Source organism: Chiloscyllium punctatum, chromosome 25 (genome assembly GCF_047496795.1).
Source record: "Chiloscyllium punctatum isolate Juve2018m chromosome 25, sChiPun1.3, whole genome shotgun sequence".
Classification (NCBI taxonomy): domain Eukaryota; kingdom Metazoa; phylum Chordata; class Chondrichthyes; order Orectolobiformes; family Hemiscylliidae; genus Chiloscyllium; species Chiloscyllium punctatum.
The window spans coordinates 22,291,656-22,580,013 of NC_092763.1; the positions used below are offsets into that span (position 1 = coordinate 22,291,656).

Below are 288,358 nucleotides of genomic sequence, written 5' to 3' on the forward strand. Positions count from 1 at the left end.
TGAACTATCTCTCTCCTCTCAGCAGGAAGCCCCCTCCTGTCTGTTTTTACTCTCAGGGATGCACAAGGGCCTGAGGTTAAAAAGCTAGTTTCAAATCCACTGAAGCTGATTAGCGGGACTGAATGAGTCTGATGTATTCTGGAAAATACAGTCAGCTGATCTAGTAGTCATTCTTTCAATGAGTGAATTTGCTCATGCTCAATTGATCTATTGTAGTGAATGAAGTTAAAAATCACACAACACCAGGTTACAGTCCAACAGGTTTATTTGGAAACACTAGCTTTCGGAGCGCTGCTCCTTCATCAACTGGTTATGGAATATATACTTCCAAATAAACCTGTTGGACTACAACCTGGTGTTGTGTGATTTTACCTTTGTACACCCCAGTCCAACACTGGTGCTTCCAAATAGTGAATGAAGGATGAGTCCTATCCAGCGCTGCAAAGGCAGAGGCTGCAACCTAGGTCTCTATTCCCACAACAAAGCAGGAAATCATGAGATTCCTGGGAATGTATAGGTTCTACCAAAAGTTCATCCCAACCATCAGTACAGTAGCTGTCAGACCTACTGAAGAAAAAAGCAAAGGTGAGATGGACTGAGAAATGACAAACCGTTTTTGAAAAGCTGATCACCAATTTATAAGTGTGCTTGCTACATCAAACTTTAAACAAGCATTTGCAAAAGTTATCGACGTGAATGACAATGGATTCCACCTCAGGAAGGTGAATTTGCAGTAAGAAGACCAACTGGATATTTCTTCAAAAATGATAAAACAGACATCAGAGATGATACTCCACAATAGAGAAGGAAATGCTCTCTCTATCATTAACTTTGAGATATGTGTCTGGAGTGGATACAGAGACCACAGCCTAAACTGACTTCAACCTGTCAACTTTTGTGGAAAGGGTTGTGGAAAGAATGCCAGTTTATTTCATTGGAGCTTCTTTGTTCAATCATACCAAACAAAATCCACCCACATTGCCGGGAAATCAATTGTGATGCAGCTGACCTGTCCAAAATTTAGTCAGGGCAAAACCAAAAAGATAACTGACCAAGGCTAGACAAATGAATGTTTGTCTGAGTATACCTGTTGTTTTATTTTTAATTGTTTAAAAAAAAACTCCTTTGTACTGAAATGAGAAAGGATCGCATTTTATTGGGGGAAAATAAATTTGTCACAGAGGACCATAGGGCTGCTCTCTCATTAGAGAGAGATGACTGATGGTGGTTTAACCTGAGGGTCATCACACCTCAGGCAAGGGACAAGGGTGTGAAGGTGACAGCTTCAAGGCAACCTCAGCTAGGAAGTATTACAATGATATGTCAAAACCTAAAGCTTCTATAAATATTTTGTAATTTTAATCATAACATGTGTTTGGAAGGACTATACCACCTGTATTATTTTGGAAGACTGCTACAGAAAACCTGTAGATTTAAATTCACTTCTGGCAAAGTCTTTTGTGAAGCCAATGGAATGTTGCCCATGTAATTTGTTAGAGAAACTTCAAACAGGGGGATAATTAACGAGGAGATACTGAGGATTATCACTCGGTAATAATCACTCCCCTCTGAGCAGAAAGCAATCTATTGCAGACATGTCTACTTTACTTTCCAAAAATATGCAAGGGCCTGAGTTAAAAAGCTCGTTTAAACTCGACTGGACTGCATTGGTGAAACTGAATATTTTCATGTGTGTCAGCTGGGTTTGAAGGTTAACATGCTGTGAAGTTCATAGTCAAAGAACTATCCCCTAGTTACCCCTGACTTGCAGGTAATGACCACCTCCTACTAATGAACATCTCCAAAGGAACCAGAACAAACCACTCTATCACACTGAATTCTGAAATTCAATCATGATCAAAACGTGCCAGCACTATGGAATCTCAAATGATTTGCAAAAATAAGGATTACGAAGCTGTAATGAATTTGGAAATCTTTCCTGGAATCTGATCATAATATAATACTATGTGGAGTGAAGGAAGGTTTGTTTCAGGGCTTAATTTATGAACATGGATCAGAGAACTGAGTACAACCATGATCAATTCAGTTTCAGAGGGATCCTGGTGCAGATCCTTTTGATGCTTCTATATACTTTCAGCCTTCACCATCAGCAGATTTGCATATCCTGCTGAATGAGCACATGTGCATTTCACTCCAACTTCCAAAGTTAGAGGTTGCAATTATAGCATCTTTCCCCCTCCTACGAGGCAGCATCTCAATCAACAATCCTTGAATTACTGTGTACTCCCTTGTAGAACTCAGTTAGAATGAATCTTTGTCTCCAGAAGTGTGTGCTCAGAATGATTATGTAGTCACATGTAAAAATTGGCCATAACTGTAGAGCATGATGGAAGCAATGACCTATTACAAGTTGCTCAGAATAACTTTGGCTTCAGGCCAGTGGTTAGTGGGATGCATGAAAAGGCTGCTTAATACTGACATGGCTATCATATAACCTGGTTCAACAGCTATAATTGCGGTTGATCAGGCATGCGACAATTCAAAATGTAAAAATACTTACAGATGTGAAATTTATTTTCAATGATGTATCAACCATGCTAACTGTGTGCCCTTAATTCATTTCCTCCACCAACACCCCCCCGCCACCCCCACCCCCCTGCCCCCCCTCACCCCCCTTGCCCTCCCACTATATCTTGGTGTCACCTTGGGGTCTGCAGCTGAGATGGAGGGAGCCTGCATTGAAGTGCATTCTGGAAGATTTGGATGGATGACCACGGTATATTTGTAGCTCGAGAGCTCAGGTATGCTGAGAGTGCCCTAGCCAGGATCAGGTTCACCTACCTTGGCTAGTGATTTCAGGCAAGGTTATGGTGAAGGGATCTGCAATGTCCTGAAAGGAGACTTCTTTGTGGCTACAGTGCCACCTGGATACCTGGAGCAACCATCCTGCCAATGTGAGAGGAAGGATCACTGTAAGTGAAGTCAAGGTCTCTTATCTCCCTCCTGTCAAAAGTGCTGAAGTGTTCGAGTGCAGGTCTGCGAGCATTTCCAGCAGCCACTGAGCACTTTACTGTAACAAAAATAGAAAGGGCTGGAGAAACTCATCTTTGGAGAGAGAAACAGAGATAACATTTTGAACCCAGTGACCCTTCATCAACATTTTGCTATTCCTAGCACTCCATGGTTGTTCTTAACCTGCCCATATAGGCAGCCAAACGCACACACATTGAAACCAAAGAGTACTGCTAATTCTTCACTTCAATTTATTACATCCCTGACAACCTGCCGGTTGTTCCTATGACTGTCTGTGCATTCTCACTAAGTTATTAATAACTGACCCCATGGAGGGGTTAGCACCTGCCAGGTACTGAGTAGGTGCCTGGTCTCTGGCAGTCCTCTGTGTGCCAGTTGAGAACTGTATGCCAGTGATATGTTCACCAGAATGTGCTTCAGAATCTCAAGGAGATCGAGAACTGACCAAGGGGAAATCTCTGAGCTGCTGGAAGGAGGACCCACAGCCTTGTTCTCTGAGGGATGTATGTCTTCTTCCTCAGAAGTGGAGGAGGTGCTGATGAAGTGAGAGGTTGAACTCTTTGCTGTGTGCCACTGGTGCCTGCATCAGAAAAGGAGAGGCTATTAATGGCACATGAAGTGTAGAAGTTATCTTAAGAATGAGTCAGAATGGTGGGAATGAAAGAGCATGCAGCACAGCACAATGAAGTTTACTTGGCTGCCTTGACATCCCCACACACATGAGCAGCTATGGTCCTCTCACTAAGTGTGAGGACAAGAGTGTCAGATACCTCGCTGCCCATCTCTGGGACCTGCTGTGTGACAATATTTTTCACAGTGAAACAAAAGAGGAGATTGAGTGAGATGAAGCTGAGTGGAAGAGCTGGAGCATGACAGGGGGTGCTGAGATGTCCCCGTGGGGAGAAGGCAGTGTGAAGGCCAGGAAGGGTTGGTTGTTTGGGAGGATGCATGACTGAGAGCTGTTGAATGGAGATGCTGCATCCAGTAGTGGGAATCCACTAGCTTTGGTGATGCTACAGTGCAGTGACAGAGTTTGAGTGAAGGCGAGGATGCAAGAGAGAGCATTGTGGAATTTTATTCCTTCCGAGCTCAGGGGACAACTAACTATCTGACAGCTGCATGTTTCTTTTCACCCTGGAGACTACATTGACTCAGATGGCTATCCACAGGCTGGCTTTGTCTGGTGACACAGCCTCCTTGTTCAGCCTGGAGCAAAGTGCGCTCACCTTCTGGATTTGGATTGACCTAATATGCAGTCAATGGCAATCCTTCTAAAAAATGCAACAGAGCAGAGGTATACACTCTACTAAGTACCCTCTTTATTTGTTCAAGTGTACACCAAGCTCTTTGTTAGAAATAATTACTTTTAATTAATTCACAGGATGTAGACATCATTGGCTAAGCCAGCAGTTCTTGCTCATTCCAAATTATAATGGACAATGTAGTAGTGAGCCCATGGGGGGACATCTTATTATCCGGATAATGATCTGATCTCGGTGAAGGTGCAATGAGGTCAGGATCTGAACAGGTCTGGCGGAATCTAAACTGGTGTCAATCTGCAGATTATGACAGACTTGAAGAGTGTGGTACTGGAAAAGGAGGTTCAGGAGAATTGACGGTTCGAGCATAAGACTGGCTGTGCTTTTCCAGCTCCACACTCTTTGACTCTGATCACCAGCATCTGCAGTCCTCACTTTCTCCTCGGTTATTACAGAGCAAGTATTATCAAATTCTTACATGAATTTGCAGATGATTGAGAGTAGACTGATAAGATTGTATTTGGCTAGGTTGGATTTGTTCTTACTTTTGTCTTCAGGACATAACTGGGCAATTTTCCTTAGCATCAGGTAGATGCCAGTATTGAAGCTATATTTGGAACAGCTTGATAACCAGTGTGCCAAATTTTGGAACACAAGTCTTTGGTACTGTTGTCAGAGCTCTTATCCATTATTCAGTATCTCCAACCATTTCTTGATATCACATGAAATTAACTGAATTAGCTAACAACTGGCATCCGTGAAGCTAGGGATCCACACGGCACTTCTGATTGAAGGTAATTGCAAATGTTTTAGACATCTGTTTTGCACTGTTATGTTGGGGATCCCCATCATTAAGGATGATAAATTTGTGGAGCCTCAATCTTGTTGATTGGTTAATGTCAAGTTCACTTAAGTTCCACTAATAATATAATCCGGTCAAATCTTTTTGCATTTGTGCGACATTCACCTTAATTTCCTTCACTATTTTTAGCCTTATATTTTTTGCTTATTAATGAGCAAGTGGCTTACATCTTACTTACAGAGGAACCTTGATTATTCAAAGGATTTGGACAGGGAGTACTTTGCTTGGTTAATCGAATTCCAGACAATCGAATGCTGGCTAACATTGTTTAGCCTAGTATCGGGACCTTGCAATCTTGCTGGATAATCTGATATTCGGATAATCGAATGCCGAATAATCAAGGTTCCTCTATATACCATTAAACTTAGAATTATTCTGTCTATTTCATCTCAAAATTAGAATTAGAATTAGGTTTATTGTCACGTACTCACATGAGTGCAGTGAAAAGTTTACTAAGTTGCCACTTATGGTGCCATCTTAGGTTCTTAGAAATAAATTACCTTGAACTGAATGCAGTGAGCAATTAAAGCCGTTTTCAAGGATAAAATAGTCATGACTGGATCATGAGCCAGTGACCAAACTGTCTTGGGTTTATGCCATTACATAACAATACAAGATGTAGAAGCAGAATTAGGCCATTCAATCTATTGAGCCTGCTCTGTCCTTCAATGCAACGCCTAGTTCTAAGATTATGCCCATTGGTCCTAGACTCTCCCACAAGGGGAAACAATCTCTCTACATCTACCCTGTCAAGTATCCTAAGAATCCTGTAAGTTTCAATAAGGTTATCTCTCAATTTCCTACATTCCAATAAGTACAGGCCTAATCTACTCAACCTCTCCTCATCAGACAGTACTTCTATTCCCAGAGTCAACTACTGAACCTTCTTTGCACCACTTCTAACACTAGCCTATCTTTCCTTAGGTAATGGGCCCAAAACTATCACCATTTTTCCAGCTTTCATCTGATGAGTGCCTTTTATAGTTTTAGCAACACCTCCTTACTTTTATATTCAATTCCTTTTCAAAATAGAAGCCAACATTCCATTTGCCTTTCCTATTCCCTGGTGAACTTGATGCTTGCTTTTTGCCATTCATGGATGGGGAGTACCAAATCCCTCTGTTCCATAGCACCCTGCAGTCCTTCTCCATTTAAACAATACTCAGTCCTCTATTCTTCCTGCACGCTCATTGTGTGCTTGCCCTCCCACCTATTTTTGTATCATCTGCAAATTTGGCTATAGTACATTTACTTTCCTTATCCACATGAGTAACTTATGTTGTAAATTATTATGGCTTCTCTAGTTAAGGTTGCAATCCTCAAAATTACCCCCTTATCCCAATTTCTATTGATTAGTCAGTCCTCTATCCTTACTATTTCCAACAGCATAGGCTCTTAAATTGCTGACATCCTAATTTGCTAGATAGTATTCTGTTATATTTATCCAGGAACTTGTATTTTCATTTTCAATAAAGAAAAGATTAGCATTACCTTTTTCTGCAAACTTGAAGCTAACTTCAATCATTGCAGTAAGCAGAATTTTTTAAAAAAGCATGCAAACAAGTGGCTCAGTGGTTAACACTGCTGCCTCACAGCGCTAGGGACCCAGGTTCAACTCCAGCAGTGGGTGATTGTCTGTGCGGAGTTTGCACGTTCTCCCTGTGTCTGCGTGGGTTTCCTCCAGGTGCTCCAGTTTCCTCCCACAGTCCAAAGATGTGCAGGCCAGGTGAATTGGCCATGCTAAATTGCCCATACTGTTAGGTGCATCTGTCAGAGTGAAATGGGTCTGGATGGGTTACTCTTCGGAGGGTGAGTGTGGACTGGTTGGGCCAAAGGGCCTGTTTCCACACTGTAAGGAATCTAATCTAATCTTAAGCGTGAATTTGCAGTGTGTAGATAAAGTATTCACTTATCAGTAGGCTTCTACAAGAGCTGAACGGTCACACTTCACGGAAATAGTTTTGATCTTTGATAAGAACAGCGTTAAGATGCCAAGAATATATTGAAAACTTATTCTGAAGGCAAATCACCAGGCACCAGGACTTTTTGCCTTCACCACTGAAAGATTCAATATGCACCAACAACAAAGCTTTACAGAGCTGTCCTGTTCGAAAGGTTTGTGTCAAATGTTATTGTTTACACAACACTCAATATAATTTATATGAAAATAGTCATGTCTCAAAATCAGGTATTTCCTGGCATGTCTCATCTTGGAATGCTCTAATAATGGAGTGAGATAGATATAAATATCACCCAATCTAACACCACAGCTCTATACTTGCCTGAAACCTGAGGTCAACTGAAGGACAGTTGCAGCTCTTTATATGTTCATCTCTTAAAACCAGAAAAAAAACCTACACAAAAGAGCATTATTCTTATTATCTTGATGATCATCTGATCCAAGTGTTTTAAAACATTAAAAAGAGGAAGCTGTAAGTCTCATCCTCTGAGCCCCGCAATAACAATAAATTTTGGAGAACCATCAAAGCTTTCAAGAATGAAGTCGATGTAAATTATTTCAGATCGGATTATCAAGGGATACGTACGTGCACAAGGCTGGAATATGGAGTTTAGGTACAGAGTGGCTGTGATCTAATTGAAACCCAATGCAGGTTCAAGGGACTGAAAGAAATACTCCTGTCGGAGGCCCAATTAAGACATGACATTTTCCTGATTTTCGATATATTTATGCGATCTTGCTGTGCAGAGTTTGGTGACTACTGTTAAAAGTACTTTTTTGGCTGTGAGATTCTGCTCAGTCCAGAGGTTGAAAAGTGTATGATATAAATGTGAGTTTGTTTTCGTGTATATAGTAACCAAAGTCTTGGAAGCACTGCTATTGGCTCAAAATTTAACACTTTTTAAAATTTATTCATGGAATGTGGACATCGCTGGCAAAATCAGCATTTGCTGCCCATTTCTTGAGAAGGTGGTGGTGAGCTGTTGTCTTGTACAGCTACAGTCCACATGGTGTAAGAACACCCACAATACCATGAGGGAGGGTGTGTCAGGAGTTTGACCAAATAACACTGATACAACAGTGATATATTTCCAATTCATGATCATATGTCTTGGAAGGGATTCATATGTGGTGTTGATGCTATATAATTAAGGTTATTGAAAGCATTGTCATGATTTAATACAGTGCATCATACAGACCGCACACACTGCTGCTACTGTGCATCAAATCATAAAGGAAGTGCATGCTGAAGATGGTGCTAATCAAGTGGGCTGTTTTGACATGGGTGGTGTTGAGTTTCCTGAGTGTTGATGGAGCTGCACTCATCCAGGCAGAAAAGAAGTAGTATTCCAAGAGTCCTGACTTATGCCATGAAAATTGTAAACAGGAAGTGGGGTAGTAGGAGGTAAGCTATTTGATGCAGTGAGTTTCTGATCTGCTTTTCTAACCACAGTATTTAAGTGGGTCATCCAGTTCAGATTCTGATCAATGGTAAGCCCTAGTATATTGACAATGGAGATCTAGCAAAGATTTGACAAATGTTTCCAAAAATGTTGCTTTTGTCCACAATTGGTATATTGCTGTACACCACACATAATAGAAAGAACATGCATTATCACCTGATGAAGGAACGTCGCTCCGAAAGCAGTGTGCTTCCAATTAAACCTGCTGGACTATACCCTGGTGTTGTGTGATTTTTAACTAAGAACATGCAAGTATTTGACATGTTGCAGATAAAGACTTACAAGAATGCTTCAGGGATGACAATCTATCATTACATGGATAGATTGAAGCAGCTCTGGTTTTTCTCTTGGGGAAAGCTTTGGTAGAGATATATAAAATCATGAGGTATCTGGACAGAGCAGATAGGAAGTAACTGTTCTCATTCGCAGAATGATCAAAAACCTAACTTCACCAATTTGAAATGTTTGGTTCTAAGAACAAAGTGAGTGAATAGCACTGATAAGACCATAAGGAATAGAAACTGGAGGAGACTGTTCAGCCCCTCAAACCATCTCCACCATTCAATAGTATCATGACTGATCTGACACTCCTCACTCTTTCCACTTTCCCACCCTTGATATCCCTGGTTGATTCCTCAGCCACCATATCCTCAATCACGTTGACAAAGCAGGTTTACAGTTATCTGTTTACAGATATTCGAAAAGCAAAGAAAAGGATCAGTGCTAGGTCCACTACTTTTTGTCATTTAGATAAATGATTCGGATATGAACATAGGAGAAATAGTTAGTAGGTTTGCAGATGACATCAAAATCAGATGGGCTAATGGGCTGAGGAGTAGCAGATGGAGTTTAATTTAGATAAATGCAAGTTGCTGCATTTTGGGAAAGCAAATCTTAGCAGACCTTATACACTCAATGATAAGGTACTAGGGAGTGTTGCTGAACAAAGACACCTTGGAGTGTAGGTTCTGAGCTCCTTGAAAATAGAGTCACAGGTAGATAGGATAGTGAAGAAAGCATTTGGTATGCTTTTCTTTATTGGCCAGAGCATTAAGTACAGGAGTTGAGAGCCCACATTGCAGCTGTGGAGTAATATCAGAGATTTATAAAATCACATGGGGCATGGATAGCATAAATAGACAAAGTCTTTTCCCTCCAGGGGTTGGGTCCAGAACTAGGAGCCATAGGTTTAGGGTGAAAGGGGAAAGATATAAAAGGGACCTAAAGGGGCAACTTTTTCACACCGAGGGTGTGAGTGTATGGAATGAGCTGCCAGAGGAAGTGGTGGAGGCTGGTACAATTGCAACATTTAAAAGATATCTGGATGGGTATACGAATAGGAGTGGTTTAAGAGGGATATGGGCCAACTACCGGCAAATGGAGCTAGATTAGGTTAGGCTATCTGTTCGGCACAGACGAGTTGGACTGAACAGTCTGTTTCCGTGCTATACATCTCTTTAACTTTGAAGAGTTGGGAAATGGGACTAGTCTACAAAATCTTGCAGATACCTGGCACAGACACAATGGGACAAATGGCCTCCTTTACACTGTAAATATTCATGATTGAACCATACTTGATCTGAGATCTTATCCACCTCACAAGACCCTAGATCGAGCAACTAGATGCTGATCAGTGATGTTGTGGCATATAGGAACATAAACAGGCCATTCAGCTCCTCAAACCTGTTCCACCATTGAGGTCATAGCTGATCAGTGGTTTAACTCCAGATGCCTTTGGCAATATCCCTTAATATCTTTGCTTAACAAAAAGAGTCCTAATGAGGGGTCCTGCCCAAAGCATCACCTGTCCTGCTCATCAGTTGCTGCCTGAACTGCTGTTCTTTTTCCAGCACCACACTCACTACTTTTGACTTTCCAGCATCTGCAGGCCTCACTATCTCCTAGTTAGGGAAAAAAACCCATCAATTTAAAAACACTTGATCTAGCATCCACTATATCTGTGGAAGAGTGCCAAATATCCACCAGCTTTTATTTCAAGGAGCAATTCCTAATATCTCCCTTGAATGGTCTGACCTTAATTCTCAGACTATGCCTCAGACTATTGCTTGTATGCCAAGCAATGGAAAATGTTTCTCTATCTGCAGTCGTTGCCTGTTAAAACAATGAAGACTGGGATCAGCTTACCCCTTAACTTTCTAAATTCTGCATAAAACAAGTGCAGGTTTTTTTTAAATTTCCCAGAACAACGAAGCATGCGTGAAATATCACTCTGCAAAGCTGGAAGGTCTGCAAATATTTCGGATGATCCATAAACACCTCACGAATACAAGATAATACAAACTTTTCACTGGGCTTCGGTACACGTGACAATAAACTCATCATTTGCCGTGTCCTCTACCCCAACAGATTTGAGCGTAAAACGTAAGTACTGAGCTTCTGGAGGTAGAAACCGACGCTATTCCTGTTTTATCCATAAAAAACTGCACACATCAATACTATAGCCATATAACCCATGTGAAAGCCTACATCTGTACCAGCCCACCATTTAGTTTCGGATATGAATCACTCGATTGTGCAGCAAAAGCAGGTTCATTGATCCTGCTCAACTCCCCCAGCACAATATTAGCACAGCTGAGGAAAAGTTGCAAGGCCACTTCACTGCCCTGAACTGGGGTAGACTAAAACAGAGCAGGAAACCAACCCAAAGAAGGTAGAAGTGAGTTGGCGAGACCCCGACTTTTATAGTGTGACGTCACAAGAGTAAGGCATGTGCCCTGAGAACCAACCAATGCGAACTGCGATAGGCGGGGTCCGCATGCGAACCGGCCAATGCGCGTTGTGAGGGCGCGGCCTTATGTGCCCATTCAGGATGCACGGACGGCGCCGTGTCCCCGGAGTAACCAATAAGAATGCCTGAAGGTGGGACCCTCGCTCCAGGATGACCAATGCGTGTTCCGGGGCGGGGCCACTTCCGACGAATAACCGTGGGGAACGGTTGGAGGGAGGGGACACTCGCTGGATGGCCAATGGGAATGTCAGGGGCGGGGACAGCATACCAAATGGCCAATAGGGGTGTCGGGGGCGGGTGCACCCGGCGGATGGCCAATGGGCGTGTTGAGGGCGGGATCTCGCTGCCGAATGACCAATGGGAGCGTCAAAGGCGGGGCCCGCTTGCCCGTAGTGGCCCATGAGGGGTCAGTGGGCGAGGCCTCAGCGCGGTGTGGCCAATGGAATGTTGGGGGTGTGGTCGCGTGCGGATAATTCGGGCGGTCCGGGTTGTACTGGGCGGCGGGGGAAGGAACGGGCAGGCGGTGTCAGGACGACGGCCGGGTCTCAGTGAGGTAAAGAAATGGCCGATGGCGGGGTAGTCGGGCCGGGATCTTTGTGACACGACGGCGGTTGGGCTTCCTAGTAGAGGAGAGTACGAGTTAGAGTCGGGGAAGGAGGGAGACGGGCTGAGGCTGAGCTTCCCCCCCCCCCCTGCTCTCTATGGAGAGGGGAAGCGCTGAGAGAGTCAGAGTGGGGCCCCGGCCTCAGTGATCGGGCTTCCCTCGAACTTCCACTCGTTCACAACTTGCTCTGTTGCCCTCAGGGGGTTTACGGGAAGCCGGATCCGCTCAATATTTCAATCCCACATTGCGATCATACCTTCCTTCTTTCACAGCACTCATAACGGAGATCACCTATGTAAACATGTCACGCTGCAGTTACACCCTCCTTCCAGCGGTGGCATGACTGAGTTCCTCCCAGTGGCAGTATGGAGTGAGCCTGGACATTTCCTTGGTGCATTGATCACACCAGGAGCTGATGTGTTTTCTCAATGTATTTTTGTCGGTGACAAGGATCGTCCTGTCATCTTCTGCTGAGTTGAAACTACGTGAGGATGCAAGTTGTCTCTGAGATGGTGTCTGGGAACTGTCCTGAACATTGTGCATGCAGTGGGGTAGTTAGTATAGTGATGCAAATGAGAGACAAATATGAATAAAAATAATGGACTCACCTTGTCCTTGCAACATTTCACGAGTTAAGCCAGCCAATTGAGGATGTTTTGAAGGGCTGTAATTTTATTTATTTATTGTCCATGTTGCATTTTTGTTAAGATAGTCAGTGGATTGTCACGCAACTCACTGTTGAATTGAGAAGGTGTGCAATGATACAAGACTTGGAACAAGTGGATAAGTGTGAAGTTCAAATATGGTGCAGATAAATGACTAGCTCCTGTTTTGAAGGCAAAAGTGAGGACTGCAGATGCTGGAAACCAGAGGTTAGATCAGAATGGTGCTGGAAAAGCACAGCAGGTCAAGCAGCATCGAGGAGCAGGAAAATCGATGTTTCAGGCAAAAATTGACTACTTAAATTGATCGAACTTATTTAGTTAAGAAGGATTTCTCCTGCTGTTGGTTATTTGGTGATTCTTGTTTGAAGAGTGGATGATTTTGGAGCACTTTTTTCACTTAATTGTCTATTGTAAAGTAGAAAGAGATTATTTATATACAAAGAAAAATACAATATCATTCTGACAGAGTCAAAGTTGTTATGCAATGCAACGCACATGTGCTTTTCATAAATCCAAAAATATCGCATATCATTGAGGGCAGCTTTTAGGGCCAAACATTTGACATTCTCTTTCCCAGTTCCCTTAATTGATGCACCCAAATGATACTAAGTCATTGATCACATTGGAATCTCTGGTAGTATAATTCAAGATTTTCTCCAGTTTGTGACTAGATTGCTGTGTTTTTCTTTATTGGATTTATTTCATTTTTTAAAATTTTGATTCTGCTTTTTTAGGGACTAGTAATATTAAATAATTGGACACTCGACGAGAACAATCTTTGCTTTTGTAGTAACAGTTAGTGTAAGGTAGTGTGAAATCCTGGGCCAGGTATGATACAAAGATAATTTCTCAGTTACGTTCAAGATTTTAAAACTTTGAAGGAGGTAAACAAAAATCACATTAATGAGACTGCCACCCATTTTGTGCCCTAATTAGCTACATCTATGCTCTTCTGTTTTCCATTCAATGTTTGTTGCTTTGCTGAGAACTTGGTAGTGCATTATTCTGTTTTCCTTCTCTTCCTACAGCGGTCAACTTTCCTGATTTGTAACTCTACTTTTACCTGCTTTTGTCTCCACGATCCTGTTTATCATTTAAGAAGGCCCCCTTTCATCCATTTTCTAGTTTTATTAAGCTTTTCCTCATTTTCAGTGTGAATGGGCCTGCACTGAATCCTTGTAATTTTTTTTTAAACAAAAGAACCAGATTCAAATTGTTTGCTCACAAATGCCTGTCTGAGATTTGGACCATCCGTTATGGATCCATTTAAATGGACATATTTGTACTGAAAGCAATTTCTCAAATGATTTTACTCCCCTTTTATAGAATGGTGAAATAGTTACAGCAGAGAAGGGGACGATTTGCCACATCAAGGCCTTGCTGGATAGATAACTGTTGGCCTCACCACTGATATCCACAATGTAGGAACAAATAAAAACATTCCACCACCATGCTTTTTCTCTTGTTCATTTGCAAAGCCTTTCCTTTCAGGTGTTAATCTAATTGTCTTTGAAAGAGCTACAACTTACTCTGCCTTCTCCACACTTGAAGAAATTGCATTCTAGATCCTAGCTACCTATTGCACAAACCCACGTTTTCTTAATGTTGTCTTTGGTCATCTTGTTAGCTATCTGGTTTTGACCCTTCCAGATTGACAGAGACAATCTACTTTACGTAGATCCCTCATAATGTTGTGGACTTCCATCTTCTCAATATTTTGTTCCCACATTCTGTTTTAGTTAATCTGCACTTAATTAGCACCGGATGAACACACATTTCTCCAGTTACATATTGGGAAAAATGAAACCATCCTTTTTGGACCACATGCCAAGCTCCATTTCATAGCTGCTGAGAATAAACCGATATGTCCACAACTTAAGTGTCGTATTTAATCCCAAGAAACGTTTCTCATCATCACTTAGGCTTCCTATTTCAACTTTTGTAACATTGCCTAAAGTTGTTCTAGTTTCAACTTGCCTGCTGGTGAAACCCACATTTTTGCCTTTATCTCTCAACGTGACAATTCCAACTTGTGCCTGGGCCCCCTCATTTTACCTTTGAGGGAATGTGAAACTTTGCTGTCTGTGTCTTAGATTGCACCAAGTTCTGTTCACTGCTTCCTTCACTCCACCCTTCACTTATTCACATTGTCTGGTTAGGAATGTCTTGAATTTAAAATTCTCAGCCTTGTTTACAGATTAATCCAGTCCTCACCCCTCCCTAATCTCCACAACATCCTTTCGCCCTGCAATCCTCTGGGGCAGGTAACTCTGGTTTCTTGTAAGATCACAAAATGTAGGAACAGAGTAAGGTCGATCAGCGGATCAAGCTTGCTGTGCTTTTAATGTGCTTTTTCTAATTCTAAAAACGCAGCCATGAATGGTGCAGCTAGATGTTGCCTGTGGCTCAAGCTAAGGATTCCCTCTCAGCACCTCTCTGCCTCCATTTCTAACTTTCCTGCTTTAAGATATTTCTTAAAACCTACCTCACGATGATGCTTTTTGACATTGGAATAAATATTTCCTTCAGTTGCTCAGTATAAAACAGTTTGACAATGCTGCACTGAAGTGTCTTGGGATGCCTTATTGCATCAAAGGTTGTTCATCATTATAAATTGTTTTGTTCAAACCACTTAATTTTTTTTTCTCCAAAGTTATTGTTTCTCACCACAAAGTTGAACTGACTGACTGGTTTATAGTTGTTAACTTTGCCTTTAGATCCTGTTTTGATTGTGGGTGTAACATTGACAATTCTCTAGATCTTTCTTTGTCATCACACGTTCTGACCCTAGCCCTCTCTGCATCTGAGGATAATGACAAGTACTTTGCCAATTTCTGCTCTTGCTTCACTCAGCATCTCTGGTAGCTGTACATATTTCATTAGTACATGAACCTAACTGTTGAATGCTGACAGACTGTCTAACCATGGCTTTATCTGGTCATGCCTTCACCAGGATTTACTGGAAAGGTTCAGATTGGAAACCCTGCTTGATTTCTCCCAGCTAATGTACCAGAGCGCAACTGGTGCCTGTGAAACTGTGCCCACGTTGAAGGGCAAATCAGGAAATAGTGCCAGTTGTGGGTTGCAACTGGGAGCTGGAATTTGTTCTTTGCCCCCCTAGTTGCCGAGAGTCACTGATGAAGTGAGTACACCCTGATGAAATGGGTACACTCTGCTGGAACCAGCTAAACATCAAATGGATCTTTGTTTAAAAATATTCTGCAAGTCAAATATATAGTTTGGTTTGACTCTTTGTGTGTGTAGTTACTTTCCTCAAAACCTTTTTAATCAGGAAAGATGTTTTTTGTGGAGTCATCAGACTTGCATATTTTTGTTCGTCTTTGTTTTAAATGTCAGTGCTGTATTATTTTACTGTTTAAAAAGTTAGAATGAGGAGTTCTGTCTCAATAATTGTCAGGTTTTCAGTAGTTTAATGACAGGCTTATCCTGTTTGTACTTGTCTAATTTTCAGTTTTGTGCCATTAAATACCACTGCTGAGGTACTCCTCTATTTTTGTAGTTGGAGGATGGGAACTTAATTCTTTTCCTTTTTTGTGATTTAAACATTTGAAGTGTGACTGACATGCAGCTGATGTCTTTGGTTCCACCATTGTTCTGAAATCTATAGCAGTTCCGGTTGTAAAATAATTTCTCTGTATCTCTGGCTTTATGCAGTCAAAGATTTAAGGATATTTAGGGGAATTTGAAACATGTTGAGCACTCTCCGGTGTTGCGATCCCAACTGATATTAATGGTGGACAAGTTGAACCCTAGATTGAAATCTACCTTGATGGACCCAGGATTGTTTTTTCAGAAAACTATTGAGGTGAGTTATTGAACGCATTGACAAGGACTTGCAAGTGTATTTTTAACACAGATTGTAAAAATTAACTGTGATACCAGAACCAAAAAAAAGTACAAGCATCAGCAAAAGAATTCAAACTTGTGCTTTTTGAACTGTCCCAACAATATCCTTTACCTCTGTCTCCACATCAAGGCTTCCCGCTCAGGCTGACACAGCTGCAATTGGTTTCCTTCTGGTGTATTTCTGCGCATTCACTCAATGTTTTTTTTCCCTTCAGCTGGTATTTCCCTTTGAAAACCCAAAACAAACTGCAAACTGAAGTCTTAAATTAAGAGCAAACTAATGTGAGCCCTAAACTCAGTGGAGGTGTTCTGCAAGCAGTCACCCAGTCTGTGTTTGGTCTCGTCATTGTGAGCAGAGAGTACAGTGGACGAGCTTTAAAGAAGGAGAAAGTGAGGACTGCAGATGCTGGAGATCAGAGCTGAAAATGTGTTGCTGGAAAAGCACAGCAGGTCAGGCAGCATCCAAGGAACAGGAGAATCGACGTTTCGGGCATCAGCCCTTCTTCAGGATTCTCCTGTTCCTTGGATGCTGCCTGACCTGCTGTGCTTTTACAGCAACACATTTTTAGCTTTAAAGAAGGACAGGTAAAATGCTGTTTGGTCTGGAAGGTGTATTTGGGGCCTTAGAGGCCTAGCTAAGAGACGGTGAATGGGCAGGTGCTATGCCTTCTGAGACTGCATGGGAAGTCCCATGAGGAAGTGAGAAGGTGTTTGGAATGATGAAGTATTAGGAGAGAGAGAGACAGGGAGGAGTGAGCCCCTGGGATTTACAGCATCTACAGTGTTTTGCTTTTATTTCAGTAAAGTAAAACCAACTTTGGGATTGTTATGAGCAGGGCTGGGAGAGGTAAGAGTTGGGGAGGAGGAAGTACATGAAAGCTACAAGTTTAATCCAGATAGCAAAGAACTTAACAGTGTGCTTTACTGTCAGAGGTGCAATAGTTCACTTAAGACGATAGACTGAAGTCCTCTGCCTTCTCAGGTGGGCGTTTAAGATCCGACAGTGCTATTTGAAGATGAGCTGGTGAGTTCTCTCCGCTGTCCTGGCTTGCATTTATCTCTTGACCAGCAGCTTAACTGTCTGATTTCATTGTTTGTGAGAGCTCGTTGTGCACAAATTGGCATCTCGGTTTTCTATTTCAAAATTGTAATAACATCTCAGAAAGACTTCGCTGGTTGGAAAACAATTTGTGATGTCCCATAGTTCTGAACAGAGCTAAGTAATGCATGAGTCTTTTTTTAATGTCAGTGAAGAGGGGCGAGTAGGCTTGACACGTTACAAGGCAGAGTGTTAAGAAGTATATTTTTTAGATGGGTTTATAGATGCAGTATCTGCAATCATTGAGTTTATTTGTGGCAGTGTTTGGTTGTTATTCATTAACCAGTTTGGTGAATGACATAATTGATATTGTTTCTTTTCTTTGCAAGCAACAGATTTTGCTGTTCTGCACTTTTAAATCAATCCATCAATACTGGTGCTACTAATTAGTTTATCCTTCTTGTATAAAATATGGTTACACTTAGTCACTGACGTGCTTTTTACTTGTTTTAACTCATTTTTAATAATGCATTTGATAGTGTGTGCAATGTTTCCACTCAAAAGTTGAGCCATCTTGAGCAATGTCCTTTTAAGCCGCATGAGGTTTAGGTTCCAGCAGCAAATTAAATGACAACTGATTGTCACAACTTTGAACCAACTGAGTTCCAGCAAATTAGAGACTTTTTGATGTACCGCCTGCTGCTGATTTTGCAGGATGCTGTGGGACTTTATTTGGAGCTTGTACCTAATCTCGGCCTTTGCTCTTTGCAATAGTGCACTTGCCAGCTCCCATATAAAAAGGAGATGCACAATCATTTGGATCTCCTGAGATCTTGTAGTTGAATTATTGTTGTCATGGACCAGAGGGAAAGTCTCACCCTCTAATCTTTTAAATGAAACTTCAATAGGTTAGACAGCCCCCAAGTTTTTCGCTCTATTTACAAACATCATTCTGTAAATGATATTATGATACCCATGGCTTTGGAGGATGTGCATAGTGGCAGTAGTGAATTTGTTGCGTCACTTTGCAGATTGAGATATCTGTACTCTTTCCTCCAATGTATTCCTTCTTAGTGTCCTTTACCTGGCCTTTTCCTTGGTGCCTACCAAACAGATGGTCATTTCCACAATACTGGAGTTTTCAAATGTAGTTTCAGGTTGTTCATTCAAAATAATTTAAGCATTTTTTTTGTATGAGATTATAACCCCAGTAGTTTTATTTATTGCACTTTTTTTGTGAAATATGTTTATTCAAGCTACTTCAAAAATAACTGCATGAACATCAGTAAGACTGGGTTTTTGAAAAATAGTCTCTGAGATCAATCATCTGATTTTGTAAAGCATGGTTCAATGACCATCACCCTCCCTGTTGTGAAATCAAACATTTACCATCTGTAGGAATATGAAACACAATGGAGTGCTTTCAGTCACTTCTTGTTTTAAGTTACTGTGAAATGGTTGTCATGAGTTTTCCGGTGATAGAAGTAAAGCAGAAGTAATAGTACAGAGAAGAGAGCTGCAAGGAAGTTGCATATTTAGGAATCTCCAAGCTGATTTTTAAGTTGAAGTGATAAATAATTAAGTTTCATTGCTGATTAATTTAAAGGTAATTGGTGTTCAGAGTAATAATGTGTAATATCTTTTGGCATTGCATACTTACATTTGAGGTTTAAATGATGACCAGATTATCATGCTTTGCTCATGTATCAGCTATATATCGGTAATCACTTGGGTCGAGTTGATTGTCCTCTAGAGTCAAAAGGTGTGGTGCTGGAAAAGCACAGCAGGTCAGGCTGCATCTGAGGAGCAGGAGAATCAACGTTTCGGACATAAATGTCCTAAACATTGATCCTCCTGCTCCTGGGATTGTGCCTGATCTGCAGTGCTTTTCCAACACCACACTTTTAGACTGATCTCCAGCACTTGCAGTCCTCATTTTCTCTCTGATTGACCTCCATAACGGCATTTATTTGTGGGTCTGCAAATGGCTGAAGAGGCCAATCCGGCATCAACAGATTCTATTGCAGTGTCGGCATTGGTAGGTTGTAATCTTGGCTGGAGGTGATGTCGGCTGGGCCTTTTTGATGATCTGCCTGTCCTTGCACAAGAGTTGCTTCTCTTCAGTGACACATGGAGATTGTTTTTGTGGCGTATGACTCCCTGCTGGATGATGTTTCTCCAGTCATTCCAGTTTGTAGCCATCTCCTCCCAAGTTGTTGATATTGGTATAGAATTTCTTTAATATTAGTCAAGATGTTATCTTTGAAGTGTCTGTTTTGGCCACCTTGCTTCAGCTGGGAGTATGTGATCTGTTTTGGGAAGCATGAATTGAGCATTCAGATGATTGTGACTGGTCTATTGGAGTTGCTTTTGAATTATAGTAGTGGTGATGTTGACCTCTTCCAAGATGCTTGTGTTAGAGCACTTGTCTTCCCAGGTGATCCTCAGGACTTTTTATGTGGATCTCTGGTGGTGGTGGTATTCCAGTGCTTTTAAAGTGCCTACTAAACGTAGTCCATATTTTAGCTCCATATAGCAGTGTGGGAAGGACAATGGCTTTGGAGACCAGAAGTATAGTCTGGGCCTGTAGGTCATGGTTTTCAAACACTCTCTTCTTCTGAGTCAGGCATAGGCACAACTCAGGCAGCGTTGTATTTCTGCATCAGTGTTAGCATTGGAAGAGAGAAGAATGCTGAGGTCTTGGAAGTGATGCACGTTTTCAAGGGGTGGTTGTTGACCCTTATTATACAAGGGGTGGAGGGACTGTTGGATGATGGTTGATGGAGTACTAGTGTCTTTTTTTTTATGTTAAGGGTAGGTGCTAGTAGTGTATTTGCCTTGGCAAAGCCATCCAAGATGCACTGCAGATCTTCTACAGAATGTGCTGCGATGGCTTTGTCATCAACATATTGGAGCTCCAAGATGGAGATGGTGGGGGCTGTGTCTTTTGCCTTGAACCTATTAAGGTTGAACAGCCTGCCAACCATACCATAAATTATATGAATTTCCTTGAGCGGATTTTGGCCAGAGAGATGGAGATAGCAGTAATGAAGATGGGTGTAATGATGCAGCCCTGCTTGACCCCCATCTCAATAGCGATAGGGTCAGACTCCAATTCACAGTTGCTAAGCACATTTGCAAACATGTTGTCATGCATCAGCCTCTGCATCCTGATGAATGTATATGGCAATCACATCATTCAAGTATCTGCCAGAGATCCTGGTGATTAAGTGATAGGCCTAAAGTTGAAGGCCATGTAAAGCGGCTGCTTCTGTTCCCGACGTCTTTCTTGTAGTTGACACGCTGTGAAGATCATGTCTGTTGTTCCTCTGGATGGGCGGAAGCCACACTGCAATACAGGGAGTATTTCCTCCAATAATGGCAGAAGTCTATTGGCAAGGATATGTGCAAGTACTTTGGTGATTGATAGAAGCAAGATGCCTCTCTCATTCTCACAGTCAGCCTTGTCAACCTTTTCAAATATGATCACAATCAGAGCATCCCTGAGCTCCAAGGGGAGTTCTACTTTAAGCCAAACCTTCAAGAGCAAAGCATGTATGTGCTCATGGATCTTTGCGCCACCCACCTTTACAATGTCTGCAGGAATCCCATTAGGACCAGCAGTCTTGTTTTTTCTTGGGCTCTTATGGCATTTTGTACTTCAGTCAGACTGGGAGGTCCTCCTATGTCACCTAGTATGGACGTCTGGGGAATTTGATTCAGGATTTCCAAGTTAACATGGAATTATGGTTGGGGACCTCTTGAAAATGCTCTCCTCAGTGAGTGTTCATTGCCTCTTTGTCCTAGAGCAGTTTCTGTCCATCCTGGGAGCATAGCGGGTTTAAACCATGATAGGTTTGACTGTATACTGCCTTGGTGGTGCTGAAGAAGCCTGCTGAAGAGGCACCTGCCAGCTGCTGGATTACCAAGACATAATCAGTCCATTATTTGTTTTTGAGCTCCCTGATCCTTTTCTGGACATTACTCTTAGCTTTAGCATAGGTCCTTTTTTTGGTCTTGCAGTTGATGTCGTCCTGTTGGCTCCAGAAGGCTGTCCTTTTCTTGGAGATGTGCTATTCAATTTCTGCATCATTCTCATCGAACCAGTCCTGATAGTCCTGAACAAGTCCAGAAACCTGGAATGGTTGATTTAAGAGGACTTCAGTGCTTCCCCATGTTCACTGGGTATGCTGTGGTCTGTCAGGCCTATAGATGTTGAGTGATGACTCACCGAGGCTAGGCTGGGCTTGTTGCTCCAGAACCCTCCTGTTTCTGTGTAGTCTGATGGACATTGTGGAATGGATAAGGCAGTGATCAGTCTAGCAATCATGTGAGCCAATTGCAGCCCTGATGACACTTGCGTCCAAGTGGATTTTGGAGGGAATAGTGACATAATCATTGAGATGCCATTGTTTGAATGTGGGTACCTCCAGGATGCTCTGAATTGATTTTTCTGACATAAGAGTATGTTTATGGTGATGATCCTTTGGAGTTGATGTTGACAATACCTTCCCTTCCATTATGCTGCCATTCCAAAGGTTGTGCTCTTGACCAACTCTGACATAGAAAGTCTCCTTTACTTCCTTCTCCGAGTCGAGGGTTGGGGAATAAGCGCTCACAGCTGTAGCAATCTAGTTGTTGGTGAGCATTAGGTGGTTGGTCACAGTCAGTCATTGATCCGCAAAAGAAGTCTGGAAAGGCAGCTGATGAGCAGGTTCTTAACTGTGAATCCAGCACCAGTATTTCTGGGTTGGTCAGCAGCCTTCCCTTTCTAGAAGAAGGCACAACCACCTTTCGCCTCCTTCAGTTGCCCTTCATCTGTAAGGCAGGTTTTGAAAAGAGCAGCTCGATTGACTAGACAATCACTTTAGCTGGGTCCATCAAGGTTCTTACATTCTAAGCTCCAAAGTTTATTATTCTTCATTTCTGACCGCATGTGGGTGATCCCTGTGGATCTGGTATTCCAATCAAGAGTTTTGAAGCAGGCTATTTTTTTGAAGCAGGCTTTTCCAGGCTCCCTCATCTACTGGGGTGAGCAGTGCAGATCCTAAACCGGGCTGCTCAGTCAGGGGCGCAGCTGTTGAAATGCTCTCTATGCCTCGTCCAGGAGCAAGACAACTCAGTCTGACATCCACTGCCTAATGTATCCGTTTGTGATGAGGGGCTTTTAGATGTCACAGTCCTGCCTTCTTTGCCACTCACTGTAGGAACTTTGTGCAGGATGTAAGAAGGATTGGTACCTCTTAGGAGGAACTCTGGATGCGACATCTTCTAATGTGTGGAGGCTGGTGCACAGACAGCCACCGCACAGAGCTTGGCAATTAGGGGGTCGAAGCCCAGTGGCATGGAGACAAAGATGACTAGCGGCACTCTCTTTAGCCCTTATTCACCTTGGCACCTGTTGTGATGCTCTAATTGGAGTTCAGCTACCATGCTCTGCCATTGAGGTCTTCAAGGATTGTGCTTTGTCTGGAACCTCCCCCTTGACCTTAATCATCTCGAGTGACCCTGTCAGGAGCTACAGTCCAGATAGTTTAGCTCTTGAGTTCCTGTGTATACAAAAGGCTCTCTACCACAACAAGGTGACGATCCTTGGGGAGGGCTTTGCTAAGGTACAGTAAAGCAGTATTAAAACACATGTATGAGCTTAGTCTAATCAGGTAATTTCATACTATGTAACATGAAAATTTTAATATGAATTGTCATAAACACGTTTCTGACAGGAGCAACAGCCTGCTACCTGCTGTGGTAAAATCCATTTCTTGGTATTCATTTGTGTTGTGTGCGCTGGCAGCCTGTGAGTAAAAATGTAAACTCAATGTATTCCATTGGTGGCTATATTTGATTCTTCTTAGTAATAAAGGCAGGAGGCTTTTGGAGTTTGATGGATCACCCAGATCAGTTCAAAGATCAGTTATTTTAAGTCTGTTATGGAGAAATATAAAAGCACACAGGAAGAGGATTGATCCTTCAAGCCTCCTCCATCACTAAATATGATTGTGGCTGATCATACAATTCAGAATAGCCAGAATATTTTTCCTTCAGTAAGGAGACCAAAACTTTAATGATCTAATTCTTTTAGCCTTTCAGTTTAAATTATACTCACGAAAAGTGAAAAGGAGAAATGTGTAAATCTACTGGAACAACCGTCTTGCGTAAGATCCTCAAAGTAAAGGACGCTTCTCTGCAGAATTTTTTTTATGTAATGTCAGAGCTGTACCAAAAGCTGATTAAAAAAGAAATCATGATTTAAGCTGAATAACTGAGACATTTTCACTCGAATTTGGCTTTCGTTCAGAAAAATTAACATTTACATGCTCTTGTGTCAGTCTTGTGGGCAGATGATTCACAATAAAGTCTTTACTGAGGAATACATGTTTTGCAAGCACAGATAATGCTCAAATGCACAGGCAACTCTTTGCCAGTTTTACAAGCCAAGGAAAATGCAGTGCATTTATTTCTACCACTGCAATGGACCGCATTCCAGTGTTTGACAAGGATCCCTGAAGTAATTTTTGAGCTCCTTTTCCACTGCATTTATCTCTTTGAGTGTAACCTTCACCTAATAGCTTTACAGTAGCCCTATTTATTTTCACCCATTGGATTTGGCATTATATAATGATTCATGTGGTTTTATTTTTCTTAGTAAGTACTTTTGCTTTCAAATTTTGTCTACTTTAAACTAACAGAAAGTCGCTGGTCCCTAACCAGATTGTAACATAAATTTGGCAGTTTAGTTCAGATTCATAATTGTGCAAATTTGGAATGTAGATAGCATGGTGTTCATTGCAAACTTATTTTTCCTTCATCTTTGCAGCTCTGCTTCAGTTGAGTCTTTTCATAGAGAAATTCTTTTTTGTTTTCTTGTTTGCATGTCAGTATCATAATTTAAGGGCAATTAACACACATTTACTGAAAAGTATTTTGGAGTGTTCTTTGTGACTGAGTTTTCGAATAATCATCCAGAATGAAGTTGTCTTGACGGCTGCATCTTTTATTGAGCAATTTGAGGACTTCCTGTTAAGTTACTGACATCATTATGTTCGAAGTGTGTATTTGCAAATTAGGTTTTTTTTGGGACTTGTACTTTTAGAAAGCTGTTGAAACCTGACTGCACATGCAGTATGGTATGTCTGACTCTGTACAGTTGCCTTGTTAGATTGAGTTGGAGTGATCATGGGAGTGTATGTGTTCTGTGGGTGTACCTTATGTGAATTAGTGCACTGGACAGAGCAGAGTGTGACAAGAATAATAATAGATGCATAATGACCCCATTTACATTAATAAACAGAGCTGAGTTCAGCCTGTGATTTTGCTACCAGGAAAATGGAATTTCAAATCCTATTTAAGTGAGCCCTACTTTATTTTTGGTTAGTTTCCAAAATGTTATTAACTGGAGTAGTGACTTTTGAAGGCTGCAGTAAAATCTGTGGTAGTCATAAAATGTAATACATTGGAAGCAGCTTTGAGTGCAGTTCATTATGCTCTGGTTCTTCCATATAATCTGGACCACTAAAACCAGTGTGTTGCATGAGTGTACAATAATAAGAATCCTGAGGGTTTTTTTTCCCCACTTCAAAACTCAACCAAGATGTAGAAGCAGCAGGGGAACAGATAACTTTAGTAAGAGTTCTAAAAACTAGAGGTGGTGGAATTGAAGAAGCCGACGCAAAGAAACTGTGTCATCTTGTTAGGTAAAGCGGGCAAGAACAGGTACACAGAAGCCAAATGGCTTTGTATGATAAATTAATTGCAAGGTTAAATCTGAAACCAGAGATATCGGTCAATAAGACATTTACTTCAATTGCAATGGTAGTTCCGGCGAACTGTCAATTCAGAAGTTTCATAATATGTCTGAACGGGTTGATTTTAAAAGCAAAGCTGAGTTTGCCATATATTTTGAAATAGTGGTGCGGGATTATAAATCCATTAATGCAACCATATTAAAATATTGTGCATAGCTTTGAATGCTGTAGCAAACAAAAGGAGATGCATTCATTTTTGAGATGTTATAAAAGAAAACTAGGAATAATTGATGGCTATAGAGGGATTGGATAATGAGAAGCAATTGTGTACGTTAACCATGACCTCGCTGAGAAAAGTAAGGTTAAGAAACGTTACGAATGTTGTCTTTTAAGCTTCGAAAGGGATTAGATTATTTGACCACAAAAAGCTGTTTTAGCTGCAGCAGTATCAAAGAAAATAACCTACGTATGAAAGGGCACATTCAAAACTAATGCAGGGAACACAGGCCCAGCTCTTGTGATGGGAAGATAGTTGCAAGCTATGCAGACTGGATTTGCACATTGGGATAATGTGGAAGTCCAGGCTTGACTTTCTGCTGGAATTGCTCTGGAAATTTGAAGTTCCAAAGGGCAATTACACGGCATCTGGGAACCCAAATGTGAGCTCAAGTTTGTGGATTCTAACTGACTGAGCTTAATTGTTCTGCAGAAAATGTTAGAGGCAAACTGGGCAGTGGTTAAAATGAGCCCTGAGTCATTACTGACTCCCTACCTCCGGCTTGATTTAGACACCACACAGACTCCTGTTAGACCAGCCCCGATTTTCTCCAGATTCCTGAAACCTGTTGGCTGTATTCAGTCTGACCTTTTCCAACTTCCCACGAACCCCCCCCAATTTTCTCTCTCCCCACATCCCACCTGCACCCCAACCCACTGGATCCCTGACTGCCCGCCCTGTACACCTCTCACCTCATCCCTTGGATTGGTCCTGATACTCTCCAATGCCCTCATAGACCCAACTAACACCCCTCAACTCTTAAGTCCCCTGGCAGGATTATTATTGTTCTCGCCCACACCCTCCCAGTGGAGCTGACCTAAATGATAACCCTCTTAGCTGGCACCAGACCCCCTTGCTCACCTGGCACACTGGTGTTCACTTAGTGGATGTCCAAGTGGCTTCAGGACTTTGAAAGCACTGGTATTTGGTACGAGTTGCTGTGAACAGGAGATGTAGTTTCAGTTAAAACCACAAATCTTGCTATATTCCAGGGTTTTAAGGTCCTGGAAATTTACATGGAGTTTTTTTTCTGATTCTGATCCTAACCCTAACCCGGTATTTTGGTTAATGAATCTAGGTTGATGGAAGCAGGGAATATCAATTCAATGAAATATCAGTCAGGTTCTTTCAAAAAATAGCATTTAGAATACAGAAATTTGAGAATTCATGTGCTAAATTTAGCAGGCTTGGGAATAAACTGGTGACTTTGAGCTAATGTTCCCAAACCTCTTCACCGCTGAGGTTCTCCACATCACCATGTCTGGTTCTGTTGACTCATGGATAGAAAATGATTCCCACAATAGTTGTCATGACTACCAGGATGGCTGAAGTGCTGGGTCGGTTAGGACAATATTCATTAGAGTTTAGAAGAATGCGAAGGGGCGGGGATGTGGGGAACCTCATAGAAGCCTATAGAGTTTGTAACATGATGAGAGAGGGTAAAAGCAGAAAGGAACTTTTATTCTTGATGACCGGGGAGTCCAGAACCAGTGTCACAGCCTGAAGATGTAGGGTAGGCAATGTAGATCTGAGCTTCGAAGTTTCTTCATTGACAGTGTTGAGGCTGTGGAGTTCACAGGGTGGTGGTAGCCAAAACAGTGAATGTTTTCAAGGAGGAGTTAGATACATTTGTTAGGGCTAAAGGGTATGGCTGGAAAATCAGCCATGTTGATATTGAATGGTAGAGCTGGTTTGAAGGGCCTACTCCACTTATTTTGTATGCTTCTGTGAAGCTGACCTACTTCTTATTCAGCAGTTCACATTGCATGATGTGCCTGGAATCATTTGTTCTTTCAATCGAATAGAATAGATTTTTGCTTCTGTTAAACAAATGCTAACAGTTTGACAGCAGTCTATTATAAAATGTTTGTATTTTATGGTCTGAAGCTCAGTGAGATAATAACGAAATAAGCCAAAGATATGTTTAAGTTGAAGAGGAAATTGACAATTCTTTGTTGGCCTTTACTTCCTGCAACCAGTTAGAACACACAGCCAGGCTATCTGCAGTATTTGTTCATTGATTTATTCACATACCAAAATGAGGATCTATCTTGATCTTCGCGTGATTGTTGTCCTGGTCTCCAAGTCACCTGATCATGGCTAATTGCTCTCTGTCGTTCAGGTCTGGCCCTTTTCTTCAAATAGGTCATTTTAGGCCCTAAAGAAACTGTACCTTCACTGTTCTGTTCTTGCAAAGTACAATCCATCTCCAGGCTTGCTTTGCTCCCCCATGACTTCTCATGTGCTGTCAGTTCCCAAATCTCTGCTCACTTGTCCCATAACTCTGTTTGAATCTGGATCAAAATAGATCTCAAGGACACAAATGATACCGGATGTGACTGTGTGATAATGTTGACATGGTTGTATTTACTATCCTCCTCCAAGTGCTTACCACTGTTGGACAGATGAGTGGGACTGTGTTCACTGATTCTACTGTCATCTATTATGTTGCAATCAGAAATCATACAGTAGCTTGTCTTCTGACTCTGATCAATTCTCAGTCCCCATCCTGTTTCTCTTCTGCATTCTGCCTCTTCATGATTTCAAATGAGCCCATAGCCATAATGCTTTGGCAGGTCATGACCCAAAATGTTTACTTTATTTATCTCACAGTAGATGCTATCAGACCTGCTGAGTATTTCCAGCAGTTTCTGTTTTATGTTGGATTTCCAACAATGGCGGTTGAGATCAGTTTCCATTTAAATGCTGACAGCACCCATCTCTACTTCACCAACTCTTCCCTCAATCCCTCCACTGTCTCTGGATTGTTCGAGTGCTTCTCTAACATCCAGTACTGGACCACTTCTAACATTACATGACATTGCCCTCATCTCTGCTTACCTGCTGCTGAAACCATCATCAACACTTTGTTTCTTGTCTTGACTATTCTAAAGCACTTCTGTCTGACCTTGAGTGATCAGTCATTCTTGAAATTGAGATCTTCTAAAGTTGTGCTGTTCCTGACCCAAGTGGAAAGTGCTAGCTTCACAACCTTGCAGCTCTCCCTTAAGCCGAATGTAAAATTCAGTGCTGTTATGATCATTGCTACTGAGGGATGCCTTTACGATAAGGTCATTAATTAATACAGTATTACCCTCGATGCCCCTCTATCTCAAAAAAACCCACCAATATCTATGCGTCTGGAATCCTGGTTCTTATATCTCCAATTTTAAACATGTCACCATTAGTGGGAGCTTTTCATTGCTTTGATCCTCCCTGAAGAATTCCTTTCTTAAGCACTCTCTACCTCTCTTTAGTACTTTATGACTGTCCTTTAATACCTACCCTTTTTTTGTATTTCTGGGATTTGAGAATTGCTGGCAAGGCTAGTGTTTTGTTGCCTATCTCTTATTGCCCTTAAGCTGAGTGGTTCAATAGGACACTGATAAGGAGACACTGGCTGAGTGGCAATGGTACAGAACTAGCAATCCAGAGGCTCCGGCTAATGCCCTGGGGGTTTAGCCTGAATCTCACCACAGAGTCTAGTGGAATTCAAGTTCAGTCAATCAATAAATCTGGAATTGAAAACTAGGGTGAGTGTTTGTGCTTTCTTCTTCTCAGATGAATATTAGGGAATACTCTTCACCAGAAGACAGTGGAAACTGGCTCTTGTAATTTATTTTAGTTTGAATTCAATTTACTTGTGACAAGGAGTAAAGAGTTATGGGTTAGAGTGGAAATGAGAGAACACAATCAGCCATGAACTTGTTGAATGTTGGAGCATTCCGAAAGGGCCAAATGGCTTACTCAACTTCCAAACGCTATGATGTGTGCTAGTTCAGAGTCAACTACATTGCTAGAGATTTTTTTTGTCCATGCAGATGTGGGCATCATTGGCTCGCCAGCATTTACTGCCAAGTTCATAGTCTCCACATTGTAATCTATCTGTAATTTTTTTGCTTTCTCACTTAGTGTGTTGCATGGTGGTTCAGTGGTTAGCAGTGCTGTCTCAGTGCCAAGGACCTGGGTTCAGTCCCACTAATGAGTGACAATCTGTGTGGAGTTTGCATGTTCTGCCCATATCTGGGTTGGGTTTCTCCCACAGTTCAAAAATGTGCAGGTTGGGTGGATCGGCCATGCTATAAAATTGCCATAATTTCCAGGGATGTGCAGGCTAAGTAGATTAGCCGACGGAAATGCAAGGTCACAGGGATAGGGTAAGTCTAGGTGGGATACTCTTCGGAGGGAACTCGATAGGAAGAATGGCCTGCTCCTACACTGTAGGGATTCTATGGTTTATTGTCCGTCCCTAAGTTGCCCTGAAGGTGGTGGAAGGCAGCTCACCATCTGGACTCAGATATAAGTCAGACTGGGTATGGATGGCAGATTTCTTTACCAAAGTGAGTGATCCAAATGGATTGTTTAATATGATAATTGATTAGTAACAGTGCTGCTAGATTAATATTCCAGATTTTATCAGATAAATTTATATTTCATCAATTATGATGGCGTCCTTTAAACTTGTGATCGTGGAAAAATTGCCCAGCAAGCTTGATCTAGTCCAATTGTATTACCACTATGCCACTGACTAATGTTTTGGTTGTCTGGTACAACTCCATGTGTGACTGGGAATTAAATTTTGCTTGATAATGCTTTGTTTCACTATACTAAAAACACCATGAACACAATTTGTTGTCTTTATGATCATGAAAACTGTGCTAAAAACATTGACGGATATTTTTTATTGCTTCAGGTTTCAGTTCCTTTTATACCAAACTGATTTTTTTTCAGTGTTAGTATTTTTAAACCACAGCACCTTCCGACAGTGTGCTGTTTTACTCTTTTACTTATTTGCTTAAATAAAAGAAATTTGACTTGCAACCCTCTGAAAATATTAGTCAACTTTTGGCGACCCTCACCAATTTCCAAACACCAGTGTCAGGCACCTAAAGTGGCAGCATTTTTGCAGAAGGCATTTTTACAATAGAAAGAAGTTAACAAACTCTGATTACTGATAACCTCTTACAACCAAGCAGCACACTGAGTATGTCTGTTGTAGACCAGGCTTTTGGCACTGTATGCATTTTTATTTTGGACAAATATTATTTGTTCCTTTGCATTTTGCTGTTTGCTATGTGACCTCTCCTTCACACAAATTTACTGTAAAACATACTCAAGCACCGCCAGTAACTGTGCAACAGTTTACAATACTTACGACTTTTATGAAAACATATAGAGAAAGAAGAAGCTGCAATATAGAAATCTGGTTAAATACTAATGCTGTATAGAACCTCTTTTATCAGCGCTCCAATTGCTAATGCCTTGATTCAATGCCGCAATCTTTGTGGGAAGAGATTTTTAAGCGTGATTGCTTAATTGTGCAGCTACCTCATGTGTCTGTTGTCTGTATTTAATCTTAGTTACATAAAGTTGTGTAATGTTGCTTTTTGTTATTTGTTATGTCCTTGTCTTCAATAGCCTGCATCAACACTCTTATTTTGGGATTCTCTGTTACCTGCCTACTTCTGTTATCCGTGATTGGGAGGAGTGTTCCCTGTCTTGGAACAGATATGGAAGGTTTCAATTAATGCAGAAAAAATACCAAAGTCTAGCAAATATTTATGATCAGTCTGGCTGTTTTGTGGTCTGGGTAGTTCACTGCTTCCCAGCCCTCCAGTGATGTTTTGTTTAGCGGTTGGTGGTCCTCACTAGAATTAAATTCAAGCTTCAGTCTCTGTGCCTAGCTTGCTGTTCAGTAAAAGGTGACAACAGGATGCTATTAGGAAGGAAAATTTTCTGTTTCTATTCATTAAATGATAATGTCTCAATTAATACAATTGGAATACAGAAACTTCAATTTTGTTTCTTTCCTTGAGGTGGTGAACTACCAGACTTCCATATTACAACTGCCCTATATGCCCTGATTAAAATCAAGGCCACCCTGTCTGAAGGCACAGTAGTGCAGATCTATATCTTGCCATCTTGTGGTGCACCATTCCTGAGGAGATCTACAGTTTTGGATCATGGTCACCATTTAAGCTAGCAATTAATTCCAGATTTTGGTTTCATTCAAATTTAATCATTTGCTATGATGGGAATCAAACCCATCCAATGACCAGATGCAGGAAACTTACAAGGAAACGGGGAAAACGTGCTCGCCTGAAGGCGAGGTTAAAACAACGTGACTTCAAGGCCCTCCTCCCAAGCATACTGCTAGTGAGTGTCCAGGCTATCGAAAAGCAAAATGGATGAACTCTGATCCAGACTTGCCTACTAGTGGGAACTGAGAGACTCGTGTGCTCTGTTTCATGGAGATTTGGCTCACCCCTGACTGCGCCCTACAAGCCGACAGGTTCTTCATATATTGTATGGGCCATATGGTGTCCTCAGATAAGGCAAAGAGCGGTGGGGTGCTCAGACATAATCACCCTGGCAAGCCATTGCTCTCGAACCTTGAATACCTCCCAGTAAAATGCCATCCCTATTGTCTGCCGTGTGAGTTCACCTCCGCCATCCTGACAGCAGTATAGAAGGGCTAATGTCTGAAACCTTGATTCTCCTGCTCCTTGGATGCTGCCTGACCTGTTGTGCTTTTCCAGCAACATATTTTTCAGCAGTATAGATACTACCACCACAAACACTCTAGAGACAAAATTTCTGGAGGTCATGTTCATTGTGGCTGGTGACTTCAACCAAGCCAGCCTCAAGAGGGTGCTGCCAGAGCATCACGAACACATCTCCTGCCCCACGCAGAGGACCAAACATTTCGGTTCACTGCTACACAAACAGCAAGGATGCCTACCACTCCATTCCCTGTCCACACTTCGGCAAATCAGATCACACCACTGTGTTCCTCCTCCCAGCTTACAAGCAGAAGTTGAAATGGGAAGACCATTCACAAAAGGAAGTACAATGCTGGTCCATGGCTGTTTTAAGACCATCTCTAGGACTGTTTGGAATCAGTGGATGGACCGTGTTCAAGTACTCGGTGGAAAACCTGGACAAGTATGCTACCAACATCATGGACTTCAGTAGCAAATGCGTGGAGGACTGTGAACAAAGAAGTGAATCCAAGAGTTCCCCAACCTTAAACCTTGGATATACCTGGAAATCCATTCTGTACTGAAAGGCAGATGTGTAGTATTCAAGTCAGATGACCCAGATAAATATAAGAAATCCAGATGTGACCTCTGCAAAGCCATCAGGACCAGGTTAGAGGCCCATACCTACTAAACTGACTCTGCCCATCTGTGGCAAGACCTAAACAACAAAACTGGATACAAAATGAAGCAGAGCAAGATGGAAAAGGCCCATCCCTCCCTGACACGCACACTGCTTTCTATGCTCGGTTTGAGCAGAATGCCAGTGGTGTGGTGCCCCCTGCCTCAACAGCCCCGGCCACACCTATTCCCTCGGTCACTGCTGCAGACGTCGGATTCGTTTTCCTGGGAGTCAACCCAAGGAAGGTGACTGACCCGGATGGTGTCCCTGTTGAGCACTCAGATCCTGTGTGGGTCAACTGGCGTAGGCATTCACTGACATCTTCAGCCTCTCCCTCCTACAAACTGTAGTCTCCACCTTCTTGAAGACCACCATCATTGCCATATCTAAGAAAGCACATGCAACATGCCTTAATGACTAGCGCCCAATGGCTCTGACCTCCATAATCATGAAGTGCTTCAAGAGGCTGATCATGGCCCACATCGATTCCGGTCTCCCCGCCTGTCCTGATCCCCAACAATTTTCCTACCAGTGTAACCAGTCCACAGCAGATGCCATATCCCTAGCACTGCACTCATCTCTGGAACATTTGGACAGCATGGACACCTATGTCGGTCTCCCACTTATTGACTACAGCTCCGCCTTCAATGCCATTATCCCCTCTAGACTGATCTCAAGACTGTGACCTTGGTCTCGGTTTCACCCTCTGCAACTGGAGCCTCTGCTTTTTGACTCATAGACCACAATCAGTGAAGATGATAGACAGTTGCACCTCCTCCATAATAACACTCAACCCTGGAACTCCCGAGTGATGCATTCTCAGCCCCCACTGTCCTCCCTGTACACCCGCAACCATGTTGCCAAATTTCGAATGCTATGTATAAATTTGCTGACAATACCACCGTAGTAAGACCAATATCTAACAACAATGAATCAAAATGCAGAAGGGAAATAGAGGATCTGGTGACGTGGTGTAATGAGAACAACCCCTTTCTCAGGTTGGCATAACTGAAGAGCTGGTCATTGACTTTAGTAAGAAAGAAGGAGAACACTCTCCCATCTTCACCAATGGAACTGAGGTTGAGCGGACAGAGAGCATCACGTTTCTTGGAGTGATGATAACTGACAACCTGTCCTGGTCTTCCTGTGTAGTTGCGGCTGTCAAGAAGGCACAATAAGTGCCTTTTCTTCCACTGGCAGCTCAGCAAATTTGGCATGTCCATAAGGACCCTCGCCAACTTCTACAGATGCACAATTGAAAGCATGTCCCAGTGCATAATGGCCTGGTGTAGCAACTGGTCTGCCCAGGATCTTAGGAACTACAGAGGTTTGCATGTGCAGCCCAGGCCATCGTGGGAGCCACCCTTCCATCCATGGACTCCATTTACATGGATCGCTGCTGCAGAAAGGCAGCCATCACCATCAAAAACCCTTCACATCCCAGTAATGATCTCCTACAACCTCTTCTGTCAGGCAGAAGATGCAGAAGCCTGAACACATGCACCAGGAGGTTCAGGGACAGGTCTTGGAATGTTACTTTCTGCCTCTGTGTAAATCTTTTGTGCCGTACATCCTTGCTTACTATGATCTGCCTGTACTGCTCATAAACAAAACCTTTCACTGCTCTGTGTACCAAAGTATGATGTGGTCGGATGTTAACCTGGGTGATCTTAAGTTCACCTCTGGTCTCTGCAGAATTCATATGAAAGTAGGGTTTGGAAGTGTTTTTTCTCTTAAAAATAGTAAGGAATAGGGACAGGAGTATGCTGTTTGGCCCCTTGAGCATGTTGTGTCACTCGGTAGGATCACATGCTATTATCTGACGTTGCTCACATTCACTTTTGTGCCTTTTACCCATAACCCTTGATTCCTCTTGATCAAGAATCTATCTATCTCAGCCTTGCGTATAGATAAGGACTCTGCCCCCACAACTTTTCTGTGGCAAGGAATTCCAAAGAGATTCATCCATTTGAGAGAAGAAATTCCTCTTTATCTCTGTCTTAAATTGATGTACTTTTATTCTGAGACGACTCTGTATGGTCTTAGAGCCTCCCAATGAGGAGGAACATCCTTTCACCATTTATCCTGTCAAGCTCCTTAAGAATTATGTTAAAATGAGATCACTTGTCATTCCTCTAAATTTCACTGATTAGACTCCCAAGCTGTTTAATCCTTTACTGATAAGACAATGTCTTCACACCAGGATTCTGATCCATACCAAAGAGCATTTCCAATGACTTACTTAATTCTGTTTTTTTTTAAATTGTCAGAAACCAAGTGACAAAACCTGTTGAATTATCTGGTATTTGTAATTTTGCATTAAGTAAAATGGTCAGATCATGATAAACTAATCATAGGGTTCTCCCATGTTGGCTCGTACTCCATATAGTGATGAATGATCAGATGTTACAGTTGCAGCCAGGTATTTGATGGTGTACTGGATGTGGGGGCGCCCTGGGTAACTGGTGCTTTGCTAAAAATAATCCAGAGGTTTTACAGTACCAGCCTGAGGGTTGACTAAGATTTGCTCTGAATACTTGGGTCAGGATGCTCCATTGGGAAGACAAAATAAAAGATATTTGTTGAAACATAAAATGTCTACATCTCCAAGTTTGAGGCGAAGAAATTACTTCAGAGTGCAACCATCAGTATATGTACTCAAAATAAATATCAATGAAGGATCTCTTGTATGCTTGAGAAATTTTGGAATATTACACTAACCTTGAATGAATCAAATATACTCATTGATTGTTTAATGATTCCACCTACCATGTACTGAGAGCAGATGTTACTGGACAGTGATCAAGTGCAGGAATGTCTTTAACAAAAAAAAATGCTTTCTGAATCTCTGGGTCGTCACACTAAATATTACTTCCCTTGCTTCTATGTTGCAGATGGACTAGTTTAGATTTAGTTTCGCTTAGAAGTGGATATGTTTGATGATTGTATGGCGTTCATCATGTGACTCCTCAGATGCATAGTTCATGTTCAAATGCAGCAGGACCTGGACGATATCTGTGTTTGAACTGGTAAGTGGCAAATAATATTCATGCCACACAAGTGCTTGGCAACGATCATCTCCCACAAGCGAGAATCTAACCATCACCCATTGACATTCAATGGCATTGCCATCATTGAAACCCCCACTGTCACTACCCTGGAGGTTACGTTTTGACTAGAAACTGATCCAGGTGAGCCATGTAAATACAGTGGCTACAAGAACAGGTTAGAATCTAGGAATCTTTTTAGCAAGTAACCCCTGACTCTTCAAAGCCTGTCCATCATCCAGAAAACACAATTCAGGAGTGAGATGGAATACTCCTCAATTGCCTGGATGAATTTAACTCAGTGACACACCAGAAGCTTGACACCATAGCCAAAACATTCAGTCCCTCCACCCTGCTTGACACACAGCAGCAGCAGTATTATATAATCTATAATATGCATGGCAAAAATTCACCAAGATTTCTTCAACAACATCTTCCAAACTCTCAACTATTACCATCTAAAAGAACAAGATATATAGAAACATCATCATATATAAGCTCCCCTCCAAGCCACATGCCATCCTGACTTGGAAATATATTATTCAGGCAAGTTCCTGAAACTCTCCTCTCTCACGGCATTGTGGATATACTGACAGCACATGGACTGTAGCAGTTCAAGATGGCATCACCAGCTCTAGTGTTCACTGCCACCTTCTTAAGGGTACGAGGGATGGGCAATAAATACATTGTTCACATTGAATGATTTTAGAAAAAAGGTATTTTCTTCTATTCATTCACAGGATAAGGGTGTCACTTGCTAGGCCAGCATTTATTGCCCACCCCTAATTGTCCAGAGGATAGTTAAGAGTTAACAACTTAGCTGTGGGTCTGAAGTCATGTGTAGGCCAGACCGGGTAAAGATGGCAGTTTTCTACCCGTAAGGAAATTAATGACCCAGATACATTTTTCTGACAATCGCCAATGCTTTCATGGTCATGAATAGACCTTTAATTGCAGATTTTGTTTTTCCACTGTCATTTATGGTGGGATTTGTACTTGGGCCTTTCCCGATGAAGGACTTATGCCTGAAATGTTCATCTCCGGCTCCTTGGATGCTGCCCGACCTGCTGTGCTTTTTCAGCACCACACTCAACTCTGATCTCCAGCATCTAAAGTCCTCGCTTTTTCCCCAGAACATTTTGTGGATCTCTGTATTAACAGTCCAGTGATTATATTGTTGTCTCCCCCTCTTGATTCCAAAGATATGATTTGTTACTTTGGGCTATAACAGTACATAAAGTTGGTATATAGTTTCATGCTAACTGAACATCTTAATTATTGTCACAGTTCCCAGAACACTTCAGGATTGATCAATTTCTGTTGAACTGTAGTGAGAAGTCTGAGAGTTGGCTGTTGAGTTAACGTGTTGCACTGGCAGCTGTAGGGGATGTTGCTATTATTGTTGAGTTTGTCAGTGTCTAAAGAATAATGAACAAAAGAGCCTAAAGTCTAGAGCATTTTTTCCATCCAGACTGGTGTAAAAGTGGAATTCCTTCCCCAAAGCAGGAGACTGTGTAATGATTATATTTTAAAAACGATGGTAGATTTTTTTGTTAAGGGAATCAAATGATGTTTCAAAGATGGATAAATAAATTTGAGATATTGAACTGCATTTTATTTGAATTGTAGGTTTAGAGGAGCTAAGTAGTTTGCATTTGAATTTCACGAGATATTGAATGTGGAGATAGATTATTCACCAGAGACATGAGGGCACTTGCACAACTGAATGGTAACGCTAAATCCGTTTGAACATCTTCTGCAGACCCAAGAGATTGTGAATTAATAATATTGTACTGCAGTTTACCCAGCTAAGATGACATCAGCGTTGACATTATCAAGTTCAATTAGAACAGGACTGTTTAAATGGAGCAGTTGGTTTTTCAAGCTCCAGGTCACATGGGAAGTTCTGGTGAAAATGGTCAAAAGGCACACAGCCAGCACTTAATCCATGTTTCTAAATTCTGAACTGAAGTGCTCACACTGAAACACAGTGAAATGTACATATAGAGAAGGAATTGCCAGGAACTGGTCAGAGGAATCAACTTGTGATTGATTTAATTGTCATTCACATACAGTCCCATTTCAGTTATTGATTGCTGGAAGGTTTAGTGTGCATTTCCACCATTTCTACTGTGTAAACTTAACTGTTTGATGTGAAGCTTAGTAATCATTACTGTTTACCTCTAGAGAATAGAATTGCCTCAAAGTAATAGCCTGGAAGACTCTCAACAGCATGCTGGCTGTACCTTGTTTTCTGCTGCAGAAGTGTTTCCATAGCAATGACTACTGATGGACCTTGTGAGAAAGGGGAAGAAAACACTTAAATTAAGGTCAAAGGAGAATGGAGCGGGATAGAAACAATGCCAGTAAGAATACTTCTTAGAATTGATCAGAAATTAAAAGTATTGACATGTTGCAGCATATCCTTGATTTATGCCTTAGCTGTTTCTGGAAGTGTTAGTAATTGAACTAAGTAACTGTCTTTTGAGTTCTAGGCCTGAATTTTAGCCTGTGACTCACTGGGTGATACTGACTAGAAAGTAACCTAGTTTTGTTCATTGCTGTATACAACCTTCAATCAATGCAATCTTCACCCTAAGGACAGCTGGCCAGATTGGTTGTGGTGAAGTGTATGCTATTTATTTTCTGTGGTTTAGGCATTGAGTGATCAGACCAAACCTGCTACCATTGAGCTGTACCTCAGAATGGAAGAAAGAGGGAAAAATATTTGACCACAGTTCACTGGTGTGATTGGTTAATAGATCATTCACTGTTTCTAATGTTCACATTGATTTGAAGGAAATGACTCCCAAATAATTACTCTTGTTGATTCATCTATTTCAATTAGGCAAGACAAAATATTTTCCTACATGATAGTAGATTTTAAGTGACACTGCTTTTGAGCCTCGCATACCCTATTTGTGTTTTTCACTGCCTGTGTGAAATTGTGTTTAGTTTAGCTGGCTCTTTAAGGCCATTGGCCTACTATTCCCTGTGGGGTAGTGGCCTAATTAGGTGTATACTGAAATCAGTTGTAGGCTAATTGCTTCTGCTGAGAGGTTCTTTCATTTGGCAGCTGCTTGCAGATCCCTGGCTCTTCAGCTGGGAGATGGGCCAAATTAACAAGGTCAGACGAATCCAGCTGGCTGTGCTTCCTTTTTCAGAAATACTACTTTTATTTTAACAACAGAAATCCTATACATTTCAGTCTCGAAGGAGGCCAGGCAACCTAAAAAGACCAGTCAACTCCTTCTTTCAAGGCTCCTTTGTTGTTTTGTGGGATATGGACATCACTAGCAAGACCATCCCTAATTAAGCTAGAGAAGGTGGGAATAATCTGCCATCTTGAATGGATAGGGTCCATTTGGCATAGTTACACCCACCATGCTGCCTGGAAGGAGTTCCAGGATTCTGACCCAGCGACTGCATTAAATAAAATTGTCCCATCAATCGTCACTTGTGACAAAACAAACCTGACTGATACAACAGAGCCCGGTTTACCTGGCCAGAAGAACAGGTTAGTTATCCCTGGTGTCTTGGATAATAATTAACCCTCATTTGACATCACTGAAACAGATTACTCAGTCACTAACAAGTTTCTTGTCCTTAATGAAATCTTTGTGTGTAGTTGTTTCCCATATCTTATACACAGAAATATTGACTGCACTTCAGAAAGTATTTTATTGGCTGAATGTGTTCTGGCTGTCCTGTGAGTATGGTAATGCAAGCCTTTTATTCTTGCTTGAATGAAAACACATCATCTCTCCATACCTGGCATCTATGATAAATAAACTACATGCATTGATTTTAGAGGTAGCAGGATAGTTGATGATCCATGTGTCGGCACTGGTTCAGGAAAACAGCTGTTTGGTGGTTGTTTTTATAACCTTGGCCAGAGTAAGAATGTCTTTGCTGCAAATGCTTTATTCTTAAAACCATAAGGTTATAAAATTGATAGGCTATTGTGTGTGCTGCCATCCATGTCTTGCAAGTGTATGGTTTCTTCAGAGGCTTGTGTAATCCAGTGTGTATGAAGGTCACTGCTTCTTAGTCTATTGTGACGAGTCATGCAGAGAAAACATTCCCTCTTGAAACTACATACAGTTTATAAGAATAGGTTCCAAATTATTACAAAGTCTATCGAGCAGACCTAGTCTGAGGTCTGCCTCCTGCAAGATCCTACTTTACTCCCACCAGATTCTCATGACTTCTCAGGTGCAGGGTGCTTATTGTGCTCCAATAAGTACAATCCCTTTAAGGTTTCATATGTGAGTTGCATCCAACTTTTAGGTACTGTTTTGAAGCCTTAAAACCAGAAGTTTGTTATGTAGCATAAACTAAACAAAGGGAAAGTCTGTAAGTGGAGGAAGTGATATAGATGAAGTAGAATGCTTTCATCTGTAATGGGCTGTCTTAATATGTTACAGGGCAATTATAATTTACTTGGGTACTGCAAACATTAAAATCTGACTTTTAACTCAATGAAATATAATTATAAATTAACTTGTTTTTTAAAGTAAACTGTCTGGTATTACAAGCCAATTCCCCAGATAGTAAAAACTGAAAAAAGTACAGGTGCTGTAAATCAGAAACAAAAACTGTAATTGCTGGAAAAGCTCAGCAGGTCTGGCCGCATCTATGGAGTGAAATCGGAGTTGCAGGTTGAGGAGTTCTGAGGAAGAGTCACTCGACCTGCAGCATTAACTGATTTCTCTCCACAAATGCCAGACCTGCTGAGCTTTTCCAGCAATTTTTGTTTCGTCCCCAGGTAGTAGTTCGGAAGTAAACAGCCCAGAGTAACTTGGTGATTGGCTGAATTGTCTAATTCATAAAACAGTTAATCTGCTCAAGGGTGATGCTTTTTGAGGTGTGATAACTAAGACATGCACTGCATATAGCACTAACCAAGTTTGAAATTTGGGTACATGTTTCACTGAAGGCCTTTTCCCATCCTGGTGATGTAATCTAGGACATTTTTTACTGGTAAAGTGGTGGTAGTTTAAGATTTGTGAGACACAATAGTTGTTGTTAGAAATGAGAATATTGCTGAACTCCTGTAAATTCAAGATGCTTTCTGAAATATTTTCCTCTTTTTCTCTAATTGGAATTGTAAATGAAGTATCAAAATAAATGTGTTTTTTTTTTCTTTGTTTTTCATGTCTCTTTGAAGTTCCTGATAGTCTGGATGAGGACTTTTGAGAAATTTTGTCTTGATGTTTTACTCTGACTTGAAATTAGATTGTAGGAGAGTTGTGTGAGGATTGCAGATGCTGGAGAGTCAGTTGAAAAGTATGGCTCTGGAAAAGCAGAGCAGGTCAGGCAGCATGTGAAGAGCAGGAGAGTAAACGTTTTGGGCATAGGCCCTCAAGAGTGTGAAGGTGAAAGGGGGGTAAGACATAAGTGGGGGGGTGGGGATGGGGGCAAAGTAGGAGGGAAGATGATAGGTGGATGCAGGTGGGAGGTAATTGTGATGGAGAGGGTGGAGTGGATTTCCATCTCTGGTGACAGTCTCCAGATGGGCATCTGCTACAAACCCACAGACTCCCATAACTACCTGGACTACACCTCCTCCCACCCAGTATCCTGCAAGAACTCCATCCCATTCCCCCAATTCCTCTGCCTCCGCCATATCTGCTCAGACAAGGTGACATTCCACTTGCAAACATTCCACATGTCCACCTATTTTGAACAATGTGTTTTTCCTCGCTCCATCATCCAGACACCCTCTGCACCACCTCCTTTCCCTGTTCCACTGCTGTAAACCCCCTCCTACACACAATAAAGACAGACTCTGCCTTGTACTCACTTACTACCCCAACAGTCTCTGCATCCAACACAGCATCCTCAAACACTTCGGCCAAATCCAAATAGACCCCACCACCAAGAACATATTCCCCTCTCCACCCCTCTCTGCCTTCCGCAAGGACCGTTCCCTCAGACAGTCCTTGGTTCATGCCACCCCCGCCACCGAACCTCTAGACCCCTTCCCCTGCAACCAGAAAAGATGCAAAAATTGCCAGTACACCAGCTCCCTCACCTCCATCCAGGGCCCCAAACAGTCCTTCCAGGTGAGACAGAGGTTCATCTAACTCCCTTTGAACCTGGTTTACGGTATTGAGTGCTCCCAATGTGGTCTTCGCTACATCGGAGAGACCGAACATAAACTTAGGGAATGGTTCACCGAGCATCTCAGCCAGGCCTGCAGGGGCCAACCAGATCTCCCTGTCACCGCTCATTTCAATTCCCCCAACTACTCTCTTTCCGAACTGACCATCTTGGCCTCCTCCATTGCCAAAACATACCACAGCTCCTATTGGAGGAACAACACTTTATCTTCTGCCTGGTCACCCTACAGCCTGGAGGACTCAACATTTTGAGTTCTCCAATTTCAAATAACCTCCGTCCCCAACCCATGACTCCCTTCCCAGCCCCTCCTTGTCACTGCCAATACTCCCTGCCACCAACCAGATTCATTCCTCCCATTGATCAACTGGGTCATACCCTTTACCTGTCTTTAGCTGTCCCCACCACCACCCTGCCCTGCTACCCCCTTTTATCTGCAGCTCCCCCCACACCCACCTCCAGCCCTGAAGAAATGTTGACTTCTGCATCTCCTGATGCTATCTGGCTTGCTGTGTTCTTCCAGCCTCCTGCCTGTCTGCTTTGGACTCCAGCATCTGCAGTTTTTTTTTGTCTACGACCACTATCTCATCAGAGAGTGTATTCCAGATTTTAAAATAAGTCTCTTTTTGTTTTTATAGAAATGTATTGCTTGACACTTCCTTGCATTAAATGTTATTTGTCATGTGCTCGCCATTTCCAGCAGCCTGTCCACATTTTGCGTCATCAAACAATTTTTCATAGTTCAGAGGGTCTTCCAAGGGTCATCTGCACATTTTGAAGTTATGCCCTAATCACCCAAGGCTAAGCCATTAATATATTTTGAGAAAAGCACTGATCTCCGGGGAAGCTCCCTACCGGCCATTTGTGCTATCTATTTTGCAACGAGCAGCCAACTTCCAATCCATTCACCATAATACGTAACCACATTACTATCACCAACCTGCTCTGTTACCTCATCATAAAAACTGAACCAAGTTAGTTAAACACACATTTCCATTAGAAATTCATTCTGACTTCCCTTAATTAATTTAATCTTATCAAATGATTGTTAATTTTGTCCCAGATTATTAAATCTAAAAGCTTTTCCACTGAAATTAGGTTGATTTGCTTGTGTTTGCTGGGTTTATCTTCCTTACATTCTTGTTTAAACCGTTTTAATTATCCACTCCTCTGACATCACCCTTGCATCTCAGGAAGGTTGGAATTTTATGTTGCAACTTCCACCATTACTTCCCTTCATATTCTCATGCCTGATGGTTACACAACTGTAACAGCAGCAAGCTCTTTCTTGATTTTTTTTTTGGCCATCAAATGCCTCAATTTACTTTATCCTTCACTGTGATTTTGGCATCATCTGTTTTCTTGGAGAAAGAAAATAGCAAGTCCATATAGTAGCTCAACCGAGACCTCTTCCCCCACGTCTTAATCCTGTTTTGGTCCCAAATTGGCCCAACCTTCCTTTACCATCTTTTTGCAGTCTAACTTTGTCATCCAGAGGATTGAAGTACAGGTGAGCTCATCCGTGTTCAGTGTGAATTTCGTTATTGGTATAATTTCTTAGGAATTAATAAGGTTTTATTTGGTTTTTACAAGAGTAGAGGTGAACCATTTTATTCATGTTTGCCTATCATTGTCAAGGTTGAGCACTCCCTGGCCACATTTAGGACAGTGAAATTGCAGCACAAAGCTTCTGTTATTGTCTGTCCTCCTTACTGCCAAGAACACTTATTTATTCCATCAGTGTGAAATTCTTCACATTCCATATTTGAGATGACCTTCGGCTCTTTTGAGTGAGAATACTAATTAAGCTAGAGCAGTGTTAAGGTGACAGTACTGATTTCTGCAAAATAGTTTTCAATAGAGCGATCCCATGACTGATGTTGCAAGACTGATTGATTGATTGTGGTTTTCTTTGAACAGCAGCATCTTGAACTTGTTCTCCCATTCATTTAGATCATGGTGATGTCTATATGCTCACAAGACAATAGTCTTATTTTTACTGTCTCTATTGAACTGCGTGTTAGATGGCAGCCCGCAGTAGGTATCTAATGGTCGAGGTCATATACCAAGCCCGGAAGCACTTGAGTATAATTTATAACCAAAGCATCTTTTTTCACACAGAAAAAGACAAATTTGCATGTACTGTTGTTTAAACTGAATTCTACCCATTACTTGTTTATATAAACAACTGTTCTCTGGCATTAGGAACGAACAACTGCTGGTTCTTCTAGATAGCCCCACTCCTTTTGTCAGTCGCTATACATGTCCACATGCAGCATGTTACCATTGCCTGCACCAACTGGTTGGAATGATGCTTCAAAACTGCTAATTTCTGCTGTTGCATGAGATGCCTATTTCCTTTAGTTGTTTTGATTGTGTCCAACCAAGTAATCTTTGCATTTTGTGACTACTGCATTAAGTTTACTTTGTCATTCTATAGTCAGACACTGTTTTGCACTGTCTGTTTCTCAGTTTGTGTGGCCTGTGAAGCACTGTACATCTCCTTTCACGCAACATCTTAGATCACTAGTCTGAGCATTCAGTTTGTTTCTGGTGAGGTGATTGGCTTTAACATTGTGTCTAGTGTATAGAATTCTAGATCTTCAGTCTTGCTGTTGCGTTGAGTTTTCAAACTAACTTGGCCTGTCAGGCAGAGTATCATTCTTTCACAGATTTACCTTTGACAGTTCCATTTTCAGTTGCCATCTTGTAAAACTTTGCACTGGTCTGTGAAACATAAATCTTGCAAGAAACACTGGTGTTTACCTGGCCTTTCATTTTCATTTGATGTTCTTGTATCTGCTATTTTTTTTGCAAACCACTTTTTGCCTTTTATACATGGCATTGCCATCTTGCTGTGAGGTGTAAATTGAATTGTGTGAGTCATTGTCTGACAGCTCTCAAATATCCACATTAGATATGTTAGTAGAGTCACCCATCGTCTCTGTAGCAATATTTTTTTAGGCTTTATGGGCTTGTTTACCTTCTTTGTAGCTAAGAATTTGCATGAACAGTGGTTTAGCTTCTCGCTATTAACACTCACCTTTCTCTATGCTGGATACATTTTCTTTTTTTTGTGATTACCTCTACAATGTTTGTGTCTTGTTCTTTTTTAGTTTTGACCATTCTGTTGGCCCTTCCATGGATAGCTGTTGATTTTCTACACATTCTTGAGCTTGAAATGTCTATGCTGCTTTTCTATGCAGTAAGGCAGGCCTGAGATTTATTTAAATATACTATATAGATCTGCGCTGATTTTTCTAATGTCCTGAGTAGGCCTGAGCTGGTTATCAACATAGTGGTTAAGCCTAAGCTGTTTATTAAAATAGTTGCTAGATGTGGGTTACTTCCCCACATTATCAACAACTTTGTTTATTTCCCCCCATACATTGATGTACAAGACCTTCTACACATGATTATAATTTGTTTTGAGAGTGAGATTCTCTTTTCTTAGCAATTGCAGTGTCATAGTGGGTCATCTTCTGCTCAAATAATTCTGTCTTGGAAGAGATTATCTTTCAGATGTTCAAATTCACAGGATTTTGTGAACTGAGTTAATACAGTCACATATCTATCAATAGTCTTGTTTCTTATCGAGCTCTAATGTTGAACATTCACCTTTTTGTATTGTCTATCCACAACAGGATGTATACCTACAGTTTTCAGTGCCCTGTATTTGGAAAAATGCTTAGTGATTTCACTCATCAATGGATTGGCTCTTATTTTACAATGAGAATCGACGTTTCGGGCATCAGAGCTGAAAATGTGTTGCTGCAAAAGCGCAGCAGGTCAGGCAGCATCCAAGGAATAGGAGAATCGACGTTTCGGGCATTAGCCCTTCTTCAGGAATGAGGAAAGTGTTGGACTGCTAGACACACTTTCCTCATTCCTGAAGAAGGGCTGATGCCCGAAACGTCGATTCTCCTGTCCTTGGATGCTGCCTGACCTGCTGCGCTTTTCCAGCAACACATTTTCAGCTCTGATCTCCAGCATCTGCAGTCCTCACTTTCTCCTCTTATTTTACAATATATACCCTTGTTCTGGACTCCTACACTGGAGGAAGCAGTCCTTTGTATTTATTGACCACCTTTTAAACCTCTTAATTGGATCACTTTTTAACCTCCCAAAGAAATACAAATCAATCTTTTATATCCCTGTAAGATTATTATATCTTTCTAGTGGTATGGTATCTAAAACTGGACAAATCAGAGAGTCTGACTGTGGTTCTTTACATCACTTCCTCACACTTGCGTACCAGCTCCTCTGTAATGGAAATGGCATTCCATTTCCCTTTTTTTAATTTTTGTAGCTGTGCGCCAAGTTTTATTGATTTGTATGCAATGGCGTTTACATTTCTTTGCTCTAGCACACCACCTAGTCTCCTTCTATACAGAGAAATTTGTCTTGTATTCTCATTCTTGGTGCACCAGTTTTACATTGTCCACTCACTTTGTCTGTCTGTGCCATTTTGTTCTTCTCATTCTCATTTGCACAACTTAGTGTCATCTGCAAACCTGGCCATACGACCTGCCATTTCTTCCACTGATCCTTCAACATACGTAGGGAGAGAGAGAGAGAGACATACGTACACAGAGATGGTGAGAGATAACAAGAGATATGGAGAAGGGGAGACAGAGACAAAGAGAGAGAGGATCCTGCTGTTTGTACTCTTGCTGTAATTTTGAACTGAGAAACCAATCCTGTGTCTAGGCCAAATGAGTGACACGTGCAGTGGTATATATGATGTCTGGAGGACAGGTTTAAAACAAGTTGCATCCATTATGACCTCATAGCTTCGCAACAGAAAGTGACCTACTGTGCTCCACATATTGCAGCTGAATTTTGATATCTCGCTGTAAATATATATTGCTAGTTGTCATTCAGCAACCATGCAAGTCTGACTGTATGCCACCTATTTACTTGTTCAAAACTCTTCCTTTTTGTTTGAAATGGCTGGTAATTCTGGAGAGTAAGTATCAAAACTGTTTGATTTTGTTTTAAAAGATGGGTGTTGTGTAACACATCCATGTAACACATTTTCCTTGCCTAATTTTAAAACTGTAGCAATATTCAGCTTTGTTTGGTCTGTTTTGGATTGGTTTTCATTGGTTGGTTTAAGGGTTTGTCAGTCAGTGGGAAAATCCAGTTGACGATATACACAGGGTGTGCAGAACACGAGAGCCCATTATTCTGTGTGTGTGGCTGTAGTTGGTGGTGACAGGATGGGAACGAGAGGAGTTGGTAGAGAACAAACACTGCTGAGGTTTTGCGGGGTTAACAGTCATATTACCGTGTGAGGGGTGAGGATGGAATGGGCAGGATGGGATGGAATGAGGAATGTCTGGGAGATGGCTTGGGAATGGGCGTTTGGATATTGGAATTGCTTGAATGTAGGAAAATGACAAGGATAATTATTTGATATAAATTACTATTCTAAAGCTACTGTTTGTGCTAAAATTAAAGATTCACTGAATTTGAATGAAGAATTTCTGAAAAGCTGTCAGATTATTTAAAATAACTCAATAGAGTTGATTTAGTAGGTAAAGATAATCTATATCCTCACTTTCCAAACGATTTGAATCTACTGGACATAACAAGTACAGTTGTAATGTTATTATAAAGTTTAAAATGAAAAAACAATAATTTGGGCATTGGATAAAATTGATAGGTGTTTTCTTTGATGAAAGATGTTGAAATTAGGATATGGGATAATTCGAAAGAGGAGTTCCAAATTATGAAGGATTTTGATAAGCTAATATGAGAAATTCTTTCAATTAGCAGGTGAATTGATGACTAGAAGAAATGGGTTTTTGATAAATAGAAATAGGAATAGTAAGGAGAAACTTCTGATGTAGCATGGATGTGGGCCAAACGCAGGAAAGTGAGCTAGTTTAGTATGGGAAACTAAGTTGACTTGGGTGAGTTGGACCGAAGGCTCTTTCCATGCTGTAGGACTCTATATTATCTTATTCTAACACCAGCAATCTAGAAGGCTGGTGGATGCAAGTTCAGCAGCTACTTTCAAAGTACATAAGACTGTCTGTCTCCCTACATCCTGAGCTGAAATTTTCTCTGGATTCTTTGGATACATCCAGAATCAGTGCTTATGCTGTTGCGCCTGCTGTGAGTTTAATTACCACGTTTTGGGACTTGTGAAAGATAGTACAGAAATCCAAGTATTTTCCTTAATTATATTGAGACTTGTGTGAGTTGCAGTTTCTCCCATCACCATACCCCAGCCTTGCCATTTTGAATTTTATTTTGCAGCTTTTCTTCCTGTATGGGATGGCATGGTGGCTCACTGGTTAGCACTGTTGCCTCACAGCGCCAGGGACCCCAATTTGAGTCCCATGTCGGGCTACTGTCTGTGTGGAGTTTGCACATTCTTCCCATATCTGCGTGGGTTTACTCTGGATGCTCTGGTTTCCTCCCACAATCCACAGGTGTGCATGTTAGGTGAATTGGCCATGCTAAATTGCCCATAGTGTTAGGTGCATGAGTCAGGGGTAAATTTAGGGTAGGGGAATGGGTCTGGGTTGTGTGGACTTGTTTGGCCGAAGGGCCTATTTTCATACTGTAGGGAATCTAATCTTATGACCGGTTTACACACATCCTCCTATAATTACTTGTTTGAAAGTGTATCCAGAGTTAAATAGTTGATAGACAAGAGTTGCAAAACACACACACAACTACTTGTAACAAATATTGAATTAAGAGAACTGAGGTAGTAAATCAACCAGTCAATGCATTCATTTGCACTAAAATGAGCTTTGTGCTTTACATTGATTGTACATCCAATTATTAACCCTCTGAGTAGCAGCACCTGCTCTGTCAGAAATTGTTCAATTTGTGGCTGCAATTAATTTTCTGTAACCCTGGAAAAGACTAAGAGTTTAGTCAAACTAGCACTGAGGATCATTAAACAGACTGGGTTGGGGTCCATTGCACTCAAATTGCAATGTGCTTAAATCTTAGTGCACCGCTCAAACTAAGGGGGGGCTGAAATGAATCAGTTGCCAATAATGGGCACTGAATATAACTCGACTGCTTAGTGACACTACGATACAGTCGGTACTGAACATAAATCAATTTCTGTCTTAGAGATCTCACTGCCATTAGCTTGAAACCATTTCAGCTTGCTGGACTGAATTTGAAGGTTCCACTCTTAGCACCGAGCTTTGCTTGTGGCAAGCATATATCACAGTATTAGAATGACAATGTCTGTGCCTTATTAGAGCCTTATCTGCGCTCCATGCTAGCACAGTCTTGAAAAACTTACATTGGTGGCTTTAGCTGTAGGTTATTTGCTGCAAGGGTTTTGTGGGTGAGTCTCAACTTTTTTTTTCTCTTCTCCACAAATACCTATTAACGATCTAGATATGCTTATGGTGATGAGCCCAGAAAAGCAAATAACAGGCCCTTTGTTTACTTACGAAATGTACCTTATACCTTATAATAGCTGTCATTTTGAACTTCAGGTACACCGTGCCATTGAAACCTTCTTTTGAAGGGTGGGAGTGGAGAGATCACAGAATCCCATGTGGATCTTTCTTTCTAGTTAATAGTATTAAGTTTGTCATATTAGAGGATCAAACATTTAAATGAGATACATATGATCGAGTCAAAAATTAAGAATATGCAGTCTTTTACTTAACTGAAAGTGGACAAAATAAGACCTTGCAATTGTAAGAACAAAGCTAACTCTTTGAAGGTTAAAAATCACACAACGGCAGGTTATAGTCCAACAGGTTTCTTTGGAAGCACTAGCTTTCTGAGCGCTGCTCCTTCAGGTGGTTGTGGAGTATCTGATGAAGGAGCAGCGCTCCGAAAGCTAGTGCTTCCAAATAAACCTCTTGCACTATAACCTGGCGTTGTGTGATTTTTAACTTTGTACACCCCAGTCCAACACCGGCATCTCCAAATCTTTGAAAGTTATTATTCAACCTGAATTTCTTGCCACAATTGATTTTAAACCAGATTTTAGAAATTCAAAGCTGTTTTTCTTTTTAATCGGAGTAATTTCAAACTCCTTCCATTATTTCCGACCATCAGGGACCAAGATAGTGAAGTTTCACCTTGTTTTAAATTGGAGTTATTCTATTTCCCAACTTACAACAGTTTGTAGATCATACTGCAGTGATGGTATTCCTACCTCCAGACCAGAGCTCCCTCCGGTTCAAGCCCCACCTGTTCCAGATATGTGTAATCACATCTGAACAGATCAATGAGAAAATATCTAAAATAGCTTATAAACCAAAGTTTGGTGTTGAATTTGAAACCTAAGTAACTTTCTTCCTAACGGTTTATGATTTGGAGATATCATTAGCATATGAATGAGCAGTTAGGGTTTCAGAAATAGTACATTAGTACGTTAATCTTCAGAATGCATCTGCTCTTGCATGGTGAATAACTCCTTAAGTTGTTTTATTTTTTAGAATGGGAGGTTCATTAATTTGAGATTGCTGTTGAAGAAATGGAAAAAATACTACTTTAATGATAATTGAAAGGTGGCAAGGTTTGGAATTGTTAAATGAGACCTTTTACCAGAGAAATTGAGGCAAAATGTTGAAAGCTGAGATTTAATGGGGTTGATTTTGACTTTTGGATGACAAACAGGTGGAATGTGCCAGGAGCTCTTACATACCCGCAGCAACGAGGCAGCCATGATTTTCAGGCACAGGCCTCGTTTCCACTGGGTCAGCAAGCTGTGGGGCAACAAACAGGCATCTTGATGCAGTTCACTGGATTAAGGCTGGCCAGTATCGGGCCACCATCACGGTGAGTGTGGGGTGGGAATGGGCTCTCGAAATGGCAATGGCCTGGATGATTTTCATGATGTGGGGGTGCCGGTGTTGGACTGGGTTGGACAAAATTAAAAATCACACAACACCAGGTTACAGTCCAACATGTTTATTTGGAAGCACCAGCTTTTGAAGCTCAGCTCCTTCATCAGGTAATTAGTGGAGCAGGATCATAAGACACAGAATTTATAGCAAAAGAGTACAGTGTCATGCAACTGTAATGATATATTGAACAAACCTAAATTGCTAGTGAGTTTTGAGAAGATTGTAGCTCAAGTTGAGGTTCTGGGTGTAGGTTTGCTCGGATAGGGAAGGACACCACTTCAACTGGAACAACACATCCATCCTCGGACAAGCCAGACAGAGACACGCACAAGAATTCCTCAAAGTATGGCATTCCAAATGGATCTCTATCAACGAGCACACTGACTTGGACCCCATTTACCACCCCCTGAGAAAAAGAAAAGGAAAGTTCATCACCACAGGAAATTATATCACCAACCCAAAGAAACCCAAACATATAAATAGAAAGCAGGAATCATTAGCTGTGCTTCGTCTGGAGGCTCACAGAAGATGTTACCCATTATGGTGATGAAACGTCTGAAAACGAACCTTCCAGCTCCGTGAACAAACCTACATCCAGAACCTAGATTGCTGTTAAGTCGTTCATCTTTTAGAATAGGTTGCAGGTTTCGGTTCATTAATATGTCAATCCCAGAACTTCTTTTAAGTCACATTCTTGAGAAAACTTAAGATTTTATTTTTAAAAAAGTGACGTCTCAGCTTAGATAATACATCAAAGGTGTGAGGTTAGAGTCTGTCTGTATCCCAATCTTGAGTCAGACTGATTCTGTTTCCGAAGTAGGAATTTATAAAATATATCATGGATTGCCTGCATTCACTGCCTGCAGATTGTGTATGTGATAGAATGTCTGCAGAGCAGAGGAGCTTCTCGTCAAAAGAAGAAGGAAGCTACTTAAGGCTGTGGAAGCAAGAACCTGGCACAGCTTTACAGGATTACAGGGTAGCTAGGAAAGAACTCAACTCAAAATGGATTGAGGAGAGCTTGGAAAGGGCATGAGAAAGCCTTGGTGGGAAGGATTAGGGAAAACCCAAAGGCGTTCCACACGTACATGAGGAATAAGAGAATGATCAGAGAGAGGTTAGGGCCAATTAGGGATAGTGGGGGATCTTGTGCCTGGAGTCTGAAGAGATAGGGGAAACCCGAAAATGCTTCAATATTCACGAGAGAGAGGGACTTTGTTGACAGTGAGAACACAGTGGACCAGATTAATAGTGGCTTAGTGGTTAGAACTGCTGCCTTGTAGCAACAGGGACCCAGACTTGATTCCAGTCTGGTAATATGAGTTCAAATCCCAGCACATCAGAATTAACATGCAACAATTTGATTATGCTAAAATCCAATCTAGTTCACTAATGTCCCACACCAAATAAAATTTGATGGTCTGAACATCTGTAATTCTGCATCCATAGCAATGTGGATCACTCTTAACAGCCCAAAGAAGTTTCTCAGCAAATTGCACTGTATCTGACTATAACCATAGGTGTACTTCCATCGTACAGTGAGAAACAGTTGAGGAAAGCAGTTCACTGCCATCTCCTTGAGGGTAATTATGGGTAGTCAATGATGGCTCTGCCTGCAACCCAAGAACAAACATGACAAAACACTAGCCATGTAATTAAGCATTGTCATTGTTACATGACAATGAGCTTGGGTACAACAGTGCACTTCCATTGTTTTAAAACCTTTCATGAACTTCTTAGTTGCAGACTATGCTATAAAATATTGGTTCCTACCAGATACTGAATCTTAAGGCATTTGGCTAATGACTCTGGAGTATAATTGTGATGCTTAGCTGGTATCTTGCCCTTCAAATATTCGCTGTGTAATTTGATCGAAATAGATAGTGAATCTGATCAGAGATGAATGGCAGTTTGTTCAGATTGAGAGCAGTTTGACCCTACATCTTATCACATGCTTGTAAAAATCATCACATATGGCTGTTGCATTCTTCTTTTCTAGTTGTTTATTTTAAAGGTGCCTCTGTTATGATTTGTTTATCCATTTTATGGATATAGTGGAGTCACAGACAATTCAACGTATTTATGGTTATACGTAAGCTGACCTGATCTCTGCCTCATTCCTCCAATTTTAAGATTGATTGGCAATTTCATTCGGTTTTGGAGTTTTGTGCATGTTGAACTCTCAATACCTCATTGCTCGATATGAAACTTTGGTTGCTTACTATTTTGATAGAAGTATTGTTGAGATTAGATTAGATTCTCTACAGTGTGGAAACAGGTCCTTCCACCGACAAGTCCACACCGACCCTCCAAAGAGTAACCCACCGAGACCCATTTCTCCTCTGACTAATGCACCTGACAAGGTGGGCAATTTAGCATGGCCAATCCACCTGACCTGCGCACCTTTGGACTGTGGGAGGAAACCGGAGCACCCGGAGGAAACCCACGCAGACACGGGGAGAATGTGCAAACTGCACACAGACAGTCACCTGAGGCTGGAATCGAACCTGGGTCCCTGACGTTGCTGTGACGTTGCAGTGCTGACCACTGAGCTACTGTGCCACCCCAATTTGCCTTTATCAAATATTATTTATTCTGTTAGTTTTTAAAAAATATTCCATAAGATTTATCTGACCTTGATAGGAACTGCTACCTTGTGTTTTGGTTTGCATCTAAGTACCTCATGGAAGGTTTTAATCAAATGATGTGCTGTTGTATCCAAGCTCATTATCATTTAAGAATAACAATGTTTATCTATTATGGTTTTTTGCAAGTTCCTGCTTGAGTTGCAGGTAAAACAGTCATTGACCATCCATAATTGCCCTCTGGTGGGGTGAACTGCTTTCTGGAAGCCATTTATATTAAAATTAAACAAAACCTTTGCAAATGAAGTTGCACAAATAGTTGCAGGAATGGCCCAACTTTCAACAACTCAGCAGTTTCTTATTGAGTCTGTTCCCAACTTGTATAGGCACACTATGGTTCAAGTCCATGTGGTTTTGTGTGGCTTCAGAAAAGGTATTCAGCATTTCTAGTTCTGTTTCTGTGGCTGTGAAAGAGATCAGGGTATGCTAAGGCTTACGTTTATGTAGCACATCTGTTAAACCCTGTGAGTGTTTTCACAGGAATAAACTTGGCAGTTTTTTGTATGCAGCTACATTTCATGAACAATGAGTGTTCCTTTGACTTTGGTTTGAGTTCAGAGCATTAACCAGAACACCAGCAGAGCTCTTCTAATCCATGTCAAGTGTCAACGGATCTTTGACCAAGAGTCCCAGTTTAACAGTACTGCAGAAGCAAGGCACTTGCAGATCTCAGAAATCTGAAATAAAAACAAACTGTTGGAAATACTCAGCAAGTCTCTCGAGAAACAGAATTTGAGAATGATTAATGTGAGCTCTGTTTCTCTCTCAATGGGTGCTGCTAGAACCGCTGAGAAATTCCAGCATTTACTGTATTTGATCTCTGTGAAACATCTCAGCTGGAAGACTGTACCTCGGAACCATGTGCTGAAGTGGGTTTTGAACTCCCCCGACATCTTGGCACAAGAAACCAATCAAGCCAAGCTTACAAAGCTCTAAGAAGTGTTAAATGAGCTTCACCTCAAGTAAATTTTGAGTTCTTTGGTGCATTGGGCATCATCACATACTTTAAATTTGCAATGATATATGAAGCAAGCATGTTTGTGTGTTTTATGAGTTATACGCCAGTCGGGAGAAGCTTATGATACCTGTTACTACTTTAAAATAAACTTTCAACCCAGTGTTTCATTTTTGCCAGTGACCTGCAAGTGGCCTATCTGTGAAAGGTAATACCCTTGGTTTAAGCTGTATAAGCATTGAGAAGGTAACTGGCACTGAGCTGCCAAACTCCAATGAACACCTTTGGTTGGTCCAAATCCAACAGTATAACTGAGCATTCCTGAACCATCTTACCACTCTGTACAAGCCTTAAATTGAGTATGTTCCTTTGTATATCAACTCTGTATATAATTATTCAGGTGGGTGGTCAGCATGAGAGCAGAGTGAAATTGTGTTGGCTGGCTTTAGAGGTCAATGCTTGTGCTGTGGTTGTGTGAATAAAATTTTGAACTGTGCAAAGCTTAGCGTCCAGTTCTTGCCTTCACTGCTTGGTAATCTGAGATACAGTGAAGTGAATTGTGTCTGTGTGCTTAGACCACATGAGCCAAGGGTGAAATCCTTCGGTTTAGACATTTTCTACATAAAGTTTCTGGCTAACAAAATTAAAATTATCGAGGTTATGTATTTTCGGTGACCGTTTCTGTCTCTTTCAGCTTTTTGGATGTCCTATATAAACTGTCCTTGATCTTCAATGCTGTAGATCTGTACAGCATATTCAGCTGAAAGCTGAGGCCATGACAGTAGTGACTTACCAGAAAGGGAAGTGTCATTTCCTGGAATTTTTAGTATGTAGTGTTGTCACTTGATAGGAAATGAGTGTTTCATACCATGTGATTTTGAGACTTGACAAGAAGGGTGGAGCTTTGGAGAAACAAAAAAAAAGTCAAAACAACAGCACTTTTAAAAGGGAGTGGAGCAGATAAAGGCAGCACATGGTAAGGTCAGTGCGGGGGATGGGGTGGGGGGGGGTGCGAAGAGAGAGAAAGAAACCCACACTGCTAACTAACACAGCAGTGAACCTGCGCAGTTACTGTCTTTGCTGTTCAAATTTATGTATCACTGGACATCAGAGTGTGACTGAGAAAGTTAATAAACAGTGAAATTCACGACTAATCTTGGAGGAATCTGTTTGGGAGAGGTCACAGCACAGAAATAGATAAGTGAATATTTTTGTGTGGCCTTAGTGAGTAGAGTGGGTTCTTTCTTGATTATATGTTTTATTGAGATATGTCTCTTGATAATACTTATGGCTTATATTTTTATGTTTAAAGTTAGCCTGGAGCAGCATTTTATAGAGGAATAAGACAATGCTATTTTCTGGGTCTGTAGATTGGAGGAAGCGAAAATGGCCTTTAGTAGAGTGATATGCTCTTGCAGTTGTGGGAGTTTAGGGAGAGTTTACGTATTACTGAGGATTATATCAGCAATAAATGATGTTGGTTGTAAATCCTATCAGATCGAATGGATCGGTTGGAGAGACAGAGGCAATGAGGAATTTACAAAAGCAAGAGGATGTGATAGATGGCAGTTATAGGAAGGGGGAAAAGTTGCAGATACAGTCACATAGTAGGGTTAACTCCAGGAAAGGTAAGAGAGTTAGGCATGTAGTGCAGGAGTGTTCTGTCGCTATCCCCATTTCAAACAAATATGCTGTTTTGGAAAATGTAGGGAGTGATGGATTCTCAGGGGAATGTAGCATGAACAGCCAAGTTTCTGGTATCAAGACTGTGTCTCTAATGCAATGAGGAATATGTCGGGTTCCAAGAGATCAGTTGTGTTAGGGGATTGTCTAGTCTGAGGCACAGACAGATATTTCTGTGGCCAGCAGCAAAAAATCAGAATGGTGTGTTGCCTCCCTGGTGCCAAGATCAAGGATGTCTCAGAGAGGGTGCAGAAAGGGGGCAAGGGACCTACAGGAGGTCATTGTACACATTGGAAGCAATGACATAGGAAGGCAAAAGGATGAGATTCTGAAGGGAGAATATACAGAGATAGGCAGGAATTTAAAAAGAAGGTCCTCGATTAGTAATATCTGGATTACTGTCAGTGCAACGAGCTAATGAGGATAGGAATAGGAGTAGAGAGCTAATGAATGCATGGCTGAGGAATGTATGGCACAAGGATTCACATTTTTGAATCATTGGGATCTCTTCTGGGGTAGAAGTGACATGTACAAGAAGGAGGGATTGCACCTAAATTGCAAGGGCAGTAATATACTGGCAGGGAGATTTGCGAGAGCTGCTTAGGAGGATTTAAACGAGTAAGGTAGTGGTGCGGTGGGACCCAGGGAGATAGTGAGGAAAGAGATCAATCTGAGACTACTACAGTTAAGGACAGAAGCAAGTCAAACAGTCAGGGCAGGCAGGTACAAAGCAGAGAACAAGGTAGGACTGATAAATTAAACTGCATTTATTTCAATGCAAGAGGTCTAACAGGGAAGGCAGATGAACTCAGTGCATGGTTAGGAACGTGGGACTGGGACATCATAGCAATTACAGAAACATGGCTCAGGGATACACTGGGCTGGCAGCTTAATGTTCCAGGATATAAGTGCTACAGGATGGACAGAAAGGGAGGCAAGAGAGGAGGGGAAGTGGCGGTTTCAATAAGGGATAGCATTACAGCTGTACTGAGGGAGGATATTCCTGGAAATACATCCAGGGAAGTAATTTGGGTGGAACTGAGACATAAGGAAGAGATGATCACCTTATTGCGATTTGTATTATAGACCCCTTAATAATCAGAGGGAAATTGAGAAACAAACTTGTAAGGAGATCTCAGCTATCTGTAAGAATAATAGGGGTGTTATGGTAGGGGATTTTAACTTTTCAAACATAGACTGGGACTGACATAGTGTTAAGGGTTTAGATGGAGAGGAATTTGTTAAGTGCGTATAAGACAATTTTCTGATTCCGTATGTGGATGTACCTACTAGAGAAGGTGCAAACTTTGACGTCCTCTTGGGAAATAAGGCAGGGCAGGTGACTGAGGTATCAGTGGGGGAGCACTTTGGGGCCAGCGACTATAATTCTATTAGTTTTAAAATAGTGATGGAAAAGGATAGACCAGATCTAAAAGTTGAAGTTCTAAATTGGAGGAAGGCTAATTTTGATGGAATTAGGCAAGAACTTTCAAGAGCTGATTGGGGACAGATGTTTGCAGGTAAAAGGGTGGCTGGAAAATCTGAAGCCTTCAGAAATGAGATAACAAGAATCCAGAGAAAGTATATTCCTGTTAGGTGTAGGGAATGCTGGATGACGAAAGAAATTGAGAGTTTGTTTAAGGTATTGACAAGATAGATCGAGTGAATCCTTAGAGTACAAAGATAGTTGGAGTATTAAGAGGGAAATCAGGAGGGCAAAAAGGCAACATGAGATAGCTTTGGAAAATAGGGTAAGGAGAATCCAAAGAGTTTTTACAAATACATTAAGGACAAAAGGGTAACTAGAGAGAGAATAGGGCCCCTCAAAGACCAACAAGGCAGCCTGTGTGTGGAGCCGCAGGAGATGGGGCGATACTAAACGAGTATTTTGCATCTGTGTTTACTGTGGAAAGGACATGGAAGATATAGCATGTAGGGAAATAGATGGTGACATCTTGAAAAATGTCCATGTTACAGAGGAGGAGGTGCTGGATGTCTTGAAATGCATAAAAATGGATAAATCCCCAGATGTACCCTAGAACTATGTGGGAAGCTAGGGAAGTGATCGCTGGGCTCCTTGCTGAGATATTTGTATCATCGATAGTCACAGGTGAGATGCCAGAAGACTGGAGGTTGGCTAACGTGGTGCCACTCTTTAAGAAAGGTGGTAAGGACAAGCCAGGGAACAATAGACCAGTGAGCCTGACATTGGTGGTGGGCAAGTTGTTGGAGGGAATCCTGAGGGACAGGATGTATGTGTATTTGGAAAGGCAAGGGCTGATTCGGGACAGTCACCATGGTTTGTGCGTGGGAAATCATGTCTCACAAACTTGATGGAGTTTTTTGAAGAAGTAACAAAGAGGATTGATGAGGGCAGAGCGATGGACTTCTTCAGTAAGTGTTTTGACAAGGCTCCCCATGGGAGACTGATTAGCAAGGTTAGATCTCGTGGAATACAGGGAGAACTAGTCATTTGTATGCAGAACTGGCTCAAAGGTAGAAGACAGAGGGTGGTGTTGGAGGGTTGTTTTTCAGACTGGAGGCCTGTGACCAGTGGAGTGCCACAAGGATAGGTGCAGGGTCCATTACTTTTCGTCATTTACATAAATGATTTGAATGTGATCATAAGAGATATAGTTAGTAAATTTGCTGATGACACCAAAATTGGAGGTGTAGTGGACAGTGAAGAAGGTTACCTCAGATTACAACGTGATCTTGATCAGATGGGCCAATGGGTTGAGAAGTGGCAGATGGAGTTTAATTTAGATAAATGCGAGGTGTTGTATTTTGGGAAAGCAAATCTTAGCAGGACCTACACACTTAATGGTAAGGGACAGTTGCTGAATAAAGAGACTTTGCACTGCAGGTTCATAGCTCCTTGAAAGTGGAGTCACAGGTAGATACGATAGTGAAGAAGGTGTTTGGTATGCTTTCCTTTATCGGTCAGAGTATTGAGTGCAGGAGTTGGGAGGTCATGTTACCGCTATACAGGACATTGGATAGGCCACTTTTGGACTATTGCATGCAATTCTGGTCTCCTTCCTATTGCAAGGATGTTGTAAAACTTGAAAGAGTTCAGAAAAGATTTACAAGGATGTTGCCAGGGTTGGAGGATTTGAGCTATAGGGAGAGGTTGAATAGACTGGGGTTGTTTTCCCTGGAGCGTCGGAGGCAGGGAGGTAACCTTTTTATAGAGATGTATAAAATCATGAGGTGCATGGATAAGATAAATAGACAAAGCCTCTTCCCTGGGGTTGGGGAGTCCATAACTAGAGGGCATAGGTTTAGGGTGAGAGGAGACCTGAGAGGCAACATTCTCAGACAGGGTGGCATGTGTGTGGAATGAGCTGCCAGAGGAAGTGGTGGAGGCCAGTACGTTTGCAACATTTAAAACGCATCTGGATGGGTATATGAGCAGGAAGGGTTTGAAGGGATTATGGGCAGGTGCTGGCAGATTGGGTTGAGATACCTGTGGTATGAATGAGTTGGACCGAAAGGCCTGTTTCCGTGCTGTACATCTCTGACTCTATGACTGATTATCGTGTAAAATGCAATCTTACTCCTATAGATGATGTGCCCCTGCTCCCTCTGAAGTTATTAGCTATTCTCTTATACTGCTGAATGGTACAACTGTCAACATCTACATTTAAAAAAAAAACTTGCATTGTGAATTTGTTTGCAATTTCTAGCCAGGCTGGCATTTATTGCCCATACTGGGTTGTCAGGAGTGCGTGGTGATGGACCTTCAAGGTGTGGTTTGAGGTTGCCAGGCCATTTCAGAGTGCAGCTAACCAGCAAGCCCATTGATAGGAATCAGAGCATTTGAGAAAGTGAAAGGGATCTGGAGCTCATTGAAATGATAATAGAAACAGAAACTTGAATCATGTAGTTAAACAAAAAACTCACCTGTAGTGCTTTACTGCAGGGTAATTGATCAAGAACTGGAAAGGAATTTTAAATTGGTTCGCCCTGTTCTAGTTGGCATGGATCTAATGAGCTGAATCACACCTCATGTGGGAGTGGACAGACTCAGCAGATTCTTTTTCTGAAATGACATTAACAAATTAGTTTGGTCTTTCATGACACTTTGTCCCAATAGTTAGTTCATAAACTTCAGTCATTAATTCTAACAAGCGGTAATGTTTGGACTGGTTTTCTGCATTGTTCACCTTTGGCATGGGGGTTGCTTAACCAGCAAGTTTGCCACATTTGTAAATCATGCTGGATAGAGTCATAGAGATGTACAGCACAGAAAGAGACCTTTCGGTCCAACCTGTCCATGCCGACCAGATATCCCAACCCAATCTAGTCCCACCTGCCAGCACCCGGCCCATATCCCTCTAAACCCTTCCTATTCATATACCTGTCCAGGTACCTTTTAAATGTTGCATTTGTACCAGCCTCCACCACTTCCTCTGGCATGTCATTCCATACACATACCACCCTCTGTGTGAAAAAGTTGCCCCATAGGTCTCTTTTATATCTTTCCCCTCTCACTCTAAACCTATGCCCTCTAGTTCTGGACTCCCCCAGCCCAGGGAAAAGACTTTGTCTATTTATCCTATCCAAGCCCCTCTTGATTTTATAAAGCTCTATAAGGTCACCCCTCAGCCTCCGACGGTCCAGGGAAAACAGCTCTAGCCTATTCAACCTCTCCCTAGAGCTCAAATTCTCCAACCCTGGCAACATCCTTTTTAAATCTTTTCTGAACTCTTTCAAGTTTTACAACATCCTTCCAATAGGAAGGAGACCAGAATTGCACACAACATTCCAAAAGTGACCTAACCAATGCCCTGTACAGCTGCAATATGACCTCCCAACTCTTGTACTCAATACTCTGACCAATAAAGGAAAGCATACCAAACGCCTTCTTCACTATCCTATTACCTAGTTAACTCACAGGTGAAGGAGACTCCACACACTTCCTGGTGGGGTCCAGCATGAGGGCAAAAGGTGAAGCAAAGCATTCGTCTTCAGACAGAAATGCAGAGTCAAAGTTAATCTCCTCCTGCTGGGGCACACCGTATCACAGATAACAGTCTTGGGCTAGATTGATTGATTTCATGCAATATCAAGAAACAGCTGAATACTGCAACGGCAGTTGACCTTGACAACAATTGCTGCACTACTGAAAACCTGCTGCAGAACTAACCAAACCCAGGAATATGGAATGGAATAAGGGGGAACCTCTCCACTGAAGTTATAATGAGTATAAAATAAGATGCTTGTCATTGTTGGAGGGCAGTCATCTTTGTCCATAAGATGCAGCAGCAGAAATAGGCTGTTCAGTTTGATTCTGCTTCTCCACTCACCAAAATCATGGCTGATCTGATATTCCTCAACATCACCGTCTTGTCTTTTTCCTCGAGGCTTAAGTCCTTTACAGATTTTAAAACTCTGATATTCCCAGCCTTGAATATTCTTAATGACGCCAGCCTTGATGGTTTTCTGCTGCAAAAATAAGTCTCCACATTTACTACCCTCAGAGGACTTTCATCCTCTTCTCTGTCTTAAATGGACTTCTCCTCAATCGCAGTTATATCCTCTCCTTCTAGGCTGTCCCACACAGGGAGTAGTATTATTCTAGTGCTAATACCACTATTGTATTCATTCAGACCGGTTATATTTTGCCACAGGTTTGAATCCTGCCAAAGCAGATAGTAGAATTTTTATTCCAATAAAAAGATTTGAAATTAACAGTTCAATGACCATGAAAGTATTGTCAATTATCAGAAAAGCTCGTCTGATTCACCAATATCCATTTTTGGAAGGAAGCTGCCATCCTTACCTTGTCTAGCCAGCTTGTGACACAAGTCTTTCAGTTGTGCGGTTGACTCTTAACTGCCCTCTGGGCAGTAAGGAATGGACAATAAATGCAGTTCTATTCGGTATGTCCAAATCCTGAAAATGAATTTTAAGGGAATGGGCAACAACTTCTCTAGTGCACCCTCCAAAAATCTTTTTATGTTTCAGTAACAATGCCTCACATTCTTTTGAATTCCAATGAATATGAGCCCGACCTTTATCATAAGACGGGCCCTCTATACCAGGGATCAATCTAGCGAACCTTCTCTGGACTGCCTCCAATACCAGTATATCTTCCCTTCGATAAGGGGGACCACATCTGTTCGCTGTAAAATGACTAGTCCCATGTTTAGTTTCAGCAATCTTCCCTCATTATCTCTATTTCCTTTGAAATAAAGGCCAACACTCTTCCCTACTAACACTTAAACTTGAATGCTAGCTTTTTGTGATTCATGCAATTTCTGTAGTGCAGCTTACTGCAGTTCCTCTTTTAAATAATATTCAGCTCTGTTTTTCTCCTTGCCAAAGTACATAAATCACACCTTTTTCACATTATATTGGAAATTGTAGGAAAGGAGAAATCATAGTGTGTGAAGAAGATACAAATTAGATTTAAAATGAAAACAGAGCATGTATAATCACATTTCTGAATTGCTTTTGAGAATATCCACAAATTATCAATCTGAATCGTAGGAGGATCATTTGTGTCAAACTGTGTTAATTCATCACTGCTGTTCCCCATGTTGTATTAATACTGCAGTGAAAATGCAGTATCCTCTGCTGGATGCAAGTCTTGGGAGAATTTATGGAGATGCTGGGCTGCCCAAATGGTTCCCCTTTCAAACCTCCCCAGTTGAGTCCAAAGGAATGCAAAGCACTGCATTGGTGCTGGTGTGGTTGCAAGTAAGATGATCTACTTACACGTCACTTCATCTTTGGGGTCTATTCCAGATAGTGTTTACTCTCTTAAACTTCAACTCTGTTAAGGTATGCATAAGGCAGTGGAGAGATTCACTCAGAGCAGGGAGTTTTGTACATGACGACCAGCATCTGTCCATGTATTCTTCGTCTTATGTACTGCATGTCCAGGAGCCAAACCTTTTCAAATCTCTGAAACTTTAATCTGGGGCAGTGAGTGCCACAGTTGGCCTGCCATTGCCATTGGAGAGTCTGTGTACTGACTGAAGGATTTACACATTTGGCCATCTCTTTCACATTGCTGCTGGACATATGCGTGAGCTGAAAATGGAAAGCAAACGACCAAACAAAAATGGAAGGCATGCTAACTCTCCTTTCCCACACAGTGGACATAATATATCAATCCATTGGACACCTCAGTAAATACATCCACATACTATGTTAAAAGGTTGTGGCTATTTAGACAATTTGCTTGCCAATGCCTCTTATGAGCATTGGCCATAGCTATACACTATTCTTGTAGTTACAGAAATTTAGAAACTTTATGGACTTCTGTGCATTTCCACATCAGTGGAATTTGATTCTACCTCTGAATTTCAACAAAGCAATTGCATTATTGCTGCCATATGAAAACATAAACCTAGATTTGCCAACAAAATAATGGCCTGTTTTCAATTTTATCATCATATTGACCTAGTGCCGCGAAAGATTATTTTTGCTCATGTGTTGTAGCCACATCTTTGAAGAGTAATTAGCATTCTGATATAACACTTGTTTCTTTATATTTTAACAGTGGAGGTGCTGGAGGTGAGAACATGGATAACTCTCTGCTCAGAGGGGATCTCATCTCTGCAAGTCTGCATGAGAGGTACCGTGCACATTTATTTTTGAGAAAGTAACTGTAGTTTCTCTGCAGTGAGATCTTCAATTGTACTTCTTTATCTTTCCTTGCTGTTTAAATATCCACCCATTACTGTTGCCTTACGGAAGAACCATAGTTGTGCATTCACTGATTAAGCATGAAACATAGGCCATCTTTGTTATACAGTAGCGAACTTAAGTAGAACCTCATTCTCGCCAATCTGCACGGAATGAGTCACATGTCTTGAAGGAAAACCAGTTGAATACTGATTCTCTTTAAAAAGGAATTTGAATACCTAGATTTTCAAGATTAATGTATATGAGTTAGTCATACTGTGTGTTTATTAACCCTTGTAACCAAGATCTCCTAAAATGCTTTGCGTCATTTCAGGTTTAGTCTCCTGATTTTGTGGCAAAACTCATTTGTTTGGCAAATAGCTCATCTCCCAAATGTTAGTGAGGTGCGTGAGTTAACCTATTTGCTTAAACAGATGCTGGGCATATTCAACAAGTCAGACACCATTTGTGGAGAGAAATAGATTCAATGTTCTAAGTTGAGATATTTTATCAGAATTGAAAAAAGTTAGAGATCTGACAGATTTTAAGCCAGTACCAATGGAAGAACAAAACTGGAGATCTTGGACCACACTTCAGGAGAGATTAAATGTCTGACGAGATGTTGGTATTGAGTAGGAGTAAACTGGGATAAGAGAATTGAAATGTCAGGTGACGAGAAGCTGAGGGTCTTGTTTGCAAAACTCATTAGTTTTCTCTGCCAAGTGATCACCGGATCTTGTTAGGCCTACATTATAGAAGACTCTGTTGTGAGCAGTAAATATAATATGCTGAATAGAAAGGAGTTCAAGTAAATTATTCTTTCAACAAAAAAAACAAAGAACTGCACATGTTGATATTCTGAAACAGAAACAGGAATTGGTGGAGAAACCCAGGAGGTCTGTTAGCATCTGTGGAGAGAACAGTTGATATTTTGGGTCCAGTGACCCTTGTTCAGAACTGATTGTAGCTAGGAAAAGATCGGTATGTATGCTGAAAATGGGGTTGGAGGAGGATTAAGCAATAGGTGGAGATGGAACCCAGAGAGAGAGAGAGAGAAAGAGAACAACAGTTGGGCGGACAAAGGAATGGGTAAGATCAGTATGGGAGAATGAATAGCTGCTAATGAGGACCATTAGCTGACAGTGGATTGGTTGTGGTAGTAGTCCATGTGACAACATGGTCTGTGTGTGTGGTTGGGGTAAGGACATGGGAGAAGGTGCTCAAACACTCAAATTATTGAGCTCGATGTTGAGCCCGAAAGGCTGCATGGTCCCCAAGTGAAAAAACGAGATGGGATTATTTTGTGTTGTTCGGGGCCTTTGCAGTAGGTTTAGTGAATGTTTTGTCCTTAGGTTTATTCATCAGATTCGGAGATTCAAATCCATTTACGCACTATTCCAGCAGTTTCTTCGTATGATTAAGCAGCTGTAGTTAATCATTTTAAAATAGCAGAATATATTTCTCTCTAAGGATCTAAGCAAGAATATGACAATGTTTTTGGCAGCATTTTCAGGCTGTACAGAGGATTTAATCTTTTAAGTCTTTCCAGTCTCTGATCATTTAGTTAGATCATGGATAAAATGTTTCAACTCCATTTTCCTGCATTTGATTCACAATTTGTGATTCCTTGCTGAACAAAAATCTACGGAGTTTCAGGTTTGAGATTTTGATTTTACTTAGCCTCAACAACGTTTTGAGGGGGAGTGTTTGAGATTTCCACTAATACTTTCGATACTGACAGTTCTAGACAGTAAATGCCATTTTGTCACTGTTTCAATTTGTTGAGCTTCTGACAAGCAGCAGGAGAACTACACTAAGTGCTCAACTAGGTTTTTGATGTGAATTTCAAAGAGAGAATTAGCGATCACTTGCGGCTTTAGAGGCATTGATGAACTAGTACTAGGTTTTGGGAACCTTTGTTGGTCCCTCAGTACAAAGTCTCCATTACGTTGCTCCAAGCAAATATCAGCTTCATATTTGTTCGGCACAACTTTGTGTGTTATTCCGGGTATTATGGAAAAATAAATGTGCATACACATAGATGCTCTGATGGGGGTCTGTTTTTGTAGACGAAAGAGTTTATTCTAATGACTTCTTGAAGAGAAGAAAGCTTGAGAGAAGATTTATGTGAAGGTTTTCAAAATCTTGAGTGGGCTGGATAGAGTAGACAGGGAGAAGTTGTTTGCACTTGTAAAAGAAAAAGGAACAATCAGAGATTTAAAGTGATGCGCAAATGAAATGCGTGGTGTGAGGAAAAATGTGTATTCACGTAGCGAATAGTTAAATGTATGGAAAGCACAGCCTGGAAATATGGTAGAGGCAGGTTCAAATGACACATTCAAGAGAGCTTTGGGTGATTATTTGGATAGAAGTGCTATGGAGGGATATGGGGAAAATGCAGGAGATTGGCATGAGGTAACAGAACCGAAACATGCTCAATGGAGCAAATGGCTGCTTATTGTGCCATAACAATTCTGTGGTACTTTTTAAATGAATTTTGTGCATGAAGAGGGTAATGTTGAGGGAATGAGAGTGTAGCATGAAGTTTATACATTAAAGAACATTTTCAGCTTTGCAGCATTCGGGAACCTAAATTTTGACTGCTGCTGTTCAGAAACCCGTGGCTGTTTGTAACAATTTTAGGATTATGTCGTGTCCTGTATGCATGGTAAGTGGAATGTTTCTTAGACATCACCAATACTGATTGTCAGCTGCACCTTGGTTTCCCTTGCCAGTTTTAGCCCAAGAATCTGAAGGGATTGAGGTACTTTTTCACTCAGCACAATGCAACAGTGAGGACTCTTTCAAGGATGTATAAATTCAATTCAAGAATTAATACTTATTTTAAACAGGATTTTTAAAAAATAGTCCATCTTTCAGTTAAAAGTATTTGCAACAACACTATTTTCTTCGGAGCATAATGCAGTTGGTTAAAATAACAAAACATATTTGTGATGAAGACAACTGGATCTGTTTCTGTTGTATTACATCTAATAGTTGCTGCCAGTGTATGAACTCCTAGTGTTGGCAGAATAAGATGGTTTGCAGTCTACGTATCACATAGTCATTTAATGTTAGCATTGAAGCTTGTGGCAAATGCCATAGCCTCTGTTTGAATATGCTCCTTTGTCTTACTAAGTAAAGTGATCCTCAGTTTGATCTTGCTTGGAATCTCTCACACTTCATATCTTCGCCAACAAGTCAGAAAGGGAATTTTGAAGAGATATATCTACTCAGAGAATAGTGAGACATGCCAGTGTAATTGAGACAAGTTCTATAGGTACAGCTAAGGGAAGGATAAATAAGTATATAAGAGAGAAGGGCAATAGGGCTTTATGCTGGTATCTCAATGAAGAAAGATAGCAGGAAGCTGCAGTAGAGCATGGACACTGAACACTGAGGAATTGCACAACCTCTTTCTGTTGAATGTTGTTTTAAACTGATTTGATCATCCCTCAGCCTGATTGCAGGGAATGCAAACATCATGTGTGCAATGTGATCTCAAACTCCTTTTATTGTTTTTATTGAATCTGCACTCCACCCTCTGCCTAGCCAGTACAACTGAGTCAGAAACTGGATGTAGCACTCCAAAAACTTTGGTCCGTAATGATTACAAGATAATTTGTTCAATTCGAATTGAATTGTAACTGGAGAATAATTAATTTTAAACAGTAATATGAAGCTGTTCAGTGGTTTTTCACAATATGATCACGTTTCAAGGACAGTTTCGTTTTATACATTAATGCATAGAGAAGCATTTTTGATGTTTGAAAGAAAAATATCTTTTGTAGTTTCTGTTTACTCCACTGTTATTGTTAACTAAGCTTGTGCTTCAGTCATCTGTTGATCTTGCTTTGCTTACTGAATATTCGAGTGCACTGCAGCTTTTGTCTGTCTGGGCAATCATCGATCCATCATGAATTGTCCCTGTCATCTTTCAACATTCATTCGGTCTTCAGAGGTTTGGAATTGATGCTGCTCAACATAACTCTTTGCCATTTCTTCAAGGTTGTGTGTAAATTAAAATAAGTTCCGGTATCCATTCAAGCCTCCTTCTATTATCCTCCTCAATCTATATCTATCAACAATATCTTTGATTCCCTCTGGTCTATGATACTTGAAATTTGACCAAGTTGACAGGATTAATTGCTCTTAACCCCATCCTTTGGCTATGGCTAGTCATGCAGAGGTGTCACCTTTTATGACTGCAACTACCCATACTAAGTATTGTTTACTTATTTGTTTAGTGTTTTAAAGCTCTTTGGTTCAGCGAAATCATCAGAAAAGTCTTTATTAATGGATGTAAATTTGCTTGCTGAGCTGGAAAGTTCATTTTCAGACATTTCGTCACTATGCTTGGTGATATCAGTGAGCCTCCGGTGAAGCATTGGTGTTAGTGACCCGCTTTTGATATATCTGTTTAGGTTTCCTTGGGTTGGTGATGTCATTCCCTGCTGTTTTGGCATTCCAACCAGAACTCTATCAACAAACACATCGACTTGGTCCCCATTTACCACCCTCTGAGGAAAAACAACAGGGAATGACATCACCAACCGAAGGAAACCTGAACACATATATAAAGCAGGTCACGAACACCAATGCTTCACGGGAGGCTCACTGATGACGTTACTTAGCATGGTGATAAAATGTCTGAAAGCAAACTTTCCAGCTCAGGAGCAAATTTACAACCAGAGTTTCAACCTGAGCTACAAATTTTCTCAAAACTTGCTAGTCTTTATTAATAATAAAAAAGCACAATTTTAAAGAGGAGATTCTGACTAGTTCACTGGTGGAGTAGAACAGAAGACACACAGGCTTTTTGACACATTTGTGCCTCTGGCCTATAGCTTAGCAAATTACTCCTTGTTTTTTTTCTTTCTCTCTCACCTAATTTTTATATATTTTGAATGTTTCCCATTGTTAATTGTATTTCACTACTATATCAGATGGATTTACAACTGTCGACTGCAGCAGGATTGATCCATAGTACAAGAGGTGGACAATCCACTTGGATGTCTATCAGAGAGAAATGGATCGGCTGCAGACATGTTTGAAACTTGCAGTTGCAAAGTTGTTTCAGAGATGAATGAACAAGGGTTTCAGGGTAGCCAGGCAAATTGAATATCTTACTGTGTTCTTGTAGGTAATGATGCTAAAGTACTGCCATTCTGCAACAAGTGATAGAGGAAGAACTGACACATTTTATTTATGCTATTAATTTCTTCAAATGCTGCACTTGTCAAGTTCATGAGGAATTATTCCAGAATCTAAGTTATTTGAATCCACAGTGGTGCAGTATTTGTTACCTTTGAACCCTCATTAATCCAAAGAAGCCAAGCCTGTTCCTTCCATTTGAGGCACAGATTTGTGGAACTCAGTTGGTCAAATGTTGAGAATAAATTGTATTTGTACAGTGCCTTTAACATAATGAAAAGACTATAAGCACTTAACAGCAGCATTATTAAGTAAAATATTGCGCACCCTGGAGTTTGAATGCTGGGCATATTTCACCACTTTGAGTTGCACCGGGATCTGCAGAGCAGACGAGCCTTCAGGAATGAACCAGTTTCACTATTAGGATGTCTAGTTCCAAATTCCCCTCACTTGTCAGTGTTGTTGACAAACTTCGTACATCACCAGTGAAAATTGTTGCCTGAAACTTTTGAAAGAGAGATTGGACAAGCAAATTCAGACTCTTCACATGTACCTGTCCCTTTGTAGATAACAAATTGCATTTGCATTATTCAGGTTGCTTGGCAAGAGATTTGATCTGAGTCTTCTATTTTCCGAATGTACAGAAAGCTTGAGACTGCAGTATACAGATACATCACAATGAATCAAAAATAGTTTTGCAGATGGGGCTTCATTTCTGACACTCAGGATTCCACCGCCCCAAGCTAGTGGTGTACATTATTCATTTTGAACATATAGAATAACAAATGCCAACTAACTTTTGCATTTGAACTTTTTTTTAAACTTCTGACCAACTGGCTCAGGATTGAATGATAAAACCTACAAAAATAGGTTATTTTAACTAATTCTAGTCTCAGAAAGGAACTTAAGTGTCTATTCACTTACTTGGATTTGTTTGGTATCATGGGCACTGATCTAGGTCCATCATGGTGGATGCGCCGAGAGTGAATTAGCTGTGATGATGTGGTGATCCTGTGCTCGAGGTAACAAAAAGAACATCTTGACATCCAACAGGTAGCAATAGCTGCAGTTTCAGTCCAATCCTTCCACTTAGTCCAACTACAGATTAAGATTAAAGGAAAATATCACAGATGTTGAAAGTCAGAAATAAAAATAGTAAGTTGTGCAAGTGCTAGGCAGGCCATAGGGAGAGAAATCTTTGGTTGATTAGATTAGATGACTTGCAGTGTAGAAACAGGCCCTACGGCCCAACAAGTTGGTTACTCATCATTCAAATTGAAGAGAAACAATAGCACTGAACTTGGGACTGTTATAAATGAAGGAAAATAGAGAGGTGTACATAATTGACTTTAATAAAGTGCTATAGAGTTCTCTCCCTTCCTGGGCTATGTTCGTGTCTGAAGACGGAGCATGTGGTGTACACCAATGCTCATTGCTTTTAGGGAAAACTGGGCACCCCAAGGAGTAGAGTGTTTTATCTCCCCTTCAAATTCCATTTTGACTTAATCCCCTCCCTCACCAATTAGACTTAACAGGCTTTGCATGTAAATTAGTCCTTTGGAACACTGTGATTTAGTGGTGGTAGTTAATTCATGAAAAATACCATGGGTGATGTGACGGGGAAGGCTGTTTGCCTGTGTGTAATAATAACACATTCTGGAGATGTAAAACGTCTATGGCATTTCTTTCTTTTTCTATCAGAACAGATGAAAATCAGCTTGTGCTTGGTGCTGCACGTCTAAAAATGTTTGACATCAAAATGTAAAGTATCTACATGAGAATTGATCTTCGTGAAAGCTGTTCTGAAATATATAGCTTATGAGATTTTTATAATTTTTGACTTATTACTTTGGCTTGTTTTGCATTTAAATCAAGTTATGGTCAACTATATTAAAATTGGGAGTTGCTGCCATTATATGGCAATTTTCTATAGCACGAAGGTTTTCATGAAGCCAGAGGATGTGGAAAGTTGTAGTTGTGTTTTTTAAGTAGGAAACTGGTATATCCTTCTGGTGAATTTCAGATTAATTTCCTTGTGAACTGTGGCAGGCGACATGAAGTTGATCAAAACTGTTTTTGGCCTATTAACATCCATAATATTTAACTTAAGGGAACTCTACAGTAGATTTCAGTGCAAACCAGTATTGCGTTTGATTTTCAACCAAATTGTAACCCTACAGCAGAAAAGTCTAATACCCTGCCAGCCACTCTTCTTTTAAATCTGATTTGTTAAATGTTGTGCAAAAGCATTTGTGTATTCTTAAACCATTTCATTAAGAATTTAACCAGTTTTCAATGCCTTCTTTACCTCTATTTTCATTCAGAGATGTTAGCAAATAAGATGACCCTTTGAAGAATCCTTTCAAAAACAGGGGACAAGATGTGCAGAGTGTAAGAGTGAACTAGTCACTACTTTGAAATGTCATTTCACATCCGATGCACAGAGATGGTGTGTTTTAAACTTGCATGGAGCGTTGAAGCTCAGCCCATTTCATCGACTTAATCTCTTATGCCAATTTATAAGGTACTGTCTAGCAAACATGCATTTGTGAGCTGAAAATTGAAACTGGCTATTGAAGCATAACATGTTATGGCTGAAAAGGGGTTGGCTGAGGGTCAGAGGGAAGCTACCTTATACAATGGAGTATATGGAAAAACAACATGATTTTGCTACAAAAAAGATTTATCGTATCTGTGGGTTAGCTTACTTGTGATCTGTTGTACTTTTGAGTCTGCATTGTAATGAGGTGGAGATCACTGTAGCATAGCATGACTTTCAGTTCAGTATCTGTCTGTATTAACCAAGAAAATCTTGCACGGAGACGTTGAAGATCCAGGGAAGCTGGGAGTCATTTTCACCACCGTATTTAGTTCCTAAGGCTGAATTTACTTCAGTCTAAATATTTTAGCTCCAAGCTTAAATGCTGACTAAGTATTTAAGTATTTGTGTAACCGCTCAGACGGCCAATTTCCACCTTCGCGATGTCCTCCAACTTTTAATACATCTCCTGACGAAAGATTGATTTTGAACATCTCCATCTCTTAATTGCTGTTGGTAGCCAATAAAATAAATCACAGTAACAACATAATATAGGAAATTGTGTTTTGTAAGCACTTGTATTAACTGCTTTTGTAAGTCTGTTTAGAATGAAGGTATAATTTCTTCAGTTTTAGCATTCACTTAGTGTGTCATTGACCAGATTGGATAATGTCAACATGGATTTATGAAAAGGAAATTATGCTTGACAAACATACTAGAATTTTAAGGATGTAATTGGTAGAGTTGATTTGGGGGAACCAATGGGTTTTATTTACTTGGACTTTCAGAAGACTTTCAATAAGGTCCCACATAAATAATCATGTAAAATTAATGTGAATGGTACTGTGGGCAGTGTACTGATGTCTAGCAGCCAGTTCTGCATCCACAAGAAACAAAGAGTAAGAATAAATGGCTGTTCTTCTAAGTGCAGGCAGTGACTATTGGAAAACTTGGATCCTAGCGATTGAAGAACTAAGAACAACACAGGAACAACTTCAGTCCACCAAGCATGTGCCAGCAAGTGCCTTTCTAAACTAAAAATGTTTTTCCTCTTTGTAGTCTGTATCTCTCTATTCCTTGCCCAGTTCAACACCAGCACTTCCACATCTCTAAGAGGACAATCACCCAAAACTAACAGACGCTAGCTTGAGACAGCTTTTATACCTCTGAGTACCCAGCACAGACAGTCTGGGGCTTGCAAAGATACCGGATATTCAACCTCAATTGAAATCCATTCACGCATACGCTAATGATCAGAAAGTCTATTAACTTCAAAAGGAAACAGCAGAAACATAATGGAAAACACCTGGTGGGCTCGAAGGTGAAGGGCCTCAGCCTGTATAATTTCAGGCCCCCATCATACCTGAAGGAACTATCCAAGAGCTTCCTGAACGAGAGCTACCAGCTATAGGCCTATTCTACGCCAAGAGAACTGACAGCAATTGACCACAACCAGTAAAACCAAAGACCGACATGTCTACAAACCAACCCTCTCGACTAGCACCAGAAGTCCTCAGACACCTCCTGAGGTGAAAACAAGGCCTGCAAAACCAGCAGAAAGTTAAGAAATTCAGATACTTACATGTTAGTTCCAATACGCACTTTACAACATCAGCCAACTCGACCCAAACTGAAAAACGCACGCAGTCCGAAGTTTTCAGCCAGGCTCTGGGTACGGCAAGCAGGAATAACCAGATATATTTCTAAATCACATTTCTATGTGGTGAGCTTAAACTTTCAAGACCCCAAAGTCCTGAGCTAGCTATCGGGGAGGGGAAGATAGGCGTTGGCAGAGCATTGGTATCCCAGGGTAGGAATTCTGATTTAAAAATTCCTCTAATTAAAACTGTTGTTTTCTGTGTGTGTCAGTAAGATAAGATTTAAATAGTGTTAATCTAGTAAGGCGAGCAAGAGTTGAGGCTGCTTTCCCGATCCTCTTGTCTATCTCTGTGTCCAAGGAGAGGTTGTCAGTGATGGTAGAACCAAGGTATGTTAAGTGATGGATGACATTGAGTTCGTAGTCATCGATGGTGATGATCGGCAATATCTCTGTGTCCTGTACCAGGACACTCGTTTTCTTCAGATTGATAGTTAACTCGAAATCCTTGCAAGCATGGAAGAGGCGGTCTATCAGTATAGACAAAGTCCCAAGCTGACAGTGAAGATAATAATGTCAGTCTACAACACCTGCGACATAAACACACTGCTGTGTGGCAGTGAAACATGGACTACATATGCCAGACAGGAGAGAAGACTGAACACCTTCCACATGAGTATCTGCTATGTCCTGGGCATATCCTGGCAAGACAGCGTCCAGTGCCGTGGTCCTATCTCGCGCTGGCCTTCCCAGCATGTACTCTCTGCTCATGCAACAGAGACTGCACTGGCTGGGCCATCTCCACTGCATGAAGGATGGCCACATCCCAAAGGATATCCTCCATGGACAGCTTGCATCCAGGAAGAGACCCACAGGGTGTCCCCAGCCGCACTACAAGGACATCTGTATGAGGGACACACAGGCACTTGATATTGTTATGGAGTCCTGGGAAAGGCTTACAGCTGACTGCACGAGATGGAGAAGCACCCGGAGCCGTCACCTCAAAACCGGGGAAAAGAATCTGATGAGTGCTGGACCAGACAAGCTGGCACCAAGGAAGGAGTGCAGCAGCTCTCACAGGTCAATGACCACATACAGATGTGACTTCTGTGACCGGGACTATCACTCTCTAGTGTTGGTCCCTTCAGTCACAAGCAATGTTGCTTCAGAGAAGCAGAAAGTTAGAACCACGAGGATGCAACCCATAGTCAGCCATAACTGAAAGGGGCCTCACTCACTCAATCTAGTAAACAGTGTAATTTATAGTACTACTGTTCTCTGCATAATTGATTAATTTCCCTGATTTATAGCATTATCTATTTTTCTTGTATTGTATTTTCCTTTGTATTTTAAATAGACGGATTATTTGCCCTGAAACATTGCTAAAATAATTGTGCAGAACCCGGGGATCTGGGAATGATTTGAACTACTTAAAAGTCAGAAAATAACTGATTGCAAACCAGACCCCTACAACCAGAATGTAGGAGAATTTGACTGAGTGCAACTATAAGTATAGTTGATAAACAAAAACAAATTTCTGAAATTAAACTTCCATAACCCTCAAACTCCTCTTGCCTGTTGTTCTAACTTGCATCAAGTTCTTTTCATATTATCTCTTCATGTTTGGTGACCTGTAGCCTTCAATTGCTCCCAAATTTAAAATTCTCCTCTGTCTCTAACTCCCTAATTCCTCCCAATCTCAAGCTTCCTCCAGTCATGCACTTTCCAAAATCTGTGAATTTCTACAACTCTGGTTTCCTGTGTGGTACCCAATTCCTTCACCCCACAATTTAGGAGTCAGGCTTTTAGCCTTTTCACTTTACTCTGTGTATTGGATTATGTAAGTACTTCTCAAATGCTATTTTACAAGAGGTATGTTAGCCTTGACACCATATATAAAATAGTGGAATAAAGAATTTGAACCAAATATGCTGAAATGTTTATGTATGATTCTGTTTAATCCTGTATTAATGGGACTAGATATATGTATTTGTGATAGACAGGTTTACTGCTACCTTGGGATGCTCATCAACTTCTGTATTAGAAACTTGTAGGTGGTGTTTCTTGCTGCATTTGTTTTTGCATTCTCGGCTAATCTGAATGGTACATAATTATACCTGAGCCTTGCCACTGGGGTTGATGATTCTGGGGCTTGAGAATTGTCTTGCTGAGGAACTGTTGCTTTATTTTGTCACCAGAACATTTGTTGATATCCTTTGTCCTTTGTCATTTGTCACCCTTGCCACATTTCCTGTTGCAGTATAACACTGAAATCTGTTAGTTCTTCATACTGTTAGTAAATTGATATTTGTTTAATGTTTGCCACTACTCAGTGTGTCCAGTAATTGTATCAATGTGATTTATCTCTCCATCTCAGCATTTGTATACTGCATAAACTATCTCAGAGTGGAAATATTGAATATTATTTCCATTTATCTCTTTGATTGCAAATAAAAGCATTGCCAGTTTCAGTAATAAAATACCTGACGTTATAACGGCATCCAGAAGTCTGTGTTGCAGTAAGTTTAACACAGGGGTAACAGATTGCAGGTATACGGTTTGGTATTGATTGATGAAGGTTTCATGAATGAAGAGTGGCTGTTCCTGTTCCTCGTAAAAATGCTGACATTAATTGCTATGTTAACAGAACTGGTGAACTCAAACTAATGCTGTGCTCACTTAGAGTCATAGTGAGGTACAGCAGAGAAACAGACCATTCGGTCCAACTTGTCCATGCTGACCAGATCCAAAATTAATTCTAATCATGTGAGAGCTTTTTTCAAAGCAACTGCAATGTAAGTGCATTGGCTGTGTGAATGAATGCTTTAAAAGATCAAGCGGAGTTGGTTCAACCCTTTAGCCTGTTCCATCATTCATTTGGATCATAGTTGATCTGTGCCTCAGCTCCATCTACCTGCTACTGCTTCATATCCTTGCTCCCCTTCCTGAACAGAAATCTACAAAATGTAGCTTTAAAATCTCCAATTGCTCCCTGGTATTCCCACTCATTTGCAAATCTGACTGGGTGTTCAGGCACAATGTTTACCACTTTGTGTGCAAATGCTTTTTGATCTTGTTCTGAATTCCCCACCAGAGGAAAAAAATTGTGTTTACCCAGATGGATCCTGTTAATCTTTTAAACCCTAATTAAATCACCTAGTCAAATTCAAAATACAAGGACATATGATGCATGCTTATGCAACTTGCCACCACCACTGTAACCATATAAGCGTGTGTGTTATTGTTCTGAATCTACTCAGTAACCCTTCCAAGGACAGTGCATTTTACTTGAGCTTTATTTTGCCCACTTGCTCACTCTCTTTTTCTTTCTCTCTCTCTCTCACTCTCTCTTTCTTGCCATTAAAATCTCTGCTAACTATAGCTTTTCCTGCCTGTCACTCTTCCCTCCCTGCTCTGTTCTCACTCTCAGGTGCCCCTCCTTTTTTATTTCTCCCTTTCACTCTACCTGCTTCCCCTCCATCTGTCCACTCCCATTTGTTTTGTCCCCACCCTTCAAGCTCCCATTGTTGAGCTCCACTGAACACAAGCTTAATTTCCTGACTCTCTTTCAGAACAGTCTCCTTGTGACTTAGCTGTCTAGCTGTGTCTTTGGTTACTTCCTTAACTGCTTGAACACCTGATCATTGCTTTTTCTGCATCAGCTGTAAGGTGCCTTGGGAGCTTTCATTATATTAACGGGTGCTGTGTCGTTGAGAGCTTGTTTTCTGTTGAGAATTGGCTAACTACCTAAATTATTGCAGGACAGAATCCCAACTTTATAGCAGGGGTGGTAAATGCTGGCTATGTACATTCCCCAAATGTGGACTTATTCTCTTAGTTGGATAGAGTGAGTAAAGGGAGTAGTTTTTGAATGGAATAATGTATTGTCTCATAGTTGGCTTGAGGCAAAAAACTTTGGTAAGGAAGGGAAGATTCAGAACCCAGGTAATTATGTATTTAAAAAGCTTCCAGCTGCATGTGCCTCGGGAAAGCTGGATGAAAATTGTGCAGATTTAATTTCAGGAGAAAGGTTAGACGTTGCTATCAGCAGATGGCTGCCAGTCCCATGTGTCGTTTTGGTTTAATGGAATCTGCTTCAACTGCTGTATGCACAACTTGAAGTATAATATGTGTGATGTAATTCAGTAATGTAAGCACTTTACAGGTATAACTAAATAACAGCGTTAAGTGCAAAGCAATTTCAGAGTTCTTGTGTAAGTTCTTGCAAACTGAAACTGAAGTCATGGTGGGCTGACTTCAGGATGAAGTGAATCCAAATTAATGGAGAGTAAATATGACTTCACTTCATTTCACTTCACTTTGGAGTCAACATATAGAGCCATAGAGTTATAGAGATGTACAGCATGGAAACAGACCCTTTGGTCCAACCCTTCCATGCTGACCAGATATCCCAACCCAATCTAGTCCCACCTGCCAGCAGCTGGCCCATATCCCTCTAAACCTTTCCTATTCATATACCCATCCAGATACCTTTTAAATGTTGCACTTGTACCAGCCTCCACCACTTCCTCTGGCATCTCATTCCATACACATACCACCCTCGATGTGAAAAAGTTGCCCCTTTGGTCTATTTATCATCTTTCCCCTCTCACTCTAAACCTATGCCCTCGAGTTCTGGACTCCCCAGCCTCAGGGAAAAGACTTTGCTTATTTATTATTTAATTTTCATGTTTTGGTTGGTATGAAGTTGAAACCTTTTTGAAGTGACTTTCTAGTAACAGTGTAAACACATTTTTAATGATTCAACAATTATTAAAATGTAAATTGTGCACATTGGATCTGGAGTTGTGTCGGTGTGGCAAAGATGGTACGGCACAACACAAAGATTCATGCATCATCATTTGGAGAGTTTTGACCTAGCGACACTGAAGGAATGATGACATAGTTACAAGTCAAAATGGTGTGTGCTTTGGAGAGTAATTTAAAGTTGTTGGTTCCATTGATCTGCTGCCCTTGTCCTTCCTAGTGAAGGTCACTGATTTGGAAGTTGCTATCAAAGAAACTTCAGGGAGTTGCTGTGGAGCGCATTCCAACCAATGTGTACCGATGGTGGAAAGTGTTAATGTGAATATGGTGCCAATCGAGAGCCAATACCTCCATTCATCTTGGCAAGTGGAGAGTATTCCGTCGCATTTCTCTCTGTTGCCTTGTATATGCTGGACATAGGCCAGATGTAAGGGAATCAGAAAGTCATTGCATGCTGGAGAGTTTCAGTCTCTAATCTGATTTTATAGCTACAATATTTATGTGGCTCATCTACTTAAATGTCAATCCATTAGTGACCCTATCTGGTTTTAGTGGAGATTTTGATGGTAATGTTGTCAAATGACCACGATGTTGATTTTTTTTTGCTAGAGATGGTTGTCTCGATTCTGTTATCATTCCAAGCTATAAGTATCCAGGTCTTTGTGTATGGGATATGAATTTCTACATTGTCTGAAAAGTTGAATGGAATTGCTTGGCAACTGACATGGGGGCTGCACATCTACAACAAATTGCAAAATATGGAAGTTAGACTTAAGGTGTTATAAAATCAACTAGGAGAAAGTGAGCACTGTAGATGCTGGAGATCAGAGTCGAGAGTGTGGTGCCTGAAAAGCACAGCAGGTCAGGCAGCATCTGAGCAGCAGGTGAATCAACATTTCGGGCATAAGCCCTTCATCAGGAATGAGACCTCATGAAGGGCTTATGCCTGAAATGTCGATTGACCTCCTCCTTGGATGTTGCCTGACCTGCTGTTCTTGTCCAACACCACACACTCGACTAAACGTGACTTGGGGACACACTCCTTTTGAAACTTACTTTTGAATCTGATCCAAATTGATACAAATTTGGGCAGTCTTAATCCACTCTTTAATTCACAAAATCCAAAGCAGAAAACAAACTGCTTTGAACTTATTATTAATTGACACTAAATGGACAGACTATGTATAAGAGAGAATATCATAATCATTTTTATACAGACTACCAATGTCACTGACTTTGCAGATGAAGTTCTAGAAGCAGTGAATGATGAAATGACCAATAGTATCTCTGGCAATGTTGACTGAGGGAAGCATCTGAAATAGTACAACAGGAGAATTCTTTGCACTTAGAATGCTGTTTTTATTTCTCTGGCTGAACATGCAGTAGGGGCCTTTCATTTAATATTTTGTTTGAATGGCAGTCTCTCTGACAATGTTGTACTTCTCAACTTGGATTAACTGCTCAGGTACTTTGCATTATGGCTCAGGCAAGGGTCGAGCTAATTGAACCAAATTCTTTTGATAATATTACAGTGATATCTGGGTTTATGCCATGTTATCTGATCTGAATGGTTTTGTGAAATGGTTTAATGAAGGACAGTTTGTTCAGTCATTCACACCATTATTCACAGCAAACAATCCAACCTTCAGGGCATCATCAACCACAACACCATACAATCCTGTCATGGCAACCACTGCAGGAGTGTCGACATGGATACCACCATTACAGATGGGGTCACCATGTACGTGGCAGGTACTCATGTGACTTGACCAAAGTAGTCCATCGCATACGCTGCAGGCAAGGATGCCCGAGGCATGGTACATTGGCGAGACTAAGTGGTTGCTAGGACAACGGATGAATGGACACTGCATAACAATCGCCAGACAGGATGTTTCCTCCCAGTCGGGGAACACTTCAGTGTCGGAGGATATCCCTCTCCCCCTCCCTTACACCCATGCACACTCACATTTGCAGATACTTTTTTTTTTCAAAAAGCGCGCAATCTACAGGCAGTCAATCCATCTGACATTTTATAAATTCCTACTTTGGAAAGAGAACCAGTCTATTTCAAGACGGACTCTAACCTCATACCTTTTAATGCATTGTCTGAGTTTGTGACAAGCTGTTGTCATTTTGTTTTCTAAAACTTTCGTTATCTCGGGAATGTGACTTGAAGGAACTTCTGGGATTTACATATTAGTGAATTGAAACCTGCAACCCATTCTAAGTGATTAAAGACTTAACAGCAATGTAGGTTTTTTCAACACATTGCATCAGTTGTATGACACTTTGATCTTTTACAATAAATTCTGTGTCTTATGATCCTGCCCCACTAGCTACCTGATGCAGGAGCAATGCTTCAAAAGCTTGTACTTCCAAACAAACCTGTTGGGCTATAATCTGGTGTTGTGTAGTTTTTAAGTTTGTCCACCCTAGTCCAACACTGGCACCTCCATATCAGTTGTGTAGTGATGCCAAGAGCTTGGCGATTAATAGGTATTCTTTCAGACTTCTAATACCTGAGGGGTTTTGAAGTTTCTTTTTTGGGATTATAAACTGAAACAGAAATCTGATTGCTCTCTAGCTAAAATACCACGGAAGTTCTACAATTTGAAAATCAGGTGCTATATATTTTTGGCTGAACCAGACAATGTTGCTTTCTGAATTTGTGAATCGATGGTACAGAGTGGTTTCCGAGTTTCGGACGTTCTGTTCGATGCCAACACTCTGACCAAGCTACAGCCTGTTAAAAAGCTGTAAGTGTCGGTGCAGCTGCAGTCACCCAGAGCCTGCGAATTGAAAGCAGCCATCTCTTCCTGCCTCCAATATTCCTTCCCCCATGTCCCCTCTAGGGGAGAAAAAGAGAAGAATTCAAGAAAGCTTTGGGTATCGGGTTCTGGTGAGTAGTCGTCTGAGAGTCCCAGCATGAGCAAAACCAATGTAGTGTACAAAATCCCATGCAAGGACTGCACAAAACACTACATAAGACAAACAGGAAGACAGCTCACGATCGCATTCATGAACACCAACTAGCCACGAAATGACACGACCAGCTATCCTTAGTAGCCACACACGCAGATGACAAGCAACATGAATTAGACTGGGACAACACTACTATTATAGGACAAGCCAAACAGAGAACAGCCAGGAAATTCCTAGAGGCATGGCACTTATCCACAGATTCAATCAATAAGCACATCGATCTGGACCCAATATACCGGCCACTGCAGCGGACAGCTGGAACTGACAACCAGAAGCGACAGATTAAAACCATTACAAATGCCGGAGGAAAGATCACAGAAGTGCTTCACAGGAGGCTCCCAAGCACTGAGGATGTCATCTGCACAGGGGACGAAACGTCAGCAACACAAATTCCCAGCTCAGCGAACAGAACCACAACATTCTATGCATCAGACCAAAGATCCCACTCCGGATCAGATTTGATGGTTTTGTTATTGAAATACTTCCTCCACAACAAATGATATTTCTCTCTATTCATCCAATTAGCTATTCCACAATTTTGAGCCATCTATTGACACTTTGTGTACTAATCACAATTCGGCAATAAAACCACACAATGCATCAAATTGGGCAGCACACACAATTCCACATCCCTTGAAGAATTTTTTTTCCATCAATCACCTACCAATTCCATTCAGCACAAAGTTCATTCTTAAATGGCTTATTGAGACACACATGTAAAGTTAGAGTTATGGATGTTAGCACCTCCCCAAGTGTAACTGTAATGTGTCTGTTATGACGTTCCAGATATTCCTTGCTGTTATTGGTTCTATGGAGTCTGAAAATGACCCTCACTAAGAAGCTGCATTTTTCACATAGGCTACGAGGTCACCAATTCTACACATTACCAATCTATGACTTTCTCCATCCTCAACTCCTGTGATAATCAAATTACTGCATGGAATTTAATGTTTGTCATAATGGGATTTGCTTCAATTGTATTGTGTTCCACAATCTTATGAGCCACTGCAAAAAGGTTTCCCCAACTCTTGCATTTAACCCTGTAATATGAAGTGCCTACTCTAGAGTAGCAGTCTATCTTCTCAACCCTTTTCTAATTTAAATGCGTAAAAGATTTTACTTGGGTATGGATGTCACAAGCAACAAAAAAACTTGGATGCACAGAGCACCTTTAATATAGGATAACACCTCAAGTTACTCTGGAATATTAAACAAGATTTGACATCAAGCCAGGTGATGATAGCTGATGGAATGTTTTTGAAAAGATGAGAGAAGGTTTCTGAGGAAATTACAAAGCTTTAGAGTTGGGCAGCTGTAAATAAGGCAAATATAGTAGAGCAGTGAAAATCAGGATTGCAAGAGGCTGAAATTGAAAGAACACATTTATCAGAGTGAGTTGAACCCCCTGATTCTGGTAAGAATCTTCCCACTGAGCCAATGTTAATGCACAGAGACATAACTGAGATTGTAACACACTTGAGTGATTTTCTTGAGTTGGTGTCAGTGCACATGCTTTGCTTTGAAGGTTATCCAAGCACAATCCCACACACCAATCACTTAGATTTATGCAAATGTGTATTTTATTTGCCATGCGATGCTTGTTGCATACAAGTTTTTAGATTTGCATGATTGTTTGGGATTACAGAAATTGAGATTAATAAGCTGAGGGAGGTTTTGTTAACAAGAATGAGAATTTTACAATTAAAGGTTATTGAGCAGAGAGGGTAAGTGGAATTGAGATATGTCTCAACTATGACCACCTGAAGTTCGCTTGAAGGGCTGAATGGCCTTTCTAACCGTCTTTATTAAATCATCCAACATAATCACCTCTTTTGACAAAACAATCAAACTTTTATAGTTTAAGTTAGGTTCATAACCCTTCACATTTGACAGTAGTGATTCTAGTATATCAAACTGAATGTACAGGTAAATTGTCCTTTCAACGGATTGAAGTGTTTGGACTTTTGGATATTTAGAAAGAGGAAGTGAAAAGGCAGATCTATTACTTGTATAGAAAGTGGTTGCTGGAAAGGGAAAGGATGTTGGAATTATCTGAGGAGTGGACTATGGTCTCCTGTAGTGCATTGTCCCTTCAAAATACTGAAAGGGGTAGAGAGAAGGAGATGTCTTTGGCAACATCCTATGTGGTGACTGATTATGGTTGAGAATGATCTGTTGATTCTGGTAGGGTGAATGTGAAGGTTTTGTTCTGAGAGGGCATACAAATGGTCAGAAGTGTGGAAAAGGATTCAGACCCTCAAAACACTGTCCTCTTCACACGTTATCCAACTTGAAATCAAAATCAGATCATTTAACTTGATTTGTCATCTCATTGCTATTTCATCATCTTATAAACTTGGGTTCACAAACTACCTCCTGTGATTCTGTCATCATTTTGTGCCTCCAAATTTGAGCAGTACTGTTTCAAGTCCCATTTTCAAACAATTTATGTATATCGTGAAATGAATTAGTACTGGAGTTGGATCTTACTGCAACACTGCTACCTGATTTACATGCACTTTGAGAAATTGTCTTGATCTTTACTATATTTTCTTGCTGCCAATCCATTTAAATAAAATGTATTAATCTCCCTTAATTGTATACCTTTTCTGTTAAATGACTGTGATACCTTATCAAAGATTTGCTGAAATTCTTTTGATGTCAAACCATTTCCCACATCCATCATCTCACACCTGGTCTGTTTCTCTGCTGTTCATTCTTATGGAATTCAGTGTCAAGATTTCTTCATGATTGGGTGAAAGCAATCTGTATTGGATACTTCTAATTCTTTTCAAAACAACTTGGTGATAAACTCAATTTACAATTCACTGTAGATTTGAAGTTATTGACATGGTACTCTCTAATCAAGTGATTAATTTTATTGCCTAAAGAGAAGCCCCTTCACTCTGGCATTGCACAAGAATGAATCGTGGCTTTTACTGCGTTTAGTGGAATTAAGGCATTACCTTATGACTGGATTGGAGAAATTCATGGGATTTATAGATGTTGAATGACTATTAGTTACTTGAGAAATCAATAGAGCAAAGTAACATCAAATTCCCATTGGACCAGAAGGCTTGGACCTTCTGATTCTGGTAAGAATCTTCCCACTGAGCCAATGTTAATGTACAGAGACTGTAGCACACTTGAGTGATTTTCTTTAGTTGATGTCAGCGCACTCATTTTGCTTGAAGGTTATGCATAGCACAATCTCACACACCAATCACTTAAATTTATGAAAATATGGCAGGAATATTTTATTTGCCAAGGGATGCTTGATGCTTACATGTTTTTAGATTTTTATGAGCTCCTGGGGTGCTTGAGCATATAAGTTGAAGTAGTGTGAGATGCAATTTAGTTTTGTACAACAGGAGCTTTTTATTCTCCTAGGTGCTGTTTAAGTTCTTTACTAAATATATATTTGGTGACTATAATACAACATAATTTACTAATTTCCATTCAAATCAAATAAGAATGCCCCTCTGAAAATAGTTCTTACTTTTAAGCCTCTTGAGAAATTTAATGCTAAGTTGGAGAAGAAAGTTGCCTTCAGGGAAGCCTTTGAGTTGTGTTTTCCTTTGCTTCCCATAATTAGAATGTAGCATTTTTAGAAAAGGCCCTTATTTGATATGCAGTATTTAATGTTTATGCTCCAAACAGCTTGAAGGAGAAAAAGCAACACCGGTGTCTCTAGTATATTGACACAACTTTAGAGGTTCGTCTCATAACTCAATTTTGTGGTTTGCAGAGTTGGTGCTTTTTGTTTAGATGTTTTTCCTGGGATGTGGGCATTGCTGGCAAATTTAGTATGTATTGTCCATCCCTAATTGCTTCGTATTATTATCACTCTTAGGCATAGTATTGACCTTCTCACTCTTCTCCAGGTTGCCTACACCTTTGCTGCGGGGTTATAGGTGGTTTTAATATTGCAAGACCCGCCCACAAGGAGCACGTCTTCCATAGACTTCTCTTAGTGAAGGAACAAGGAACCTTTAGCAAATCAGCATTTCGGGTATCAGGCAGGATTTAGTTCACTGGGGCACATTCAGTTGAGAATTTTGAGTGACGTAAATTTATGTTACTTGTCTAAATCTGTCATGAAAAGAGCAAAAATGCTGTGGGCTGTTTCTTCTGCTTAACACTTTGGCCATTTTGTTTTCTTGTGTGTGCTTGTGCGAAATGCACGTGGTGTTTAGTTCCATTTTACTTTTCTCTGTATTTATACTTAATGGAGTTGGGACAGGGCCCTGGTCTGGATCTATGTGGGCATGGTATTAGCTCAGAAAGCACTAGTTCTAGCTTCCATTCTTACTATTTGTATCAGATGACAAACTGGAGAAACTAAGACAGTAAAGAGAAAAACAGTATTAAATTGCATTCAAAAACCCTTTAATTGTATTTCTGCAATCCCTAATAACTGAGCAAAAGTTCAATGTGATGCATTCAGTCATTGCAGATTAATGGTATTGCCAGTGTATAGTCTCATATCACCTAACAGTGCATCCACACTAATGAGCAGCGAAACTAATAAAGCTGAAATGAACTGTTCTTGCCCTTTCAGCTGATTCTTCATAAACATTTTGACAGCACTTGAAACATTAGCTAGTTAGAGTTTTAATTGAAATGCTGTGTTGTTTTTTTTAATCCCTTTTGAGGCACTGCTTTGCTGTTCCAAAGTACTGTGTTGCCAAAGAGCCTCTATTTTGACCAGTCAGATATTCACAGATGGACAGACAAGATGAGAGGGCACCACCAGGTGACGGACAATATCACAGACGTGCAGGAAAAGAGAAAGGTAAAAACTACACACTGGTAAAGATGGAGGAGAGAAAGAAGCCAGCATGCATATGTGGACAGAGAAAGAGAGAAGCTAGTATAAATTGAAACAGGGAATTATTCATTGCAGAGAGATGGAGGGAATATAGTGGAGTAAAAGAGATGTGAAGGAAATTATAGGAACACTTGTAAATGGGAAACAGTAATAACCAAACATGGGGTTGGAGAGAAATGGAGAGGTGTCAGCAAAAACAGATCACAGAGAAATTGAAGGGACCAGCAAACTATATATATATACATACATATACATACACACACACACACACACAGGCATGATAGTTGAGATTTACAGTTTAGGGTAAAGGATAAAGGTATTGAATGATTTGAGACCAGATTGTTAAATATGAAATCATTTTGCTTCAGGGTTTCTAGAACTTAGCTCCAGGCAAAATTATATTTGCCCAGTCTGAACTAAATGTGCTCATGATCTTGTTGTATTTAGATATTAAAGCACTTATATTGATTTGAAGTGATGGGTGCTGCCTCAACCATTGTGAATGTACAATGCGTGAAGTCTGTCAATACAGGCTATAGTTTTTCTGCAACAATAGAGTTCTGCTAGATGAATAGCTATTAATGTTTGGTGCTATATTCTGGATTAGTGGTGCTGGAAGAGCACAGCAGTTCAGGCAGCATCCAAGGAGCAGCGAAATCGACGTTTCGGGCAAAAGCCCTTCATCAGGAATAAAGGCAGTGAGCCTGAAGTGTGGAGAGATAAGCTAGAGGAGGGTGGGGATGGGGAGAAAGTCGCATAGAGTAAAATGGGTGAGTGGGGGAGGGGGTGAAGGTGATAGGTCAGGGAGGAGAGGGTGGAGTGGATAGGTGGAAAAGGAGATAGGCAGGTAGGACAAGTCCAGACAAGTCATGGGGACAGTGCTGAGCTGGAAGTTTGGAACTAGGGTGAGGAGGGGAAAGGGGAAATGAGGAAACTGTTGAAGTCCACATTGATGCCTTGGGGTTGAAGTGTTCCGAGGCGGAAGATGAGGCGTTCTTCCTCCAGGCGTCTGGTGGTGAGGGAGCGGCGGTGAAGGAGGCCCAGGACCTCCAGGTCCTCGGCAGAGTGGGAGGGGGAGTTGAAATGTTGGGCCACGGGGCGGTGTGGTTGATTGGTGCGGGTGTCCCGGAGATGTTCCCTGAAGCGCTCTGCTAGGAGGCGCCCAGTCTCCCCAATGTAGAGGAGACTGCATCGGGAGCAACGAATACAATAAATGATATTAGTGGATGTGCAAGTGAAACTTTGATGGATGTGGAAGGCTCCTTCACCTCTGCCTCCGAGCTTACTTTCACAATCAGGATTCCCACCCACCTTCCGAGGGTCCCTTTGCCCACCTCCAACACACTGCATCCACCTGGACACCCCGCGCTGGCCTATTGTCTGCCCTCGACCTCTTCATTTCCAACTGCCGCCGGGACATTAACCGCCTCAATCTGTCTACCCCCCTTCCCCACTCCAACCTCTCACCCTCACAACGTGCAGCCCTCCAATCCCTCTGCTCCAATCCCAACCTCACCATCAAGCCAGCGGATAAAGGGGGCGCAGTGGTAGTCTGGCGCACTGACCTCTACACCGCTGAAGCCAAATGCTAACTCGAGGACACCTCTTCCTACCGCCCCCTCGATCATGACCCCACCCCCCATCACCAAGCCATCATCTCCCAGACCATACAGAACCTCATCACCTCAGGAGATCTCCCACCCACAGCTTCCAACCTCATAGTCCGGGAACCCCGCACTGCCCGGTTCTACCTCCTTCCCAAGATCCACAAGCCTGACCACCCTGGCCGACCCATTGTCTCAGCATGCTCCTGCCCCACTGAACTCATCTCTACCTACCTCGACACTGTCCTATCCCCCCTAGTCTAGGAACTCCCCACATATTTTCGAGACACCACCCACGCCTTCCACCTCCTCCAAGACTTCCACTTCCCCGGCCCCCAACGCCTCATCTTCACCATGGATATCCAATCCCTCTACACCTCCATCCACCATGATCAGGGCCTCCAAGCCCTCCATTTTTTCCTCTCCAGACATCCCCAACAGTACCCTTCCACCGACACTCTCATTCGTTTGGCCGAACTGGTCCTCACCCTTGGTAAAAACAATGACTGCAGATACTGAAAACCAAATACTGGATTAGTGGTGCTGGAAGAGCACAGCAGTTCAGGCAGCATCCAACGAGCAGCGAAATCGACGTTTCGGGCAAAAGCCCTTCATCAGGAATCAACAATTTCTCCTTTGAATCCTCCCACTTCCTCCAGACCAAAGGGGTAGCCATGGGCACACGTATGGGTCCAAGCTATGCCTGTCTCTTTGTTGGCGTAGAGCAGTTGATCTTCCGTAATTACACCGGCACCACTCCCCACCTCTTCCTCCGCTACATTGATGATTGCATTGGCGCCACCTCATGTTCCCGCGAGGAGGTTGAGCAATTCGTCAACTTCACCAACACATTCCACCCTGACCTTAAATTTACCTGGACCATCTCTGACACCTCCCTCCCCTTCCTGGACCTCTCCATCTCCATTAATGATGACCGACTTGACACTGACATTTTTTACAAACCCACCGACTCCCACAGCTACCTGGATTACACCTCTTCCCACCCTACCTCTTGCAAAAATGCCATCCCGTATTTCCAATTCCTCTGCCTCCGCCATATCTGGTCCCAGGAGGACCAGAACACACCAGATGGCCTCCTTCTTTAGAGACCACAATTTCCCTTCCCACGTGGTTAAAGATGCCCTCCAACGCATCTCGTCCAGATCCCGCACCTCCGCCCTCAGACCCCAGCCCTCCAACTGTAACAAGGACAGAACGCCCCTGGTGCTCACCTTCCACCCTACCAACCTTCGCATAAACCAAATCATCCGCCGACATTTCCGCCACCTCCAAAAAGACCCCACCACCAGGGATATATTTCCCTCCCCACCCCTTTCCGTCTTCTGCAAAGACTGTTCCCTCCGTGACTACCTGGTCAGGTCCACGCCCCCTACAACCCACCCTCCCATCCTGGTATTTTCCCCTACCACCGCAGGAACTGTAAAACCTGCGCCCACACCTCCTCCCTCACCTCTATCCAAGGCCCTAAAGGAGCCTTCAACATCCATCAAAGCTTTACCTGCACATCCACTAATATAATTTTTTGTATCTGTTGCTCCCGATGCGGTCTCCTCTACATTGGGGAGACTGGGCGCCTCCTAGCAGAGCGCTTCAGGGAACATCTCCGGGACACCCACACCAATCAACCACACCGCCCCGTGGCCCAACATTTCAACTCCCCCTCCCACTCTGCCGAGGACCTGGAGGTCCTGGGCCTCCTTCACTGCCGCTCCCTCACCACCAGACACCTGGAGGAAGAACACCTCATCTTCCGCCTCGGAACACTTCAACCCCAAGGCATCAATGTGGACTTCAACAGTTTCCTCATTTCCCCTTTCCCCTCCTCACCCTAGTTCCAAACTTCCAGCTCAGCACTGTCCCCATGACTTGTCTGGACTTGTCCTACCTGCCTATCTCCTTTTCCACCTATCCACTCCACCCTCTCCTCCCTGACCTATCACCTTCATCCCCTCCCCCACTCACCCATTGTACTCTATGCTACTTTCTCCCCACCCCACCCTCCTCTAGCTTATCTCTCCACACTTCAGGCTCACTGCCTTTATTCCTGATGAAGGGCTTTTGCCCGAAACGTCGATTTCGCTGCTCCTTGGATGCTGCCTGAACTGCTGTGCTCTTCCAGCATCACTAATCCAGAATCTGGTTTCCAGCATCTGCTGTCATTGTTTTTACCTGATTGGTACTATATGATGAGTTTCATGTTATACACGAATAACCTAAAATATAACTTATGCCTAAGTCCTTTTTGCTATGAACTATTCACATGTTTAATCTTAGTGGGATTCTTTTGGCCAAAGCTATGAATTACGATAATTGAAATCAGTCTGGAAATTCTGTGGATGTTGTCAAGCTAGGAAGTGTGTGTAGCAGGCCTCTGACCAGCTGTACTAAAGCTTGTTATCAGCTCCGTAAACAGAAATCTCCCCCACCCCTTACTTTACATGTATTTTGTCAGCATGGTTTATCACTGATGTTTATAGTACACACCTTTAGCTCCAGGACAAAAAGGCTTAAATTCAGAGGACACAATTAGTTAAATGCTTCAAATCTGATTTCCCAGCTGGTGATGAGAGATAATCTCATGGCTGGAGGCCTTTTGACCAAAGCTCACTTGCTCATGTGTCTCATAATTCATTGACCCTGCCAGTGAGTTTGCAAAGCTGGCACTTGGGAATATAGAACTAGATGAGGCTGCATCCCTTGATCACTCGAAGCGGTTTGTTTTGTGCCTTCCCAATTAACTTTATAATAGAATACGAATGTGTACTTTTAGGAAATGTATTTTTATATGAATATTTTAATTCTAATCATGTTTGGTTTAAAGTTGTGATTGACCTCATTTGTGCTATGCACAATATCAGCACTTTACTGTTAAATGTGATTATAGTGCTGTAAAGGCTGTGTGCTTTTTAAAAGCTTCTAGCTCATGATGGTTTGCCATCATACACTGTAAGGATATTAAAATTAGCACAATACAGTCTTTTTCCCCCATTGTGCAGCTTGGTCTAGGAGCCCCAAGTTAATATACAAATTGATTCATGGTGATATTTTTGGCTCAGTCTAAAGTTCATTTATTTTAAAAATATTGACTTTGAATTTAATTAAATTCAGCAATAAAAGAATAGGAATATTATTTATCAAGGTTTAAAATCATTCAGATGCTGTGGTTTATATATCTGGATATGTAAGGTGTATTGATGAGAATTGAATTATAATAATGAGAGCATACTAGACATTTTCTGTCTTTAAGGATAAAAGTTCAAAATTTGAACAATCATTCTATGGGTTAAATCAGGTACCACTTGTACCCAGCCAACACGCATTTACAAATGTGGTTTTTATTTTATGGTGCTGAAGTTTCCTTTTGTGCTCTGTACCTTCTGCTGTGCAGTACATTTTTAGTGGCTGCAGAAGTGCAATTCCTTAAAAGTGTAGATACAGTAAGTAACATACAAAACCTTGGAAGAAAAATTGACACTTTGCCTTTGGGTTTCTTTTTGAAGGGGGAAGTAATCAGCATTTTAGCAGTGAGCTCCTTGTTACTTCATACACCTTTTTTATGAAATCACTTTCTGTTTAGTTTCATACGGACATGAAGCAGCTCTACAAAATTTGTCCATCTGTTTCCATTCATGGAGAAAAACTAGACCGTTCAAGTGACTGCCCCTTCATTCTTACTATCGTCTATCTTTCATCATCCTGGCAATTGCAGTGGGGAGGACTGGAAAGTAAAACCGGTTGAATCCTAACCATGGATTTTCACTGCCTCTCTTGCGGCAGTGGAAAGTGAAATCACATAACAAAGTAATTCTTTAGGATCTTTCTGTCTGCCCTCTCACTTCGGTACATGCTCTCTATTACACTCTCTGTTACAACCTGAATTTAGTAATTCAAACAGCGCTTCAAGTTGCAAGCTAATTTTAGAAGGCTAAACACACAGGAATTGTGTCAGATTCTTAATTTGTGAGTACCCACACGAGGCCTTCTCTGAGATGGACCAATTTAGTCATAGCTAAATCAGTACGTGGGCTAATCTCCAGCATCTTATGCTCCTAAAATGTAAACTGCCAGTTCCCAGCTCTAATTCCACAGAAATGTGATGTGGTCATCAGCTAATAAATTAGGTCTATAATATGGATAATTAGCAAAATAAATGTTTGTGCTGAAGAACTGTAGAAACATGAAACCCATACCAGCTAAAATCACAATATTAGATTTATGTATTAGGGCGACAGAATGATTATTGAAAGCATTGTATAAGATGGTGGTCTGCTTCACGGTTGTAGATTTTGCAAAGCTTTAAGACCTGACAGATGCACCTCCATAAAGGCTCATAGGTGACTTCAAAAAACATTTGATCATTACATAACCATGTTTGATTTTAAAACTTTCAACATTAATTGCCTGATACTTTTTCACAATTGCAAGAATTTTGGAAAAACTTATTATTAATGGCAATAGAGTATTGACATTGTGACTCTTAGGATGTTCATGTTTTGACCAAATTTTTAAATTTTTTGCTTGCCTATTAAGTTTGCCAAATCCTGGGGATACGCAAATTAACTGAATTCTGTGGGATATAACGGGGTATGTACATTTCAAGCCGTCTCTCAGTGGCCACAAGTAACGACTCAATTTTTACTTGGACCAACTATCGGCAATTAAATATCTGCTGCATAAATAGTGTTTGAATGTTACAAGTGGATTGGGTTTTTAGACTTATCCGCATGTCCTTTTGTCCATCTTTGATGTCAGTGTTCACAAGTAAAACCCTTACTATCTCCCTGTTTCTTTCTCCAGAGCATAGATAGTTAACTAACTCTTCTTTTCTCAACTTCAATACATCTGCATTGTCCCTTTATCACTTCTTCCCTCCTCACCCATTGAAAATTATATATAATTGCTTTGTATTGAGCATTAGAGCTTCTTGAGGTCTTTGTAACTTGCTGTCTATTTTAATCTTGGACCAAAACCATTGTGTTTTCAGAAGCAAATTGCAGGTTAGGATCAGGTGTTCTTTTTTAAAAAACAAATCTCAAACCGAGTGGGTATACCTTGAGAGGACAGATCAGGCAGCATTTATGGAGAGGGAAACGGCCTTGCCAGTTTTGAGTGGATTTCTCAACTGACTGCTGCTGGCTGCTTTGTTGTGGGTTTGTTTTAATTTGTTCCATGATCATAAAACTGGTGTTGTTCTCAATCTTTGATCTCCCCCAAACTCAGCTCTCCTTTCTATTGAAATAAAGTTCAAGATGTACACTGCTGTATTTAGTAATGTTTGCCATGGCGTGGGAGTTTCTAATTATGAAGTGTTCATTGATGGTGATGCTTTGCAAATTATTGGTAAAGATATCTCATAATTATGATAATTGCATGTAGATTGGGTATTGCTTGATTTCTTTATATTTGCTTCAGTTCAAGTGCAATATGAGACTTGATGTTGTCATCCATCATGAAATATTACATCATTATATTGTTCTTAGAAACATTGTTTTCTTTGCTTTCCTGGGGCTGCCAGCTTTGCTGAATCAAGGCAGCTGACTGAAAACAGTAAAGCATTCAGAAAAACTGAAGAAAAATATCTGTTTGGCATTTGTTATCTTATGCCTCAGCCAGCATAATTGGAAATGCTCACTTGTCGTAATTATTTATAATCGAGGATTTTGGAGTTACTGACCAAGAATCTAGGCTGGCTATCATGATCAGCTACAAATGTCTTTGAAGCTCAATAAATCTATGCTTCCTCTCCTCAATCGTATCCACTTCTGCCCCACCACCTCCAGCCCCCACTATATTTGAACACATTTGTCCCATCCTGAGCTGGTCCAGTTGAACAGGATGAAATTGAATTAGCTGGGCCTTGTCGCTGATCTGCACCAGGCACTACCTTTGCTTGGACCCATCTGTATTTGGAATCATATGGTCCATACTAATGATTAATGTGTTTGTTTTCACAGCTAAAATATTCTGTTCAGGCTGCAATGATGATTCTGGTTTATTGGGCAAATTTTAATGTATGAGGATAAATTGTTTTGAATTATGCTAAAACGTTATTGCAAGTTAATTAATTCTTTAGTTTTGTTTGTGTTCACTTCAGAGATTAGATTACATTACAGTGTGGAAACAGGCCCTTCGGCCCAACAAGTCCACACTGCCCCGCCGAAGCGTAACCCACCCATACCCCTACATTTACCCCTTACCTAACACTACGGGCAATTTAGCATGGCCAATTCACCTGACCTGCACATCTTTGGACTGTGGGAGGAAACCAGAGCACCCGGAAGAAACCCACACAGACACAGGGAGAATGTGCAAACTCCACACAGTCAGTCGCCTGACCCGGGAATTGAACCCGGGTCTCTGGCGCTGTGAGGCAGCAGTGCTAACCCCTGTGCCACCATGCTGCCCACAATAAAAACTGGAATTGCCTCTCACTGGTTTTGGCTCCTGAGTTTTGGATTATATGACCCAGGTTAATCATGCAAAAAATAACTAATGGAGAAACAAAAAGTAATTGTGAATTATGTGTCAAACTGAAATTTTGTAATTAGTTCTGCAATAGGCAGGCAAATATTTAATTGGAATCATTATGAAGCTTTTTTATTTTTGCTGGCTCAGGGAATTATGTCTTTGATTTTGTAGATAGAAATTCAGACTCCTGTTTAAGTTTTCAAGGAGAATATTTAATTTACATCGCAACATTCTGGTGTCCTAAAACATTTCACAACCAATGTAACAGTACAATTATTGTTGAACGATTACTAACTCCTACAAACAGTAAGCACATCTATTGGTCTGGACGTTGATAGTGTTGTTTTGAGTATGAATGTTGGCTAGATGGTGAAAAAATATTTTATTGAATAATGCTGTGAAATTTCCTCTATCCATCTAGGTCTCAGTTTAATGTCTTGATGGAACAATACTACATTTAATTATGTGACATTGAACTGTTATGCATTATTATGTAATTGGTCCTGGAGAAGGGATTGTAACTAGCTTTCTGCTTTGGAGTGCAATGTGCTTCCCCTGAGCTAAACCTGATATTATTTATTTGTTTAGAATGTTAGGCATTCATGTAAGTGTTTGCTTTGAAAATGTTCGTAATTTTCTCAATCCACAATTTGGTCTGCCAGATGCAGACCTGAAATGAATGGGTAGCTATCTTTTGACTGTCATCTTTTTCTGATATTACTAGTTTACATTGAAGATGTTAACTATTAGAAAATGACCTGCAGCTCTGCTAGACATTGAACAATGATAAGGATATCTAAACACCTTCCACTCAAACTGACCACCATCACATTGTTCAAGGAGGAGCCTGTCAAACGTTCAGGCTGGATACACAACGGCATCTTTGATGTGAGATCCCAGTAAATGCACCCAATACTCAATTTGTTCTGATGCAACCTAATCTTGTTGATTAATATGGCACAATATATATCTTTTTTATAGCTATGTGCTTTGCCTTGTTGTTACATGAATTTTCATTAGAATTTAAATCCAGAAAACTTCATGGCCATTTGGTATTGGCTTTGTTCGTGGTACAAATTTCAAGATTGATTGTGACTTGGAGGCTGATCTATCCCAAGGGATTAATAGTAAAACCACAATAGTTTTGAAGTGATGAAAATAACTTATGTGAAATTATAAGCAGCAGTATTATATTTTCAGACCAGAAAATGGAAACAGAAGAGGCTGAATTTAACAAATGAGAGAGTAGGCATCTGTAATAGGATAAACAAGTCATCCACTTGTTATATGTAGTGTTCGTGTAAAGATTCCTTAATATTTCTCACAATTGAACGTATTCTAAACCACAAGCCATTCTCTACTTTAAAGTAGAGATCACATGAAGCATATTTTAAACCCAGTATTTTCGTATAACCATGGTCTTTTTAATGGACAGTATAGCAGCATTCTTCAATGCATTTGTCTCTTTGCTACACGATACAGGAATAACATTCTTCATATTTTGTATGGTAGAGAGAAAACTTACTTTATCCGATTTATTTGTTAATGATTTAACCTAATTAAAATTGCAATTAGTGGCTTATTGAAGTATTGTAGTTGCCAAGCTTCCAGTGCTTATTGGAGGGTGTGTATGGTTTCAGCCTGAGAATACTATAATGGGCGTGAGGATGGCTGTTATGAGTCATAAACTTTCAGTAGTTGCTGGCTGCGTTTTTACATGGTTTTGTGACTAAGTAAGTCTGCAGTCCTTGTTGAATTGTGCTTTTGTTCTCTTGCCGTTGTGTATCCAGCCTGAACGTTTGACAGGCTCCTCCTTGAACAATGTGATGGTGGTCAGTTTGAGTGGAAGGTGTATAGATTCATTTGGTTTGTTTCCGTGGAGATTACTGGTCATAGTTTGCCTCACTTAGTTAATTCACAATATTCATGCCTTGTGGATCCTATGTTATCAAATGACTCAATATTGAATGGTGTCCCAACAAGTTACATTTGGATCAGGTTCAACTTGAGGTCTCTTTGGCTAAAAGTAAAAGTTTCCTTTCTTAAAAACTGGTGGTTCAATGTTATACTGAAGGAATGTAACTTGTGAAAGGTTCAGTATTGTTTTGTTATAAAATCAGTGGAAATGAATGGGCAGGCTGGTGAGAAATGGGGCAGTTGTTTATTGATCTGCTGTATTATTGACACATATACCAAGATACAGTGGAAAGTATTGTTTTGCATGCTAACCAGACAAACCATACCTTAGATAAGTACATCAGGATAATAGAACAGAACACAGAATATAGTGTTACAGATATGAGAAGGTGCAGTGAAAGATCAACTCTAATCTATGGGAGATCCGTTCATAAGCCTGATCACAGCAGGGAAGAAGCTGTTCTTGAATCTGTTGGTAATGTGTTGAGACATTGGGTACAGGATTTTACAGAATGTGTACAGATATATCTCAGATGATGAACAAATATTTAGCAATATTCTGAAGTCTTCCTTTGTATCTACAACTGCATTACCATTACCAGACATTGCTCCATATTTGCAGCAGTAGGTTTTGGCAAATTGTAGTATGTATTCATTTTCTCATTATGACAGTGAAAACAGTGAGCAAAAGGAAGACATTCTTTTTTTTTATCCAACCTGTCCCTCACTGCAAGCCTTGTGCAGCAGGGTACAATCATTTCAAACCCGACAAAGACTAGTTTGAAAATCTACTTTTCTATGTGTTGGAAATGCACATTTATATTGGTTATGCAAAAAAAAAATGAAAGCTATGCAACTGTTTGGATATTTTATAGATTAAAAGGTTTCTTACCATATGATCTCAAGAAAATTATGTCAGCAACCCTTACTGTACTTCTGTTTTCACGGATGTGGGTGATCCTCAGAAGCAAGGGTCTTTGCTTCTCCCAGTAGAAGCTTTGGAGAAATGGATAACGTTTCAAACAATCAGTACTTCAAATTACCTCATAAACCATGAAAAGCTGAAAAGTAAACAGTTTCAAATGACTCTGATGCAGCTTGATTTCAATCTTATCTGAAGGTCTGCCATCATTCTATGGCTGTCATCAATTCAATTTTGTTGATGAGAAACCCGGTGGACCAGGCGGAGACTGTTGTCTTTTGTGGTGTGTGTGCGCACGTCTCTGTCTGTTTGGAATGGGCGATGTAATTCTAATTCTGGATTATAGCTCAGGCTTTAAACCCATGTTTGCCACTTGTTTTAAGAATAAATGTGTTAAAATATACAGATGATTTTGAGTTCATTATTGAAGCCTTGGAGATATTGTATTCGGAGATTAGTAGTACAAAAGGAGATCCATTATTTATTTTATTGAATCCTCATATACATACTAATCATGCAACCTTTGGGGTTGAGGAGCTGGATTGCTAGTACATTCCTCTCGTCACAGCAATACAAAATACTCCTATCACCACTTCAGGTGCTCAAATCTAACCTAGATGATCACTGGGACCTGATTAAAATGATGTGGAAACTATCTTTTGTCTAAGGTAATTTCCACTGCAGCCAGAAGCAGGTCTCTTGGTTGAAAGAATTAAATGGATCAACAATCAGCATTTGAGATAACTTGGGATATGACCCTTGACTCTTTGAGTTGAATCTGCTGCTTTGTAGATTGAGTTAAGTTAGTCAAGTATAACATGCCCAGCATTTCTATCCTGTCATAATTGTTTCTAATGTCATCTTCTTGATGCAGTCAGGATTGCTAGTATTCATCTTGAACGTTAACAACTAATTGTATTTATAAAGCACCTTTTAACAGAATAAAATGTCCCAAGGCACTTGAGAGGGCATCATAAAAAAAGCAGGATTTTGACCCGTTGACACTATTAGATCAGATGATCAAACTTGATTTTAAAAAGTCAGTTTTAATGGGGAGAAGTGAGATAGAGAACCAAATACATAGCCACTAGTAGGGGCAAGCAAGAGGTCAGAATTGGAGGAGTGTAGATATCCAGTGGATTGTGCAGCTGGAGGAGCATCGTGATATAGGGAAGGAAAGAACAAGGAGAGATTTTGAAACAAAGGTAAGGACAAGGACAAGAATTGTTTGACTGCAAGTCATTGTAAGTCATTGAGCACAGGAGTGATAGCTGAGAAGGAATTGCTGCAAATCAAGACTCAAACAGCAGAATTTTGGATTACTTCAAGTTTAGGTAGAATTTGAGACATCAGCCAGGAATGTGTAATGGTGAGTCTAGAGGTAATTGAAGCATTAATGAGTGTTTCAGCAGCAGAAGAGCTGAGGCAGGTTGAATTTGGATGGTTTTACTGAGGTGGAAATAGGCCACTTTGGAGATGGAAGGAATATGAAGTTGGTTGTTTATCTCGAAATCAAAAGTGACACCAAAGTTGCAAACATGCTAGCTTAATCTCAGCCAGGGAGATTGATGCAAATGGTAGCTCAGGACTAGTGCCCGAAACGTTGATTTTCCTGCTCCTTGGAGGCTGCCTGACCTGCTGTGCTTTTAAAGCACCACTCTGATCTAAACTCTGGTTTCCATCATCTGCAGTCCTCACTTTTGCACAATGTATAGGACATATTTAGGCAATTTTCCACACTGTCACTGTCACGAGTGTTGTAGCTGTAGTGGAACAGTTTGGCTAGGGTTGGGCAAATTCTGGAGCACAAATCTTCAGTACTATTGCTGAATGTTGTTAGCGCCATAGTATCTGCAGTATTCAGAGTCTCCAGCTGTTTCTTGATATCATGTGGAGTGAATCGAATTGACAGAAAATTGGCATCTGTGATGATGGGGACGACTGGAAGAAGCCAGGATGGATCAGCCACTTGGCATTGCAGACTGAAGATTGACAGCAATAAAGCAACAAGTAACCCAACACTGAAATGAAATAACTGGATTCAAAGACAAGTGAAGTTACTTCAACTTCTCTGCAACTTAGGTAGTGCTGCCTGTGAAAGGAAGCTGGTGGGTCATGAGAGGTAAAACAGGGAGACTAATGGGAAAGGGGACATGGAAATCATGCTAAGAAAAGGGAAGGGTGAACAAAGTTTTTGAAAGTACAACTTAAAAGATGTGACCCAGGTTAACCTTAGAGTATGTCCAGGTTTAGGTTGCTGAAGAATTGCCTACCATTAATAAATACTAATTGTGAAAATCCATAGGAAAGGAACTAAGACACTCTGTAACAAACACACTCTGTACTCTTAACTGTCAGAACTATGCAGTCGGTCCAAGGTCTGAGACATGCCGTTCACCTGAATTGACTCACAAGATGCATGAGGCATCATTATTGAAGCAGCCGGTGGGAATATGAAGTGTTTTTTTAATTTTGAAATTGGTAAACCAACTGCCTTGCACAACACATTAATTTAGAAATATTTTTGGTGTTATAATTCTTTTTATCTTGTTATAAATTGCAATGTACAAGTCAACTTTATATTGAAGATGACCTTATTTATCCTGTCTCAAAATCCTGTTTTTGCGTAGGTGAGCATGACCCATCCCTGTCCCTGACTGCTTTATTGACACAGCATGTCATACTGTCTGAGTAGTTAGTCTCGACCACAGAGAAGTGTATTTTACTTGGCAGCTTATAATTAATGATATGTCTATGTTATCGAAATGCACCAAAGTTTAAGACTTGCTCATTTTTTTGCATAAGATGTTGATGGCTCACTTCAGTGATTCACATTTATACACTGACAACTATTGCAGTCATGCCTTGGTCTCTGAATTATCAGGTGTCGGTTGTTTATTTAAATGTTGGGGCATTATTGCATTATGTCCATTCAAAGATTTTAAATATCAGACTATAAAGAGACATTTAAATGTGACTGCAGGCTTTTTATTGTACTGTCCATTAACTATTAATAATTAATCAGTAATTTGTTGCTAAGGCTTTAGTTGAACAAAAAAAAGTTGTCAATTTAAGGTCAATAATCCTACTTTAAACTTTTGCACTTGGCTTTTCATCCTTTGGTACTATCTATAATTAACAGATAATGTGGACAGAACGAAGCGTCAAAATGACTTGGGATTTACTTAGTGTGTTCTGATTTTTATTTGAGAGCAACTCATATTTCTGCTCCCTTGTTCTGTTGAGGATTGCATATGTGTGTTGGGGGATGCAACGAAAATGAGAATTCATTTATTATTTATCAAAATCGTGGAATACATTATTTGCATTTCACATCCCCAGAACATTGAACAGGCAACGATCAAGTTCTGAAATAGAGTTCTGCTGTTTGGTAGACAACTCTCCTGTCTTTATCACTCCCCTATCCGAGACACACAATAACTTATTTATGTTTGCCAAGTGCTCAGTTTGAAAATCCAAGTAATGTTTTTCACAACTTCAGGTACGACTCCAGCAGTTCGTTTTCCACATGCATTTCATCTGACTGCCTCTAGGTGGAGACAAAGCCACAAACTTTCCATTGCTGGTGAATTACTGTACTTGAAGTATTTGTGTTGAATCTCGAGGAAAAATAAACCAAGAAGCCAGTTTCTGCAGTACCCCGCCAGCCCCCGCCTCCTGAATGTAAAATAAAGTCCACTGCTGCCGTAAATATAATGCCAACCATTTTTCATGTTCTTGCTGCAAATTCCAACTCAATACAAGTCATATTACATCTCTGCAGTACAACCTAGACGGAAAGATGCCTTTGTGCAATTTATGATGAGTTTGAAGATCAGCTAAGGCTGCATATTCAGTGCAACTGAAACACTGAAACTCTGTGTGCAATTGGTTTGCCCTAAAGCCTTGAAGCTGTGAAACCTGGCCTTGCTGAAGTGTGAAGGGAATTAATATTGACTGTGGATTAACATGACAACCAAACAAATTTGCATTCATATAGTATCTTTTAACATAGAAAAATAACATTCACAGAAATTTATTTGTTGATTGCAACTCCAAGATACTGAGCCCCTGTTCAAGTGTGGCAGTTGGCTGGGTGCGGGTACATGGTGAAGATAATCTTAGTCAAAGGGAGTGTGTGTGAAGGGGTGGGGATAATGGTTTAAGGTGCATCAGTAAGAAAGGCCAGGAGGTGGAATCACCTGCATTAGGAATTAAATGTCAGAGTTTAGGCTAATCTTGATGCCAAGTGCAGGTCTTCCATAGCTATATTGCAGTTATGCAAATAGAAACCATTCAATCCTGGGTCCTGTCCTTTCATGTATTCTGAAAGCAATGCCTCATTTTCATTTGATCAGATGGAGATACATCAGTTTTTTTTGAACAATAGCAATTTATCATGAGTAATGTCGTCATTCTGTAAAACTGAATCAGCATATCACTCATCACTGAGTCGGAAGATTATTGGTTCACCAGTACCATCCCACCTTCCCCCCCCAGGGGCTTGAGCGATTAATCAATGTTGACATTTTAGTCTAGTACTGAAAGCGCATCTTTGAACCTAAATGTTCAATGAGATTTCATTGTCTGGTAGAAGGGTGGACTAAAGCAAATCCCATTGCACTGGGAAATTCTCTGTATCCTGGAGACATCCTATCTTTTAATTCACATGAGCATCGCAGATGAACTAATGTTTTCTCGTTGCTGTTTGTGTAAATTAGCCATCCTGTTGCTCTGTCCACATTCACCTACTCGGCTCCAACATGGCAAATTCTTTTGTTATTTTCCAAACTTTATCTCCATGAGCTCATTCAACTGAGATGTCAACATAAAAGTGTGATCTATTCAATGTATTTTAACTTACATCATTTTATATGAAAACAACCTTTATATTACAACTGTTTTAATTTGGATTGTTTGAAATGTAACTCCAATTAGCAATATTCACATGGATATAACAGTTCCCTGAAATCAGAAATTTGAATCTGCAGTTCTACCAATGGAATCTCAGCATTTTTGTACTCAAATTATAATATTGATTAGGTAAAAACAATGACTGCAGATGCTGGAAACCAGATTCTGGATTAATGGTGCTGGAAAGGCACAGCAGTTCAGGCAGCATCCAAGGAGCAGTAAAATCGACGTTTCGGGCAAAAGCCCTTCATCAGGAATAAAGGCAGAGAGCCTTAAGCGTGGAGAGATAAGCTAGAGGAGGGTGGGGGTGGGGAGAGAGTAGCATAGAGTACAATAGGTGAGTGGGGGAGGGGATGAAGGTGATAGGTCATGGGGAGAGGGGGGAGTGGATAGGTGGAAAAGAAGATAGGCAGGTAGGACAAGTCATGGGGACAGTGCTGAGCTGGAAGTTTGGAACTAGGGTGAGGTGGGGCAAGGGACTTCAACAGTTTCCTCATTTCCCCTTCCCCCACCTCACCCCAGTTCCAAACTTCCAGCTCAGCACTGTCCCCATGACCTGTCCTACTTGCCTATCTCCTTTTCCACCTATCCACTCCACCCTCCTCCCTGACCTATCACCTTCATCCCCTCCCCCACTCACCTATTGTACTCTATGCTACTTTCTCCGCACCCCCACCCTCCTCTCACTTATATCTCCACGCTTCAGGCTCTCTGCCTTTATTCCTGATGAAGGGCTTTTGCCCGAAATGTTGATTTTACTGCTCCTCGGATGCTGCCTGAACTGCTGTGCCCTTCCAGCACCACTAATCTAGAATAATTTCTGGGCAGTTACATTCAAGTTCTTTTCGCTCCCATTCTTCACATTTGCAGAGTTGTAAAATTGTAAAGTATTGTAAGAAATTTTGAATTTCTGTGGCTTGCAGCAATTATTCTGTAGCACACACAATTATGTTTGAGTAAAGCATTAACATGTTTTGCTCTTTGCAAATACTGACTCATCTCTGCTTTTCAGCATTTTGTGTAGTAATCAGTGTTTTGTTAGGTTGTTCACCTGCAATGTATGATGTTGTATTATTCCTTTTAGCAGATACTATTTGTCTAGTAGATTGCACGTCATAAAGAAAAAAACAACAGATGCTGGACAATAGAAATATAACCATGTCCATACTCCATGTGTTTCATCGTTCATGTCTACAGGAAAAGGGGAGATGATGGACCCTGTCAGATGATTCCCTGAGGAGGCTTTCAAACTCATTTGGCAGAAAATCGCACCAGAACTTTACGGCAAGCGCCAAGATTGTGAGACAGCTATCCCCATAAGACTCTATTACGCAAACCCAAAATCTCCCCGTGCTTCACCTGGCGAAGGAGCAGCACTCCGTAAGCTTATGATTTCAACTAATCCTATTGAGCTATAACCTGGTGTTGTGTGACTTCTGACACTACATTGTCTTTTAAGCTACTCTGATAGGAGGAACCATTCATTGCCCAACTTCTAGGGTGCAATATTTTTGCCAAGCTTCATACTGACCAACTCAATAATACAGGATACTGTGCTCCACAAGCTGTTCCCAGGAATGCACCTTGAGACAAACATCAACTGTGACTAGAAGACTATTGACTTGGTACAAGATGCTCTTTGGTTTGCCTGAAACTTGCTGGTGTTGCAGTGTCTAGAGATGCATTCAAAAACTTAAGCATAAGGTAAAGGAGTAGGAGTAGGCCATTTTCCCGCTTGAGCTTGCAGTGGCAGTCAGCAAGATCTTGACTGATCTAATTTGGCTTCAACTCCTTAACCATTGCCTGCCTTGTGTATCCGAAGTCTACCTAACCTAGCTTTGGATATATTCAGTAACTGCTTGTGTGGGAACAGAAATCCATACATTAATGACTCAGAGGGAAAAGATTTCTCATCTGAATGTTATATGTTAGACCCTTTAGCTTTAAACTGACAAGTCAGCTCCAAATCTTGCATGTTTTAATATCCATGTCTGTCTTCTATTCTCCAGTAGATGTTAGTCCATACAGCTCAATCTCCTGATGAGGCAAGACCTTTCTCCTATGAATCACCTTCGTGAACCTTCTCTCAATTGCTGCTTGTGAAAGTATATCCCTGTTTGAGCAAGGATATGTTATTCATCTAGAGACCTAGGCAACATTCTGGTATCCTGGATTCAAATGCTGCCATGGCAGAAGGTGGAATTCAATTAAAAAAAAACTGGAATTAAGGATCTAATGGTGATCCTGAAATCATTATTGATTGTTGGAAAAACCCACCTGGTTCCCTGACGTCCTTTTCAGAAGGAAATTGTTGTCTTTATCTGGTCTGGCGACATGTGATCTTAACTGCCTTATGGACAATTAGAGATGGGCAATAAATTCGAGCCTAGCCAGTATCATCTGTATTCCATGTTTTTTTAAATTGTGCACAGTACTTTTGGTATGGTCTCATCAATGTCCTTCATAGTTCTAGCAAGATTGCCTTACTTTTATACTCCGTACACCTTGTGCTAAAGACCAACATACTGCTTGTCCTCTTAATTATTTGTACCTGAAAGCGCATCAATTTATTGCAATAAATATGGTAATTAATGAGCCATTACCCGCCAGATGAATTGGTAATTTATTCCAAAAATCCAGCTCGGTCGTTATTGTCCCTTCAGGGAAAGGAACCTTCCGCTCCTACCTAGTCTATGCTAAGCATGACTACTCAATTAACCAATGGGATGGATGGTTATTCTTATCTTGCTCTGCAGCAATTAATACAAGGAGTTCAGCATGGGTGGGTGGAGATATTCTAATCTCTGATGAGAAGTAGCAATGCATGTAAAATTGTAGAATCTCTGAAGATTAGTCAGCATTAACCTAATTTTTTAGTTGAAGCAGAAGCAAATTATCTCTGAAGTGTGATGTTGCAAGATCAATGAAGAATTTCTTAAATATTGAGTTTCATTGTATGGTCGTAAATTGCAGTTTCACATCTATATATGTATAAACAAAGTTCATTACGTTGAACTGGATTGATTCCATCATGGTTTTAGAACTGGCATATGCACATTGCTGTCTGATAAAAGACCAATGACATTCACTTCTTTAGTTTTGTGTCCCTCTCCCCAGTTTTAATCAGTTTACATGTACTTGTGTGTATAAATGTAACTAGCCAATAGTTCTCTGTTAACTGCAAGTCTGTTTTCAACATTTCTTTCTTTTCTCTACTGACATATTTAGGGTTGATATTGTGATTTCTGCTCCTGGCTGTAGAATTGGAGAAGATGTTAGAAATTTTCTGTCAACGATTGTAGGTGGTTTATCCCAGACTTTGCAATATTTATGCCTGGAGGGCCAAAGCTCCACCGCAGGAACATTCATCATGGAATTGCCCCTTATGGCAAATTCATCACATAATGAAAACTGCCCATCAATTCAGTTGGCTGGGGCTTTGGTTGTTACGTTCAAACATATTTGTTTCATCTTTTTTTAACCTCGAGGAAGGTGTGTTAAGTGAAGAGCCATTTTACAGGTTCTGATTCAAGCAGAGGCTGTAGCCGTAGGTAATGTAGCATGCTTTCAGGAGTGTGTAATGTGAGGTGAATTTATAAACTGTTTGGGATAGCAAGTGGTCAAGCAGAATCTTCGTAGCCCACTAAAGTGTGGGTTTGTTTTTTTTCCCCCATCCCCAATTTTTATCGCACTAGCTCTATAAGTTTGACAGAGATGCAATGCAGTGTCCCATTTACTGGGGCTATCCCTCAAATTAGCCATAACTCCATGGCAACCATATTACTCTGATTTAAGAAGTCATGGGTACTCGATCCATGGGATTTCATCCAACACAATGTTATGTTGGCTCTCCGCATGTTTTTCCAAGTTGGTAGCGAAGTTCATTTCGTTTTTAGAAATTGCAATTAACTCTGCTTCCACTATTCTTTCAGGCAAAACATTCTAGGTCACATGTCCAACACTCCCCTCTCACCTTGGTCAATTATTTTGAAGATTGTATTCTCTGTTTGGTGGCCCTGTTTATGTGCTCCATCAAACACTGCAGATTTTTGAGCATCTCTATTAAATCTCCACTGAACCACTGCTCTGAGGAGAACAGTGCAGGTCTCTCCAGATGATTAAAACCTTCTTATTTATGAAGCTACATAGCCTGAATATTATCATTAAGAGTTTTTCAAACCCTGACGAGATAGTTCTTCATTCCCCTCCCTCCCCCCCCCCAAAAAAAGCTGCTTAAACTGACACCATCTCAATGAAATACACACGTAAAATTGTGTTGCATAGTCATGATGTCATGTCATTACAATTGTCACCTTTGTCAGGGACTTCAAGACTGTCAGTTTTATCATGAAAGCAAGAAGAAAAGCAACTACAGAAATGTTGTCTACGAGTGAACGCTGCATTTCGTGCTCATGCCAAGTATTTTCAGCTCTGTAATATTGAACTTAGGCAGCACTGTAAATCTGTTGTTTATCCCCAAACTCTGTTCAGTCTGGTTCTGACATAAGATTGAAGGCACATTCACACTATAGGTGCAGTGTGGTTTGCTAAAACAGAAATCATTTATGCTATTGCATGTCTGGTTTTATTCTTAATGAGATAAACAATTCTCTTTGCACAAATGACAGATAAATATGTGCCTGTTTTCAATTTTCATTTCGGTGCAGATATGGAAGTATAGTGTTTTATGTTACTTGTATACAATCCTATGTTAAATATATTCTGATTGTGTATACAAGTCAAACAATATGTAATAACTAACTTCTCTGAAGTCTTTGGAAATAGAGCATAAAATATTCTGAGGTGGATTGCAATCTCTTGCAAAGAAAAGCTTTGAGTAGTCATTTTTCTTTAAAAGAAAGGGGCTGGTCAAATATTAATATGTTGCTCTCGCTTATGAAACCACATGTCCTGAATGTTATCATTAGGGATGCTTATCAGTTGCCAGCACCTGGGATCACCAGCAGAATAGTCCCAGATGGCCACCTGCTTGACCAACTGCCCCGACACAACTTTGAGTGTTTGATGAGGTATTTGAGAATCGTTGAATTGGATCGTTAGCAGCACTGCTGATTGTGACTGCTGGAACCTACTGCAAGCAGCCCGCTTCCCTGCAGAAGACACAGAATGAGAGTCATGCCATACAGCACGTTGTAAAACACTCCAGTGTTTGAGTGTGGAGCTCGGCAAGGAGTATGGGGAAAATAAAAGCATACTGAGCAGCAGACACTGGACGGGCATTCAGGAAATTGCATCATTTCTGATTTTTTGACATCTTGGACTCTGCATTGTGGCTGTGATGGACTGTTAGAATGGAAAAGATTTCTATCACAATAGCATTGATGCTATATTTGGATGGAGCTTTCACAGGAGAAAAATAGGCTGCTGAATTTGTTCCCTGATGTCTATTAGCAGTGGCCCAGGGCTATGCTGAAATTTATATCACATTTGTATTGTTGCAGCCCAAAAGAAGAATTTACAGAGGATGACAAGTGTATTTTGAGTAGGTATGTTGATGACTCAAATCTATCACATGATCCTTTGTGTGTGTGTGTGTGTTTTCCCCCTCAACAGTGCTGTTCAAATCTTACTGAAATGAAGGGTGTAAACTGTGAATAATTTACTGCTTCATTGCAGAGCTTCCATACAGGTAGCACTGTTCTTGCAGTCCTTATCTTATTCGAGCAGTGTGCTGGTAAACAAAGCCCTAGTGTGCTGTTTCTGAGAATCGGTCTGCGTGTTGCAGTCAAAGCTTTCCCTTGAATAAGGTGACACTATTGTTGAGTTAGCACGATTGAAACCACATCTTGCGCTTCAGGAGAGACAAAGGATTTGGGGAAGGAGAATGCCTTTCAGCTCTGTTCAATGAAATACAGCAATGGAAAGCATTAGCTTAAGAACAGTGCCAGAATGATTCACGTGTTCTAAGCATCAGCCACTGTGAACAGTCTTATCTGGTATGGAGCTCATTGCTGGAAGTCTGTTTTGGAAATGCTTGTCGCTGGTATGATAGTACCTTTATAACAACATGCCATTGAAATGGAAAACCAGTAACCCTACTAACTGGAAATTCCCAGTTTCTGTGCTTAAACCGTCTAGGACAGCAACACTGACTCCAGCATACATGTAAGTTTGCTGATGCTCTCTTGGTAAAATGCTGTGTTGATTTTACATTTTAATATGCTGGTAATGTAGAATATTCATGAATGTACCTTCTAGCATTAATACTGAGTTGATGTTTCAGACCTGACAGCTAAAATGTATCAGATTGTTAGTTTTGCTTGCACTTCATACTTTCTATTCTGCAAGGATTTGTGCTGCCGTTTAACGTTTTACCCTGAATGCACTCAGTGACTGCATTTGAAGCGTGCTGCATTGTGCAATATCTGACACTTGATCATTTATTGCAATTATGCCTCGATCTTATTGTTATCAGCCCCAATCCCTGCACTTTGATTTTTTTTTACTTTACCGCTGTAAGCCACCAGGTGTCCTGGTTGAAATGTTGAATCGTTTTTTTGTCCTTACTCATCTTCTGACACGTTGTATAGTGCTGCTTTGGCACGTGCTCAAGTGAAAATGAGAGTTGAAGCACCTGAGTGAGTTTCCATTGAACAATTTTCAGTTTGAAAAAAATGTTCATCTTATAAAGTGGTTTGCTGTGCAGTTTTGTATAACGTCAAAATAGAGATTTTTGTTTAAGGGTAAAAGTGTCATGGGGTCACGACTGAGTGTCAGGTAATGCTTTGTCATGTCCTGGCTCAGCTTTCTTTTGTGGCTGAGGTCTGCATGTTGAATTTAGATAAGGTACGATGGTTAAGCTTTAGGTTAGAAAATGTGGGAAACCAGTCTCCCAATTGTTCCTATCAATAAGTTTTGTTCTTTGAATATGGTTTGATGTAAGGTAGACTGTGTAAACCTAAACAGAGTAATTGACGGTAATATCTTGACTCTCTTTATAGCTCCATTCATGTTTAAAAAGTCTTTAGCTTCTCTGCAAGATTTTTGTTATCTGGATTTTGTCCATTACATTAACTCCTTTCTTTAAAAAAAATTGTATTAATGTATGTAGGGATTTATTTATCAGATATTTCTCGATTTCCACATAAGTTTGTAGTCTGGACTGGTTTCTCGAATATTTTGGAGATATTATAATTTTTGTTGTTGGTTTCCTTGGAATTCTCGGGTTTGATTGATAATATTGCCTGCATGATTTGGAGATGCCGGTGTTGGACTGGGATGTACAAAGTTAAAAATCACACAACACCAGCTTGTAGTCCAACAGATTTAATTGGAAGCACTAGCTTTTGGAGTGTCGCTCCTTTCTGGTGAAGGAGCAGCGCTCCGAAAGCTAGTGCTTCCAATTACCTGCATAGGTCTAGATAACACTGTTAAACACACCCTGCAAGGCAAAATTTTTTTTTAAATCTGTAAAATATTGTGTAGCTTGTATCTTTCTCACTCCTGCCAGATGTTATGACTGTGCAACTGAATGCACCTGTTTAGTGTATATGACACCACTTTCATTTGCCTTTCCCTCCAATGATTTTATCAGGAGCCCAAGGGTTTTCAGAAAGGAAGACATTGCATTGAATGCTGTGGACAGCAACAGCTGGCCACCCGAGCCATACGTTTGTAAAACTGCAGATCCTGATTTGCTTGGAAGCTGTAAAAGAACCATTGCAGTTTACCAGTAAGAAAGGAATTAGATTGACTGTTGAGAAAACTGGCTAGAAACCGGAGAGATCTTATTATTTCACAAGTACAAATAATTGTTGACAAAATCCATTTATCACTCTGAAAGGCAACTGAGAATTTGGTGTAAAGTGAAACCACTTATAAGTGACAATTAGAAACTGAGAATATGTATGTTTAGGCACAGTATCGTCTTTAACTCCATTATTACTAACTATCAAAAATGTTGAAGATACTTTTAGGCACTGCTGTTGTATGAATGATACATCATGAACTGCAGTTGTGGTTTGTTTTTATGGGTTGACTATGGTGGAATCAACACTATGTTCTCTCTTCCAACTCTATTGCCCAGAAGTTCTCAAAGCGCTAATGATTATTTCACTGATTCTCCAAATTGATCAAAATTTGTTTTTAGAAACATTGATATGTAATAAATAATAGTGATACTAGCAAGGTATAAGACTGAAAACACTCAAGGGTGGAATAGAAGTCATTAGTGAGTTACAGATCTCTAGCTATCTCATGTTTCCAGCACCACATTTTATGTTATGCATATATTGAAAATCATCAGCTTTATTTTGATTTGGAAATTAACATCAGCTTACTCCTGCACCTATTTGGTGTTTTTTCTCTCAATCTCCGACTTGCTAGAACCAGGATTGTTGTAGATATTTTCCTAACCAACCTGTTCAGAGATTGGGCTATCCCTTTGCCAGTGAGGAAAATAAGCTTGCGATGGGGGTTGGTACTGTGGTATTGTTATGTTGAAATTAGGACCAGGCCTTTTAAAAGTAACATCTGGTTAATTAAAAATTAATTAATAATTAATTAATGCAAAAGATGTGTTACTTTTTAAAAAAAACTTTAGTGCTCCTCTCTGAATGTTCTGCATACTAGAGTTTGGCCGGAACTTTCTAGATTGAAATTGACACTGTTTTGCTCAATTAAGTGAGTGAATGAAAGGTAAAGTTCAGTCATAACTTGCAGCCTCTGAGTCAAACGATCTCGTTCCATGGACATAGAAGGAAATCTAAGCTAATACTCCAATGCCATACTGAGGAGCTCTACAATGTTGGAGATGAGACTCTCCGATAATAGTTTGCCCTGTGTGGGTGAAAATAATTCCATGACAATATTTTTAAGAACAAGTTGATTTTTTCTGGCACACTGGCATATTGGTTCTTCTGTCCACATGTGATTTTAAAAATGACCAGATTCGCTAGTTCTTATTTCATTGCTGTTCAGGGGACATTGTGTAGAAGCTGCCTGCTGGGTTTTGTACATTACCAAAGTGCTGATTCTCCACAAGTGCCTAATTGGCTGCATGGTGTTTCAGGCAATCCTAAGAGCGCAAAATGTGCTGTAGAAATAAAAATCTTTCCATTCAGGAATGAAGCAAGTAATTAGAGTATAAGGTTAAAGGTAAAGTCACCAAACCAGACCATAGGGCTGCTCTCATTAGAGAAAGATGACTGGTCATGTTCTAACCTGAGGGTCACCACACCTCAGCTGAGGGGAGAGATTGAGAAGGAGAATTCTTCATAGCAATCTCAGCTAGTGTGGGGGCCAGTTATCTCAGTTGGCTGGGTGACCGGTTTGCAATGCAGAGTGATGCCTATAGTGTGGGTTCAGTGCAAGTTCAGGTCAACTTATTGAATAACAAAATAAACTGGAAGGACTGTGTAGCCAAGCCTGTTCCTAAGCCTTTCTCAGCTTCTAATTGTTTGTCCTTATCTCAGTCTTTCGGATTCCTGAGTGGCCGCTGGGGAACGAATGAGAAGCTCCAAAAGTGTAATGGAAACATTAGAGCTTGGAATATTTGGGCCATGAATCAAAAAATTATACAGCAAGCAGAAGACAAGAAAGCAATGCCCATCCTATTAAGATTGAATAATAAGCACCAACCATGTTTTAGAGTTGATTGCATTTTCATAGTTTACTGTGTAAATAATATGCCTAGAGAAACTATATGTTTAAAATGAAGTTGCTTCTGTTAATTTTGTGAGCATGTGGACAGTCACACATGGCAAGTGATTTGTAGTTGAATAGCATTTTTCTAATGATCATCGGATCTTGAAGTGCATTACAACCAATGAGCTACTTTTGCAGAGCAGTGGCTGATGCAATGAAGGAAGCACGACAGCCAAGTCATGCACAGCACTAATAGCAATATGATAACAACCAGGTAATTTGTTTGTGATGTGACTTGGATAAATTATTGGCCAGGGCACCAATGATAATTCCCCTGCTGTTCTTTGACATAATGCCATGTGGTTTTTTTAACGTCCTTTTGAGTGAATGGAGCAGGCTTTGGTTTATCAACTTTGCTGAAAGGCAACACTTTGAACAATTCCACAGATTCCACCCCCCGTCAATACTGCACTGAAGGGTCAGCTTTGCAGCAGGACTTGAAACCAGGATCTTGTTACTTGGATGAGAATGCTGCCAACTGAACCATTGCTGACACTATTTAGAATGTATTGCCTTCTGGGTCAGCTTGCCTCAGCTGTTTTTGAAAGCTCCATGTACTGTACACTTTGGCAATCCAAGCTAACTAGTTTGTAAAGGACAGCTCAATGTTGGAAATGCCTCAGAGTACATTTGCTGAATTCCACGGTAGAGATAAGGGTTTAAGATTTTGACAGTCAGTAATGAAACCCCTTTATTTAAAAAGAGAAAGAGACAAAAAGCCAGTCAGCTTAATGTCTGTCATTGTCCCAATGTTAAGTCTCTAATAAAGGATAAATAACAACATTTAGAACTACATAATATGGTCAAACAGAGTCAGCGTGACTTCATGCCCAACAAATATATTAGAATTATTTGAGTAGGTAACAAGCAAAATAGATAAAAGGGAAGATGTGGTTGTAATACATGTTGAGGCTGGGTTGTAGAATATTTGTAAAACTGAGATAGACAGATTTTTAGTGAGTAATGGAACCACAGGTTGTATGAAAAGGCAGGAAAGTGGAGTTTAGGGTTATTGGATCTCTATGATCCCATTGAATGGCAGAGCAAACTCGATCAGCTGAATTTACCTACTTCTGCTTCTATATCTTGTAATCCGATAGTGTGTGTTTTCCAAATTGTCCAGAAATTCATAATCTAGAGTTCCCTGCTAAAGGATAACAGCATTGATGACGGAATATTAAATTAAGATGTAACTTCATATTTAAGCAAGAGAACAACTTTTGAAGGTGGATGTATTCTTACAGAGATGGGCTAGAATTACCGTTCTTAAATATATAACATAGATTCAGTAGCCAATATTTAGTTTTGCAGCGATTTTTTTGAGGCTTAACATTAGATCTAGTTTGTTATCTTAAATCACAAGACAAGTTTGGTTCAGTTGTTTAATTGATTTGTGATAATCGACTATTGAGCTATTCATGTTGAAGTTGCTCTGGGAATACAAGTTTAACCACACATTGGCTAAAAACAGAAACATCAATGAGTTTAGTGGGATTTGATAATATGTCTGATCATGCATGAATCTGATTACTTCATTGGCTCTCTGTTACCCTTCTGCACTTCTTTTTGAAATTGTCATTATTTGCAAATTCTTTGACCTCCCTGCCTTGAATGTAGAAGCAAATCCTAAGTAATTCATGGTACCATAATATATAAAAATAAAAGCCCAGACAAAGAAGGAGATATTACAATAGGTGAATTAAAAATGGTGGAATTTAATGTAGTACATTAGAGGAGACAGAACTGTGATAAGCAAACTCATTTCAAGAGACTGACAGGATGGTGATGAGTAGGTAACGATAGAAACCCTCTCATATTTCTCAAAGTTGGACAATATCCTGGCCTCTGTCTCAGTACCGCATTATGCAAAGATATTTATCCACTAAAATATCCAGGGAGATGATAGCAAAGTCTTTTCACATTCTTTCTTTTAAAATTCAAATTGTCTCTCTTCCTGACCATCCATGAAACACTTGCGACAACGTCTTGACTTTATTACAGCATACTGTTGCAACTCATAGTCCAAGAATTTAGTTGGCTCTCTCGGATTGTTAAAATTACTAGGTCTGTACTTTATTCACATGATCCATGCCCTAAGAGACCATATGTGGAGTCTGTCATCCAGCCTTATCCGTAGAGGTACAAGCTATCCATTACACTATGTAATTGAAATTCTACTATTCTTCTATACTTTTGGAACCATAGAAAACCTATTGTACATGGGAAAGCAACTTGAAAGGAAGGGAGGATGTAGAAAAAGAGAATAGGACTTGCAGCGATGCAAGTCAATAACAGAACTGCAACAAAGTGTTCTTGTGCTAAAGCATTTCTGTTTTGTTCTAAGTACTGACAGTCTGCATAGTTGTGTTAAATCAAGAAATGGATTAAATGAGTGAGCAAAGTTTTTTTAGCCAATGGTGTTCAATTTGCAGCATTGTGAGGTCATCCACTTTGAATTTATGAAATATGTTCTTTTTTAAAAAACCAAGCTTATTGCTTGGTGTTCAGGAGAATTGACAGATTTCAGTGTTCATGTGAACGTGTTCATGATGGTGGATAGGTGCAAAAAGTAATCAGAAATGACAAATGCAATGTTGGTATTTAATTCAAGTTGGTTGGAAAATGAAAGTGAGGAAGTGAGGTTTCAGGTGCAAAATGTTAGCCAGATGCCCATTCTAAATACTGCACTTACCAGGAAGATGTAATTATCTTGAAGTGGTTATCGGGCAGATTCACAACATTGATGGAAATTGAAGAATTGAGTTATAAACAGAGATTCCATTATTTGGCTTGTATTTTCATCAGTTTAGATGGTTCAAGTATGATCTAATTAAGGAGAAAGTGAGGACTGCAGATGCTGGAGATCAGTGCTGGAAAAGTGCAGCAGGTCAGGCAGCATCCGAGGAGCAAGAGAATCGACGTTTCGGGCATAAGCCCTACTTCAGGAATGAGGAAAGTGTCTCCAGCAGGCTAAGATAAAAGGTAGGGAGGAGGAACTTGGGGGAGGGGCGTTGGAAATGCGATAGGTGGAAGGAGGTCAAGGTGAGGGTGATAGGCCGGAGTGGCCCCACTCACTTGAGCTTGCTTGAGGACATCTGAAAGATTTCACATTGCTGATTTGAATAGCAGCAAGGAAATGCTCCCCAATATCCTGGGCAATTTAATCCCTCAATTAACATTACAAAAACAGAATATTTTGGCGTTATCACATTGCCTCTAAAGTACTTTAAGATGTCCAATGGTCATAAAAAGTGCTAAATAAATTCAAGCCTTTCTTTCCAATGTTGTAATGAATTGTAATGCATTGTAATTGCTTTTGTCTGAGTGCAATAAATTAGTCAAAAGATTTGCATTTCTTTTGAGATTTTGATTAGTGTTAATTCTTTTAAGGATTGTGTCTACTGTTTACATACAGTATCCAGAAGACCAAACATACCAAGATTGATTATAACTTGGTTTCTAAATTATCAATTTAATTGAAAGCACTTTATCTTCGTCTTGACATAAATGCAGCTTTCCCTATCTCTTTTTGATGAGTCATACTCTTGCAACATTAATTTTTAGTGTAATTCATAAATATGCACAGCTGTAGCATTTCTCAAATTCTTCTACACTTATCAATAGATCTCCTTAAACATTGCAGGTTTTTTCTGGTCATTGACTATGCTTCAGGTTTCTCTTTGAATTTTTCTTTTGCACTCTTGGGCTCCATGAAATTTAGATACTTCTGCATTATTTGAGGGGAATAATTACACTGTATTTTTTTAAACTTCACCTTGGTAACATGTGTATGAAAATTAACCAGTGAAGGGCAAGTAGAATGTAACCAGTCACACACACAAGTTAAATTATTGCGTATTTGTTGAGGATCCTGAAACAATATCATGGGCATCACTATGGATCCAGCTGTACATAATAATATGGAGTGGTGAAGATGTGTAATTCCCCTCCAAACTCGACATGATGTACTGTGCTTTTCACCTTTGCACCGAAAAAAACATCTAGTATGCAAGGATGAATTTTCTGATTCAAAACATATGGCACCGGAAAAGCATAGCAGGTCAGGCAGCATCTGAGGGGCAGGAGAGTCGATGTTTCAGTCATCATCATCAGGAATGCTGCCTGACCTCATGTGCTTTTCCAGCGCCACACTTTTTCACTCTGACCTCCAGCACCTGCAGTCCTCTCTTTCTCCTGGATTTTCTGATTGTCAGTCTGGAGGAATTTTTGTGACCACGTGATGATTGAAACTGAATGTGAAATTACAAAATTAAGCAAGCTTTGTACTGTTAATTTTTTCCTGTGAAGGGTTGTTAATAATACTTGACAAATGTTTACAAAACAGTATGTTTTCAATATTTACTTACATTTAGGTAGTGCATGGACAACTTTAAAAAAATTCTTCTGCTCACAGAAATGTAAAATACTAAAAATGATGGGCGGCAAGGTGGCTTAGTGGATAGCACTGCTGCCTCACAGCACCAGGGGTCCCAGATTCGATTACAGCCTTGGGCGACTGTGTGGAGTTTGCACATTTTCCCCGTGTCTGCGTGGGTGTGCTCCGGTTTCCTCCCACAGTCCAAAGATATGCAGGTTGGGTGAATTGGCCATGCTAAATTGCCCATAGTGTTAGGCGCATTAATCAGAGGGAAATGCGTCTGGGTGGGTTACTCTTCAGAGGGTCAGTTAGGGGGAATGACTCTACTAAGCATGTTTAAATGGTGGTTTTAACAATTACCTTTAAACACGTAGAGGTGCAATGGTAAAAGGAACTATATCTTAAGTCATCCATTCTCCAGTTACTTTTGCACCTGGTTATGCATGGGAATCTTTGCAAGAATTGGGATCATGTTGGGCGAGCAGTAACAATCATGGATGTTGGCCAGTATTACAAGGGATATCAGGTCTGTTATGATTATTCAGAGAAAAACAGCCTTGCACTAAGCTCAAATCTGTAAACGCACTGACAGTGAGTGCTCTCTCATGGGTATATCAGGCTTGAACCATTTAGTCACCTCACTACTGAGAATCTTCATTTAATCTTCTAAAGGTGACATGTGACACTGGAGCATTTTTAACTTCTATATGGAAAACCCAGATGTTTCCTGTGAGACTGCCTGCACTCAGATGAGCAGTCATCTATGTTATTAAAAACTATGCCACATTGCCATATCGAGAACAAATGTCACTGATCAAGTTCAGTGGCTTATAGGATGGAGGATAAATGATGTTCAGACCACAAGTTATACTTAATTTCCTGAGGGAAGTTTTCATCATATGTTACTTTGCTTATCTGCGTAGAAGACTAGTCTAAATATATGTATGTGTCAGAATTTCTCAGTATAGAAGAATGCCTGTTTCCTGCTTTCAGGTTTCTAAAAGCAGTGTTGCCAAAGGGTTTGTGGGGGTGACCCTTCTTGCTGCCTTACTTTAATTATGTTGCCACTGTTAGGTGTAGTAAGCTGCTGTGATAGCAAACTGAGAAGGTGTGAAATTACGGTAGCACAGTCAACACATCAGGCATGTGGCATCTTAATACAGTAAGGAGCTGTGAGATGCGGGTGAGTCAAGCAATTGTGACCATTTGAAATAGGTTAAATATTTTGAAATAAGCAATTAAAAGGCAAAATAAGGAGGAAAATATCTTGGAAGTTATCTTAGACAATATTTCAAGACAAAACGCTTGTAAATGGAAATTGATCCAGCGTCATACTGAAACAGAGGAATTTTTTATGAGTAGCTTATATGTTTCAGCATTAATATTGGCAGCAGCTGTCATTAAGGATAGGCAGGGCGCCTAAAAAGGTGTATATGATGATAGCTGAGGCACTGATTCTCACTTGGCTCTCCTCTTCGAGCTCCATTTTAATTTAGCCTGCACCTCTCTCCCTACCTCTGTAGTGCCGTTAACAAAATTTGCATGTATCTTAATTGGAAAACGTGTGATTCACTATTGATGGTTAACAGGTGAAAAAGTACCACAGGTGATTTGGTGAGAGGGGAAAGAAAATTTGCATTGTGTTGAAAAACATTTCTGGATGTGCAAGAAATAATGTTTCTCAATTGGTGAGGGGCTCTTTTGGTAATGTTTGCATCTTGCCCCAGGGGACCACTTGCTCCAGAGGTGTGTAATCACATCTCTGAACAAGTGAATGACAAAATATCTATCTCATTTGGGGAGATAACCAAAGTTATTCGAATGCCATGTGCTTCAGGAAATTTCTAACTTGGAAAAAGAAATACAGCAGTAACTCTGATTTGATCAGTTGCTTATAATCTCCCCAGTGTCTGGGCGATACTAGCAATGTATTAGATAAACATCAGAGCAAAGCTGTCAGCAACTGTAGTCAGGTCATAGCAAAATCCTAAAGAGGATACAGGAAGACCCCCAGTTGCCAACAGGAATACATTTTGAGGTCCAGAAAATAAAAGAAGAAAACAAAATGAGGGGACAGGTTCAGGCATCAGTTTATTGGAAGAATGCAATTTATTCATTTTTGTCAGTGAACAAAATAGCCAAATGAAGATATTTTCTTTTGTGCAGAACAATACCAGATTCTCAGGATGTTCTAAACCATTTTGCACTAAGTGTTGCTACTGGGTGAGCACAGCTTATATTCGGCTATCAAACCAGATTTTAAAATGGAAAAATCTGAAATTACTGTGAATTTTCATTATCCATCAGTAGTATTGAAGCTGATAATTAAGATTTGACTAAGCTTGAGTTGAAAATGCTAACTATCAAGTGCTAAAATCCTAGAAATATAATGTGTACATAACTATTGTGATCGATGCTGTCCTGCATTAGTGTGCAGAATGAACATTTTTGAGAAGTGAAGTGGTGTCTTGCATATTTATAAAATATATGCTCAACCTTGATTTCCCTTTGTAGCGCAGTACCAATTTGCCCCTTGTGGGCTAATTGCTTGGTCTCTAGGCTGTGGTTTCAGAATGCTGCAGTAGCAATGCCTGCAAATCAAGCAAATTGATGTCTTGAACCATCCGTACGGTAGCCCTAGTTTTTTCAAAAGTTGCACCGATTAAATGTTCAAGCTCAGTTTGTGAACATAGAAACATAGCACAAACAATGTTTTGAGGAGTACACCTGATAGCCGACAGAGCTGATATGCACATGGCAGACATCTGCTAGTTGCATGATAAATTGTGTTCAATTCATTCTGGAATTTACAAGTGTGTTTCAGACTTGATTCCATGTTATTGACTCTACAGGTCATTCCAATTATAGCAATGTTAATCTTTTTTTTAGTTCCTATTCATTCCAGTGTATCTATTCGACTCCAAGTCCAGAACATTGACTGTTGAGTATCCAAGCCTGATATTAATGACACACTCATGGCCTCGATATGATGCCAATAGACGTACCACTCTGTTATCACCAGTAATGTAACATTTGGATGGTTTGTTTCATGTGATTGGACCTTTCTGATAGAGAAAGCAGAAATCTTCCTCTGAGGTCATTAGAAAGGGGTAGGAGTGCTGCGTGGAGGAGGGTGATGAGAAACAGTGACAAGAAGTTGCGGAGGTGCTTTAGGGGACAATGTGGGGAGGAGCAGCAGTCCAGGAGGAAGGGGCATTCCCCAAGTAAGTGTTCTTCCTCCAGAACCAGCGAATAAAAATGATCGGTACTGCTGCTCTCCTCCCCAGTTGTGACCTGACCTTGGCAGTAATGTTGTTGGTCACAGGTCTGGCTTGCTATTTAGTATTGCATCTGGTGAGCTATGTTGGAATGTCTACTGGGGCGCTGCAGCTCACATGATGAATTTACGTCAGGTCAGAGTATATTCTCCACTGCGAGGGGCTGCCAACTAAAAGTCAAAACGTACCCTAATATTCACCGCCGATTCAGCTGGAGGTGTAAGTTGTTTTTATTCAGATCCGTTTGAGAAAATTGAACGAGCGAATGTAAGCAAAGGCAGATGTCCTTTCCTTGCTTGGCTTGCTCCTGCTGCTATAATATAAGAAAAAGAAACTGGCACAGGAGTGACCATTTAGTACCCAAATTATTGTTTTGTCCCTTTTTGTTTCCAGAACTTAAAAAAAATTCCTCTAAAACCACATAAAAATTAGTATTTGAAGTGAACATGCTAGTTACTACTTACATCATTGTTTAGTCACAGCAAAGAAAAACTTCTTTTTTTCCATTTACTCTAATGAAGTCACCTTGCTAGAACGCTAACTTTCTGTCTACTAATGATGCTTAAATGATGAGTGTTTCTGCATTTTTACTTTTAATTTTTGTGCACCAATAATGCTTATCTAAAAATGCTAACTGTTTATGACCAGCTTTTGCCTCAGTAGCTGAAACACATATTCTTCCCATTGTGAAATGTCCAGAAAATACTGAACCATGACACAATGATTTATTAATATTTTGGCTGTGTCACTAACTTGCTGTATTGGGTGACAAAACTTGAGTTATTGATTTCTGGAGGCAATCCTTGTTGTAGTAGTTCTCAATCCATGAATGCCAGAACCTCTGAAGAAATGTGAAGATGGATTTTAAAAGTTTGTAACTTCTATATTAAAAATAAACTTATGTTTCTGCCAGGAATCAGCCATTTGCTTCATATAATGTCTCTTCATTTCCATTTGATTCATGGTATTGAATGTGTTCGCTGATCAGTAAGATCAAACAATAAAAATTGGAATATGTCAGCTCAGCCTTTGTAGCAGAGATCTTGTTTAAGAGATGGTGAGACAACTCCATCTTTCCTTCACCCCCCATCTTGTCTACCTACTCTTGCTTGTACAGAACAACATCAGTTATCTGAACGTCAATAATCCGAATTTCTGATTATCCGAACAAGACCTCAAGCTCCTGTAAAACTGTCATCTGTTATCTGAACAAAATACTCCCCACTCATCTCGTTCAGATAATCGAGGTTGTTCTGTACACATGCAATCTGTATAGGAAAAAGGAGTCAGCCGCTCAGCCTCACTGAGCCTTTTCTGCCATTCAGTCAGCTTATGACCGAATGTTTTCCTGAACTCTTATTTTTCTGTCTATCACCATATTTGTTCAGTTTACACACACACACACGCACGCAGACAAAACCATGCACCATTTACAAAGTGTCCTTCAACTCACCAAGATTTGGTCTGATTTCTATCACTTTGAAAAACAAGGTCAGTAGGGCCATGGAACACCAGGGGAAGTTTCACCCAAGGCCACACCCCATTCTGGAATTAAATTGTCATTCTTTTACTCTACTAAATCTGAAACTTGGAACTGCCTCTTTAACTTTAACACTGTAAATGTACGAACACCCCACATGGACAGTAGTGGTTCATTAAAGCAGCTCATTACCACCTTCAGGGTAATTAAGAATGAACAATAAATGCTGACCTAGCCTGTGGTGCCTAAATCCCATGAAAGAATGGCCAAAAAACCAGCAGGAATTCAAGGGAAAAGACTTGTGACTTTCACGTTGGGCAGGGCATGCTTTATGAATTTTATGTTTGAAGAAAGCATTTGGTCATTTACCATGTGAGGTTCAAAGCTGTGAAACAACTGAGTTTCTGCTGTGGGTTGAAGAGTGGTTACCTTGCAGAATGTCCTTGTGCTTGAAAAGCTATCGATCTCCGTCTTGAACATGGCCATCAACTGAGCATCCAATATCCTCGGGGTAGAGAATTCCAAAGATACACAACTCTGAGTGAAGAGATTTTCAATCATCTCAAACCTGAATTATCCAGAGATTATGATCTACATTTCTGTAGTTTGCAACCATGCAAAAGTTGTTCAGATTGTGTGCCAAAGAATTTTATACATTTCAATGAGATCAAATCACATTCTTCTGAACTCCATAGTATAAGCAAAATTAACACATTTCCTTCTCGTAGGGTAACCTTCTCATCCCAGAAATCAAGTGATTGAACCTTTGTTCTCCCACCTCTAAGACAAGGGTAGCCTCTTTAGAAGAAGGTAGATTTGTTTGTTGCAGTACTAGCAGGCCACCTGGGCTGGAATTACAATATTTTTGTGAAAGTGCTGTTGCAAGCAAAAAAGTATTTGAAATTCAAATGATAGATTTGAAGGCACAGATGCCATCATACTGTGTGCAGATGTAACATTTGAGACGTTATTTGATTGCTTAATGATATTGTACAGCACAGTAATTTGGGAAATAAAGAAATAAAATTGCATTGTCTATGAAACAGATGTGAAAATTCTGAAAGTGGCAATTTTTTCCATTATGGAAATTTGCTTCCACTTTCAATAATCATGGAACCAAAAAGAAATCCCTGAATGCTTTTAAGAATGAATTCTCATTTCAAAGTGTTTGACAGTGTATGGTAGAGATTGCTAAAGGGAGTAAAGAACAGAGAAGATTGTTAATTCATACCAAAACAAATACAGTTCAAAATTTTGTCTTCATGTTCCGTGACACACACACCAAACAAACTGACCATCCTGTGGCTGACCACTTCAATTCCCCTTCCCATTCCGCCAAAGACATGCAAGTCACCTAACACCTGGAGGAAGAATACCTCATCTTCTGCCTTGGGACCCTCCAATGTTGACTTCACCATTTTCCTCATCTCCCCTCCCATCTCATTCCAGATCTAATCCTCCAACTCGGCACCGCCATCTTCACTTGTCCTACCTGTCCATCTTCCTTCCCATCTATCCACTTCACCCTCCCCTCTGACCTATCACCATCCTACCCCCCTCCCTGGCATCTACCTATTGCCTTCCCAGCTACTTACCCCTTCCTCTCCCAGCCCCACCCCCACCTCGCCCTCTCATTTATTTTTCAGCCCTTTCCCTCCCCCCACCACCATTCCTGATGAAGGGCTTACACCCGAAACATCGCTCCTCCTGCTCCTCGGATACTGCCTGACCAGCTGTGCTTTTCCAGCCACACACTTTATGACTCTGATCTCCAGCATCTGTAGTCCTCACTTTCTCTGATTACTAGTTTGCTGCATGTCAGAAATTAATCCCAATAAAATTTCCGTCATATGGTCCCAAGGGACTTAACTGATTGAAAACAGACTAGGCGGAGGTGGGTACGGCAGATGCTGGAGATTAGAGTCAAGATTAGAGTGGTGCTAGAAAAGCACAGCCGGTTAGGCAGTATCCGAGGAGCAGGAAAACTTGAATGATGAAGAGTTTTGTTCAAAACATTGATTTCCTCCTCCTCGGATGCTGCCTGATCTGCTGCGCTTTTCCAGCACCAGTCTAATCTTGATAGAAAACAGATGCAGAGTCAGGAAGAGAGAGAATGGATAAGAAGTCTAACATAACAATGAGCGATATATAACCAGCCTACAAGAAAGGTGGTCTAGTGCTGTGATTTGTCTTCATGGAGTTCATTTTTATTTAGTATGGCATCTATGATCAGCTAAATTGTCAGATTATTTGCAATTATTTAACCTAACTTCTTGGTCTTGGCATACATTCCTAATAGGTGTTATGAAGCTTGTGGGCTTACCTTTAAGAGAGTTAAAAGCAGCAGAACTATCAGGCATAGCACCAAGTGTTCTCAATAAGGCAACAAAGTATGTAACACTGGGTTGAACAACTCAAAAAGTTCATTGCCTGGAATAAAAAAAAGAATTCAAATTTGGATAATCAGGTTAAATTATACCCAATAAAAATATCAACTTCCAATCAAGTTTGAATTGAGTATATTGACAATCTTAAAAGCCAGTGACACAATTCGATGCTCTGGGTTATAAGACTGGGGGAAAATCGAACAGTTGGAAGGAGAACTGCCAAGCCTAATATGTAGCAGACTGCTTGAAAAAAAAAACCTCTTTTAAAAGTACTTTTTCGATCAGTAACCTGTGATGCAGAAATTCCTAACAAGAAGAAAAGAAGACACAGGAAGATCCGAAGACAAGAACCTACAGCTGCTTGGTTTTAAGATAAGAAATATTGTTTTGTAAACCTTAGTTGGGAGTTTTATCGGACTAGTATTATAGAAGGGAAGGTAAAAGGTAGAAATTGTAAATCGTGGTTAGTTAATTATTCTCTGTTATACCTTAAGAAATAAAGTTGTTAATTTTTACTTTACATTGTTCTTGACCACTCTAATTTTTACAGATTACTGTATGTGATAAATGTTGTGTGTTTCTGGTTTTAAGTTAAGCTGGAGAGTTTATCCTGTGTCATAAGATAGATCACAGATCCAAAATGTTAATTCTCTTCTTCTCTCCACAAATGCTGCCAGACATGCTGAGTACATCCAGTATTTTCTGTTTTTAGATTTCCAACATAGCCAGTATTTTGGTTTGCATTTCCATTGTTAGAATTAATGTTAGTGTACATTTGTCATCACTGACTCTAATTTGGATGCAGGCTTTTCCTATGAAACATTTATGAATTTCAATTTGCTCCTAACCTTGAACATTTAATCTAGGCTGCTGTTTCATTGAAGTGCCACCTTTCACATGAGGTGCTATACGAATGCCCTATGAAGATTCATTTAAATGCTTTGAGACAACAGAGCAGATTGGATCTATTAGTATCTAACAATGTTTTGTTTGTCGTCCTGGTAAAATTGTCTGAATTTACATAGGTTATAAGGCAGAGTGGCCCTAATTGCTCTCCAGCCAGAGAAAAGGCCTTTAAGATTTCATGTCAAACATGCTTAGAGCAGAACTTGAGTAGTTTTGAGAAAAGAGATATACTGTTAAAGCTTTTTTTGCCTTTTATCCATCATGACAAAATCACAAAGATGCCAAATTTCAAAGAGGACAACAATTTATACTGTATGAAAAAAGGCCACTGGTTGGTTGGCAGGTTGACAGGTTGACATTTCACCACAAGATTGCAGTAGGGGACAATTGTCACTTATACTTTTTGTTTACTTCAAAAAGATGCAATGCTTGGACCTGCTACTCTTTTTGCAAAGGATGTAGCTTCCAGCAGTTATGAGAGAGACTAATTGAGACTCGGCTAATGAATTGCTTGTTAGCGTCATTCTTAGTGCCCACAGGATAGCTCAGCATTCATAATGGCAATTATTTATTATTTTCCTTGTTGCTAAGAGCAACATGAAATAAATTATACTTCATGCTAAAAATACATCCTATTCATTCAAAAGATATGTGATAAAATGGTTGATGGGATTCGAGTTTTTTGGTTACAGGGTAGAGGAGTTGTTCGATATTAAGGTTAACAGTCCATTTAACAATCACATCTGTTGGCAGTATGGATGGTTGTGATGCCACCAAGAATATATCTGTCAGGACAGAAGTTCATTATGTGGAGATGGTCTGTTTCTGTGTGGCCCCTGTCAGAATTTGAATTGTTCCTTATGTTCCACTTCAGGATCAGATGGCCTCCTCTTCATGAGCCACATTTCCATGGAAAGTTGTCCATCTTTTCGATAGAAGGTTGAAATGTGGGACCGTCTTCATTTGGCTTATGTCTGTCTGTCTGTCATATGTGGAGTATTTTCATGTCGAGACTATGGGTTTTCAGATGAGCGGGTGAGCTTTCTTTTCAGCGTCCATGGAATTGCCCTGGTAATTGTCTGCCAGGATGTTTTCCTTTCAGTCATCTAAAGCTTTAATATATGCAAGTACAAAAAGCCACTTCAGCTATGTTGGTCTCCACACCCTCAAAATAATTCTAGTCATGACTTGCTAAAGATGCAAAGTCTACCATGTTTATGTGCGGTTCCTGTGCCAGGTTGAGTAACAGCGCTCTTGATTGGGATAACAATTGTCCTCCGTTAACTATAGTTTTCATTGAATCCTTTGAACAGAGAAACACATGGGGAAGAATCTGTCTATATGATTACTTTTAGTTTATAAACAGCCTCCAGGTCACCAGTCGTAAAGCTGGACATTACACTGAAGATTTTATTCCTCATCATAGAGGTCATGGAGACCCACACATGAGAGTGTCATGAACAGATGTCTAGTCTGTGCTGATCATGGAGACGCATGCACAAGAGTCTCGTGAACAGATGTCTGGTCTGTACTGATCAAGTATTCAATTTAATTTTAACAGAGCTGTACATAATGACATTTCCTCGCCTTAGTTTCATAACCCTTAGTATTCCTGCCAAACACAAACATATCATCTCAATTTCTAAATCTTAAGTGGAAATTCAAATTCAGAAGATGTCCTCTTTGTGTGATGCAGTCCATCCTGACCTCACCCTTGCTTGACTGACCTCTAGTTTGACAGTTTGTTTCCTTATTATGGTCGTCCCCACCAACAAAACTTGTTCCTCTCCATTCACCCACACTCAATAAAATTTAACCTGTTCTCATAATTTAACTATTACCATCTTAGAATGCGGACTACACCCGCCCCAAACACACACACACACACACACACATTGCATTTGCTTTTGTTGCTAATAAGATGCTTGACAGGTGGGGAATATAGTATGTTGCGTGCACATGCACAACAGACCTCACCTGGAGGGCTCTGATACAAATACACTCGGCAGCCCCAAAGTTTGCATTGAGGGTAGCTATCAAAATTTTTTTTTGGAGTGGCTATTTTTTAATTTTCAGGGTTCATGTTTTCATTCTCACCAACTCAATTTTTGGCTGTTGCCATCATGTAGGCAACTTCTGAAGTTGTGTTGACATTTGGTGTATTCAGACACTCCCAGAAACCGATTAGAAGAATTCAACAATATCCTGAAAGTACAACTCTCAATTTAACTTAAAGCTACAATACACAGGGAAAGTGGAAATTTCCTAGATATCACTTTTTCTTTAAATTCATGAAAGATAGCAAGGTCTAAGTTAGCAACAAACATCTTTTTTTTTCAAAATAACTGATTTTACTTTGTTTTTAAAAAAGGCATCAGCCTAAACACACATTTCACTAGCGACTGTGTTTCTGTCATATTTGCACAAATCTGGAACATTGCTGGGATCTAATGAGACCTTTGAGGAGTCCAGGACATGTTGGAGGACACTTAAGAGGAAAATCAGGAAGGCAAAAGGCAAAAGATAGCTTTGGCAGGTAAGGTTAAGGAGAATCCAAAGAGATTCTACAAGTATGTTAAGGACAAAAGACTAACTAGTGAAAGAGAGAAAGTTGGGCCTCTTAAAGATCAATGAGGCCATCTATGTGTGGAACCACAGGAAATAGGTGAGATTCTAAATGAATATTTTGTGCCAGTATTTACTGTGGAGAAAGACATGGAATCTAGGGAACTTGGGGAAACAAATAGTGATGTCTTGAAAATGGTGCACATCACAGAAAAGGAGATATTGGAGGTCTTAAAACATGCAAAGGTAGATAAATCCCTGTGATCTAATCAAATCTATCCCAGATTTGGAGATGCCGGTCTTGGACTGTGGTGGACAAAGTTAAAAATCACACAACACTAGGTTATACTGGATTAGTGGTGCTGGAAGAGCACAGCAGTTCAGGCAGCATCCAACAAGCAGCGAAATCGACGTTTCGGGCAATATAGTCCAACAGGTTTAATTGGAAGCACACTAGCTTTCGGAATGCCGCTCCTTCAGGGCATTGTGGGAAGCTAGGGAAGAAATTTGAATCCTTAGCAGAGGTATTTGTATTATCAACTGCCATGGGTGAGGTGCTACAGCCTGGTGAGTCTGATGTCAATGATGGGTAAGTTGTTGGAGGGCATTCTGAGAAACAGAATTTACATACATTTGGAAAGGCAAGAAATGATTAGGGATAGTCAGCATGGCTTTGTGTGTGGGAAGTCTTGTCTCAGAAACTTGATGTGTTTTTTGAAGAGGTGACTCAGGAAATGGATGAAGGTAGAGTTGTGGGCCTCCATGTCTAAATGGACTTTAGCAATGCCTTCAACAGGCTTCCATGTGGTAGAATGGTTAGATCACAAGGGATCCAGAGAGAGCTAACCTGTTGGATACAAAATTGTGTTGTGGGAAGGGGATAGAGGGATGGTGGTTGAGGGTTGTTGTTCAGACTGGACTCTGTGACCGGCGTTGTGATACAAGGGTCATTTATATAAAACAATTTAGATGAGGATATAGGTAGCATGGTTTGTAAGTTTGTGAATAACACCAAAATTGATGGTATAGTGGACAATGGTGGAAGTTATCAAAAAGTAAAACAGAAGCTTGATCAATTCGACCAGTAGGCCGAGGAATGTAGATGCATTTCAATTTAGCTAAATGCAAGGTGTTGCATTTTGATAAGACAAACCAGGGCAGGACTAAGTTAATGGTGGGGCCCTGAGGAGTGTTGTCAAACAAAGAGACCTTGGGTTTCAAGTACATAATTCCTTGAAAGTGATGTCACAAGCAGACAGGATGGTGAAGAAGACATTTAACATGCTTGCCTTCATTGGTCAGTGCATTGAGTACAGTGGATAGGCTGTCATGTTGCAGCAATGCAGGACATTGGTGGGACACGTTTGGAGTACAGAGGAACCTCGATTATCCGAACGAGATGGGCAGGCACTATTTCATTCGGATAACTGATTATTTGGTTAATTGATTCAATGCCTTTCCTCTGGGGCTTGGAGTTTTCTGTTAAGTCCACTCCCCGTTCAGGAGACTAGGCAGCAGCACACTGCGCGCAAGCCCTGCTCGCCCGTAGAACCCCCGTCTGTCCGTGCACTCAACCCGTCCAACTCTGTGCCCCTTCCACTGTGCCTCCCAGCCTGCCATCTGTCCAACCCTGTTCCCCTTCCGCTCTGCCCCCAAACCTATCCAAACCTGTCCCCTTTTTTCCCCACCCTGTCCTCACCCAAACCCTGTTCCCCTTCTGCCCCGTCCCCAAATCCGTCCAAGCTCATCCCCATTCCGCCCGCCTCCTTCCCCCCCCCCCCCAAACCTGTTCAACACTGTCCCACATCCCTCCCCGCTCCCCAAACTCATTCAACACCATTTCCCCTTCCCTTCCTAGACCTGTCCAACATCGCCCCCCCACTTCCTCCCCACCCCTCCCCAAACCCATCCAACACTGCTCCTCCATCCACCCCTGCCCCCACTTGCTCACCATGGCAGTCTGACTGGACACCAACAACAGGATTGGTGGTGCTGCTATCTTTTTTGGGGGGGTGGGGAAGTCTCCAAATACAACACACACACACACACACACACACACACACACACACACACACACACGCGCGTGCAGATTATCTGGAGACGGTGAGTTTAGGGTACACACCTGTGTAGAACTCCAGGGAAAGTGTGGGGACAGACAATGAGGGCCGGTGGTCAGTCATTTGGAGACGGTGCCTAGTTCCCATCAGTCCAGGACTACTGTTGGCAGCATTTCAGTAAGCTGAGTTCACTTTTAATCACTGTAAACAAAAGACGCGATCGGTATTGGAAACACATCTTTGATGTAATGTTTCTATCGGGACTTGAGATCTCCTTCGGATAATCTGATATTTGGATAATCGAGGTTCCTCTGTATTGTGTCCAGTTCTATTTGCCCTGCTATAGGAAAGATGTTATTAAACTTGAAAGGGTGCAAAAAAGATTTACAAGGATCTTTCCGAGACTGAAAGGTTTGAGTTGTACGGAGAGGCTGGTAGGCTAGGTCTTTTTTCCCTGTCGTGGAGGAGCTGAGGCGTGAACTTAGAGGTTTATAAAATAATGAGAAACATGGAGTCCAAAATTAGAGGACATAGGCTGAGAGGGGTAAGAATTAAAAGGGACCTGCAGGGCAACCTTTTCCACATAAAGGGTTTGTAGAACATATATGGCATATATAGAATGAACTTCCAGAGAAAATAGTCGAAGCGAGTACAATTACAACATTTAAAAGACATTTGGATAGATTATGGGATAGGGAAGTTTTTATTCCAGGGTGAAGTGTGCTTAATATAACTGAATGGGACTAGTTCAGTTCGGCATGGATGAGTTGGGTCGAAGGGTCTGTCTCGTGCTACGTGACTTTATGACTATACTTTCAATTAGGACTTTCTATCCTTTTTACTACTTCACATTTCGTCGCAACTTCAAATTTAGCAATTAACAGTGCTCATTACAGTAAGTTTTACAGCACTTTTTCCAAGTATAGTAACTTCTGAACATATGCAACTTAAACCAGAGAATCCTCATTCCTTTGCAAAGAATACATTACCTCAGTGATTGCAAGTTTTCTTGGATTCCATTTGACTGAGTATTTATTTGTTGATAGGTTTAAAACTGTTCTGCCTTTCTGTTATACATCCCTCTTGAACCCCCCCAACCCCTGAAAGCTATTCCCGCATCACTCCTTCCATCCTCCTTCTGCCCATGTGTATCTGACAGTCTTCACCATCTCCTCCGGTCACTTGTAGCTCCTTCTCTTCACTCCTATTCCACAACCTTCATATAGTCTGCTTCAACCCTTTATACCCCATTTGCAGCTTCCAGCTCCATGATCACCCTGTACATGACATCCTCATTGTGGTGAAAGTTCCAGCAGACAGAACCCCACTTATCAGGTTAATGGTGGTATCCTTATCTCTGCTGTCGCTAATGGCAGACCTTCGATCCCAGATTCTGCTTAAAATAGGCTCTCCCAACTCCAGCTAAAGGGGGGCCTGCCAACTCTCTCACTGCTGTCACCTGTTTATCTTTATGCCCCTTGGTCCATCATTTGCAGGTTGCTTCTCTCTCCAGCCTGCTGCTTTTAGGTCAACCAACCACACCCAAAACACATGCACACACCCACTGTGTATTTTGAACACTGATTGTGATGCATTAATCCACTGTAGCAAGGAAATAACTGTAGATTTTAAAGTGACATAACATTAGGAAGGGCCACAAATGTTTCTCCTCATTTCAGGAAAAGTTGTTGGAGATATTTGCAATGCCAGGTGATAATCAAGTACAAACCTTTTTGGAAAATTGAACTTTTGCTTTAGAAAGGTTCTTTCTTACACTTGTCAGTGTATGTGGCTGATTTAGTAGAGAATAAAATAGTCATGCATGGAATTTTGGGAAAATTGATTTCATATATCACTCATGATCTTTGTTTGTTCATTTGTTACTTCTCGAGGAACAAAGTTCTTTTTTTAAAGAGACTGGAAATTTTTATTAAATCAATTTTTCTCAATTCTTTTTCAAAGTAAAAAAATTTGGCTCCGCCTATGTCACTTATGAATATTTTCAGTTTTCCAATGACATTTTGTCAGGTGTAATAATTGGTGCAGATTGCCAATTTCAAATTTATCTTTAATTAACCTGTTTTGGCAAGTTATGACACCTCCCTGGGACATTCGGCACTTGAGCCTAGACCTATTACCACTGCATCACAAGAACCATTGTGGGTTTCATAATCTCTGACTGACTGGTGGATTTAAGGAATAACTAAGACCAAGAGTGGTTTGCAGTGGATTTTTTAACTTCCTTTCAATAACAATGGCAAGGCAATTAATTGTAATTCCCTACTTAAACTGAGTGTTGTGAGTCACCCATATGATGGCTGTGAAATCTTTGAAATTGGTTAAGCCAGATGTTTTTTGGCAGGTTTCCTTCCGTAATGATGTGAGTGTTTTATTGTGTTCGATTTGACAATGTGAGAGCTTTAATAGTTTGTCCCCCCCCCCCCACCCCCACCCCCAGTTAACCTGCATAAGGCTAAAGTTGGTGAATTAACCTTTTGAAATTACCAGGGTTTAAACTCCTAACCTCCTTATTACTCGTCTAAAGCTGTAACCACTGAGTTACCATCTTAAATTGGTGACATACTACATTCTTGCTGGTATTTGTAGTCTGTCACAGCACTGCTGCAGTAATAAATTGATATAAGGCCAGTGCACCAAGAATTACTTCAGTAATCACTTTTACACTTGCAATAATTTAAAAAAGGCTAATAGTGGAGTAAATTGTTTTGAAAACTGATGCTCAGGTTCTCATCCTACATTCTTGATGCTTACTGCCGCAGTTCAAATTAAGTTGATGTTTTCTCTCTTTTGTTTCCACATCATAAGTAATCCAATTAATGTAGCATAAAACTGCCTTTCACTTAGGAAAAGTTGATCTTCAAAATGCATGCTTCATTTGTGCTGAAGATTTAATCAGTTCACCTGGATTCCCAAAGGAGCTGATTTGTGGTCAACACTTTAAGTCATGAGCCAAAAGAAAAATTGGTTTAATAATACAAACCAATTGATCAAAACAGGTCCACATAATTTAAGAAGAAAACTTGCATTTAAGTATCTACTGTTATGACCTCTCGATGCCCCAAAGCTCTCTTCAGGTAATGAAGTGTAGTGGAAGTGAAGCCGTTGATGTTTGGCAAGAAACACAGCAACCATTTTCTGCACAGTGAACTCTCTCAAATAGCAATGAAACAATGATCAGACGATTTCTTTTATGTGCTGGCTTGGACACTAGGGTAACTTATTTTCTGTTATTTGAAATAGTGTCTTTATATCTATCTGCAAAAGCATGTGAAGCATTGATTAAATATCATGTCTGATAGACCACTTCTTACATTGAAACACCCTCTCCAAAGTGAAGTAGAATGTCAGCCCGAATTATGTGCTAGTTGCTGGAATTGGGACTTTGAGCCTAAAACCTGCAGATTCAGACGAGAGTGCTGCCTACTAAGCCAAGACTGATGTATGACTAAAACTTGAGAATGATGCAGAACGTGCAATATTGAAGCCTGTCAACCTGATCTTTATATATAATGACTGGAACAAACAGTGCTAAATAGCAGTAGCAAAAATCATGTTTTATTAGTATTTTGCTGACTGGGCTCATTGCAAAAGCACCAACACTGGTGTATGTAATCGCCTGGAGCTTTAGAAGATGTTATCAATCAGTGTTACCCCATTACTTCCACATAATGCTGTATTAGACAGCTCTTTTCTGGTGATAATGTCAGAATTCCTCACAGCAGTAAGTGCAGCCTATGCTGGTGAAGGATTTTATGATTTCACCAAGCAAAGAAAACAGTTGTGGCATTGAACAGAAAAAGCCTCCATTCTTCAGGGGGATTTGATCTGGAAGAAAAGATGATCAGGAGGCAACATAATGAAATGGAGAGCAATTTCTAAACCATTGTCAAGGTAATCTCCCGGAAGTGTGCAGCTAGCCTCAGCAGTTATGAAACAAGCTGTTTATGCTGTTTCACCGTGTGGGCGGCACGGTGGCACAGTGGTTAGCACTGCTGCCTCACCAGAGACTAGGGTTCAATTCCCGCCTCAGGCGACTGACTGTGTGGAGTTTGCACGTTCTCCCCGTGTCTGCGTGGGTTTCCTCCGGGTGCTCCGGTTTCCTCCCACAGTCCAAAGATGTGCAGGTCAGGTAAATTGGCCATGCTAAATTGCCCGTAGTGTTAGGTAAGGGGTAAATGTAGGGGTATGGGTGGGTTGCACTTCGGCGGGTCGGTGTGGACTTGTTGGGCCGAAGGGCCTGTTTCCCCACTGTAATGTAATCTAATCTAATCAATATAGCGCCCGGCGAGGAATCACAGAAGTTAGGGAGGATGGAGTTCTCTCAATTTCGCCTTCTGCCAGGAACCCCCAGAACTCTAGATGTATGAACTTAACAAGGGTAGGATTTGTAGGCACAAACTGAAAATTACACGAGTCCGTGATATTGAGCACTAACATGCTAACCACCCATACAGTGTTCCATGCTCATCTTCTGCATTGAAGTTTCAGCGGATTAATTAGCTGTCATTTCAGTGTGCTTTTATGATTTTGTTGCTCCATTTGCAGCATTGTACTTCAAAGCAGTTAATTGTACATTACTTTTCTTTGAAAAGGTCCAAAGGAATTTAATAAGATGCAATATAAATGCAAGCCTTGTTTTATGATAGCTATACTTGAAAAGTTCCTTATGAAGTTAAAACAATCCTTAAAATGGATGCTAAGAATATATGGTTGCTGGACAAAATTGTAGAAGATATGGATCCAACCATCTATTCATTTTACAAATTAGAAAGCAACAACAAAAATATATCTGTGGAGAAACTTGCTTGCTAGTCTCCTAATTTTCATCTCTCCCATAAAGAGAACATTCTTTCAGCGCTCACTGTAAGGAACCTTGGGCATTTTCTCATCAAACTTTTCAGAGTTGCTGTTGTACATCTCTGTAGCAAGTAGAACTTGAACCTAGGCCATCTCACGACCACTACACCATAAGAACCCCTTCCCAGTATATGTTTCCGTAAGATTACATACATCCTGTTATCAGCACCTTCTTATAATAGTATGATTATCTACAATTTGAAGTATTTATCCCTTTTGAACAGTCATATTAACTGTAGTCATGAGTTATATTTCTGTTGGTACTGCTTCCTAGAAATTGTATTGTCACAGCTACTGTATAAGCTTTCAAATGTTCAGGGTAATCAAAAGTAATCGCATTTGACACTTGTAATTTTGAAGTTTTTTTTCCAGGATTCTCATCGGATCATAATAATTTTGTACTATTATCTATGATCTTATTGATTCCCAAAAGACTGATATTTATAAGGCACAGTATACAGAAATGGCCATTTTGAGCCTTATTTTTCCTGGAATATCTCTATGATTTCAAAATTTGAGAATGGGACCTTTCATACAACACAACTGTTAGCGGTAGCAGGAATAAGGAAATGGCCTGCAGAAATAACCAGTGGCTTTGTTTGTGGGAAATTATGCCTCATGAACTTGATTGAGTTTTTGTCAGAAGTAGCAAAGAGAACTGAGGGTAGAGTGGTGGACGTGATCTATACAGACTTCAGTAAGGTGTTTGACAAGGTTCCTCATGGCAAACTGATAAGCAAGCTTAGATGGCAAAGAATAGAGGCAGAACTAGCAATTTGGAATTAGAACTGGCTCAAAGCTGGAAGACAGAAGGTATTGGTGGTGGTGGTGCAGAGTTGCTTTGCAGACTGGAGGCCTGTGACCAGCGATATGCGACAAGGATCAGTGCTGGGTTCACTACTTTTCGTCATTTATGTAAATGATTTTGATGTGAACATAGGAGTGATGGTTTGTAAGTTTGCAGATGACACCAAAATTGTTGTGTCATGGATAGCGAAGGAGGTTACCTCAGAGTACAGTGGGATGTTGATCAGATGGGCCAATGAGCTGAGGAATGGTAGATGGAGTTTAATTTAGATAAATATGAGGTGCTGTATTTTGGGAAAGCAAATCTTAGCAGGACTTATACACTTAATGGTAAGGTTCAAGGGAGTGTTGCTGAACAAGGAGACCTTGAAGCGAAGGCTCATAGTTCATTGAAAATGAAGTTGCAGGTAGGTAGGATAGAGAAGAAAGCATTTGGTATGCTTGTCTTTAGTGATCAGTGCATTGAGTATAGGAGTTCGGAGATCACATTGCAGCTGTATGGGACGTTGGTTAAGCCATTATTGGAATACTGCATGCAATTCTGGTCTCCTTCCTATTGGAAGGATGTTGTGAAACTTGAGAGGGTTCAAAAAAGATTTATAAGGATGTTGCCAGGATTCGAGGATTTGAGCTAGAGGGAGAGTCTGAGTAGGCTGGTGCTGTTTTCCCTGGAGTGTCAAAAGCTGAGGGGTGACTTCATAGAGATTTATAAAATCATGAGAACATTGGATAGGATAAATAGACAAAGTCTTTTCCCTGGGATGGGGGAGTCCAGAACTAGAGGGTATAGGTTGAGGGTGAGAGGGAAAAGATTTAAAAGGGACCTAAGGGGCAACTTTTTCACGCAGAGGGTGGTGCATGTATGGAATGAGCTGCCAGAGGAACTGGTGGAGGCTGGTAAATTACAGCATTTAAAAGGCATTTGGATGGGTATATGAATAGGAAGGGTTTGGAGGAATATGGACCAAGTGCTGGAAAATGGGACTAGATTGGGTTGGATATCTAGGTAAAAACAATGACTGCAGATGCTGGAAACCAGATTTTGGATTAGTGGTGCTGGAAGAGCACAGCAGTTCAGGCAGCATCCGAGGAGCAGCAAAATCAACGTTTCGGGCAAAAGCCGTTCATCAATTGGATATCTGGTTGGTGTGGATGAGTCGGACCAAAGGGTCCGTTTCAGTGCTGTACATCTCTACAACTCTGAGAGGCTGAATGGACATGAACTATTTTCCCTGGAATGTTGGCTGAGGGATGACATGATAGAGGTTTATAAAATCATGTGTGGCATGGTTAGAGTGAATAGACAAAGTTTATAGACTGGGGAGGGCGGAAGGTGGGAGGAGGTGGTGGAGCAGAGGGAGGAGTCCAAAAACTAAAGGGCATAGGTTTACGGTGAGAGAGGAAAGGTTTAAAAGGGACCGAAGTGGCATCGTTTTTGCACAGAGGGTGGTGCATGTATGGAATGAGCTTCCAGACGAAGTGGTGGAGGCTGGTAAATTACAGAATTTAAAAGGCATCTGGATGGGTATATGAATAGGAAGAGTTGAGAGGGATATGGGCTGGATGCTGGCAAATGGGACTAGATTTATTTAGGCTATCTGGTCGGCATGAACAAGTTGGACCAAAAGGCTTTTTTCTGTGCTGTATATTTCTATGACTCTGTCTTCTTTGGATTTGATTGACAGTATTACAAGAGTAGGGATTTGGCAGATTGAAGAACTGTGCTCATTAACGAATAGTTGACAGCTGCTGCAGCAGGGAGATGCCAGTTGAATCCAGCGCTGAGCGTACTGGGAATGGGAGATGGAAAGCAAGAGCTCGGAATCTGGAGCTGTATGCCTTTGAGTTCTACAAGAGACCTAAATAGAAAACTCTCAGTTAAAAAAGAAAATCAAGTGGAATGCTCAACTGATTCCTGACATCTCACTACAAATGAGGAATCAACAACGTGAATCCCGTTACCCTAGGATCAAGCCCCTCTCATTCCTAAACAAACCCACACGAAGTCCAGTAATGGATTTCTCAAAAACTGTCTACTGCGTTGCAGTATTTTATTTCTGTGACAGTTCAAGTAGTTGTTTTGAAGCTTTTTTTGTGCACTACATTTTTTTGTGACTTGAAATGAGGCAATAATTCAGAAGCTTATTGTTCATAACCTGGAAATAAAATCTATGGGTGAGAGAGAGAGATGGCAGTTTGGATTATCAAGCTGGCATGTGAAACCAGGAGGTAAATGTTGAACTGCTGTGTGATGGGGATTTCTGAGTTGGAATTTTGTGCTCTGGCATTCTAGAATTTCTAACTCTGTGGCAATTTCTTTCTGATTGAAACTCAATCAAGCAGAAATGTTGAAAGATTGAATTTTAGTTTCAAAAGTGTATTACTAGTTGCTATTCCTAGGAGCAGTGCTGCATTTTTAACAAATCTTTTTGAGCAGGAAACTTCCAGCTATTACATGGGTCATATTTGTTTGATGCACGTAAAACGTTGGGGTTAATTTTAGAATAAATTACCTGAAAACTTTTAAATATGGCCATCATTTTGCGAATGAATTATCAAATAGAGGTGAATGGTTTACATCATGAGTTATTATTTGGAATGCGTTGGCTCAGTGTGTTTGAAGTTGCTCTTTTGAAGAGTGAATAGGATGTGTTGAATTACCACCTGCTGTGTTCTGTGTTTTAATATCATGTTACAATGCCTGTGAAATCATGTCTGCCTATATGCTTTTGCTGCAGTTACAGAATTTTATATCATGGACCTGTTTATCACTGTCAAATAATGTGGAGAATGATGGATATATGATAGCATGATACAGGACTATTTGGTAACAGTGCTTCTCCACAGGATCATACAATGCAGGTTGTACAGTCATCCACAACGCAAGGGTTTATTCTCACTGCAACTCTGCACCATCATCTCATTTGAACTACGGCCTTTGTTTTTCTGCCTTGATTTGGTAATTTCTGAAATATGACCCATTTAGACCAATTTACTGCTCGTGTTGTCACATGTGTGCTCTACATTGTTTTACATGTATATGCTAGACAGTAATCTAACCAAGGCAGTCAACTAGCATACATTTGAAGGATGTATATAGCTAGTGTTCATTCTGTATAGGTTAGCTTTTAGGATGTTATGTATCAGAAAATCTAGATAACAGCAACACTTGGAATTAAGTAAATTTGAAATTAATGAATTGGGAAGATATATTTTCTGCACTGAGTTGCAGATAAATTGAAATGAAAATGTGGATTCACTGGCTAAACTTCTGCATAAATTAAGTGATGAATTGAAGAGTGAAGTTGTGAATAGAAGGCCCTATCAAAGAAACAACTTCAGAACCTCATTAAAAATACATTTTGGAAAGCTTGAGCCCCCCCACATTTATATCACATACAAGTAGGAGCTGCTTCAATGCAGTTACAAGCTATCTCCTTTAGCAGCACCTTTACATTGGTTTTAAGGTCCCAATTCAAATGCTGCAGTTCTGTCAGTCGTGCCAATGGCCGGTTCATTTGAGTGTGCTCTTGTTATCGTGAAGAAGAATGTACAGAGAAAACAGCATCAAACTGGCTGCAATGTTTTTTTCTAAAAGCTTTGTTATTTCATTGCAGAGTCTATTATTATTATTTGTAATATCATCCATAAAACATTAAGAGCCGAAGTAGGGACTGGTCAGACAATCAACTGGAGTGGCATGGTGGTTCAGTGATTAGCACTGCTGCCTCTCAGTGCCAGGGACCCAGGTTCGATTCCAGCCTCAGGCGACTGTCTGTGTGGAGTTTACACATTCTCCCTTTGTCTGTGTGGGTTTCCTCCGGGTGCTTCAGTTTTCTCCCACAATCCAAAGATGTGCAGGTTAGGTGAATTGCCCATGCTAAATTGCCCACTGGTTTGAGGGATGTGTAAGTTAGGTGCATTAGTCGGGGCAAATGTAGAGTAATAGGGCAGGGGAATGGGTTTGGGTGTGTGGATCTTCGGAGGGTCGGTGTGGACTTGTAGGGCCGAAGGGCTTGTTTCCACATTGTAGGGATCCTATAATTCTTGACTCTACTCAATCATTCATCTTTTAATCCTCAACTCCACTTCCCTGTCTTTTCCCATAACCCTTGATTCTTTTAATAATTATAAATTTGTCTATTTCAACCTTAAATATACTTAAAGGACTGTTGAGGCTGGGTCATTATGCAAAATAGCAGGAAATGACATCTCTGTATCTACCCTGTCAAGCCCCCTAAGTGTCTTGTGTTTCAGTAAGGCCTCCGTTCTTCCTGACTGTCATGAATACAAATTCAACCTACCCGACCTTTCCTCATAAGAAAATTTCTCCATACCCATGATCAGTTAATAAACCTTCTCTGGACTGTCTCCAATGTCAGCATATCAATCCTTCAGTGAGGGGAACAAAATAGTCCACTATATTTTAGGTGTGGTCTGATTAACACCTTGGATAGTTTTTACAAAATCTCCCTATATTTGTACTCCATTCCCTTTGAAATAAAGGTTAACCTTCTATTTGTATTCCCTATTAACTGGTAACTTGGATGCTCGCTTCTTTGTGATTCATGCACAGGGACCTCGCAATTCGCTGTCCTGATGCTTTCTGCAGTCTTTCACCATTTAAATGATATATCATTCTATTCATCCTGCCAAAGTGTATTACCTCAATTTTCCAACTACCAAATTTTTTACCATTCAATTAACCTGTTTGTATCGCTCTCTTGACTTTGACTTTGTCTCATACTCATTACCTGCCTTCCCACCTATTTTTATGACATCTGCCAACTTGGCAGTGGTACAGTATGAGTATATATTGTAAATAATTGTGTCCACAACACTAATCTCTGTGGCATTCCACCAGTTACAGTTTGCTATCCTGAAAATGTCCTCTCTATCCATACTCTTGATCTTTGATAAGTTAGCAATTCCTCTGTCCATAGGAATATACTATGTCTAACACTATGAGCTCTTGCCTTGTTAAGTAATCTTATGTGTGGTACATTATTGAATGCCTTGAGTAAACCCAAATATTTTGCATTTGCAACTTCTCCTTTGCTTGTTACCACCTCAAAAAAACTCTGGTAAATGTGTTGGACATGATTGCTCCTCCATAAAGCCATGCTAACTCTGCTTGGTTATATTATGCTTTCTGAGTCCCCTACTATTACATGCTCCATAATAGATTCTTACATTTTCTGGATGACAGATATTAAAGTAACAGTGTTATATTGCCTGATCAACAAACCTCCATTTTTTTTCCAGTTTGTGTGGAACGTAAGAGTTAATTGTTTTAACTTTGGCAGTGCTTCACTGACTTACGCAGAAGTGAGACTATGTCAGGACTTCAGCAATGTAAGTGTCCACAGGGTCCAAAACTGCAGGCCTGTAACCTGACTGAGCATTAGCAAGGTGATGCGAAACTGCACCTTACATTTCAGTGTACCTCAACAGCAATACTGGGTGCTTCAGTACTGAAATCTACAGTATTAACTTTTACTTTTAACAGCACTGTGCAGTGCTGTATCATGTGTCTCAAAGGCCTGAAACATCGACAGGTTTCTAAATGTCAGTGTGGGTTATATTTAGCCCAGTAGCTTTAGTAAGTGAACCAGAAATAATGCTTGCCAATGAGTTTTGAGCTCTGTTGTAGCTTACTGATTGTTCTGTCTGTTTTAATCACATTCCTTCTCCTCTTGAGTCATTAAAAAGCAGGCCATTTAAAAACAAAATGCCTGAACAGGATTGTTGACTCCTTTTAAGGAAATATCATCCTAATAGCTAAGAAAACTGTTCAAACTGGTGCATTTAGACTTCAAAATTACAGATCTATCAGTTAATCTTGTGCTCTGAGATAGCATAGTAAATGTGTAAGAAATTGGCTGAAGAGTTCTAAACAAAAAGGAGCTATGTTAGGGTGTTGGGGAGAAAGCATTGATTAAGATTTATTGGTGATTAATGCTGAAGCAGTATGTGTTGAATTAACTTCATAGCTTGGAGTCAGAAAAATTAATCAAATTAATCAAACAAATTAATCAGGTAGAGATATTTTATTTTATTGTTTGCATGTAATTCAGAGGGTTAATCTTTTCAACTTGTTTGTTGAGGTTTCGATGTTAACAGTTTAAATAATGATGGAGAGCAGGGATCAACATTGCTTCACTCAGATCCGAGGTTTGAGAGCTGAGTGATAGTGGACTTGAGGAGGAGGGTGTTTTCGTTTGCTGGGAATTGCAGCCAAGTGCTGCACTTTTAATATTTTAATTTTTTTCTTCTCATTTGCATGCTTAACATGCAAAAAATGTGGGAAATGAAGGATTTTAATTTTTTTTAAAGAGCTTATTCTTTTAGGCCTTATAGAATATGGTTTTTTAAAGTTCTCCCAGCATTGTATGTAAGCAGTAATCTGTCTGCAAATATTGGAAAAGTGCATTTTTTTTAAGCAAACCTACATAAGCAAATTTTTAAGGGCAATTATGGTAGCTAATGGGATGGTAGTGTCAGATATGGGAGATTAGGGAACAGTTGACTCTCCCTGCAAACTGTCTGAGGAGGCGTGTCTGGATCCATCTCATATCAGACCATTTGGATTGGCTGGAGAGTCAGTTCAAGTCACTGTAGAGCATACAGGCGATAGAGAGTCTGATAGTTAGATTTAGAGTGATGTTGACACCACAGGTTCAGTCAGATTTTTGGGTGACTGTCAGGAGATGTAGAAAGGGAGTTCAGAAGGCTCCTGTTGCTATTCCTTTCTCAAACAGGTATATCATTTTGGGTACTGTTGAGGAGGATATTCTTTCAGAGAAAAATAGAAGTGGCACCCAGATCTTGGGCACCATAGAGTCATTGAGACATCCAACATAGAAATGCACCCTTCAGTCCAGCCCAATCCATGCCAAACATAATTCCAAACTAAGCTAGTCCCAGGAATGAATCATATGTTAAGTAGGGGTTTGTCAAGATTCAAAAGAGTAATTGTTATAGGGGACTTTCCTGTCAGGGGCACAGACAGGAGATTCTGTGACTGTGAGTGTGAATTCGGGGATGGTATGTTACCTCCCTGGTGCAGGTCAAGGATTTCTCAAAATGGTTGCAGCATATTATCAAAGGGAGTAAATGAGAAGCTGGAAGTTGTTGTACATGTTGGTAAGAATGACATAATTAGGGAAAGGGTTGAGGCTTTGCAGAGTGAATATAGGAAATTAGGTAGAAGGTTAAGAGGCAGAACCTCAAAGGTAGTAATCTCTGGATTACTCCCAATGGCCACATGCTAGTAAAAGTAGGAATAACAAGAGGGCAGACAAATCAGTGGCTGAGGAGATGGTGCAGTGGGCAAGGGTTCAGAATTGTGGATCAATGTGATCTCCTCTGAGACAGAAAAGACCTGTTCAAAAGGGACGGGTTTCACCAGAACTGGAAGGGAGAAATTTGCTAGTACTATTCGGGAGCTTTAAACCAGTAGGGGGGATGGGATTCTAAGCAGTAATAAGAATAGAAAGACAGGCAAAAATGGTTCTGATTTTTTTTTTAAAAAAAGAGCAAGTTAATTAAAAAGGCAGGCAAGAGCAAGTCAGAGAATGAAGTAACTCTGAATTAAACTGCATTTATTTTAGTACAAGAGATCTTGCAGGTAAGGCAGATGAACTTGGGCATGTATGGGAACACAAGCCTGGGACATCATAGTTAATACAGACACATGTCTGAGGGAGGGACAAAACTGGCACCTTAATGCTTGTGTTTCGATGCTCTAAGAAGAATAAAAGGGATATAAGAGAGGAGGGGGAGTGGCATTACTTTGACATTGATGAGTTGGACTGACTACAACTCTATGCAAAGGCAACCATGTAGGAGAGGTTATGGAATTGGAGGACAGTAGCTGAGAAATTGCAGGTAGAGTTGGACAAATCAAGCAAGCCTGCACTAGAACATGCTTGCAAATGAGATTTAATGCAGACAAATTTTAAGTGCCAGGTTGTAAGAGCAGAGCTAGGACGAGGAAACTTGACATGTTGCATAATTCACCAAATGGTATTGAGGTAGGCAAGGGTGAAACTTAGCAATATTTGTATATTTGTTGTTCAGTATGTTCATCCAATGCATCAATCGGAGCCAACAGCCAAGATCACCATTTCACCATCTACAGTGTATAGTTGTTTGGACTTGGCTATAACATTCTCATTTGTACCTCCACAGTAAAATCAATACTATAAATGTGTTAAAATGCTTTACTGCCACAGATTGCAAGGAGTCACATACTCAGAATCATGCACTTTGCTGAGAAGCTAGCCAATATCACTATTTAGTTTCATAACTGGCATGGTAAAGTGACAAATGTTAGAAGTACACTTTGGATCGAGCAGTTTGGAAGAGGAAAAAATGCAACAAAAATGTGTAACTCTTGAACTAATGACCAGTTTGGTTTTCTCCTAACTTTGGAAGTGCAGGATCTGGTGTTTTGACACGCTCCTACAATAAGAGCATCTTCAATAACATTTGTGCCACACACGTACCAAGCAGTGACCATCCTCAGCAAGAGACCATGTAAAAGAAGGCATTACTATCACTGAACCCTCCCCATCAATATTCTAGGGGTTACCATTGACTAGAAACTGAACTGGGCCAGCACTATAAATACTCTGACTGTAAAAGCTGGTCAGAGTCTGGGAACTGTAAGCCAAGCAACTCAGGTCCTGACTCTCGGGGCCTGTCCATGTACAAGATACAAGTAAGGAATACAATTCTCTAAATGCCTTAATGAATGCAACTCACAGCGCACAATATCTGACAGAACAATTTGTTTAATCACTCCTCAACTACTACCATAAATATTCATTAGTTCCTCTTGCTTGTATTGTATCGAGAATGCACAGAAGAATTCACCAAAGCTTTTTTGAACAGCACCTTCCAAACCGCACACTCTGCTTCCTGGAAGGACGAAGTCAAGAAATACATGGGAACATCACGATCTGCAAGTTCCATTCCAAGCCACTTTACATTCCTGGCTTTGAAGCAAATTACATTTCCTTCAGTGTCACTGGGTCAAAGTCCTGGACTTCTCCTTTCTCGCTTCACCCCTGACACCCCACCACCCTCCCCCAATAGCACATGCAGCAAATGAACTTAAACAGTTCAAAAAGGCAGTTCACCATCATCTTCTCCAGGACAGCCAATGTTGACACAGCCACTGACACTACATTCCATGTAAGAATAAAATAAAAAGTTGGATCCATGTTGCATATGAATGTTTCCAGTATGCTGCTTGAGACTTTTTATACCTATGTAAAAAATAAATGTGCTTTTTCTAAGAGCACCACAAGTATTGGTGATGAAATTGAGTCAGGGTAGTTCAAAATCAATCACCTGTCATGTTATCTTGCAGTCAGCCTGAGACTTTTTGAGGTTATGTTGGGGGTCACAATGACAATACAGATATTCTATTATCGAGAGGAAAAATGCATCCATTCAACAATGCCATATAGTGTCTCTCACATCTCCTTGGAGCACCTATGTACAATAATTTACTTTGGAGGGCAGTAATTGTTGTGCATTACACAAAGCAAGATGTCACTAACAGGCATGCAATGACTGTCCATCTAATTTCTTGTGTTGTTTTTGAAAGAAAAACTATCACTCCAGAATTTAGATTCCTCTCTGCCTTTGTTTAAGTAGTACCTTTGGTTCTTAACATCCATCCAGACTTAAGGGCCTTGGTTGAACAACTAACAGGACAACTCCCTCAATTCTCCTTTGTAATGCCAGCCTCGAGTGGACTATTTGTTTATTACCTGCTAACTTAAAGCCAGGTTGACATCAAGTTACCTCACAAAGCAAATATCTGTACTGAGGGACCATATGGAAGCAAAAATTCACTTATTGCATGTCTTTTTGAACTAAAAGATTAGTAATGTAACATTTGCGGTATGTAATGTGCTTATTTTTAAGTTTATGCAACACATTTAGAAGTGGCTTCAGTGAACTGCACATTAACAGATGAATGTGGGAGCTTTGGAACTCAGTTGGAGCCAGAGTGAATTGGCAGGCATTGAGATGTGATCTTGAGCAGAGGGTATATTGTGAAACCATTTTTTTTAAACATCAAAGTGTGCTTTTTACTATGCATTGCAGTTTCTGGTGGACCTTCTGTGTCAGGCTTGCCAAAGGCACTCTTTCAATTCCTGAATTATCACAGTGTGCTCCTGCTGACTTGTCAAATGCATAAAAATCCCAGGCTTTTCCTTTACATTTGAAGAAATTATTGGCTTCCATTCTTACTGAATGAACCCAAGATTTGTGATTTACTGACTTCTTCCACTGTATCCAAATTCCAGAGTTAATACTGACATAAGCTATAGTTTACATATAGTAAACAAAATCTAGTTTAAAGTGATTAAATCATTTAATTGCAAGGCTGCAGATTCTATACTTCGAAACGTGAGCACAAAACTCAAGGATAACTCACTGGTGACATATTGCTGAACTATTTGAGCTGCCCTCTTTTTGGTGAAATGTTAAATTGAGGCCCATCATTCTGTTTTGGAGGAGGTAAACGATATCCTGACACTACTCAAGGTAGAGCCAGACAATTCTCGTAACCAATACTTCTCCCTCAGTCAACACCACAAAAATAGATTTCAAACATTATTGTTTGTTGGATGTTGTTCTGTGCTGATTGGCTGTGACATTTCCAGCATTTCATGAGTTACTGCACTTCAAAAGTGCTTTATCAGCTGTAGAGCACTTTGAGATGTCTGGAGTTTGTGAAAACCTCTATGTAAATGTAAGTCTTTCTTTATTCGTTGTTTGTTGCAATACAGTTAGAGTTTAATTTCAGTGGCCGCACATTCTGTGTCTTCAGGAATATTATTCCAGCTCCCTATTCACTCTACTGGTATGGAACTAGTGATTATTTTTATTGTCAAGAAAACATATTTATCAGGGAAGATTAAGATGTAGATGATGATCATTGACATAATTGAGATAAAACATGCATTCTTCGCCTGAGTTATCCTTTAGCTTTCCAGGGACTGTCACTATAGAATCTGAAGCACTGTTTAATAGGGTACACCTACATTGCAATTCTCATATAGTTGAACAGAATGTGTATGCTATTCTCCACTTTTGTCCAAATGCAGTTTGATGTACGTTGTCAGAGTTTCCTAATAAATAATAACTTTATCTATTAGCTTGTCATTAACAGGACTGTATTTATTTCACATGTGAAGAACAAAGATTGAATCACTGATTATGCTTTGTGCATTGAAATTAGATACGCACATAATTAAGGTTTCTTTCTTTTGGATAGCTTAAGTTTGGAAGTTTTGATTTGTGTGAAGAATAGAGAGTCTGTATTCTATTTACATTACACACCCGTGAGCTTGTCTTGCTTGCTACTGATAAGTTAAGTAAAAGTAAAGTTCTGCAGATACTGGTAGTCTGAAATAAGCACAAACCGATGGAGAGACTCAGCAGCTCTGGTAGCATCCACAGGCTACAGAAGCTGCCAGACTTGTTGAGCTTCTCCTGCATTTTCTGTTTTTATTTCTGTATACTTGAAACTGATATTACTTATTCATTCATGGATGTGAATGTCACAGGTTGGGCCAGCGCTTATTGCCATTCCCTAACTATCCATTGGACAGTTAAGAGTCTGAAGTCACATGTAGGTCAGACTGGGTAAGGGCAGCAGATTCCTGAAAGTAATGAACTGGAAAGGTTTTACTGCATTCAGCAGTGATTACATGGTTGCCTTTAGGCTAATTTTTTTTAAATTCCAGATTTCTTTTATTGAACTCAGATTTCACCTTCTGCCCTGGTAAGATTTGAACAATTCTGGTGATTAGCATGTGGAATTGCACAATAAGTAAACACAATATTTTGGTATTTGCAGTTGTTCTTATCAGTCAGACTTGTAAAAAGTCATGAAAGAGCAATTCCAAGATAGCAATCTATTCTGCCCTGATGCCTGTATGAAAAGGGTGAAAGTGAGTAAAGTAACTTGTGCTGACATCGATATTGGTAAAGCTGTCATACTTGTATGATATAAAGGTCTTTGTACATGTTCTCCTGTATCTGTATGAGTGTCTGATTTTGCCGAAGGCTAAACTCACATGAAGAACATGAACACTGTGCAATTCATGTTTGACATTGAGAACTCTTTTTTTTAATGGAGCAGCACTCTAGAATGTGGGGTACCGACAGTGCACTGTTTCATTCGTTACCGATTTTACTGTGGATGTGAAACTATGGCTGATAGTCCAGTGACCGTTCTGGAGTGATAACCTGCAGGTACAAACTGGAAAATTCACAGCTATGATAGGGAGAAACATTGCTGAATTCACCAATCCAACGTTGAAAAATGTCTGGGTGAATTGAATATCTCCAAAGATAGAATCAACAGTGAATTCACCACTTTATGCTGAGAACTACCTGTGTGAACTCACCAGCACTGCGATGAGAAACATTTGTATGCACTTACTGACCATGCAATAAGAACTGTTAGGATGAATTTACTGACCCACCACCTGCAGCAGGTATTTCACACATCATGCCCCAGGCTTTGAATTAATTAATTCTGTCCCATCTTTTAAGGTTCTGCATTGGACAGCACTTCTGTGTAGATGCCTTCTTTGTCAAACCTATAATGCTGATCCTTGATTAAGATTCCAGACCATCATAGAATTTCTAAAGTGTGGAAGCAAACCATTCAACTCATCGAGTCCACACCGACCCTCCAAAAAGCATTCCACCCAGACCCAACCCTGTCCCACTCTCTCCCTATAACCCTCCATTTCCCATGGCTAACCCACCTAGCCTACACATCCCTGGACACTATGGGGCAATTTGGCATGACCAGCCCACCCAATCTGCACATCTTTGAACTGTGGGAGGAAACTGGAGCACCTTGAGGAAACCCATGCAGACACTGGGAGAATGAGCAAACCCCACAGACAGTTGCCCGAGGCTGGAATCAAACCTGGGCCCCTCATGCTGTGAGGCAGCAGTGCTAACCATTGAGCCACCGTGCTGCCCATTCGTAAGGAAATAGGTTGATGAAGATATACTCAACTGTGATGAATTGTTGAAGCTCTATGATATCCTGATAGTATGGCAATTGCAAAGTTGGCAGAGAACTGGCACTATTTGCGGTTGGATAACAGATGGGTTGTGAGTGATAAGCACCATGATTACTTTCAGCCTTACAAGTAACAATCTCAGCGTCAACAATTTATGTGAATTCTGTGTAGGTAGGTCATACCCCATTGTAAAGACAGACTGCAGATTAATTAGTTAAACAATTGGCAGCGTCACTTTCAATTTGGAATTGATAAATTCCTGCAAGACAACAACCTGAATGTGGTCAGCTGCAAGATTTCCTGCACTTAAACTTGGAGATTTGTCGCATGAGCTTGTTGATAATGTCAAAGCTACCAGTTATTAGGATTAGATTTTGTGCCACAGCAGAATAATAGGAGGCCATGCTGTCTGTTGTGTCTCTCGTTCTCCAAAAGAGGTCTTTAATCGCTGTGACTTTTTCATTTTCTCCCCATAGCTTGGCATATTTTCTTTTTCAAACAAATCACTATGTATCATTGTGATTCATCTCTCTGGTAAGTGAAATGTAATCATCAGTGTTCCTGCTATTGTTGCAAATACTATCTTAAGACCAGCAATGTCTGTCTTTCTCTCTCTCTCTTTCTCTCTCTCTACCTGCTAGAATAGCCCACAAAACTGCTATTTCTGAAGATTCATATTAACATTTTAGAAAACACACACTGCTGATTTGATTGCATCTTGGCTCGGTGCCTCAATGTACAACATCGAGGGGGTTGAAATCACAGCTCTCAGCACAAAAAATATTCTGTTCTACATTGTGCTGAGCCCCCTCACTGAGTCACCTGAAACAGTTCTTCTTTGCTGCCTTCGAACACACTGCACGATTTGCTGTCTCAAACTCAAGGTTGGAAAGCAACTTGGAACTGTGCACTTTCTGGAACAAAGTATGGGTGTGTGCACAAGATGATGAACCAATGGTCACTTTAGTCCTATGATATAACTCCTTGAAGAAAACATTCAATATTTTGGCCTCAACCACTTACTGTGGCAGAGAATTCCACAGATTCACAACTCTATTGTTGAAAATATTTCTCCTCATCTCAGCCAGAATTGACCTATTCTGCATCCTTAGACTGTCCTGGTCCTGTACTCCCTGGTCATTGGCAACATTTTTCCTGCATTTACCCTGTCAGGTCCCACTAGAATTTTGTAGGTTTCTATAAGATCCCCTCTCATTCTTGTAAACTTCTGTGGATATAGTCCTAATTGATGCAATTTCTCTTCTACATCAATCCTACTATACCAAGACACAGTCTGGCAAACCTTTGTTTCACTCCTACATAGCCAGAACTCTCACCTTCAGATAAGGAGACTAAAACTGCCATCAGTTCTCCAGAAATTGTCTTACTAAAGCACAGTTTAATTACTGAAATGTATTGTTGCTCCTGTATTTCATGATGAAGGCGAGCATGCCATTTGTTGCCTTCACCACCTGCTGCACCTGCATGCTTCCTTTCTGTGACAGGTGTACGAGAACACCCAGGTCCTGGCATTCTTCTACCTTTTCCCCATTACCTTTTCAGATGATCTGCTTTTTGCTACCAAAGTGGGTAACCTCTATATAATACTTCATCTGCCTTGAATTTTCCCACTCACTCAGCTTCTCCAAATCAAACTGAAGTATCTCTGCATCCTTCTCGTAGCTGACCTCCCACTCAGATTTGTGTCTTTTATAAACTTTCATTTGGTTTCGTCATCTAAATCATTAACCCATATTGTAAATAGCTGGGGTCCAAGCGCTGATCCGTGTGGTACCCCACTAGTCATTGCCTGCCACTTGGAAAAGACCCATTTATTCCTCCTCTTTGGTTTCTATCTGTCAACCAGTTTTCTGTCCATGTCAATGCACTCTCCCCAATCCCAAGTATTTTTCATTTTATATACTGCTCTCAAGTAGGACGTTATTGAAAGCCTTCTGAAATTCCAAGTGAACCATATTCACTGGTTCTTCCTTATCAACTCTACCAGTTACATTCTCTCAAAATTCCAGTAGATTTGTCAAGCGTGATTTCTCTTTTGGAAATTCATGCTGATTCTGTCCAATCCTGTCACTGTTTTGCAAAAGCTGTGCTATTAAAAGGTTAGATCTAAAAGTCATATAATAGATATTCTTCAAAGCCCTGGGCAATTGAATAATAATAGATTGTCATTCAGAGACATCGCCATAGCAGTCAGACGGTTGGTCTTTGATCCATTCATTCAGATTGCTGTGTCTTCTATATGTGCTCAATTAGATTTCTACTCAAATGTTACCAAATATGTTAATATGCTAAATATATTAATTTATCCTGTGCACCATATCAACTAAAACAGCATTATCTTGTGGAGTATTGATCAAGTTCTCTTCCCCGGGGGAGCTGACCACACGTTCCGTGCTTTTCATGCTGTAATAGCATCATCTATAAATTGACTTTAAAGCCAATGAAAATATAAATGTTCAAAATAAAAATAGAAATTGCCAGAAAAGCTCAGCAGGTCTGGCAGTATCTATAGAGAGAAATCAGAGTTAACATTCAGGATCAAGTGACTCTTCCTCGAAATAGATATTGGGAATAGAAAGGTGAGAATTGGGACAAGAAATTAAAAATCTTACAAAGCTCACACATTAGTGAAAGGATTAAAGGTAAATAGATAGGTGGCATTCAAGAGAGTTAGCGCAGAAACAAATGGGAATCTGGCAGATGGTGGAGCAGTTCTTTGGTCAGAAAAGTGTGTGTAAATGGTGGACAGCAATGCAAAAGAAAAAATACATAGAACTGGCATGATTAACCCATCAATGATCAGAGATTTGTTAAATATGTAATTACTTGTAGTATAAATTGTGATTTACTGTAATGGATATTTTGAACTCATGCCAGCAATTTAAAATGTTGGTAACTCTTGATCCACTCCACAAATAAAGCTACCAAACAACTTAGAGACAAAACAAAATCTGTCGGATCTTATTTGTATGTGATGTAAGACAATAGAACCATTGATGTTTTTGCTGAACCAAATTGCACAGCCACTAGTTTAGTAACAGATTTTCCCCTTATTTTGAAAGATCTACTTTCATTTAACGACCAACAAGTGCATTCATATAGTGCCTGTAACATTGTCATAACATAGCTCAAGGTCTCAAAATACTTCAAAGGATTGATTATCAAGTAAAGTTTAAAACCTATCTCAGACCAAGTATTATAAGTTATTCGGGCAGGTGAGCATAGGTGGCATCTTCATATAAGAAAGGGATATCAGGAAGGAATTTCCAGAGTTTAGAGTCTCGGCAGCTGATTCCCTAGCTATCAGCAACTGAATGATGAATGTCAGGGATGCAAGGATGGTTGGCGAATTTGACAAAGATGAGAAGGCAGGCTATCGGAGAATTTGGAAACGAGAGCATGAATTTTAAAGTTGAGGCATCTCATTAAGTTTTGTTGATGTCCTACTTTGAAGCACTGTCAATTATTAATAGTTTTTTTAGGTACTTAACAGGATACTGCACAAAGTTTTAAGATGTTTTTGAAGATGTTGACTGTGGACCAGTTTGGCAGGATGCTGGGAAAATTAGTGAACTTCTACAAATCAAAGTGGTGGATTATTTTTCCAGAATAGCAGATAAGATCTTTGCTTAATCTCTCATTATCTGACATGACATATTCAAGGCTACATGTGTTATCGTAAGGATAGACTGACGGGCAGAGGGGGTGGGGTGGCCTTGTTGGTAAGGGAGGATATTCAGTCCCTTGCGCGGGCGGACCCAGAGTCAGGGGATGTAGAGTCAGTGTGGATAGAGCTTCGAAACACTAAGGGTAAAAAGACCCTCATGGGAGTCATCTACAGGCCCCCAAACAGTAGTCTGGATGTTGGAGGTAAGTTGAATCAGGAGCTGAAATTGGCTTGTCGCAAAGATGTTACTACAGTTGTTATGGGGGATTTTAACATGCAGGTAGACTGGGTGAATCAGGATGGTATCGGGCCTCAAGAAAGAGACTTTGTGGAGTGCCTCAGAGATGGATTTTTAGAGCAGCTGGTGCTGGAGCCGACCAGGGATAAGGCGATTCTGGATCTGGTATTGTGTAACGAACCAGAATTGATCAGGGACCTCGAAGTGAAGGAGCCATTGGGAAGTAGTGACCATAATACAATAAGCTTCAATCTGCAATTTGAGAGGGAGTGGGTACAATCTGAAGTGACAATATTTCAGTTGAATAAAGGGAAATATGGAGCTATGAGGGAGCAACTGGCCAAAGTTCAATGGTTTAATACCTTAACAGGGAAGACCGTGGAGGAACAATGGCGGATATTTCTGTGTATAATGCAGAAGATGCAGGATCAGTTCATTCCTAAAAGGAAGAAAGATCCCAGGAGGAGACATGGGCAGCCGTGGCTGACAAGGGAAGTAAAGAAACATATAAGGTTAAAAGAGAAAAAGTATAACTTAGCGAAGATAAGCGGGAAAACGGAGGACTGGGAAGCTTTTAAAGAACAACAGAGGATTAGTAAGAAGGAAATACGCAGAGAAAAAATGAGGTACGAAGGTAAACTGGCCAAGAATATAAAGGAGGATAGTAAAAGCTTTTTTAGGTATGTCCAAGGCAAAAAAATGGTTAGGACAAAAATTGGGCCCTTGAAGACAGAAGCAGGGGAATATATTACTGGGAACGAAGAAATGGCAGAGGAATTAAATGGGTACTTCAGATCTGTGTTCACTGGGGAAGACACAAGCAATCTCCCTGAGGTAACAGTGGCTGAAGGACCTGAACTTAAGGGAATTTATATTTGCCAGGATTTGGTGTTGGAGAGACTGTTAGGTCTGAAGGTTGATAAGTCTCCGGGACCTGATGGCCTGCATCCCAGGGTGCTGAAGGAGGTGGCTCGGGAAATCGTGGATGCGCTGGTGATTATTTTCCAGAGTTCAATAGAATCGGGGTTGGTTCCTGAGGATTGGAGGGCGGCTAATGTTGTGCCACTTTTTAAGAGGGGTGGGCGGGAGAGGGCAGGAAATTATAGACCAGTTAGTCTGACCTCAGTGGTGGGAAAGATGCTGGAGTCTATTATAAAGGATGAAATTACGGCACATCTGGATAATAGTAACAGGATAGGACAGAGTCAGCATGGATTTATGAAGGGGAAATCATGCTTGACTAATCTTCTTGAATTTTTTGAGGATGTAACTCGGAAGATGGACGAGGGAGATCCAGTGGATGTACTGTACCTGGACTTTCAGAAAGCTTTTGATAAAGTCCCACACAAGAGGTTAGTGAGTAAAATTAGGGCGCACGGGATTGGGGGCAAAGTACTAGATTGGATAGAGAATTGGTTGGCTAATAGGAAACAAAGGGTAGTGATTAACGGCTCCATTTCGAAATGGCAGGCAGTGACCAGTGGGGTACCGCAGGGATCCGTGCTGGGACCGCAGCTTTTTACAATATATGTAAATGATATAGAAGATGGTATCAGCAATAACATTAGCAAATTTGCTGATGACACAAAGCTAGGTGGTAGGGTGAAATGTGATGAGGATGTTAGGGGATTACAGGGTGACCTGGACAAGTTAGGTGAGTGGGCAGATGCATGGCAGATGCAGTTTAATGTGGATAAATGTCTGGTTATCCACTTTGGTGGCAAGAACAGGAAGGCAGATTACTACCTCAATGGTATCAAATTAGGTAAAGGGGCTGTTCAGAGAGATCTGGGTGTTCTTGTCCACCAGTCAATGAAGGCAAGCATGCAGGTACAGCAGGTCGTGAAGAAGGCTAATAGCATGCTGGCCTTCATAACAAGAGGGATTGAGTATATAAGCAAAGAGGTGCTTCTGCAGCTGTACAGGGCCCTGGTGAGACCACACCTGGAGTACTGTGTACAGTTCTGGTCTCCAAATTTGAGGAAAGACATTCTGGCTATTGAGGGAGTGCAGCGTAGGTTCACGAGGTCAATTCCTGGAATGGCAGGATTGCCTTACACGGAAAGACTGAAGCGACTGGGCTTGTATACCCTTGAGTTTAGAAGACTGAGAGGGGATCTGATTGAAACGTATAGGCTTATGAAAGGACTGGACACTCTGGCAGGAGGGAACATATTTCCGTTGATGGGGGAGTGCCGAACCAGAGGACACAACTTAAAAATACGGGGTAGACCATTTAGGACAGAGATGAGGAGAAACTACTTCACCCAGAGACTGGTGGCTGTGTGGAATGCTCTGCCCCAGAGGGCAGTGGAGGCCCAGTCTCTGGATTCTTTTAAGAAAGAATTGGATAGAGCTCTTAAGGATAGTGGAGTCAAGGGGTATGGAGATAAGGCTGGAACAGGATACTGATTAGGAATGATCAGCCATGATCATATTGAATGGCGGTGCAGGCTCGAAGGGCAGAATGGCCTACTCCTGCATCTATTGTCTATTATCTATTGTCTATGACAACGTTTTCCTCACACTAAAGTCAAAGGGCGTCTTTGGGCTCAAGTCTTAATCTGGTCAAGTTTGTTCTTAATATTTGGACACCTACTGCAACTACGTGGTGTGACTTGAACCTGGAGCTCTGGCTTGAACCTGAAGTCGAGCATTTGACTACATTTGTAAAGCATGATGGGATTGTTGACAAAATTTCGTGCAATTTGCAATTTGTGCTAAATCATGCTGAAGTGCTGACTGCTGCAGGAGCAAGCAGGATAAGCGTAAGTATGACCATTAGCAAGTAAAACCACAAACAAAATACCCGGTGGCTGCGATCTCAGCAGACCTCACCTGCATGAGGAATGACATTCTGTCTGAAGTCTGAAGAACTGTTTACGTAATTGAAACTGTGTACTTTGCTATGATCCAAAAATACAAAAGGGCTGTTAAATCTCTGTAATTGGGGAGACAGCGGGTCAAGATAAGAGTTTAAGGTTAAAAGCAGGTTGCCTCTCCCAAAATATTTTGTTTAATAAACTCTGATTTGACCTGCTGCTAAATCTGATTCTCGGGTAATTGTTCTCTAAAACAAGCCTTAACCATTTCTCAATGAGGAGTATTGTTTATTTCTAAGTATCACGAGAGCATGCAAATTGACACACTCAATTGACAATGCATTTGCAATTTTAGCATCATGCCCTTTTAACCAGAGTCTGAGGGAATAAAACCATTCTGATCACAAGAATGTGATCCACGACACTTGTCTAGGAGTCAGAATTCATACCTTCAAGCCTCTCTTTGGAGGCTTAAACTCTGTTATTCAGCCTTGACTCTTCAGTGCAGCACCCCCCCCGTGTTGCACTTCTATCTTTTCATTCTGGTAAAATGTCAAAGTGCAGCCTTACCTGCTCCGTCAAGTGAATGTAAAAGGTTCTATTTTAAGAAGTTTAGTTAGTTACCTGGCTGGTATTTGCCCTCTACTGACATTATTCAAACACATCTTCCTCTTGTTGCCATTCATGGGATCTCACTGTGTGTAAATTGATTGCCACATTTCTCCATACTACAACAGTGTCCAAACACTTCATGAAGCATTGTTAATGTTCAGCTGATTGTTAATGATCTCTAGTCCTGATTCGCATCCCTCCCTCAACTGCAAGCATCACTGCTAGATGTGGGACCTTGCTGTGTACAAAATATTGCCCTAACAACAACCATCCAAAGTGATGGGATAATATGCTCCTAATAGTTCATGTTCCTTTGTTTTCTTGCTACAGTGGAAATATTCCCTGTATTTCCCCTTCCTGAAACTGTCATGCTTGGCATCATCCTAGTGAATATGTACTCTGAACTATTGTCCAAAACTTTATGGGATGCTTTAACTGTGGTATGCTCTGTCCTTTGATACAATCTCATAGATTAATAACCTGAACAAAATGCATATCTGTAATCTTTAACATTTCTGTAATCTGTTAACCCAAATTTAACATAAATAAGCACACATTAATGGCCAAATGATATTACAATAGAAACTATGAAGTTCACTTCGGGCAGTGCACCAGAGATAATTTTCTCAAATGTTTTTGCATCGATCCTAGCACAGTGGCTCAGTGGTTAGCACTGCTGCCTCACAGTGCCAGGGACACTGGTTCAATTCCAGCCTATGGCAACTGATTGGAGTTTACACATTCTCCCTGTTTCTGTGTAGATTTCTTCTGGGTATTGTAGTTTCCTCCCACAAGCCAAAAATGTGCACGTTAGATGAATTGGCCATGCTAAATTGCCCAAAGTGTTTAGGGATCTGTAGGTTAGTTGCATTAGTCAGGGGAAATATAAAGTAATAGGGTAGAGGAATGGGTCTGGGCGGGTTACTCTTCGGAAGGTCGGTGTGGACTTGCTGGGTCAAATGGTCTGTTTCTAAACTGTAGGGATTCTATGTCTTCTGTGTAAATGTGGCGTCACGTACAGTCTCAGTCTTCCAAAAATTGCCTCCACTTCATTAGCTCTTGAGTCACTTTCACTGGCAGTTTTAATTCATCAAAGTTCCCTGAATGTGATTAATACTAATGAGGCATACTTCAATCTCTCTTGTATAGGTTCATTCTTAATGACATAGATTATTAGAGACTGTTTTCAGCTGACCAATCAACAAACAACCCTGGTTGACAGTCTGGTCATGTGAACACTCAGTTCTTTAACACACCTAACCTCTTACATGACTTTTTAATATTCAGGGTCTTTTACCTGCTGCCCACCTTTGGTTTGACTTTTGCAGTATCCCAACCCTTGTCACTTCTCTGAACCTGAAACTCCAACTACAATATTCTTTCATGTAACTGGCTTAGTTTAGCTCCATTTGTGCTTAAGGGTATACAGTATCTTAAAAAGACAAGCTTCTTGGAAGCTGCAGTTCATCTCACAACACAAATTTACCAGTGCATTAATGATACTGTTTACAAGGCCTGGGAGTTATATACAGCATGCAAAAGATTGTATTGTATTTGCTGTTGTGCTTATGTATTTAGGAGTTTGAACAATGCAAGGTTTAAATCTATGGTGGTATCAAATAAAAGCCTTCACAGAGAAATGGCTGAAGCTTCATTTGATAAGCCAGGATTCAGAATTTAATGTACACGATTTATTCTGAGGGTTGTGGAAAATTCCAACTTTGCATATTTCGTCCATGTTGGGAATCTTGATTCTTGTTCCCAAAGTGCATTCTGGGAAGTTTGACCTTAGTGTCATCCCCTCAAAACATTTCAGCAATCAAGCTAGACTTTATTCACAAAGTTTTGTCATATTTTCAGGAAAATGTAAGAAAAACTTTCAGTTCAAAGACTAAATTGTCCAGAAATCTTCAATTCATTGCCATTGCCACAGAGGGCAAGCTGACTGTGCTGATGTAATCCCATCTAGAACACATTGTATGAAGGAACATATGGTTCAGAGCACTTGGAAACTGTTTGTGAGTAAACTAATTTCCATCAATTCACTGCTGAGGCAGTGTCACAGCTGTGAGTGGATTTCAGAATATCAAAAGATATAATCAGATTGTTCATTTGTAATTCAAATAGGCCCTGCCTCACGCCTTTCATTCCTTCTGCTGCTCCAACTGTCGTTTTCAGTTGTTTCTTTAATTTGTTTGTTTATTTTTTCAAAAAATGTAACACAAAAATGCATGAAGAGGGAATGAAGTTCAAGCTGTGCTGATTTCAGGATTTTTCATCATACTAGCAATTAGTTAAACACAAAACTTCGCCATGTGTCAAAACAGTTGTTAAACCTTATCTGTACTTCATTTAAAACTCCTGTTATTACGAAAAGCAATTTGCATGAACGCAACACAGTTTCAGTTTAAGTATGTGATGCACGATTTTGATGTGCAACAGGCAATTGCAGTTACCATATTGCCCTGAAGATCCCACTGCTACCATTGGGTGAGTTGGCTGCAGAGATCTATTTTACCTATAAATGATTCAAGATTCCGGGGAGAGCTGGCAACCTCTGTTAATTAGATTTGCGCAAGTGATAGTTGACGGAAGAATGTTCACCAGGATCTGCCCACTCTATCACCATTAAAATAAAACAAAGAACTCTGGGTGCTGGAAATCTGAAACAAAAACAACAAGTACTGGAAAAAGCCAGCAGGTCCTGCAGCATTTATGAAGAAAGTTGAACATTAACCCTAGTTTCATCCCCACAGTTGCTACCAGACCTGCAGAGTTTGTTTTTGTCTTTATTACCACACAACTTTCTTTCGTTCTACATGAATCAGCAGACCAGGCAGCCAAGATTATTATTATTTAACTCATTTAAAGAACATGGCAAATGACAGTGCAGCACTTCCTTCGTACACCGCTGTTTATCATTCTTTTACACTGTTTTTGAAGTCCTGCAGTGGGGCTTGAAGTCTCCTTATCCTGATTGGAAAGTAACAGTGTGTTCCAGTGGCCATTTGCAGATACATGATTTCTATGTTCCTTGTCGTTTGCATTTACAATTAGAATAACTGCATTGGTCCCTTGAGTTCAAAAAGCATAATGCTTTGAAAATTGAAGTGGCCATAGATATATCATCATTAAAAAAAATTGGTCAACTGCATTGAGTTTCACAGCAATTGCACAGTGCCTTTAATATGATAAAGTCATCCCGAGGCGCTGCAAATAATACATTTATTTGACCCGAGTTTCATTACCTTGTGGAATTTTGAACACACGTGGTAAGAAAGATATTAATGTTTGTTTTTGCCAACATATGCAAATGAAGAGAAATTTGAGATACTGGGAATATTTCCACTGCAGCAATACATGCCAAGCAGAGATTTAATGTAGGTTTTTAATTTAGAATTGTCCCTGATAGAAATTTGTTAACACACAGAGTTGTTAATACAGGGAATGCTTTGCTGTACGGAGGGTTTGAGCTGAAGATAAATACTAGAAGGGGAGACAGATATCGGTCTGCAGGGGAAGTGAGAGAATTGGGTTTGGATTATTCCGGCTCAGAGCTAACACAGCAGCATTGAGTCAACTAGTCTCTTTCTGGGCTATAAACATCATTCTCTATCCCTTCAGATGAGAATAGCTACCTTTTATCTCCTTATCTATTGTCCAGATTGCTGATCACTTTCGTGATAATTTTATATATTGCAATATAATGAAACAAATCCATAGAAAGCAGACTTCAGTTCCATTGGTATTGCAAAATGTGTGTAAAATACTTGTTCAAAATTAAGGAACTGAGACAGACTTAATGCTGCGCCTGTTCTGATTTTTACTTTCATTCCTAAATGTGTGTGGAAACTGGATGCTAATTACCATCATGTGGTCAATATGAATTCAAAATAATGGGAAGGAGAAAGAAAATGGAGCATTTTTAAATTTGTATGCACATCAATTAAAAAGGAAGAATGCAAGCTAAAATTCTATTTTATTCTATTTATGGTTTATGACCCACTTTAACAATGGATTAAGTTCCTCACTTGGACTTTACTTCAAGTGTCAGCCTTTATTTGCTGAAGGAGTGCTGGTAGTGTCAACACATCAATTCTTAAATTAAAAACAGAGACGCTAGAGAAACTACAGCAGAACTGGCAAAATCCAGAAATTCTCTTGTTTGTATTTCTGATTCCTGGTTGATTCCTGGCATCTGTGCTATCTTGCTTTTATGAAGTTAAAAATCACGCAACACCAGGTTATAGTCCAACGGGTTTAATTGGAAGCACACTAGCTTTCGGAGCGACGCTCCTTCATCAGGTGATAGTCGCTCCGAAAGCTAGTGCTTCCAATTAAACCTGTTGGACTATAACCTGGTGTTGTGTGATTTTTAACCTTGTACACCCCAGTCCAACACCGGCATCTCCAAATTATAGCTTTTATAAAATATCTAACCTGTTGACTTGTTTAGATAGTTGTAAAAGACCCTATGCACTATTCAGAGCAAAGCAGGGAAGTTCGCCTGGATGCTCTCCTTATTATTTCTCATCAAGACCTGGTCCAAGGAGCAAATTAGGCATTTTATATTCCTGGCTACAAAATATTTGGGGAAATACTGGGAGCAGAGAGAGAGAGTAAAGGCATGGCTAACAATAGTAACGAAATTAATGACTGTAGCAATGGAAAGGAATGATGAATTTGAGAGAACTTATTTTGTTAGATTTAAGGAACAATCCAAGGAGCTACAATGATTTTGTTGTAGGCTACAAATAGTGGAAATGAAGGAGAGGATGAACTTTGCAGACAGGAATTGTAAAAATGTGGTTTTGGGATGAACTTTGCAGACAGGAATTGTAAAGATGTGGTTTTGGGAGGTACCGGTGTTGGACTACAGTGGGCAAAGTCAGAAATAACACGATACCAAGTTATAGATCAACAGGTTTATTTGAAATCACAAGCTTTTGGTGCATAACCCCTTTGTCAGGTGAAGTGAGAGTGAAGCACGCAGACGCTGAATTTATAGGCAGAGAGATCGGAAGATCAGATAATTGGTCCCCACTTTCTCAGTCAAATCCCTCGAACTCAGCACCGCCTTCCTAACCTGCAATCTTCTTCCTGACCTCTCCGCCCCTGCCCCACTCCGGCCTATCACCCTCACCTTGACCTCCCTCCACCTATCGCATTCCCAACACCCCCCCCCCCCCCCCAAGTTCCTCCTCCCTACCTTTTATCTTAGCCTGCTGGACACACTTTCCTCATTCCTGAAGAAGGGTTGATGCCTGAAACGTCGATTCTCCTGTTCCTTGGATGCTGCCTGACCTGCTGCGCTTTTCCAGCAACCCATTTTCAGCTCTGATCTCCAGCATCTGCAGTCCTCACTTTCTCCTGTGAGTAGAGTGTCAAATAATAAGTCTGCAGGTGGCCAACAATGTTAGAGGATCTGAGCAAAGTGTCAAAAGCTGGATAACAAGCAAAGGGATGACTTACAATCCAATTGTATGAGGCAGAAATAATTACAAAAGAAAAGGTGGTGCTGGAGAAAAACCAATTGACTGGAAAACATGGAATAAAAACAGAAGCTATTGGAAAAGCCCAGCAGGTCTAGCTGCATCTGTGAAAAAAACCCAGAGGAAGGGTCACCCAAACATTTTGAAGGACGCCTGGGATACAGTGCTCAACTCATCGATCACCAATTCTGACATGCCACAGTGAAAAATCGCAACAACCTCACAAGACAGACTCAGGATATGACTAATAGAGTACCCTTCGTTGTTCAGTACTTCCCTGGAGTGGACAGACTACTCCATGTTCTTCGCAGCCTTCAACGTTCTGACTTTGGGAAATGAAACCTGCTCTCTTACCTGGTCTGGCCTACATATAATTCTGGATTGCAGCGATACAGTCATAACTGCTGTTTGAAATGGCCAAGCAAGTACCTTGATCAAACCGCCACTGAAAAGTCAAGCAAGAGTTAAACTTGGTACTCCACCCAGCATCAACCAGGCCTTGGAAACAACAAAGGCACATCCTAACATTCAACCCCGTAAAGTCTTCCTTACTGATGTCTGGAGATTTCTCCTGAAATTGAGAACGGTGTCCAACAGATGTGACTAGCAACAACTTGCTGCAGTCACATTTACTGAATCAGACCCTAGCATTAATGTCTCATAACTCCATAACCCCCCTTGCTTATGTCCTGCCCCAATGACAGGAGAACCCAGCAGAGTACAGTGGATATGAGAGACAGGAAGTTGCCTTGGGAAACTTCAATAGACTCAATGAAGCCTCATGACCCTGGTAGTCATGCTTTTGAAATCTAATTAAGTGCAAAAATGAAACAGGATAAACCTAAGTGAAACAAATGCAGATATTTTAGTTCAGGAGTTGGTTGATGAGATGGTCAAATCTTGAGCTGTAAATTAGATGTTTCTGACTTTAAAATTACAGTTTCTCTGTGCCGAGCACAAAAAGCTTCCACTTATGAAGTGCAAGGGATTTTCTCGATGTATTTTTGTTACTTTTTTCTCAAATCTCCTTCCAGAATAAGCAAATTTTGTGCATTTGACAGTTATACTTCATGCTAATAAGCTGTTCCTGCGTTGCATATTTAAGACAGTTACTCTACTAGCATGTGGTTTCACTCTTGCATTGGGGTGTGACTGTCTGCAAGTGTGAAAACTGAAGAGCATTTTAAACACTCCAGCCATCCAACCTGATAACGCCATGTGGTTGTGGAGAGCGCAGCTGTGGATCTGAAATCCTAATGTTCACTTCTTTCTCATCATCTGTGTAGCAATGTCTGTGGAATCAAGCTATGTCTGTCATTGGAATGTAAGGGCAAAGTTGCTAGCATTCAAGAAACTTCTTAACGTTATGTACTTAAGGTCAAAGTTAAAAATCACACAACACCAGGTTATAGTCCAACAGGTTTAATTGGAAGCACACTAGCTTGCGGAGCGACGCTCCTTCATCACGTGATTGTGGAGGGCTTGATCGTAACACAGAATTTATAGCAAAAATTTGCAGTGATGTAACTGAAATTATACATTGAAGAATTGATTGTCTGTTAAGCCTTTCATCTGTTAGAATACAGTGATAGTTTCATTTCTTTCATGTGTAAATCACAAAACCCTTTTTTTTTAAAGTTGTATTCTCAGGTTCGCTGTTAATAATGGTGATAGCTAGACAATATGTTGAAGGTGTTAGCCCCCTGTGCTCTCTGTCTATGACCTGATGTTTAGATTGATTCCAATCTAAAAAGTGAGATAACAGAGTTTTACATAAATTCATTCAGTTTTTGAGCTCAGAATTCTACATGAATGTATGTAGTTTTTGAGCAAAGTGCAATGTAACTCTGCAAGTACAAAAAAATTCACACACAAAATATATGTGTGCATGTGGGTCTTTGTCTGTCTGTGTGTGTGTCTGTCTGGGGTGGGGATTGTGAGTGTGAGAAAGTGTGTGTGTGTGGTGAGTGCAGAGTGTTTGAAGTCTGTGAGAGGGTGCATGTGTGGGAGTGTGTGTGTCTATAAGGGTGTGTGTGCGTGTCTGTGTGTACCTGTGTCCGTGTGTATGTGAGAGTGTATGTGTGTACTTAAGGTCAGTCTGCTGGATAGACTATACATGGTATTCGTGTGCTGCACTAATCCAAGCAGACCGTGTAGATCCTGACATTTAAAGAGGGTGGTAATAGCAAACCCACCCAGTGGCGAGTTGCAGACTCTATTTGATTGCGCGACCAATGTTTGCAGTAATGGTTTAAAGTAACATCTTATATGAAGAGAATAACAACTAAGGTGCAATAGCATCAATGCAGCTGCTTCATCAATAATATTGAAGTGCTAAACTGTTGAAAGGGTGGCTCCCTCGACTTTAGTCTGGTACATAGCAGGACCCAGGATGTAGGGGGTTACATTAAAGCTCAATGCCCCTGGCTTCGATTTGTGGTGGGGGTCTCTGTACTCTAGTTGGTGTGGCTGAGCCAGGGACAGCCACTGGTAACCTGATTTCTGTCTTTGCCCTTGGTGTACAGCATTGCTTTCATTTGGCTTTGAAATTTACTAATTTCTCCTTTTGCAATTTCTGCAGATCATTGGTTGAAGAGGACGATCCTCATCTGAAAGTATCCTTGGCAAGTGGCGACATGGGTGTTGCGACCCACTTACAGTCTTCAAAGACCGGCAACACTCGCTTCTTCACGAGCAACACCCACAGTTCTGCAGTGTTACAGGTATGCAGTTTGATCATTGTTCACATCAGTCTCTGGCTAAGAGTTTCCATTCAGTATTTACTCACCCTCCAGAGGCAGAATTTATTCATCACTACTCATCTGCTTGAAATGAGGTAACGCATTCTCTGCTTAACTAGATTTGAATTGCAAAGGGCATGCATGTGTTACATAATTGTCCATGAGATCATTCAAAGCCATTCCAACTTAAAATAATGACAATGTATTATGTAATTTTGCATAATGAAACCTTGTTTCAGATGGATGTTGTCATGAGTGCCTTATCAAGTCTTGAAACTCTGAAGCATTCACAAACGAGCATTTGCTGTTTTTGCTGCATCATGATCTCAAGTACAGTTTAGATTTTAATGAAGTTGCTGGACCTTGTTGATTCTTGAAAACCACTAAAACTTGCAAATGAGCCTGCTAGTCCAACTTGTATAGTTCAGGTGGATCGGCAGTGTGACCAGTACATTCTTTTTATATATTGCTGTGTTTTCCCTCCGGGAGGTCAGGACCATATGTGACGACAAGCTTGTTTGTTCTTATTGGTTTGTGCCCTGTAATATTTTATTCTTCTTCTCAATAATACGAGTTACATCTGTGGGATGACTAAGAACTCAAGAGAATATGTTTAATTTCAGGCAGAAATAATATCTGAGCTTTCCCAGAATCTTATTGTTTATTAAAAGGCATAAGCAATATTGCAAGATGTAGTGACATCATCAGCACAGTCACCTGTGTATGCGGAGAATGCTCTTTTTTTATTGGAAAACTAATTTGCAGGGTTTCAATGGTATGATCGCAGCAAATTGTCATACTGCTTCAAGCAGGCAGGTTTGAATTAGGATAATTTTGCCTTTCTATTCCAACATAATCCCTGTATCTGATCATGACAGGACAAAAAGCAATTCATGTTTCTAACATTATTTTCTTTCTCTGTACGTAGAAGCAAGTATATCTTGTACTTTAAATTTTGTGCATCCAAACTGATGTATTTTACAGTGTAGTGTTGCTATGATGGGGCACCCAGGTTACCTGAACCAGATATATAATTAGACAACTATGTTTTTTAGAAACAAGGTACATAGTTTTTGGCATTGTCCAACAACACAGTTTGTATATTGTAGTTAATTTTTCACCAGCAGACAAGCAAAAATGTCTGTTTATAGAACTAGTGACTGCTCATGATGTCAAGGCAGTATTTGACCATGTATGGCATCAACAACTTGAAGTCAATATGGCTTTGTGGGGGGAGCCTCTCTCTAGAAATGGGAATGATATTTTGCACACATTAAGGTCATTATGGTTGTCAGTCATCGCAACTGAAAGATATCACCACACGGGTTTCTTCACTCAATCACTTTCAGTTGATGCATCAAGGTCTTTCTTAGCACCACAGGGGGTTTGAAGTGGCGATATTTGCTGCTGACTACTCCATGTTCTGTTCATTCACAATTTCTCAGGTACACAAGCAATTAGTGTCCACATGATTAAGGCCTTGACCATGTTTAGTTTGGGCTGGGATTTAACAAGTAACATTTGCACCACAAAGGTACCAGGCAGTAATAATCACCTGCAAGAAAATGTTTTGACATTTTGATCCCTGACCATCAACATCCTGATGATTAACATTGACCAGAAATCCAACTAGACCAGCCACCTAAGTGCTTTGATCACAATAGCAAATCAAATGCTGTGTGCTTTTATTCATAAATGACTCCCCTCCTGTCTCCCAAAGTCTGTTCACCAACTGTGACACATGTGTCAGGACTGATTAGAATACTCTTCACTTGCCAAAGTAAATGAAGCTCCCAGCCACATTCGTACACAGCTCGTCATCATCCAGGGTAAAGCAGCCCACTTGATTGATGTCCCCTTCACCACTGGCACACTGGCTGCAGTGTGTACCATTTAAAAATATATCTCAGCAACTCCTCAAGGCTTGTTTGACAGCATCATCCAGACTTAGGGACTCTATCATGTACAAGACTGAGATAACAACCCAAGGTTCCACTGCACCTACAGGTTCTCCTATAAATAGTTCATTATCATAACTCTGAAATAGATGACTGTTCTTTCAGTTCACCCAGTCAATATACTTGAACTCCTCAACAAGCAATTGTGAGAGTAGGAACCTTTGTGCAGGGGCGGTCTTGTCTCACAAATTTGATTGAACATTTTGAGGAAGTGAAGAAGATGATTGGTGAGCTTAGGGCATTAAGTGTTGTCTACAAAGACTTTAGTAAAGCATTTCACAAAGTTCCTCATGATAGGCTGCTCTAGAAGATGTCACATGGGACCCATGATGAGTTGATACAAAATTGGCTTGGTAATAGAAGGCAGAGGGTAGTTGCAGAGGGGTCTTTACTGACTGGAGGTCTGAGACCAGTGAAGTTTCACAAAGAACACTGCTAGGACCTAAATATATATGTGGTTTGGATGAAAATGCAGCTGGTCTGATTAGTAAGTTAACAGATAACATGAAAACTGCTGGAGTTGTAGATGGTGAAGAAAGTTATCAAAGGACACAGTAGGATACAAGAATTGGAAAGTTGGGCAGGGAAATGGCAGATGGAGTTTAATCCAGACATGTGATGCAATTTGGGAGGTCAAATACAAGAGCAAAGTGCTATATACAATAAATGGCAGGACCCTTAGGAGCATTGTTTAGCAGAGGGATCTTTGGGTGCAAATTCATACTTTTCTCTGAAAGTGACAACACCAGTGGATAAGGTGGGTTTTTTTTATTTCAAAAATATTTTATTCATAATTCATAAAATATTTTGATGGTCTGTACAGTTGGTCATGCCATACAAACATTCCATTTCTTTGCAGACAGAGATCAGAATTTATCATTTGTATATACAGGTCTGTACATTTATCAATCATATATCCATATATTTAGCTGAGGCATCAGCAGAGCCCAAATGACTGAGTGGGCCTCCCTGTTCTTCTTAGGCAGGCAGATGTTACACGGTGCTCTTTCCCCACCGCGCCTTGGTGGCAGCTGCTCCAAGCTTCAGCGTGTCCCTCAACACATAGTCATGGACCTTGGAATGTGCCAATCTGCAACACTCAGTCGGGGTCAACTCCTTCAGCTGGAAGATCAACAGGTTTTGGACCACCCAGAGAGCGTCCTTCACAGAGTTGATGATCCTCCAGGCACAGTTGATGTTCATCTCGGTATGCGTCCCGGGGAACAGGCCGTAGAGCACGGAGTCCCGCATCACGACACTGCTCAGGACGAACCTCGACAAACACCACTGCATTCCTCTCCAGAATTCTTCTGCATAGGCACATTCCAGAAGGAGGTGTGTGACCGTCTCGTTTCCCCCCACCCCGCAGCCGCTTCGAGGGTAGCGTGCGGTGCGGCTGAGAGTCCGGGCGTGCATAAAAGATCTCACAGGCAGAGCCCTTCTCACCCCCAGCCAAGCCATGTCTTGGTGCTTGTCGGAAACTTCTGGCAATGAGGCATTCTGCCAAATGACTTTGACAGTCTGCTCAGGGAACTGCTCGATAGGATCCGCCCTCTCCATTTCCCAAAGGGTCTCAATGATACTACGTGCTGACCACTTCCTGATGGACTAATGGTGAAAGGTGTTTTTCTTCATAAACTTCCTCACGAAGGACAGGTGATTCAGAACGGTCCAACTACTCGGAGCGTTCGGCGACAGCGAGGCCATGCCCATCCTTCGCAACACCAGGGACAGGTAGAACCTCAATACGTAGTGACACTTGGTGTTTGCGTACTGGGGATCCACACACAGCTTGATGCAGTCATACACAAAGGTGGCCATCAGGGTGAGGGTGGCATTGGGTATACTTTTTCCCCCGTTGCCCAGATCTTTATACATCGAGTCCCTTCGGACCCAGTCCATCTTTGACCTCCACATAAATTGGAAGATGGCCTGGGTGACTGCAGCGGCACAGGTTCTGGGAAAAGGCCACACCTGTGCAACATGTAACAGCAATGAAAGTGCTTCACACCTGATGACCAGGTTTTTTCCTGTGATGGAGAGCGACCATAGCTTCCATCTGCCCAGTTTGTGCCTCACTTTGCTGATACGCTCCTCCCAAGACTTTGGTGCATGCTCCAGCCTCTTTCTCCCCCACCACACCAAATACCCAGCACCTTCAGGTGGTCGGACCTGACTGTGAAGGGAATTGAGGATTGGTCGGCCCAGTTCCCGAAGAGCATGGCTCGCTCTTGCCTCGGTTTACCTTGGCCCCCAAGGCCCGTTTGAACTGGTCACATGTGCACATGAGTCTGCGCACGGACAGCGGATCCGAGCAGAAAACGGCGACATCATCCATGTACAGGGAGGCCTTAACCTGCAGGCCCCCGCTGCCAGGAATAGTCACCCCTCTCAGGCTCGCATCCTTCCTGATGGACTCGGCAAATGGCTCTATGCAGCACACAAACAAGGCAGGAGAGAGAGGGCAGCCCTGCCTGACTCCAGATCTGACTGGGAAGCTATCTGATTCACACCCATTGATTGAGACTGCATTGACTGTTGGTGTAGAGCAGTCTGATCCAATTGCAGATTCCCTCCCAAAGCCCATTTTAGAGAGAACATCTCTCATATACATATGTGATATCCGGTCAAAGGCTTTCTCCTGGTCCAGGCTGATGAGGTAGGTGTCCAACCCCCTGTCCTGCATGTAGGTGATCGTATTCCTGAGAAGTGCGAGACTCATAGCGATCTTCCTGCCCAGTATAGCACAGGTTTGGTCAGTGTGAATCACCGACCCCAGAGCAGACCTGACCCGGTTGGCGATGACCTTTGACAAAATTTTGTAATCCACATTCAATAGTGAGATTGGTCTCCAATTTCTGAGTTTCTCCCTCTCCCCCTTCCGCTTGTAGATAAGGGTGATGATGCCTTTCCTCATGGATTCACTCATGGTACCTGCCAGAAGCATACTGACATACACCTCCAGCAGGTCCTGGCCAATCAAATCCCACAGAGCAGAATAGAGCTTGACCGGTAAGCCGTCACTTCCGAGAGTTTTATTCTTTTCAAAGGACTCTAGGGTCTTGGTCAGCTCGTCCAGAGATGGCGGCTGGTTCAGCCTCTCTTGTGTTCTGTCGTCTAAGACCTCTGTGATTGAGGACAGCAACGACTGGGAGGCCACGCTGTTGGTTGGCTTCGCGTCATACAGACTGGCATAGAAGGATTTGCTGATCCTCATGACGTCAGCCTGAGATGACGTTATCGAGCCATCATCTTCCTTCAGGCTGCTGAGCACGGAGCTCTCTTTGTGCACCTTCTGGAAGAAGAAACGTGAGCACGTCTCGTCCTGCTCCACGGAGCAGACAAGGGACCGGAAGATTATCTTGGAGGCCTCCGAAGCAAAGAGTGAGGCTTGCTGGCCCTTCACCTCCTTGAGGTCCTCCGTGACATCGACCCCCATCGTCTGCAGCAGGAGCATGTTCTGCATACTTTCCTGGAGGTGGGACAGTTTTCCCCGCCTCCCTCTTGCCTCCTGAACACCTTTTGAGGATGAAGAACCTCTTGATGTTCCCTTTTACTGTTTCCCACCAGTCCACTGGGGACTCCGAGGGGCTTCACGGTTCTCCAACCTGCGTAGTCCCTCTTGAGCTCCTCAATGTTTCCCGGGGTCAACAGCTTTGTGTTCAGCTTCCACATTCCCTTACCAGCCCGCTGCTCGTCCTGTAAGGTGACAGTCGGCCAACAGGAGGCAGTGGTCAGAAAAGAACACCAGCTTGACGTCGGTGGATCTGACCGAGAGCATTCGGGACACAAACAGGTAATCTATCCTTGACTGGATAAGATAGTGCCATAGCCTTCATGCGTTGGGGCATTGAGTATAAAAGATGGTGTATCATGTTGCAGCAATGTTAGACCTTAGTTAGGGCACATTTGGAATATTGTGTGCAGTTCTGGTAGCCACAATAGGAAGCATGTGGAGGCCTTAGAGAGGCTCCAAAGAGGATCTCCAGAAAGTTGCTTGGATTAGAGTTGTTAGCAATAGGGAGAGGTTAGGTAAACTTGGATCGTTTTCACTAGAACATCAGCGACTGAGGGGGCGACGTGATATAAGTAGATAAAATTCAAAGGCATTGATAGGATGTATAGCCAGAGACTTTTTCAAATGCAAATACAAAACGACATGAGTTGAAGGTGAGAAAGGGCAAGTTTGTTGTTTGTTGGAGCTTGGTGAGCACCAATTAACTGCCACATTGCCTGCATTACAACAGTGATATACTTCAAAAGTACTTAATTGGCTGAAAAGTGCTTTGAAATAGCTAGTGGTCGAAAGGTGCTTTTTTAAATACAAGTCTTTTTTTGGCACATATCACATTAATACCTTGGCTGATTTACTCTTCTTGACCAATTTTCAAATGGAACAATTAGAATCCTCCTCAAAAATATCTTTTTGTTAATTTTATGCAAGCATCAGTGGCATTCCTGTTCTAATTTATGAACATATTGTAATGTTCAGGCTCTCTAAATCATGAGTATTAACCACCTAATCTTATAGGTTACCAGTACTGACTTTTTCTAAAGCCCCTGATGAAAACATGCTGTGATCAAAGCAAAGCCACAGTAACTAGGGGAAAGTTTTGTTTAAACTTAGCCACAGAATAAATGTGTTGTAAAGTTACAGTGGAACCTGATGTTCACACTGTCCAAGATCAGAGTGACAAATCTTTGAACAAATTCAGGAACAGTTTGGCTTGTGGCACCCATAAGATGTTGAGGGGGTTTGGCATTGCTGACAGACCAATAAGACCAGGATGTGAAGATTCCTGCTGGGTGTTAAAAGTGTAGGTGATGGTACCCAATTTTTCAGAGACCCACAGAGAGGATTGTATACGTATGTGCTGCACATGTAAGAGATTTAAAAGACTTAAATATAGGATAAAAGTCCAGGCTGAAAATGGTGTGCCCCTGTAAGACTTGGAATAGTTTGTCACTCAGTTCGCAGTTTATCTTCCATGAGGGTATAGGGGTAATTGGACCAGAATGTTTCATGCAGCCACTCAAGCTTGTGATAATAAGATTGTGGCTGATTAGAGTTCAAGTGTTTATTGCTTAGGTCTTTGAACAGCAACCATTGAATGTCCATTATCTCTGGGGTAAAAAATTTCCAAGATCTGCAGTCCTGTAAGTGAAGAAAGTTCTCCACATCTCAATCCAAAGTGGCTGTCCTCTTACCTTGAGGAAGTGCTGCCAAACTCTAAAATTTCCACCCAGGAAAGTTCCTGTCTAGTGCATTTCTCCATTGATAACGGATTTGTTGATAATTGAAATGTGTATTTTGATATTCATCATTGCAAAGCTATTGTTATAATTTTTAATCCAAATTACCTTGATTAATTTTCCCCTCAAGCCTATATAATTGACCTGAATGTCAATATTCCATTTTCAGATTCCCCTACAACACCATGAAAAGCAATTTCATATTTTTCACAGAGGATCACTGAGTTTGGTAGTAATTCTGCCCAATATAGCTGCTTCCCTCATTGGTTTCATTACATGTTATTCTGGGAACCACTCAATGGATAATCTATTAAAACTGTTTTTTCCATGTTTGGTTTATCTCTATGTAGATTGAAGCCACCACTCCATTCCCCCATCAAAATGCATTGCCTCTTTCACAAGTTACTCTTATTTCTTGATTAGTATTCTGGCCAACTTGGTATAGTTGCTGTTATAGAAACACAACCTGCTGGAAATGTTCAGCTGGTCTGGCATCATGGGTGGAGAGAGAAATGGGTCAGGTTCTAATGAAATGTCATTAACTTTGCTTCTTTCTCTATAGATGCTGTAAGGCTTGCGGTTTGTTTGTAGAAGTTAGATTTTTTTTCAGATGTCTGGAAGATTTTGCTTTCATAATAGTAGTATAGCTCTGTTAGCAGGGTCAATGACTGTTCCCATCTCCCAAACCTTTTCTGACCCTTGTTATGTGGTACCTCCACCCCACTAATTTGAAATCCTTCTCTTCTGAGCAAGGATTTTTCAGCTCTGCTGCCTTAGTGGTGTTCCTTCAGATATAGTGACTTAAACTTTAACTCTTTTTCTCCTTTGTTACACATTTCTGTTTGACCTTGTCTTTTCTCTTCAGTTTCGCCTTATTGAATTGAGATTAATCACCACCACCCCTCCCCAGCCCACCTTTTAGTGTGATATCTTAATTATAATCTTGTATGATTTCCCAGCTTATTACTAACAGCACAACTTAAGTGAAATAAAACGCATGTAACAGCTCCTTTTCCCAGCACTGTTGCCAGTGCCCCATGAACTGAAACCATATCGCTCTGAGAATTGGGTTTTTAATGCTTTGATCTGTTTGTGGCTCAGTTCTCACTTCTGAGTCATAAGATTATATATTTAAGTCCCACTTCTGGCACAAGAATCCAGATTGGCACTCAAATGCTTTGCCAAGGAATGTTGGACGGTGAAAGGTGTGTTTCAGATGAAACCTTACCCTGAGGTGCTACCTGACCCCTTCAGTTTGAGGTAGAAGATCCTACAGCACTATTTCCAAGAAAACGTGGGAGTTATCTCGATATTTTGTCAAATATTTATCCTCTAATCTATTTTATGTGGTTGATATTGGGCAATTTCACTACTTGCAGGAGTTTGCGACATGCCATTTGGTTGCCACAATTGCTACGGTTCAAAAGTACTTGACACTAAATGCTATGGATGTTGCAAATCTGAACTAAAAAATCAAAAAGTGCTGGAGGTGCTCAATTGAGTCATACAACACCAATAGACCCTCCAGTCTAACTCATCCATTCTGACTATGTATTCTAAACTTAACTAGTCCTGTTTGCCTGCAGGGAATATCTATCGAGATAAATAGAATTGATTCTTCAGCTCAAAGACCTTCCATCACTACCACTTTGCTTACAAAGTACTATGGGAAGTCTGTTTGTTGTGAAAGTCACCATAAAGATGCAGGAGGTTTTACTTTTTTTAGGCCAGTTCATACATGGTATTCAGAGAGAATTGTCTGAGGAGCTCCTTTTGAATTTGGATTGTGGAATCTCAAACAAGCTCATCCCACCTTTATCGCTAGTTCCCACATGCACTACAACAACTAGACCTTCCCAATGTTCTCCTCCAGCTGCTCAAAGCTGACCATTCAACCTTTGGAAGTCCAGGTTTTAGATTTGAGCAAACAGATATGCAGTAGCTTTGTTGTTGGGTACAAGTCCCATTGTACAAATAGATATGTTAGGTCAAGATGAGTTATAAGCGATGTACAGGATGCACTACTTGTTTTGAAAACTGGCTGCTTTTATTTAAAGGTTGGAATATATATACTGCCAGTGTTTCTCAATCCATTGACTGAGGTATACTTTCTAAAAGTGAAACTTGAGCTCTTTATGATCAGACGGATATCTTAGGTGGCCACCATAGGATACAGGCATACCAGTCACTCCTGTGACCCGGAAGGGAAACATCATCGCTGCCCCATACACTGAGACAATGTCTTCACAAGCCTCATGTCCTCACACTTGTGCATAGCCTGCAATTAAATAGTCATGAGCAGCATGTGACTCAAAGGAGGAAGGGAGCATAGCGTTGATGATGCTTCCTTGTGTGGTACATGGAGTAATCCCTCAAGTAAACTGACATAAAGACATATAATACCAGAGAGTGCACAGACCAGCTAAAAATTGAACTAGCAGGAATGCAATCAATTGAGTATTTATCCTAAGGATAGAATTTGCATACTGCCACTCCTGGAAGTATAAAAATAACTGATTCCTATCAAAATCTATCATTGTATTCAATGAAGCTGCTTTCTTACTGCTCTTAGCTTGCAAAGTATGAAGAAGGAATTAAGAACTAATAAATTAGAGATGCAGGGCCAAATGATATGTAGTACCTCCATAATGTGAGACCTAATGATTTCCATTGTGATTCTTAGTGACTGTATCTGTAGCAAGTGTTGATTGCTTGAGGAACTCCAGGTTACCGTTGATGAGCTGGAGTCTGACCTTCAGTCAGTGGTCATGGACAGGAAGGTGTGCCCTTGAATGGAGTAGGTAGAATGATCCAGAAGGTAGTGCTGAAGGAGCTGAGCTGGTCGAGTAGAGATTATTGCTTCCTATATGAATGAAAACGGGTGCTATAGGGAGGATGAGCAAATTGTTCAAAGCACCATGGTACAGGGAGCCATTCAAGAGCGGGAGAAGAAAGAAGAAAGACATGCAGTTGTTACAAGGGATAGTATAGTCAGGGGGGAATAGACACTTCTTTGTGGCCAGGATCAGGAGTCCCAAAGGCTGTGTTGCCTGTCTGATGCCTGTGTTCAGGATATCTCATCTGGGCTCCAGAGGAACGTGGAGTGGGAGGAGAAATATCTGTTTGTCGTGGTCCAGCGATATAGGTAGAAAGAAGAAGGAGGTTCTACTGAGGGAATACAAGCAACTCAGGGCCAAATTAAAAAACAGAACCAAGAAGTTGGTAATCTCAGGATTACTAACTAAGCCACAAGTCAATTGGCACACAGTCAACAAGATTAAAGAGGTAAATATGTGGCTCAAAGGTTAGTGTGGCAGAAACTGATTTGAATTCATGAGCCGTTGGTACCAATACTGGGGAAGGAGGGAGCTGTTCGGATCGGATGGACTGCACCTGAATCATGCTGGGATCAGAGTCCTGGCAATTCACAAAACTAACTTTGTGGATAGGGCTTTCAACTAAACAATTGGATAGTGGGTTCAGTTCCATTTAAAAATATGCAAAACATTAAAGTGGGGGAGGACTTTAGATTAGATTAGATTACTTACAGTGTGGAAACAGGCCCTTCGGCCCAACAAGTCCACACCGCCCCGCCAAAGCGTAACCCACCCATACCCCTACATCTACATCTACCCCTTACCTAACACTACGGGCAATTTAGCATGGCCAATTCACCTGACCTTCAAACTTCAAAGTTATTCAAACTTCCAGAACATGTAATAGGACAGAATATGGAAATTTTGTGGACAAGTTGATGGCTACTGAGTCGTTGCATCTGGGTTCAGCCGGATTCAGCCATTCACTTGTCTCTTTTTCTTTTCTTGTTCTTCTCTTCTTAGTTCTTTTTTCAAAATCTACCTTGTGAAGAGAGCGGCAGTAACTGCTTTGGAGAGTTGTAGCAGCTGAGGACTTTGAGTGGGATGGTTGGTGAGTCTGAGTGGGACAGTCGACAGACTGAGGTCTGGTGTGGTCAGATGGCCGTCAGCAGCTTGCAAGCCTACTATACTTGCCCAGTGTAGGGGTGAGCAAGACTATGTGTGGAGAATTCCCTCCAGAGAGTGACTACAGACTGTAAAAGGACTGTAATGTTTAAGCTTTTAGCTTTGTTTCTTTATCTTCCTTACTCATTCTATGAAGAGCTGTAATATAGAACTTATGGCCTTTTTCCTTTATTTCTCTACTTTGGTACCTAATCTATTTTCGTACTGCATATTTGTAGCTAGACACATTGAACCGAAGATGGTGCCGTGCATGGCAACATTGTACACTGTATTCCTGTACTTTTTTACTTGAGTACACATGACAAATCCTAATTCTAATTCTAAATTCTGAAAGGATCAGGCAAAATTAATCTTCATGCACAGCAGATAAGGGGATAATTATGAGAAGGGAGACAGTCAACACAGGACTGAAAGTGTACTTAAATTGCAGCAGTATATGGAACAAGTTAAATGAGCTTGTCACTCAGGTTAAAATTGGCAGAGTATCTCAGAGATGTGGTTGTAAGGAGACCACACTGGGAACTAAATATCCAAGGATATGCATTCTATCAAAAGGACAGGTAGGGGGTGAGATTGCTTTTTAGTAAGAAATCAAATGAAATTGATAGCAGGCAGTGATGTAGAGTCAGAAGGCATAGAAACTGTATAGGTAGAGTTGAGGTACCTGAACAACAAAGGCATCGAAGGATCTGCTGATTTGGTAAAATAAATGAAGTATGTTTGGAGGAGACTTATCTAGAGTATAACCATTGGCATATACCTGATAGGGTGAATAGTCCGTTTTGATGCTACAAGAATTGGTCAGTCTATGCTTCTGTGTAATTATGGTTTGGAGATGCCGGTGTTGGACTTGGATGGACAGAGTTAAAAATCACACAACACCAGGTTATAGTCCAACAAGTTTATTTGGAAGCACTAGCTTTCGGAGTGCTGCTCCTTCATCAGGTGGTTGTGGGAAGGAGCAGTGCGCCGAAAGCTAGTGCTTCCAAATAAACCTGTTAGACTATAACCTGGTGTTGTGTGACTTTTAACTCTGTGTAATTATCTTGTCTGTAAATGAATATTTTAATTTTAGCATATATGTAACGATTTGACATTGTGCTTTTGGGTAAAATTTAACCATAGATGAACTAACAAAAGATCATCTAAAAAGCCCCTAGAAAAACAAGTTTAGAAGTGATGACAAATTTATGATCCAAATATAAACCTGAGGATACATTCTCAGTGACTCAAGGCATTCTTTATATGTTATGCTACCTAACAAACCTAAAGCAGTAGAATCTACTTATTTTAGAATAAGCCTAACATGTCACTTCATTAAAGTGATCCTGCAAATCATAATGAAATAAAAAATGCATTTGAAGCAGAATTTGGTGACACACAGACTGGATTTACATCAGGAGTAGCAACAAGAGAGGGAGTATTTAGCCCAAGAACAATCTTCAATAATTATCTAGAATTAAACAGCAAAATTTACATGTTGCATAGATATATTACAGGAATTTGACATTAGCATCAAAGATGTGAGAAGCCTCTGTCACCTCCAATTTAAAGCCACAAATTAGTCCTTTCCGCATCCTACTAATTCACTCCACTCCTGCATTGTGAGCTATGTTTTCAAGCCTATCTTGGGTGTTTTCAAGCCTATCTTGGGTAATTCCTTCCTACAGATTATAATATTGAGATATTCCTGCTAGGGGAGTTGTGATGATGAGTGAGGGTGGTTGTTATATGATTTGAGACCTGTAATACAAAAAAAGTTGAAATATTTGTCTACCTGCTTTCAAAAAAAACCTAGCTTTAGATCCTGTTTAACAATTTAAGGTGAAAGAATATAACTGAAAATGTGTTGCTGGAAAAGCGCAGCAGGTCAGACAGCATCCAAGGAACAGGAGAATCGACGTTTCGGGCATCAGGAAACTGAAGAAGGGCTGATGCCCGAAACGTCGATTCTCCTGTTCCTTGAATGCTGCCTGACCTGCTGCGCTTTTCCAGCAACACATTTTCAGCTCTGATCTCCAGCATCTGCAGTCCTCACTTTCTCCCTGAAAGAATATAACTATCTGACTGAGAATAATGTATTTGAATATGGTTTGAAAGGTTTTGCATTGGAAATAAAATTGGCATTTTTCTTTAGAGAAAACATTACCCAGGGAGCCATAACAATGTTTATCCATTAGAATGAATCCGAGCACTTCTTAATGTTTTATTCAAAAAGCATTAACTTTGATGTCACGTTAAAGTTCAATGGCTTTTTTAGTGTTATAAATATGAATGTTACAAAACTTTGTCAACCATACCCTATCTGGACGTCAGCTGTATTATTTTTCCGTCAAGTTTACTCCTAACACATCGTAGCCCCAAAGAAGCTGAGGATCATTTCCCTGTTAGAGATCTTGAAAACTTAAGAAGGATTGTTGGAGTGGATGTGAAAAAAATGTTGCGACTCGAGAGAGAGAGAGAGAGAGAGAGAGAGAGAGAGCATCCAAATGAAGGACATTCGAGTCGAAAATAATCTCCCTGATAAATCCAATGAGAATAAACCTTTTTGGAGTTGTGAAAATGAGGAATGTTGAGATGAATAGCATCGAGTGGATTTAAGGACAATTGAGATATCCTCCATCCTGTTCTTCATCATAGGCATATGTGATTGAGATGAAATAAATAGGGTAGGTAGGTAAAAGCTTATATGACATAGTAAATCCAACCACAGAATGAACTACAGTGCAAGGTCATGCAGTTTTAAAGCCAACAAACAATGGTTTATGAACTCATTTGCTGACCAGAGGAGTATTTGTCACAAATTAATATTACAGCTTCAATGAAAATTGCATGACATTGCATCAACCTTTATCATGGGACACCTTGTGAAGAAGACAAAAGGAGTTTCCAAAAGTGTTTGGATAGGTTAGATGAGTGTTCAGAAAATAATTGCAGATGAAATATCATGTGAATTTGTCCTCTTCAGCAAGATATTTATCAAAGCATATTATTTAAATGAAGAGATACTATACATCTTGGAGGCATGGAAAGATCTGGGTATCCTGGTATAGAAGATTCAGCTGCCTGAGATTAGGGTGCACCTTATGAGGAAAGGTTGAATAGGCTCATCTATATCTATGGTGTTCAGCAAAATGAGAGATGGAGAGGGAAAGTATCTAATTGAGATATACAAGGAGGACTGAACAAGGTGTATGCTGAAACAGAGTTTTCCCTTGGAGAGTCTAAAACTAGGGCATACAGTTAAAAATAAGTGGTCTTCCGTTTAAGACTGCAATGGGAAGAGATGGATTTTCTTGGAGAGCGTCATGAGTCCATAGAACTCTGTTCATTGAATATTTCTAAGACAAAGGTGGATAGATTCTTGGCCAATAAGGGAATCAAAACACATTGGAAGTTAAGTGGTTTGTGGACTTTAGGACACATTAGATCAGGCATGAACTTATCGAATGACAAAGCAGGCTCCATAAATGTGAGGTGTTGTATTTTGGAAAGGCAAACTAGGGCAGGAGTTGGACAGTTGACGGTAGGACTCTGGGCAGTGTTGTCGAACAGAGATCTCTCAAGTTGCAGGCCCACAGTTCCTTAAAAGTGGCATCGCAGGTAAACAGGCTGGTGAAGAAGGTGTCTGGCATGCTTGCCTTCATTGGTCAGAACACCGAGTACATGATTTGGGGTGTTGTGTTACAGCGATAGTGGGCAACAATGCAGAGTGGCTGAGCAGAGGCTGATAGTGAAGTTCAGTACCCATGGGGATGGCCTCAACTGGGACCTTGGGTTCATGTCACACTGCAGGTTACCCCACTGCACAATATACTCACTCTTGCATTCACTCACTCTTGCACTCTCTCTCCCACACACACACAGTCTCTCTCTTTGTCTATATACACACACACACGCACACCCATGCAGACTCTCCCTCATCCATAAGCATGCTGCCCCCGCACTTGCACCAACACACGCACTCTCTCACGCATACCCTATCACACATACACGTATAAATTTACGTATGAATTTGTTTTTGCTGAATTACATTTTATTTTGCTCAAAAACTGCATGAATCCACATAAAACTCTGTAAAACTATACAGAGGCTTTGTCAGTCTGACATAGCATTGGGACACAGACAGATTTCACACCTATTGTTTAAAAAGCTGAGCTGTCTTGAGAATGTAATTTAAAAAGTTCTGGAACTTGCATATAAAAGACCAGAAACCAGCATATCCCATTCTAAAAGATGAACGTTTTAATTTAAGATTGTTTACTGTGTCACATCTCCATGATGCTGGACCTCTTTGGCTTTAAATTCTGTGAACATGATCTTTACCCCCATAACCACCCGATGAAGGAGCAGCGTTCCGAAAGCTAGTGTTTCCAAATAAACCTGTTGGACTGTAACCTAGTGTTTTGTCATTTTTAACCTGTAATGCTGAAGACCTCTGGCGCAGCCAATTCAGTTCATTAATTTTTGTTGAAGATAGATATCTTGTTTTTATTCACATTTGCTGATTTCCTGTTATGATTTGAGATATTCATAGAACTGAGTCTTCTCAGAGTTGCCTCATTTATCATAGCTACTCCTGACTGGGTTTGTTCATGCTTAGAAAACTGCTAATTTTGAAACCACCATTTTTTTTCCTATAACCTTTCGGACATGTAGGTGTTGTAGCCTCATGACCTTTAGTGCCTCATTTTAAATCCTCTTGCCTACCCTCATCACTGAACCTGGTTTGGTTTCCCAGTTTTATGCTGCTGGAAGATTGAGGCATATGACATAAAATAAGAAGGAGCTTCAATTCTTTTCATGGATATTGTCATGCCATCTAAAGTGCTAATTACAATTTCATACATGCAGCATGTCAAATGATTTTAAAAATATAGCCAATGAAATGAAAGCCAGTTAACACTTCAGGTGCCATTTGAAAAGAGATTGTTGGCTGTGACAGCAGGAGAGCTTCTGTACAAATGGTGCTCATGTGTCTGCCTGAACAAGGCAGCAGGGGCTCGAGCTTAACGTTTGAGCTCTCAATGTGCCTTCTATATTGCAACAAAGTTTCAAAATAGATTTGCTGCGTTAAGTCATGGTGTGAGACTTGAGCTTTCTGTCTTGAGGTGGGTGCGAACAGGCTAAACAAGCAGGTTTGTATGTTTATAAAACTTGTTAGAGAGCAATTAAACATCATGTAGATACAGGCAGCCAGTGTTGATGAGATAACTGGTTCTAATGTTCCATTTCATAACTTATAGCCTGATCTTAAAATATCTAAATTTTGCAGGGGTTTGACCAACTCCGAATTGAAGGCTTACTTTGTGATGTCACCCTTGTGCCAGGAGATGGTGATGAAATATTTCCAGTCCATAGAGCCATGATGGCCTCAGCTAGTGACTATTTTAAGGCTATGTTCACAGGTAAGATGCAAAGAAGATTCACAGCTCTTGTGACATGCAAGGAATTGTATAATCAGTTGACAAATGTTCTAGTGCTCAGACCATTTTCTACTTTGAAAGACATAGGCATGTACAAGAATGGATATTCTGACAATGTTTACTGTTCTCTTCAATCATAAAATGAGAAGCACTGCTGTCTGTTGGATTGTCAACACACCAGGGTGGTTCTAGATTCTCCAGGAATTGAAGAGTGATCTCCAGGCCACTCGTGTGAGGGAATCACAGAAAATTCATTGGGAGACTTAAAAAATGTCCTTGAAAATTGTTTGAACATTTAAAATACGAGGTTATTAAAAAGTATTAAAGATTGCTTGAACTTATCATTTTATGATAAAGACCTTGTTAGATTGCACAGTCAATGGGCTGTGAGGGTGCACTTGGCCCAAGGACACCAAGGCTATCACCATCGACCCACCACGTCCGTTACAGAACCTAGATTTGAACCAGAGAGTCTGTCTGACCTAATTTATTGGCATTTCATGCTGACCTGTCATCACTGATTTCCCAACTGGTGAAAATAGATTTTCCTTAGTAACTATTAAAAACATACATGAAATTTTTTACTGATGTTATCCTGGTGAATCCATTTGTGCGTGCTCAAGCGATTTAAGGCTCATCGTGAGATTTTAGAAAAAGCACACAGTACCTCAATTGTGATTGAACCATTGTCTTGAATAGAGACCTATTTCTGCCTGTATCATTGTTCTCTATGCTCCTATTTATAAAAGTGCACATCAGTTCATGCATGCCCACATCAGAAGTAAGTTGTACAGGATTAAATATACACTTGCGCTATGAAAGTATGAACACTCGTCTCTGCCCCCTGATTCTCCCCAAGTTCTGGTGTACTGCTGATGTTTTCCATCATGAATACTGATGTGATATACTTATTCAGTTCTTTCACTATTTCGTTGTTCCCCATTACTATTTCTCCAGCTCATTTTCTAGCAGTCCGATGTCCACTCTTGATACCTTAAAATAACTCTTGCAATTTTTTTTAATGTTATTAGCTAGCTAACACTCTTACTTTATCTTCTTTTCCCTTTTTACTTCTTTAGTTAACCTCTGCTGGTTATTTAAAGGCTTCCCAATCCGCTGGCTTTCGACTAATCTTCACCACGTTGTACACTTTTTTTCTTTTGATTTTATGTTGTCCTTGACTTCCCTTGTCAGCCATGGTTGCCTCATCCTCCCCCTTAGAATTTTCTTCTTCTTTCTTGGGATGAATTTCTGCTGTGTCTCCTGAATTGGCCCCAGAAACTCCTGCCATTGCTGCTCCACTATCTTCCCTGCTAATCTCCACTTCCAGTCAACTCTGGCCAGCTCCTCCTTCATGTCTTTACAGTTATTTTATTCAATGGTAATACCATTACACCTGATTCCAGCTTCTTTCTCCCAGAATTCACCCTGCAGTTTATCATATTATGGTCATTGCACCCTTGGGTTTTCTTCACCTTAAAATTCTGAATCAAGTCAATCTCATGCACATTACCAAATCCATAATTGCCTGCCCTCTAATGGGCTGCGAAGAAAAACACCTTGTAGACATTACATCAATACCTTGTTTTGAGATGTGCTGCTAACCTGACAATCCTAGTCCATGTGCATATTGAACTGCCCCATGATTATTGTTAAAGTTACTTTTTTTACACAGCTTTTCTATTTCCTGAATTATTTTCTTCCCCACATCTTGACTACGAATTGTTGGGAGGCTTGTACACAACACCCATCAGAGTCTTTTTACCCACACAGACTCTAAACCTTCCGACTCGATAGTCACTTCCTACTATCAATTTAGTTTAATTTCTTCCTAACTTTTCTCCCTCTGCCCAGTTGCCTGTCCTTTTAATAGGATGTGCATCCTTGGATATTTAGTTCCCAGCTCTGATTCCGTTGCAGCCACATCTCTGTAACATCCACGCATCATACCTACCAATTTTAATGTGTGCTACAAGCTCATATTTACCTTGATAAGTATACTACATGCACTTAAGTATAACAGGGCGAAAGTGAGGACTGCAGATGCTGGAGATTAGAGTCAAGATTAGAGTGGTGCTGGAAATGCGAAGCAGGTCAGGCAGTATCCGAGGTACAGGAAAATTGACGTTTCGGGCAGGAGTCCTTTAAGGACAACACCCAGGTCCTGCATTGACTACCTCCCTTCTCATAATTTTCCTCAAGCTCTGGTTATGGATTTGCCAGGATTCTAGTCACAGCACAATTTAGGTGGAGCCCGTCCCATCAGAATCACTCCCACCTTCAAAGTATTGATACTATCGTCCCATGAATTTGAACCTGTTTCGGCTATTCCATTCTTTGAGTCACGTGTTTATGTCTTTGATCTTATTGACCTTGTGCCAGTTAGCTCATAGTTCAGGTAGTAATCCTTTTTTGGTTCTGCTGTCTAATTTAGTCCCTTGTTGTGTATAATCCCTCAATTGGACCTCTTTCCTCTTTCTACTACGACAACTGGGTCTTTCCCCTCCCACTCCAAGTTCCTCTGCAACTCGGATGATAACCCAAACCTGAGCACTAGGTAGGGAACAAGCCTTTGGGTCTCTCGATCTAGGCCACAGATAATGATGCCTATGTCCTTGCCTATCCTATCTGCAATTACAAGTGATTTCTCTTTTCTCCCTGCTTCTTGAATGACTTCCTGTCCCCAGTGCTGTGGTCGGTTTGCTCATCCTTCCTACAGCACCCACTCTCATCCAGACAAGGAGCAAAATTCTCAAATCCTTCAGCGCTACCTCCTGGATCAGTCTACCTTATGCATTCATAGTCACGCTGTCCTGTCCCTGACCACCGAGTGAATTTGAGGTAATTAATCTAAAGTAAGTGACTGCCCCCTGAAACATAGCAGCAGGTAACTCCCCATCGCCAACGTGTTGCAGTGTTCGAAGCTCAGACTCCAGCTCATCGACTCTGAGCCAGAGTTCCTCATCAACAAACAAACAAATCACTTCGAACCACAATGGGGTCCATCAGCTACCACATCAGGCAGGAGTAATATGTTGCTTGTCCTGCAATATTTTATTTACTTAGCTCTTAATTTGAATTTTAAAAATTTCCAGCTGATCTTTCAGTTTGTAACTTGTCAATATTTTCCCTATTTCCAAACTGCAAGGAGTCAGAATAGCAGCTATCACCAACGAGTGAACTTACAGTTGACCAGTGATGCCACTGTTTTACGCTGAGTTCCTGATTCTGAGCTTCAATCTATCCTGTTTAAAAAAAAAACTCCTTGCAAGCTGAGCTGGAAAAAAGCAAGCAAAAAGCACCTTGCTCCCCACTGCACCAAATTTCCATGCTACTTCTAAATTCCTCAAACTGTTTACTTGCTCAGACTTGTGCCTCACTCCAGATGTGATCTCTGATTCCTGACCATGTGAAACTTCCTCACTGTGTGCTTTCAACAGGCCCTCCCTTAAGTAGCTCTCCCCTCTTCCCATACGTTTGCAGCAATCAACTTCACGCTAACTGGCCTATTAGTGTGTTTTCTGGCTGCCTTCCTTCTTGAATGGAAAGATTATATTTTCTATAATCCAATCTGCTTCAATCTTTCCAGGATCGAGTGAATTTTGGAAAATTCACAGCAATCCACCTACTACCTCATTGGCAAACTCTTTTAAGATCCTAAAACAAAGTGCAGCTGAAGCCAGGGACTTATTAGCCTGCAATTGCATTAGTATGTTCAATGCCAAGGAGTGTAAGGAATAAATTAAATGAGCTGCAAGCACAGATTCAAATTAGGAGCAATGATATTGTAACCATTACTGAGAGACATTGCTGCAGGATAGTCAGGACTAGGAACTAAACCTACGAGGTTATAAGTTTTAGAGGAGGAATAGAGAAACTGGCAGAGGAGGTGGACTAGAAATTAGTGATGAGCAATAGAATCACTAGGGAGGATGTAATGAAGGGAAAGCACTCCAGTGGAACTGAGCAACTTGAAAGGAACTGAAACCATCAATGTTTTATATAGACCACTTTGTAGCAGCTTAGAAGTGTTACATTGTATAAATGTTGAAATTGGGCAAATATGTCACAAAAACAGCACTGTATTAATGGGGCATTTTAATCTTGACATAGACTGGGAAACAATAAAAACCCGCCAGAAAGGTGGTGAATTTCTAGAGTGTGCTCAGAGTAGTTTCCTATGGCAAATGTCTTAGATGCAACAAGGGGACAAGTAATACTGCATCTAGTAATGAGCAATAAGCTTGATTTAACTAGTGTCTTAGTTGTTCGTGAGCATTTGTCAGAGGGTTCATAGCATGATTGGGTTTCATGTAATGTTTGTAAGAGACAAGCACAGATCAGATACTAGGACATTGATTTTAAGCCAGGCAGAGACTGTCCACAGTAAACTGGAAAAAGGTAAGTTATAGGAAAAACAACTGAGGAACATTGGAGGGATTTCAAAGAAAAATGTAATAGTATTCAAAAATAGTCTGTACCCATGAGAGGAAAAGCTCCACCTCACTCAAAAAAAAAAGCTGTGGAGATGGGGATGGGCAACAGCATAACATTAAAAGAAAGGACTTATGAAAACAGAAAGATCAATACAGATCCCACAGAATGACGCAAATTCAAAAACCAACAAAAGGCCACAAAGTGGCTTCTAAGAGAGTCTAACAAGGGTGATGAAGGGAAACTTGAAAGGGGCATAAAAGACAAAAAGAGATTTTATAGTTCCATAAAGGGAAATATGATGGCATAAAGTACTGTTGGCCCACTGAGGGCCAAGTATGGGGATATTGTCAATGATGGAAAATCACTTACTTCAGTACTCACCGCAGATAAGGAGGATAGCTTGCCAGCAGTCCCAAATGTTAACAAGAGAATCATAAAATTAGCTGAAGTAAATAATCAGGAATGAGGAAATTAATGGAACTGAAGAGCAACATATGCCCATGGTCTGAAAGTTTCTGTCCACGGGTTTTAAAGGAGGTTGGAGAACACATTGCCAATAGCTTAATCATAATCTTCCAGAGTTCCATCGAGAGTTGCATCTTTCGATTGGAAAGTTGCTCATGTCACTCTGCCTTTAAGAAGGGTGACAGAGGGAAATCTGGTATTTATTGTCCAGTTAGCCTGACATCTGTTCTGGGGCAATTGTTGGTGTCTACAAGGATAGGGTAACTGATCAGTGTGAAAGGTTTCAGTTAATTAGGGAGAGTCAGCATAGATTCATGAAAGGTACATCATATGTGACAAACTTTAGAGTTTCTTTGACAAGATGATAAAGGTGGACACAGGTAAGTCAAGTAAATAGATGCTGTTTATCTGGACTTGGAGAAGGCTTTTAATAATTTAAATTTAAATCTCAGATAGACTAATTTTTAATAAGCAAGAGTATCTGGGGATGTGAGTCCAAGGTAGGCATATGTAGTTAGGCCACAGATCAGCCATGACCTTATTGAATGGCAGAGCAAGCTCGAGGGGCTGAATGGCCTACTCCTGTCCTCCTGAATGTAGTTCCACAAAGTTCCTCACTACCTAATTCATAGCTATGACTGGAATTTGTTCTGTATCCTCTATAGCAAACGCAAAGTAAAATGGTTTTTCATTTCATTATTACACAGATATACAAACAAGGAACAGAACTATGCTATCAGGAGATCAAATGTTAAGGAAAAGTGTACAGTTAATGACAAGATCCTGAATAACATTGATGTACAGAGGGATCTTGGGGTTCAAGTCTGCAGCTCCCTGAAAGTTGCCACGCAAGTAGATAGGATGGTAAAGAAGGCTTTTGGGCTGCTTACCTTTTATTGGTTGGGGAATTGAGTATAAGAGTCAGAATGACATCTTACAGCTTTATAAGACATTGGTTACACTTAGAATATTGTGTTCAATTCTGGTTGCCACATTACAGGAAGGATGTGGAGGCTTTGGAAAGTGTGCAGAAGAGGTTTACTAAGATGCTGCCTGGATTAGAGGATATGAACTATAAGGAGAGGCTAGAAAAAGGCAGTTGTTTTCTCTGGCCTGGGTGAGGCTGAAGAGGAACTTGAGAGAAATCTGTAACATTGAGATGCATAGATAGGGGTTATGGTGAAGGTCTTTTTTTCCCTGGAGTTGAATCACCTAAAACTAGGGGGTATGCATTTAAGGTGAGAGAGGGAAAGTTCAGAAGAGATGTGTGGTGCAAAGTTTTTTTACACAATGTAGGATCAGTATGTACGTTAGCTCATTGAGCTGGAAGATTTATTTTCGGACATTTTGTCACCATACTAGGTAACATCATTAATGAGAGTCTCTGGTGAAGTGCTGGTGATATGTCCTGCCTACTTATAAGTCTTGTATAAGTGTGGTAGGAGTCAGAAACGAGCTGCCAGGGGAGGTGATGGAGGTAGATAAGATGGGAGAATTTGAGGGACTTTATTAGATAAGGATATGAATATCTAAGGAATGAAAGGCAAGCAGAAGGGATCAGTTTGATTTGGCATCACGTTCAGCACAACATCATCAGCTGAACGGACTGTTCCTCTACTGTTACAGTTCTATATTCTGTGTTCTAATGTTTGTTTACAGTAGTGGTGTACTTGTTCTGAGTATTCTGAAGTATCATCTTAAATATCTGTCACTGCTTCTGTATTGATCTATCTCTAGCCAGGAGTCCTAGTTCACTTTAGGTAGCTCAGCTTCCATGCCCATGTGGTTGTTTTTATTTAAGTTTTAAATATTAGTCTTAAACCGACTTTCCTTGCTTTCCAAATGAATGTTCAAACATATTAAGGTTGGTGCTATCTCGAGGTGTGCTTTACTCTGATGTCATCAGTTAATGCTGTTACAGTCTGAGTTTTGCTCAGTCTTTGTGTTGTTCAAGTATAGCGAACAGGGAAACCACTTTTAAAAGACAGTTCTACTGAGGTATGCTAACTATTTATTACTGAACCAGGAATTCAGCATCATGAACCAATAATTGAGAGATATAACTGCAAATCCCAGAAGGCAGCAGGAGGAATTTAAATTTGATTAATTAAACAAACACAGAAATAACCATAAGGCTACCAACTATTATGGAAATCCATCTGATTCATTCATGTCCTTTGAAGAAAGAAATTTTCTTATCTGGTCTGGCTTACATGTGGCTTCAGACCCACAGCAATATCCTTGGCCTTTAACTTTCCTATGAAAATGTCTAATCAACCAATTGGTTCTTGCAGCATGTTGTGAGCATTTATAATAAGAACATAGTCGTGTATCATGAGGAGCATGATGTGGTGAATGGCTAAGATCTTTTCCCCAAGATGGGGGCGTCCAAAACTAGCGGTTAAAGGTGAGAGGGGAATGATATAAAAGGGCTCTCACAGGCAACCTTTTCACGCAGAGGGTGGTGCATGTGTGGAATGAGCTGCCTGAGGAAGTGGTGGAGGCTGGTACAATTACAACATTTTAAAAGGCATCTGGATGGGTACATGAATAGGAAGGGTTTAAAGGGATACGGGCCAAATGGCAAAAGGGACTGGATTGGTTTAGGATATCTGGTCAACATGGGTCTGTTTCCATGCTGTACAACTCTGACTCTTTGTAGACTGCCTATCATTGACCTTAACATGCCGAGCCAAGTCAAATTTGAAAAATCTTCCTCCATAACATTTTTAGACATTTTGGATGCAATCCTTGGGATTGATCTTTCGATCTGGCAGAGCAGAACGCCTCTAGGGCCTTTACAGTTAATCTGTCTGAAATTAATAAGCAGCAGACCGAGGATCAGACCTATCATCTTATAACATGGATGACTGCAAACTAATGCACCATCCTTAACCCACCTCATCTTACTGTCACTAAAACACTTCTATGTGAATCCCCACCAAGCAGACAGCTCAATCCATCTTAAAAACATCCACATCATTCCGAAAACAAAACCTCTTGGACCATAAGCTGTGGCAGCAGAAGTATGCCATTCATTCCATCCAACATTCAGTGAATTCATGACTAATCTGATAATCCTCCATTCAAATCTTTAAAATATTATTTAGAGCAAGCTTTCAATTGCTGCTTCTAACTCCCCTTACATGGGTTAATAGAATTGCTCCCATTTTTCCCTTCACGGTGTGATTTCTTGAGCTATTTCCTAGGTTGAAAAAATTTATGGGTAAATTGATGTTGTTACTATTGCATGCATTTACAATTTATCCACACTGGAGAAACCAACTTGTCTTTGAACATCATTTGTATGGTCGAAATATTTCCTGATCCATAATTTCAAATCTAATCAAAGTGATAAAAATTTCTAGGCCTTCCTTAATGCTCCTTTACTGATGATGGCTTTCTTTGTGATCTGACTTAAAAGATGGTAAATTTTCCAATATTTGTGAATTCATTGTGTAAAATGGGTTCATCAATCAGTCCTGATCTGGGGATCTGCAGAGAAATCTGTCCTTGTTTTGTTTTTATTTTGATGTGATGTTAATGTAAGTTTCCATGCTGACACCAACTGAAGAGATATCTTTCTTCATTATGATCAGGTGGAATGAAGGAGCAAGACCTCATGTGCATTAAACTTCATGGAGTGAATCGAATAGGATTGAAGAAGATCATTGATTTTATTTATACTGCAAAGCTTTCCCTGAACATGGACAACCTGCAGGATACTTTGGAAGCAGCCAGTTTTCTGCAGATTTTACCTGTTCTGGACTTCTGTAAAGTATTTCTTATCTCCGGGGTAAGATTTTTTGTAGGATTTTTTTAGTGTTAAATATTCCATCATTACATGGATACACACATTCCATCATCCACATTTACTTACATGGACACACACACACACACACACACACACACACACACACACACACACACACACACCTTTACTTTGTTATATCTACCTTGGAAATGACATTGGGTGGCTGAATGAGAGATGCTTTCCATTCCTCAGCACCAGTATCCCTCATCGTGATAAAAATGAAGGAAACATTAGGACAAGAAAGAATAGCTTTTGATCCAGATGTTTAATATTGAACTTGTTATTTCTGATACTTCGTAGGTTTCCCTTGAAAATTGTGTCGAGGTTGGACGAATTGCAAATACTTACAACTTGACAGAAGTAGATAAATATGTGAATAACTTCATTCTGAAGAACTTCACTGCACTGCTAAGTACTGGTGAATTTGTGAAACTCCCGTTTGAGCGACTTGCCTTTGTGCTTTCAAGCAACAGTCTCAAAAACTGCACTGAACTTGAACTTTTCAAGTCTGCCTGTCGTTGGTTGCGATATGAGGATTCACGGATGGATTTTGCCTCAAAGATAATGAAGAACATTAGGTTTCCTCTGATGTCACCGCAGGAATTAATTAATCATGTTCAAACGGTGGACTTCATGAGAACGGACAATGTTTGTGTCAATCTGCTACTAGAAGCCAGTAACTATCAGATGATGCCCTACATGCAGCCTGTTATGCAGTCTGAAAGAACCTGTATCCGTTCAGATAACACACACTTAGTAACCTTGGGTGGAGTGCTAAGGCAACAGCTAGTTGTGAGCAAAGAGTTAAGATTATATGATGAAAAGGCCCATGAATGGAAATCGCTCGCTCCAATGGATGCACCAAGGTACCAGCATGGCATTGCAGTGATTGGAAACTTCCTTTACGTTGTAGGTGGGCAGAGCAATTATGACACGAAAGGAAAGACTGCCGTTGACACGGTGTTCAGATACGATCCTCGGTACAACAAATGGATGCAAGTAGCATCTTTAAATGAAAAGCGTACTTTCTTCCACCTAAGTGCCCTGAAAGGCCATCTTTATGCAGTTGGTGGTAGAAATGCAGCTGGAGAATTAGGTAGGTTTTTTTTTCTTTAATGTTAATTCTAATCAGATTCTTGTACCTAAATAAGTAGGAAAATGTGTGATTATGACAGTTCTCACCTGCCCTTTTGAACCAGAAGATAAAAAAATTCCAAAAAGGCACAGTCCCACACCATGTAGTGGCCACATTCTTACCTAATATACGGACTGGGCAAGAAATCCATTGGATTGCCAAGTGTGATGATAAGGATCTCTAATTTCTAATCCACTTACAAATAAATTGCAGTGATGCTAATTTGCTGCAAAATTAGATAATGATATATTGAAATGGTAATAGTTTGCTTTAGATAGTCAACAGGTGATGGAAACTTCAGGCAGTTTCAATCAGTTGCTAGAAATGGACCAACACACATAGGCTTCAAACAATGGACACTTCACCTGATCGATTCTCACCCAGTCATTAAAAGCAGATGAAAGAGATAGATGGTACTCACACTTCAGCTCCAGTAGTTAGCTGTGTCAAGCTTTAATGAAGTGTAAAAGATTTATTAGAGTGCCTTGCGTAGTCTCTGTGTTTAATGTATTGTGAAGCTTTTGTAATTAGATTGAATATTAATTTAAACAACTGGTGCCTTTTGCCCAATATTGGTAACTCCCAATGAAAAACATGAATGGTGTAACTGACTTAGACAAAACTGGGTTTAATTGGTGAGGTTTTGAAATCTGAAAGTCCGTCTGAATAAACATGCCCTCACGTTTCAGTGCAATGGGTCTGAGCAGCATCAACTTATTTTCAGAATAGGGCATGCATGTAATTGCTTTTGTGGAAAATATATTAACACTCAGTCCTTTTGAGAGGCATGAATAGTATTGCTTTGGAACTGTTGTCCACCCTCAAGCCGGTTGGTTACTTTGTTACTAACCACCAATAATGCCAAGGCTCCTGAACATGGTGAGGAATTTCGCTGAATGTACCGTCGAGTCTTTTGAGATTTGAGCTGCCATAATGTTCAATACATTGACCTCTTCCAAATGAGTGATCAACAAATTCAGTAAATTGTTGACCTATACTATCAAACTAGTGGAGTGAAAGTTGGGGAAAATTCTTGATCAGACTGTAACGTACCCTGGTCAAAACTGTCCTTGCAAGGTTGTCAAGATACCATAATTCTATTAGATTTAAAATAGTGATGGAAAAGTTGAAGTTCTAAATTGGAGAAAGGCCAATTTTGACGGTATTAGGCAAGAACTTTCAAAAGCTGATTGGGGGCAGATGTTCACAGGTAAAGGTACGGCTGGAAAATGGGAAGCCTTCAGGAATGAAATAATGAGAATCCAGAGACAGTATATTCCTGTTAGGGTGAAAGGAAAGGCTGGTAGGTACAGGGAATGCTGGATGACTAAAGAAATTGAGGGTTTCGTTAAGAAAAAGAAGGAAGCATGTATAAGGTATAGACAGGATAGATCGAGTGAATAAAGGTAGTAGGAGCATACTGAAGAGGGAAATCAGGAGGGCAAAAAGGGGACATGAGATAGCTTTGGCAAATAGAATTAAGCAGAATCCAAAGGGTTTTTACAAATATATTAAGGACAAAAGGGTAACTAGGGAGAGAATAGGGCCCCTCAAAGATCAGCAAGGAGGCTTTTGTGTGGAGCCGCAGAAAATGGGGGAGATACTAAATGAGTATTTTGCATCAGTATTTACTGTGGAAAAGGATATGGAAGATGTGGAATGTAGGGAAATAGATGGTGACATCTTGCAAAATGTCCATATTATAGAGAAGGAAGTGCTAGATGTCCTGAAATGCATAAAGGTGGATAAATCCCCAGGACCTGATCAGGTGTACCCGAGAACTCTGTGGGAAGCCAGAGAAGTGATTGCTGGGCCTCTTGCTGAGATATTTGTATCATCGATAGTCACAGGTGAGGTGCTGGAAGACTGGAGGTTGGCAAACATGGTGCCACTGTTTAAGAAAGGTGGTAAGGACAAGCCAGGGAACTATAGACCAGTGAGCCTGACCTTGGTGGTGGGCAAGTTGTTGGAGGGAATCCTGAGGGACAGGATGTACTTGTATTTAGAAAGGCAAGGACTGATTAGGGATAGTCAGCATGGCTTTGTGCGTGGGAAATCATGTCTCACAAACTTGATTGAGTTTTTTGAAGAAGTAACAAAGAGGATTGATGTGGCCAGAGCGATAGATGTGTTCTATATGGCCTTCAGTAAGGCTTTCGACAAGGTTTCCCATGGGAAACTGATTAGCAAGGTTAGATCTCACGGACTAAAGGGAGAACTCGCCATTTGGATACAGAACTGGTTCAAAGTTAGAAGACAGAGGGTGGTGGTGGAAGGTTGTTTTTCAGACTGGAGGCCTGTGACCAGTGGAGTGCCACAAGGATCGGTGCTGGGTCCTCTACTGGGATGCCACTGCATGAAGCATGGCTGGCTGATCAGAACACATTTGTTTTCCTTTCTTATTGTCTGCCATTAGTGTATCAGAAGGGTTTACAGATTAAGAATCAATCTGTTTAGATTAGACTAGATTAGATTACTTACAGTGTGGAACCATGCCCTACGGCCCAACAAGTCCACACCCACCCACTGAAGCTCAACCACCCAGACCCATTCTCCTACATTTACCCCTTCACCTAACACTACAGGTAATTTAGCATGGCCAATTCACCTAGCCTGCACATTTTTGGGTTGTGGGAGGAAACCGGAGCACCTGGAGGAAACCCACACAGACACGAGCAGAATGTGCAAACTCCACACACAGTCGCCTGAGGCGGGAATTGAACCCGGGTCTCTGGCGCTGTGAGGCAGCAGTGCTAACCACTGTGCCACCTTGCTGCCCGTTTAACCACCTTACAAATGCAACTTCTGTAATCATCCAATCATGGGGTGGGGCTAACAGTGGACCCTCTAGCTCAGTTATGAACTTACCCACTATATCACAAGACCTTGCCATCACCACCAGAGTGTTTATTATGGAACAGGCAACATAGAAAGATTTCATTAATGGACAAGTTTGCCCATGAGGCAAACTAAGTGACACCAGTGCAAATCATCCAGAATAAATGATATGAGAGGGACCCATTCAGAAGTAAATGGATTCTCTGGCAAAAACTACAGGGGAGGCACTGAGTCTTGGTGTCAATCCACTGGTGGGATCAATGGGAATTGTGGTGGATAGAATGATCGAGGCAGGAAGGAGGCTGGCGAGATTATCCCTCAGTGGATATGCTGACCAGGGAAGTAAGTGAGAGAATGGAATGGGACAGTTGAGATTGCCTCAAAATGAGCAGTAATGACTTCTGTCTCAAGAGTCCTTTGGAAAATACTGTGAACTTGACCAAGATGCTATCAAGCCTAAAATGACAGTCAGAAGACAAGAGTATTGATGAATCCTTCAAAAGGAAAGCGAAACCTAAGGTGACAGGGAAGTTTGAAGTTTTTAAACAGGAAGAGAAGCAACACTAGGTTTGGATCTGGATGAGTATTCATTGGTTTTCATATTGCATCATGCAGGAGAGAACTGGGGAATTTAAGTATTTGATGAATTTAGGGTAACAGGAGCAGAGGTGGAACAGTTCGATACATGGAGGGAAGTGAGGCTACAAAATGAACATTTTTCATCTGTTTTTACTAAGGAAGAAGATGTTGCCAAAGTCATTGAGTGAGCAGGTGGTTGAGATGCTAGTTGGGCATAAAAATGGATGAAGAGGCGGTGTTGACAAAGACTGGCTGTACACGGAGTTGATAAATCACTGGGACAGATGGAATATATCCAGTGAGGCTTTGGGAAGTACAGGAACTTACAGAGGCATTTTCCAATCCTCCACTGAAGAATTGTCAATATTATACACTTATTCATAAAAGTGTCTAAGGATAGACCCTGGCAACTCTCGGCCCATCAGTTCAACCCAAGTGGTGCAAAGCTTTTAGAAATAACAATTCTAAGAGAAAATGAACTGTCACTTGCACAAATGTATATGAATTAAGTAAAACCAGCCAGGTTTTCTGATGACGCAATGGAATGTGTTGGTGAGGGTGTGTATGTGGTCTCCCAAAAGACATTGGTTATACTGCCGTATAACAGACCTACTAACAAAGCTGAATCTCATGGAATATAACAGTGGCAGTTTGGACACTCATTTAGATGAATGACAGGAACTGCAGAGTTGTGAACAGCTGAAGAAGGGTCACTGGATTTGGGTTTTTGGGTTCTTGGGTTTTTTTGTGTGAGCGGTGATTGGCTGCTTTTCAGACAAGAGGAGGGAATACAATGTTGTTCCCGTGGCCACTGTTTTTCCTGATCAAGTGTAGACTCAAGTGTACAGGGCACAATTTCACAATTTGCAAAGAACACAAAACATGGGAGTATCGTGAAAATTGAGGAGGAGTGATTGTCTTCAAGAGAACACAGGCTGATGGAATGAATGGTAAATAGGTGAAAATGAATTTAGAAAAGTGTAAAGTGGTACAGTTGAGGAAGAAGAAAGAGGACTAGTAATATATGAGGAGTATGCAGGTGTAGGGAGATGTGGTGGTACATGTGGACAAATCATTTAAAAAGGCAGGTTGAGAAAGTGGTAAAAACACTTTTGGGGTCATAGGCTTTAGAAATAGAGACATAAAGTATAAAAGCAAGATACTTAGTATGAACCTTTATAAAACACTTAGTTGAAGTATTAGATTAAATTGTAAGCACCACAGCCCAGGAACAATGGGAACGTTCGGTAGGGTGTAGAAAAATTTTATGAAGCAGGTATTAGGGCTGAGAGATTCCGAGAGAAATGCCCTCTGAGTGGGATAAGCTAAATTTGCTCCTGCAGAGGACCAGTATTGATTCAACAGGCCAGACATGCCACAGTGTTGGCAGATAAAAGAGCAGTCGTATTTTCACAGCGATTGAATGCCATGGTAGATTTGTTTTGGTCTTCACTGAAAATCTGGTTACCCCATAGATAATATTTCCAGTATCTTGAGTCAGAGTACCTTGTTTAACCCCAATATGTATTGCACAAGGTATTTCCTCCTTGTTTATATTCTCTCACCATTACTGCGTGTCATACTGTTGTGTTTTCCTTGGATCAGCAAGAAAGTATTTGTTTGTTATTCATCTTCCTTTGGACATAGCTAACACTGAAGGCAATAGTCATAACTGATGTCTGAGTTTTATTTTGTGATCTGAGCAATATTGATATCCAATAATTGCTGCTGCACTGTCCAGAGTGTTTTATAAACTTCAAATATTGTCATTTACATCATTTATCAGTTTTCCTCAGAAGTTATTCAGACAGGCATTGGGAATATGTTTTATTAAATGCAAGCAAGGTCATTCTGCGGTTCAGTCTTAACCCCTTTAATTCTGATTGCAGTTAGTGCGAAGGAACGTTCACACACCTTTAGCTGCTATTTTGGCCTCTTCCCTTTGTATCTGTTTTGGAAATGGGAAGCATATTTAAAACAAAAGAAGTTCCAATGCAGCCTTGGCAAGTATATTTATAAAAGTCACTATTTACCATTCCCTCAGTGTGTTTGTACAGCAATTGGAGCATTCATGTGAAACACTTTGCTTTGGAGTCAGTTTGATACCTGTTTTGGTTTGAAATCAAATTCTTGCAGCACAAGTGCATTCATGGTTAATCATCTTGTTTTGGGGGAGAAATACCATTCCTTGTTGGCAGATATTTACTGTGGCAGTTGAATCTAATTATACCCATAGCTCAGATTACAAAATAGTAGGTTTCTCCATTAGCTTAGGCACAGTTGCCAAGAATCATTTTGGATGTTGTTTGTTTTCATTAAACTGGAACTTCTTTGAGAGGGGGCATTCCCATAAGCATTCCTTGTGATAACAATCTATATGTAGATTCTTTTATCTATATTTTCTTCAGGCTTTTATCGGTGAGATCATACTCTTGGGCATGTTAATTGCAAAATGTAAAACCCACTCACTGCTATTTCTTGAATTTTGATTTGGTGCAGAACATACAGTAAAATGGTCTCCTTATGTTTATGCAAGTTAAGACACACTGCTCTTAATTTCATCAAGAGTGTGGTGCTGGAAAAGCACAGCAGGTCAGGCAGCATCTGAGGAGCAGGAAGATTGACGTTTCAGGCGAAAGCCCTTAGTATTCAATCATACTGTACTTTCTCCTTCTTTACTGCCTCCTACATGGAATTTATATGTTGATACCAAATGCAGAAACTTTAGCATATTATACATGTTATAATCTTAAAATGCTATTAGAACTACAATTGAATTGAGAGAGCTGATTGAGTAGTCCCATTGAGCAGCAGGGATCACCGAGATCACTTCATGGAGAAACTGTAGGAATGCAGACAATAATATTCCAGCCCATGATTTCTCAAGCACCATGTCGCATTGATGTCTCCTGTGGGAACTTGCTTATCGATGTTGAAACAGCCTACTTTCAAAGGACATTTGTCTCTGGTGTCACGAATGAATCCAGTGCATTGTCTGTTACATTTAGTGGCGCAGTTGTCAACAGCCTTGGGGGAGGCAACAACTTGATGGAAGCAAAGAAGGCTCCCACCCAACTCCAAGCGTGATTTTAAGCTAAGCTGATGGAGTTCAACAGAAAGAGGGATTCAAGATGCTGCCCCAGAGAGAGGGAAATTGTAAACACTGCTATGCTATAAACAAAGGTTAGCTAGTCATTGTTAGAAATCTGTCAGTTGATTAACAGTGTTGGAAATGAAAGAAATCCATGAGAAAAATTTGAAAGGAAGTTGAAAAGATAAGAATGATTGATTGTGGGAATAGGGGGATGGAGTGAGATGCACTGATGGAATTTAGCCACAGTTTCACAGGAAAAGAGAGGGGAAACTGGTGAAATGAATGCAACTTTAGTACTGAAAAGTGATGAAGTAGGAGTCCTCATGGCACAATGGTAGTATCCCTACTCCTGGAGCAGGATGCCTGGGTTCAAGTCCCACCTGTTCCAGAGTTATGTAATAATATCTTTGAACAGGTTGCTTGGGAAAATAGGTTGAAATTAAATAAGTGATTAATTAGGGCTCTTGTGGTATAGTGGTAGTGTCCTTGCTCCTGAGCCAGGAGGCCTGGCTTCAAGTCTCACCTGCTCCAGAGGTGTACAATAACATCTCTAAACATGTTGATTAGGAAACATCATATAGGTGGTTATGTCCATTGTTTCATAGAAACAATTTGAAAAAATAAAAATGGTTAAGTTTTGCTGGTCATGGCATGCTGTTTCACCTTCCTCAGAACAGTAGAACCAAAGGACACAGCCTCCAATAGAAAGAGGTAAGCTTAAATATAATCTGGTGTAAACGGTATGTCAGTGAGTGTGTGGACAATCTGTGGCACAGGCTCCCTTAGGAGATGGCAGAAACACATTGCATTGATTCAATCAAGTTAAAATGTAATAGTTCACTTTCAGAAAGTAACATTTTTTGGATGCAGTTTAATGTGATTTTACAGCTATTCTGTCAGAATTGGTTTGAGAAGAACAGCTTACTTCGTAGCTAGAACTCCAGACCGCTGGAGTTATCCTTGCTTCATGTCTGGTTTTGTTGTGGATTAATGAAGAGACTGATAATCATGATTATTCAACAACTCCTCCATTATTGTAGCATGTATCATTATATCAGATGGAATGTGAACCAGCTGGATTGTAGTCTTTTTTTTTCTCTTTTCCTATATTCAAATTGCGACAGTAGTTTGACCTTAATTATTTCAAATACAAATTAACAGATTTTACTTATACCTCATTTTTATCAAAAAACTATGGAAAAACATACACTCGACAGATTGAAATAGTTGCTGAGTTGAGTGGAACATTAATAATGCATGGAGTAGCCCCCAATCTACAGTTAAGTATAGTGAGAGGGACAAGGGAAGAGAGAATTGTGCAACCTAGCCTGAGCACAGGAGGAATTTTACTTATCAATGCTGTCAGTACTTTTACATAAATACCATATGTGGCTCCAAAGCACCTTTTAAGACTGACCCATATCTCATAAGAATCTGTTGGTTTGAAACAAAGCCTTTTAATAATTGCACCAAGGGTGCCATCCGGTACTCAGTATTGACATTGGTTGATGCTTTTCATGATTTTATTTTCCCATAACGCAAATCTTAGAAATGAGCCATCTTGTTATTATGTAGTGTAAAAGCAACTTAATTTACAATTTTAATTGACGTTAATGGTTGACTCTTAAGGTACACTGATATTTTAGAACTGAAATGATTACGTGGTGCTAACACTGTAGTGTGTTGTAAGACTCATGTTATAACTAAAATTCTGCAACTTTCAACAAGGTTTGCTTCCTGCTGGGATGCATAACAATGGAATTTCCTCTAGATCGTACTGAAGTTTATGAACAATTACAGATGCATAATTATTCTCAGTTAGACAAACCTGCCATTATATATCAGGCTAGCGTTAACCATCAGCAGTATTTTCATGTGAAGATACCAAATAGTTGAAATCCATCTTGTACAGATTCCAAGAGACCAGGATTGTTAAACTGGCATTCAGAGTTAGAAATATACATTAAACATTCAAGGTATAAACCACAGCAGCCCTGTACAGATTCATTGTATTTGGCAATTTACAGAAGTGTTAGAATTCACAGTGAAGTAATTTCTGAGGAAGAATGGTGACATGGTGGAAAATAGCTCACAGAAATCTGAATAAGAGCATGCTTACAGGTTTATTTATTGAAAGTAGAAAATGAGAAGGCTTGTTATTTCATAGAAACATGACAGTGGAAGCAGGCCATTCAGCCCATCGAGTCCACCCTCCGAACAGTATCCCACTGTACCTTATCTCTGTAACCTGTGATTCCTATGGCTAATCCACCTCGTCTGCACATCCCTGAACACTATGGGACAACTTAGCATGACCAATCCACTTAATATGCACATCTTTGGACAGTGGGAGGAATCCAGAGCACCCAGAGGGAACCCACGCAGACATGGGGAGAATGTGCATACTCCACACAGACAATTGCCCAAGGGTGGGATAAGTCCCTGGCGCTGTGAGGCAGCAGTGCTAACCACTGAGCCATCATGCTACTTAAATATGATATTGCAAAATTGTAATCTGACCCAAAGCTTAGATTATTTGTTGAAATATCCTCAAACTAAACTCTTAGTATGATACTAATTCCTAAGCAGAAATGCAAGCCTAAGTGAAATCCAGTATATCAGAATCATGTCATAAACGTCAGTGCAGACAGTGAGTTGCAACTTGGCTTCCTGCAGTTGAATGCTGCTTCAGCATATCAGTCGTGCCTGTATAATGTTATTTAACAAAACATTTTAAAAATTCACTCATGGGCTGTGAGCTCTGTTAACTGGGCCAACATTTATTGTCCATCTCGAATTAACCTTCAGAAGGTGGTAGTGAGCTGTCTTTTTGATACGCTGCAGTCCATTTGCTGAAGGTAGGTGCATAGTGCCATTGGGGAAAGAGTTGCAGGTTTTTCACTCAGCGAAAAGGGATGGTGATATATTTCCAAGTCAGGATGGTGAATGACTTAGAGAGGAGCTTGCAGGTTGTGCAGTTCCCATGTATCAGCTATCCTGCTGTGAATAATATATAGTTTAGGGAATCTGGAGGCAGCATAGAAATTTGGCGCAGAGGGGATGAGGTGCTCTTTTGTAGTTAGTAAGGTATTTTTACAGGATAAATTGAAGCCAGGATCGGGGACCCAGCACAAAAATAGATATCACAGCAAAACCGTAAGTCCATTGATTGGTAATAGCTCCTAATTTGACTATCTGTTTTAGGTTACTTGTAGATTGAAGGAAAATAGAGAAAATATTTACAGATTACAAACTAAAAGATGAGTATGAAACTTTTAAAGATCAAATTACAAATTAAGTAAATAAAAAAAAGATGCAGGCCCAGAAGATGTGTTATGACTGCAAGATGTTGGAGCTGGAGGAACCCTAATGTGGTGACCGTGTCTTTAGCAAGTGTTAGTTGCTTGAGGAACTCCAGCTCAGAGTCAATGAGCTGGAGTCTGAGCTTTGAACACTGCGACACATCAGGGAGGGGGAAGAGTTGTGTTTGAGGAGGCAGTAAGCACCCCTTAGATTAACTACCTATAATTCAGTTCATGGTCAGGAACAGGAAGGTGTGACTGCAGGTGAAGCAGACAGCGGATCCAGGAGGTAATGATGAAGGAGCATCAGCCCCTGAGCTTGTCTAACGGGTTTGAGATTCTTGCTTTCTGTGTGTGAGAGTGGATGCTGTAGGGAGGATGAATAAACTGTCCATAGCATCGTGGTACAGGGAGCCATTCAAGAATGGGGAGAAAAGAGAAATATAGTTGTACTTGCGGTTGGGATTCTCAGGGAAATAGCCGCTGTTCTTTGTTGCCAGGATCGAGAGTCCCAAAGGCTGTACTGGAGACTGTTTTCAGGATATCTCATCTGAGCTGCAGAAGAAAATGGAGTGGGGGGTAGGGAGATGGGAGGGGGGGGCAGTGATCGACCCAGTTGCTGTGTCCATGAAAGTAACAGTGATGTAGATGGAAAGAGGTTCTGCTGAGGGAATATGAATAGGTAAAGACTAAATTAAAAAGCAGAACCAAAAAGGTGGTAATCTCAGGATTACTATTTGAGCCATGAGCCAATTGGCAAAGGGTGAACAAGATTAAAGAGGTAAAAATGTGATTCGAAGATTGATACAGGAAAAGCAAGTTTTGATTTCATAAGACTTTGGCAGCATTACTGGGGAAAGGAGGTAGCTGTTTCTATGGGACAGGCTCCACCTGATTTATTCTAGGATGAGAGTCCAGGTAAATCACATAACTAGTGCAGTGTATGGTGCTTTAAACTAAATAGTAGGGGAAGTGCATTCACTTGCATGGAAAATTATAGAAAAGTTATGAGAAGGGGCACAGTCAAAGCAAGGTTGTGAAGGTGTTGTGCTTAACTACATGCAGTATATGAAACTAGGTAAATGTCAAGCATGTACGATGTTGCGAGTATCACAGAGACACGGCTGCCAGGGGATTGGACTGGGAACTAAGTATCCAAGGCTAGGGTCCTATCGGAAGGACAAGCAGATGGGCAGACAGGGTGGGAGTACCTTGTTAATAAAAAATGAAATTAAAGTGATAGCGCAAAGTGATTTGGAGTCAGAAGGTGTTGAATCTGTATTAGTAAAGTTGAGGAGCTTCAATGGAAAAAAGTCCCTGATGCGAATTAATCCCTAAATTAATCCCTAGATTAATTTAGGATATCTGGTTACCAGATATCCTAAATTAATCTAGTCTCATTTGCCAGCAATTGGCCCATATCCCTCTAAACCCTTCCTAGTCGTGTACCCGACATCCAGATGCCTTTTAAATGTTGTAATTGTACCAGCCTCTGGCAGTTCTTTCCATATCCACACCACCCTCCGCATGAAAACGTTGCCCGTTAGGTCCCTTTTTAAATCTTTCCCCTTTCACCTTAAACCTGTGCTGTCTAGTTTTGGACTCGCCCACCCTAAGAAAAACACCTTGGCTGTTCACCCTATCCATGCCCCTCATTTTTTTAATAAATCTCTACAAAGTCACCCCTCAGCCTCTGATGCTCCAGAGAAAACAGCCTTAGCCTATTCAACCTCTGCCTATGGCTCAGACCCTCCAACCCCTGCAACATCCTTGTAAATCTTTTCTGAACCCTTTCAAGTTTAACAGCATCTTTCTTATAGCAGGGAGACCAGAACTGAAGGCAATGTTCCAAAAGTGGCCTAACTAATATACTGTACAGTGCAACATGACATCCCAATTCCTATGCTCAATGCATTGACCAATAAAGGCAAGCATACCAAACGCCGTCTTCACAATGCTGCCTACCTGCGACTCTACATTCAAGGAACTATGAACCTGCATTCCAAGGTCTGTTTGTTCGGCAACACTCCCCAGGACCTTACCATTAAATATATAATTCGTACCCTGATTTGCCTAATCAAAATGCAACACCTCACATTTATCTAAATTAAGCTCCTTCTGCCACTCCTTGGCCCATCGACTCAAATGATCAAGGTTCCATTGTACTCTGTGATAACCACCTTCAATGTCCACTACATCACCAATTTCAGTGTCATCTACAAAATTGTTAACCATTGCTCCTATATTCAGCCAAATCATTTACATAAATGACAAAAATCAGTGGAGTCATCATCAATCCTTGCAGCACACCACTGGTCACAGGACTCCAGTCTGAACAACAACCCTCCACCACCACCTAACTTCAAACTTCCATCTAATTTTCTATCCAAATGGCTGACTCTCCCTGGATTTCATCTGATCTAACCTTGCTAACTGGTCTACCATGCAGAGCCTTGTTGAATGCCTTCCTAAAGTCAATATAGACAACGTCCACTGCTCTACTTCTTCATTCCACTTTGTCACTTCTTCAAAAATATCAAGTTAGTGAGACAAGCTCCCCCATGCACAAAGCCTTGTTGACTACCCCAATCAGTCTTTGCCATTCTAAATACATGTAAATCCTGTCCCTTAGAATCCCCTCCAACAACTTATCACTGACATCAAGCTCAATGGTTGATAGTTTCCAGGCTTTTCCTAACCACCTTTCTCAAATAGTAGCCACTCTCCAGTATTCTAGCACCTCACTCATGGCTATAAATGATACTAATATCTGAGCATAGGGCCCACCACATTTGGTAATGTGTAATAAGGCAGACCTGATTAGGGAGCTTAAGGTGAAGGAACCCCTAGGGGACATGACCATGAATATGATAGAATTCACCTTGCAGTTTGAGAGGGATATGCTGAAATGGTATTGTAAGTGAGTAAAGATAAGTGCAAAAACATGAGGGAGGAGCTGGCCCATTGATTGGAAGGGGAGCATAGCAGGGAAGACTATGGGGCAGCTATGGCAGGACTTTCCAAGGGTAATTTGGGAGGCACAGCAGAAACTCACCACAAGGAATAAGAAAATACTAAGAGGAGGACAAGACAACCGCAGCTGACGAGGGAAGTCAGGGGCAGCGTAAAAGCAAAAGAAAAAGCATACAACATGGTGAAGATTAGTGGGAAGTCAGAGGTTTGGTAAGCCTTTAAAAACTAGCAGAGGAATGCTTAAAAGAAATAAAATGGGATAAGATGAAATATGAGTTTGTTAGCTCGTAATATAAAAGAAGATTGCAAAAGTCTTTTAGATATACAAAGGTAAGAGAAAGGCTAGAATGGACTTTGGCCAATTGAAAGTGAGAGTGGAGAAGTAGTTTTAGGGAACAAAGTAAAGCTGGAGGAACTCTGTAGGTACCTTGTCTCAGTCTTGTAGTGGAAGACATCAGTAGCATACCAGAACTTCAAGGGAGTCAGTGGTCAGAAATTAGTGTAATATCTATCACTAAGACAAAGGTGGAAAGATGGTGGGGATGCTGGAAGGTCTGAATATAGATAAATCACCTGGGTTGAGGAACCACACTCCATTGTTGTGAAGAAAATGGGTGAGGAGATTGTTGAGGCAGTCATGGTGATCTTTCAGGAATCATTGGAGTCTGGGAAGATCCAGCATATGTTTAAAAGAATAATCCCAGGGATGAACGGCTTGAGAACTCTGGGTCTGTACTTGACGGAGTTTAGAAGGTTGAGGGGGAGATCTTAATGAAACTTGCTGAATACTGAGAAGCCTAGATAGAGTGGGCATGGAGAACATGTTTCCACTAGTAAGAGAGATTAGGACCTGAGGGCACAGCCTTAGAGCAAAGGGGATGACCCTTTCGACCTGAGATGGGGGAGGCATTCTTTCAGCCAGAAGGTGGTGAATCTGTGGAACGCCACAATGACTGTGAAGGCAAGTCATTGAGTGTATTGAAGACAGGTTCTTGATTAGTAAGAGAATCATGGGTTACAGGGAGAAGGCAATGAAATGGAGTTGTGAAACATATCAGTCATAATTGAATGATGGAGCAGACCTGAGGGGCCAAATGGCCTCATTCTGCACCTATATTTTGTGGTCTTTTGATCCTTAATCTTTGAGGTTAAAGTGATCCTGGGTTTGGAAAGTGCGATCTTCAGATTTTGGTGAATTTCTGCAGTGTGTCTTGTAGCTGGTACACGTTACTGAGCATTAGTGGTGGAGGGAGTGGGGTTTGCGGCTATGGTCCCAATCTGAATTTATAGAATGTGAAAGATCAGCAAGTAATTAAATGGATGTGCAATTTCATTTCTACATTTGATGAGGTAACTGGGGTAGTCTAATACCACTTGCACAAAACTAATTAATAAATGCTGTTAGTGCAGTAGGAGATTATAAATCATTCTCCCTTTCAGTGTACTGTTTTATATACTACAGTATGGGCTACATTGATGAGCCATAGAGTCAAAGAGTCATAGACATTGATTCGTTGCAAATATCTGGCCTCCGTAAAATACTGCGAATGTATATATTTTTAAAATCCTTCCCTTTTTTGGGAATTAATTTTGAGACTTCTAGTAATTTATAGATATAAGAAGTTAACCAAGTCAAATCTGCCCCCCATCCCCCGAAAACAGTCTCCTACATCCATGCACTTCACACTGCAGCGTTGCTGTCCTTCACAATTAATTTTTTTTTAAAACCTGTTTGATCTTAAAGAAAACATGTCTATTTTCTGTTTTGTTTCACAATTGTTGTTTTATTAGAATTTCAGAGGAGCATGCTATATTTTTAAACATTTGTATTTCACTGCTATTCAAAGGTTTTAATGAAGGAGAATGTAGACAAGGCAAATAAATCACAGATGTAATGGATGTGAAGGAGTGTTGTATAAAGTGCTCTCATGGCCCGGAGAAATGCGTAATACATGTTACCACCAATGACAGTTCCAATTGATGAAATAGCATTTTCTTTTCCAGAGTAATGGGCACCTATATCATTGTGATATTAAAATAGATATTAATGGTAAGGTTCTCTGCTATAATCATTAACTGTTGGACACAAAGAGTAGTTCCACAGAACTAATAATGGTAGAACATTGTTCAGTGATGCTTTACAAAAAAGGGTTCTCATCATAATTTGCAGCATCTATTGAATTTTATAATAATTTTTTCATTTCTTTTACAACAGCTACTGTAGAGTGCTACAATCCGAGAACCAATGAGTGGAACTATGTGGCTAAAATGAATGAACCTCATTACGGGCATGCTGGAACTGTTTATGGTGGTTTTATGTACATTTCAGGTAATTCTTCCTTCCAACTACTGCTTTGGCATATTATAGAGTCATAGAGATGTACAGCATGGAAACAGAACCCTTCGGACCAAACCCTCCATGCCGACCAGGTTTCCCACCACAATCTAGTCCCACCTACCAGCATCCGGCCCATATACCTCCAAACCCTTCCTTTTCTTATAAATTATTTTATATCTTTTGACTAAAGCATAATCACGAATCATAAATAAGTTAGTATTGCCCTCTGTTGTGTAAAAAATTATATTTTAGACTTTTCCATTTAAGTACCTGTTTTGGGTGGTGTGATTCTTGACTCCTGACATTAGTGGATCTTGGGCTCCACATATGCAAAGTACATTTCTAACTGGCAACTGTAGCAAGATCCCAGGGTCAAACCAAGAACTTACACAGTTGTCCTCTAGCTTATTAGATATTGCATTGGACAGCTTCCTTGTCAGTTATTGGATAGATCAATATGAGCTCAATCAGACCAAGCTTCAGATAAATCTAGCAATTGTGAAATTTATTTAATATTAAACAAGGTAGTGAACTGTACAAATTATTTACAGCAGTTCTAATTCTCTAAGTATTGAAACAACACAGGTATTTTTCCCGTGTAATCGCCCAACGTAGCATTAAGCTTTGGTCTATTGTTGTACATTTTTGCAAAGTGTAATTGTAGGGTCACCAAAAGATTGACTGCTGAACTGAACACATAGAGCCTCCTCACATACCTGATTTAGTTTAAACTCGGGCACAGCTGTCAATCAAGTCACTAGAGCCTGTGCAAAATTATAAATTACGTTGCATTTTTGACTCATTTCTCCTTTCCATGACCTGCAAAGGTGAATCATTTGAGAACGCTACCTCCAGTACTATACATTTAATGAAAAAAAGACTTGCATTTAAAAAGTACTTACTGTTTTTAAACAACAAAAGGACATCCAAAATGCTTCACAGCCAATTAAGTAGTTTCAAAATGTAAGCACTGTAGTATTGTAGGAAAAGTACTATTCAATTTATGCCTATCAAGGTCTCCCTGTCTTGAGATAAATTATACACGAACTTTGAATAGGAGTCATAGAAATTAGGGGCAGTTCAGCCCTACGAATTTGGGTGGTGTGATACTTGACTCCTAACATAAGTGGATCTTAGTCTCTTCAATTGCCCTTCAATCCATTCTGGCTGATCTCATCTCAGCCTCCCACTCACCATAACCGTACAAACCAATTATTAATTAGAAATCTGTCTATCTCCTTAAACTTACCCATGGCCCTGAATCCACTGCATTCTGGAATAGTGAATCACAGATGCATAATCTTTTTAGAAAGGTAATTTTTCCAAATCTCTGTTTTAAATCTGCCACTCCTTACCCTAAAACTATGACCTCTTGTTCTACAAGAGGAAACATCATGTCTGATTCTACCTTGTCAATCCCGTTTAGTATATTAAATACTTCAATTAGGTCTCATCTTATTCTTCTAAACTCCATAGAGTATAGGCCTAAACTGTTTAAACTCTCTCCGTAAGACAAACCCCTCATCTTGGAAACCAATCCAGAAAACCTTCTCTGAATTACCTCTAATGCCTCTGTATCCCTCCTGAAGTAATCGGACCAAATGTATACACAATACTTCAGGTGAGGTTTCAATAACTAACATAACTAACTTGTGCTCAATAACTATAAAAGCAGCACCACTTCTTGACTTTTGTACTCTACCCTGTAGGAGTAAATGCCAAAATTCCATTTGTCTTCCTTATGTACCCCTGGTTTTCAGAGAGGGTGGATGGTGAGAGGATGTTTCCCTCCTAGGGAAATAATAAGTTGCCATTCAATTCTTCCAATCAAAATGGATAATCTCAGATTTATATACATAAAGTTGCATGTCCCAAATTTTGGCCTATTCACCTAACTTAACCCAATCCATTTGTAAATTTCTTATTTCATCATTGAAACTTATTTTCCCACCTATTTTAGTGTCACCTGCAAATTTGGATATAGTACCCTGTGACATCTACGAGTTATAGCTTGCCAACCAGAAAAAGATTAATTTATCTCGACTCTCTCTCTTTTGCATTAGTTAGCAATCTTCTGTCCAAGCTAATAAGTTACCCCTAGCCCCATGTGACCTTACGTTTTGAAATTAACTTTTGTGTAGCACCTTATCAAATGCTTTCTGGATGTCTGGATATACTATATCTTGAGGATCCTCGTGTTATGTCTTTGAAGAACTCTAGCAACTCAGTCAAACATGATTTAACCTTCATAAAACATTGCTTTTTCTATAGGTCTATATTTTCCTACCTTCTGCCTCCCTTTTTGTTTAGTAATGTTATATCGGCATCTTTCCAATCCACTGAAACCTTTCCTTTGGAATATCATAGTCATTAGATCCATTCTCTCTGCTACCACTTCCTTTATGACCCTATGATGTAGGTCATCAGGCCCTGATGATTTGTCTGTTTCCAATCTCAATAGTTTATTCCAGTAGTTTTTCCCAAGTGATGATTTTTAAGCTTCCGAAACTGTTGTGATACCTGTTACAACTGGATGGCACTCGTGTCCTCCACTATCAAAACCGAGGCAAAATGTTGAGTTAGTTTTTCCATCATTTTTGTTTTCTCCACTATTAACTCTCCAATCTCATCCTCCAATGGCACACCATTCACTTTAGTTACTCTCTGTTATATACTTCAAGAAGCATTTCTATATGATTTTATAGTTTTGTGCTAGTTTTCTTTCATAATTTACCTTTGCTGTTTTTATGACATTTTTAGTAACGCTTTGTTCATCTTTAAAAGTTCTCTAATCTTCCAGCCTTCCACTGGCCTTCACAATCCTACTTTTTGTCTTTGAGATCTTTAACTTTCTGTTTAACCTGGATCCATGGATGTTGTTCTTGCTATCGCTCTAATTCCTGCCCCCCCCTCCAACTTCGCCAAAAAAAATTCAATTCTCCTTCTCAGGAATATATTTTAGTTGGGAGGAATTGAATATCTCCTTAAACACTTGGTATCACTTATCAACTATCTTAGTCTTCCTCCCCAGTGGAGTTGGGCCAAATCTGTCCTCATGCCTATGTTTAACTCCAGAACACTGGTACGAAAGTACAATTTTTCGCTCTCAAACGCACTTTGAAATTCTAGCATACAGTGATCATTCTTTCCTGGAGGAAAGAGATCATTTATTAATGCCACTTTATAGCACAATACCAGATCCAGAATAGCCTGCTCCCTGGTTGATTCTCCAAAAAATTATTTCAGTGTGTCCTACCACTCAGTAAGATCATGACTATCCTGAATGTGGCCTCAACTTCACATTTCTGTCTGGTTTTGACTCTCTCTTACAGATTAAAAATCTGTCTAACTTGAATATGTTCAGTGAGGCAGCTTCCACTGCTGTCTGGGCAAGAGAATTCCACACACTAATGATGTTCTGAGAGGAAACTATTTGCTTCATCTTTATCTTAAATCACAGTCTTGTTGCAGTGTGGAAGGGGAGACCATTTGGCCCACCATGTTTGCACCAGCTCTGTAAGCATTGTGATTTCTCAATAAATTCTTGTTTTATTTTCCCATAACCCCTGGCATGTTTTTAATCTAAATACCCTATTGAATGCCTTCTTTGAACCTGCCTCCCTCCAACTCCAGGCAGTGCAGCCTAAATCAAACTACTCACTGTGAAACGAAGTTGTTTCTGACCATGCATTTGCTTCCAATGCAGAACACTTTAAAGCTGTTCTTCTTGATTCTTTTACAAGCGTAAATCTTATTCCTCTTTACTCTGACCAAACCTCCCATGAGATTGAATGTTTCTCTCAAATCTCCCTCAAAAAAGTCCAAACTTCTCCAATCTATACTCGACTGAAGTTTCTCATCCTTGCGACGATTCTCATGGACATGAAGCTACTAGTTTTTAAACTATTCCCTCATTCTAAAATCTCCCAAGAAGGGAGAACATTCTTTCAACATTAACCTTGTCTAATCTCCTCAAAGTTTAAATGCTTCAATCAGATCACCCCTAATTTTTCTAAACCCCAATGGATATAGGTCCAAGCTGCTGAACCATCCCTCATCGGATAAAGACTACACATGCAGGAGACAGATTAGTGAATCTTCTTAGAACCATTTCTGTTGTAACTATTTATTTTCTTAAAAAGGGGAAGTCAATTTTTGAATGATAATATTAAACCAAAATATTGGCTAAAAAATCAGTAAGTCTCGAACTATATGAAAGTCACCACAGTTAAATAGGAGCCAATCCCCAGGTACATATTCATGCATTTCTCTGGGACATCACTAAAGCAGATTGTCAACTCGTTATTTCTTTATTCTTTCTGGGAATCTCCTATTTGCTAATTGACTATCATGCTTCCTACGTTATGCAAGTCCATTTCACAGATATTTTGGGTATCTTGGCTGTGAAGTACTTAAGGATGATCTGAGATTACATTGTATAAAATTCACTATATAAATACTTTTTTTAAAAGTGAGCACATAGTTTAAACACCACTGTACCTTACGAGTGGAGCTTTCTTCAAGGTGGTCAATTTGTATTTAACAAGAAAAGCTCATGACTATTGAAGAATGTCCTGTATATTATTTGGAATAAAGATGTTGTGTATGAATTGGCGTATTTATTCCTTATTGCCATGAACATTTCTAACCATATGTTTCTTTAAAAGATAGATTAGATATTTTAAATAACCATCTGAAAACCATCCTGATTTAGATGAAAAATACACTGCTATTACAGTCAGCTTCTCTCCTACCACAAGCAGTTGTGCAAAGTAGAAATCTTTTTTTATTCATGGCTGGTGGAGTTTTAAACTGTTATTGCAAATGTAATGTTGCTGATTTGTTCTGAAGCCAGAACCCTGTAATGGCTCTCCTTCCCTGTGATTTTCATGAACTTTAACAGAATTACCCCTCCTTCAGCCTCGTATGTACACTTCTAACTGACTGATATTGTTTTATTGGAAAATTTGCAATAAGTGGCCCTGGAGAGCAAGCTCATTATTCCACTAGAAGGTTAGAACATTTAAAATTTTTTCTTATCAGCTCTGGTTTGGTTGCAACACTTGTTTTTCAGGTGGAAGTATGATTATCAAAGTTTCTGCCTCTGTATTGCGGTGTCCCAAACATGACTTGCCTCTTTCAAGTGGTGATCAAATTGAATGTTTGACATTGGCAGCTCATTTTAAACCTGGTCTTAGAGTATATTCCCAAAGTGTGGACCAGGACTGATTTCTGATTGTCAGTCATTTCCGATTAGGATAGAAACATTTCATACTGCAACACATTATGCAGGCAAATATCTTTGTCTTTCCAGTTTCTTCGTTATTTCTATCCACTGAAGTGTTCTTATTTTTCAGAGCAACCAAGACTACAGTATGTCTGCTATAATGCACGATCAATGCGATTTGGCTATAATGCGATTGAAGAATTTAGTCATTATTTGTAGAATGCAAACTTTCCTTACCTGTATTAGCTGTAACGCGATTCTGGTCCCATTGGTTTACATGGTATTACTATTCATGCAATTTTCTTATAACACAGGAACGGAACTATCGCGTTATATCAGAACAGACCGTAGGCTATTTGACCCCTCGTTTCTGTTCAGTCGTTCAATTGATGGGTTTGGTTGATCTGAACCTCAATTCCATTTACCCAAATTATGTTACATACCCTTGGGTTTTTGTCAGTTAATGATTCAGAGTTAATGGTATCTATTGATCTCTATCTTGAAAGCTCCAATTTTCACATAGCACAGCATTTGGAATAGAGAATTAAAAGTGTTGCTATCCTTTTGAAAATCCCTATGCATTCTGCTTTCACTGGCTCTAATTTTAAACTTATCCTTCTTTGATCTTTGTTGTTTGATCTGGTGGAGAACCTCTCTGCCTCTATCCTACGCAAATGCATTTGGGTAGTCGTGCAAAATTCACTAAACCATCATGATATAACTACTTGAATAAAGCACGGTATTTTGAAGCACTGAATATGGGTGGAATGGCAAGTGGCTGAGTCATCAAAAACTAGTACAAAATAACAGTTTTCCACTCAGCACTATCTCTTTTAACTATCTTAAATTCTTGGGTCTGGTGCATGTATTCTTTACAAAATCCAATGGAAGAGCACTTGTATTTACTCATTGAAATGTTTCAACTTCCAATTGGTGTGTTACTAATTACTTTTATCTGGTGGAAAATAATTTGGGGTCTTTAGTGAAGTTGATGTCTCTCCCAACTGGAGAATAAAACAGTTAAGCAGTGCCATGGTCACCTTTCTCAAGTCAAACCTCCTCAGGACGATGGTTTACCTGGAGTCACTGATCTAGTTCAGTTATCTTTTTATCTGTTGAGTACAGCAGAATAATAAGTAGTGCAACATATGACACATAAATAGGTAGAAAAGGAAGTTGTGAAGAGGGCACAATGAGGTTCCAAAGGAATCAGGATGAATCTTTGCCCATTCAAAAACTGTCGAATGGAGTATTATGTGAGAAAATATGAAATTCCCCATTCTGATAGGAAGTGAAAAAGATATATTGTCTAAATGCTGATAGTTTGCAGTGTGATTTGGTATCCTTGTGCATGAATCACTGGTTTGTATTTACAGCAAGTAATTAGGAAGTGTAGAAGAATGTTATTGTTTATCGTGAAAGGAATGGAAAACAGCATTTGGGAGGCTATACTTCAGTTATGTAGGGTATTTTTGAAGTCACATCTGAAGTACTGTGCAGAGTATTTATCACTTTATTGAATGAAGAATGTAAATCTGGTGGAAGTAGTTCATGGAAGATTTACTCAACTAGTACCTGGAATGGGTGTATCACGTTATAAAGAAAGCTTGGAAGACAGGGCTTATACGTGCTGGAATTTTGAAGAGCAAGAAGTGACTTAATTGAAACATGGGAGCCTGAGATGGATTGACAAGGTAGTTGTTGAAAGGATGTTTCCTCTTTTACGGGAATCTAGAACCAGGGGGTCCCCTTTTAAAAACAAGGAGTTATCCATTTGAAGTGTTTTCTAAGGGTTGTGTATCTGTGAAACTCTCTTCCCGATAAGCCAGTGGAAGCAGAGTCCTTTAGTATTTTTAAGGCAGAGATTTAGCTTTTTGTTAAGCTTATCAGGAGTAGGTGGGGCAAATGGATTATGGATACAACTGAATCAGCTATGATTTTTTTTAAATGACAGAGCAGGATCAAGCAGTCAGATGCATACTTCTACTCCGAACTCTTGTGTTAGTATGTTTTCAACTGCTTTTAGATTGGCAGTTCTTCAGTTGAAGGAGGTTGAGCTGAAACTGTCAAACGGCTTCCTTATGGTCTGGTCAAAATGACACATGCGTTTCAGTATAAAGCAAATTTATTATTTTAACCTGCTTTAGAGAGGTGCAAGCTGTGATTCTGTTAGCTTAAACTACTTTAGACATATTCAATAAGTAAATCTGTCTGCCTTCTTCGTGTTGAGGACTCCTGGGTGATGTTGGCACTTGGAGCTCTGTCTCAGTTTTCACAGCATTGGTCTTGCAAATTTTACTCCAATGGTGAAAGGTCACCCCAATTAATACCGTTCTGAATCTAACATTATGTGCAGTCTTGCCATTCTGAGTATTTCCCAAGCAATCCTGTGTGTGGTGCTCGCAACTCAATCCAGATGTCAGTACAAAACAACCTGTTCCCAAGAATAAGGCAAGGTCATCACCAGCTGAAACAGGATGCTTTTACATGCAGCCTGCTTTTCATATATTCTCCTGCTTGTTACCTTGTCCAATTAACCCTTTAAAGATTTGGTTTTGGAGATGTCATTTTAAGCCTAACACTACAGGCTCTTCACAATTTGAGCCACCTTTAATGCCATCTTTGCAAGGTTGAGATGGACTGTTCCTACATTACAACAAAGCTACTTGGTATTTCATTGGCTGCCTTGAGACATTCTGAAGCCACGGAAAGGTACAACAGAAATGCAGGATTTGCTTCATGAGCAGGTATCTGTTCAAGTACGTTTGCTAGCAAAGGTAATTTAGTATTTTCAAAGAGGTATTTAATTCAACAGAAAAAGTTTTCCAAAAATTGCCGCATTTAGCTTGCATCCACCATTTGTTTTGAAGGGCCTGGTCACCTGGTAAACTATCTTGCAAAATATGGTAAAGATCTGAGTGATAATGTGTGACATAATTGTATTTTCTAATGGATTTCCTCCTTGCAGTCAATAAGAAACCCTAAGTAGGTTTGTACTTTGCAGGATATCAAATGGAACATTTTTAGTTTCAAAGGTAGAATGATTCAAGGCAACATGGCACAATTTTAACGGATGCAGAAACAGCATACTTGAAAAAGTTTACATACATAAATCTTTGTCACTGGCAGAACATTATAGGAAATCCATATTACCAGCACTCACTGTCACAGTGTGCACATAGCATGCTCACAAAAACAGCATTGTCATGTTTCCCAATGAAAACAATGATCTTACTTCCAAAGTACTTCAGTGCTTATATAGCCTTTAGAGATGTTTAGGTGATTTTGAAAAGTGTTACGTAAACACAAGTTATTTTTGTTCATTTCTCTACTTAATATTTACTACATTCTTTCTGTTTTTTATTTTTTTTCAGCAAATTTCAAGGTTCTCCTTGCAATGCCCAAACCCGAATCATCGTTATAGAGAATAAAAGTGAGCCCACTCTGCTTTCTGGGGCACATCACTTCCAACTTGATAAATCTGAGCCGACTCATTAATTCTGTTTTGAGTATACGTCAACCACCCTTCTTTCCCGGCTGTCGTGTTTCCTCCTCTTCCAGATAACCAAAATAGATCAAAAAATATATTTTTTAGATGGTGTAATCAATGCTTTCTGAATGTAAACCATACTGATTTCATTCCCTTTATCCAATAACTTCTCCTCAAAATCCTCTTCAGTTTGTCTCTCATAACTTGCCATTAAAAACATGACATTAGATTTCCAAGGTTAATTAGGCAAGTTATGACAAGTGGATACTTAACTGATCTCCAAATCTAGTCTGTATAGTATAATTAAAATTTGCTGCTGCTGCTGCTGCTGCTGCTGCTGCTATGGAGTCCAAACTCTCAACAGGTAAAGAGAGGCAAATGCCTTGAGTTTTCACATTGATTGATTCAAGTATTAGTTTGGATCCAGAAAGAGCAGGAATACTATTCCACTGCCAGAGGGAATTTTTGATAACTCCTTGTCCAATTATGGCATGTCATCCCTCTGGTCCCAATAGGTGTCCTTCCGTGACCCCTCCACCCATCATCCCATCCCTGTCCCCAAAGCCCACCTTTTGCTCCACCTTTCTTGGCTCCATCACCTATTCTCATGCCCCTATTCCCCACTTTGTATTCTCGTGTCCCTATTCCTACTACATGTCACATCATCATTGATCCATGTCACAGTGTCCTATTGTACACATTCCCCATGCTATGTTGACCAATCACACACCATCACCACTAGCTTGCTCTTCCCATTCTACAATGATCTCTCTTCCCTTGCACCCCACTATACATTTTGGCCTTTCCAGCTCCCAATCACCTACACTGTGTCCTGACTAATATTTATGTCTCACCCAACACTTGTAAAACAGAATTCCTGATTGTTATCTGATTGTGAGAGCTTGCTGTGCGCATATTTGCTGTTATATTTACAACAGTGATTACACAGCAAAAGTACATAATAAGCTGTAAAGTGCTTTGGGTGAATAGAGCAGGTGCTATGTGAATGCAGACCTTAACTTTGTTTCTCCCCCTCTCCCCCCCCCCCCCCCAAAACCCCATGTTGATCACATTCATTATTGTCATTTGGCCATGCAGAGGTTGTATATTGCAGAACGAAAGGTCACATTTCATTGAATCTTTCAGTCTTGCATTCATTAGACAATTTGTAAGAGATAGCAATGTAAAAGGAAAGCAACATTTATGCTGTATGAGAAGGGAATGTTGACTGGTTAGCAAGTGGACTGTAGTTTCTTGAGGCACTGCCATGAGGAATGCACCAATTTATGAAAATTGACAATTAACTGCCAAGCTTAGTTTAAATTGTAAACCAGGGCCAGACATGTTAGCTCTAGTCAGCCCTGAGAAAGAAACCAAAAAATGTCTGTCACATATTATCTTTAATCCAGTTTATGGCTAAATTCATCCTCAGTTGTTGAAAGCATCAAATGTTTACCTTTTGATTTATCTCTTTTTAATGGCTTCTAGTTCAGTGAGAATTCTGTAATGAATTAAGATATATCCATATGGATTGAATCATTTACATATATTGCTGCCTATATCTCTATCTCCTCTCTATCCGAAAAATCTCAACATATGGAGTATTAGGTTCCCATCTCCTTACCCAAGAAGTGGTTCTGGTATTGTTGTGTTACACTCCTTCACTCATCAAGCCTCTGACCTCCATTTTTTTATTGAAGAAATATTTGTGCTGAAGGATGTGGTGAATGTGAGATTAATTGGCAGACACACAGCACAGTTTCGGGACATTTCCTTGGAAATTGAGCATTTCGGTCAAAATGAATTCCAAAGATTGAAAACTTAAATTATGAAGAGAGGTTGCAACGATTCATTTTCTGTTCTCTTGAATGGTTTCATGGTTTCATCTAAATTGTGTTTGAACTCAATGGTTTCATCTAAATTGTGTTTGAAAATAGTGAGAGGGTTTGATATAACAGAAAGAAGGCACCACTTCCTGTGTAAGGGAGTCCAGAACATGGTGGAGGTGAGCAGAGGTGGAGAGAACTAAATGCAAGTGAAGCCATTCAGATGTAGTGTCTAAAATTACAAACTAAGGGTCATAGTTTTTGTGAGGGAAAGCTGTTGAGGATTACAGAACCAAGCCATGTAAGTGGAGTTAAAAACAGAGATTAACAATGATGATCTAATTTTATCGACAGAATCTCAGTCTTCATGTTCCTATTCTCCTAAAATATTAGGTATATTCTTCCATTGATGCAGACTATTTGTTCTTCGCAGTAACAGAATTTAACGCATTGCCTTTTTCCTTCACAGAAAATGCACTTTACTGAAGGAATGTTTCCTAACTCTCCTGAATTTCATGTTACTCCTCAGGTGGGATTACTCATGATACCTTCCAAAAAGAACTCATGTGCTTTGACCCTGACACAGATAAGTGGACCCAGAGAGCCCCGATGACCACTGTACGAGGCCTCCACTGCATGTGCACGGTGGGAGATCGCCTTTATGTCATTGGAGGCAACCACTTCAGAGGAACCAGTGATTATGATGATGTCTTGAGCTGTGAATTCTACACACCTGCCCTGGACCATTGGACCCCCATTGCGGCAATGCTGCGTGGTCAAAGTGATGTTGGTGTGGCTGTGTTTGAAAACAAGATCTACGTGGTGGGAGGGTATTCCTGGAATAACCGCTGCATGGTGGAGATAGTTCAGAAATACGATCCCGAGAAAGATGAATGGCAGAAGGTCTTTGATCTCCCTGAGTCTTTAGGAGGAATCCGAGCATGCACTCTTACAGTCTTTCCACCAGAGGAAAATACTGGCTCACCTTCCCGAGAATCACCTCTCTCTGCCCCTTAGAGAAAGAACAGGAATGCCATTACTTCAGCTCTTACAAAGAACTCACTTGCACAGCATCATAATTAATATCAAAGATTTTCTGCCTATTTTGCTCGGTAGTAACTATAGTAGGCAGTGACACAAGTATAATTACAGAAACAGTGGATTGAGTTATTTGTGCAGTACTGTTGACATCGGTTGTCTGCCTGTTACAAGAGAGACATAATAATAATATATATGTCCAGGATTGAACTCTGAAAAAGTTTAGCGATTTTACTGTTATACAGTGTGATTGTTTTTTTGGGGGGGGATGCAATGCATTGCTGAGGATCCCCCACTATGATTCATGGAAAACAGTTTATTAACTTACCATTGAGTGCATCTTCTTTACCATGAGCTTGAGGATTTCAAAACATAGATTAATACCATACATATAGATGTGTGAAGACAGCCCATGACATGACTGTTTTCCATTATATGTTGACCCAAGTTAATTGGTTGCCCCATCTAATTGAAATTGCGGGACACACCTTGGTTTTTTGGTACGCTAAATTAAATGCAGCACTGATGGTTTGAATTCCCGTACGCAGTATTTGTGCCACTATCATTTCATTTCTGAATTTTAAGAGATGACTGGTTTAATTATGACCTGATCGGCTTTAGCCTTCTCCTTTTGTTTGTTGTACAAGTTATGATGGTGCTGCATCTGTCCTCTTCACACCTTGGTTGGTGAGCCTGTTTAACACATCAGGCATTGACTGTAGGAGTATTGCTGCAGCTCAGTGAACGTGAATGATAACGCTCAACGTTTTATGTTCAATAAAGGTTTAACTGAAATCAGCAGGCCTACATACTTTCCTATCTTGCATTCTTTGCAAAATGTTTTTGATATAAATTACGATATCTATGTTCTTTTATCTTTTTTTGCGTTTTTTAATGAAACTTAACTCCACAAAATGTGTTTTTGAAGGAATATTTCTGACAACTCCAACCTTTTCTGTTTAACACATCAGGGCAGACAGCTGTGAAGAGATGTCAATGTTTTGGGTATACATCCATCATAAAAGCTTAGTTTCTTCCTTCAACTTGAGACATTACACAGTATTATAAGAACAATACTATGTGTTCTCCTGAAATATTGCTCAAAGGAACTTAATATTTCGACTTTTGTATATAATGAAAATGATTTTTCTTTTCTTAATTCTGCTCTTTTTTTTTTGCAATGCCCATGCAAGTCAGCTCAGAACCAAAACTAAGGAAGATCCAACCCTTGAACTTCCCATCAATGCACCTAATTAGAATGGCTTGATTTAGTTGGTTTTCTTAAGAAATGCAGGAGAAGCTGTTTAAACCCATTAAATCAGTTTTTATAGCACTGCTTACAATGCCAAATGACTAAAAGCCTCAAAACCTTTGTGATGTGTCTGTTCATTAATATCCTGGAAAGAGAGAGGAAGCAGTGGGAATCTCCCAGACTAAATGAAATTGATGATAGGCATGATTGATTGACAGAGCATTGCTTGAAGCCTCATCTGTGATAAAAGGAGCCGAAGCAAGACCAAGTATATCTTGGACGACAGCATTGTGCAATGGTGAACATCAGCTATCTGGGTAATAAGGACAATAGAGTACTTGCTAGAAGTGATTACTCGAACATGACATTCAACTCCCTCGGAGTGGAAGGAACCTGATTTAAATAAAACTTCTGTTTTCTAAGCAGTGCCTGGGGTGGCTGCAAGCTAATAGGATTTCTACTGGGATGTCATAGAGTTTCAGCTTTTTGACAGAATAACATATCTGGTTTAATTGAATAAATGAAGTGTGACGTTGTCCAGAAGGAGCACGCAGGCCTGTGCAAGTGTCTACAGAGAGACCCCGGATGTGTGTCAGTGTCTATAGAGACCATCTGGGCAATTGACATTGTCAGCATGGGTCCCAGGCGTATGTCATGTTATGTGGCGTGGGTTGCATTTCGGTTTGTCATTGTTCACTTGAGATTCATGGCTGTATGTCAGTATTAGCAAGAGTGTCTCTGGAAACATGCTAATATTTGCATAGGGCTCTCTGGGTGCCGGTTAGTATTTGCCTGAGTCTCTCTGGGAACACGTTAGTATTTTCAGGGGTCTCTCTGGGAGCGTGTCGGTATTTTCAGGAGTCCCTCTTGAAACTTGTCAGTATTTGCCTGGATGCTCTGGGAGCATGTTCGTATTTATATGGTCTCTTGGGAGTGTAGGAGAAAGTGAGGACTGCAGATGCTGGAGATCAGAGCTGAAAAATGTATTTCCAGCAACACATTTCTCTCCAGGAGTGTGTTCGTATTTGCAGGAGTCTCTCTGGAAATATCAATTTTCTTTTATTCATTCATGGGATGAAGGCTAAGCCCAGCATTTATTGCTCATCCCTAATTACCCAGATGGTAGTTAAGGGTCAACCACATTGCTGCTGTTCTATCGGCCAGACCAGGGAAGGATGGCAGTTTCCTTCCCAAAAATACATTAGTATTTGCCTGGGGCTCTCTGGCAGTGTGTCAGTGTTTGCCAGGATTCCTCACAGAAACATGTTTATAAATAACTAGTTAATGTAGCTTACAGGTAGCTGCCAATTTCAACGGTTTTTTTTCCCTGTTTAGTAATAAGCCAGGGTTCAATATGTAACAATGCAACATCCAGGATCATTAAAGATTGCATAACTCAAACAATAAAGTTTACTATTAAAGACTGACCTTATGTCCTTGTTGCCTATACCATTGGGGTCCTCTCTTTTCCCTCAGTCTGTTCCATTGTCTTATTGGTGTGGATAATGGGTTTTTTGTTTGATTAATTCAAAAAATGCACTAGGAAAGGTGAAGTCTTTATTTATAAACTTGATAAAAGCATGTTTGATACTCAAAAGGTACATCAGAATTCTGATTCAGCTGATGTCTGCAGAGAGCACCTGTAACATTTGGGCATAGGTGTTGAATTTAAAGAAAAACTCCATGCAGTTTCATTGAACTGAAGTGATGGCGAGAGACAGAGGTGTGTTGATTTCATTGTAAACCTGAAAATGGTGTTAATATGTGGAGCTGGAGGACAAGGATCAGAATTGATTAAGATATAATGACTATCAACATCAATTTTCCAATTTGCTTTTCTGTTTCGAAAGCAGTGATGTTTCTGTGATCTGATTTATGACAATAAGGTGGCAGAATTTAGAACAATGGAAGTGTTTGCTCCATCTGTATGAATGCCTCTGATTTCCTGTATGCCAGCCATTTAATCATGGATGATGTACTCATTTTAGCTGTTGAGACCCTTATCAAATAGAGGAATTAAGGGTTTCAACTGACTAACAGGAGAGCTACCAGTAATTGGAGAACATAGATTTAAGATGGTTATTTGTTGTGACCTGGAACACACTGCTTGAAAAGGATGGTGGAACAACTACTCAGGATCAACCTTCAAAAGGGAATTGAATAAGTACATATAAGAGCAATACAGAGGAACATGAGATTAATTGGTTCGCACTTCCAACACAGAACCTATGGGCCGTAACTTCCCATTTGTGATATAACTGGCACCAAAAAGAATTGAAGGAAACGTTTCCCATTACTAGCTTTCACTTTTCGGACACTTATTTATGCATTGGATGTGGGCATCACTGACTAGCCAGCACTACTTGTCTATTCCTAACTGTCCTTGTGAAGATGGTGGGTGAGCTGTTTTCTTGAACCACTGTAGCCCATGGGGTGTAGATACACCCATTGTTGTGAGGGAGGGAGTCCCAGGATTTTGTCCCAGCAACAATGATGGAATGGCAATTTTGTTCCAAGTCAGGATGATGAATGCCTATGGACTATTTGGGCCAATTACTGATTTTTCAAAGACTTGCATCATCTTTCTTTGTCCACTTACCTGCCTGTTAAAACTCTCTTCCAGTTCTTTTTCTCTGACACTAACATTCCATTCCAGGACTTCAGATATGCTGTGCCATGCTGTTTTCTCATCTGAGGATACCCTTCCATTGTAATTGATAGAACCTTTCTTAATGTAATTTCCTGTACTTCTGATCTTGTCCATTTTGTCCCTGCCAAAAATAGCATTCATATTCTTCATTCTCACCTTTAACTTCACCAGTCTCCATGTTCAACAAATCTTCCACCATTTTTGCCATCTTTAAGAGCAATGCCCCCACCAAATACACACTTTCTTTCTCTTTACCTTTTCAGCATTCCGATCAGGATCTATCCCTCCATGTCACCGACCTCACTGTTCCTTCATCTTTAGCTCTTTCCCCAACACTATCCCACACAAGTTCAGTAAATGTAATTTCTGCTTGTTTGTCACTTTACAAAGCAGTCTCCAAGTCCCAAAACACCACTAATGGTAGAGAGTGATTTACACAGATTCCCTCCAATTAATTACCCTTCCACCAATTGCTTCCAATATTGTCTTTACATCAGGGAGCTGCAGCACAGATGAGATGCTCAATTTCTTTTTCACTTCCATTTTGTCTGTAAGTTTCACCTCAAGCTTATGGTTGCTTGGAATTTGAATTCTCCATCTCTCACTGGGTCCAGCATCCCATCATTCAGTGAGGTATTTCAAATGTCAATATTGACTTTCACAACTTTAGGTCTTAACACGTTTAGCTGTCATTTTCTTCTGAGCAAAAAGTGTTGGTAATATAGAAAAGGGGAGCCAGCATTTTCAATGGAAGGTGACTTTACCAGGTTTTCATGTTTCTCCTTTCCAACACAGCCACCCACTTTAACCATTCACATAATCTCTTGCATCCTGCTGCCTGCTGTGTTACGCTGTTACCACTTCTATCAACTAACTATCTTCTTTCCCCTTCTAATGACTTGACAGGTGGAGGAGTAGGCTACTTGGCTACTTGTTTTCTCAGACTTCTCCCAGCACTTAGTAAAGTCACAGCTGATTTGCATTAGAATTCTATTTACCCATCTTGGCTCCATTTCATTTTGCATCATTGTCTAAGAATAATTTAGATATCTGATATAAAATTATTAATTGAACAAATTTTACAGCAGAGAATTCCTTGTGTGAAGATGCCTTTTCTGACTACTTTGCTGAATGGACTGACACGTGGAAAAGTTCTCCACATTTCTATCACTCCAGTGAATGCATTTCAAACACCTAAATCAAATCATTACTTCACCTTGTTTTCAACAGAATACATGTTTAGCTCAGTTAATCTCTCTTTATAACGTAACCCTCGGAGTCCATTTAACATTCTGGTGAGTCTACAGCTCCTGAGGACTATGTAATCCTCCTTAGGTGCGATGCCCAGAATTGCACAGCACTATGGATGTTGTCTAACCCCAGGAGTTTATATAGCTTCATGAAATCTTCCTTCACTCTCTAGTCAAATTGGTATTTGGTTAGCATTTTTAATTATTTTCTAGTTATGTAAATTGACCTTCATTGTTCTTCATTTTACTAATACAGGAGCTGTGTCAGTCCAATTTAAATGATCACCCACTCATGCCTGTGTTAGAAATCCATCTATCACAGGTGATCAATGTATCTGTTATCTGTAGGTTGTGGGTTCAAACCCTACTTCGTGAGTTGGCTACAATCAATGCTCATAATCCAGTGCATAATTAGTGAGTGTTTCACTGTCAAAGGTGCCTTCTTTTGGATAAGGTTTTAAACTGTGGATCCATCTGTTGTCTTCGGTGGCTGGAAAAGGTTCCTTGGTATTTTTTTTCAAAGATCAGGGAAGTTACCCCTGGTTAGTGTTTCTCCTTGATCACAATCACAAAAACACCATCTGATCATCATTGCATTGCTGTCTATGGGGATTGTATATAAATTGGCTGTGTTTCTGATTATTATAAAGACATTTCAGTGTCTATAAATTGCTTTAGGATAACAGGTGGTTAGAGATTTCTGTCATTGACTGCAAATCCTATGCTCTATTCTTTTTGTCATATGGCTCCCTATTGTGGTACCAAACTCAATAATATAATGAATAATATATGTTGCGCACCCAGCACAGATTCTTGTGGTGTGCCACTAGTCACATATCTCTAAAAGTATGCGCTACTTTTCCCATTCTCTACCTTTTTTACACCTCGCTAATCTGACCAGTCTACTAATCTACTGACCAGGCTACTAATCACTATTCCATTCCACATTGCTCTGTGGAATCTTACTAAATACATCCAGTAGTCCAGATAACCTGCATCAATAGACATTCCCCTCTCTGTCTACTAGCATAATTGTTTTCTCAAAATATCCAATTGGGTTTATTAAACATGGCCTACCCTTTATAAAGTGTACTGTGTTTGCTACTCACAATGCAGTTTCGTCTATAATTGGGGAGATCCTCTGCAGACTGGATCACCGCTGTGCAGAACATGTCCACAGTGTCAACAAGAATGACCCTGACCCGTGTTCACTTGCTGTTTCAATACACCATGCTAACATTTCTGACCTTAGCCTACTACAGGGCTACAGTGAAGCTTTACACAAGCCAGAGAAACAGCTTCTTATTTCCTGCCTATGATTTTTACTCCCTTCAGGACTCAACAATGTCAAATCAGGATCTCCCTCCTCTGTTTAGATTAAATTCCCTACAGTATGGAAACAGGCCCTTCGGCCCAACAAGTCCACACCAACCCTTCGAAGAGTAACCCACCCAGACCAATTTCCCTCTGAGTAATGCACCTCACACAATAGATAATTTAGCATGGCCAATTCACCTAACCTGCACATCTTTGGATGATGGGAGGAAACCAGAGCAACCCCACACAGACACAGGGAAAATGTGCAAACTCCATACAGACAGTCACCGAGGGTTGGAATCGAACATGGGACTCTGGTGCTGTGAGGCAGAAGTGCTAACTACTGAGCCACCGTGCTGGCCATCGCCTTATCCCACAACCCTAGTGTCTTGTCACCCACTCCATCCTTTACTAGAACCACATCCTTTCTCAGGGTCCATGTTCCAGCCCTGTAGGTATTCCAAATCATTTTTTTAAGACTTATACTTCTAATGCTGGGGAGTTCTTTATGATTGGAGAATGCACTGTTCGCCATTCCTGCTCCAACTCTGATTTGTTTCTAACAGTAACCAACATCTGACAAGATGTTTACCTGGTACTTAATTTGTGTTACCTCTTGATGATTTATTTTTGTAATGATTTGACCATCTTGACCTTCCTGGGAAGAGAAACTAATTCAGTCAAACTTATTGCTCATTATGACCTTTGAGCAATTTTTTTTCAAGATTAGCGATATACCTGGTCTTCCTCCTCAGAGTCTTTAAGAGAAACAAAGATATACCAAAATAAAATATACTTACTGGGTATGTAATAGCAATCACCTGCTCGGAGTCAACCACAATCTACATAGAATTCACCATTTAAATGCTCTTGCATGCGACATTCAGAATAAAATAAATGAGTTAACTTCACGAATAGAGATTAATGAAATAAAGACCCAAAAAAACTTCAGATGTTGTAAATCAGAAACAAAAACAGAAGTGGGTGAATGCTTAGCAGAACATCTACATTCTGCCTGCAAAAAAAGACCCTGAGCTTCCAGTTTCCTGCCACTTTAACACACCACCCTGTTCCCTGGCCAACATTTGTCTCAGGCTTGCTGCAGTGCTCCAGTGCAAGAAGCAACAACAACACCTCATTTTCTGCTTGGGAACTCTGCAGCCATTCAGACTTGATATTGAGTTCTGTACTCCCCCATGTCCTAGCCCTCTACCACATACAACAGGCCTTGTTATCACATACTCTGCCATTACACACTACCTATTGTTAACCACAAACAGTTTCCATTAACAGCTATTCACTCTCCCAGGCTGATCATTATCTACTCCGTTGTCTGTCCATTCTCTGTTCTCTCTCTCTCTCTCTCTCTCTCTCTCTCTCTCTCTCTCTCTCTCCAAACTCTATCCCTACCTATTATTTACTGCTTGCCCCCTCAACTATCCTGTCTTCAACATATAAACCGATGTTTTCTTAGCTACAATTAGTTCTAAAGAAGAGTCACTGGACCTGAAATGTTCACTTTGATTTCTCGTAACAGATGCTGCCAGACCTGCTGAGCTTTTCCAGCAACTATTGTTTTTGTTGTTGGGAGAGATGAATTAATATGATTTGGTGGCAATTAGAGATGTGGTTACAGGGAGACCAGGTCTGAGAATTGAATATCCAAGAGTAATCCGTGTTTCAGATAAAAGCCAAGAAGGAAAAGGAGATGGTGCTAGTAAAGAAAGGCACCAGTGCTTTAGTGCGAGATGATATTAAGATTTAGAATCCGTCTGGGTAGAAATAAGAAATAACAAAGCAAAAATGTTCCTGGTGGAAGTAATTTATAGGCCCCCCAACAATAGTTTTGCAGAGGGACATGGTATAAACCAGGAAATACTGGGATTATTAGAAAGATGCAACAATATCCATGGGTGATCTTAATATGCATACATACCTGATTAATCAAATTGGCAAGGGTAGCCTTGAAGGAGCCTTCATAGAATATCTTAGAGATCGTTTCTTGAAGCAAGCTATTCTGGATTTGGTGTTGTGTAATGAGGTGGGATTGATCAGTAATCTCATAGTAAAGGATACTCTAGGGAAGAGTGATGATAATATGCTAGAATTTCAAATTCAGTTTGTGGGTGAGAAACTGGAGTTCTGGGGTTGAACGCAAGAACAGATTGAGCCCTAGAGTAGGAAGACTGAGGGTAGGACAGTTGATGAGCAGTGGTAGACATTTAAGGAAATATTCAATTCCTCCCAACTAAAATATATAAAGTTTGTAAGAGGAGGAGAAAGTATTCCTAGCTAAACAGATGGTTAAATGTAACAAAGACAGAAACTAAGACATATATTGCAAAGGCAGAATGGAAGCTTGGGAAACTTTTAAAGATCAATAAAGGATTGTTAAGTAATAAAAAGAGCAAAGGTAAACTATGAAAGAAAACTGGAGCAAAATGAAAAGGTAGGCATCGAAAGCTTTTCTATAAGAGGGATGAGAGTAGCTAAAGTGAATGTGCATCCATTGGAGGATGAGATTAAGATGTTAATAGTTTGGAACACAGAACTGGCAGTGTCATTCATCAATATTTGGCCTCAGGATGTAAGTTTGGTTGCTGAGCTGGAAGGTTCATTTCCAGATGTTGCATCGCCCAGAGGTCCACTGAAGATGTTACCTAATATGGTGATGAAATGTCTGGAAATGAACCTTTCAGCTCAGTGAGCAAGCCTACATCCAGAACCTCAACCTGAGCTACAAATCTTCTCAAACCTCACTAATATTTTGCCTCAGTTTTGATGGTGAATGACAGCAGTGCCATCCCAATTGTACCAGGTAATGCAGAGGTTTTTGAAAGGGAGGGCCTTAGAACAAACATCATCACTGGGGAAACAGTGCCAAGCAAACCTGGGATTGAAGGCAGACAAGTATTCAGACCCTGATGTATGACATCCTAGAGTCTTATAGGAAGTCGTAACAGAGATAACGGATACAGTAGGGATAATATTCCAAAATTGCCTGAGTATGGAACTGGGAAAGTGCTAACGTAGCATGCTTATTCAAAATGTGAGGGAGGCAGTAAGTAAGAAACTACAGATCCGTTAGTTTAACATCTGTCATTGGGCATTTGTTAGAATCTATTAGTAAGGAAGTAACAGCAGGACATTGGAAAGTTCAAATGCAATCCATCAAAACAAGGTTAATTAGTGTTTAGTTTGAAGATATACCAATCAAAGTAGCTAATAGGGATCTCATAGATGTTATATATCTGGACTCCCAGCATTCAATAAGGCACTACACAAAGTTAATATACAAGGTAAAACCACGTAGGGATTAGTGGGGTGCCACAGCGTTCAGTCCTCAGGCCCCAATATTTACAATCTATATTAATGACTTGAATGCAGAGATAGAAAATACAATGGCCAAATTTGCAGTTGCCACTTAAAATAGGTGGGAAAGTAAATTGCAATGAAGAAATAAGAAATATAGAAATTGAAATGCTTTGGTTAGACAAATTGGCCAAAATTTTGCAGACTAAGCTTGAGGAGAAATGTGAGGTTTTCAATTTTGGTTAGAAGAACTCAAAGGCAATTTATTATCTAAATAGAGAAATGTCAGAATGCTTTGGTGCCCTCATGCATGAATCACAGAAAACTGTTGTGCAACTACAGGAGGTGATAAGGAAGGCAAATGGAATTTTGGCATTTACTGAAGAAACAGAGTATAAAAGTAGCGAAGTTGCAATTGTACAAGACATTAGTGAGACCATACCTGGAGTACAGTGTATGGTTTTTCGCTCCCTGCTGGAGGAGGGATACAGTTGTGTTGGAGGTAGTTCAGGGAAAGTTCACAAGATTGGTTTCTGAGAGATGGGGGTTTGTCTTATAAAAAGAGATTGAGCAGTTCAGGCCTATACTGTCTGGAGGTTATAAGAATGAGAGGAGATCTCATCGAAGTATTTAAGATGCTAAAGAGGATTGACATAGTAGATACAGACATGATGCTTCCTCTTGTAGGACAATGCAGAACAAGAGGTCATATTTTTAGGGTAAGGAGTGGCAGATTTAAAACCGAGACTTGGAGAAATTACTTCTCTAAAAGGGCCGTGAATCTGTGGAAATCATTACCACAGAGTGTGGTGGATTCTGAGCCACTGAGTACATTTAAAGAGGAGATAGACAGATTGTTAATTAGTAATTGATTCCTGGGTTATAGGGAGTGGGCAGGAAACTGGAGTTGAGACCCAGATGAGATCAGCTACGATTGTTTCAAATATTGGAGAAGGTGTGTGGGACTGAATTGCCTACTCCTGCTCCTAGTTCTTATGTTCTAATAATGGCTGCGTTATCATGCAAGTATATGTGAAAAAAATTAAAACACCAAAGCCATCTAGAAAGGCATGCTGGATATTTAGTCAAATAATATGGCATGCCCAATTAAAGAATGATGCATAGTTTTGCCTTGCCTCAGGTAGGAGAAGATCTAATCCTCAACCTCCACTCTCTGCTTTGACATTGATGTATATCCAGAGGCCAAATTCAGAGAAAGTTCCCTGATTTAAGAGCTTTACCACTGATGTTATCATCTTTTCTGAGAACCCTTTGTTTTCGAATTTTGAGAACCAATCAATCAGTGGCTTTTCTGTATGTTTTACAGCTTGTAACAAGCTGTTTCAAGGTTTCTGGCTTGCAGTGAGCAGTCTCATAGCTTGCTATATTTTCCTTTGTTTTTGATAAAAATTGCTTTTTTTAAAAAACTTGATTTTCCCTGCTATTGCCAAAGATACAATTTCTTTTTTACTTGGGTTAAATCAATAGTATTTTAAATTCTTGCTTTGTATGATTATTTCTTCCAAACTTCATAATAAAGCTATAATACATCAGAGCAGAAATTAGGCCATTCAGCCCATCAAGTCTGCTCCACCATTCAATCATGGCTGATAAGTTTCTCAACCCCATTCTCCCACTTTCTCATCGTAACCCTTGATCCCCTTGATACTGAAGAACCTATTTATCTTTGTCTTAAATATACTCAATGACGTGGCCTCCGCAGCTTGCTGTGACAGTGAATTCCATGGATTTGCCACTCTCTGGCTGAAGAAGTTTCACCTTATGTCTGTTCTGAAAGTTCTTCCCTTTATTCTAAAGCTATGCCCTCGCATCCTAGTTTCTCCTACCAATGAAAACATCTTCCCAACATCCACTTTGTCCAGTCTATTCAGTATCTTATGTTTCAATTAAGTCCCCCCCCTCCCGCCCCCATCCTTCTAAACTCCATCGAGTATAGGCTGAGTTCTCAAGCGGTCCTCATATGTTAAGCTTTTCATTCCTGGGACCATTCTTGTGAACCTCCTCTGACCACACTCCAGGGCCAGTACGTCCTTCCTGAGCTAGGGGGCCCAAAACTGCCCACAGTACTCCAAATGTGGTCTGACCAGAGCCTTATAGAGCCTCACAAGTACGTACTTGCTGTTATATTCAAGTCCTCTTAAAATAAATGCTACCATTGCATTTGCCTTCCTAACTACTGACTCAACCTGAAAGTTTACCTTGAGAAAATCCTGGAGTAGAACTCCCAAGTCTCTTTGCACTTCAGACTTCTGAATTTCTCTCCATTTAGAAAATATTCCATGCCTCCTCTTCCTACCAAAGTGCATTACCTAACACTTTGCTATGTTGTACTCCATCTGCAACTTCTTTACCCACTCTCCTAACCTTTCCAAATCTTTCTGTAGTCTCCCTGCCTCCTCACTGCTGCCTGTCCCTCTATTTATCTTTGCATAATCTGCAAATTTTGCCAGAATACCCTCAGTTCCTTTATCTAGACTCTTAATGTATAAAGTGAAAAATTGTGATCCCAACACCGAGACTTGCGGAACGCTACTTATCACTGGCTGCGGTCCTAAGAAAAGACCCTTTTTTCCCCAATGTTCTATCCATTCTAGCACCTTGTCTCTAACACCTTGGGCCCTTACCTTACTCAGTAGCCTCCTGTGCGGCACCTTGTCAAAGGCCTTCTTGAAATTCAAGTAGATAATATCCTTTGGCTGTCTTTAGTCTGACCTCCTCATTATTTCCTCAAGGAATTCTAGCAGATTTGTCAGACATGACCTCCCCTTGATGAAACCATGCTGACTTTGCCCTATTTTACCATTTACTTCCAAGTATTCAGAAATCTCATCCTTCACAATGGATTCCAGGATCTTACCCATGACCAAGATCAGGCTAATCAGTGTGTAATTTTCCGTCTTTTGTCTTGCTCCCTTTTGAAACAGGGGTGTCATGTTAGCGATTTTCCAATCCTCTGGGATCTTCCCTGACTCTAGTGATTCTGGAAGGATCACTACTTACACTTACACTATCTCTTCAGTTATCTCCCTTAGAACTCTGGGGTGCAGTCCATCTGGTCCAGGTAATTTATCCACCTTCAGGCCATTCAGTTTTTCTAGCACCTTCTCCTTGGTGATGGCTACCATATTCAGCTTTGCCCCCTCACTCTCTTGGATTTTTGCAATATTATTCATGCCTTCCACTGTGAAGACTGACACAGCGTAATTATTCAGTTTTTGTTACGTTTCTTTTAATATTATTTTTGTTCTATCAGCTGTGTCCTATTTGTTCACTTGTAGATCTTCTGCTATGCAAGCCATGAGGGAGCCTGGTGATTTGGAAATTTCACTCACTTCACCTATCAACGTGCTAATTTTTATTTATTTCTGCACTTAACCTTTGTGACCATAATTCCTAGATTTAAAGAGCAGCAGTGATACAGTGTAGCCATACCAAAGTAAAGAGGGAATTAACTCCAGTTTTATTTTAAATAGCTGTTTTATTTCGTAAATCGTTGAATTATGTAATAATGCAGAAACTATTGAATGCTTTCGTTTGGTAAATCCAGCAAAGCAATCTTTTAAATTAATGACTTCTATTTGGGTAACTCTACTAGTGCTTTGGTTGCAGATAAGTTTTACTGATGAATGGGCTTTGCCTCTGGGCTTAACAAATAGTTCTACTTGTGCATTTTCCAGTTATACACTTGCGACTATGTTGATGAATTGCTTGTTCTGGTGCTGTTTGCATTCCTCCCACCGGTATTGAAATACCTACTCACTTGTTTCTTCTGATAATTACTGATTACCAAGACCAGTATAAACCTGTGTGCAATGTTTCAGAAACCTCAAGAGTTTCTTCAGTGAGATCCTCATGCAGAATGCATATTTATTTTTGGAGCTAAACCTTCAGGTCCAAGACATGGCTGTTAATATTTTATCGTCCGGTGAATCACACTGAACAACCAAGTTTACCTTAAACTTTCACTTGGTTATTTTTGGAGTTCTGTCTATCTTTTGAGTTGAAAGAGTTTAAATACTCAACAGGGTGGGAGGGGGGCTGGTGGTTGGGAAGGGGGGAAAATAAAATTACTGGCAAGTATGTTGCATGATTAGAACAAGTTAACATGGTTTATGAAGGGGAAATATTGTTGAACACGTTTATGAGGAAATTTTGGCCGTAACTAGCCAAATAGATAAAGGGGGACCCAGTTGATGTCATCTACTTAGGTTTCCAAAGGAGATTTGATGATAGACCACACAAAATATTAAGATATTAAAGTAAGGATTCATGGATTTGGGGGTGATGTTTTAACATTGATAGAGAATTGGTTACCAGACGGGAAGCAAAAGTGAGAATTTTCAAGATGGCAGGGTGGTAGCCCTGAAAATTTTAACAAACACTCCTTATTCTTATAACTTGAATCCCCTTGCACTAAATTACAAAATTTATTTGCTTTCCATATTGTTTGCTCTCCTTGCTTGCTAACTTTTTGTCCACGTTGTACATACATATCCAAGTCTCTCTGAACATCGACATTTATAGGTTTCATGCCTTTTGAAAAACTACTCTACTTCTGTTTTTACGCCCATGGTGAATAAACTCAGTTTCTACCTTGTCTACTTAGTTAACCTGCCTGTATCTTGTTATAGACTCTGTGTCCTTATAGCTCAAATTTGCATCATTGGGAAACTTACTTTGCACTGCCTTTGTCTAATGATTAATATAGGTTGTTAATAGCGAAAGCTCCAGCACCCATTATTATGGCTCTCCCCTAGTTACAGCCAGCCAACTTGCTGATATCGCGCTGGCAATGAAACTGGCAAAACACTGTGGATGTTGGAGATCTGAAATTAAAGTGCCAGAGAAACTCATCAAGTCTGGCAGTATCTATGGAAATAAAGGTATTTAACTTTTGGAGTTCAATGACTTTTTTTTAAATTTTCAAAAAAAGAGTTGAAACATTAACCATGTTTCTCTCTCCACTGAAATTCATATACAAGGTATGTGGGCCATATGTCCCAAGGACGGAGAGACCTTATCAAACAATTCTCTGTTTGCAAAAAGTACTGTCTGTAGCCAAATGTCTACACTTGCAAGAATTGCGACCCAGTTTCTTTTTTTTTTTCTTTTTTTTTCACTCGAGTGGCCAGTCACAACTCCAGGGTGTTGTTGGACACCCGCGTGCTCCTTCTCCAAAGACACCCGGGCTTGAATCCCCGGTTTTTTTTTTTTTATTTTTATTCCCGAGCACCCATAGTGTGTGTGTGTGCGCAGGTGTGAGACACAGTGAAAAGACACAAAGTGCACGAATCTTTATTCAATTTCCACCACCAGGAAAATAGGAAAAACACCCGAGTGGCCAGTGACAAGCACTGCCCTTCAAACCACAGGGCAATGCTGTGTGAGCAAAACAGTGAAGGGAAGGGTAGGGACTAAATCAAAATAGAGTTGGACGGGGAAATAATACACTCCACTCCCTGCGGCGCCCACCTCTCCCTGAACGACTCCAGGGTGTTGGTGGACACCGCGTGCTCCTTCTCCAAGGACACCCGGGCTCTAACGTAACCCCGGAAGAGGGGCAGGCAGTCGGCCCTAACGACCCCCTCCACGGCCCGCTGCCTGGACCTGTTGATGGCCAGTTTGGCCAGGCCCAGGAGCAGACCCACGAGGAGGTCCTCGGACCTGCCCTCCCTCCTCCGTACCGGGTGCCCGAAGATCAGGAGCGTGGGACTGAAGTGCAGCCAGAAACAGAGGAGAAGGTTTTGGAGAAAATCAAAAAGGGAGTGCAAACGCCCACACCCAATATATACATGGTCCACGGACTCCACAGCGCCACAGAACAAGCAGTTGGGCTGGGAGTCCGTGAACCACCGCAATCTGCGGTTGCAGGGGACTGCTGCGTGCAGCACCCTCCACCCCAGATCCCCGAGAGAAAGGGGGAGGACTCCCGCGTAGAGAGCCCTCCACTGGGGATCTCCACCGCCCGGTGGCAAATGGGCACGCCAAGGCGTGTCCGGACGGTGGATGAGGGAGAAGAGGTGGACGGTGTGCAGCAGCAGTCGATACAGGGCCCTCCTTTTTATGTCCCTAAAAGCAACAAAATTAAAATTCCGGAGGCGGCTCAGGTTGTGGGGCACAGGCTCCCGCGGGAAGTACGGGACCTTGGGGCCAATGTGAAATTCCGTCCGGGCCGGGGTGAGCGCGGACGGGATCCCACCGCACACCTGAGCGTCCTCCAACTGGTGCGACCCAGTTTCTAACGGGAGAAAGAATGCTGCAATTGGATAATCCTGTGTGTACTAGTAATTACACTGCCAACCAATTCAGGGAGCACTGGAATGGATTAAAGCTGCATATATTAACAATCAGATCCTTGTTCTGTGCATCAAAAAGAGCATGAGTAGGCATTGTGCCTGCTTGAAGCCCCAACAAAATAGGTGATGAATATAATCCCCCAGGAAAAATCACTACGTGCCAGATTTTAAAATGTTGTCAAAAGCTGGCTCTTTCTTATAGCTAATCAGGAAAAAGGTTAGACAACCAACTTTACAAAAGCCAAACTCCTGAAATTCTCTTGCTGGAATGGATTCTTTGAGGGTTCCATTCGCGTGGAGATGACACATTTCAAATTTCTTCAAATCTTCAAATTTCACGAGCAATTATGTAGGATCCCAATGCACTATTCCAGTGTGTGCTGCTCTGACAGCCTTGGATATTGTGACCAATGTCTTTTTGTTGACTGTTGCAGGTCCAGGGCCTGCAGTCAACATCTCTGAGGCTGCTTCCACAGCCCGGTCGAATCTCAAGGGTGTTTGAGGGACCATGTGTAGAATGGGTCATCAGTGAGCATGTCATTGACAAGTCCCAACAACTGAGCAAGGCCAAGTCAAGAGAGAGCAACCGGCCCATGCTGATAGCAGAGCTGTTATGGACCAGGCCCAACCCCCTCAAAATATTTTAAGATAGCCTAGGTCCTAACTTCTTATTTTAAAGGCAGATGTGAAATGGGTGTTCCAGATGTGGTCAAACCACTCAGCTTTAAACAAAACAAAATTTTGAAAGCGTCGCGGTTCCGGCGGCGTCCGGTGAGCTCTCGCTGGCCCTTGAAAATCCGGGGGAGATGGTGTAAATCTCGCGCCGGGCCGTACCCATATCCGCAGCAGGTCTCCAAGGTGAAAAAAAAATAAAAAAAAATCAGTGGAATTCATTGCCACGGAGTGCAGTGGAAGCCGGGACGCTAAATGTCTTCAAGGCCGAGATTGATAGGTTCTTGTTGTCTAGAGGAATTAAGGGCTACGGGGAGAACGCTGGCAAGTGGAGCTGAAATGCGCATCAGCCATGATTGAATGGCGGAGTGGACTCGATGGGCCGAATGGCCTTACTTCCACTCCTATGTCTTATGGTCTTATGGTCTTATTTAAACACTACAGTTGAAACAAAAGAAAGAAGTTGGAATAACTTAGCTATCAAAACTTAACTGACCTGTTACAGCAACTGAACTAATTAGCTGTTCCAATAAAGTAATATCCCATAAACACACTCTGTGGGAAAAAGGTACATTCAAACACAGATTTTTAAAGCAGGAGGGGATAACTTCCAAAGACAGATTTCAGAAGAAAGTCAGAGGAATTCTTTACTGAGGCTTGCAACTCCCATGGACTCTCACATAGAACATAGAAAAGTACAGTGCAGAACAAGCCCTTCGGCCCACGATGTTGTGCTGAGGATTATTCCTAATCTAAAATAGAATAACCTAACCTTTGCACCCCACAATTCACTGCTGTCCATATGCATGTCCAGTAGTCGCTTAAATGTCTCTAATGACTCTGCTTCCACCGTCACCGCTGGCAACGCATTCCATGCATTCACAAAACCTACAGGTATCAATTGTAAAGAATCTACTGCTGACGTCTCCTCTACACCTTCCTCCTAATACCTTTAAAACTATGACCCCTTTTGCCAGTCAATCCTGCCCTGGGGAAAAATCTCTGGCTATCGACTCTTTCCATGTCTCTCATTACCTTGTATGACTATCAGGTCACCTCTCTTCCTCCTTCTCTCCAGAGAGAAAAGTTGAGCTTAGTCAACCTCTTGTAACTGCTACAGCTAAAACAAAGTAGATAAACCTTGAATTGGGAGAACTTACTCTAGGTCAAGTCGGCACAAGGAGGGATTCTTGGCAATTAATTGCTAGCTCAGCCAGTGACGCCTTCATCCCATGAATGAAAATAAAAAAAAGGGGAAAATAAAAATAACCTTCTGACCCAGAGGCACGAATGCTACCTGCAAAGCCACACCATTCAGCGAACATTCTGAGAAGCTAACAGCACAGTATCAAGTTCAAGGCGTGCATTCACAATTAAAACCTACAGGTATCAAACCACCTGCGTCAACTGGATCTCTCTCTCACTCACTCTCGCTCTCTTGCTTTCTCTATCATCCTTTGCTCATCAACTCTTTCTCCAGCAGGCCAGCCCAGCGAGCTGCCAGTCTGGATGTGCCCTCCTTTGTTACACATGTCACTGCTTATTGCAAGGTGCCCACCGTTCAAATAATCTCGCCAACTTTCATGATGTCAAAGGACCCCTCCCAGCAGCTGCTGAAGTATGTAATGGTTTACCTACTGTTTGACACAATGAGCTCCTCACCCTCATTCCACCTCATGTTCTGGATGACTTTTTTACTGCTAACTACCTACATTTTAGTCAACCATGTCTTCACCCACCTGCATCCTCATGTGTTTGATGCTCCTGTTGAATGGGGTCATCCTGCTGAATGGGGTCACATTCCCTGTGATGCTGTATGTATATATATACACCAACCGCCCACACTGTTTTGCCACCAATCTTGAAGTGCCAACCATCTCATTTACTGTTAATGTTATATGAGGGATTGTCACCTCTACCCAATCTACTTACTTCATTGTCAACAAGTGTGGTGCTGGAAAAGCACAGCCGGGCAGGAAGCATCTGAGGAGCAGGAGAGTCAATGTTTTGTGCATAAGGCTCATCTGATGCTGCCTGACCTACTGTACTTTTCCAGCACCACACTCTTCAACTCTGATCTCCAGCATCAACACTCCTCACTTTCTCTCTACTTCATTGCCAACGAATGCCATGACACCTAAAAAGTGCTCTGTTCCAATGGTACCTTCAGCTTTGCGCACTGGATGCTGCTCTTGCTGTCATTGGGTCAGTCCCTGGGATTCTGACCCCATTGCTGGATTTCCTCAGGAACAATACATTGCCATTGAGCTTGAGCTTGGGTTATGCAAGAACCCAATAGCAAAGACAGCAATTCATGATCTGCAGATAGGCCTTATCCTCACAAACTACAGGGAGGCTCACGTGACCCTTTGGTCCTGTGCATTGCCAAGTTGGCATGTCCTGGCTCACCAGCTTCTGCTGGAGAATTCTGACAGAGAGAAAGAGAGCAGCTCACCTTTTGCTGACTCCACTGACCAGCACCAGGCTTATCCAGGCTCAGCATTGTCTCCACCTGGTTAATGATCCACATGGTCAGGAGGCTAATATTACCCCTCTGCCCCACTCTGCAATCAATCCCCACTTTGGTTGCTATGAGGGATCTAAATAGCTTAAAACCAATCACCAGATGTTTCAGGCCCACTGATGCTACGTGGTTCACCTTGTCAATGACAGATTGCACGTCATTTACAAAGTCCATCAGTTCCTACTTCTACGGTCACAATTTGAAGATGACAAGGTGCTGCCTGGCTCTCTGATCTACTCTGCTTCCAGCTGTAGTTCTGATGCCTGCAGTGAACTCATCCTATTTGTCAGACATACCTGCAAACTGTAACATCTTGGCAGAGGGTCTAGATTAGAATGGTGCTAGAAAAGCACAGCATCATTCCTGATGAAGGGCTTTTGCCCATAACGTTGATGTTCCTGCTCCTGGGATGTTGCCTGACCTGCTGTGCTTTTCCAGCACCATTCTAATCTAGATTCTGATTTCCAGCATCTGCAGTACTTACTTTTGCCAACTTGACAGAGGGTCCACACTTTCCACAACTGCACTGATGCCAACCTTGAGGTCAGCCACACAAACCCCACAGCCAGGGATGGAGCTTCTGACTCTGACCCAATTCACAACAAGAACAAAAAATGGGAAGGACTTAAAAACTTATTTGTAAAATGTCCCTTGGAGCAAATTTTCTGATTTCAACAACTTTTGATGAAGGGAAGTATCATAGCAGTAATCAGAGATGAAATAACTGAAGGATCATCCAATGAGGCTTTGTGGATGAAGCTAAGATATAAAAAAAGGATGGTGACATCATTGGGGTTGTACTGTAGGCTCCCAAGTAGTCAACGGGAATCAGAGGAACAAATATGCTGGGAGACTGGGGAGACTTGCAGGAGCAATAGAGTTGTTATGATAGGGGATTTTAATTTTCCTAAAATAGCCTGGGACTGCCAAACCATTAAGGGCTTTGATGGGGTAGAATTTGTTACGTGCATTCAGGAAAGTTTCCTCAAGCAGTGGGTCCTACTCTGGAAGGGGCAAAACTCGATCTGATCTTGGGAAACAAGTAACAGAGGTGACAATGGGGGAGCACTTTGGGACCAGTGACCATACTTCTAATAATTTTAAAATAGTTATGGAGAGGGACAAAACTGGTCCACGGGTTCAAATTCTAAACTGGGGCAAGATGAATTTTGATAGAATTAGACAGGAGCTTGCAGGAGTTGATCGGAGTCGTTTGCTTGCAGGCAAAGGGACCCCTGGCAGATGTGAGGCCTTTAAAAGTGAGGTAGTAAGAGTTCAAGGTGTATACATTCCTATGGGGGTGAAAGGGAAGACTGGCAGGATTAGGGAACCCTGGATGATAAACAATATTGAGGCTTTGACCAGAAAAACGGATGAGTTTTTGGCTCAGGTACAGGCAGCTGGGATCAAGAGAATCCCTGGAGTTATGTAGGGGACACAGGAGTTTACTGAAGAAGGAAATCAGGAGGGTCAAAAGAGGGATGCGAGATAGACTTGGCTGAGAAGATTAGGGTGAATCCAAAGAGGTTCTTCAAGATAGGGAAGTTGACTGTCAGAGAATACAGCAGAATATAGATAGATTGGAGAATTGGGCGGAGAAATGACAGATGAAGTTCAATCAAGGTGGTGGGTGCCTTGAACGTGTTGCCAGCAGAGGTGGTAGAGGCGGGCACGATAGCGCAATTTAAGATGTATATAGACAGATACATGAATGGGTAGAGAGCAGAGGGATACAGATCCTTAGAAAATAAGTGACAGGTTTAGATAGAGGATCTGGATCAGCGCAGGCTTGGAGGGCCGAAGGGCCTGTTCCTGTGCTGTAATTTTCTTTGTTTTTTGTTCATTATATTACAGGAAAAAGAATAATGAGAGAGAGAATAGGGCCCATCAAGGACCATAGTGGACATGAATGTGTAGAATTGCAAGAGATGAGCACACTTATAAATGAATATTTTTCCTCTGTGTTTACCGTGGAAAAAGACATAAAGGCTTGCGAACTTGGGGAAGTTAATGGTGATATCTTGGGGACCGTCCATAACATGTTAGAGGAGGTGTTGGATGAACTAGAATGCATGAAGGTGGATAAATCTCCTGGTCCTGACCAGATATATCCAAGAACACTGCAAGATGCTACAGCAGAAATTGCAAGGGCCCTGGCTGATATTTTTGCATCATCGTTAGCCACGGGTGAAGACTGGAGGGTAGCAAATGTGCCCTTATTCAGTAAAGGCTGCAAAGAACAGCCTGGGAATGATAGAGCAGTAAGCCTAATATCTGTGGTAGGAAAGTTACTTGAGAAGATTCTGAGAGATAAGATATTCATGCATTTGGCCAGACAGGGTTTGATTAGGAGTAGTTGGCATGGCTTTGTAATTTGGGAGATCATGCCTCACAAATTGTTAGCATTCTTTGATGAAGTGACCAGAAAGGTTGACAAGGGTAGGGCCGTAAACGTAGTCTATATGGAATTCTGTAAGACCTTTGACGAGGTGCCACATGAAACTGAAACGTCGATTTTCCTGCTCCTCAGATGCTGCCTGACCTGCTGTGCTTTTCCAGCACCACTATAATCTAGACTCTAGTTTCCAGCATCTGCAGCCCTTGTTTTTGCCTAGTTAATTTTATCCACATGATATGCTGGTCTGGAAGTTTAGTTCGCATAGAATCCAATTTTAGCTGGCAAATTGGATATAAAATTGGCCTTATGGTGGGAAGCAGAGGGTAATAGTGGAGGATAGTTATTGGACTGAGGCCTGTGACTAGTGAGTGACTTAGGACTTGGTATTAGGCCCATTGCTGTTTGTTATTGATATCAATGATTTGGATTCGAATGTACAAGGTATGATTAGTAAGTTTGCAGATGACACTAAAATAGGTGGCATCATGGATACTGAGGAAGGTTGTCAGAAATTGCAACAGGACCTTGATCGGCTGGGGAAGTGGGTCGAGAATTGGAAAGTGGAGTTTATTATGGATAACTGTGAGGTCTTGCATTTTGGAAAGTCAAATCAAGGTAGGAGTTTCATAGTGAATGGTAAGGTCGTAAGGAGTGTAGTGGAACAGAGGGATCTTGGAGTTCAGGGGTTCACAGTTCTCTGAAAGTGGAGTCACAGGTAAACAGGACAGTGAGGAAGGCTTTTGGCACACTGGTCTTCATCAGTCAGGGCATTTTTGAAGGTGGGAAGATATGTTGCAGTTATACAAGACGTTGGTGAGGATGTACTTGAAATATTGTGAACAATTTTGGTCACTTTGTTATGGGAAGCACGTTATTAAACTGGAAAAAGTCAAGAAGAAATTTACAAGGATGTTGCCGGGACTTAACAGTCTGAGTTATAGGGAGACATTGGACAAACTAGGACTTTTTCTTCAAAGCATTGGAGATTGAGGGGGGAATTTAGGTTTATAAGATTATGAGAAGTATGGATAGGGTGACTGTACTCAGTCTTTTTACCAAGTTTGGGGAATCGAGGATTAGAGGGCATCAGTTTAAGGTTAGAAGAGAAAGAATAAAAGGGAATCTGTAGGGCAACGTTTTTTTTACAGAGGCTGGTACGCATATGGAATGAACTGCCAGTTGAAGTGGTTGAGACGGGTACACAGACAACACTTAAAAAGCATTTAGACAAACACATGAATAGGAAAGGATTAGAAGGATATGGGTCAAGTGCAGGGAAATGGAGTGAGCGCAGGTGGACATTTTGGTCAACTCGGACCGGTTTTGGCTGTAGGACTCAATGGCTCTATATGAAGATACTGTTTGCATCTATATTTGTGTGTAGTTCTTTTTTTTGTGATGTTAGTTGTGACAATACTATGACTTTCAAAGATATATTTTGTCATTTTTTTATATGAAAAGAGGTTGAGACAGAGGAACTGGTTGGTCTGTTTCAAAGTCAATAAACAGCTTTGAGGCCTTGGTTTTTTTTTCAAAGTTTGAACAATAGAAGCAGCTTGAATGGGTGGGGTCAACCTCCCACAGAACCAGGATTTTTAGGTTTAGTTTTTCAGTGCCATTTACTGGGGACTTGAAGCTGGATGTGGAAGTGTTTATGCCTCTCTCTGCTGCAACAAAAAGCTGGGGTTCTCTTCCTGCTATTCAAAATGCATATGAGACAATCTATTACACTAAAGCTGTCTGTGCCAAGGGTGTGTTTATGGGATATTACTATATTGGAACAGTTCATCAGTAGTAAGTAACATATTAATTTGTTAAACATTTTATTAGAATTACAGTTAAGCTAATTCTTTTATTTTGTCTGTATTTAATTATGTGCTAACTGTGTTTTGTTTGACAAATTGAATTGTAACACATGGTACTTGTCTTTAAAATAAGAAAAAATGTTAGGGTCTAGACTATCTTAATTTTTTTTTGAGGGGTTTGATCTGATCCATAACATTGTGAAAACAAGAAGAAAATTTGATGTTGAGAGAAAAAGAAAGGATGCAGGGTCACGGCAATATACATTAGCGCTGTCTAGTGGCTGGAAGGCCAATTCCCAAGTGAATGTGGCAATTATTGTACTGTTGTTACCATGATTCAGCTTCTGTGAAAATCTGACTGTGGACACAATCCTCTGGCACATGGGAGTTCCCTCTAACAATAGATGAGCTCAATAAAGTGTAGGTCTGCAAGAGTTGTTGAGAAGCTGTGGAAATTCTATGGTGTATAGGTTAACTTTCTGTCTGCACCAAAGCCTGCCCACCATCTACAAGACACAAGTCAGAAATGGGATGGCACACTTGACGATCTTGCGGTTCTAACAGTGCCTGAGAAGCTTGACACCATCTGGGAACAAAATCACTTAGAATCCCTACAGTCTGAAAACAGGCCATTTGGCCCAACAAATCCTTATCAACCCCTCTGTAAAGTATCCCACCCAAATCCATTCCCTTCCCCTATATTTCCCCGGACTAATGCACCTAACCTAGCCACCCCCGAACACTGTGGGCAATTTAGCATGGCCAATTCATCTAACCTGCACATCTTTCACTGTGGGAGGAGTCCCACAGAGACAGGGAGAGAATGTGCAAACTCCACACCAACAGTTGCCTGAGGCTGGAATCGAACCCGGGTGCCTGGCGGTGTGAGACAGCAGTGCTAACCACTGTGCCGCCCATTTCACCTGCATTTGTTTATTTTTTTAGAATTCATTCGCAGGATATAGGCATCACTTATTGGTCATCCTGTAGAAGGTGGTGGTGAGCTGCCCTTTTGAACTGCTGCAACCCATGGGGTGTAGGTACTCCAGCAGTCCTGTTAGGAAATGATTTTGACACAGCGACAGTGAGAGACTGCCATACACTTCCAAGTCAGATTGGTGATTGGCACGGGAGGGATCTTGCAGGTGGTGATTATGCAATGCCTCTCCTGCCCTTGTACTTCTCTGTCGAAGTCATGCAGTTGTCAGGTGCTGTCCAACGACTGCCATCCCTTCCACCACCTGAAACTTTCTGTCTATGTTGACATTATTGTTGCTGCCACGACACTGCAACAGTTTGCTAAAGCCTTTGGGTGACAGCATCTTCCAAACGCACAACTTCTTCTATCTAGAGGACCAAGAGCAGCTGGTACATGTGAACACACTGTCAGTTGAAACCTCACGTCTTTTCACACACCAATATGACTTTGGACTATCACTATCACTGGGTCAAAATCCTGGGACTGCCTTCCTTATAGCATGGAGAGTGTCCCTACACCACATGGAATGCAAAAGCTGAAGAAGACAGCTCACCACACTTTCCACTGAGGAATTACCGATGGGCAACAAATACTGGCTTTACCAATAAACAAAACAAAAATCCACCCTATAAAAAGGACAGGCAGCTCATCAAGATACAAGGTAAGATTGCTACTTCAAGTTATTTTAAGACCATTATTTCACATTGGATATTATTGAATTCTTCGTGTTTGTAACTATAATGGAGTGTATTACCTTAATAAGAACATGTAGATAATCAATTTTTCAGCCACCATGTCTTTTCAGAATGCTTCAACAAATGTTGGGAGGCAACAGCCTAGTGGTAGTATTCCTAGCCTGTTAGTCCAGAGACCCAGGTAATGTTTTGGGGATCAGGGTTCGAATCCCAACACAGCAGTTGGTGGAATTTGAACTCAACAAAAACCTGGAGTTAAGATACTAATAATGATCATGAAATCATTGTCAATGGTCAGGAAAAATCCATACTTTAGGGAAGGAAACTGCTGTCCTTACCTGGTCTGGCCTACATCTGACTCCAGACTCACAATAACGTGGTTGACTCTTAACTGCCCTCTGAGCAATTAGGGATGGATGATAAAGTGCTGCCCTAGCCAGCGACGCCCTCATCCCGTGAATGAATAATAAAATATATTGACTTGGCAGTCTATTAAATATGAATGTAACTTACAAACTTGACTTTTTTGCAACAATTTTTCCTTGTGCTGCCAACACACAGGCATTTCCCATAACTAGATATTTTGCTGGTGAATCAGGAATCTCCATTGTGTGCTTGTTGTGAATAAGGGGAATAGGTTGATCATTTATTGTGTCTATAAAATAGTGGGCCACATGCAGTGCACACCACAATCCTCTAGTCTACTTTAAAAGGTTGATAGATATTATTTCATTCAGTTGCATCAGATTTATCTAAGTTGTGACCACATTGAAACAGACACAGCAAGAAATTGAACGTTTTTGTAAATAAATAAAGTTTGAGTCATTCCGTGTATGATCACAGTCTATCATAGGTTATATTTCTTCTGTGCTCCTATCAACAATATTTGAGAAAATCAACTCCTGAGATTTTGTGCTGAATTTATTTTTTAGAAACTTGTCTGTGAGACTATTTCAACTTGTGGAATACAGGGCAGCTATCAATTCAGCTGTAAATTTTATGATCCAGTTAGGGACTATTAACATTTAAAATAAATCCTAATACAGATTTTAAGCAACTATTCCACAAGATTTTATTTCTTTATAAAACAAAATAATCTTTATTGTATATGTAAAAGGAAGCAAAACAAGCACAATTAACTTCACGATATGGTGTGTATCGATACATGTTATGCTCTTGGATTTATTTCCTAATTCCACCAAGTGTTCTCTGTTAAGACACATCAATCTTAAAGTTATAAACTTTGCAGAGACCACTTATACATGTATCACATTCCACTGGAGAATTTTCCTCAGTTCAAGATGTTTTCTTTTGAGGTAAAGTTTCCTTTACCCTCTTTTGACTGCAAATCCTTGGTTTCCTTTACAATAGACTAGATTCCCTACAGTGTGAAAACAGGCCCTTTGGCCCAACAAGTCCACACCGACCCTCCAAAGAGTAACTCACCCAGACCCATTCCCCGACCTATATTTACTCCTGACTTGGCAATTTAGCATGGCCAACTCACCTGACCTGCACATCTTTGCACTGTGGGAAGAAACCCAGAAAAGCCAGAGGGAACACACACAGACACAGGGAGAATGTGCAAACTCCACACAGGCAGTCACCTGAGGCTGGAATTGAACCCAGGTCCCTGGTGCTGTGAGGTAGCAGTGCTATCCATTGAGCCACCATACCAGCCCCAATGCCTCTAAGATAAACTGCTGTTTACCTTCTTTTGTAATAAGACATCAAGGCCCACTGTTGGTGTTCCCACTTGCATCAAACTTGGCAATCATCCTTCGTCATAAAATTCAAATGGAAATAAAACTTCACCCACCTTCCACATGATCAACGAAGCTGGTGTTTCACTCAGCTGACTGTGCAGGTCTGATTAGCTATCACCTAGTTTGGTTAACCTCTTCGAGTTACAAACCACTTGAGATCCAAGCTGCAACTGAACACCTCTCTCAACCAGTACCTTGATCAACTGAATCCAAATAATCTTCTTCTACTTTACCAATCTTTTTGAAAACGTAATCTGCTGTGGCTGAACTTTAAGCTAGCTATTCATCACTTTATAATTTTACCGGGTAAGTAAGCCCACCTGATATTTTATGTCCATTTTCTATTCTGACTCCACTAAACAAAGCAAGTAATCATCTGAACAAGTCATTTCTTTACGCATTTTAACAAACACGAAAGACCAGTTCTGAGAAAGGGTCACTGGACCTGAAATGTTAACTCTGATATCCCTTCACAGATGCTGAGCTTTTTCAGCAACTTATGTTTTTGTTTCTTATTTGCAGCATCCCCACTTCTTTTGGTTTTTTTTACTAAAGGCTAGTATTTTATTTAGTCTCACAACGACAACACTCACAAAACTCAACGTTAGTTTATCGTGTGTATTGATACTTCAATAGCTATTGAAAACAATATTAATCCTTGAACAGAACTAGCCATAGAATCATACAGCACGGAAACAGACCCTTCAGTTCAACTTGTCCATGCTGACTCGATATCCTAGATAAATCTAATCCCATTTGCCAGCACTTGGCCATGTCCTTCCAAACCCTTCCTATTCATATACCCATCCTGTTGCCTTTTAAATATTGTAATTATACCAGCCTCCACCACTTCCTCTAGCAGCTCATTCCTTACACGCACCACCCTCTGTGTGAAAAAGTTGCCCTTAGGTCCATTTTAAATCTTTCTCCTCTCACCCTAAACCTATGCCCTCTAGCTTTGGACTCCCCCACCCTAGCAAAAAGACCTTGTCTACTCACCTATCCATGTCCAAAAGTGGCCAAAACCAATGCCCTGTACAGCTGCAACACAACCTCCAAATTCCTATACTCAATGCTCTGGCCAATAAAGGAAAGCATACCAAATGCCGCCTTCAGTATCCTATCTACTTGCAACTCCCCTTTCATAAGACTATGAAACTGCACTCCAAGTTCTCTTTGTTCAGCAACACTCCCCAGGCCCTTACCATTAAGTGTATAAATCCTGCCCTGATTTTGCCTTTCCAAAATGCAGCAACTTACATTTAACAAAATTAAATTCCATCTGCCAGTCCTCGGTCCATTGTCTCATCTGATCAAGGTCCTGTTGTACTCCGAGGTAACCTTCTTCGCTTTTGTGACACCTCCCAATTTTGGTCTTATCTGCAAACTTACTAACTATATCTGCTGTATTCATATCCAAATCGTTTATATAACTAATATAGTGGACCCAACACCGATCCTTGTGGCACTACACTGGTCATAGGCCTCCAGCCTGAAAGGCAACTCTCCTACCACCCTCTGTCTTCTACCTTCGAGCCAGTTCTGTATCCAAATGATGGGACGAAATATTTTTGCCAAATAAATTTCATGTTAACCTTGTAACACCTCCTGATACCAACTGATGGATGGTCCATTACAGGGACTGAATTGCTTGTTTTCCCCAGGCTACAATGTTGCATGTATTTACATTTAAGGAAGTAGTAGGCCAGCCATAAAATAATGACCTAATTATTTCATTAACACAGATTGTGTCACCAACAAAAGATACCATCTGGTTCTCACTGAAGTAATGGATTAATTGGGTCAGTTTCCTGCTCCCCAGTTGCAAAGTTTTTTTTCAGCTCAAAGTATCTGAAGCTAATTCTTTAAACATACATGACTTCAAAACTACAATGCAGAGATCTTTCCTTGCAGGAAGAAAGCTGCTTCCTCGGTAATATTCGTCAGAAATGCAGGAGGGTTAAACAGGAAAGGACGTTCCACACTCTTCCACAGTTACGCAGTCACACTCCCTCAATGTCTCTCTCACACGTACTTTCTCACAGATTCATGAACTCTCCCTCTCACATTGTCTGTTAGTCTGTGTTTGTGTGTGTGTGTGTGTGAGAGAGAGAGAGATCAACAGATGAGAATATGAGTTCACAAATCTGTGAGAAAGTGTGTGTGTGTGACACACGCATTCTCACACTGTTTGTCTGTCTCTCTCACACACACACACAGGCCTTCACACAGAGTTGTGAACTATCTCACATTCTCACTCATTGATACTCACTCAGACAGTCAGACTCTGTTGTCAGGGTCTGATTGAATGAATTTATTGGGTGTATCGTGATCAACTCCACTTTCCAAGCAATTTTTATTTAGTGTGAGCTCAGCAACATTGAAGACCAGTATACATTTTTCTTCAACTGGTGTATTTTGAGGAATAAAATTTTCTCAGAAATATTTCTCATTGAGATAAAAATTGTAGAAACAGAAGGGCATTCAGAAATGAGTCTGCACTCACAAATGAGCAGCCTCCTAGTGTCTGTATGAGTTGGCTTAAAGCTGAAGGGAGCGGGATCAGCCAACATATTCTCCTCATTCTCCTACGTAATATGGACGGAAAACGTATTCGTGTACAAAATTACATCTGCCTAAACAGCAGAGAAATACCGCCCACTTCTAAGTTAATACAAGTGGAATTAACCCTTTCCTGCTGTCTGCAGTCTCACAATGTAAACCTGAACTGGTCAACTGTCAGACAATCAGTGGAACAACTGCTGCTGTTAAGATAAAATAATTTTCAGTTTGAATGTTTTTATGTTTCATTGTGTTGCCACTGCCGGAGCCACTATTCTGCTATAGTTACCTCAGTCATAGATGGCCCTACAGATGGCCCAACAGCATAGGTCACTCCTGCAGGAGCGCCTCTGCTCTGCCTGTTCTTTTTTTTTAAAATTAACCTCTTTCTTTTAGCCATTTCTTACCCCTCAGCACCGGAGGCCAACACTAACACAGCGGCAGGCACTGGCAGCAGGTTTCCAGAGCAGTGGACCCTGAAACAACATGTGGGCTGCCAGCCTGGTGCAGCGCATGGGGAGAGAGACTCAGCAGAGCACGTGGGGAGGGAGGCCTAGTACAGCACGTGGGGAGGGAGCCGGAGAGCAGCACGTGGGGAGGGAGCCTGAGAGCAGCACGTGGGGAGGGAGGTACAGAGCAGAATATGGGGAGGGACCCCCAGAGCAGCACGTGGGGAGGGAGCCTGAGAGCAGCACGTGGGGAGGGAGCCTGAGAGCAGCACGTGGGGAGGGAGCCTGAGAGCAGCACGTGGGGAGGGAGCCGGAGAGCAGAATGTGGGGAGGGAGCCTGAGAGCAGCACGTGGGGAGGGAGCCGGAGAGCAGCACGTGGGGAGGGAGCCGGAGAGCAGCACGTGGGGAGGGAGCCTGAGAGCAGAATGTGGGGAGGGAGGCCTAGTACAGCACGTGGGGAGGGAGCCGGAGAGCAGAATGTGGGGAGGGAGCCGGAGAGCAGAATGTGGGGAGGGAGGTACAGAGCAGAATATGGGGAGGGAGGTACAGAGCAGAATGTGGGGAGGGAGCCGGAGAGCAGAATGTGGGGAGGGAGCCGGAGAGCAGCACGTGGGGAGGGAGCCTGAGAGCAGAATGTGGGGAGGGAGCCGGAGAGCAGAATGTGGGGAGGGAGGTACAGAGCAGAATGTGGGGAGGGAGCCTGAGAGCAGAATGTGGGGAGGGAGCCGGAGAGCAGAATGTGGGGAGGGAGCCTGAGAGCAGCACGTGGGGAGGGAGCCGGAGAGCAGCACGTGGGGAGGGAGCCTGAGAGCAGAATGTGGGGAGGGAGCCTGAGAGCAGCACGTGGGGAGGGAGACCCAGAGCAGAATATGGGGAGGGACCCCCAGAGCAGCACGTGGGGAGGGAGCCGGAGAGCAGAATATGGGGAGGGACCCCCAGAGCAGCACGTGGGGAGGGAGCCGGAGAGCAGAATATGGGGAGGGACCCCCAGAGCAGCACGTGGGGAGGGAGCCGCAGAGCAGCCCGAGGGGAGGGAGGCACAGAGCAGCACGAGGGGAGGGGGCCCCAGAGCAGCATGAGGGGAGGGAGACCCAGAGCAGCACAAGGGGAGGGATGCCCAGGGTAGTACGTGGGGCAGGAGCCCCAGGACAGCACGTGGGGAGGGAGCCCCAGGGTAGTACGTGGGGCAGGAGCCCCAGGACAGCACGTGGGGAGGGAGCCGCACAGCAGCACGTGGGGAGGGGGCCGCAGAGCAGCATGAGGGGAGGGATGCCCAGGGCAGTAGGTGGGGCAGGAGCCCCAGGACACCACGTGGGGAGGGAGGCCCAGAGCAGCACGAGGGGAGGGTGCCGCAGGGCATCATTTGGGGAGGGAGCCCCAGAGCAGCCCGAGGGGAGGGAGCCCCAGAGCAGCACATGGGGAGGGAGCCGCAGAGCAGCATGTGGGGTGGGAGCCTCAGGGCAGCACGTGGGGTGGGGGCCCCAGGGCAGCACGTAGGGTGGGGGCCCCAGGGCAGCACGTGGGGTGGGGGCCCCAGGGCAGCATGTAGGGTGGGGGCCCCAGGGCAGCACGTGGGGAGGGAACCCCACAGCGGTGCTCAGGCAGAGTCGAGCAGGTGGAGGGAGTCCTGGAACCTATCTTGGAGCAGCTGAGTATCGGTACAGAGTGGTGTGGGCCTTAGAGTACAGCAGGACGGTAGTTGCGCTGAGGTCTGGTGTGTGCAGTCCAACCACGTGCAGAGGCCCTGTGCTGAGCTGCTACACTGTAACGTCTACTTGAAATTTCCTACCTTACTGTAGTAACAACCCTTTAATGTTGTCCTATTTTTAACTTATTTTTCACCTCTGTAAGTAATGCAACTGCATTTATACATACTTCTGCTGTATCCAAGAATTGTACCTAGGTACTTGTACCTAAGATGTCGCCATAAGAAGGCAGATATTGTACAAGCTTTTCACTGTACTCTTACAATGGAGTACACATGAGAATAAAAGGATATTGTATTTCAATCCATGATTTTAAGAAAATTAAGCTGAAAGTGAATGTCGAGCAAATGAAAACTGCACAAGCTACTCTATAAGAATCTATCTAAGAACCGTGGATGCTATGAATCGGAAGCAGAAACAGAAGTTGCCGGAATGGCTCGGCAGGTCTGTCAGCAACTGTAAAGCGAAATCAGAGTGAACGTTTTGAGTCCAGCGACCCTTCCTGAGGGAGGGAGGGTCTGAGGAAAGGTCATCGGACCTGAAACAGTAACTCTGATTTCTCTTTGCAGATGCTGCCAGACCTGCCGAGCCATTCCAGCAACTTCTGTTTTTGTTTGTGAATGTCAAGCAACTCTGTGATCAGGAATGGGCAGGTTTAGACATTGTCTTTAGACATTGCAAGTCGGGATTTATAGCATGAGGAAAAGGTTCTGTGGCCCATTGTCTCCGTGCCAGTCATAAACAACCACTTAACTATTTCAATCCCATTTTCCAGCACTTGGCCCTTAGCCTTGTATCCCTTGGCATTATAAGTGGCATTATAAATCCCTTGGCATATCTAAATACATCTTCAATGTTAAGAGTTTTTCTGCCTCTCCTACCCTTACAGGCATCACCGTCTGGGTGAAAAAGACTTTCTCTCACATCTCCTGTAAACTTTCTGCCCCTTGCCTTAAATCTATCATCTCTGGTCATTGATCACTCCACCCAGAGGAAGTGTTTCTCCCCGTCTAAATGTGAGTTTTTTGCCAGAAATGTTAATGAACAAAACACGATGGACCATATGGCCATATTTTCCACAGATTTCCATTGTTGTCCTCAGATTTCTAGGGTGCATTGAATACTGGCGCAACCTACAAGATTCTTCAGAGTCTTGACAGGGTCAATGCTGAAAGGATGTTTCCCCTCATCAGAGAGTCTATCACCAAAAGGTATCATCTCAGAATAAATGGATACCAATTGAAGACTGAGATGAGAAAGAATTTCTTCTCTCAGAGGGTTGAGTGTCTTTGGAACTCCTTACCAGTGAGAGCTGTGGGCAGGGTCCTTGTGTATATTTAAGGCTGAGATGGGTAGGTTCTTGATCAGCTGGGGAGTCGAGTTTTGGGGAAAGGGCAGGAAAGTGGACTTGAGAAACGTCGGGTTAGCCATGATCCTACAAGACGGCTGAGCAGACTCGAGGGGCAGAGTGGCCTACTCCAAGAACAAAGAAAATTTACAGCCCAGGAGCAGGTCCTTTGGCCCTCCAAACTTGAGCCGATCCAAATCCACTGTCTAAACCTATCGCCCAATTCCTAAGCATCTGTATCCCTCTGCTCCCCACCCACACATGCATCTGTCCAGATGCACCTTAAATGAATCTACCGTGCCTGCCTCTACTACCTCTGCTGGCAACACGTTCCTGGCACCTATCACCCTCTGTGTGAAGTACTTGCCACGTGTATCCCCCTTAAACTTTCCACCTCTCAACTTGAACACGTGACCTCTCGTTATTGAATCCTTCACCCTGGGAAAAAAGTTATCTCTATCCACCATGTCAGGACACCCCTCAATCTTTTTTCTAATGAAAACAATCCCAACCTGTTCAACCTCTCTTCATAGCTAGCACCCTCCACACCAGGCAACATTCTCATAAACCTTCTCTGCACCCTCTCCAAAGCGTCCACATCCTTTTGGTAATGTGGCACCCAGAAATGTACACAGTATTACAAATGCGGCCGAACCAATGTCTCGTTATATTTTAACATGACCTGCCAGCTCTTATACTCAATACCCCGTCTCATGAAGGAAACCATAACATATTCCTTCTTGACCACTCTATCCACCTGTACAGCAACCTTCAGGGTACAATGGATTTGAACTCCCAGATCTCTCTGCTCATAACTTTTCCCAACACTCTTCCGTTTACTGTATAATTCGCTCTAGAATTAGACTTCTCAAAATGCATCACTTCATATTTGGCTGGATTGAACTCCATCTGCCACTTCTCCACCCAACTCTCCAGTCTATCTATATTCTCCTGTATTCTTTGACAGTCTGCTATGCATTCTGTTACTCCACCAATCTTTGTGTCATCTGCAAACTTGCTGATCATACCAACAGTGCCCTCTTCCAGATCATTTATGCCCATCACAAACAACAGTGGCCCCAATACTGACCCCTGTGGAACACCACTGGTCACCTTTCTCCATTTCGAGAAACTCCTTTCAACTACCACTCTCTGTCTCCTGTTTCTCAACCAGTTCTTTATCCACCTCGCTAGAACACCCTGCACACCATGTGATTTCACTTTCTCCATTAGTTTACACCTTATCAAACACCTTACTAAAGTCCATGTTTATGACATGGTTCCTGTTCCTGTTTCTTTTGGTGTGTTGTCCATTGGGATTGCATACACATTCCAAAGGTGTCAAGCTGAATTTTACACTTGCGAGTTTGGCGACATTATTGAACAAACTCTTGACATATTCAGGACTAGCAATTTCAGGGTAGGTGTGTCCTCAGTTAGCTAACAAACAGAGGGATTTCATGTTAACATATGAATCACATCAGCAACAGTGTCATCTGTGCTGCATGGACAAATAAAGGAAGTAAATTGAATGGAGGCAATGAAACTGAATGGCTGGGCTCCATGTAAATGTGAAGGTTCTAACACCCGTCACATCTCTCATTGCCAAGTCGATTGACATTCTTCCCTGCTAATTGAACCTCACGACAAACCTACTCTAGTCTTGCAGAAGGTGGTTGCATTTATAAATTTTCAAGTGAGAAATGCACACTCAAAAGAAAATTACAATTTCTCCAGGGATCTGCTCTTTGGCTTTGAGTCACTCCAGCAACATTCTGACTCAATATTATTTTGAAATGTTTTAACATACAGGAGGTGTTCATCACTTAATCATGAGACATATATTCTAGGTCAGTTTTAAAATGATGCCAAGAACACTAGCTGTAAGGCCAGTGCACCTGGGACCTCTCTGTTTATTCCTCCCTCACTCTCAGAATATGTACATTTTAAATTGTAAAAGAGCTGGGAGGCAAGGATTTACTTGAAGCCATGATTTATGAGGGAAATTTATAAAGTATTGAGCTAAATTCAAGAATCCAAAGCAAGTTGAGGATGAGACGAAATTTGGTGGGGAGAAGAGATGCCTCTCCATCTGATGAAGCAACTGATGAACGAAGGAAAGGGATCTACAGACAGTGTGTGAGTGGGTAAAGGAGACAGATGCAGTTCAGAGACAACTGAGAGGAGACTAGATCTGGATGTTTGAACTCCTGAGGATTTGGGACAGAGTAGGTAAGGACGAGTGATTCTCATTGGCGGAATAACCTAGAAGAAGGACACACTAATTTTAGTTGAGGGACAGCTAAGGGAGGAAACTGCTTTCCCTGCAGGCAGTGGTTAGGATGTGGGCTGGAACACATTATTCTGCAGCCAGGTTCACTGTGTAAGTTGGAAGGATCACATGGAAGGGAGTGAAGATGTTTGAGTGGCTGTGTAGAAAACACGTGGCCCTGATTGTGGATTGGTGGAAATGTTTGTCAGGAATGTGACCATTAGTCAGCAATTCCTTTCTTGCTGGTCTTTCGGAAAACACTTAGCTTGCAACCGATAGAATAATACACTCACCAAGACTCATGGCTGACATTGCCACCTGTTTATTGCCTGTGGGATCTCACATCAGTAGTTATGAAGTGGATTCAGTGGATTATGTCAAATAGTCTTGCCACAAATGGATCACAAAAAAAGCTACAATCTATCCCTCTGTCTCCATTTCTCTCCACCTGGCTTTATCTCCCCCCATCTGCCTCTACCTCTATCTCCACCTCTCCCTCTGTCCTCTGACTCTTGCTGTCTCTCTGTGTCTACCTCCTTCCACTCTCTATCCCCATCTCTGTCCCTCCCCCCTTTCCCTTGCTGTTTTTCTCACCCCATCTGCCTTCCCCACCAGTCTCTCCATCCTCACTGTCGCCCCTCCCCCTTCACTAACCCCCACTGTCCCTCTCTGTCTCCTTCTTTGCTCTCAGCCTGAACGTATTAAACCAGCCCTGAAAAAGATGTTGACGATAACCACATGGCTAGATTTCTCAGTTGCCCTCCAGAAACTTCTCAGATATTAAATCCATCAGACAATAGATGCCTCCTGAATGAGCTAATGCGACGAGAATATTAAATATTGTGCTGTAATCTGCCACAAAAAAACCATTTTTTTTACAGAAGACCCCTACACAAAAGAATCACAAGTTATTCCTATCCTATAAGAACATAGAACATTGCTGCACAGTACAGGCCCTTCAGCCCTTAATGTTGCTCTTACCTGTGGAATCAATCTGAAGCCCATCTAACCTACACCATTCCATTTTTATCCATATGTCTATCCAATGACCATTTAAATGCCCTTAAAGGTGTCAAGTCTACTACTGTTGCAGGCAGGCCATTCCACGCCCCTACTACTTTCTGAGTAAAGAAACTACCTTTGATATCTGTCCTGTATCTATCACCCCTCAATTTAAAGCTATGTCCCCTTGTGCTAGTCATCACCATCCGAGGAAAACTGCTTTCATTGTCTACCCTATCTGACTCTCTGATTATTTTATCTGTCTCAATTAAGTCTCCTTTCAATCTCCTTCTCTCTAATGAAAACAGCCTCATGTCCCTCAGCATTTCCTCCTAAGACCTTCCCTCCATACCCAGGCAATATCCCCATAAATCGCCTCAGAATCTTTTCCAAAACTTCCACATCCTTCCTATAATATGGTGACCAGAACTGTATGCAATCTCCTTTTGTATGCTTCTGAGCATGCCTGTGTTGTGAAGACCCACCTACTACTCAGTACCACCATCTCCATGTTGAACAGTGTGTGAAATAAACTCTACGCCTGATTGAACTTTACTGTAGTGTTGTTGAAGTCCTTACAAAGTTAGAGTCCTCTGTTGAACGCATCATGGCAGACAGTGCAGCATTCCTGCAATATAGCACTGAAGTAATGGCCATTCCTGATGCAGAAGTCTGTGAAGTAAGGCTTGGACTTTGTTGTTGTGAAATACCAGCAAATTGATGTTCACATGAAATAAAAAATTTCAATTATAATATGGCACATTTCATGTCCTCTGAATATCCCAGAGCATTTACAAACCAAGCACTTATCAGGATGTCACCAAGACTAAGTGTTTGAGTTATAATGAGAGGCTGGATAGGCTGGGACTTTTTTCCCTGCTGAGGGATGACTTTATAGGGGTTTATAAAATCAGGAGGGGCATTGATAGGGGGCATAGTCAAAATGTTTTCTCCAGGGGAAGGGAGACCCAAACTAGAGGGCATCGATTTAAGTTGAGAGGGGAAAGATTTAAAAGGGACCTGAGGGGCAACTTTTTGAGTGGTGAATAAATGGAACAAGCTGCCAGAGAAAATGATATAGGTGGATAGAATTATGACATTTAAAAGACATTTGGACAGGATAGAAAAAATTTAGAGGGATTTGGGCCAAATGCAGGCAAACAGGGCTGGTTCAGTTTAGGAAACATGGTCAGTATGGCTGAGTTGGGCTGAAGGGCCTGTTTCTGTGATGTGTGACTCTATATAATTATTTTCTGTGATTCAATCACTATTGTAATGTGAGCTAATATGGCACAGGCAGAAATAGACGTAGCTAGTTGAATAAATCTTCAGCTAATTTGCTCTAGTATTTTAGTTTAGGCTAACTCTTGGCCAGGAAACTGGAAGTAATACCCTGACCTTGTTCAAAGTCTGCTGCAGCATATTTTGTATTCGCATGAACTGGTTAAATATCATTTGAGAATTGTTCCTTTGAAAAACAGAAATTCCAACTGTGCTGCTCTCCCTCGGTAGTGCAGAGAAAGGTCAACCTGGATGACAATAAATCGAGAGAAATTTCAGATTAAATATTTGAACTGTTGGAGTTAATTTTAGGTCTACAGAGAATTAATACGTACTTTCAAAAATATAAATGGAGATTTGTCTCTTATCAATGTCCCAGTAAGTAATATAATCTATACCAAATGAATTTAGATATTTCCTGCAAAGAATACCACACAGTTCTGAAGTGTGAGTGATTGTAAGGTTAATACAATGTCATTTGTCATCTCTCATGCTTTCAGAATCATTAAAACCAGACAGCTTCTTGTGAGGCCAGCTGCCAACTTTTCCTGACCACTAATTTTTGTGCCCACATCTAATTATATTGGAATTAAATTACACAATAGAGAATCAAAAAGATTTAAGCGTGATTCCATTCCATCTGTTCAAAACTGAACGCTGCATTCTCTATCCATAATTTAAGTTACACAATGTTAGTGATAGCTGATAATATATAGACTCATCACATATAAACCAACAGACCGGGTTCTCTTTGTACCTCCTTTATTTGTTTCATGGGTTGTAGGCATCGCTGACTTTAGAGCAGAATTTATTGTCCATCCCAAATTGTCCTTAAGAGTCAACCATACTACTATGAGTCTGGAGTCATGTGTAGGGTAAAGATGGCAGATTATTTCCCCTGATGAACTTGAGTGAACCAGATGGGCCCTTAATATTCTTTGTTCTTCCATTATTTGGCATCTTTAGCCACACTTGGTCACACTTGTCTTGCCTAGTAGTCCAATGGATGCCCGAGGAACAAGTGCAACCTCTAAATATCAAGGCAGTTCTTTCAAAGTTGAATGTGGCAGTCGATTGAAATGACGTTTGTTTTGCACATAATGAGACAACTTGATGAGAATATTTCTAAGTGATCACTTCTTGCTCTGTGAGCTGATAACATTGAGGCTCTGACTCAGCGGATTTTTGTTCACATTACTTGAACACAACACTTGAGAAGGCAGGCCAATGTGTTTCCACTGAGATGATAAGATTATGGTCCTATTTGTTCCCTCAAGCAGACTTTAAAGATCCACTATCACTACTTCATTGGAAAAGAGAACGAGTCCCATTTTTCTGGTCAATATTAGTGCTTCAATCATTAAGATTACCTGATCAGTATCACATTGCTTTTTGTGGGAGTTTGCAGTGTGCAAATTGACATGAAAATAGTGACCATATTTCAAAAATACTTAATTGTTGCAAAACACATTGGGATGTCTTGTCATGAAAAGGTTATGAATCAAGACATCTTCTAAATCAACTTAATAATTCATGTATGAGATTTGCTTCACCTTGCGATAAACTCGGTGAATCACTGAAGTAATGCGCATAAGGAGGATTCAAGCAAACATTTCAAATCACAATACAATGTCTTATGATTCCAGCCCTGTGTTCCATGACTGATCCAGCAGATTGTGAGTGGAGTGGGTGAAGTTCTATATGATGGTAAAGATGTGGGTTTGGATTTTGCAGTTGGCAGTGAATAAAGGCATTTGCCCCTCTCGAAGAAAGCTGGTCACCAAAGTCATGTGATCTTTGTGCTGGGATTTTCCCCTTTTCCTGTATTCCTGATGAAGGGCTTTTGCCCGAAATGTTGATTTGACTGCTCCTCGGATGTCTGCCTGAACTGATGTGCTTTTCCAGCACCACTCTAATCTAGACTCTTTTCCCCTTTTGCCTTGACTCTTTAAATCTGACCCCAAATCTAAGAGATTTGGGCGGCACGGTGGCACAGTGGTTAGCACTGCTGCCTCACAGCGCCAGAGACCCGGGTTCAATTCCCGCCTCAGGCGACTGACTGTGTGGAGTTTGCACATTCTCCCCGTGTCTGCGTGGGTTTCCTCCGGGTGCTCCGGTTTCCTCCCACAGTCCAAAGATGTGCAGGTCAGGTGAATTGGCCATGCTAAATTGCCCGCAGTGTTCGGTAAGGGGTAGATGTAGGGGAATTGGGTGGGTTGCGCTTCAGCGGGGCGGTGTGGACTTGTTGGGCCGAAGGGCCTGTTTCCACACTGTAAATAATCTAATCTAATCTAGATGTCTTGGTGTGCCGCAGTAATGACATCAGCAAGCAATAGGCAGTAGTTGAAATATTCAAGCATATCTAACCAAGAAGTTAAAAATCATTCAAATCCTTCACGTTTAATTAAAACATCCAGCTAGTGGTTTAGATTAGATTAGATTACTTACAGTGTGGAAACAGGCCCTTCGGCCCAACAAGTCCACACTGACCCGCCGAAGCGCAACCCACCCATACCCATTCCCCTACATTTACCCCTTCGCCTAACACTACGGGCAATTTAGCATGGCCAATTCACCTGACCTGCACATTTTTGGACTGTGGGAGGAAACCGGAGCACCTGGAGGAAACCCACGCAGACACGGGGAGAATGTGCAAACTCCACATTCTCCACATTGGTGTATCAGGACCATAATAAGTTTGAAGTAGAAATAAAGATTCTAGAATAAAATGCTTTGAAAATGTGCAATTTCTAATCAGCATAGAGAAATGTTCCTTTTGAGAAACATAATGTTAATGTTTCAGGGTCAGAGAGGGCTCTGAGTTGTGATTATGAAGTTTCAAAATCAGATTCCATCTCATTCAAAAATGTGCAACCTTTTCCAAAGTTTTCACCGTGAGATTAGTGAGGTTTATGCCGACGTTCTCATTAATTCATGATTTCAATGGTGATCACAGTCCTCTCCAGTCCACTATGTTGAGGAATGTGGACCCACTAACAGCACCTCCTGGATTTCAATGCTTTTTGTCTGTGGGCTCCTAAAATAGCTGTCCGTTTCCACGGAGCAACGATGGTTAAGTCCTGCAGTAAATAGCATCCCTGAATCAGAGCCAGAAACTCCAGATTCGAGTCTGATTCCAGGCCACAGAATATGTTTCATAATATCACCAAGAAGGGTAACTTTCAAACTTGCAACTCCTTCCAGAAGCCTGATTGCAGGCAATAAATGTGGGACAGTCTCTTGCACAGCCACAGTGAATAAGACACTAACAAACCATGGCCATGTCTTGCTAGTTAGAGGTCAGAGCCCAGGGTTTCCATTGACCTTAAGGAAAGGATCTGAAGAGGGAGAGGATAATGGTGAATGCTGATAGTTTCACCATCACTGCCACAACAAAATTTAGACTATTTTGTGCTGCTTTACCAGAGCAATGGAGGCCTCTATAACAAGACAGAGTTCTGACAATAAAATTAAAAACAATTATCACCGTAACAAGTTCTGAGCAAATTCTTAAGAAAAAACGCATTTGAGCAATATTTTCTGGGTGTATGCAGCACATTGTGACAACAAGGTAGTGGCATTCTATCAGTGTTGTACATCTGTATCATCCTGAAGGGATTCAGGAAAACTCAGACCAATGATCAGCAGCACAAGATTTTATGTAAGTGTCACATAAAAGAATATTGTTGCTGTATATAAAATTGCAATGCCTGGTGTGTTCCAAGGGTGTTATGTACAGAGAAGTTTGGTCATTTATTTCCTCTTCGTTTGCGGATACACAAGGTGATGGATTCAGAGATTAGGAAAAAAACAATTACATGAGTGAATCCGCGTTCGCTACAAACCTGAGTCCAGGCTTAGTTTGTTGTTCAATATTTGAAAATTGTTTTGAGCCCATAAAATTGAACAGAAATTCTATGAACTAAACTGCCCTTTCGGGCATAACTTGGCTTTGAAAGCTGATAGAACAAACATTCCATTGGATTATGACTTGGGTCATAAACTCCTTAAAGTATTTCACAGCAAAGGGTAGATGACAGCAATAACCAAGCCTCAATGTATAGGATCTGATAACTCCTCCTTGGAATATGAAATTTCAATCTACAATGCCAAAAGTTACAGTAAAACTCAATGTAAGTTTTCCACTGTAACTTTATATGGTTGCTAATTCTAAACTTTCAGGGAATCTCTTATGTATCCCTTTCTCTAAGGGCTTCAAAAGGACAATAGTTAAAAAGTGCTTTGACGTTTTGCTAGAGCAAAGAACCTTCAAATTTGCCTCTCACAATCAAATGACCATCAAATGTATATTTCGAAAAGACCCATCAGATGTTTGTGTCTTAATCAAATGAGTTGATCCTTTTCTGGCACTTTACAGTATCACTCTATAAGGACTGCGTTGAGAACAAGCCATATCAGCAACTCAGGACAATACTTGTTTCCCTCTGGACTCAACAACAAAAGAAAAGTCAGCTGTGAAACGTTCCCTCATAGATGTAGTTACAATAGGAGTAGTAAATATCATCAGAATTTTCTACAATTCATCGAAGATAATTCAGACAATTTTTAACACATTTTGGATCCCTTTAATTAGTTTGGTGAATTCCAGGCCCCCTTTTAATTCAATGTCCCTGTACTGCTGAGGACCGGCTAGACTGGGACATTTATTTATGAGATTGTAATGCAGAAGATGTCAGCCAAAAAGTGTGAATGGCAAATAGTACAAAACGAGATGTTTGGTTCTGTCCCATTGTACCAATAGTGAAACATTATAGAAACCATTCAAGGATATCAGCCTTGGTTCAGTGGTAGAATTCCTACCTTTAGACTGGAAGGTTTTAGGTTCAAGCCTTGCTCTAGGTTCTAGGTCACAGGGGTGGCATGGTGGCTCAGTGGTTAGCACTGCTGCCTCACAGTGCCAGGGACCTGGGTTCAATTCCAGCCTCAGGTGACTATCTGTGTGGAGTTTGTACATTCTCCCTGTGTCTGCATGGGCTTCCTCCAGGTGCTTCATTTTCCTCCCACAGTCTAAAGATGTGAAGGGCAGTGGGTCTGGGTGGGTTACTCTTTGGAGGCTCAGTGTGGAGTAGTTGAGCCAAATGGCCTGTTTCCACACAGTAGGTAATCTAATTCTTATATTTTATTGATTCATGGGATAAGGGCAACATTGGCTAGGCAGCATTTATTGCCCATCCCTAATTGCCCAGAGGGCAGTTAAGAGTAAACCACATTGCTGTGTGTCCAGAGTCACATATAAATCAGACCAGGTAAGGATGGCAGCTTCCTTCACTAAAGGGCAAGGATCTTGTTTGGATCTTCGATGGAACACTGTTGAATGTGTGGTTTTTCAGCAGAACTGGGAAACCAACTGTCTCCAAAGTTCCAAAGCATCATTTGAAGAAAGGAACAATGGAGTTTTTCCCAATGCCTTGGTCAACATTGAAGTCCCATGCAACATCAAGAAACAAATAATTTGTTGTCACAGTTTTTATAGAAACCTGCTGTGCTATGTATTAGCAGTGTTTACCATACAGAACTCTCTCAGAATATCCGATGGGATAGGAAAGGAGCTGTGGTTTAAAAACAAGTACTTTCTTGGGATTGATGTGGAGGTGCCAGTGTTGGACTGGGGTGGACAAATTTAAAAATCACACAACACTAGGCTATAGTCCAGCAGGTTTAATTGGAACTACATGCTTTCGGAGTGTGGCTCCTTCGTCTAGCTGCCTTGTACTTCCAAATACAGAGGAACCTCGATTAACCGGCATTTGATTATCCGAATATCGGATTATCCGGCAAGATCACAATGCTTGGCTAAACTACGTTAACCAGCACCTGATTATCCGGAATTTGATTAACTGAACAAAGTATTTCCTGCCATGTCCTTTGGATAATCCAGGTTCTTCTGTAAACCTGTTGGACTATAACCTGGTGTTGAGTGATTTATAACTTTCTTGTGGATGTAAGCAATTGGGACCTTTTCACTGAAGTTGACTAGATTGAGCACTGACTTGATATGAATCATCAAATGCCATTCGTATAATTTCCATAACTCTTAACATTTTACTGCCTTAGAAACCTTGAAACCTTCCTTCCCAGTTCCCCCCTGTAGAGGTACCAGAATGTCTCCAGTTGACAGCTAACTGTTTTCCACTTGCTTTTATCTGCAAATCCTTTGCTGACGAAGGAATAAAACATCTTCAGAGATAGTGAAAGGACAAATTCTTAACCAGTTGATGAAAGACTGCATCAATGTGCAAACAACCTTGTGCCAACAACTAAGGACTGAAAGGAACTTGGAAAGAAGCAATTTACCATATCCTGTGGTTTTTTCCACTGTGAAAGTTAGCCATTCATTTTACTAATTACCATAGCAAACAGATATTTTGTTGTTCAGTACGGAAACCTGGTGAAATTGTCAGTTGGGTAAATTCAGTAATAATTTCACATTTGTGATGACTCTGGGAATGGTGGGGCTTGACTTCCAGAGCATTAGCCCAGTGAGTTTTGACACATGTGGCTCAATGGTTAGCACTGCTGCCCCACAGTGCAGGGACCTTGGGTGACTGTGTGGAGTTTACATGTTCTCCCTGTGTCTGTATGGGTTTCCTCCCACAATCCAAAGATGTGCAGGTTAGGTGAATTGGCCATCCTAAATTGTTCAGAGAGGTGTAGGTTTTGTGCGTTAGTCAGGGGTAAATGTAGGGCAGGACCCTCTTTGAAGGGTTGGTGTGGACTTGGGCCAAATGGCCTGTTTCTGCATTGCAGGGGTTCTATAATTTCTATGAACTCACAATTCAAAGTCCGAGAAAAAGCCTCTGGAGCGATAGGTTCAGTTCCCATCATTATGGACAGTGAACATTGACTTAATTTTTTCTAAAAATCTGCCATTAAAAATCTAGTCCAATAGGAACGACTGTCAATTGTCATCAATGCCTATCTGACTCATTGATGTCCTTTAATGAAGTAAATTTAATGTCCATATATGTAACTTCAGACCGACAATAATGTGCTTAATGTTTAACTGCCCTCTGAAATGGCCTAAGAGGTCACTCAGTTCTAGGGAATGAACCAGCCAGCAATGCTTACAATAGGACACTACACTGATGCACTCCTGCAAAGGTATCCTGGAGCTGAGGTGACTGATCTCCAACAACCACAATTATCTTCCTATTGGCTAGATTTGACTCCAACTAGCAGAGAGTTTGCCCCCGATACCTATTGATTCCAGTTTCGCAAGAGCTCATTGATGCTATACTCAGTCAAATGTGGCCTTGATGTCAAGAGCTGTCACTCTCACTTCACCTCTGGAACTCAACTCTTGTTTGAACCAAGGCTATAATGAGGTCAGGAGCTGAGTGGCCCTAGTGGAACCTAAACTGGGCATCACTGAGCAGGTACTGCTTGATAACACTGCTGATGACACCTTCCATCACTTAACTGATGTACAAGAGTAGATGAATTGGGTGGTAGTTGGCTGGATTGGATTTGTCCTGCGTGTAGGACAAATCTGGGCAATACCCCTTGGACAGGAGTGAGGCAAGCTCCAGAACAGAAGTCTTTAGTACTGTTGTTGCAATGTTGTCAGGACCCATTGCCTTTGCAATGTGCAATGTCACCAATTGGTTCTCAATATCACGTGGAGTGAATTGAATTCAGGACTAATTCATGATACGGGAGTTTAGAATGTTAAACTATGAGAGTAGTTTACATAAATATAGATTACATTTCCATAGGTTTCAGAGATTGGTATAATTGAGGGAAGACATAGACAAACATTACCTCAGCTGGTGGAATCAAACACAAAGACTCAATCTTAAAATTAGAGAGAGATTGCTCATGAATGATATCAGGAGGTAATTTTTGCTCATAAGCAATTTATGCAGATCTGGAGCACTCTCCAAAATGATAGTGAAGGTAGGGAACAAGTGAAGCTTTGAAGAAGGGACTGATAGATTTTTGCTGGTTAAGGTTATCTAAAATAGATTTGATGATGTACAGATTATCCATGATCTGATTAAATTATGGAACAGGCTCGAGGGGCTGAATGGCCTCCTTTCCTTTCCATGTCGTTGTGGCAACAAACTCACTAAAGCTGATGTATGATGTGAGGACAAATATTGCAGTGAGAGAAAAAAGCAAGGTGGATGAAAACTAAAGGAGACCATTTAATCCCTTGACCTTGTCCCCATCATTCAATCAGACCAAGGGGTGATCTGTGAAAGAACTCCATTAGACCTTCAAATTAAGCATTGTTTTAGAATAAAATGCTGTTTATGGAAGAAAGTTCATCAGTTCTATGGCCATTGTGTGAAAGGGTTTCCTTACTTCACTCCTGAGAGCTTCACAGAGTCCCTACAGTGTGGAAACAGGCCCTTTGGCCCAACAAATCCACACTGACCCTCTGAAGAGTAACCCACCCAGACCCATTTCCCGACCCTATACTACCCCTTAATAATACACCTAACATCCCTGAACACTATGGGCAATTTAGCATGGCCAATTCACCTAACTTGCACATCTTTGGATTGTGGGAGTAAATTGGAGCACCCGGAGGAAACCCACGCAGACACAGGAAGAATGTGCAAACTCCACACAGACAGTCGCCCGAGGCTGGAATCAAACCCAAGCCCCTGGTGCTGTGTTAACCACTGAGTCACCATGCCACTGAGTCTGGCTTTAATTTTCCAAATACTTTCCTTTGACGTGTATTCCTTAATTAGTAGAGATTATTTCCCCCTAATGACTCTAGTCTACCACTGAATATTATGAACATTGCAATCAAACCATAACCAAACCTTCTAAGTTCTAAGCCTCATTTGTATTAACTCCTGGAGGCCAGCTATGAAACCAATTTGCACTCCCCCTCAGGCCTTTCCAAGGTGAGAATGACATGAAGTACTCCAGGTAATGTCTTGCCAAACCTCTGTGTTGCTGAACTGTGAGTTGAGAGCACAGGTACCAATCTTCAGCCAATTCGATTCACTCCATCCGATATCAAGAAACAGTTCAAGGCATGGGTTACAGCAAAGGCTACGGGTCCTGAGAACATTCTGGCAATAGTCCTGAGGACTTGTGCTCCAGAACTTACTGGTCCCCTAGCCAAGCTGTTCCAGTACAGCTACAACACTGGCACTTGCAGGACTTATATACTTAATGGTAAGGTCCTAGGGAGTGTTGCTGAACAAAGAGACCTTGGAGTGCAGTTTCATAGCTCCTTGAAAGTGGAGTCGCAGGTAGATAGGATAGTGAAGAAGTCATTTGGTATGCTTTCCTTTATTGGTCAGAGTATTAAGTACAGGAGTTGGGAGGTCATGTTGTAGCTGTACAGGACATTGGTTAGGCCAAAGTTGGAATATTGCATGCAATTCTGGTCTCCTTCCTATCGGAAAGATGTTAAGAAACTTGAAAGGGTTCAGAAAAGATTTACAAGGATGTTGCCAGGGTTGGAGGATTTGAGCTATAGGGAGAGGCTGAATAGGGCGGCACGGTGGCACAGTGGTTAGCACTGCTGCCTCACAGCGCCTGAGACCCAGGTTCAATTCCCGCCTCAGGCGACTGACTGTGTGGAGTTTGCACGTTCTCCCCGTGTCTGCGTGGGTTTCCTCCGGGTGCTCCGGTTTCCTCCCACAGTCCAAAGATGTGCAGGCCAGGTGAATTGGCCATGCTAAATTGTCCATAGTGTTAGGTAAGGGGTAAATGTAGATGTAGGGGTATGGGTGGGTTACGCTTCGGCGGGGCGGTGTGGACTTGTTGGGCCGAAGGGCCTGTTTCCACACTGTAAGTAATCTAATCTAATCTAAGGCTGGGGCTGTTTTCCCTGAATCGTCAGAGGCTGAGGGGTGACCTTATAGAGGTTTACAAAATTATGAGGGGCATGGATAGGATAAATAGGCAAAGTCTTTTCCCTACCAGAACTACAGGACATAGATTTAGGGTGAGAGGGAAAAGATATAAAAGAGACCTAAGGAGCAACTTTTTCACACAGAGGGTGATATGTGTATGGAATGAGCTGCCAGAGGAAGTGGTGGAGGCTGGTACAATTGCAACATTGAAGAGGCATTTGGACGGGTATATGAATAGGAAGGAGCTGGAGGGATATGGGCCGGGTGCTAGCAGGTGGAACTAGATTAGGTTGGGATATCTGGTTGGTATGGACAGCTTGGACCAAAGTGTCTGTTTCCATGCTGTACTCTATGACTCTGTGGAAAATTGCCCAGGTATAGAGTGTCCATAGAAAACAGAACAAATCCAACCCGACTAATTACTGACCTATTCGGTAATTAATTTTTTGCCATCCAAAGAAGGCATCAGCTTTTTGTTTGAATAGTAGTGGTGTCAGGGAGATGGGAAAAGGTAGTGAGATTGGCACTACATAATGGAATCGAATGGTCACCTTCTAAACAGTACTGTGATTCTGTGAAGTGTTCAGTCACCCTATCCTTAATTATAACCTCTGGTAAATGTCCAAATAGCTAACTGATCTATAATTCCATGGTTTCTGTCTCTAAGCTTTCCTAAACAGTGGATTGGCAAGTTCAACTTCCTAATTTAACAGTTAAATATCATATATCATCAGGTTATAGTTCAACAGGTTCATTTGGAAGTACTGGCTTTTGGAGTGCTGCTCCAACATAAATTAGCTACCTAACGAAGGCGCAGCACTCCAAATCAAAAGCTCGTCTCCCTCAGTGAACACCATTGCAGTGGGGTCACTGCAGTTGTAGGGAGAAGGGAAGACATGCCTAGCCCTTTTTGTAATGGCACTAGATGCGATATGTTAAGATAATATGTCCAATGTGAGAGTTGGAGAATGGGTGACTGGATTGATGTTTGTGAATGGTGAGTAGAGGCATGGATAGAGTGGGGGTAGGAAAGTAGGTGGGTGAGTTGGTAGGTGGGTAAAAGGATACAGTGGGAGGCAGGTGAGTTGGTGATAAGTCTGGGGACGTTGGATCAAATGGTTCGTGAAGTTGGGGGCTGAGTCAGGTTGTGTCGGGAGGATTTAGTCAGGTAAAGGGGAAGGCCCAGTGAGTTGGGCTCCAGGGGTGTGGGGGAATAGTGGTAATCAGAGTATCAGGATGATAGTCTAGGGGTCAGGGAGGTACTGGGGGAAGATTGAAATATTGGTTGCAGTGGTTGGGGAATCAGCTGAGTAGTCACCTAAGAGTTAGATTAGGATTTTTCTGTCTGACCTTCCCTGGGTAACTGTTCAGGTAAATCCAATGAGATCGTTGAAAGTCTCTGACTCTAGCTCACAGTCAGTGATCTTGCTGTGCAGAGAGTTCTGGAGAGCAGGCAAGTTTTTCTTGTCATTTGATGTCAGTCTGTCCCAAAGGCAATTTGCAGGCAACTGAAGTACCATTGTTAATGAAAGAAATGCAGCAACCTATTTATACACAGCAAGATCACCCAAATAACATTCCAGGGCATGTTACATAATAGGTTTCAGTGGTGTGGATGGAAGATGAACTGGTCAGCACCGTAGGGGTAGAATACTAGCTGATCCTTGACATAATGCCACCCAGAATTCCTTATTTCTGGCTTAGTTTAACTTTTCTTACAGGAGTCAGTGCCTCTGAGTGTTGCAGCACCTCTCCCTGAGTCTTGTTAACTGTGATTTTGCTGTCAAGACTCTGAAATGGAATTTGATTTGATTTATTTATTGTCGCGTGTAATTTGTTACAAAATACAGTGAAAAGTGTTGCATCCACAATCATCTAATTCATGAGGAAGGGTGTTATCACTAAGCCACATTTTAATTAATTTTAAGCTATCGATGTTACATTAAATGAGGTAACAAAGTCTTCACTGCCAACCATGCACGATCTGCGGAGGGTTATTTAGGATCGGATCCTCAATAACAATTTCGCAAATTCTTTTTGTATGTGAACTCAGCCGTGAGACAATAAGATGGCATTGGATATTCCAATCTTTATAGCAAAATAATTTTTCTCTCCCCCCTTTTTTCCAACAAAATCATAGAATCATTGATTCATGGAATCCCTACAGTGTGGACACTGGCCCTTCAGCCTAACAAGTCCACACTGACCCTCCGAAGTGTAACCTACCCAGACCCATTCCCCTACCCTATTATCCGATATTTACCTGTGACCAAAAGGAACTATCTGAAAAACCAGTACAGGTTCTTTGAGTTCCTACACAGGTTGGCTGAAGGAGATGTTCATTCGAGATTGGCACTACAATTGAAGATTGGCCGACCATGCCCAACCCTACCGAGGTGTAGCAGTGATCAGAGTGAAACCTTTGATCATTTGCTCTCTGGCTGCCTGTAGAGAGTAGTCTGAGGCAATGTCTCACATTCAGTTTCCGGAATAAACCCATGATCATCGCAGCCAAAAGGAAATGTAAAAATAAATAAGTTGTGAGGAGATTGGCATTAAATACAAACACATTATGAGAGTTGTTTGAATAAGCAGCATTCTGCTGAATCGTATGAAGAGTTAGCCATGGTTCAATGGGAACACTCCAACCTCTGAGTCAGCTAATTGTTGGTTCCAGTTGCACTTCAGAGAATGCAGTACAATTCTGGCACTCAGTCTTGCTTGTTGTAAATGTCACTAAAGGACATTGACTAGCTCTTGAGTGTGCAAGTTTGCTATGCACAAATTGCCTGCTGTAATTCCTGTGGGTGCACTTATGCCACATAGGCTGCAGTGATTCAAGTAGGTGGCTCATCACCAACTTGTCAAGGGCAAATTGAGATGGAAAACATCATGCTTAATGAAGGATTTAAAAAAAAAAGTTACAGTAGTGATTTGAATTCTAAATGCACCTTCACAAGATGGGATGACCTGACAAATTTCGTTTTCTAGCTGATTGATTCCTGGACATTGGGGCTATGATATCACTGAAGCAGATTATCACAAAGAACCGTTTCAGTCAGAGAAATATTTTCACATACAGTGGGTTTCACAGGTTCAGATCATTTATTGAATGGTCACAACTGCTTGTTTTTCAGCTGATCTACTGACATTTTTAGACACAGAATATATTTTTTCCATTCTCTTGCTTCTATTTCAAGTACTGAATGTTCATTCTGAATGTTCAATCAATGTCTGTGCTACAACATGTTTGCTAGATTATGTAACCAAATTGGCTTGTAAGTACCCATACACAATCTTTGGAATTATAGTCATGAATCTTCACTAATGATCTTTGCATTGCTTAGTGCCATTAATCCTTGTAGAGGTCTAACTCTCCAATGTTATTCTGATTTATCTATACTCTTCTCCATGGATTTTTTTTTATGTCAGTGATCTGAAGAATCATTGTCTACATTGTATTACAACAGGAAAAGGGAATGTTACAGGCAAGAAATAGTTGCCAGAAACATATGCCTTGACGTTCCCGTAATTTTCTCAAAAGCATCAACTCCTTTAAAGTGTATTCATTAAATCCCATGGTCTGAGGAGGTTAAATGAATTTGTGATTGGTCAGCTATTAGTATTGTATAGAATCCCTCCAGTGTGGGGAAGCAGACGATTTGGCTCACTGAGTCCACACCAACCCTCTGAAGAGCATCACTCCGTGACCCATCACCCTACCCTATCCTTGTAACCCTGCATTTCCCATGACTAATCCACCTAGTCTGCTCATCGCTGGACAACCTAGCATGGCCAATCCACCTAACCTGTATATCTTTAGATTGTGGGAGGAAACCAGCACACACAGAGGAGATCCGTGCAGACACAGGGAGAATGTGCAAACTCATACAGACAGACGGCTGAAGCTGGTATTGAACCTGGGTCCTGAGTGAGGTAGCAGTGCTAATCACTGACCTACTGTGTCAAGGGGGGATTAGCAATAGGTCACATTATGCTCCGTGTTACATTCCTTGATTATTTAACATACATGTTTTTAAAAATGCCAATGCTCATTTTCTAAAAAATCAATAATTCTAGTGTGCTCATGTCATCCTTTGACTTATTTCTCTTATTTCAAGACAGAATATAATTAACTTGTGCATCACCCAGTTTATATTTAAAAGTCTACGACTGCTGTTTTATCTTCTACTTTTTGGAAGGAGTTATGTCCCCTTTCAACTTAATGACATTAGTTCACTTGTTGTCTAATATTGTCATCTTGCATTGCTCTGTTTCTTTAATGCGTTTATTTCCAATGCAAAGCGAGTTAGACTAAGATCACTATTTCCCGAGCGTTCACCCACTTGTAAGTCCTCATTTGTCCTGTTCAGTTAGGCAGAATGAAAGCAAACAAAGTGCTAAAGCTCCTGAATGACATGGGCAATGGTGAGTCAGTTCGGGAAATTTGGTGAGATTGGCAAAATGAGATTCGAGAGAAAAAGATCTGATTTTGCACCCAAGTTTGAACAGTGAGATGCGAATCTCACTAGTGAGCGTTGAGAGGCCAATTTGCATATTAACATCTTAATATTCCCTTTACTCTCCTCATTAATATCCAGTTTAAATTACTATCCCACATGAGGGAGAGAACTGAGACAGCAACAATAACTTGGCTGTTCCTGTTTGCTGCTTGCTCCTCGTGGATCTCCATCCACGATTGATACCATCATTTCCCAGTGTTCCCAAGCATCTTGGAGCAGGTTTCATGGGCAGAAAGTGAGGTTCATACAGGTTGACTTTGGACAGGTACCAGCCTCCCCACATCATCGTGGTACATTTCTGATACACTCAGAATACAGTTCTCCATTTCAATCCTGTACTTTGGAGCACAGTGAAAGCTTTGGAGAAGGATTCATCTTTGCTCTTAATGAGCACTCACTTTTCATCTATTTACCCATAGGATTCCTGCCTTTCCTTGTCTTTTTATGCCTTATCATCTCGTTCAGAACTTACTTGTCTTGCCTTTTAGAACAAGGTGTCAGTCAATTCAATTTCACATTGTGTCAGCAACTGACATGAAATGCGTACTTTAACCACATGACTATGTCTCAAAGTCCAAGGAGAGTCGTCCTTAAACAAATCATTGGGGCAGAGAGTGAGGACTGCAGATGCTGGAGATCAGAGCTGAAAATTTGTTGCTGGAAAAGCAGGTCAGGCAGCATCCAAGGGGCAGGAGAATCGACGTTTTGGGCATGAGCCCTTCTTCAGGAAATCATTGGGGCAGTCAGGGTCAGGGATTCCAATTCTTCACAATCCAAGGAGTGTGCCATGGTTAGTCCTATTTATCTAGTGAAACCACTCAGGGAATTGGTGGCATTTCAGCCAGGTACATCTGCACAAAGGTCAGTTGGGTTCAATCAGGGTTTGGCCATAGTCAGTCCAGAACAATGATGGGATGCCATGCCACTTTGGGCATAATGAAAAGTGCAGCAGTCCCTTAGCCAAGTTTCTAACACAGTGTAGCCCTAAGGACGGGCGACCTGGGTTGCCTGCTGTTAAAACAGTTAATCAGACCGATGATGATCACCCCATGAGCATCCACATCTTCGAAATCATTAGCCACCATTTCCACCACGTCTAGTAGGATGCCAATACCAAATACATATTTCCTACCCTCCCTTGTCAGCCTTTCACAGGGACTGTTCCCTCTGGGAAATTCTAGTCCACTCTTTCACTCCCAAGAACGCCCACAGCCCCACGGCACCTTCCCCTCAACCGCAGAGACCCGGGTTCAATTCCTGACTCAGGCGACTGACTGTGGGGAGTTTGCACATTCTCCCCGTGTCTGCGTGGGTTTCCTCCGGGTGCTCCGGTTTCCTCCCACAGTCCAAAGATGTGCACGTCAGGTGAATTGGCCATGCTAAATTGCCCATAGTGTTAGGTAAAGGGGTAAGTGTACGGGAATGGGTGGGTTGCAGGTCGGTGTGGACTTGTTGGGCCGAAGGGCCTGTTTCCACACTGTAAGAAATCTAATCTAATCAAAGTGAGGCCTGCAAATGCTGGAGAGTCAGAGTCAAAAAGTATGGCAGTGGAAAAGCACAGCAGGTCAGGCAGCATCCGAGAAGCAGGATGTCAGGAATAAGCCCTTCATCAGGAATGAGGTGTCAATCTGGTGAAGTGACTGAAAAACCGGATTACCTGTGGCTAAACATCATAAGCCATAAGTGACAGACTGATGAAGGGTTTACGACTGAAACATTAACTCTCCTGCTCCACGGATACTGCCTGACCTGCTGTGCTTTTCAAAGCACCACAATTTTCGACACTTACTATGATAATATGGTAAACCTTCCTGAAAAATAGGAAATGCAGAACTCCCACATTAGAATCCTCAGGGAGGTGTAGTGGAAGTGGGACAGGTAGTGAAGTTCCAGTGTCATTGGACTGGTAATCCTGAGTTTCACAGATTCAGAACATAAGTTCTGAAATGATGAGCTCGAAGCACACCAAGGCAGATGGTGAAATTTGGATTCAATAAAATCAGAATTAAATGCTAGCCTTGTAGCGAACATGCCACCATTTTTGGTCGGTGTCAAAGTCCATGTTGTTCATTAAGCTCATTTTAAGAAAGGAAACCTAATGACCCTTACTTGGTCTGGCCTACATATGATCCCAGACCGACACCAATCTGTTTGACTCTTACCTGCCCACTGAAGTGGTCTTGCAAGCCGTTCCATTGTAGTAACCTGCTACAAAGTCTGAAAATGAAATAAAATCAGATCGACTACCCAGCATTGACCTAGACACCAGAAAAGACCGTGGCAGAAACTGCCCTGTCAACCCTGCAACATCCTCCTTACTAACATCTAGGGGCTAGTCGAACAACAGCCTGACATAGTCATACTCATGGGATCATACCTGACAGACAATGTCCCAGACACCCAGGATATGTCCTGTTCTACCGGCAGGATAGATCCACCTGAGCTGGTGGCCCAGTGAAGTTGCCTGGAGCAGACCAGAACACCTCCACTTCAAAACATTTCATGAAGGTAACCCAGACCCTATCTTTTCTAGTTGTTTTAAACAAGTATGAGTGGTTATTCCAGGAATGATGCAGGGTTCGTCCAACCACTCCTTGGTTTCAAACAAAACAGAATTTATTTACAGGGTACTGAATGAAACACAAACAAAAGAGGACAGAATACAGAATAACTCAACAGATGCGAAAACCCAATAGACTATTCCACCCTAATGAAGCTGTTTCAAATGCCTGCAACTTCCCCATAAAAACACCCTTGGCAGAAAAGGTAAAATCAAACACAGCTTCTTACAGGAGTGATGTCAGAGAGAGAGAGAGAGAGAGAGAGAGGATCAGCATGGAGCTGTTTCTTTGACCAGCAGTCTCAAAAAAACTGCCCGACAGCTCTGAACATCCAGACTGTTCAAACCAAAACAAACCACAGAAAAGCTGAACTGGGAGAACTGGCCACTCCCTTTCATTGTACACGCGTTTTTTTTTAAACTTGACAGCCTTTTGCCTGAGGTAGTATCTGTTAGCTATAATGAAATTGGCCCTAATACCTATACAAACTAGACACATCACAAACTATGCGTTTATGACTCCTCCGAGAAGAAAAAACAAGGATAATCTAACCTTGTTAAAGGAACAGCACCGCCACACCTGGGAGTCCTCAATATTCATTCTGGATCCCAAGAAATTGTATGGCATATGATTAACATTGTAAAGGAAATCTTCTGATTACCACAGACAACCTCCTTTTTGATTGATGAATCAGTGCCCCTCTATGTTGTATATCATGTAGGTCAGAGAACTGAGAGTGGCAAGGAAAGAATGTACTCTGAGTGAAGGACTTCAATGTTCATCAGAAAGACTGGCTCAATTCAGCACCACTGACACAGATCTAAAGGACTGGGTCTGTGGCAGGTGGTGAGGGAACCAACAAGAGGGAAAAATCTACTTTATGCCATACTCATCCATTTGTTGGGAATGCATCAGTCACTGATAGTCTTAATGGAGCGACACCACAAAAACAAGGTGGAGATGAAGTTCCAGCTACACATTAAAGTTACCATCCATTGTGTTGTGTGGAAATATGAACATCATAGAACATAGAATATCACAGCGCAGTACAGGCCCTTTGGCCCTCAATGTTGCACCGACCTGTGGAACCAATCTGAAGCCTATCTATCCTACACTATTGCATTTTCATCTATATATTTATCCAATGAGGAGTCGTGGACAGACATTGGAAACATTGAGCAATTCAAATCTGGAGGTCCATGAGGACCTATTGACCTTCAAAGGCAAAATTGTATTTAACTGCTATTTGCAACTTCAGGACCTAGTATATTCCCCCATTCTACCATTACCAACTTGGAAATCAACACCAGTTTAATCTAAAGCTCTGGAAGGATTGCCAGGTGCAGCACAGGCATATCTAAAAGTGAGGTGTCAACCTGTGAAGTCACTAAAAAACAGGCTTACTTATGGCCAAACAGCATACGCAGCAAGTGATAGACTGAGCCAAGCAGTTGCACAACTAACAGATCAGATCTAAGCTCTGCAGTCCTGCTACATCCAGCTGTGAATGGTGATGGGTAACTAACATCTCACTGGAGGAGGAAGCTTCATATATATCCTCAATGATGGAGGAGCCCAGCATGTCAGTGCAAGAGATAAGGCTGAAGCAAACGTAATAATCTTCAGCCAGAAATGCCAAGTGGATGATCCATTTCTGACAATGTGGAAAATTGCACTGGCATGTCCTGCTGAATGCTAAGCTGTACCTAGTCTTCAGGTTTTTTAAAATACAATTGTTCTTTGTATCTAATACTATCCTTATTTTCATTAGATATGCTTGAGCCATTTCTCCTGATAGTTTCTTCCAACTGAAAAGAATATATAACTGTTGCAATTCATGCATTTTTCCTTCAATATTAGCCACTATGCACTATCATGCATTTTAATGTAGCCACCAGGTTTATTACAGCTAAGTCACCCCTTATACCTTCATAGCTTCTTCTGTTTAAATTGAGGGCTCTATAGGATTTTCTTACATGACACTGGTTGCTTAAGCCCTGTGAGCAATGATCTGGTTCAGGTCCAATCTCTAAATTCTTCTTTACAGCAGCTGCTCAATCTGCTGTACCCACTGTGGCAGCAAATTGTTTTGGTGGTCTTTCTGTGACTGTGTGCCATATAAGATAATAACTGTTTTGGCCCATTTAATTCATTTTTAATTACATCACTGCCTGTTCACTCTCTCTTCAAAGTTATGCTTAAGTAAATATAAAGCAGTTGTTTGTGTATTATCTTTTACATACTTATCAATCTCCAATGCTGAAGTAAAGGAAGACATTTTTATAGTTGCATAATCTATGGGATCACAGTTTTCTCACTGCTCCAGGATAATTTAAAATGACGTTTCAGATGTTGGTAAATATGGCCTGACCAAATTTGCCAAGGTGCCTTTTTTTCTCAAACCCCCATTGCAGTTCTTCAGTCGGGGTGCCAATTTCTCCTTTAATGTCCATTCCAACACCACACGACTGACTCAGCATGCAGAATCTCACAGGTGCAGGCATGATGGGTCAAATGGCCTCCTTGTGCATCACTACAATGCTGTAGTTTTGTCACTCCACTAGTTTATATTCACTAATGTGGAAGAAAAGAACAATTGTGTGATTAAAAGTGATGAGTACAGAAGTAAATAATACATTGGATGATGAGGTTCTGTGTCCTTGTGTTTTTTATTTACTTACATATCTCATTACTACTTTTGAATCTTAACGAGAAGAGGCATTTGTCCTAACAACAAAATGCGGCTTGTTAGATGATGTCAATAGATACAAGTCACACTGACTTAATTCCAAGGAATATCAGGAGCTAGAAATGTCATGTTTGTCACTTGACCTTGAGAGATTGGACCTTCAAAACTCAATGGCTGTGTGATATTATCAGATTGAGTGGAGCTTAAAGCAAATTCAATATTAACTCTTTCAGAACCATTACCTTACACACCATCTTTTGCTGAGCCTTTAGTTTCATGGTGAAAATTTGTGCATTCATGTGTATGAAAACTTTTGCATTTCCCGGCATTCCATCTCCTCCCACGCCTCTGCCTTCACAAATCCAGGCAATCTGCAGGCTTCACAATTCTTCCAGAACACATTCCCTTGTGGGTTTAGAAGAGGGTGAATGTTACTTTCGGCCTGACAATCTTGGCTGTATACTTGCTGTGATCTGTCAGACTCCATGGTCAGGCACCTCCCAGCAAGAATAATTGGTACGCCTGACAACTGTCTCCTTCCCCAACGATCATGTTCTTCATGTCACAACTACTGATTGCCTACTGACCACTAGCCAATCTCCACAATCCTTCTGCCTTCCCCAGCCGGCCATTTCAATTTTCTCCACCCCATTAGGTGGAGCTACTCTCGGCTTGGTGACTGAAACCTTGTGGTGCAGGCTGTTGGACAGGAAAGCAATAGAAAAGCATTAGTCATAGTGTCATCAAGTCATACAGCATAGATACAGGCCTTTTGCTTCAAACTCGTCCATGCTGATCAAAATGTCCATCCAAGCTAATCCCATTTCCCTGAACTTGGCCCATATCCTTCTAAGACAAAGAGAAAGCAACACATTTTTAAGCCCATATCCCTTCTCAACCTTTTCTATCCATGTATTTGTCCAAATTCCTTTTAAATGTTGTTAATGCACAGGTCTCAACCACTTCTGCTGACAGTTCATTCCATGTGTGTGCCACCCTCTGTGTAAAAAAGTTGGCCCTCAGGTTCCCTTTTATTCTTTCCCCACTAATCTTAAACTGATGCACTCTAGTCCTTGATTCCCCAACCCTGGGAAAGAGACTGAGTGCATTCAGACTATCCATGTCTTCCATGATCTTCTCCACCACTATAAGATCCCCTCACAATCTCCTACGCTCTAAAGAAGAAGTCCTAGCTTGTCCAACCTCTCCCTATACTTCAGACCCCAGAGTCCTGACAACATCCTTGTAAGTTTCTTCTGCACTCTTTCCAGTTTAATAACATCCTTCCTCTAGCAAGGTGACTGAAACTGAACACAATTCTCCAAGTGCAGCCTCACCATATCCTGTACAACTGCATTATAACTTCCCAACTTCAATACTCAATGCCCTGACTGATGAAGACCAGTGTGCCAAAAGCCTTATTCATTGCCCTGTCTACCTGTCACTCCACTTTCAGAGAACTGTGAACCCCTGAACTCCAAGATCCCTCTGTTCCACTACACTCCTTAAGGCTCAACCATTCACCATGAAACTCTTACCTTGATTTGACCTTCCAAAATGCAAGACCTCATGCTTATCCGTATTAAACTCCATTTGTCATTTCTTGGCTCACTTCCTCAGCTGATCAAGGTCCTGCTGCAATTTCTGATAATCTTTCTCACTGTCCACGATACCGCCTATTTTAGTGTCATCATGCCTTGTAATCAAGTTACTAATCATCCAAGTCATTGGACTCTAATAGTCACAGGCCTCCGGTCCAACAAGCATCCTTCCCCCATTACCCTCTGCTTCCTATCATCAAGCTAATTTTGTATCAAATTTGCCAGCTCACCCTGGATGCTATGCGATCTAACCTTTCAGAGCAGCCTACCATGTGAAACCTTATCAAAGGCCTTACTGAAATCAATATAGACAACGTTTACAGCCCTACCCTTGTCAACCTTCTTGGTCACTTCATCAAAGAACGCTAACAAATTTGAGAGGCATGATCTCTCATGCGCAAAGCCATGCTGACTACTCCTAATCAAACCCTGTTTTTCCAAATGCAAGAATACCTTATCTCAGAATCTTCTCAAGTAACTTACCTACCACAGATGTTAAGCTTACTAGTCTATAGTTCCCAGGTTTTTCTTTGCAGCCTTTGTTGAATAAGGGCACAACATTTGCTATCCTCCAGTCCTCTGGGACCTCACCCGTGGCTAATGATAATGCAAAATAACAGCCAGGACCCCCGCAATTTCTGCTCCAACGTTTTGCAGTGTTCTTGGTTATATCTGGTCAGGACTAGGAAATTTAACCACCTTCATGCATTCTAATACTTCCAACACTGTCTCTACTGGGATATGGACTGTCCCCAAGATATGACCACTAACTTCCCCAAGTTCCTCAAGCCCTCATGTCTTTCTCCATGGTAAACACAGAGAAGAAATATTTATTGGGGACCTTGCCCATCTCTTGCGGTTCTACACATACATGTCCACTTTGGTCCTTGGGGGTCCTATTCTCTCTCTAGATATTCTTTTTCCTTTAATATATATAAAGAACCCCTTTGGATTCACCCTAATCTTCTCAGCCAATGCTATCTTGTGCCCCCTTTCTACCCTCCTGATTTCCTTCTTCAGTAAACTCCTGTAATCCCTGTATTCCTCCAAGGAATTCCCTGGTCCATGTCTCCTTTTTTTCTGGTCAAAACCTCAATATCTCTTATCATCCAGGGTTCCCTATTCCTGCCAACCTTGCCCTTCACCCTCACAAGAACATATGAACCTTGAACTCTAGCTATCTCACTTTTAAAGGCCTCCCAATTTCCAGAGGTCTCTTTGCCTGCAAACAAACTACTCCAATCAATCCCTGCAAGCTCGTGTCTAATTCCATCAAAATTCACCTTTCCCCGTTTAGAACTTGAACCTGTGAACCAGTTTTGTCCCTCTCTGTAGCTATTTTAAAATGAATAGAACTATGGTCACCGGTCCCAACGTACTCCCCCACTCTCACCTCTGTCCTGTCCTGCCCTGATTCCCAAGAGTAGGCTGGGTTTTGCCACTTCCTGAGTAGGACCCTCAATATACCACTTCAGGAAACTTTCCTGAATGCACTTAACAAATTCCATCCCATTTAAGCACTTAATGCTCTGGCAGTCCCAGTCTATGTTAGGAAAATTAAAATCCCCTCCTATGATAACTTGTTGCTCCAGTCTCCCTGCATACTTGCTCATCCAATTCCCATTGACTATTTGGGGGCCTATAGTACAACCTCAATAATGTCACCATCCCCTTCTTATTTCTTAGCTTCACCCACAAAGCCTCACTGGATGGTCCCTCAGTTGTTCATCTCTAATTACTGCTAATCAGATAATTACTGATAATCAGAGCGACTATCAACTGATGAAGGAGCGTCGCTCCAAAAGCTAGTGTTCTTCCAATTAAACCTGTTGGACTATAACCTGGTGTTGTGTGATTTTTAACGGTGAAAAGTTTAAGGGGGATACACATGGCAAGTACTTTACACAGAGAGTGGTAGGCGCCTGGAACACATTGCCAGCAGAGGTGGTAGAGCCAGGCCCAGTAGATTCATTTAAAGTGTTTCTGGACAGATGCATGAGTAGGTGGGGAGCAGAGGGATACAGATCTTTAGGAATTGGGTGATACGTTTAGGAAGTGGATTTGGATTAACACAGGCTTAGAGGACCGAAGGGCCTGTTCCTGGGCTGTAATTTGTCTTTGTTCTTTGTCATGTTTCAGCCTGATCCATCTCTTCACTTTATTTCTGATTATTTCCTTCTAGCCTTATATTATTTTAGGGTTTCTTGTCCACAATCCTGTTTGGATACCAATTTGGCCTCAAAGGAAAGATCATGATCATAATCTTAGAGTACTGTTGCAAATTGCACTCCCTCACCTCTTTCTAAATATTATCTATGGCCAGACCTACATTCTTGACTAATCCTATGAACTCTGACTGGAAACTCCGGTCACAAATCCTATCCAACTCCATGTTTGCCTAATTTTGCTTTGTAATGTTATCCACCTTGGTCTTTGCCCCAGCCTATCTGCTGCTGAAACCCTCACCCAAACCTTTCTCACCTCCAGACCCGACTATCTCAATTCTCTGCTGGTCTGTCCCATCTTACAGCTTCCATAAATCTCTACTTTCCCATATTTTAGCTCACACCAATTGTGTTCACCCATTGTACTTGAGCTTGCTGACTTCCATTGGAATGGTGCAGAGTTGATTTTAAAGTTGTCACCCTTCTTTTCAGTTCCCTCCACAACCTTCTCCCATCCTGTCCAATCCCACAAGTATCCAAATGTTCCTCTGGCCCCACATATTTAATCAACTCCACTGTTATGCTTTCAGCTGCCTGGACTTCAAGTTCTGAAGTCCTCTCTCTAAAATTCACTGCCTTTGAACCTTTCTATCTTCCTTTAAAATGCTTCTTGAAATCCTATCTCCTTGACCAAACTTTAGGTCAGATAGTCTCATACCTCACTGTCAAATTATGTTTGACAATCACATCTATGAAGCACCCTGGTTGATTTCCTTTCCTAAAGAAGCTTTATAAACACAACTTAATGCTATCCCTGGCAGTTGTTATAATTGTCTAGCAATGTCTTTGTGGTTACACCATGATAGTAAACAACAAACTGTATCAATCTCCGAATTTTGATTCCTGGCAATTCCTTTTCAAAAGTTGATTGATCTAAATAGCCCATTTTGTTTTAATGCAAAACAATGATGTTGTGTTGTCAGGTGATGGTCGTGATGATTGACTTCAGGGAGGGGAGGTGTAATGAGTGAGGATGAAGTTGGGACGAGTGATGGACAGGGTGGGGGGGAGGTGGGAGGACCAGTAGTTCATTTTCACATGATCCTGAAGAGTCTACTTAGGAGAAATTGACCTTTACTCGTTTCGATCGATTTCTTCCATCAACCTTGAACCATAATACCAGTTTTACTCTCCTGTGAAATACCCTGAAGCACCAAACAAAGTAACTACTACATCAATGGGATTCTCAAAGGTATTGTCTTTATTTGATATCAAATCTTGATTTGCTAGATCAAAGATCTGTGATTGATGATAGCTCCTGACTCACTGACTAACCAAGGATTATTGATTGAGTGATTGATCGCGACATTGCACAGGTTATAATCAAGGATAATTAAAGTATCTAATCCAAGTCTAGGTACACCAGGGGAATCCCAAATTATCATGATTTAGGAAGATTGCTACATAAAGTAATAATACCGCACTATTTACAAACGTATCAACATTACACTTTAGAGACAAAAAATCAAATTTCCTTTAGGGATCATTTCTTACTGTTCCAACAAATTGGCAGCTGACTTGATTGTTTTGAACATTTGCCTGGAAGTGAAGGGGCATTATGAAGATTAACTATATGCTGAAAAGCTGCCTTAATCGGAGAAATCATACAAAATGGCCATTCATCTGAGGAAGATTAGATGTTGGTTTGGTTGATTTGAAGTAAATTGCTTCCATTAAACATTCTAGACACTAATTGATAATTTGATGTGTTAATCTGGACAAGCTCCCAAATCCACTATTTTCAGGGTCTCACATTGAGTTTGCAACCAAATCCAGATTCAGGGCTGTGTAATGATTCAGAATAATGTACATGGAGTCAGGTTAGGCTGTAGCATGCATTCTTTGGCAAGAGTATTCAATAACTGCTAAAATATTTATGAGTTCTAATCCAAACTTTCTCACCAGCAACATATAATGTTAATAACAATGCCAATAATTGTGGACGCGCAGGATATGAATAATTTTAAATTGGAATTAATTTTCCTTCGGCAAATGGGAACCAGTTTCAAAACTCGTTTCAATGGACTTTGTGGCTGGGCTCTCTGACTGTATTTTGTTTTGAATTCTTAAAATTACTAACATATGCTATAAGTTCAATAAATATACCAGTTTTTTTGCAGTTTGGAAAATATATTTTCCAGCCTTCAAGTCCATTTAATACTGGGTCAGATTAATATAGAAGTAGGAAAAGGTCATATCTCGAAAAAAACAAGATGCTGTCTTCACTTGAGTTATTGAACTGACGCCCTGAAAGATGATATAAAAGAAAATCACAAAAGTGTAGCACTGTTCAATAAATGCCTCTCAGCCACTGTCACTGAAATCAAATAAGAGAAAAGCACTGTGAACACTGGAGATATGAAATCAAAGCAGGAAGTGCTGGAGAAACTCAGGAAGTCTGGTAGCAACTATGCAGTGAGAAACAGAGTTAACATTTGAGTCTGAATCATGCTGGATTTGAAAGGTAACTCCTTTTGTCTTTCCCCAGATGCTGAATTTCTGAAGCTGAATTTTTATGTAGTTATTTCACTAAAACCAGATGACCTGGATATTCCCCCATTAACTACTTGTGTAAAAAATTATTTAAAAAAAAATATTCATCTTACAGGGTCTCAATTCAATGTTTCATGTGAAGCACAGCACCTTGATCTTATTTTTTTTTCAAGACAATGACTTTTTCCCCTTGTACATCAATGACTATATTTTAATAGTGCTTCATTGCTTATGAGGCGCTTTGGGGTTTTCTGTGTTTGTGGAAGACTTTACTGAAATGCAAGTCTGTGTTAAGGCAATGGACAATTGTATGGAATAGTTTTCTCTGCTGAAGGCTGGCTGTATTAATGTGCTTATTTTCCATGTATTAACATCCCAATGGGACAAAAGGCCTATTAGCGGAAGCTGTTAGAGGTTCATCTCTTGTTATTGCAAACATTCATTTCTTTACTATTGTTTGTTTTTAATTACAACTGTTCGATGTATTGATCGAATGCTCTGCCATTAATCAGAGCCTTGAAAAAAACTAATTGCAGGCTATCAAAGCTCTGCGGGGATAAAAGCAGTTCTGGAGGTTTAACTGCTGCTGAGGAGAACACTGGGTGATAGGGTTGGTATGGGGGTCATTACTAATTATTGTTAACTCTGTGCACAGAGATCTTACCAGATACAAACAAGAAGCATTCTACTATTATCTACTCTTTTGACAAGCAAGATGCATAACAAAACACAAAATGCTGGAGTAACGCAGCTGGTCTAGTAGCATCTGTAGCAAGATGAATAAATAATTAGCATTGTACACATTGGGTAAAGGTTAATGCCCTTCCTTGTGGAGGATGGGGGAGAGAAAGATGGAGATCCCAGCATCTTTCTGCCTCCAGTTAAACTTGTACAGTGAAGCCTCATAAGCCGCTGCCATGAACTGAGGCTTTTATATGGGACAATTATTGTGTGTTAGAGCCTCATTTCACCTTCACTGGTATTAACTCAATGGCAGGAAGGAAGGCTTATGAAGCCTGGCAAATTTGATTGCTCAATTCCATGGCTATGGGTGGGATCCTCATTGGCAAGCACTCAGACTTGGCATTGGGAAGGGGGAGTGACATTTGAGAACTAGTCCCTTTCCCTTGCTGCCAATCTCCCAACCCTACAATTCCTCTTCTGCTATTCCTTACCTATTGCCTGAGTGCTCCTTTTTTTACCTGAGCTCCTCCAATTGGTGTGATAACAGTAATTAATGTTACATAATAACATAAAGATCCTGAAGCAACCTTGTCATTGAGCTGCGCTCCACTGGTCATACTACAAGTACAAAAAAGGTGGCTCAGTGGTTAGCACTGCTGCTCCACAGCACCAGGGACCCGAGTTCAATTCCAGCCTCGGGTGACTGTCTGTGTGAAACTTGCACATTCTCCACGTGTCTGCATGGGTGTCTTCCGGGTGCTCCGGTTTCTTCCCACAGTCCAAAGATGCGATGGTTAGATGGATTGGCCATGCTAAATTGCCCTGTAGTGTCCAAGGATGTATAGGCTAGGTGAGTTAGCCATGGGGTATGCAGGGTTATGGGGATAGGGTCAGTGCAGAGTCTGAATGAGATGCTCTTCAAAGGGTCAATGCAGGCTCAATGGGCTGAATGGCTTCCAGTTGAACTATTCAATGAATTGTCTGATTCTAGGTGTGTCACAGGAGATAAGACGACTCTGGAACTAAAGAGCACATGGACTTGAACACCCTCTGAAGAGGATGGCTTAGTACTTAGAAAATGTAACTCTTAGAACAGAGCATGCTACATCTAAAATTAACATATTTAATACGAAAGTATAATAAGTAATGTTTATTTGAAGTCTAATTTTGTCTTTGCCTTGATGAGTCTATCATGACCCCAAACTAATACTGTGACATTGCATCACATGATAAAAGGGTCAAGGACTGGCCAATGGCATTTCTGAGCAAAGAGATAACAAGCGTCGAGAAACAGTATGTTCCTGTTATTGTGAAGGGGAAGGTTGGTAGGTATGGTGAATATTGGATGACCAGAGAAATTGAGATTTTGGTTGAGAAAAAGGAGGCATATGGCAAGTAAAGACTACTGGGATAGAGTGAATGCCTAGAGAAATATAAAGGTAGGTGGAGTAAACATCAGAGGGAAATCAGAAGGGAAAAAAGGGGACATGAAATAGCTTTGTCAAGTAGGGTTAAGGAGAATCCAAAAGGATTCTACAAATACATTTAGGATAGAAGGGTAACTGGAGTGAGAATAAGGTCCCTTAAAAACCAGCAAGGCTATGTGCTTGTGAACTACAAAAGATGGGTAAGATGTTAAACGAGTATTTTGCATCAGTACTTACTTTAGAGAAGGATATGGAAGCTACAGAACATAGAGCCATGAATATCTTAAAAAGTGTCCATATTACAGATGAGGAGGCCTGGACGTCTTAAAGCTCATAAAGGTGGATAAATCCCCAGGACCAGATTAGGTGTATCCCAGAACTATGTAAGAAACTAGAGAAGTGATTGCTGCGCCACTTGCTAAAATATTTTTTATCTTTGACAGCCATGGGTGAGGTGGTGGAAGACTGGAGGTTGGCTAACGTGGTGCCATTATTTAAGAAAAGTGATAAGGAAAAGCCAGGGAACTATAGATCAGTGAGCCTGATGTCAGTGGTAGGTTAACTGTTGGAGGGAATCCTGAGGGACAGGATTTACATGTATTTGGAAAGGCAAGGACTGATTAGGAATAGTCAACATGGCTTTGTGCATGGGAAATCATGTTTCATTAACTTGAGTTTTTTGATGAAGTGACAAAGAAGATTGCTGAAGACAGAATGGTTGACATTGTCTATATAGGCTTCAATAAGGTGATCAACAAGGTTCCACACAGTAAACTGGTTATTAAGGCTAGGTCACATAGAATCCAGGGAGAACTAACTATTTGGATAGAACATTGGCTGGAAGTTCAGAAACAGAGTGGTGGTGGAGGTTGCTTTTGGACTGGAGGCCTGTGACCAGGTGTGCCACAAGGGTTGGTGCTGGGTCCACTGCTTTTTCTCATTTACATAAATGGATGTTAACATTGGAGGTATGGCTAGAAAGTTTGCAAAAGACACCAAAATTGGAGATGTGGTGGACAGAGAAGAAGGTTACTTCAGAGTACAATGGGATCTTTCTCAGATGGGCCAATTGGCCAAGGAGTGGCAGATAGAGTTTAATTTAGATAAATATGAGGTGATGCAATTTGGTGAGGCAAATTATGGCAAGACTTATACATTTAATGGTAAAGTCCTGAGGAATGTTGCCAAGCAAAGAGACCTTGGAGTGCAGGTTCATAGTTCCTTGAAGGTGGAGTCGTAGGTAAACAGGGAAGTGAAGAAGGCATTTGATAAACTTGCCTTTATTGGCAGAACATTGAGGATAGGAATTTGGGAAAGTGTCTGATCTTGGTGCCGTGACCATTAGGAGTGATGGATCAATAAGTCAATCTCAGCCCTTGAATTTCACATACTTGTACAGTTTTTGGTGTCTTTCTGTGTCAACGCAAGACTGGAAAAGTGGACCTAAAGTGAATGGATCCGTCTAATCCAGCTGCAGCTGAGAATCATTGAATCAGATTTTCAGGCCTATGTCTAGAAAGATCCCACAGTGAAAGCCAAGGCAAAGATAGAGACCACCTCCAAGCATCAGAGATGTTCCTTCAAAGCCCGGGGAAGCCAGGAAAGACCAAATTTCCTTCCTGGGCCTCTTCTTTCTCTGATGCTGTTTGTGCTATGGAAGGTCCTTAGGGACTAACCTTGAAACAAAGTCACAGAGCTGCTCACCATTGGGCATAAATAGCATAGCATGGTGGAGTTAAAAGAAGGGTGAAATGCATGATCGCAAGCAGGAACCTGAAAGTCTAACATTGCCAGTGTTAGAAACATGTAGAGACCAGGTGGAGTAAAGTGACTAGCATTAGATAATAGAAGGCATGGAGTCTTCCAATAATGGTGCAGTAAGATTACAGCCTAGTATATCATGTATTGTAATGTTCAGGGTTAATATGTAATTATCAGTGTCACAAAGAAACCAAAGCCTGATGATGGTTCCTGACCTTGCCTTACCAGCCTGTCTTATTGATGCTGGACTAAAAGCACACACAGCAAGAGCTAACTGTCAGGTTTCTCTGATGCTGGTTGGGACTTATTTGACTGCAAATTAGGATATGATTGGGGCCTTGTTTGCTTTGTAAGATCCCAGATTTTGCATATGAGGAACCTTTCATCCCCTTCCCTGTGATGGGCTCCTTTCAACGACATACTGGATTAGTGGTGCTGGAAGAGCACAGCAGTTCAGGCAGCATCCAACAAGCAGCGAAATCGACGTTTCGGGCAAAAGCCCTTCATCAGGAGTAAAGGCAGTGAGCCTGAAGCGTGGAGAGATAAGCTAGAGGAGGGTGGGGGTGGGGAGAGAGTAGCATAGAGTACAATGGGTGAGTGGGGGAGGAGATGAAGGTGATAGGTCAAGGAGGAGAGGGTGGAGTGAATAGGTGGAAAAGAAGATAGGCAGGTCGGACAAGTCCGGACAAGTCAAGGAGACAGTGCTGAGCTGGAAGTAATCCAGTATTTGGTTTTCAGCATCTGCAGTCATTGTTTTTACCTCCTTTCAACAACATCCAGAGTGCAGGGGTTAAATTGCCTTCACGGAGAGTCAGGTACAGCTGAAGAAGTAGAGTCAAGGTCAGAGTTGTGCTGGACAAACACAGCAGGTCAGGCAGCATCTGAGGAGCAGGAAAATCGATGTTTCGGGCAAAAGTCCTTCATCATTCCTGAAGTACCCACTTCTGCACAGCTGAGGAAGTAGCCATCCTACCCCATTATAACCTGTTCAATCTGCCCCACACACAAGCTGTTATCAGGCAGTATTGGTGATGAAATTGAATATTCCCATCTGTGTTGGGTACTTGTTACTTGACCACAGTGACACCCTGAGCAAGATTTCAAAGGAGGGGAGATTGAGTAAGGTATCTGAGCATACCCCTTCCTGGGACTCACTAACATCAGATCAGTGTGTTATCATCATGGAGAAAAGTTCTGCAATACCCAGTTTATACAAAACAAATGGAAAAGGAAGCTTTTGATATCTTTTTACTCTCTTGAGCTTTGTATGTAGTGAGTGGACATCATTGAGGATATGAGTCAAAGTAAATGACCACAATGAGTTCTTAACAAGAATTTTACTGAGGTTAACCGATGATCAATGCACTAAGGAAGGCACTACGATGGGTTAAGTACAACCCACTGACTGTCATTAATTCTACTTGATGTTCAATACAAGGGAGAAATGGAAATGTACACAACAGCGATAGTTCATGTTTGTCCAGAAGTATTTGAATTATACATGCGCATTCAGGGTAATTTAATTTGATGAATACCTTCACTGGAAATGTAAAATTTATGCAGTCAATAATTTTTTTATTGCCAATATTTAATTGAAATGTACAATGGCTGAAACTACTATATCATATTGTGATACCAGTGCTTGTAGCTCTGATATCAGACTCCTCCACACACGATTGTTAGAGCAGGACCAATCCATCTATTTACTTTGAATAGCCTTGTACCTCTCTTTCAAAAACATGCAGAGGATTTCTGATTCATGTGGTTTAAACATTCATAGATAACGCTGGCAACAGCAATTCCTCGTTGCTTTACATTGTGCCTATTGGTAACTGATACATGGATCAGCTGAAATGGATTAGTAGTTCTTTTCATAGGGAACATTCAAAGTTATTTAATTTTCTTTGGCCTTGAGCTAACGGTGACTAACAATCAAATGTATTTTCAAAAGAAAATCTAATATCCAGATCAAATCCAGGTTTATTAAAAGGGAATTGACTGTCCAAACATCTGTATTGATTAGGCAGATATTTCAGACAACCCAATAAGTTCCGTTAGTGACAGAAAGAGCTCACATTTATCTAACACCTTTTACAATTGGAGAGGAGAGGGAGGAGGAGGTGTGTGTGGGGGTGGGGGGGATGGAGAAAAAGAGGTGGTGGTGGAGAGACAGGGGGTTGGGGGGGGGGGAGAGAAAGGGGCCTGCCAGGGGGACAGCAATGAAGAGGAGGAGGACGGGTTTGCCAAAGTATTTTACAATCATTAAAGCACTTAAAGGAAGTGAAGTCAAGTATAGCAGCTAATTTTCACACAGCAAGCTCCCACAAATGCCTAAATAGACCATAAAATGTTTCAGTTTTGCTGATTGTTTCAGTTATTATTGGCCATTTCAGTATCGTTGGTGTTTTGGTTATTGTTAGTGTTTTCGGTTTTGTTGCTTGTTTCAGTTATTGCTGGCTCTATTAGTATTGCTGGTTACTTCAGTATTGCTGGCTGTAACAGTATTGCTGATTTATCAGTATTACTGGTTACTTCAGTATTGCTGGCTGTAACAATATTGCTGGCTGTGTCAGTATTGCTGGTTGTATCAGTATTGCTGGCTTTGTCAATATTGCTGGTTGGGTCAGGACTGTTGCTTGTTGCAGTATTATTGGTTGTTTCAATTCCTATCAGTAGTTTCAGTATTTCTGGTTGTTTCAATATTGCTGTTTGGTCAGTGTTGTTGCTTGTTTCAGTGTTGTTGAACGTTTCAGTTTTACTGGCTGTTTCAGTTCCTGCTGGTTGTTTCAGTATTGTTAATTGTTTCAGTTACTGTTGGCCATTTCAGTTATTGCTGGTTGTTTCTGTTATTGTTGGTTGAATACAAAAGTAACTGAAAAGCTCACAAGTGCTGAGGCAGCACTGGTATGCTGTAGTGATTCAGTGCCTCGGTTATCAAAAGATCTGAGCCAGTCAGTGACACAGTGGGACAGCAGTCTTCTGCATGTTGTTTGGTGTCCTTTTCTGACAGCTTGGTTACAATAATGCCTGGAATGTGTAAGTGCTTGTAATGACAACTCGCAAAATATTCCTCTCTTTTCAGAAAGATCTTCAGTTATATGCATGCAGCTTGAATTAATATGGTGGGTAGGTAAGGAGTCTTCTGAGGATGAGATGTAATGTTGAAGAGGTGGTGGTGTAGGAACAATGGCTCTGGGTAAATAGAGTCAAAGAGTCATAGAGGTGTACTCTTATTGCCCCTTACACTTGCAAATTTTGACCCTGCCTCCAAATTCCTTAAATCTGTTAGCCTCATCAAATTCCATGTTTATTTTCACCACAACACCCAAGCTGTCATGGAGTCATAGAGATGTCCAACATGGAAACAGACTCTTTGGTCCAACCCGTCCATGCCGACCAGATATCCCAACCTAATCTAGTCCCACCTGTCAGCACTGGCCCATGTCCCTCCAAACCCTTCCTATTCATATACCCATTCAGAGGTCTTTTAAATGTTGCAATTGTACCAGCCCCCACCATTTCCTCTGGCAGCTCATCCATACACATATCACCCTCTGTGTGAAAATGTTGCCCCTTAGGTCTCTTTTATATCTTTCCCCTCTCACCCTAAACCTATGCCCTCTAGTTCTGGACTCCCACACCCCAGAGAAAAGACTTTGTCTATTTACCCTATCCATGCCCCTCATGATATTATAAACCTCTATAAGGTCTCCCCTCAGCAGGGAAAACAGCCCCAGTCTGTTCAGCTTCTCCCTATAGTGCAAATCCTCCAACCCTGGCAAAATCCTTGTAAATCTTTTCTGAACCCTTTCAAGTTTCACAAATGATCCAGAGAACTAGGTTAACGTCCTGGACATATGTACTTTAGCCCTACTACAGCAATTGGTGTAATTCAACTTAGATAATCAATCTGGAATTTAAGGATAGTCAGGGAAGGGAGTCTATCATTCTTAGCCAGTCTGACATGTGACTCCAGACCCAGAGCAATGTGGCTGTCTCTTAAATGCTGACTTGATTTTTATTTGCTGACTAGCAAATCACAGACCATGTCAGTGCTGCCCAAATCCCAATTAAAGACTAAATTAATGTTTCATGACAGTGGGTGAGTCCAGTTTGCATAAAATAGGGCTTGGCCTGGCATCTCTCATATCAGTTGCATGCGGGCCATTGTGATCTTTTGCTATAAATTCTGTGTCTTATGATCCTGTTCCACGCCTACCTGATGAAGGAGCAGTGCTCTGAAAGCTAATGTTTCCAAATACACCTGTTGGACTATAACCTGGTGTTGTGTGACTTTTAACTTCGTACATCCCAATCCAACATTGGCACCTCCAAATCACGTCACAGGTGGGAAGGATCCAGTGGAATCAGAGAGTGTGACTGAGATCACATTGGTCCCAGCAGGAACCATAACCCATTCAATCCAGCAAGGGTAGACAGAATGACCCAATGATTCCACCACAGGAAGTGTAAGTTGCAGTAGTCCCAGAGGCTGTTCTCTCAGAGAGTGGCACAGGCACGTTGGGAAAGCAGGCCTTCATAATACAGGAGTTGAGGCCCACACAGATGGCATCTCTGTGCACAGCAAATCAGCCATCTGGCCCTCTGAGCTAACCAACCTGCATTCTCAACCTTACCCCTCACCTGAGGTGTGGGGGCTGTCAGGTTACACTCACTACCAGTTGTCTCTCTCCGAGAGGGTGGCCCATTGTCTTTTGGGACTATGGCAGTATTTAGATTCCCTTTCTGCTTTAAAGCAACTAGTTTTGGAAAGGCCTGTGGTACGTACTCCTGACTCTGAGCAGATGTCATCCTCCAATCAACGGACAGCTGCCAATGAACAGCATGTTGCAGAAAAGTTCCGGATTTCAAGCCAGCTGCAATCTTGGGAATGGAAGGGAGATCAGGAAAAACTGCTCCTTGCATCACACATTCTTCCCTGGAGGTCTGGCTGTGTGAGCTAAGGACTGCAATAAGGAGCCCCTTCCCAATAACTTTCATTAACAAGAATCTAACATTAACAAGGATTGAGCAGTGAGCTGAGCAGCATTTTCCACCACCATTCCCCTTTGCATTCTGACCTTTCAGACCAGGTTCAGATCTCATTGTCTCATTGGTAGATGCCTAAAGTGTCAGTCCTCAAAGTAGTGCAGAACACAGCACACTTCAACCTTGACCCTGACTGATGTCAAGGTTAGGAGAAAGTGAGGTCTGCAGATGCTGGAGATCAAGAGTCAAAGACTGTGGTGCTGGAAAAATGCAGCAGATCAGGCAGCATCCAAGGAGCAGGAGAATCGACGTCCCAGTCCCAATCTTACAACTTGGCACCCCCTTCTTGAACTGTTCACCTTTCCTCCCACCTATCCACTCCACCCTCCTCTCTGACCTATCACTTTCTCCCCACCTTTATCTACCTATCACATTCCCA

General features: G+C 41.0%; 1 protein-coding gene across 5 annotated transcripts; it reads left to right on the forward strand.

Moving 5' to 3' along the window:
- Positions 1-11,728: 11,728 nt before the first annotated feature.
- On the forward strand, positions 11,729-216,361 carry klhl13 (kelch-like family member 13). 5 transcript variants are annotated; one of them, XM_072594813.1, is made up of 8 exons: positions 11,729-11,840; positions 63,461-63,535; positions 162,210-162,351; positions 178,857-178,989; positions 187,509-187,705; positions 188,024-188,819; positions 203,860-203,973; positions 215,055-216,361. In XM_072594813.1, the coding sequence occupies exons 2-8, from the start codon at positions 63,483-63,485 to the stop codon at positions 215,540-215,542; spliced, it is 1,923 nt and encodes a 640-aa protein (XP_072450914.1). In that variant the 5' UTR covers positions 11,729-11,840; positions 63,461-63,482; the 3' UTR covers positions 215,543-216,361. The 5 variants fall into 5 exon arrangements, with proteins under 5 accessions (XP_072450914.1, XP_072450911.1, XP_072450915.1 ...); XM_072594810.1 differs by lacking the exon at positions 11,729-11,840 and adding an exon at positions 35,563-35,674; XM_072594814.1 differs by lacking the exon at positions 11,729-11,840 and adding an exon at positions 102,499-102,681.
- Positions 216,362-288,358: the final 71,997 nt, after the last annotated feature.

Excerpts from the sequence above, each read along its gene's own strand:
- klhl13 (XM_072594810.1), top strand. The coding sequence starts at position 35,619 with ATGCATAGTTCATGTTCAAATGCAGCAGGACCTGGACGATATCTGTGT. Across the intron at positions 188,820-203,859 it reads AAATGCAGCTGGAGAATTAG|CTACTGTAGAGTGCTACAAT; the intron begins GTAGGTTTTTTT and ends CTTTTACAACAG. Across the intron at positions 203,974-215,054 it reads TGGTTTTATGTACATTTCAG|GTGGGATTACTCATGATACC; the intron begins GTAATTCTTCCT and ends GTTACTCCTCAG.